The sequence below is a fragment of the Pelodiscus sinensis genome, chromosome 19 (assembly GCF_049634645.1).
Source record: "Pelodiscus sinensis isolate JC-2024 chromosome 19, ASM4963464v1, whole genome shotgun sequence".
Classification (NCBI taxonomy): Eukaryota; Metazoa; Chordata; order Testudines; family Trionychidae; genus Pelodiscus; species Pelodiscus sinensis.
Genome location: NC_134729.1, coordinates 1,804,859 through 2,057,163, shown reverse-complemented (window position 1 = coordinate 2,057,163; position 252,305 = coordinate 1,804,859). Strand labels below are relative to the sequence as shown.

General features: G+C 51.4%; 8 protein-coding genes across 11 annotated transcripts in view; 3 read left to right on the top strand and 5 right to left on the bottom strand.

Annotated features, from left to right (window-relative positions):
* Nucleotides 1-12,358: 12,358 nt before the first annotated feature.
* On the top strand, nt 12,359-18,861 carry DAZAP2 (DAZ associated protein 2). Its single transcript, XM_075901683.1, has 4 exons — nt 12,359-12,484; nt 15,322-15,443; nt 16,723-16,965; nt 17,487-18,861. The coding sequence occupies exons 1-4, from the start codon at nt 12,472-12,474 to the stop codon at nt 17,613-17,615; spliced, it is 507 nt and encodes a 168-aa protein (XP_075757798.1). The 5' UTR covers nt 12,359-12,471; the 3' UTR covers nt 17,616-18,861.
* A 6,370-nt stretch (nt 18,862-25,231) lies between these two features.
* Nucleotides 25,232-60,400, bottom strand: BIN2 (bridging integrator 2). Of its 2 annotated transcripts, none has more exons than XM_075901681.1 (15): nt 60,249-60,400; nt 55,609-55,689; nt 53,938-53,992; nt 52,062-52,156; nt 50,961-51,056; nt 49,772-49,879; nt 48,260-48,345; nt 45,239-45,314; nt 42,769-42,851; nt 41,068-41,974; nt 40,453-40,527; nt 38,789-38,884; nt 33,468-36,169; nt 31,052-31,176; nt 25,232-25,273 (listed from the first exon to the last, which is right to left on the bottom strand). In XM_075901681.1, exons 1-13 carry the CDS (start codon nt 60,324-60,326, stop codon nt 36,059-36,061), a joined length of 1,947 nt encoding a protein of 648 aa, XP_075757796.1. In that variant the 5' UTR covers nt 60,327-60,400; the 3' UTR covers nt 25,232-25,273; nt 31,052-31,176; nt 33,468-36,058. The 2 variants fall into 2 exon arrangements, with proteins under 2 accessions (XP_075757796.1, XP_075757797.1); XM_075901682.1 differs by lacking the exon at nt 25,232-25,273 and adding an exon at nt 29,546-29,612.
* A 2,201-nt stretch (nt 60,401-62,601) lies between these two features.
* Nucleotides 62,602-82,128, bottom strand: LOC102454481 (chymotrypsin like elastase 1). The gene is made up of 9 exons (XM_075901680.1): nt 81,999-82,128; nt 80,126-80,248; nt 77,646-77,728; nt 73,788-73,888; nt 71,694-71,819; nt 69,809-69,945; nt 68,786-68,931; nt 68,003-68,152; nt 62,602-63,267 (listed from the first exon to the last, which is right to left on the bottom strand). The coding sequence occupies exons 2-9, from the start codon at nt 80,163-80,165 to the stop codon at nt 63,250-63,252; spliced, it is 801 nt and encodes a 266-aa protein (XP_075757795.1). The 5' UTR covers nt 80,166-80,248; nt 81,999-82,128; the 3' UTR covers nt 62,602-63,249.
* Nucleotides 82,129-87,877: 5,749 nt separating this feature from the next.
* Nucleotides 87,878-95,449, bottom strand: LOC102463241 (chymotrypsin-like elastase family member 1). The gene is made up of 8 exons (XM_006122701.4): nt 95,294-95,449; nt 94,517-94,602; nt 93,242-93,342; nt 92,551-92,676; nt 91,959-92,095; nt 90,695-90,840; nt 88,717-88,866; nt 87,878-88,083 (listed from the first exon to the last, which is right to left on the bottom strand). Exons 1-8 carry the CDS (start codon nt 95,331-95,333, stop codon nt 88,066-88,068), a joined length of 804 nt encoding a protein of 267 aa, XP_006122763.1. The 5' UTR covers nt 95,334-95,449; the 3' UTR covers nt 87,878-88,065.
* A 6,349-nt stretch (nt 95,450-101,798) lies between these two features.
* Nucleotides 101,799-142,039, bottom strand: GALNT6 (polypeptide N-acetylgalactosaminyltransferase 6). The gene is made up of 11 exons (XM_075901679.1): nt 141,903-142,039; nt 128,233-128,818; nt 123,121-123,293; nt 117,376-117,525; nt 116,888-117,122; nt 110,606-110,723; nt 109,694-109,894; nt 107,852-107,983; nt 104,477-104,578; nt 103,740-103,892; nt 101,799-102,675 (listed from the first exon to the last, which is right to left on the bottom strand). The coding sequence occupies exons 2-11, from the start codon at nt 128,718-128,720 to the stop codon at nt 102,562-102,564; spliced, it is 1,866 nt and encodes a 621-aa protein (XP_075757794.1). The 5' UTR covers nt 128,721-128,818; nt 141,903-142,039; the 3' UTR covers nt 101,799-102,561.
* A 3,555-nt stretch (nt 142,040-145,594) lies between these two features.
* LOC106731991 (uncharacterized) lies at nt 145,595-165,295 on the top strand. 2 transcript variants are annotated; one of them, XM_025184454.2, is made up of 4 exons: nt 145,595-145,787; nt 151,291-151,417; nt 153,261-153,760; nt 157,917-165,295. In XM_025184454.2, exons 2-4 carry the CDS (start codon nt 151,306-151,308, stop codon nt 158,010-158,012), a joined length of 708 nt encoding a protein of 235 aa, XP_025040239.2. In that variant the 5' UTR covers nt 145,595-145,787; nt 151,291-151,305; the 3' UTR covers nt 158,013-165,295. The 2 variants fall into 2 exon arrangements, with proteins under 2 accessions (XP_025040239.2, XP_025040238.2); XM_025184453.2 differs by having other exon boundaries at nt 145,599-145,787; nt 151,295-151,417.
* A 729-nt stretch (nt 165,296-166,024) lies between these two features.
* On the top strand, nt 166,025-242,654 carry SLC4A8 (solute carrier family 4 member 8). Of its 2 annotated transcripts, none has more exons than XM_075901677.1 (25): nt 166,025-166,212; nt 192,279-192,360; nt 198,836-198,973; nt 200,155-200,290; nt 201,403-201,563; nt 203,688-203,876; nt 204,819-204,910; nt 207,287-207,444; nt 208,458-208,545; nt 210,598-210,744; nt 212,043-212,134; nt 213,995-214,169; nt 216,174-216,307; nt 218,184-218,429; nt 219,377-219,482; nt 222,878-223,039; nt 224,012-224,125; nt 226,179-226,340; nt 226,485-226,736; nt 229,768-229,836; nt 231,329-231,502; nt 232,557-232,694; nt 233,584-233,684; nt 236,567-236,669; nt 238,133-242,654. In XM_075901677.1, the coding sequence occupies exons 1-24, from the start codon at nt 166,165-166,167 to the stop codon at nt 236,652-236,654; spliced, it is 3,252 nt and encodes a 1,083-aa protein (XP_075757792.1). In that variant the 5' UTR covers nt 166,025-166,164; the 3' UTR covers nt 236,655-236,669; nt 238,133-242,654. The 2 variants fall into 2 exon arrangements, with proteins under 2 accessions (XP_075757792.1, XP_006122755.3); XM_006122693.4 differs by lacking the exon at nt 166,025-166,212 and adding an exon at nt 179,411-179,820.
* Nucleotides 242,655-251,046: 8,392 nt separating this feature from the next.
* The window catches only part of LOC102463478 (exendin-3-like), a 6,381-nt gene continuing 5,122 nt past the window's right edge, over nt 251,047-252,305 (bottom strand). The window contains exon 4 of the mRNA XM_075903382.1: nt 251,047-251,056. Within this exon, the coding sequence (XP_075759497.1) occupies nt 251,047-251,056 (10 nt within the window). The remainder of the gene's footprint in view (nt 251,057-252,305) is intronic.

Genomic DNA, 252,305 nt, shown 5'->3' with positions numbered 1-252,305 from the left:
TGATGGGGGACTCTTTGGGAGTGGGGCTGGAGCACACTGGCTGCCAGTCCCATCCCTGTGGATTATAGAATAGTCAAGTAACCGATAAGAATTCATGAGGTCACTCGACTATTCAATTAACCGATATTTAACATCCCTACCCCAGAAATGCCTTAATAAAACAGTAAGTTATAGTTAAACCATATGGAGCCAAATTCATTCCTTATGTTGATTCCCAGACACTCAATTCATGGGTGAATTTGGACTTCCAGACTGTCTGCTATGTGAGGCACGGACTGTTTTTATTTCTTTTGCTCAGCAACAAGGACATCATCAAGTAAATAGCTAATCATCAGGAAAGTGGTGATTATTTTCACTGAAGTAGAGGGGGGCGGATGGAGCTGGATGGGGAGAGAGCTGACTTTTTGAATTTTATTGAGCACCTGTATATTTTGAGTATGATCTTGTCCTACTGACTTCAAAATTCTACCCCAGTTTCAGATCTAACCCTCTAATTTTGAGGCAGATATATTTTAGAGGGGAGTTTAGGTGAGTGGTAGGAATCAGGCTTGTAACGCAAAATCGGTTGCCACTTTCACTGTGTCACTCCATAATTAAAAGAATTAACACAACTCTCTCTTTTAACTGTATTCCTCATTAAAAGCACAGATGCAATATTTGCAATGCTTCAAAGCAAGCCAACTTATGGACAATTATAGTTAGCTTTGACTCATTAAAAAAAGAAACAAAGTATAATTATCTTGCATTGTGCATGCTTTAAAAGGTATACTTGAATAAATTGTAACGTCTATCCTATCTAATCGGGAGAAAGGGGAAAACAGCATGTCTCAGTCACTGGTGCCTCTAACAAAAAATGGTCCGATAAAATAGATTTATTTTTACCACATTCTCTCACATCTAGAATCAACTAGAAAGAATTATGCCATCCGTTCTCTTCACAGAGAAGCTATTGGACCAGTTTTAAATTGGTGGCTTTTTGATTTCTCCCAAGTTAATTCAAAATGTGCTTCTAAAATACATTTCAGGATGTATATGAATTAATACATGCGTCAAACTTATAGGCTATCCATTAATTTTAAAAATGTGTACATACTACTGTTAATTTTTGGAGACTACTCTTTATTTTGCATCCTATTTCTGTACACAAAAATACATACTGAATGAAAATAAGAAAGTAGACTACACCATCTCTACTGGTATCGCATTATATTTAGTACTAATTAGTAACAAACCCATTTTGTAGAGGAACTCAGCAAAAATGATATTATGTAGGCAGTTCTCTCTGAGAACTCAAGAAAGCACTTAAATAAATACATTGATTTCAACAGGAGTTAAAGATGTGTTTAAAATTAAACACAAGTTTACACGGTTTCCTCAACTGAGGCTTGATCCAGACATTAATACCAATGCACAAATATTAACAAATGCACAACCCAGAGTGACATTTTTTTTAAATAACCGAATCAGTTATGTTCAACTGGCTTTGCTTCAGTACAGCTGTTATTTGAGACTCCACAGTACAATTCTGTCGAGGATCTGGTTTGCATATGCTGTACTGTGATTATGAATATTTAAATACTTCCCAGCTAGTTGAGTTTCAGACTCATTTACATACATTGGCATACTATTAATATAATACATATGGGGAAAGGGTACACATTGAATTTTTAATTTAGTTTGAGGATGAATTGATTTTGCGAGTGCCAGAGCTAACTTCTTTGAAAAATATCTTGTTTAGAGGGGGAAAAAAATGATATGCATATGTTTGATAAGAATAGCTGGCAGGAATAAAATTGCCGGTGTGATCGTTATCAGACACCCTTTCTTTCAGTGCCTGCTCTGTCCACAGGAACATTGATGGAGAACCCAATCCTATTCTACCGTTCTCGTATTTTCCTTTCTCGCTGACTTAGATTTAGCCTCCCTAACCACACACACAGCAATGGGCCAAATTAGCATTTGCAGCTGACTACATGGCCTGTGACATCTCACCCCCCTACAAGGCCTTCCACAAGTGACAGCTCTCAAGCCACAAACCAATTTCCCTCGGAGGTTCTGGGTCAGGCCCGCCTTCCCCCATAGCACAAAACCCAAGCAATCAAAAAGACAGGGTTCCTCTTGGATTCAGCAAAATACAAAGATTCTGCTTCTGCTCTATTACCACGGGCTTCAGTGCTTGGCTGGATAGGGATGGATTTAAGCCAGTGGGTCTAAGTGTGGTTGGCAGACCACTCGAGGTCCGTGATAGTCTTGCAGGTGGGCTGAGGATTCAGGGATGCTTCTCCCCTCCCCCACCCGCAGTGGGGAGCCTGCACCAACACTCCAGCCCTGCGCCCACCTTGCACCATGAGGTTGGTTTCCTACCACAGTGTGTGTGTGGGGGGGGGAAGCCCCAAGCCTTGCAGGCTGGATCCAGCTCATGGGGGGAAGCAGCAGCTCTGGGCACTGCTACTCCCCCCCCTCCCCCCAGCTGGGGAAACCGCAGTGCAGGAAACGGCTCACTGGGAGGCTTTTTCTGTTGCTCCAATTGGCCAGAAACCCAGCCAGACCCTCCCCGCCCCATCCTCAGCCCACTTCTGCACCCAACCTCCTGGCCAGACCCCGCCCCCCTCAGCTGGCTCCTGCACCCAACCTCCTGGCCAGACCACCACCCCCATCCATAGCCCACTCCAGCCAGACCCCCCCATTCTCAGCCCACTCCAACACCCAATCTCCCAGCCAGACCCTCCCCTTCCCACCCTCAGATCACTCCTGCACTCAACCTCCCGGCCAGACCACCCCCCACATAGCTCGCTCCTGCACCCAAACTTCCGGCCAGACCACCCCCCTATCCTCAGCCCACTCCTGCACCCAATCTCCCGGCCAGACCCCCCCCCCCCATCCATAGCTCACTCCAGCCAGACCCCCCCATCCTCAGCCCACTCCCACACCCAATCTCCCGGCCAGACTCTCCCCCTCCCACCCTCAGCTCACTCCTGCACCCAACCTCCCGGCCAGACCACCCCCCTATCCTCAGCCCACTCCTGCACCCAATCTCCCGGCCAGACCCGCCCCCCCCCATCCATAGCTCACTCCAGCCAGACCCCCCCATCCTCAGCCCACTCCCACACCCAATCTCCCGGCCAGACTCTCCCCCTCCCACCCTCAGCTCACTCCTGCACCCAACCTCCCGGCCAGACCCTGCGCCTCCACCCAGTCCTGCACCCCTTTGGTCACCATGGGTGGTTGACTGGTGGTCTGCAGAAAGGATTGCATTGAGCAGGGCGAGCGATGGGCCAGAAAGTTTGCAGACCACTGATTTAAGGAGATGCTTCAAGTTAAGCACGTACTTAATGCTTGGTTGACTCAAACCATTCTCTGTTTTCTCCTCAAGGGCTGGAAACGGGATCAGGATTTTGCACTGCAGTTTCAGACCTTTCCCTACTTGGAGGCTTCGCTTACTTCTGTGGGCTGAAATTCTCGATCTATTGCTACATCCCTGGCTTGAAGTGTTTTCCATCATACACGGGGTTTACAGTTTGGTTCAAAGGCTCTCCGCACCCTCACCGTAAAAATTGTCCCAGCCTCCCTCTCTATTGCATCAAAGACAAAACTTCCAGGGCACGTGTATACAGCAGGGGGAAAGCTGAAATAAGCTATGCAACTTGAGCTATGTCAACTGCAAGACTTAAGTCGAAATAGCTTATTTCGGCTTTTGGCGCTGTCTACATGGCAGGAAGCCTGAGAAAGAGCACTCGTCCTCCGACTTCCCTTACTCCTCGTAAAATGAGCGTCACAGGAGTCAGAGTAAGAAGCCCTCCGGCTCGACATTATGCCCTGGCTGGCATGAGTTAGTTACGATTGGTCCTGCTTTGGGCAGAGGGCTCGACTCGATGACTCCTGAGGTCTCATCCAGCCCTAGGATTCTAAGATTATTTTGACATTATGTCGAGATAACGGCTTGAAGTGTAGAAGCGGACTATGTTATTTCAGAACGTCAGCTATTCTGAAATAACGCTGCTGTGTAGACAGAGCCCCGCTGATTAAAATGGAGCCAGAATTTTGCCCTTTGAGATCTGCAAATAGGAGGTACCATAAAGTAATTAACAATTGCTTTGTATTAATCATTAGGACACTAATTATGGGCCTAATTCTGCATGGTGCTGAGTAACATAAGAACGGCCACACTGGGTCAGACCAAAGATCCATCTAGACCAGTGTCCTGGCTGCCGACTGGGGCACCTGGCATTGGCCACTGAGGTAGCGAATAGAACAGGGAACCATCAAGTGCAGGGGCGGCCCGTGAGCATAGGCAGACTCGGCGGTCGCCTAGGGCGCCGCCGGACCGGGGCGCCCGATGATGATGTCACAGGGCGCCCGATGATGATGTCACAGGGCGCCCGATGACGACGTCACGACCATTGATGGCCGTGCAGGTGGGGGCGCCGATTGCGCCTTCAGCCTGGGGCGCCAGCTGCTGCAGCTGGCCTCAGGCTGGTCCTGATCAGGTGATCCCTCCCATCATCCATGTCCAGCTTCTGACAGAGGCCAAAGACACCATCCTACCCATTCTGGCTATCCTCAATGCCTTTTAACCTTCAACTATTCACAAGTAGAGTTACACTCATGGCTCTTTACAGGGGCAGGAACTTAAAGTGGAAACAACAGAAACAGTCCAACTCAGTGTCTCTGTTAACCAGCATTAAATCTGTAACTCAAGCTTTGGTCCACACTCACCTTTTGCCAAAACTGAACTGAAATTCATCTATTTGGCATTTGATTTGTAGAGAGTCATCCTTGTGCTAGGGAAGCTGTCCTGCCGCCATTTGGAATCACTCCGGGCAGGAAGTCCAGTCTTTAGCACAGCTCAATGTTCAAAAGGAGCCTCTCATTTAAGTGCTTCAATTTTTGGCTTTTCAGCTCAAAACCCTTTAGGCCTGATTTACGGAGCTGCTGACACCAGCTGGAGTCTGGAAATGCGGCTCACAGTCTATCAAGCTGGCTACTGAACACCAAACAAATCAAGACAGCCCCCCGCCCGCCAACCCCAGGGATTCAAAATCAGTGATCACTTCTGAAAATATTGGCACTGGAAAGTGGAAAGAAGAGTAGACAACCTAGCACAGTATCCTGTCTCTGACAGCAACCAGATGCATCAGAGATTGTGACCGGAACAAGGGCAATTTCACCCCTTGCTAATCCAGGCCCATCTGCTGGCACTTGGAGGGTTTGAAATGTGTTTCTTTGTCTAGCATGCCTCCAAAAGAATGTCGGCGTTCCCTCTGCGGGGAAGTTTTCACAATCATTAAATCAGAATTAATAATATACACTTTCAGATATAGTAGGTGAGACGTTCTCTCACCTCATCTCAAAGTGTATTGGAGGCACACACCCACATTAAGCTGTACCTTGCAGGATCGGGCCCTCAGAGGGACAGCAGACTGTGACGTAGTGAGGGAACCTGGCTGGTTTCTATGCTGCTGGCTCTGGGGTAACCCCCACTGGCTGCCGTGGGTACCACGACCCAGCAAAACAGGATGAGTCACTATGCAAAGGGACCTCTCAAGCGGTATGGCCAGACACCCCCCATGGAGAGGAACAAAGGAAGGTGGAATGCTGCCCTGGCTGGGGGCAGGGCGGGAAGAGGGTGAGTTAGTTGCTGTTTGGGAGCATGGAGGAGACAGCCTAGGAAAGGGGCTGGAGTTTAGGGGCCCAGTCTCCCCCATCTCAAGGGGGCCTGAGGCATCCTAGTCCAGCTCTGTGACCAGATTACATCTGTGCTGTGCTGTATCCTGGAGAGGCAATAAACTTCCTCTATTCCACCGGCTGGTGCAGTCTGTTTGTGCCATTTCAGGGTGCAGGAGACGGGGGACCCCCAACGCGCTGTCACACAGACCTCAAGCCATCATCATTTTAGAAACCATTTTTTAGTATGTGGCAGGAAAACGATCGGCCTCTTCTGATGGAGATGCTCATGGCTCTGTCTCTCTCTCTGCTCACCCATTTTTAGTGCGGTAAATACAGACAGGTTTCAAGCTATCTATATGGCTCTCTCTCCCACTTTAAAGGGTAAATATTTTTTTTATAGCTCCTGTACAGTAGCAAGGTGAGGAACATTTTATGCTCATACATTATTTATAAAGCCCTCACAGGCATAGCAACTGATGTGCATATTCATCAGTAGCCCTGTACATTATTCATGAGAAGTTCACTTAAACGGCCGTGCAATTGTTGATTGAGATGCCTAAGAATTAGCTTGATAAAAGGCGGGGGAGGGGAGCTTTCACCCCAAACCAGATTGAATCAGAAAAGTTTTCATACAAGAGTCAAGACAGAAAGTGCTATTTTTTTTAAACTTATGCCAAAAATATAAAATCCACATCTGTTCTATTTCCGGAGGAGGAAAATTTGTACATATGGAACCTGACTTCTTGTATTACAGAATAGCCCTTTGTTTCACCTATCCCAGGGCCTTGGACTATGAATTCGGTTATAGCAGTGTTGACTTGGACTATCAAACCAGTGTTGTGACAACCGACAGGTGCACACCAGCTGAGCCCCTGTCTTGTTTCGGTTCTCTGGGTCCTGGTCTTAAAGGTGCTGAGCTTTCTCATGTCACAAAGTTCCTCCCAGTGCGATCAAGACCTCACCCAGCCAAACACTTGCATGCACATTTAACGTTAAGCACATGAAGAATCCCATTGAGGTTAACCAGACTCTCTCAGGACGTGTGCTTAGCTACTTTGTTGCATCAGGGCCATAAAAGGTGAGCAGTCTTATGGATAAACATCCCAGTCCTGCCAGGAGGACTTCAATAGGCAGGCTTTAAGTACTCAAGCCCAGATCTTCAACTCAGCAAAGCAATTAGGCACGGGTGTAAAACACAGCAGATGGACTTAAGCTGATGCTTAAGTGCTTTGGCGAATGAAGACCTAATTCAGGCAAGGGTGCTATAGACCATGTGTAAGGGGCAGGCAGCACAGAAGAAAGCATAGAGACATTCCTGGGAGAACCAGACAAGTGCCTAATCAAGGCTATAGACCAATGATAGACCACCTGTGGCCCACCGGAGTTCTGTATAGGGCCCGTAAGACATTTTGTTTCTTGTTGCCTACACGCAGAATTGCAAGATTCCACTTGTTTTCGTACACGTCGGTTTTTCCCCCCTACCCGTATTATTAAAGTCACGCCCACATAAAGCAAGGGCTAGTGACGTGAGGTGGGCGCTGATCACACATAATACTGACTGTGAGAGCCGTGCGCTCCCTCGGCAGCCAATCAAAGTATCACTATGGTTCCATCGGCACATCCCACAAATTCTAGCTACGCGAGCACTGTGAGCAAAACTGCCCCATCACAGGAGACCGTCTTGGTTCTGACAATCTTGCGGCCCACTGACATGAAGGAGGGCCGCTCACGCAGCCCAGTCACTAGCCTCAGTTGCCCATCGTTGCTATAGACAAAACAGTCTGGGAGAAGAGATAAGAACTGACTGAATATTTGATATTGAGAGTCCACCTATCCTGGCAGGTTGCAGTTCTTCAGTATGACTACAGATAGTCCCCGACTTACGAACGAGTTACGTACCAAACACTTGGTCACAACTCAATCTGTTCGTAAGTCGGACTCCATTAATTTAAATGTGACCGTGCTGTTCGTAAGCGCAGATCGCGCATTCGTACCTCGGGTTCCAGCTGTAATGTACTCAATGGGAGGTTGGTCATAAGTACGAACGGTTGTAAGTCGACGCATTCGTAACTCAGGGACCACCTGTATAACAAAACCAAACTGGAGGTCTCTCAGTGGCTGTCTGTCTTTCCAGACCACTCTATCCCTTTCAGAAGTCTTGCAAACCCGCAAGCTTCCCCTCACTTAAAAACTACTTGCTTCCAATATCAGTCATAAAAATCCAAGTACAAGAGCCACACTGTTACTGAAAAATAGCTTCTAATTTTTACCTTCTATTTATACATCAATTGGAACATAATATAAATATTGTACTCGTATTTCAGTCTGTAGTAGATACAGCAGTATAAACAAGTCATTTATGAAATTTTAGTTTGTACAGACTTTTCTGGGGCTTTTTATGCAAATAGGCAAATATCTAGATGAGCTGATGAATCCCCTGGAAGACCTCTACATACCCCCAGTGGTACATGCACCCCTGGTTGCAAGCGACTGCCTTATGAAACAGCTGTAGTTATCTGGGACCATTTGAAAGGAACTGTTCTCTTCTGAATCATTTGATTGTTTATTATTTATATTACAGCTCCCCACTGTGCGAGATGCCATATGGACAAGTTACAAAGAATAAATGTCAGAGGAATAGCCACGTTAGTCTGTACCTGGAAAACATAGTGGGACTGAACTGGCCTTGATAACAGTGGTCCTCCACTTGGAGGCTACGTCTACACTGGCATGAATTTCTGAAAATGCTTTTAACGGAAAACTTTTCCGTTAAAAGCATTTTTGGAAAAGCACGTCTAGATTGGCAGGGTGCTTTTCCACAAAAGCACTTTTTGCAGAAAAGCGTCCGTGGCCAATCTAGACGCGGTTTTCCGCAAAAAAGCCCAGATCGCCTTTTTCGCGATCGGGGCTTTTTTGCGGAAAACAGTACTATGCTGTCTACTCTGGCCCTTTTGCGCAAAAGTCTTTTGGAAAAAGACATTTGCCCAAACGGGAGCAGCATAGTTTTTCCGGAAAAGCACTGATGATTTTACATGAGATCGTCAGTGCTTTTCTGGAAATTCAAGCGGCCAGTGTAGACAGTTGGCAAGTTTTTCCGGAAAAGCAGATGATTTTCCGGAAAAACTTGCCAGTCTAGACACAGCCGTAAAGTAACTCCCCTTTTTATATGCTAGAATTATATATTCCTACCTCTGTGATTACTACTCCCTGCAGCAGACAAATTGGTTTTGACCTATGGAAGCTTATGCCCAAATAAATCGGTTAATCTTTAAGGTACCATAATTCCTTGTTGTTTTTAAAAGAATAAATGAACAAATTCCATCAAATGGACATTTTGACTAGCCACTTGCCTAACCCATGGCTTACATGGGATACTTACTCTCAAAACCACTCTGGATTCCATCGACTGTAAAGCCAGAAAGAAGCATTTTGATAATCCAGTCTGAACTCCTCAGGGCAAAGAACCTTACCCAAGAATTTCTGCATCAGGCTCATTCATTCTGTTTTAGCAATAGCAGATCACTGAGCAAGACATCCAATCTTGACAAAAACGGCAAAGGATGTAGAAACTACCCTGTCTCTACGCGAGTTGTTCCAATAATTAATTATCTTGAATTTGCCCGTGTGAGATCACATGGACGCAAGCTGGTTCCAGCCCTTGGTTCCGCAATCACCTTGTAAAGAAGGGGCATGCACGAGGTGGGGTCACCATTCCTGAGCGAGTCCCATGAGGGTATGAAACAGGAGTCTGGGGAATAGTACAGACACCAACTTCCTGTTTTAACACCAAAGAGGATATGTTTTAAAATAACTAACATATCCTAAAGCTCGGGCCAAAATAACTAATAAAGCATTAGCTGGTGCTAATGAACACAATCCACTGCTTGGTGAAATTTAACTCGCCTTAAGGCTTAATTAAATGTAAAAATATTTGGAGGTTATCAGCTATTTCCATTGATCTTTTATGTATGAACTTAGAAACGCTTGCCTTTTCTATGTCCGATTCAGAAGGGAGAAAAAACAAAAAAGGAAGATTACATGGATCCCCCCCCCCAAGTTAGCTCAACTGACTGTTTACAGCTCTTTGCTACTTGAGAGAGCATTAGTCAGTGAGTCTTGCAACAAGCCTGTATCTAGTGGCTGAGCTACAGTCTATTTTTAAAGTCATCCTGTCTTGAAAGACTTCAAGAGATGGAGAATCTGCCTCCACACAAATCAGACATCAGCAATGGTAACACACAATAACCTGTAGGGGAACATTTTAACCTATCTGGTCACTCAATCATGGATTTAAAAATAGCCATTATTCTACAAAGAAATTGCACCAGCCAATTACAGAGAGACACTGTAGAACTGGAATTCATCTACAAATATGACATTGTTAGCCTGGGCTTGAATAAAAACATGATTAATGCACTAGAAAGCCCATCTCCCCTGCCTTTAACATCCCCATTGTCACATCAAAAGATATAAATGGGACACAGGCAGCCCACTTAATTAGCTTAATTAACCCAGGTCCTACAATTGACCGGTGCTTCTTTTGCTGTTATATATATCTTCGATTCTGTTATTGCCACTCCAGCTCATCTGAGGAAGTGGGTTTCACCCACAAAAAGCTTATGATACTGTATATTTTTCTTAGTCTCTAAGATGCCACAGGACAGCTGTTGCTTTTAAAGTTACAGACTAACACAGCTACCCCGCTGTGACTTCCTTTGGGAAGTTACTCCAATGGTAAATTACCCTGTTTCATGTGTGTGCTTTACTGGTGGCCTGAAGAGGCCCAGTTTCAGTTTCTAGCCAGGGGCGCTCGTTATGCTTTTGTCTGCTTGATTAAAGAGCCCTCTGTTATCAAACATCTACCCGCATGTTGGTGCTCACAGAGGGAGAAGGAAGAGCGTCTGGTCTCCTTGGCTGGAAGGAGAGGTGGCTCCCCCCCCAAACCAATACCTGTCAGGGAAACGCAGCGCAGCCAAAGCAGCCCCCCGCTGCCCCTCCCCTCCAGGCCCGGGACAAGCAGCCCCCCCCGCTCCCCCTCCCCTCCAGGCCCGGGACAAGCAGCCCCCCCCCGCTCCCCCTCCCCTCCAGGCCCGGGACAAGCAGCCCCCCCCCGCTCCCCCTCCCCTCCAGGCCCGGGACAAGCAGCCCCCCCCGCTCCCCCTCCCCTCCAGGCCCGGGACAAGCAGCCCCCCCCCGCTCCCCCTCCCCTCCAGGCCCGGGACAAGCAGCCCCCCCCCGCTCCCCCTCCCCTCCAGGCCCGGGACAAGCAGCCCCCCCCGCTCCCCCTCCCCTCCAGGCCCGGGACAAGCAGCCCCCCCCCGCTCCCCCTCCCCCCCCCAGGCCCGGGACAAGCAGCCCCCCCCGCTCCCCCCTCCCCCAGGCCCGGGACAAGCAGCCCCCCCGCTCCCCCTCCCCCCCAGGCCCGGGACAAGCAGCCCCCCCCGCTCCCCCTCCCCCCCAGGCCCGGGACAAGCAGCCCCCCCCGCTCCCCCTGCCCCCCAGGCCCGGGACAAGCAGCCCCCCCGCTCCCCCTCCCCCCCAGGCCCGGGACAAGCAGCCCCCCCCGCTCTCCCTCCCCTCCAGGCCCGGGACAAGCAGCCCCCCCGCTCCCCCTCCCCCCCAGGCCCGGGACAAGCAGCCCCCCGCTCTCCCTCCCCTCCAGGCCCGGGACAAGCAGCCCCCCCCGCTCTCCCTCCCCTCCAGGCCCGGGACAAGCAGCCCCCCCGCTCCCCCTCCCCCCCAGGCCCGGGACAAGCAGCCCCCCCCGCTCTCCCTCCCCTCCAGGCCCGGGACAAGCAGCCCCCCCCGCTCCCCCTCCCCCCCAGGCCCGGGACAAGCAGCCCCCCCGCTCCCCCTCCCCCCCAGGCCCGGGACAAGCAGCCCCCCCGCTCCCCCTCCCCCCCAGGCCCGGGACAAGCAGCCCCCCCCGCTCTCCCTCCCCTCCAGGCCCGGGACAAGCAGCCCCCCCGCTCCCCCTCCCCCCCAGGCCCGGGACAAGCAGCCCCCCCGCTCTCCCTCCCCTCCAGGCCCGGGACAAGCAGCCCCCCCGCTCCCCCTCCCCCCCCGGCCCGGGACAAGCAGCCCCCCCCGCTCCCCCTCCCCTCCAGGCCCGGGACAAGCAGCCCCCGCTCCCCCTCCCCTCCAGGCCCGGGACAAGCAGCCCCCCCCGCTCCCCCTCCCCTCCAGGCCCGGGACAAGCAGCCCCCCCGCTCCCCCTCCCCCCCAGGCCCGGGACAAGCAGCCCCCCCCGCTCCCCCTCCCCTCCAGGCCCGGGACAAGCAGCCCCCCCCGCTCCCCCTCCCCTCCAGGCCCGGGACAAGCAGCCCCCCCGCTCCCCCTCCCCCCCAGGCCCGGGACAAGCAGCCCCCCCCGCTCCCCCTCCCCTCCAGGCCCGGGACAAGCAGCCCCCCCCCGCTCCCCCTCCCCCCCCGGCCCGGGACAAGCAGCCCCCCCCGCTCCCCCTCCCCTCCAGGCCCGGGACAAGCAGCCCCCCCGCTCCCCCTCCCCCCCCGGCCCGGGACAAGCAGCCCCCCCGCTCCCCCTCCCCCTCCAGGCCCGGGACAAGCAGCCCGCTCCCCAGGTGGGGGCGGGACTCGCCGTTTGGAACGGGGGGGGCGGGGCGAGCATTACGCAACCCCGCTCGCCCGCGTAGGCCACGCCCCCATGACCTCTCCCCTCGCGCCGTGACGTCAGGACGCCGCGCACACGCCGACGTCGGCCGCCCCTCCCCCCACCCGTCGCAGCGCCGCAGTGACAATAACAAGGAAGTGCGCGGAGCGAGCGGAGCCACCGCCCGAGCGAGCCATGAACGGAAAAGGCAAGAGGGGGGGGAGGGGTCAGCCCCGTAGCGAGGGGTCAGCCTTGTGGGGGGGGGGGGGAAGGGGTCAGCCCCGTAGCGAGGGGTCAGCCTTGTGGGGGAGGGGTCAGCCCCGTAGCGAGGGGTCAGCCTTGTGGGGGGGGAGGGGTCAGCCCCATAGGGAGGGGTCAGCCTTGGGGGGGAGGGGTCAGCCCCATAGCAAGGGGTCAGCCTTGTGGGGGGGGAGGGGTCAGCCCCATAGCAAGGGGTCAGCCTTGGGGGGGGAGGGGCGAGGGGTCAGCCCCATAGCAAGGGGTCAGCCTTGGGGGGGGGGAAGGGCGAGGGGTCAGCCCCATAGCAAGGGGTCAGCCTTGGGGGGGGAGGGGCGAGGGGTCAGCCCCATAGCAAGGGGTCAGCCTTGGGGGGGGAAGGGCGAGGGGTCAGCCCCATAGCAGGGGGTCAGCCTTGGGGGGGGAAGGGCGAGGGGTCAGCCCCATAGCAAGGGGTCAGCCTTGGGGGGGGGAAGGGCGAGGGGTCAGCCCCATAGCAAGGGGTCAGCCTCTTGGGGGAGGGGGGGCAGCCTTGTGGGGGGGGAGGGCTCAGCCCTATGGTGAGGGGTTAGCCTCTTGGGGGAGACAGGGGTGGGGTGTGAGGAAGGGGTCTGTGCCGTGGGAGAGGGGTCAGCCCCATGGAATAAGGGGTCAACTTCACAGGGAGGAGGGGAAGGGGTGCGTGGAGGGGTCATCCCTATGGGGGAGGCAGGGGAAGGGGTCACTGCATAGGGGAGGAGTCAGCTCCTTGGGGGCAGTAGTTCTGCAGGTGGGGGTGGGTTTTTGGGGGGAAGGGGGGATGCTTGTAGCAGCGCGTGTAGCTGCAGGAGACTGTTGTCATGGGTCACGATAAGGCAGCTAGAAGGGCACAAGGGAATGGTGGGGCAAGAGGGTGAGGGTGGTGACTCCTTGTTGCCTTGAAGAAACAGGGAGCCCCAGGCATTCTTGGGAGGCTTGTACGTAACAGTTAATGCAGCCGTTCAGTGCGTGAACCTGGATTTGCTGAGAATCCCTAAACTGTGTCACGGGGTCTCTCCCTCGCCTGTTTCCCGTAAGAGAGCTGCTCTGTCTGCAGGATTGCGCTATGCCCCAGCAGCACCTTGGAGAGGGGAGTGATAGTCGTGGAGGAGGCCATCAGGGTAGTGGTGGGGTCTGTGACATTGAGGAGCTGTGCTTGAGGGGTTAATACACATTTGTACAACTCCCGTTGATTGTGTTTATTATTTGCCTTGGGTAGTATGAGCTGCCGGCCTTTCGAGAGGTATTAAGATCTTTTAATCACTTCAGGAATCTTGGTCACTTGCGATCAGCAAAGCTGCTTCTTTTCTCTTAATTTTCCTCGGGGCAGTGGCTCCCTCTAGTTTTGGGTGCTCTCATGTTCATGGCAATGAGCCTCTTATAAAAGCATGACTAGAATTCAAGTTTACCCTGCAAGATCACTGTGTTCCCCTCCACTCCTTTTTTTTGTTCAAGGCTGTGTTTTGAATCTGTACTGATCATAGAAACATTGATATTGGCCTTTGGTTTGGTAGAGCTTTACAAGAACACAGCTTTGACCTGACAGTGACACATGAAAGCATCACCTCCTGGATGGTGACACATTAAAGCAACGCCTCCTTGCTATTGCTGGCTATGTTCAGAGCAGCTGAAAAAACACATAGAAATTATTTATTTTAAACACGATAGTGGCCTGATGAGAGAAACTGACTGTAGAGCCAGCTGCAGTAAGGATTAATAGATCACTTCAGAATTTTACCAAGATGTTAAGCAGGGCTTCTTATTGGCCTTGACTTGAAGAGCAATGCTACCATACAGTTAAAACAAAAAACAGGACTATGTATCACTTTAAAGACTAACAAGATGGTTTATTAGGTGATGAGCTTTCACGGGCCAGACCCACTTCCTCAGATCAAATAGTGGAAGAAAATTGTCACAACCATATATACCAAAGGATACAATTAAAATTGTATCTGGCCCACAAAAGCTCATCACCTAATAAACCATCTTGTTAGTCTTTAAAGTGCTACATAGTCCTGTTTTCTGTTTCAGCTACACCAGACTAACGGCTACATTTCTATCACCCTACAGTTACTTATTCTTGATGCGTTAAGATGCATGCCATTTTAATGCAATGTAATCTTTTGCATAAATTAATAAATGGGTAAGAAAGAATAGTGTGTGTGTGTGTGTGGGGGAGAGCTTGGGTTAGGGAAAAGATCTGCTCTTATTTGGGGGACTATATTTATTTCTTGCTGCAATCTATGATATCCCTTTTGTTCTCTCTCTCTCTCGGTACACAGATTAACCATGTTAAGTTGTAAAACATTAAGTTCATTAACATATGCTCTTTGAAAATAGCACGTGTGACAGCCTATCAAGAACTTCAAATGATAAAGGGTCTAGTATTGTTGATGTCCCAGTAGTTGGCGTAGTTCTGTGGCACAGAGTCAAAACTTTGTGACTTGCAAGTCTGAGCAGAGAAATGCCTAATTCTAAATAGGGTGGTTTGTCAGCAGCTCTGCACATGAAGGTGTTTGTTTTTCATAGTGGCCTAGTTCTTTTAAAGGATTTTAACAGTACAGAAATTAGTTTTTGCTTTTAGTTCCAATCAGACTACGCGTACCGAGTGGACTTTATTTTGTACCTTCCTTCTTGTGCACTCAGCCAATATTTGTACATAACAAGAGGCAATTTCAATGAATCTATCAAGGATCTATAAAGGAGGGGGCTTTCCATCAGCTCATCTTCTGTCCCATTTCCATAATGGCAGCTCCGTTAACGCTGGCCAAATTCTCTTCTGCCTCTTAGGTCAATATCCGACGCAGCCATCCTACCCAGTGCAACCTCCTGGTAATCCTTCTGTGTACCCACAGACCATGCCTCTTCCTCAGGCACCACCATATACCGATGCACCTCCTGCTTACTCTGAGGTATGCCGTATGTCCTGTCTTTATTTGTGCTCCACACCCAAAAAGTAAACTTGGTTACATATGAATTCGTAATACTGGCACTCCCCGTGTTTCAAACATCTGACTTCTGAACATCCATAACTACAAACAAAAGCTCACCTGCAGCCTCAGGGGAGCAGGTGAGAGGCACAGGTGAAGGGGTGGCTGGAGGACTAGGGGGCGGTTACGTAGATAGTGGCTGGAGAGCAGTGGCATTTGAAGGGAAAACCGCCTCTTCTCTCTAACTACTGTCTGGACAGTTGCCCCCTGCTCCTCCAGTGTTCTCTGGCCCATTCTTGTGCCTCTTGCTGCCTCCTGGTAAGGATAGGGCTGTCTGCAGTAGCTGCACAGAGCCCGTGGGGAAGGGAGGAAGGGCGTTTGGGGAATGCTCACAAGTCCCCTTCAGAATCTCTACTGACCTCATCCTCCTCTAATTAATCTTGCCTTTCCTCAGGCACCAGCATTCAAGGTTAAATTTAAAAACACAACAAGGTTCTGCTATTTTTCATTGCAAATATACAGAATTTCAGCGACCTTATGGGTTAAATAGGCTTTTGTGGGCTAGCCAGGAAACGTCACGACCGTTTATAATATTGTTTCTATGGGAAAACGCATTCTGAAGAACCGGCTTTCAAATGAACTTTTGGAACACAGCCTGTTCGTAAGTTGGGGACTTCCTGTACCTGCATTGCTGTTAGCCTGGAACGACCATTTCCACCTTACAAGACATGGGCAGCAGTCAGTTCTGTCCAGTGAGAGATCTGCTGTGTGAGCACATGCCATTGTGACTCGTAATTAGAAAAGCATGCGCTGTGCACTTTGGAAGTTGTTCCAAGTTTCAAAACCCTCTCTTCCCCCCCCCCCCCCCCACCCTCGGTAACCCGTAAAGCATTAATTAGCAGTTTTTGGCTAAATGCTCAAGCCCAACATTTCTGTTCTGAAAAGGGAAGAATTTGCTCTGAGGTCCACAAATAACGTTTCCTTTCTCAAATCGGAGCTGCCACTAGAGCTAAACTGTGTAGGCAAAAGCCAATCAGATGGTTCTTCTGGGCCAATTGTGCCAGGCAGTTGGGAAGCACCATGCGTGGCGTGATCCAAACAGACTATTCTCTGCCTGCTGGTGCAGTCGCGCTTGCAGGGAAGGGACTGCCCCTGTACTTGTGAGAGGGTAGCAACCCTATGACATACTATGAGAGAGAATCTGTGTAAATGGCCGTGGGGCAAAGAATCTTGTCACTTCCATGTGTTTTTCTCATTCTAGCTCTATCGTCAAAGCTTTGTGCATCCAGGGGCTGCCACCGTACCTACTATGTCTGCTGCATACCCTGGTACTTCTCTCTACCTGCCCATGGCTCAGTCGGTGGCTGTCGGTCCAATGGGCTCTTCCGTTCCAATGGCATATTACCCTGTAGGCCCTGTCTACCCTCCTGGGTCAACTGTCCTTGTTGAAGGAGCGTTTGATGCCGGTGCGAGGTTTGGGGCTGGTACTGCTAGTAATATTCCTGTAAGTATAACATACTGTGGCGACCAGGCCTGTCTCTCTCTGAAGCACGTGGGAAGTTGCCCCTCCATCTAAATGTTTCTCCGAAGGATGCTTTTGGCTGTAGTTAGAACAATCAGCTGCTAGTCGCAAGTCAGGCTTTGTAACCTTTGCTCGTAGAGCTGATGCCTTTCTGGCGCAGTCTTTTCCTGCCAGGATGTCTCTGCTTCGGCGGCGGGGTGGAAGTCAACAGCCAAGGCGGCATGCATGGCTTTCACTTTTTCCTATCTCAGCACCTCACCACTTCTGTCCTTCTCCGGATGAAGCAGGGATGACTTCTCCACTCGTGGAAACCAGGCGGCCAGGGTGTTGCCCTGGTCTTTGTGTAGTTAGCTAGCTAGGGGTGCACTGATGGCCATTAAGTACTGTGTGGCAAAAGGCAGGACCTGGTTCACTGTATCCCAAGACAGCTCATCTGCCAGACAATGCTGCCACACAGGCATTGTCGTTTGATCTGCTTAACCTGTCCCCTTTCTGTCTTTCAGCCACCACCTCCTGGCTGCCCTCCCAATGCGGCCCAGCTGGCGGCCATGCAGGGTGCCAACGTGCTAGTGACACAACGGAAGGGAAGCTACTTCTTGGGGGGCTCGGATGGTGGCTACACTATCTGGTGAACCGAGAGGCCATGCTTGTGTAAGGAAAGACATCACATACTGTCAGCACTTCTCACAATGTAACTGCTTTAGTCATATTAACCTGAAGTTGCAGTTTAGACACAGAGTGGTGGGGTGTCTTCCTGGTGCCCAGCCCTTCAGGCACTTTTAAAGCTTAATAAGAAACCATGTAATGGTAGCAGTGCCTCAATTTAAGAGGGGTTAATTCATGAAATGAATGTGAGCTAAGCAGCCCCACAGATCTTCCTTTAATTCCACTGGAGTAATACTGCAGCACCGTCTCTTGGCTTTCATTAATCAACTGACTATAAAATAAGGGGGCGGGAGGAGAAGGGTAGGAAAGAAATCTGGGTTGAAAAGTATCTCAATATATTTCTTTCAGCTCCATCTCAACTCTACTGTTTATCAGTAGGATTGAGATCCATGCATCCTTTTTTCCTCCTTCCATAGAATCAGTGGTGCTGGATAAAATGCCAGTCACATTAATTTCCGTAGTGGCCATATATTCAAGGCTTTTTCTCCTTCGTGACTTCATAGTCGAATGGATCCCTTGAAGCACTCTCTGTGCTCACATTCGCTCTTCATTTTTCTCCAGGCAGGTATGCAGCTAGAGAACGACATGGGACGTTCTTTTTATACATTTCCCGTAGGGGCCCCTTTGCACGTTGAATCTAATCAAAGCCATGCTTTGGTGCCTGAAACACAGTGCAACTCCTGTTTGAACGTTTCATTAAATGCAAACTAGACTTTTAAAACTATGGCTTAATAACAAAACCACATTTTAAAAGCAACTTGGTGTCTTGACAGCAAAACATCAGGCTCTTACTCTACACTGAGACTGGTTTCCATTCACGGGTGAGTGTGTAGCGACTGTCAACCGACACACAAGTTAGCTTGGTGAATGGCTTGTTTTATGAATGCATACTTTTAAAAATGACTTGAGTATAATGAAGTCTTATTAGGGTTAAGAAGAATATTTCAGGGATCCTCAATCTTTTGGTTTTTGTTTTATGAAGAAAAAAATCAGATTTGGTGAATATATTTTATCTTGAGGTTTCAGTTGAATCTAAATCTCTGTATTGTATGTCGTGTTCAACCATATAACTGACTGTTATGGGCGTTCAGCATTATGTCTCTCTCTGTATACACTGTGGTGCACTTAACTTGTGGATTTTTTTTATACTAAAAAAAAAGTAGAATAAAGACTATTTTGAAAATTTGAATAAAGTGACAAAGTTGCATTAGACCTCACAAAGAACTCCTGACTGTTGCTCAGCTTGGTTTATTGTTTTTTAAAGGCTTGTGTTTTCTTTCCTGCCTCCTTGCAAGCATCATCTTAAGTAGGTTTTATGAAAGGGGAACTCTTAAGATTTGAGGAGAACCCATCTAGAACTCCCGAGATTAGCATGAAAGACAGGAAAAGATAAAAGGCAAGAAAGAAGTGAAGTTGGTGTGCACTGTTCTGTTGCTTTGGGGGATATCGCAGAATGTCATGAGTAAGTGGACTTGTACAAGAGGGAATCTAACGGAGGAGTGGGCAATAATTTTTGATGGGGGGGGCACTCCAAGAATTTGGTACATGGTCAAGGGCTGCACTCCTTCCATGACACTGATGGAGGTGCAGGGTCTGGGACAGGGTAGAGGACTGGGGTGCAGGCGGGAGCGTGGGGGTCTGGATGGGAGCTTGGATGAAGGGAGGGGTTGGACACAGCGGGGCACAGGCTATCCAATAAGTTTCTGGACTGCATTGGAGACAACTTTCTGTTTCAGAAGGTTGAAAAAGCTACCAGAGGAGAAGCTGTTCTGAATTTGGTTTTAACAAATAGGGAGGAACTAGTTGAGAACTTGAAAGTGGAAGACAGTATAGGGGACAGTGATCACGAAATAATAGAGTTCATGATCTTAAGGAAAGGTAGAAGGGAGACCAGCACAATTGAGGTAATGGATTTCAGGAAGGCAGATTTTGATAAGCTCAGAGAACTTGTAGGTAAGGTCCCATGGGAAGCAAGACTGAAGGGAAAAACAACTGAGGAGAGTTGGAAGTATTTCAAAGGGACGTTGTTAAGGGCCCAAAAGCAAACAATTCCGCTGTGTAGGAAAGATAGAAAATATGGCAAAAGACCAGCTTGGCTTAACAAGGAGATCTTGCATGATCTCAAAATAAAAAAGGAGTCATATAAAAAATGGAAACTAGGACAACTAACAAAGGATGAATATAGGCAAGCAACACGGGAATGCAGGGGTAAGATTAGAAAGGCAAAGGCACAAAATGAGATCAAACTAGCTACAGGCATAAAGGGAAACAAGAAGACCTTTTATAAATACATTAGAAGCAAGAGGAAGACCAAGGACAGGGTAGGCCCACTGCTTAGTGAGGAGGGAGAAGCAGTAACAGGAAACTTGGAAATGGCAGAGATGCTCAATGACTTCTTTGTTTCGGTCTTCACTGAGAAGTCTGGAGGTGTGCCTAACGTAGTGAATACAAGCAGAGAGAGGGTAAGTTTAGAAGATAGGATACACAAAGAACAAGTTAAAAATCACTTAGGAAAGTTAGATGTCAGCAAGTCACCAGGTCCTGATGAAATGCATCCCAGGATACTCAAGGAGCTGATAGAGGAGGTATCTGAGCCTTTAGCTATGATTTTTGAAAAATCATGGCAGACGGGAGATTCCAGGAGACTGGAAAAGGGCAAATATTGTGCCCATCTATAAAAAGGGGAATAAGAACAACCCAGGAAACTACAGACCGGTCAGTTTAATGTCTGTCCCAGGGAAGATAATGGAGCAGGTAATTAAGGAAATCCTATGCAAACACTTGGAAGGTAATAAAGTGATAGGGAATAGCCAGCATGGGTTTGTGAAGAACAAGTCATGCCAAACTAATCTGATAGCTTTCTTTGATAGGATAACGAGCCTTGTGGATAAGGGAGAAGCGGTGGATGTCATATACCTAGACTTTAGTAAGGCATTTGATACGGTCTCGCATGATATTCTTATTGATAAACTAGGCAAATATAACTTAGATAGGGCCACGATAAGGTGGGTGCATAATTGGCTGGATAACCGTAGTCAGAGAGTTGTTGTTAATGGTGCTAAATCCTGCTGGAAAGGGATAACAAGTGGAGTTCCTCAAGGGTCTGTTTTGGGACCCGTACTGTTCAATATCTTCATCAATGATGTAGATATTGGGATAGAGAGTACGCTTATTAAGTTTGCAGATGATACCAAACTGGGTGGGGTTGCAACTTCTTTGGAGGATAGGGACATAATTCAAAATGACCTTAGCAAGTTAGAGAAATGGTCAGAGGTAAACAGGATGAGGTTTAATAAAGAGAAATGCAAAGTGCTCCATTTAGGAAGGAACAATCAGTTCCATACATACAAGATGGGAAGCGACTGTCTAGGAAGGAGCATGGCAGAAAGGGATCTAGGGGTCATAGTGAATATGAGTCAACAGTGTGATGCTGTTGCAAAAAAAGCAAATATGATTCTAGGTTGTATCAACAGGTGTGTTGTAAGCAAAACTCGAAGTCATTCTGCCGCTCTACTCTGCACTAGTTAGGCCTCAGCTAGAGTACTGTGTCCAGTTCTGGGCGCCACATTTCAAGAAAGATGTGGAGAAATTGGAAAGGGTACAGAGAAGCGCGACAAGAATGATTAAAGGTTTAGAGAACATGAGCTATGAAGCCAGGCTTCACGAACTGGGCTTGTTTAGTTTGGAAAAAAGAAGATTAAGGGAGGACATGATAGCGGTTTTCAAATATCTAAAAGGGTGTCACAAGGAGGAAGGAGAAAATTTGTTCCTTTGGCTTACTGAGGACAGGACAAGGAGTAATGGGCTTAAAGTGCAGCAGGGGAGGTTTAGATTGGACATTAGGAAAAAATTCCTAACTGTCAGGGTGGTCAAATATTGGAATAAATTGCCAAGGGAGGTGGTGGAATCTCCCTCTCTGGAGATATTTAAGAACAGGTTAGATAGACATCTGTCAGGGATGGTGTAGACGGAGCTTGGTCCTGCCTTGAGGGCGGGGGGCTGGACTCGATGACCTCTCAAGGTCCCTTCCAGTCCTATTATTCTATGAATTTGGGGTGCAGAGAGGATTCTGATGAGGTGGAGGAGGGGGTGCAGAGTTTGGAAGGGGGTTGTGATCTGGGTCAGGGGAATGGGTGCAGGAGTGGGAGTGCAAAGGGTTGGGTGACGTGGAGGAAAGAGAGCAGAGGGTTGGGGGTGGTTGGAGGGGCTGGGGTGCCAGAGGCAGACTCTGCCTGACAGGTGGCCCCTCGGGCAGGCTCACTGCCTGCTGCATCCCCGCAGGCTGCGCACAGCGTCTGGCTGCAGAGGCCAGCTGCTTTTGAGTGGCAGGAGCCCTGCAAACACGGCCGAGGCCGCTCTGGTCAACGGGACCTGGAAGATTGTCCTGCGGACACTGTAGTTTTCCCACGGCGCTCAGAGAAGCCCATGGCCCTGCTGCCGGCCGTATTTTTACCCTCTCCTAGTCTAGCTAAATTGAAATGGCCTTATTGCTTCAGAAGCTGCGCAATACAGGGCACATCGTCCGCTAGCGTGAGCGAGTCAGGCAACGCTGCAGGGCGAACACAAACATAAGGGCATTATAGTTTCCAGGCCCTTTTTTCCACCCCTAGAAAACTATTATGGCTCACAAAGAGCTTTGAATTTTAGCGCTTCGTTTAGCTGGAGATTACGTCGCTTGCCCAAAATAGGGGTGAGGCGCTACCACCACCAAAACGAGGCTCCCGCCTGAACAGGGCTAAGGCAGCCTGCACCACACCCAGGCAGGACTTCCCTGTGCGGAGTGACTGTTATTCACATGAAATGAGCTAATTGTCGAGCTTAACGATACCCTGGATCTGTCTGGTCTCAGACAGAGGCCAGTCCCCTGTGGGTCACTACAAAGGGCAAGAAACCAAGTAGGGGACCAGGCTGAATAATCTGCTCCTCAGGTTATTTACCTGGCCTCTGGCAGCTAATGGGTGTCCTCATGTGAGGGGCAGTGCTCTCCAAGGGGTTAAGACACTGGGCTAGGATCAGGAGCCCTGGGTTGGTTGGTTTGTTTTCCAGCTCTGCTACTGACTTACTGTGTGTTCTTCTCCCACCTCGGCCTTTTAGACTAGAACCTGGGGACTCGCTAGGGAATTGTACAGAGCACAACGGAGGCTACTAGGCATTATTGCAACACAAACGACTTGATTAACTTTGGCCCTTAATCTATTCCTCCCCCCCTAAAATGAGCTTAACCTTCTTTGCTCCAGGAGAGAGAAACTCTAGGGCTATGCCTACACTGGCGCGATCTTGCGCCAAAGATATGCAAATGAGGCTAAGCGTGGAATATCACCGAGCCTCATTTGCATACCTAATGAGCCACCATTTTTGTGGAAGAGGCTCTTGCGCTAGAAGGAGCTGTCTACACTGCCCCTTGCGCAAGAAAACCCCTCTTGCATAATGCCGTTATTCCTGAAAATAATCAGCGTAGCGGCATTGCACAAGAGGGTTTTCTTGTACAAGAAAGGGCAGTGTAGACAGCTCCTTCTGGCGCAAGAGCCTCTTCTGCAAAATGGCGGCTCATTAGGTATGCAAATGAGGCTGGGCAATATTCCACGCTTAGCCTGATTTGCATATCTTTGGCGCAAGATCGCGCCAGTAAAGACATAGCCTAGCTGCTTAACCGGCCGGCCGTATTACAAACCACACGTGACAGTGCATTATCACTTTTACACGACAGTCACGAGAAGAGCCTTACCTTCTGTTTAATGGTCATTCTTCCCAGCAAAACAATGGCTGAAGTTAGCATGGTGCACATGTTACACTTTTCCTTTGTTGATTAACATAATAAATTAGGGGAAAGAAAAGTCTGCAGATCCCAGAGTCCAGGCAACTTACTGTCCAACCTACAGCTGTTAGCCACGCTGAATGGATTATATAAAATATTCGGCCTTTTCTCCTTTAGAAGGGAGGTCTTCCAGCTGTATTGACACTTCTGCCTCTGCTTGCTCATAGGTGCGGTAGCTCCCTTTGTTCTTGTACAGGTAGATGATGATCACTACCAGGACGGCCAGGAGGGTGATGAAAACTACGGTGAGGACACCTTCCAAAGAAGCAACAGAAGCCAGATTAGGAGATAGGTCAGCATTTAACTGCTCCCGGGTTGTCCTCCCTGATGTACACTCATAGCAACATACCTGCGATGACGCCCACGCTGGCTTCTTCATGGAGAGACGGCGTATTCATCTTAGTCTGAAATAGGGTGGCCAGCTCTTTTTTACGAGGCCAGAGTCAAATTGACAAGGAGAGGAGAAGAAAGTGACAGTTATTGAAATATCTTCAAGGCACTTATAAGTGAAGCCTCTTTGGAGGCAGCTAGTGACACACGAATAGGTCTTATGTTTAAAACGGTTTAGTAGCCCTGGAGGAAAATTTTTCACTGAAAATTTTTGGACTGAAAATGCCCTTTTTGCAAAGTCTGTTTTTTGTGTGTGAAACCATATGGACACCATTTTTTTTTTTGAACAAAATGGGAACCCTTTAAAAAATGTGAAAACAGCCCCCGTTTTAACACTTTTAGAACAAAAGGTTTTGATTTTTTTTGTATTAAAAAGATCGGTTTGAAACAGACTTCACGGTATGCCTTTCAAAATGGTTGCAAGCCAAACAAAATGTGGTGATGGACCCCAAATGATTATTTACATTTTGGGAAGAAAAAAATGGCCATTTTGTGCTTATCTCAATTTGAGTCACGTTTTTTTTGTTCTGAAATGTCTGTTTCCCACAACATGGGGAAAAAAACAAAACAGTGTTCTGACCAGTTCTGTAGTTTACCACAAATACATCCTTGAATGAGAATGAAGCCTGGAAACTTTTAAACCACATGTTAGTTTCAATAAATAGCAGCTACTACACTAATGAAGCGGTTCAGCTATTCCTTTAATTAAATGATTAGAGCAGTGGTCTCGATTAGCTGTCTGAAGATAACAGTCACTTTTGGGACTAAGGATGCAACCTGCTTATTGGGATCCGAGAGTTTTGCTCAATTTAAGATTCCAAGACGTGATTTAAAAGCCAGACATTTTTAACAGCATCTTTCCCGTCATTCTAGTGCATTATGTAATTAGGCTGATAAATAGCAGCAGTGCTGCCAGCAGGAATGGGCTGTCAGAAGCTCTGTTCCAAAGTCTTTTAATTGTCTTGTAGGTTCTTGCGCTGCCATTATTTCTTCTGGCCACTGTCTGGGGAGGTGGGTTTGTCTTCACCTGGGGCAGTTAAAAAGGGGTCTTTTGCAGCGGGGAAAGCAGGAAAAAATTAGAAGTAAGCTGCGTGCCTAGCCTGTGTTTTTTCTGCGATGTCTTCAGCAGTCACAAATTTGCATGCACAAATGCTTCTGCAGTTTGGCTTATTATTAACTTCCTCTCCTAGTAAGATGTTGTAAGAGGAGACCTCATATAACCCCGCGCCTTCATTTTGCACTAGCCGGGGAGAGGTGTTGCTTTACCTTGCCAGCTAGCAAACCAAGCTGTGAATTACTGACTTCTTACCAGGTCTGCCCAGGGCTTCCTACCTGTAGTTAGTGGAAGCATTGGAGTAGCTGCCATGGATCTAGATGAGTTGCAGGCGTATCCGATTTAAAAGTGGGGCTCTTTTGGCACTACAAAAACAGCAAGAGAAGTAATGTTACATTTATGAGTGTCTGACAAGGAACAATACCGCCCTGGGCTGCATCCAGCCTGGCAGCCATTTTAATCCATCCCTTGAGCTCCTGCTGGGGCTCACCCTGCTCTATACTGTGCCCAGAATTAGCATCATAACCCCTCCCCCCCGGGCTCCTATGCCTAGTGAGTATCTAGAGTACTTCCTGCTACCCCAGCCTCAAGCTCCGCCCCCACAGTTCTCATTGGCTAGAAAGCATAGCCAATGGGTGCTGCGGATGTGGCCCTCCAGCCAAAAAGTTTGCCCAAACCCCGTGTTCTAGACTCTTAGGCTATGTCTACACTCGTGGCTTCTTGCGCAAGTACAGCTGTTCTTGCGCAAGAATCTGCAGAGCATCCACACTGCCCGCCCGCTCTTGCGCAAGGGAATTTACAGTACGGGGTGGTAAAAGAGGGCTCCTTGCGCAAGAGCTACGCTCTTTTTTAACAGGTGTAAGCTCTCTTGCACAGCAGCTCTTGCGCAAGAGGGCAGAGTGGATGCTCGGCAGGGATTTCTTGCTCAAGAAAGCCCTACGGCTAAAATGGCCACCAGACCTTTCTTGCACAAGAGAGCGTCCACACTGCCATGGGCGCTCTTGTGCGAAAGCACAGCTCGCACACGGCAGTGTGGACGTTTTCTTGCGCAAGAACACTCGTGCAAGATGTTCTTGCGCAAGAAGCCGCGAGTGTAGACATAGCCTTATTATGAGAGCTAGTAATTTGGCAGGGCTTGGGTGTGAACTGGCTACATTTGTATTAATTGTCATGGGGATGCTTAATTAACAGACTTGATGGGGTTCTCGGCTCGCATGGAATCTCAGGGCACAATCAAACTCCGACCGGGAAGACTAAAGCCTTTCACGTGACAAAAATAAGCGAGTTCTCTTGATAACTGGCTCTGCTGCAAGTGAGCTGAAATGCCTTACCACGTTCTGTTACACTGTAGTTTGCATTGCTTGAGTCCAAAGAGCGGGGCCTACACCCACTGTGGGACCCAGGGCAAGGTGTGTGGGGGGAGGGCTGGCTCTGTGGCCTGGGACGAAGCTTTAGGTGGAAGCGGCAGGGCAGAGGGCAAACACATATGTGGAAAACACCAAGGGCGAAGTGGGTTGTGCCCATGAAAGCTCATGATACTATACTTGTCAGTCTCTTAGGCAATGTGTACACTGCGGAGCTATTTCGGGATTCCTCCAGTATCCCGAAATAGCTGTTCTGTGTCTTAAGAGCAAGCCCGTTATATCGAAATAGAACAGGCTTGCTATTCTGACCCCCCTCTAAACCTCATTGCATGAGGGATAAGGGACGTTTTGGAATAGCGCCTTATTTCAAACTTTGGTGCTGTATAGACAGTGCCAAATTTTGGAAAAAAGCTATTTCGAAATAAGATCGAAATAAGCGACACAATTTGCATGGTGCAAATTGTGTCGCTTATTGTGAGGTACGGGTGCTGTTTAGACTCACCCTAAGGTGCTACAGGGCTACTCATTGTTTTCCGAGGGCTACTTGGCCCTCCTGTAAAGATTCGTCTCAAATACATTGCCAGAGGATCCACCGTCCTGTGTGAATCGGGGATTTAAATGCCAGTTGGAGTTAGAGCTTTGTGTATTTCATTAGGCAGGGCTCCAGCCTTTGGCACAAGGTGTATTACAGCCAATGACTTCACCCAGGCACTTACATTTCAATTGGCAACGGCTTCTCCCCTCAAAAATCAACTGACTCAGCAGCCGGGCAGGCACCGAACACTAGGTGTCAGGATAAAATACATTTTAAACAGCAGTCGGGCAACACACAAATGGGGTGAGAGAAGTGAACTACGGTCAGGGCTGGCCCTACCATGAGGGGAACTGAGGCAGCCGCCTCAGGTGCCAGACTGTGGGTGGTGCCACTAGGACCCACAGAGTAGAAAATTGTGTCTGCTGCTGGTGCCTGTGTAGGTAACAGAACAGTCCCAGGAGAGGAGTGGAACAGGAAGGAGGCAGAATTGAGACCTTTCAAAGTTTCGGCCCAAGCGAGGGGGCATGGGGGCGTCATTTGAGCTCCCCGCCTCAGGTGCCAAAATGTTGTGGGCCGGTTCTGCCTACAGTTTGTGTACTTCTGTGTCGGTCTTTGTCCGTAAAGCAGCTTGTGAAGCTTGGCGCCTGGCCAAGGCTATAAACCCAGATTTGACTATTGAAACGGAAAGCACGTTTGAGATCTAAGTTAGTTTCTACTATTTACATTGCAGTGTAAAAGTTGGGGGGTGGGGCGGTCTGTAACGTTGAAAACAACGAGCAGTCCTGTGGCTCCGTAGAGATGAGCCAAAATCGATAGGCTCATGAGCTTTCGGGGGCCAAACCCACTTCCTCGGATAAGCTTGAATGGAGAAAAAAAGGGGAACCCTCAGAATTTAAAACAGAAAAAGAAGGGGGGTGGGAAGTACCTGTCAATTGTAGTGCTGGTGCTAATGAGGCTAACGGAGGGCACTGGAAGTGTGCCCTACTTTGCTCGTTTAGGTTGTCGGGGGGGCCAGCTAGTATCTTCCTGGGAACCAGCTGGGTATCAAAACGTTCTCCCCCTTGGCATTGTGTCCACCTGTCTCTCATTTTATACCAGCAGTCTAATCCATCTAGCCTTGTGCCTGTTTGTACAGTCACTGTGGGATCTTCGGGTATGTCCACACAACAGAGTTTTGTCGGAAAAGTGTCCGTTTTTTCGACAAAACTGGAGGAACGTCCACACTGCAATCGTGTTCTTCCGCAAGAAAATCGAAAGAGCAGAGGGGTTTTTCCGGCATTGGTAATCCTCTTTCTGCGAGGAAGAAACCTTTTTGCGAAAGAGCTCTTTCGGAAAAAGGCGCATGTGGACAGGGAAGAGGGCGTTCTTTCGGAAAAAGCGGAAAGAGGAAAAAGCACAGGTGCCCTGGTGGCCATTCTGTCCATAGGTTACCTACGAGAGAGCGTCTATTCAGTGTGGACGATCTCTTTCGAAAAAGCAGATCGCTTTTTCAATGTGCTTTTGCAGTGTGGACGTGCTCTTTCGGCAGAAGTTTTTCGGAAGATCTTTTCCGGAAAAGCTTCTTCTGAAAGAAGCCTGCAGTCTAGCCATAGCCTCACTGTGACACTTCAGGAGAGGCCCACCCGGCCACGGAGCAGGGGAAAGGAGGGGGAAAGGCAGCTGTCTTATATCTGCCGCAGCACAGGGTATAGCGAGGTGGCCAGAAACAGCTGTTGTAAGACCCATAGCTTCTTCCCTACTTGGGCTGGGGGCAGAACCTTCCTTTAAAACCTCCACCCACTTTCCTTCCCAAAATGCATCAGCACTGAGCCACCACGAGGCGGGAAGTAATCCACGGCTGGTCCGGCATGGCAGGTTGCGTCACAAAGCAAAGCGGGAACAGTTTGTCCCATGATCTGCTCTTTCAGTGCCACGGCTTCATGCTGCCTTCCTCCCAGGCCACAGCATAAGGCCAAACTAGAGATGTAAAATCCCAATTAATCAATTAAACATTAGGCTGACCGGCTGGTTAACTGACAAAGCAGGATCCTGGGTGGCAGGCTGCAGATGTAGGGCTGCTCCCGGGCACCAGTGAACCTGTCGACACCCTTAGACCACACACAAGCCCTTCATTTGGGCAAGGGAAACAGACAGCTCTACTTCTGTGATGTGATCTCATTTCTTGCTAAGCTTTTACACAGCGCTCACACAGAGCGGCCAACCTGACAAAGCAGACTTTGGAAATCCAACCTCAAAGCCTTGTCATGGAGTTAAACTCGCGCAAGCATGGCTGTAGTCACAGGGGGTACGCCTAGACTGCAAGCCTCTTTCAAAAGAGAGCGTCTAGACTACAGCCAGTGCTTCCGAAAAAGCGCGCCGCTTTTTTGAAAGAGAGCACCCAGGCAGTCTGGATGCTCTCTTTCGAAAAAGCACAGTTTGCATTACATAGCACGTTTTTTCGAAAGAGCACTTTCGAAAAAAGGCGTTCTTCCTCATAAAACCAGGTTTTCCGCAGTCGAAAAAACCGCTACGTTCTTTCGATTTACTTTAGAAAGAACACGGCAGCTGTCTAGATGCAGGAGAAGTTTTTTCGAAAAAACCCTGTAGTCTAGACACACCCAGGGGTTGTACGACGTTTGCGTCCGTCAGTACCCGAGCCACTCACGCAACACGGCTGCGCTACAAATATTTCCCTAGCTTGACGCCACGTTATAAAGGTAAGATGTCATGCCTGGAAGCTGAGACCGCGAGTGGGCCCCTGAGCACGTAGAAATTAGATAATTTCCTCTGTGAAAGTAGCTTGTGTCTTTCCAAGCTCTGCACTGGCTGTAAAGAGACAAAAAACAACAAATGGTCTGGTAGCACTTTATAGACTAACAAAACGTGTAGCAGTTCCCAAACTTTTCGGCATCACGCCCCCTTTTTGATTTTTGAAACCCCCTCACACTCCCCTCCCAATAGCAAAACTTGTTGAGCAAAACAAAAAAAAATTGACTTGGGCAGCAAAACTTGACAGGGGGACGGGGTGTGTGTGTGTGTCACGTGGCACCATCCCCCCCCCCGGAATTTCTTCACGCACATGACCCCATTTGGGAACCCATGGTAGATAGTATCATGAGCTTTTGTGGGCACAGCCACGAAAGCTCATGATCCCATCGACATGTTTTGTTAGTCTATAGAGTGCTAGCAGACCATGTGTTGGTTTTTTGTCTGTAAGGGTGTGTCTAGACTACATGCCTCCGTCGACGGAGGCATGTAGATTAGCCAGATCGGAAGAGGGAAATGAAGCCGCGATTAAAATAATCGCGGCTTCATTTAAATTTAAATGGCTGCCCCGATCTGCCGATCAGCTGTTTGTCGGCAGATCGGGGCAGTCTGGACGCGATGCGCCGACAAAGAAGCCTTTCTTGATCGACACAGGTAAACCTGGTTTCACGAGGCATACCTGTGTCGATCAAGAAAGGCTTCTTTGTCGGCGCATCGCATCCAGACTGCCCCGATCTGTCGACAAACAGCTGATCGGCAGATCGGGGCAGCCATTTAAATTTAAATGAAGCCGCGATTATTTTAATCGCGGCTTCATTTCCCTCTTCCGATCTGGCTAATCTACATGCCTCCGTCGACGGAGGCATGTAGTCTAGACACACCCTAACAGACTAATTCAGCTACCCCCTGAAGCTTGTAAAGAGAGAGTTGATTGTGGTTACTAGTGTCTAAAGATCTTGCTTCGAGTGGAGGAGTGCACTGAGTAGGCCATTGAGGAGGCTGGTGGCAGCCAGACGATTTTGGGGGCAAGCGGATGTAAGGATTTCAGAGGGGAAGAGGAGGGAGTGCGCGGCCTGATGAAGGTTAGCAGAAGCTGGAGCATCTTCCAGTGGAGAGGTTACAATCAAGTGTGGAACAGATGCCCATAATTTCACGAGCATTTTGCTGCGCACGGACGTGTGCGCACAAAACACAATACTTAGCTCCAACAGCCCCAGCACTCAGCCCGTGCACAATCGGCAAAACAACCTGCCACTGAGAGAGGCTGGAACGCAAGTCTTCCTCCGGAACGAAAAGCAGGCGGCAATTAACGGTCAAGGCGAGGTTGGTAGGCGGAACCGAACTCCCAACAGGTACGAAATGCCTCCCAGCTGGTAGCTAAGGCTGTGGATCAAACTCATTCTTCTCTCTGGACCAGGGCTCAGGCCCACTAGCTGGAACAATGCCCCACGCCCAGCAGGTGTGCGGGAGGGAAGAGAAAGAGTTGCCAAGGGGTTTACCTTATGAAGGTGCTGATTCACACAGGTCTCTCTGCGGCGCCAATCCTGCCGGGGGATACGAACCCTCCACTCCCACTGACGTCAGCGGGACGAGACATCTGAGCCCGGCTCTGCCATGCCAGTCCCTGCAAGGACAAACGGCAGCTCCTTGGGGAACCCGGCGCTGATTTTGGGAGGCTCCAGTTGTTCCGGCGCCGTTCCTCTCCAGCCCCATTGCTGATTGGGTGGAATTCCATGGCCCGTGACTCACTTCCCTGATACACTCAGCATTTTCTAAGCTGTAAGCGTTTTTAACATGTCATGGTGTTGCAAAGAGCTGTGCACGCCCAACCCAGGGGTTGGTCTGCAGGGTGTTGCGAAAACGAAACCGTGCAGGTGGAAGCGAAACCGTAGGGGGTTGCAATTTTCGGCCATGGAAAAAAAGTACAAGAAGGCCCCTTGGCTTGAGTGAAATGCTTCATTGGACCCAAAACAGAGTTTCCAGGCAGTTTTTAAATCCAAAGAAATCAGTCACAAAGGGGACGCTACTGCTCCATACCCATTACCTAGTGCATAGAAAATGCACCTGGGACATAGAAAACAGACTTTTGAATCCACTGTGGAAGGGGCGGGGGCTTTAAATCTTGGTTCCTGCCCCTCAGGCAAGTGCCTGAACCCCCTGGGTATGTCATGTTGGAGTTGGGGGAGCTCTGAAGGGAGTTCGGAGTGGGAACCTAAGTTCCCACCCCTCATGCGAGTGCCCAAACCCCCTGGGTCTGAGGCATGCTGGGGTCGGGGTCTGCCGCTCTTCTGTTGAAGCTGTTCCACTGTTTATCACTAGCCATTCCCAGGAGCCGCGGCTGGACTTAGGTCTCCCGCAGCCCTGCGACATTTCCTCCCACCAGCCCCATTTGTAGGACAGCAGCGTCGGGGAACCCAGACAAGGCCGCACCGCGCCAGGCGCTGTACAAATGCAGAACAAAAAGATGGTTTCTGTCCCAAAGAGCTTACCAACCTAGTCACGCCGCCACAGACACGTACGCCCGGCCCAGGGGACCCAGCAACGTGACCGTCAAACCAGAGCTAGATTCCAACCAGCGAGCTAAGTCGAAGGGCACAATCTATCCCTGCCCAAGACCCTAGCCCGCTGGATCCCCAGAGCCCTCCCTATAAGCCCCTCCTATTCTGGCATGGGGTTCCCACCTGCCCTGTGTATTCTGCATGCTCTGCTTCTCTTACCTCTGTTTATCTGGGAAGGATTTTTCACTTCCTGGGTCGTTGTCTCGCCCCCTCCCCCAAGCCACAGGTTGAGGGTTCGAATCTTGCCACCCTCCCCTCCAGGACAGCCAACCCAGGCTCCTGAGGGACAGAGCTGGCACCCTTGGGACACAGGATGGATAAGGGGGGGCCAGAATATCGGGAGGTTGGGGGCTCTGAGAGGCAGCTGAATTGAAACTCAGATGCAGGCATAGTGCCTTGGAAAGTACCAATGCTGCTGCAGCTGGCAAAGGGGAACTTTAAAAGAGGAAGAGAAATGAAAGAGGAGCAGCATTTTGGGCTTTTGCATCCTCTGCTTGCCGCCAACCGAGTTCAGTGCTTGCAAACCCTCTTGCTGACTCTGGGTCTGGACCTGCGCCGTGCTGAGCTCGTGAGAGACATGCTGGCATTAGAAAAGGTTCAGAGAAGGGCAACTGAAATGATGAGGGGTTTGGAACAGGTCCCACATGAGGAGCGATTAAAGAGACTGGGACTTTTCAGCTTGGAAAAGAGACTAAGGGGGGATGTGATCGAGGTCTAAAAAATCATGAATGGGATGGAGAAAATGAATAAGGAAAAGTTATTTACTTGTTCCCATAATATAAGAACTAGGGGCCACCAAATGAAACGAATGGGCAGCACGTTTAAAACAAATATAAGGAAGTTCTTCACACAGCACATAGTCAACCTGTGGAACTCCTTGCCGGAGGAAGTTGTGAAGGCTAGGATTATAACAGGATTTAAAAGAGATACATTTTATAACTAGATAAATTCATGGAGGTTAAGTCTATTCCTGGCTATTAGCCAGGCTGGGTAAGGAATGGTGCCCAGGCCCACCTGTGAGTGTGAGCTGCTCCCGAGTAACCCGGGGAGGAAAAAGCCGGCATCTTGGTTAACCACCCCGCAGCTCTCGGAGGCGCCTACGGGAACTAAGCTCTTTGGGAAAACGGTCCTGATGGTGTTCGTCGTTAAGCCACCCCACCAAGCTTGCAGCAGCGTCTCCCGGGCTGGTCGCTCCCGTACGCCACAGACCAGGTTCAGACAGGGGGCAGACCGCCCCCCCCCCGCTGGGCTGAGATGGGTTATCAAACCCATCAGAGCTGGCAGTGACTGCAGAAGTAAATCTCCATCCCCCAAATAGCAACTCCGCTCCCCAGAACCCCCGCCCGCCCCATCTTACCCGAGACCGTGGCACCCGCGGAAAACATTCCAGCAGCAGGAGCAGTCTGCACAGCGCCTGGCCGCCTCGTCTCACATAACTGGCAAAAGGCGTTCCCTGCCTACCTCACCTTTCCAGTTTCTCTACCTCAGGTCGCCTACTCCTTGTTAACTCCTGGTGGGCAGGGGAGAGGCAGACAACCCTCGGAGAGGCCCCGATGGACGCTGTTCCCGCGGGCGCCCCCCACGACTCAGGAATTATTCAGCCCGGGGTCTTTATTGAAAGATCTGGGAGTTACAAGAGTGGTCACACTTCTCGCCGCAAGATGATACCGCTGAGTTAATTAGTGCCATTTGCCCCCGCCCCCAAAGAAACACCCTTCCTGGAATCTCGCTGCCCCGCCCTCAAGAAAACACCCTTCCTGAACAACCAGACAATCAAGGGCAGCCTCCGGAATCAGCTCTTATCAGAGCCCACGCTAGGCTAATACCGGTTTAGGCCCCTGGACAGCACAAGAGCCTGCCCTGTTTGCTTTTTATTATAAGAACTGGCCTGTTTTAAAATGGTCAGGAGGGTATTCTCATTTAGGGCCCTCAGTAGATTAGCACAGGTACTGGACACTAATGGTCCCTCTCCATTTTTTCCCATACGTATGCAGAATAAATTTTATTATGTGCGCCGAGGCAAGTGCACCACCCATCGAGGCACACACTGCCGGCTGTGGGTGCTGTGCTAATCGTCAGGGTGGCATTTCAGTCTCTCATGGACGGCTGCCCAAGTGCCCAGCTTGCAGGAGACCCTGCAGTTCAGCCTCAAGTGCACTGGACACAAGCCCCAGGAACCGTGCCTGCAGTGCGGCCAAGGAAGCAAAGGAGGCAAATCTTTTGTGACCAATGAGTGGTGCCTGCCGATGACCAGCAGAGCCGTAAAATAGCCCCCCTTCCCTGCTCCAGATTCCGAACCGGAGTGGATGGACCAAGCCCCGCACTTGACAAGCAGCACAGCTGGGTCTCTCCAGGGGCTGGCCTGCTTTGCAGGAAGGAAGGTCTCAGATGGAGCCGAGCCACTAAGGCAGCGGTTTGCAAACTCGTTTTCTCATGACCCAGTTGAAGAAAACTGTTGATGCTGCGACCCAACAGAATGGGACTGGGGTGGGGTTGGGGATGGAGCTTTGGGGTGTAGGAGGGGACTCCAGCTTTGGGAGGGGGCAGGGTTGGGGGCCGGAGGGGCTTCCCTGGAGCGGCTCCCAGTCATGGGTGCAGCGGGGGGCTAAGGCAGCTTCCTTCCTCTCCTGGCCCCGTAGACCATGCTGCTCCTAGAAGCAGCTGGTTCCCAGCCAGTGGGAGAGTGGGGCTAGTGCTTGGGGCAGGGGGAGGGTGTGGAGTCCTGTGCGCTTCCCACCTAGGAGCTGGGCCTGCTGCGGCCACTTCTGGGGCGCAGCGCAGTCTGGGGTGCAGGACAGGCAGAGAAGCTGCCTTATCCCCCCGCACTGCTCACCTGGCCCCCCTGCAGCACCAAGACCCAGGGCCCGACACTCCACAGCCCAGTCTTGGGTTTCACCCCGGTGTTCGAAAACCCCGGCTAAAAGGGATTAAGCCCTGATTCAGCATCACATAGAAAACATGCTTAAAGGTCAGGCCGTGAGCATCTAGTGCCATATTTCTACAGGGAGTATTCAGGTGCCGTGTGGAGCGTAGATGGAGAGTGCCCTGAAGATCCACAGCTCTTTTTTGCAGATACAGCTGCCGATGCACATTTTGTATCGAGACCCCAACAAATCTGCCGAGATCCGCTTTATATCTGCAGGGATCCGCATCTACCGACGGGGATGCAGATCTCCCCGGCCAGTGGTCTCTCTCTAATTTTTTCCGTCCATGTGCAAAATAAATTTTGTTCCGTGCACCGAGGCCTGTGCACCACCAGGATAAACACATGCTGCCAAAATGTGGGTGCCCGGCTAAGAGGCATTTGACTCTTTCTTGGATGGCCAGCCAAGCCCTCAGCTTACAGGGAACACGGTCTGCAGCACATTTTTGTTGATACAGATGCAGATACACATTTTGTATCCGCACAGGGCTCTCCAGATGCAAGGATGGTGAAGCCCAGAGGTGAAAGGAAGCGGGTGCGGGGTAGCGCGCAGCTCCAGCAAGAGCTGGCTGAGTTGCGGGAAAAAAAATTGAAAGAGCTGGCAGGGACCTGGGTTGCAATAGGACCGTACCTATAAGAGATTTTAAGTGACTTTCACCCCCTGGTGAAGCATAAAGTCAACACCCTCCCCCAAATTGTGCTGCAGTGTCGTCTACCAATGTGTCACTGTTTTGCCAAACACTTTGCCACAACAGTTTGCGGCAGGGGGGCAGGGTGCCTGGGCATGTCCGATTCCTGTGCTTTTTGTAAGGGGCACGCAGCAGGTGCGGTGCAATCAAACCGGAGTGTATTCCTATGCCTGCCAGCCGGGTACCGTGCCATGAATTCCAAGCCACAATCATTTTGGTTGGAGAGACAGGTTTGCTCTCCTGTCTTCTGGGCCGTTTGACATTCTGCATCCGACCTACGCCGCAAAGCTTTCCTGGGTCACAACGGTAACGTTCCTGCTGTCGGATACACCCGACTCATTCGGAGGAGATAGGTCTGATGAGGTCTTGGGGGAAAACTCCTTTCTGTACGAAATCCTGGTTCACCTTCCAGTCGCTCTCTTTGAAGCCTGTCAGAAATCCTTCTGCCTGGAGAGGAAAAACAAACTGTGGGTCAGTATTGGTCGGAAGAGGGGGGAGGAATTTTAAGGCCAAGTGGCAGCAAAATGTTCCTGGCAGTCAAATCTGTTGAGCTGTGAAAGTTTCCAAAATGTTGCCGGCTAAGAGGCCCCATTTAAAACAACATTAGACTCAACCCAATTCCCCTTAATTTTAATGGGGGTTTCTGAATCGATCCGCCAGCTCTGAAAAGTGTCAGCGTTAACACTGCACAGCTCTTTAGCTTCCCCCTTTTCCTCACAGCGGGTATGTCTACACCGCAAAGTTATTTCAAAATAACTTTCCTAGCATCGACACAGCCATTCCCTTATTTTGAAATTAATTCGAAATAGCGGCGGACTTATTTCAAAATTGGTAAACCTCATTCCACGAGGAATAGCACCAATTTTGAAATAGCTATTTCGAAGTAAGCGCTGTGTAGACACTTATTTCGAAATAGGGGGCCTCCAGCCCTTCCCAGGGTGCCCTGCTGGCCGCCCTGGCCACAACGCAACTTCTGACCTGATGCCCTGCTGAAACTGGTTCCAAACAGCCTTAAATGCGATTCATCATCTACTAAGTGTGGATGCGCAATTTTGAAATAGAAAAACGCTATTTCAAAATGCATTTTGTGTGTAGACGCGTTATTTTGAAATAAGCTATTTCGAATTAACTATTTCGAAATAGCTTATTTCGAAATAACGCTGTAGTGTAGACATACCCAGAGACAACAAACACATCGATTCAAGGTGAAGGAACCAACTGATGAGCTGGGTGGGAAATTTTAAAAACCAGTGAATATTATTGACGTTTTTTTTCCTGCCTCAAATCAGGCTGAATAGTCTAAAAAATAAAAAATTGGACCAAGTCGATTTCAACTTTTTAAAAAAGCTTTTAGTATAAATTAATTACAATTTCAAAACAAAAAGTTGGTTTGTCCCAGAAAACAAAACTTTCCATTTAGAAAACATTGAAGTGGGTAAGGTTGCCAGATGTCCGGTTTTGAACCGGACCATTCAGTATTTGAGTTTTCTGTTTGGGAAACAAATTGAGAAAATAGAAATGAGAAAATAGAAATGTCTGGTATTTTCTAAAGAAGATGTAATGTAGATTGTGATGTAATATCAAGTACGTCCGGTATTTTTGTTGAAACAACCTGGCAACCCTAGAAGCGGGCCCTTTCAAAGTCCCGCCCCCCCCTCCGTTTTTTTCCTCTTCAGTTTGTCAAACCAACCTCTCTCCTGTGAAAAATTTGTTTCTGTGAATCAGCAATGTCTGATGAGGGGGGAAACCCATTTCATCGGAAAATTCCCAGCCTGTGCTACCAAATTGCCTTTCAATCTCTTCACCAACAGGAAGTAACTTAAGCCTCACCAAGGAAACAGGTCCCTCAGAGGAGGAAGGAGCTGGGAGATCAGTTAATGAGCAACCGAAGGGCTGCGGAGGGTGGAAGAGAAACGATAAACTGATGCATGCCTTCTTACAGCGCTGTAACCTGCTGCGCTGGTATGTGTGTTTTTTAGGGTTGCCAGATGGTTTAACCAAAAATACCGAACACCCCTGCCACCCCCCAAAAAAACACCATGAAAAAAATTTTGTTGAGAAAAAAAAGGGGAAGACCAAAGTTGTTTAGCAAAAAAAGGACCCTGACAGCAGTTATTAAGGAAAAAAAAAAATCAGCATGGCCCCTTTAAGAAGAGGCAGTCTGGGGGGCTCAGCGGAGGGGTCAGGGGACTTTGGGGGCTGGGCCCAGTTGCTGAATGTATTGTAGGGTTGCAAGGTGTCCGGTATTTTTGCCTCCTAGCAGGAAAAAAAAAAAATCAGAAAATACCAGACATTTTAGGTGTCTGGTATTTTCTGAATTTTTTTTACTGAACAGGAGGCAAAAATACCGGACCGTCTGGGTCAATACTGGACAGCTGATAACCGTAGTGTTTTTTCACATGCAGAGTAAGAAAGTTCCAGCAACTTGCCAGTGTAGACAAGCCCCTAGAGAGGATGCAACTTGTAACAAGAAATTGTGGTTTTGCTACTCTAACGTATCGCAGTGCCCCTCTCTCCCCGTGCGAGAAACAAGTGAAGTTTTGCTGGTATGCCTGTAGCTACACCAGGGCCTGCAGCTGGCTGTATGGGTCACAAGTCACACTGCCGACTGACACAGCTATGCCAGCAAACGTTTCTGGCGTAGATCTGGCTTTAGTCAACTAGAAGCAGGTTTAATTAAATCAAATCAAGAACATCCGCACCCTGCCTTTTGCACCAATGAAACTGGCTTTTAAACGGATGCAATTTAAAGTTAGACTGGGAAGCTTTTGGACATAGACGAGCACTTACCTACCGAGAGAAGAGACAGCAACCAGATCATGTCAGGTGGTCCCATGTACACACTAAGTAGCAAGAGGAAATTGCTACAACATTCCCAAACTCTTCCCCCATGATGGAAAAGTCAGGCCCCGTTAATTTTTTTCCCCATTTTTTTTTTAACCAAAACTTCCCGGGGTTTTACAAAAGTCATTATGGTGGGGGTTTTTCACCCACATTTTCAGAAGTGCTGGAATTCCCCCGCCCCGCCTCCCCGCTCTGGAACGAGACATGGCGGCTCGGCCTTACCTGGGCCTGCGATTCAGACACCACCAGAATGACCTCCCCTTCCTTGAACTGCAGCTGAGTTTCGTCGTCCGACGCGTGAGCCCCGATTGCTTGAGCCTGGCGTGCGAAAGACGGCGTTAGCGAGGCGGTTCCTGCCTCGGCGCCACCGCCCCACCCCCGGCAGCAGGACAAGAGGGTCCCCAGTGGAACTGGGATGCGTACGTTGTATCGGAATGCCGCTATTGGCTTGCATTCCACACCCAGCATCATGGTGTAGTGAGCAGGTCCTTTTCCGAGGGCACCTCCAGGGGACGGCACATCCACAAACCAGACTGGGATGGCTGGTCGTTAACATTATTTCGGGCACCGATGCCACAAAAATAACGCAGCGCAAGGCAGAAATGTTGGCCGGGGCACCTGTGGCTGTTTTTTAAAGTCGCTGTAGAGCGGGCAGGTGAAAGCAGCAAGGGAATTCTACAGGGCTCACCCCACCTGCATGCCCCAAAATCGGAGTGTGGAGTATTAAGATCCCCTAAAACAGGAAGGGGTGCGGGTGGGGGTGGGGATGTCTCGGAAGGACTCCCCTTCTCTTCCCCCGTGGTTTCCAACAGTGAATTGTTATCACCCTGTTCCCTCTGCTTGCGTGTGATGTCACGTCCCCCTCGCTGACGTCTGCACTATGAGATTATCGGCTCCCCCCGGAAGGCGATAGTCTGCGTTTGCACAGCACCTCCCCCACCGACGCCTGTGGCCTGTCCCCTAGGCAATATGCATGATTAATTAGAGCAATCAATGTTATTGACAGAGGCCAGGGCTACTCTACGGAGTTGTGACCACATGCCTCTGTCAATCAGAGGTGTGAAAAAAACCACACCCCTGACCGCCACAGCTGTGCCGGCAAAACCCACTGGGTACAGGCGGCTATACCATGGAAAGCACCCTTTCGCTGAACGAGCGTCGGTCCATGTGTTTTTACTATACAGCTTGAACCTCTCTTAACGGTGACTCTCTGGTCCAACGGGAGCAGGGCTGCCAGCTGCTGCCCAGTGGCGACCCTGCCCAAAAGGGCCAGGAGATAGTGGGGCTGTCCAGTGGGGTGGTAGCTGGGTGGGAGGCTGGCAGCCAGGTTATGGAGCAGCGGGGCAGAAATGACCATCTCTGGCTGGCGAAATCCCTCATCCAGGACCGGTCAGGTCCCGAGGGTGCCGGACCAGGGAGATCCAACCTGTACTTGGAAAATAACTCGAGTGGGCCACAAACCAGCAACATTCTTTTGCTGAAGATCGGCCTTTGAATCAACCCCAGCGGCGTCATTATTGGGAATTAGGCATTAGAGTAGCCCTGAGAGGCCTCAAATGGGATTAAACACCCCCCCGGGGCTCGGAGCTGCACAAATCCATAGTAAGAAATGGCCCACGCAGTCTAAATAACCCATGAAACCCAGCTAAGACAAAGGAGGGGAGGGGAAAGAGGCAAAATACAACTTGTCCAAGGTCACACATCAGCTCAACCAATGGAATCCTCTTCTCCCAGGCCTGCAGTCCTAGCCGCCAGCCCGTGGTTTCCACACGTGGCTGTTTGGCCGGTTGTGTGTGGTTAATTGGCTATATTCAGAACTGGTTGGACACCACAGACCCAGCTTTCTGCTCAGTCCGACGTCTCAGCAGCCAGTAGGTGTTTCTTACCTTGAAGAGGAAGCCGAGAGGCAGTCCAGGGCTGCTGCTGCCCGTTTCATCCTCTGGGGTAAAGCCAAACATAATCTGAAAGCAGAAAGACAGTGAATGGGTCCAGTAACTCTAGCGCCTTTGCTCACGCATGGTGCTATTCCTTTGGCTGGCCCTTTGGGGGCCCAGACTAAACAGAAAGCAGTCTAGCAAAATCACAGCTCCCATTGGCCAGAAACCAGCCAATAGGAGCTGCAGGGGTAGTGCTTGTGAGCGCGGGAAGCCCGTGGAGAGGAGACCCTCCCCCTAGGGGGCCATATTTCTATCCTTGCAGAAGAGGAACCTTGGAAGCTGGGAAATTTGTTATGTATTTTGCCAGGCCCCCTGGCTGTTCAGCTGCAAAGGATTGTGTCTGTCGCTACCATAGATCACTGCTCCTGATTCAGGCCCTGGTTGTCAGTAACATTTCTAGCACGCACAAGGACAACGAAAGCAGGGCAGCTTCTCCAACAGCCCCCGTTTCATCGGTTCCTTGCCCGTTCCTCCCACGGTCCAGCAGATACCCGCACCGACTTCGCTTCCGGCCAGCGGTCAGCAGCCCTACCCTGCCACCACGTTCATCCTGTCATCTCTTACCTGCGTTTCCGTCCTCTTTGGGGAAAAGTCTAGTTCTTCCATGCTCCCCTCGCTGCCACCGTCCTCTTCAGCCTCCCTGCTCGACTGGCTAAGGGTCCGCTCAGGCTTGGGCGGTGGCCGATTCTGGCCAGTGGCATCTGGCGGACCGGAGCCAGAGGCGTGGGTTGGGTCTGGGTGGACTTCAACTGAGGTGGGAGAGGGAGACTTTTCGCCAGGAGGGTCCGTGGCATTTTCAGGGCAAACTAAAACCTCCCCGAGGGGCATCCCGTTGTCTGGCTGACTTGAGTCCTCCTGCGGAGCTGGGGGTCGGGCCTCTTCCAATGGCTCAGTCTCCTCTCTCATGTCAGATGCTTGCAGAGATGGCATTTCATTGCCTGCTCGGGGCAGAGAGCATCCGTTTTCTCCCTGCTGACTGTGAGCCTCGGTCTCAAGGCTGTCAGGACCGGGGGCCTGCACGGATGCCCCCTCAGAGGGCACGGGAGAGGTTTTGGCCTTGGCCGCTGCTTCTGCGAGAGCTGCGGCCAGAATTTCCGCTGCTGCGGCAGCAGCCACGTCTTCAACCCCCCGACGCAGCCTCTCTGCTTCCCCACCGGGCTCCTCTGGCGTCTCGACTTGGTTTTCAGCCTGGAGTTCATTGGAAGACACGGAATCCACCTCTGCGGCTGACAGCGACTCTCGCTTGTCAGGCGTCGGAACAGCGGCGGGAGATGCCGGCGGCTCATCCCGGATTTCGCCGCCCTCGGAGGAGGCGGCCGCCCCCTCTGCCGCTGGAACAGGTTCTCTCTCGCTCCCGGTTGAATTGTCAGGAGACAGCGGCGGGATCCCATCCGTAGCATTTTCCGGTGAGGTGAAAAGCACAGGCGGAGGACTGCGCACCGGGGCGGAGATGACCAGCGAGCGCCTGTTGCTGCAGGAGGGAAGGCAGTGCATTTACTTGTCTCTCTGTGGTGCACATCACCTGCGTACCATGCATCTACGCCAGGATGCTGCCCCCTACCTGTCCCATCACGTGTAAGCCCAGAAGCACGACTTGCCATAGGCTCCAAGCAACCACCACAATGCACATTTCCTGCATCACCAGCCATCTTTAACAACTCCCCATGGCATGGCTGCCAGCTCGCCCCAGGACTGAACCAGCGACCTCTGTAGTGAGAGACTGGGCTGCTTGAGCTAAAGGCCAAATGCCCCTAGCTTTGAGCTGTGACAGACTTATTTTCTCTTGGCCGGAGGTGCGAAGGCTTGGTCACATGTTAAGCAGTGCATTACATTAGCTGAAATCTGTGAGCTTGCCCTCCTGGAAGGCGAGATTTTAGGTACACCAAGATTCACTGAGGTAATGATGGACCAAGTGAGATTCTTCTTCACCTCCCAGTAAAACTTTACAGCCTACAAGTCCACTCAGTCCTACTTCTTGTTCAGCCAATCGCTAAGACAAACAAGTCGACTTCCCTTACTCCTTGCGACACTGTGGAGTCCTGAGATTGATGGGGGTACCATCAGCAGTCGATTTAGTAGATCTTTACCAGACCTGCTAAATCAAACTATGGTTGATCTCAGGGTAAGTGTATACCTGCCTGACTAGGAGCCTGACTCACTTAGATACTTTGAAAAATGTTATGTGAGCTAACGAATGTGGAATCCTGAGCTCCCCTTGTCTGATACTTAGCATCCCTCTACGGTGGAAACCGGAAAGCCGTTTACCTGGACACCCCTTTAATGATGAAGACTTTGTTGGAATGCTGCTTTTCCAGCTTGCTCATCACCTCATACAAGTCGTGGTTCAGCTGAAAACAATGGGAGAGAAGCAAACATTAGTTTGGAAAAAAGAAGATTAAGGGGGGACATGATAGCGGTTTTCAAATATCTAAAAGGGTGTCACAAGGAGGAAGGAGAAAATTTGTTCTTCTTGGTTTCTGAGGACAGGACAAGGAGTAATGGGCTTAAAGTGCAGCAGGGGAGGTTTAGATTGGACATTAGGAAAAAATTCCTAACTGTCAGGGTGGTCAAATATTGGAATAAATTGCCAAGGGAGGTGGTGGAATCTCCCTCTCTGGAGATATTTAAGAATAGGTTGGATAGACATCTGTCAGGGATGGTGTAGACGGAGCTTGGTCCTGCCTTGAGGGCGGGGGGCTGGACTCGATGACCTCTCGAGGTCCCTTCCAGTCCTAGTATTCTATGATTCTATGATAAATCGTCCCTTTAACTAGGTCAGGACAAGAATTAGTGATTGGAGCGTTAAAGCCAAGCAGATTATTTTTTTTTAAACAGTGAGGTTGGTCGAATCAATGGAAGAAATTACGAAGGGAAGTGACCTCTCTACATCTTCAGATCAAAGCTGGGGGCTTGTCTCCACGATGCCCGGGAACTGACACCGGAGTGATCAATCCCCCGGCCATTGATTTATCAGGTCTGCTTAGACACGATAAATTGATCTCCGAGCGCTCTGCCGCTATTCTACCAGGACGAGAGAAGTTCCTGGCATCGATGGGAGAGCATCCCCCACCGACCTTACTGCGCGCAAGATGCTGCGGTAAGTGCATCGACGTCAGCTACGCTGTTTGCATAGCTGAAGTAGGTTGACGGTGAGGGTTAGTGTAGACTAGGCCTGAATGCTGTTCTGGAAGATTGGGTTCAATACAGGGATAAACGTGTGAAATTATCGGACCTGGGCCATACAAGAGGCAGGCTAGCGGTTCTCAACCAGGGGAACACGGATCCCTGCGGATATGCAGAGGACTTCAGGGGGTACTCAACTCATCTAGGTCAGTTTTCTCCATCTGAGGGGTGCAACCTCAGGCAGGGCTGAGGGACAGGTTTTTGGGGGAGGTTTCAAACCAGGCTCACAAACGAGAAGCAGGTTCAACTACCACTTTGAAATGCAAGGATGATATCGATACCCCCAATCCGTTTGTTCTGTAAGCGAACGGTGCACATGAGAAAGTCGGCTAGTTGTCACCCTGGCGGCACTGGGGTGGGCTAGTGACTCTAGGGAACACGGATCGTCTGACAACCAAGAAAACAACATCCCGGAGAGCCGAAAGCCTCACAGGGCCCCTGGGCAAGGTGGGGGAGGGGAGCCTCTCCACAGTCCTGGAAAGGGCGGAGCCTCGGGCAGAAGAGGCGGAGCTAGCGACTGCCAGCCCTCAGTGCTACCTGAGGCATGCTCCACAGTGCTCCAGCGGCGATTTAAAAGGCCTGGGGCACCAAGTGCCACCACGGCTGCAGTAGCAGTGGTGGGAGCCCCCTTTGCATCCACACCCTTCCCCCCTCCATCGGCAATACGGATGGGAAAGTGTCCACGGTTAACTGCTGGGCTTATCGGTTAACCTTCATGGTTACAAACAGGCTCCCAGGATGCGCAGGCTAAAAAGGCAGCTCCCCATGCACCTGGTTCCCAGGGAGCCACCGCCCTGCCACGGTTCCACGTGTATTGGATTAAGCGCATTTTAACATCCCTGCTCGGCGGGCCTGACAGCGTTAGACGGATTCGTTTAAAAGGACATTCCAAGGGAATACAAAATGCCTGGACTAAGCTGCCAAGGCGGTTGAGGTCGTCGCCTATCGGCGTGCGGTGGCGGCGCTTTACACTGGAAGCGTGGCCGTGGCGTGAGCGTTGGGGGAGAGCTCTCCTAGCGCGCCCTGTAGACCACCTCCCCGAGGGGAGTGGCTAACAGCACTGTCGCCTGGTTCCCAGGGATGTTTTACAGTGCTGTAACTTGCTGTGCTCAGTGGAGGGGTGTGTGGGTGTGTTTTTCCACACCCCGAGTGGACAGTGCTATAAAGTGCCAGGGTAGACTCAGCCTAAGACAAGCTTTCGTGCTCTTCTCCAGGCCTGGGACCTATATTCTGAGAGCCACCGCTGCATACAAGGTGGAACCAATTGTTCAGCATAAGCCATTAACCGTACAAGGTAAAGTGGCCTGTTAACACCTTTCTGGTCATTTTTTGAGGGTGGGAGGGACAACACCTAGCATCAGAGGTGGGTGACTATACAACCCTCAGTTTAGTTTTACCTTTCTGACTGTCCTCTAGTCTAAGTGGCAGCTGTGGGTGATTATTGCCAGTGCTGCGAGGAATAGTTTTTAAAAGAACCTGAGACCCCATTACGAGGGAAACATCTCTTCTGTGCGTCATGGAAGCAGCTTTTATTTTAAGAGCTGTCTCTCACCTTACTCATCTCCTTGTAAAAGATGTCTCTTAAATTGGAAATGTTCTGGAAGATTGTCACGTAGCAAGCAATTCGGCTAGTCGGAGAAACAAACAAAAAGGCAAAGTGTCATGCTGTGCGAGGAAAGGAACAGAAAGCGGAAGACAGGAAGAGAAGAGGTTGGAATAACGCTGGGGTAACTGACGATTGGAACGACTTACCTTCGGCTGCGATGGAGTCTCCATCTCTTGAAGTCTAGAGCTCACATGCTCTGTCTTTTTAAAAAGAAATGCTTTTGCCCAAACAGAAGAAGTTACTGGGGACTTGTCTACACTACTGCAGCCTGTCGACCTAAGTTACATGACGTCAGCTCCGGGAGTACCATAGCTGAAGTGGATGTACCTAGGTCTGCTTAGCGCTGTAACTTCACCGCGGTAAGTCGACAGCTGACGCTGTCCCGTCAATTCTCCTTACTCTTCTCGGTTTGGTGGAGTATTGGAGTCGACGGAATCATGCTCGGCTGTCGATTTATTATGTCTAGACAGACATGAAAAATTGACCCTCGCGGGATTGATCGCTGCAGCAGTGAAGACAAGCCCTTGGTGGGTTTTTTTTAACCTGAGGGTCCGCATGACCCCTTCTGGCTTTTAAATTGATGACTAGTAACGCGAATCTTCCCACTAATCATCCTTTTGGCGCAAGACTTCGCGTTGCTTGACGGTTTCAGTACTATTGCAGCATCACTATTCCTGGGGCCATTTTACAGATAGAGTCATGGGGGTACCGAGAGATGAAATGTCTTGTGGGCATAGGGCAGCGCTAAGAAGAGAGAACAGGAGCCTATTACGTTAACCCCTGAAGTACACTGGCTTTCCCAACTTTCTTGGTGCTGCGTGGGCTGGGTATGTTCTCCGTGTGACTTAAAGAACCGAGCAGAGAGAACTGGTAAATGATCTGAGCCAAGCCCTGATGCAAAAACACACACATGAAGCTGTCATGGGAGCTGGCTGGTGCACCGGTAGATGGCACAAGGCACATCCGGCTGGACTACCGTGAGCAACAAGGCGGGGAAAGGGAATATCTTTTCTCCCGCCCACCTTGCCTCTGGAATGTGCCAAGCCCCACATGGCGTCAGCAGTGCTGATTTCAACAGCTGTGTACTGAGTTCACTTCCTCCTCTGTGAAACGAGGACAATATTGCCCTGGATGGGGTGGCATGAGGATACAACGTTTGGGAAACACTCACGTAGTAGAGTGTTGGGTCCCCAATATAAGAATATTAATCACAGACATCATCGCCCTGCTTTTTCAGGAAGGAAAACAGAGGCACGGAGCAGCTAAGTGACCTGCCCAAGTCCGTACAGGCAGTCAGTGGCAGAGGCAGGAATGGACTCTAGAGCCGGTTGGAAACTTTTCAGTCAAAAATTTGTTTTAGTCAAAAAATGACATTTTGTTGCAGCCGAAATGTGAAAATACATTTATTTCGACTGACCTTTGATGGAATGGTTACCCAGGTCCCAGAACAGACTTTCGGAAGCAGGGGAGACGAGAGACAGACTCCTACTTTTTTTTTATGACCTGAAACGGGCATTTCCACCCAATGCTGTGGTCACAAAAACGTTTGAAAGGTTTTATTTTTGTTCCCATGTGGAGTAAAAACCGAATTTCAAAAGCTGCCACAGAATGGAACTGCCATTCTCCAGCCAAACTCTACTGGGATTTCTGCTCTATATAGGTTCTTATTATAAAACACTCATCCATATACCATCTGAGCGCAGTATGAGACTCTACAGAGCAGAGATCTACCGTCTGAGTCTCAGTCCAGAACCTTAGCAGCAAGAGCTTGATAAAGACCTTGATAGAAGCTAGCATTAACTACTGCTCTTGCCCTGGTTCTATTCCAATACAAACTGCTTGCAAACTAAAATGCAGGAAATATGTCAGTAAATGAATACAAGGCATGGCAGAGAGTTGCATGTCAGAAAGGCCAGGCGTGATGATAGGAGGCATGCATGACAGCTCTTGGTAACTTGTCGATTGCATAGTTTTTCTCAAGTTGGTGCGATCATTTACCGCTGCCTTTTCAAACAAAGAAACGCACAAATAAAACACACAGTATTATCGTCCCGCCCTGTTCTTGTTTGTAAATCTCTACTGCCATCTTTTGGCCAATCAATCATCCGAACTGTTCAAGCACAAATTTCAAAGCACTTTTGCACGAGGATGGATGGCCCACGTTTTCAAAATGGGCCACTGCATTTGGGTTCCTGTTTTGGGACACCTCGTTTTAAGAGTCTTAACGCAGAGTTTGGCATCTAACTTGAGAGAGAGAGGTTTTGGCCAGCAGCTTTCCTTGGGACACACTTGTTTGGTAAAGCAAGAGGCAAGACTTGCTTGTATGCTAGAGGTTTGTTGCACTGGGTTGTGTATCACACTGTTGCATGGCTTGACAAGAAGATAACCCACGCTGAGCGGTGGAATTGCTTCATCTAATCTCTCCCCACCCCCAACTGGCTGCAGCCAACTCGGCTACCTCTAGGATGGGGAGAGAGGATGTGGGTTTAACAGATACGATTTGAGAAGCTGGAGGCGAGAAGCGAGGAGCATAACAAGGACCTGTGTTTCTTAGAACGCCAGGTTTTTAATTTACATCAGGTTAATTTTTTTTTGTAGACAAATGGCTCTGCTTTTCTGAATTCCCAGCAAGAACCTCAGAATTGAGAGAGTTACAGTGATTATTGTACAGCTTAAAGATTTACTCAGATTTTCCTCCAGTCTAGACATTAACACTAAACCCTATTGCCTGTCAGGCAAATCCTCCAGTTGGGTACATGGAGAATAAAGAAGTTTATTTCGCAGCTAGGTTTCTCTGCCATGTCTCTGCCACCGTGCAGGACAGGCTGCATTCTGCTCATGAATTAAGACTCTTTTCTGCCTCCAGATTACAGGCAAGTCCTTCTAGGTTTAACTTGCTCTTTGGATGCTGCTCTTTCAAGCAGGGCAATTTCCTGGCGGCGTTAGCAGGCTGGGATTCGACGTTACCTGTTATAAAGTTCCGGGAGCTCCTCTCGAAGTTCTTTGTTAAGATCCTCAAAGACAGCTTGAGCTTTGTAGAACTCCTCTTCGGCCTGCATGACGGAAGGGGACAGCAGTTTTCAGACCCAGGCTATATCTAGATTGCAATGCTTTTCTAGGGTACCAGAGGTATCCTGGAAAAGCAATGTCATGCCCAAAGAACGTGTCTGCTTTTCCGAAATTTTTTTTGGAAAAGCGGATGTGTTCTTTCGCCATCCCTGTAAACCTCGTTTTATGCGGAAGAAGGGATGGCTCGAAAAAGCAGGTTTTTCTGAAATTTGGCGCCGTGTAGACACCACCAAATTTTTGAAAAGCCTCTTTCAAAAGAAAAGCAGTTCGCAATTTGTGTATCTTTTTCTGACTTTTCTTTATAGTCTAGACCAGCATTTCTTAAAGTGTGTTCTGCGGCACACTAGTGTGCCATGGAGAGAACAGAATTTAAAATGGCTGCCCTTACAGTGCTTTTTTTTTTTGGTCAACAACTTTTCCCTGGGGAATGGCTGCCCTTAAAGGGGCGAGCATCTTTTTTTCCCCCCCCCAAACAAAAAAATCCTTGGTGTTCCCCATAAAAAAAAAAAATTATTGTTTGGTGTTCCTTGGTCTTAAAAAGTTTAAGAAACACCGATCTAGATGTAGCCCCAGTAATTAAGGAGGAAGAGGCCGTAACACAGGGGCCTGCAACCTAGCACTCTTGAGCCAAATTTGGCTCAATATGGAACCAACTATGCTCTTGTGTCAATCCCAAAATGCGTGCAACTTTTAAAATTAAAATGAAAAATTAATTCCAAGTTTTCAAAACACATCATTACTCATGTCGCTTGAGTGCGGGCATGCACCTGAATTTGACCTGTTTTGAGGTAATCTTCAGAAAAATGTGCGAAAACGTGCAGCAGCAGAGGTCCCATTACATAAAGCTTATGAGCACAAGGTGTCATGTATGTTATTATTAATCATCATGCCAATTATCATTAATACTAAGATGCATATTTTCAGTGATGCAAATATACTAAGGTGCAGATTTTTAGCTGGCACTCTTTGTCGACCACTTGATGTCATTGGCTCTTTGGTTGGAAAAGGGCAACAGATGAGGGAAGGCAAGATCTGAACTCGGAGCTCCCAGAATCTTTGCACACGGGCACTCCATATGTGTTGGGCAGCTAGAACCAACCTCCAGAGACTGGCCTCTACGATGCTTATCCAGGACGCAACCCAACATTTGGCATGAAAGAAGCAAAAACCGCAGGCACAAATAGTTGCATTTCAAAACCTGATTAACCTGCCGGCATTAACAAGCCACTTAATGACCCCTCTCTACCCGTGTCATTACAGAGGGAATTATTTGTGCTGTAATGAGGTGCAGCAGCAGAATTCTAGGCCAGGATGAGGACCAGGAGAAAGCCCGGGCTAACCTGGGCCAGCCAGAAATGGAGTTACATGGGAATGATTCTGAGGTTTTTTTCTGCCAGGGCGGCCTTTTACCTTGGCAATTTTGGCTTCATCTTTCTTCTTGGCATTCTGCAGAGCCTCCAGGTGGTGCCGGGCACTGTCGTAATCCACCAGCTTCCGCCCCCGCTTAGCGATTCGCTCCTGGCCGGACACCAAAGGGTGGAAGGCGAGTTAGTGCAGGAGGAGAGGGCGCAGTGAGGTGTAATACCGATCCGTTCTGTACCTTAGCTTGGTTCCAGGGAGTTTCACCCTGTTGCTGTACACATCATCCGCTCCGATTGTACCCTGAACGCCTGGACACATCATGACCCGGTAGCTTGTGCCTGGCACGGTGATGGACCTCCTCGGCTAGCGAACGGGCTGCACGAGGGGCCTCCTTTGTCCCGGCAGGCTGCCAGATGGTCAGAACCCAGACGGGCTCCCGGGACAGGGTCCTTTTGCTCACTGCGCTTGCCTAGCGAGCGCTGGCGGGCGGTGCCGATCGAGAGCAGCATTGCGATGGGATGCAGAGGGCATGCACAGCTCTCACAATGCTGCACACTCACGCCACGTGCCCCGGCTCCCCGTGCGTGTCACTTTTGTAACACGGGGAGGAAAAAACCCGACGCAGGTGAAACCCAGCGGGATCTGGCAACTGCGCGCGTGGGCAACAGTCAACACAGGGCCACGCAAAGAACCCCGATGGGCCGCAGGTTGCCTGGCACTGGCTTACACACGGTGCGCTGTCCCCTCGCCTGGCTGCCGCGTCCTCCGCAAACTGTGCAGTGTCTGTTTACATCACCGCTCAGGGTCCAGCCCGGCCTGCATCCCCGCACTAGTTTGCTCACTGCAAAGCTTCCTACTTGACTCAGGGTTGCCAGGTGTCCGGTTTTCGCCCAGGCTGTTCCTTATTTGGTTCCCCCGTCTGGTAAAAACCCCAGAAAGTACCGGACATGTGAAATGCCTGGTGTTTCCCGTTTTCCTCACATGGAAGCCCAGCAGGGACAATTTTTCCCTGCCCCATATGGCAGGGGCAGGGGAGTGAGGAGCGTGGGGGCCATTTAAAGGCACAGCACCCTTTTTTTTTTTTCCTCAACAGAATATTTCCTGGTGGTTTTTTTTTGGGGGGGGAGGAGGGTGTTAGGTATTTTTGGTTAAACCATCTGGCAACCCTACTTGACTCTGTAATAGGGCCCGGGTGCGGCTTTCTGAAAACACAGCGCACGTGCGCACGGGACGGTACCTTGATTTCCCCGAACTGAGTTATGTAGTTCTCCATGGTTCTCACCGCCTGGTCGGCTAGTTTTTCCTCATAGTCTTCCCAGAGGAGGTCGTTGCTCTGGAAAGAAACCCACGTGGGACAGTTAAGGGGCCTGCGCCTAACCCCGCACTTAGCTCCAGATGGTTCAGGCTAGGGTGGGAGATGAGAGACCCAGTCTCCTTGTTTGTCACAGGCTGAGTCTCACACCACAACCCTGTGCTGCCGTGTGACACAGGCGGTTGCTTGCCCGCCGGGGGTATTGTGAGGATAAACCCCATAAAGACGGCTCGGGTACTACAGCAGGGGTGGGCCGTGATTTTTGATGGGGGAGGCTGCTCCAAGATTTCGGTAAGTGGTCAAGGGCTGCACTTTTCTATGGTGGGTGGGGACTGGGAGGGAGGTTGGGTGCCGAAGGGAGCTTGGGGTGCGGGACTGGGGTGCAGGAGAGGATGTGGGGTTTGGGAGGGAGTTTGGGTAAAGGAGGGGGTTGGGACCTGGGGTTGGGGTGCAGGGTTCAGGAGGGGGTCTGGGTGTAGGAGAGGATTCTGGCCTGGGGGAGAGGTGCAGGGGGCATGTGCACAGATGCAGGCTCTGGCCGAGAGCCCAGTGGGACCCTCAGACCGCCGCAGTCCCAGGCCGCTCAAAGCAGCTGACTGCTGGGGCCATGTGCCTTGGGTTGTGGGGGAGGGAGATTTGACACCCTAACCCCACCCCCAGCCTAATCATTGCAGCTTGCAAAGTCCTTTCTATGTATCCTAGGTATTCATATGGCCCCCATTAATGTTTGAGCATCTCAAGCTTTTTAATGTATCTTCCCTTCCCCCTGTCGCACAACTGCCTGGAAGGTAGAACAGAGATAATATCCCCATTCTACAGATTGGGAACTGAGGCACAAAGGAGGTGAAGTGACTTGCCCAAGGTCACACAGGAAGTTGGTGGCAGAGCAAAGACGTGAACCTGGGTCTCTTGAAATCCAGGCTAGTGCCCTACCCAGACAATCCTTCTTCTTACTCCACCCTTCAATGAAGGGGGAGTTTCTAGTTAATGCTTCTTGCCCATGGGAGATTTCATCCCGTCTCTTACCTCCGCAATGGCCTTCAGGTCCGCGTGTCCGTCCCATTCCATGCTGTAGATTTCGTGCAGAGTTTCTGCCACTTTCTTGGAGCTTTCGTGCATCACTGGAAGAGACAATCTGGCATGTGGCAAAGCTAACTCCACCCCAGAGTCATTAGCACCCCGTAAGCCAGCGTCCCGTCGGCAAGGTGGTACTAGTGGTGTGTCCCTACCCAGTAGTAATAAAAGAGCCCGGCATTAACAAAAGTCAGGGGGAGCCCAAGAGAATAAGACACAAGGTGACTGGGGTAAGGTAGCCAGCTTGGAGTTAAAAGAGGACAAGTTGCCTGACTTCTCCAATCTCGGACACAGCCACTTGGCAGTAGGTAAGGAGTTTCTAGGAGCATTGACAAGGGCGTAGCTGTCTCCTTCAAAAAGCAGTTTCTAAACACTGAGCTTTTCCAAGCCTCCTTGGGAATCGAGATGCACAAGGCCCCACCAAAGCGCACGGGACTTGTGTCTAAATCCCCTAGGCAGGCTTTGAACAGGCCAGCCACAAGTCTTCCAATGCTGGGAGGTAGGGCAAACACGGGTGTAAATACAGGTTGAACCACTCTAATCTGGCACACTCTGGTCTGACAACATCTGTCGCCTGGCATGATGTCAGGTTGCCGCATGTCCGCTTATCAAGGGTGCTGCCAAATTTCCCACAGTCCCATAAAGTTTGTTTACAGCCCTCGGTCCTGGCTCTCAGTGTTTTATTTAGCTCTAATTGTCCCCTTCATGTCTTCTCCGAGCCCAGCAAGCAGTGGAAGGCCTGGTAATGTTGCTAGGCAATATTGACCTCCTGTGAACCAGCAAATTCTCTGGTTCGGCACTGGTCAGGTCCTGAGGGCCCTAAGTTCTACACCCGGGTCAGACAAGACACTTAGCCTCTCTGTGCCTCAGTTTCCCTTTTGTAACATAGAGATGCCCCGGTGGAAGGCAGGATAAGGGACACCCTGAAGGTAAGGTTGTGGGGTGGAGTTCAACCTGTAGCAGAGTTGAGACTCAGGAGACCTAGGATTTACACCAGGTCAGAAAAGACACTTAGCCTCTTTGTGCCTCAGTTTCCCTTTTGTAAAATAGCGATGATAGCAGTGCCTTACCTCACAGGGGAGCTGGGATGATAAAGTCCATTGAGGACAGTGAAGCGTTCAGACACAGCAGCAATGGAACATACTTAGGTAGATCCCCATCATGTACATGTTATATGGAGGATCAGCAGGAGTCGCCCTAGACTATCTGCCAGCAACTAGCGCCCTAGGCGAACCATGCAATAGGCGCCCCCACCTCCAAACCCCTCAATGATATTGCACCACCATTTGGCTGCCCATTTAGCTTGGCACTAGAGTGACCGCCTAGTTCACCTATATGGACGGGGCGCCCCTGAGGATCAGTAAAGTGAAGCAGATGTCATATAGGGAGCTAGCCGAAAAGCTGGGATGAGAACAGGACAGTGCTTGGCTCCTAGACCTGGTTTGGAGTGCTAAAATGGGTCAAACACCTCTCTCTAATACAAAGGATGCATTTGGTGTTGCCTGTTTTATCTCAAGTCTTGAGGTCTTTAATATTTTCCCTAAAGTTCCATCTGCTGGAGTCACGGGAAAATCTCAACTTTAATTTAAAAATAAATACCAAGTTCCTAGGGCTCGCAGTTGCACAGACAGGTTTGAAAATGGGATCTGAGGGTGACACTACAGTCAGAAGCCAAATAAAAAGAACCCCACATTTAAAAAAAATCTCCCCTTTTTAGGCCAGTATTCGGATTTTTCCAGGCTAAGAGTTGGTCACATCGTGTGTCAGTGACAGGGCAGGGAACCAAGCAGCAGCAGGTAAGTTTGAAGACCCAAGTGGCCTTTCCTACCTTTCACAGCACTGAGAAAGGCTCTGAGATCCTTGTAGAGTTTGTGGCCTTCAATCTGAAAAGCAAAGAACTGCCACCAAGATTTGCAACAGCAAGAGGCAAAATGTATTGTATCATCACAGCGGGGGAAGTGAATGGAGAGGACTGAAAGAAATTTCCTGAAGAATCAAGGGTTGAGATGGCTGGGAATTCAGTTTCTCTTACTAAAAATGCCGCTCTTGAGCATGTAAATTTCAGAACATTTCATTGAGAACCCTTCCCCCGGCTCCCGAAACAAAACGTTTAGATGATGTCATCATGGGCGGCTTTGTTATGTTTCCAATGAAAAGTTTTATAACCGTGGAAAATGGAATGAAATGTTTCAACATCCGCAGAATAAACCATTGCATGGCACTGGACCGGACTTGTTTCATGGGGAAATTTTGGAATTTTTTTGTTTTCTTTCCATTTCAGGACAGAAAAAAAAGATTTCAGAATGACGCAAATTTCCACAAAATGGAAAATCCAGTTCTAACCAGACTCATAGAATGGTAGGACTGCAAGCAATTTTGAGAGGTCCTCTAGTCCAATCCTCAGGTTTGAGAGCTTGTCTCTACTACACTGTGGATTGATGCTGCAGTGATCAATCGACTGGCAGTTGACTTATCATGTCTGCTTAGATGCGGTAAATCAACCTCTGAGTGCTCTCCCGTTGACTTGGCTACTCCACCAGGACGAGACGAGTAGGCGGAGTCAATGGGCGAACATCAGTGGCCAACCTTACTGCGTGGAAGGCACCGCAGTAAGTCGGTCTAAGTAAATAGATCTATTTGTGTAGCTGAAGCTGCGGGTCTTAAATCGACAGGAGAGCATAGCGTAGACCAGGCCTGAGTATTATCTATCCCTGACAGATGTTTGTTTAACCTGATCTTGTTTCCACAACCTCCCACCTCAGCAATTTATTCTAGAGCTTCACCACCCTGACAGGGAGGAAGTTTTTCCTAATGTCCAACCTCAACTTCCCTCGCTGCAATTTAAGCCCCCAGCTGCTTCCCCCATCTTCAGAGATTAAGGAGAACAATTTTTCTTCTGCCTTTTTGTAATAAAGGGGCATCAGATGGTGGTAGGAGAAACCATAAAGGAGGAATAAGGTAAACTTTGTGGTTGAGTTGGTGCAGGACAGGGCATGTTGTTGCCAGCCAGGAGTGTGGGGAAGCAGGTGTGGGTCCCGGTGGCATCGTTTCCTGTTCCTAACCGTTGATGAACAGGGAGCAGGTTCTAACCAATCAGAAGTCTGAATGCCTTTTAGCTGTAGACTCCCCTATCCATGTAGCCTACATGCTCCGATTTCTGGGCTGTTGGGGCTAGCATTTGTCCTGTTGGGGCTAGTTAAACCAGAGAGTGACTTTGAAAGAAAACCAGCCCCCCTCTGACCTTTCCCTGCCTCAGTTTCCCTCCACCAGTACCTCATCAGACCCCCTCTGCCCCTCGTGCCTGATCTACTACACTTTCACTTCATCTCAGGATATCCCACCTCTCCTTCCCCCAGTGCCCCATCCCTCATATCTCTGAGCACCTCCCCATGTTCCTGACTCCTCCCATGTTTTAGAAGACCCCGCCCCTCACTCACACTGTCCCATTGCCCCTATATATCCCAGGATCCCGCCTTCCCTCCCTGCCAGCAGACCGCACCTGTTGCTGCTGGAAATTGTAAGCGCTCTGTTCAAACTGCTCATCTTTGGTTTCTACTGTCTTGCCCAGTTTCTGCAAAACCTGGGGACAGAAAAAGAGGCACGGTTAAAAAAAATCTCCTTGGTAAAAATTCTCCATCGGCAATAAAGTGCCATGAAGTTCCCATTTTATTCGCTCGCGGTGAATATACGCAGTTCTTAGTATACCGGGGCCCGGATCTCCGCTGGAGAATCTAGGCAGGACTGTAATCCAGCCACAGTTACTAGTCGTTTGAAAGTTATTTCCTCACTGTCTCCCATCCTACGTGCAGCACAAAGGGGCCCTGATCGCCAGGGAGGCATCACAGTGTTATTAATGGCATTCCTGTTAAAAATTTGAGATTTAGTCTCCTTTCAATTCGAACCCTGGAAATTACCTCCCTCTGGGGGAATTCCACTGAGGTTGCAGATGTAAAAGGTCAATGCACGTCCAGCTCTGAAGGACAAAAACGTCTGTCGGGCGGACACTTAAACCAGCTGCAAGCGCGAGTCGTGCAGGGAAGATGGCGGGCGGAGGAAAATCTCCGCTTCCTTCCCTTTGGCATCAGCTGTGCTCCGGAACAATTGCAACCGCGTGGTGCCCTGTGGCTGGGACACGGACGTAGAGGATGATGAAGGGCGTAGCATCCGTGGCTAGCAGAGTGGTGGAGACAGCAGGGGACCCCTCGCCCACTCTCCCACACTCACCCGGAAGCCACTCCGCCCCTTGGCGCTGCCTCGCCCCCATCTCCTGGCCCTGCTGCACTCAGCTTCTCCACGGCAGTGGGAAGCAAAGCACCTTGCCATTGGGTGCACCGGTTCCTGCCGTTTGTGTTTGCAAAGATGCGGGGAGGACCCCTATTGCTGCTGCACTAGACTCCCATAATTCCTTGGGGCATGTTGCTGGGGTAAAAGGATGGGGTGGGAGCAGAGCAGGGGCAGGGCTTGGGTGAGGGGCGGAGCTTGCAACGGGGTGGGAAGTTGCCCCGAGCCCTACACCGTGGGCACGAAGGTGGCGGAGATTAACCCTGGCCCCCCACCTCCCTCAGGATGGTTCTAGGAACTAGAGCATCTCTGCTACCGAAAACATCCAATCCCAAATGAAACAATTGCCAGCGATGGAGTTACCCGCCTTGACCCTTGCTCACTTTTTTGTAATGATTAATTATCGTTGCTGTTAAACCAGTCCGTCTTATTTCCGATCTGACTCTGCTTCGCCTCTAGCCACGGGACGTGTTCTCCCTTTCTCTGCTCATCAAATATTTCTTCCCCGGTCACTACTTAGCGTCTCTCCAGGAAGAGGAAAAAGTTTCCCTCTATGCTGTGGAGGAACCACATCTAGGTAGCCTCTTCCAGCAGCCTCAGCACATATCCTTCAGCTGATGCCTGGCCCTGGATGTTTTGTGCAACGCGTAGAAATTCTATCCAGGTTATCAAACTCCACGGCATTTCTACCATAAACAAGTGCAACAAGCACAGAATTAACGCAACCATGTGAGCTGTGACGGAGTGGGGGCACCTTGCTGGTTGCTATGCTGGGGCTGTGGGTGACCCCCACTGGCTGCTGTCTGTAGCATGGCCCAGCAGGACAGGGGACGAGTCACTAGGCAAGGGGCTCTCAACCTGTCCGACCAGCTACCCCCCAGGGAGAGAAACAAAGGAAGGTGGAATGCTGCCCCTGGCTGGGGGGCAGGGCTGGAAGAGTTTTAGTTTCAGTCTGGGAAGCAGGGGAAAAGGAGCTAGGGAGGGAGCTGGGATTGTAGGGCCCAGCCACCCCCCATCTCAAAGGGGGCACTGAGGCCTCATAGCCCCAGTTCCTGTAACCAGATTCCATCTGTGCTGTGCTGTATCCTGGAGAAGCAATAAATTCCCTCTGTTCTACTGGCTGGTGGAGTCGGTTCGTGCCACTACGGGGGTGCAGGAGGTGGGGGACCATGACGCGCCGCCACATGAGCGTCTCAACATTTTTCACATATTTATCGTCCTCACCCCTACGAGTCGGTCTCCCGTCTTGTGATGGAAGACACAGAGAGATGAAGGGAAATGCCAAATGTCTCCCAGGAAGGCTGTGGCAGAGCTGTAGAGCAAGAAGGGAACCCAAGAAGGGGCAGCAAACAACAATTGAGTCTCCGGGAGTTCCAAAGGCTTTTTTTTCCAAACCACTTCCTCTCTCTTCTAGAGACCAAATGAAAGTCCATAGAATCTGAGAACTGGAAGGGACCCCGAGAGGGTGTCAAGTCCAGTCCCCCACCCTCGCGGCAGGACCAAGCACCGTCTAGATCATCCCTGACACGTGTCTGTTCACCTTGTTCTTAAATATCTCCAGGGATGGAGATTCCACAACTGCCCCCAGGCAATTTATTCCAGCGTTTGACCCTGACAATCGGGAAGTTTTTCTTAATGTCCAACCTCAACCTCCCTTGCTGCAATTTAGCCCATTGCTACTTGACGGTTTTTTCATAGTTAAGCACTGCACTGCACCGCTTTCTGGTGGGCTCAAACGTTTCTTGCCTGCAGCTGTGGTCTCACAAGTACAAACACCTCCCTGCATTGTCACACATCTGCACCGTGCAGCGCTACCGGCATGTAGCTGAAAACTAGCAGCTCCGTCCGACAGCTGCCCAAACATGCACACAGCCGTGAAGCCAATTCCAAAGCGATTTACAGGCCGGGGAAGCAGAAGACGGCGCTTCCCCCAGAAGAACGTTGCAGACTTCCACAGGCCGACGGGCACGTGCAGGAGTCACATGGACAGCCCTGGAGACTGGAACCTACTAATTATCCCAAAGATCAAGTAGAGCAGGGCCAAGCTTCCCCACCCGGCCTCTGGCCATGTCACCGCTGCAACACGTGTCGATAGACCCACGCTAGCTTTGATCTTGCGACTGTAGGTACTAGGAGGAGGGAAGCTGCTGTAGCGTGGGTTAGGGCTAGTTGCCAGAGTATGTATCCAGAATCCTGTGTGGGACCCTGTCATGGCTTCATTACTATTGGTACCCCACTTAGCTAGGGCAAAGCTAGCTCGGATAGGTTTACATCTGCTGCAGTGATAGGAACAGCCAAACCGGGTGAGGCCAAAGGTCCATCTTGCCCAGTGTCCTGTCTTCCAGGTGCTTCAGCACCGAGAATCATCAGGTGATCCATCCCCTGTCAACCATTGCCAGCTTCTGGCAAACAGAGGACACCATTCCTGCCCATCCTGACTCATAGCCATCGCTGGAATTATCCTCCATGAATTCATCTAGTTCTTTTTTGGATCTCTGGTATAGTCTTGGACTTCACCACCTCCTCTGGCGAGGAGTTCCACAGGTTGCCCGTGCATTGTGTGAAGAAATACTTCCTTTGGCTTAAAGGTCGCATGCAGTCTTTGCTCCCCACTGACGCCAACAGCTGGGAAACCCCTATTATGTGACCCGTCGGCCCTAGTCAGTGAAACTCAGATACTATGGCAAGATGGAGGCCAGTTAAGGCTGCCCCCATGAGGGAACTGGCAGGAGGCGATGCAAGGCATTAGCTAATCTGTCATTTCTAGGGCTGTAGAGGCCATACTAGGACAGAATCCCAGATCACTGAGCATTGTAGAAACTTATTACAAGACAAAGGAAACCAGCTGGCAACTACCCCTAACTGATATCCGCACCGTGCTACCACCAGCTACCAAACGTCACTCAGCCAGAGCGGGGAATTCCTCCTCTGCGACATGGAGTCAGGAAATTATTTCTGTGCTAGGGATGTGAATGGTTAACCGTGGCTCCAGCCTGGTCCGAGCAGTACCCCCCGTTAAAAAAAACATTTAATCATTTAGCTGATTCAACGGGATTTGATATCCTGACTCGGTGCTTTGCTCAGAGATTCGGGGCGGCTCTGTCCTGAGCTGGGTTCATCCTCAGCCAGCGCGACACAGGCAAAAAAAACAACCACCCCTGGCCGTGCGTTTGGAGATGTGGCACTTAAACAGGAAGAAATACCAAGGCTGGAGGAACCTGCCAAGACTAGTTCTTGTTCTACCCACTTCCTGAACCCAGCCCCCCATCTCTCCCTGATACAGTTCAAGAGTTGAGGCGGTTGACGCATTTTAGGAGTGAATGCCCCTCTCCAGCCTCTCGCCCCGCACTGGGTCCTTCCCACGGACCTGCCTTCGGCCACTCCGTACTCGCAGGCAGATGCCACACGGCAGCAGGCATTTTGGGGAGGGCCAGTTGCAGGCGTTTGGGGAAGGTTTGGAGGGTAACACCGTAAATCAACCCCTCCGAGATCTCAAGGCGTCAGTGTTGGCAGCGCTCGGTGGAAGTCAAGCCAGGCCCATAGACGCAGGGTTAAATCTCCAGTCGCTGCCAAGGTCACCTCCCTTAGTCCCTGGAAGCCACTGTCTCCGCATCCTATTTCATAAGGCCATTGAATGACACATGCCAGCAGGATTGCGAAGGCGCTGGGGATTAGGGAGGACACAGGGCGAAGGCTCCAAACCGGCCTCCACCCCCTTGCCACGTTGCAGCTTGTGCATCTCAGCGCCTGGAGACGCGAGGCCGTGGAAAGTGGAAGGCTGCGCTCGGCGCATTCCTCGCCACGGCACGGAAACGACCAAAAAAAAAAAAAAGCGGCCACCGAGTGCATGGCGTTTACCTTCTCCTGCGCACGGCTGAACCGCTTCTGGACCTGCTTTGCAAACTGCCCGGCTCCTCCCGCCTTGCCCTCGGCCATGACTGCAGCTCCCGGCGCTCTCTGTGCTCAGTCTGCGCTTGTGGTTTGAAAGGTTTCGGGGGGAGGAAGTAAAGAGGCAGGCAGCTGTCACCCAGCTCGGCATCCGCCTCACCATCATATCAGGGAGTGTTTCATTTCCCCCCGGCCCCCGGCTCAATGCGGAGCAGCCCCTGTTTACTCCGTCCAAGGAAAACGCTGTTCGGGGGGCTGGATTTGGGGGGGCTTTCAGTGAAAGACCACGACACGGTGCTCCCGAGCAACGGGATCAAAGAAAGACCTTAAAGAACAGAAGAACGGCCAGACGGGTCAGACCAAAGGTCCCTCCGGCCCAGTGTCCTGTCTGCCCACAGCGGCCAGTGCCAGGTGCCGCAGAGGGAGCAAACAGAACAGGGATCACCAAGGGATCCCTCCCTTGTCACCCATTCCCAGCCCCTGATAAACTGAGGCTAGGGACACTATTCCTGCCCATCCTGGCTAATCTGTATTGCTGGATCTAACCTCCATGAATCTATCTGGCTCTTGTCAAAAGGCTCACCGGCATCTCCCACTTCCATATTTTCTTGAGGTTCTATTGTTCCCATCTCTGTATTTTTTGAAGAGTCTAGAGAACATGAGCTGCGAGGGAAGATGGAAAGAATTGGGTTTGTTTAGTTTGGAGAAGAGAAGACTGAGAGGGGACATGAGAGCAGTTTCAAGTCCCTAAAAGGGTGTTACAAGGAGGAAAAATTGTTCTCCTTGGTCTCTGAGGACAGGCCAAGAAGCAAGGGGCTTAAACTGCAGCAAGGGAGGTTGAGGTCGGACATTAGGAAAAACTTCCTGGCTGTCAGTGTGGCTAAACACTGGACTAAATTGCCTAGGGGGGTTGTGGAATCTCCATCCCTGGAGATATTTAAGAGCAGGTTGGACAGACACCTGTCAGGGATGATCCAGGTGATACTTGGCCCTGCCGCGACGGAGGACCTGATGACCTCAAGGCCCCTTGCAGTTTTAGTATTCGATGAAGTCTGAATCTCGTATATTTCTCTCATCACTGTTTTCAGGCCGTGGTTTTTAACCTCGAACAGGCCCCATCTCTGTTGGTGCAAATTGGCATCGCTCCTTTGGGGCTGGGTTGATTCCCACCAGCTGAGAATCCGGCCTCGTATCGGTACGACTGTCCTGGCCTTTGGGAAAATACCTTTTTGGAACATCCCTTCCTGAGCGGCCTGGTTGTAGTGCCCGGGAGCTACACGCATGGACCGGACCTCCCCGTGCTGATCCGGGTCTGTGCCTGCCCCCAAGCTGCCCCCAGTGCCATATAGGGAGGGAAGGGGAGGGACCGAACCTCCCTCCACCTCTGGGATTCGTATGGGGATGCTGCTTATGTCAGGAAGTGAGGGGAAATGCCCGTTTGCAGCCCTCCTCCCTCTGGCTGGGAAGGGCGCGGGGGCAGAGGAGCTCGGTACTTTCCTCTCACTCCCTGAGAGTGACAAGGGCTTCAGCTCCCCCTGCCCTTCCTGCACCCCCCAACACACACCCCCTCCCCTAACCACCTACCCTGAACCCCTCACACCCCCAACCCCGGCCCTGACTCCTGCACCCCTCTGCGCACACCGACCCTTGGCCCTGAGCTCCTCCCTCCCACACACACTGCCAGCCCCCTGCCTGGAGCCCCCCCCCAACCTTCTGAGCCCGCCCTGCACGCCACCCCACACTTAAATTTCTTACAGGTACTGTTGTATCACAACCCCCCCTTCCTGAGGGCCCCCCCAGGGAGGGCTGTGATGTGACAGTAACCATAAGAAATTGTAAGTTATTTTTTACCCCTGCTAATGGTTATGGGGGGGGGGAGGGAAGGGAGAGGAGAAGAAAGTGCCATCTGCCACCATCAACTCTCCTCTTTCCCCCATTTTGTGAATGGTCAAAACTCTTGGTGTCAAATTCAGGGCCCCTAACAAGCTGTCCACGGAGGGTGGGGGGGTCCTTCGATACTTGGGTTAATGGCGCCGTGGGAGAGGCTAAGACGGATGCATTGGTGGATTTCCCTGGTGCGGGAAAGCCCTGGTAAATCAGGACACCAAAGGCCTTCTCGCTGCTGGATGCAATTAGTGCTCCAAACGGGACAGCTCACGACTGCCCGGGCCGTCCAAAGGACGCAGGACACGTTGCTGTAGTGTTGGCATCCTGGGAGGGGAGCGAGTTCCACCGTGCATGGCCCAGGGACCCTGGTGCCTGGAGAAGAAAGGAGCTTTGCGTATGTGGCGTCTTCGCAACTGAACGGAGAAGAGAGTCGTTTTCACAGGGGTTTATTGGCATTGGAGTTGCGGGAGTAACCCCGCCGACCAAACAGGATAGCTGCGATGGCTCCCAGCCTGCTGCCCTCCGCGTCACCATGGCAACGACAAGCGGCCTGCCCTGGCCCGGTCCAGAACCAGCCTCAGGGCTCTCCGCTTCCCGTCGCCATGGTGACGTGGAGGGCAGCGAGCTGGGAGAGGGGCAGCCAGGATGGAGCGGAGCAGGCCGCTGGGTTGTTCTGGCTCCCATGGCTGTGGTGAGGCTGATCCCTGGTGCCCGGCTCCCAGTCATTCCCTGGCTAGTGTTGCTCAGGGCCTGGGGCAATGGATGGAGTGAGGGCAGGGTGGGGGGGCGGAGCAGAGTAAGAGCAGGGGGCGGAGCAAAGTAAGAGCAAGGGGCGGAGCAGAATAAGGGCAGAGGGCGGAGCAAAGTAAGAGCAAGGGGCGGAGCAGAATAAGGGCAGGGGGCGGAGCAAAGTAAGAGCAGGGGGCAGAGCCTGTAGTGGGAGAGGGGGGTTGCCTTGGTCCCAGTCCCCTGCTAGGGATGGCGCTGATGGGCGGCAGAGAAGATGAAGACGGGGAGCGTGGGCGCATATTGCGATTAGCGAAAGGGGTTCTTCTCTGAGGTGGATCCCAGCTGTTAAGCCTCTTCAGTTGGAGTTGATTATCTGAAAGAAGAAAAAAACAACCCACCACATCAGGCTGCTTCCCACGCGTGGCCCCCGTCGGAGGCAGGAGCGACGTGGAGGCTGTGACGTCTCTAAGGTGGGAAGGCTGCAGGTGGCCAACTCGAAAATGTCAGCTCCCAGCCAAAGGTCCCAGCATCCTGACGTGCAGCTCTGGGGTTTGGCACAGACTGTGAGGAACAGCTGCTAGGAGCCTCACGCCCTCTGCAATGAGCCCCCTCTCCTGTGAACTTTCAGGCTACAAGGACGTTGGGGTCCCGTGGGCCAACCGCCTGTCTCACACGGGCCTTAGAATCTCACCTTTAGCCGGTGCCGAGCCCGACTTGTATTGGGCTTCCTGATTATTCTCTTATGCAGGCTAAAGATCCCATCTGGGAACCAACACTCTGGTGGAAACACCTTATATTGTACCCCCCACATTTTTCTGGCTTTGTATCTGAATGAGCATCGCTCAGATCTGCGTTATGCCAAACGGAGCAGCGGAAGATTCTGTGTGGACGGTAGGAAGCTTAACGCCGTTACCGTAACTGATGCATTCCTCATGCCCAGAACTGAGGACATGCTGGGCGTGCTAAGCTGAGCCAGATATCTCAGTGCTTTTGATTTACTGAGGGGTTACCGGCAGATCCCTCTGGAAAGGGAGGCACAGCAGAATCCACCCTCATCGCTGGCCCAGGGCTCTCTGAATTCACGGTGTTACCTTTTGGTTTGGTAAATGCAGGGGCGACCATCCAGAGACTGATCAACTGGTTTGTAAGGACTTATATAGATGGCCTAGCTCAGGAGTGGGCAAATACTGGCCCAAGGGCCGGATCCAGTCTGCCAGGGTCAGCCCCTGGCGGGCCCGCCCCCCATGGCCGTATTTACCTGCGCCTCCACAAGCATGGGGGAATCAGAGCTCCCATTGGCTGCATATCGCCATTCCCAGCCAATGGGAGCTGCAATCGCCCGTACCTGTGGAGGGGCAGGTAAATATAGCGGCAGCGGTCCACCTGGTGAGCCACCCTCATTTCCTCATTAAGGAAATCATGTGCAAACACTTGGAAGGTAATAAAGTGATAGGGAATAGCCAGCATGGGTTTGTGAAGAACAAGTCATGCCAAACTAATCTGATAGCTTTCTTTGATAGGATAACGAGCCTTGTGGATAAGGGAGAAGCGGTGGATGTCATATACCTAGACTTTAGTAAGGCATTTGATACGGTCTCGCATGATATTCTTATTGATAAACTAGGCAAATATAACTTAGATAGGGCCACGATAAGGTGGGTGCATAATTGGCTGGTTAACCGTAGTCAGAGAGTTGTTGTTAACGGTGCTAAATCCTGCTGGAAAGGGATAACAAGTGGAGTTCCGCAAGGGTCTGTTTTGGGACCCGTACTGTTCAATATCTTCATCAATGATGTAGATATTGGGATAGAGAGTACGCTTATTAAGTTTGCAGATGACACCAAACTGGGTGGGGTTGCAACTTCTTTGGAGGATAGGGACATAATTCAAAATGACCGTAGCAAGTTAGAGAAATGGTCAGAGGTAAACAGGATGAGGTTTAATAAAGAGAAATGCAAAGTGCTCCACTTAGGAAGGAACAATCAGTTCCATACATACAAGATGGGAAGCGACTGTCTAGGAAGGAGCATGGCGGAAAGGGATCTAGGGGTCATAGTGGACCACAAGTTGAATATGAGTCAACAGTGTGATGCTGTTGCAAAAAAAGCAAATATGATTCTAGGTTGTATCAACAGGTGTGTTGTAAGCAAAACTCGTGAAGTCATTCTGCTGCTCTACTCTGCACTAGTTAGGCCTCAGCTGGAGTACTGTGTCCAGTTCTGGGCGCCACATTTCAAGAAAGATGTGGAGAAATTGGAAAGGGTACAGAGAAGAGCGACAAGAATGATTAAAGGTTTAGAGAACATGACCTATAAAGCCAGGCTTCATGAACTGGGCTTGTTTAGTTTGGAAAAAAGAAGATTAAGGGGGGACATGATAGCGGTTTTCAAATATCTAAAAGGGTGTCACAAGGAGGAAGGAGAAAATTTGTCCCTCTTGGTTTCTGAGGACAGGACAAGGAGTAATGGGCTTAAAGTGCAGCAGGGGAGGTTTAGATTGGACATTAGGAAAAAATTCCTAACTGTCAGGGTGGTCAAATATTGGAATAAATTGCCAAGGGAGGTGGTGGAATCTCCCTCTCTGGAGATATTTAAGAACAGGTTAGATAGACATCTGTCAGGGATGGTGTAGACGGAGCTTGGTCCTGCCTTGAGGGCGGGGGGCTGGACTCGATGACCTCTCGAGGTCCCTTCCAGTCCTATTATTCTATGATTCTATGATTTTATTGCCCACCCCTGAGCTAGCTGGGATGACCGCTAGGAGCTGCTGCAGGGCGCTGTCAAAACTCAAAGAGGCTGGGCAGCAAAGATCCCTTATCTAGGGCATTGGGTGGGGTGGTCCAATCCTTCATAGGCTTGGCAAAGTATTACAGGCATGTGTGTGTGTGTGTGTGTGTGTGTGTGTGTGTGTGTGTGTGTGTGTTCGGCCGCGCGGCAGCCCCAATCACAGAGTTGTGTAAGAAGCACTAACTTACTCCACTGCTTTGGTCAGAGGCCTACCAGAAGGTCTTTGATAAGATAAAAACCACTTGAGTCATCAACCCCTGTGGTAGCCAGCCATGACTTTGATCAGACTTTTCCTCTGTGCACGGCCGAGGGGCGATTCTCATACACCCTCAGGAGGACAAGAAACACAGTGTTGCCCTCCTAAGCAAAATGCGGTCCCCTCCTGACCAGATTTACTCTGTCATAGAAAAAGAGTGTTATGCCCTCGTGTGGGCTGTCAAGCATCTGAAGACCCTACTTCATCTACAGGTGTTTTAGAATTCTGACAAACTATTCTCCATTAATATGGCTGAATAGGACCAGAAACTCCAAATTCCTAGCCCGCTCCTGCAAGAATTCTACTTGGAGATTATACATGTTACAAGAGAGGGAAACATGGTAGCAGAGGACTTTTTCAGAAAAGAGGAGATTGGCCACAGATTGCCTCCAGACTGGACAGCATCCAACCTTCTAGCAGTAAATGCAGGAGAGAGGTGCAGGATCACAGCCCCCCTGTTTTTGTCGACATATATTTTTGAATATGAAATTGCATAACTCAAATATCCTTTATGCAAAATTTGGCATGGAACCTGTCATTGAAAAGCTTGCAGTTCGCTGAATGTGTCTATTCTGTGTGTGTGCATGGATCATTTTTGGATGTGAAGTTTGAAATATGAAGCATACACCCATTTATCTCTCTAGTTGTGCTCATGAAAACTATTAGCAAGACGCAAGGAACTTAATAGCCCAGTGCTCAAGGCAATGATCTGTGAACAGTCCATTTCCCCCCTATAAACCAGGACTATGGTTGGTCCTACCAAGACATGTGACTCTGCCTTGCGGTGCTAGAATCTATCTTGAGTTGTGTGCTTTTCCATGGTGGTATGGAGAATTGAACAAGACATCCTGCCCTGGGAAAATTCTATATAAGGAACGGGAAGCAAACAAGGATAGTCTTCAGCTAGCTTCACAGACTGTTCCCCACCCTAAGAAAATACACAAAAAGACCCAGAAACAGAAGAACACCAAAGACGGGGTGGAGATAAACTGCCTAAAGAGGTTGTAGATTCTCTGTCACTGGAGATATTTAAGAACAGGTTAGATAGAAATCTCTCAGGGATGATCTAGAAGATGGTGCTTGGTCCTGCCGGGAGGGCAGGGGGACTGGACTTGATGACCTCTTGAGGTCCCTTCCAGTTCTATGATTCTATTATTCTATGCTGGACCCAGGTCAGAGTGAACAGCTCCAACCTGAAAAGAAGAACTAGGGTGAGAAAAATTCGATCTGTAACAATTTCTCTTCATGGATTAGGCTTAGCTGATGGGTTTCATTCTATTTTAGCTTAGTAACTGACTTTGAGCTGTCTGTCATCACTTGTGACCACTGAAATCCTCCTTTGCATCCTTAATACAATAACTTTATCATCAAATCCAGTGTAAATAATTGTTAATTGGCTGTGTGTGTGTGTGTGTGCATGCGTGTGCACAGAATAACAGCTGTGCATCTGTCTTTCATTGAGAAAGGAGGCAAACACCATACAAGCTTGCTTTGTATAGCACTTTTAGGCAGAGATGGATTTAACCTGGTTCTGGTCCCATTGGGGGCACTGTGTCAGGTCCCTGTGATCAACCCTGTTCTCAGTGTCTGTGTAGCTCTGCTGGGGGGCTGTTACCCCAACTCTGTGCCTTTGATGGGGGAAACCAGAGCTTCTGCCTCAGCAGGACAGCCTGGGTTGAAGGAAGCGCCCCAGAGAGGCAGGGTCAGCGGTAGGATCAGCCCATCAAGTGACAGTCTCAAGGAGACCTCTGTCACGCCTACTCATAAATAATTCCACAAAGGAAGTGGAAGGCACTCAGAGATCCCCTGAAGCAATGCCCTGCAGAGAAGCAGCTCTTGGCAGATTCAGCCTCGGAGGACAGATTGGTGTGGAAAACACACATGGCTCGTGCCATAGATCCATGCGCGGTGAGCGTTTCTAGCCACGCTCTTCTGCATTTAAGAGCCACACGTCCTGCCGTTGGCTCGGAACAGCTGATCTCATCATAAGAAAAGCATTGCAAGCAAGAATTATCCAGTGGGGCGTTTCCTCATAGCAGTTCCCCTTCCAAACAAAGCCAGCTTACATTACTTATCCAGGAAATGTAGGCAGATGTCCGGGTGAACACCGTGGGCTTCTGGTAGACGTTACAGCCGAAGATGGAGACAAAACTGGTAACTCCATGGACGTACCACCTGCCATTCACTTGGCAGTACAATGGGCCCCCCGAATCACCCTGCAGAGCAAATCCAAAAGGGCAACACAATGTGACACATATTGCAACAAACAGCAGTGCCCTTCCTCACACTTTCCAACAGACAACCTCCAAGCGCCTCCAAGGCTCCATGTCTTCCTCCCTTCCCCAGGGAAGTCAACAAACTATGAGCGAAAAGAAAGAAAGACAAGAAAAGACAAAAGAGAAAGAAAGAAAGAAAGAAAGAAAGAAAGAAAGAAAGAAAGAAAGAAAGAAAGAAAGAAAGAAAGAAAGAAAGAAAGAAAGAACAAAGGCTAAAAGAAAAAGAAAGACAAGAAAAGAGAAAAGAGAAGGAAGGAAGGAAGGAAGAAAGAAAGACGAGAAAAGAGAAAAAAGAAAGAAAGAGAAAGAAAGACAAGAAAAGATAAAAGAAGAACAAAAGAAAGAAAGAACAAAGACGAGAAAAGAGAAGAAAGAAAGAAAAGAGAAAAGAGAAAGAAAGAACAAAGATGAAAAGAAAAAGAAAGACAAGACAAGAAAAGAGAAAAGAGAAAGAAAGAAAGAACAAAGACTAAAAGAAAAAGAAAGACAAGAAAAGAGAAAAGAGAAAGAAAGAAAGGAGTTTACGGGGATAGACAGACAGACAGGTCCTCCAAGGAGATACTCCACAGTTACCTGGCACCCAGAGGTGATGCCGTCCCCACCAGCGCACACCATGGTTTTCTTGACTGTATTGCCCCAGTATGGTGGAGTGGAGCAGATTTCGTAAGACACGACGGAGGCCAAAGCTTGCTGCAGGATTGCAGGCAGCTCTCCGTTGGCTGCGCAAAACACAGTGGAGACCTGGGGTTAGTTGACAAGGAAGGTGTCTCCTGTGAAGTTCTGGGTGGCAGGATCAGACACAACAAACTCCAGGACCTAGGATCCCTTTTCATTTTCTTATTCGTTAGCCAGCGTCTCATCTGCTAAACGAGCTTTGCTGCACTAATCCCGCCCCTATGATGGAGTCATGGCTATAAAACTTGGCTGGGAATTTGCTTTCAATAATCTCTGAAGCTGGCGATTGGAGTCAGTCTGGATTGTTATGGAGAAGTCTCAGGATCCCCAAACAACAGGCCATTTCCCGGGCCTGATTCTGGGCTCCTTTCTAGCAATGTAAATGGCATGCCACTTCAGTGGCATTACCCCAGTGTTAAGCAAGATGAGAATGAGGCCTAGACCAGGCTGAAATTTGCTCTAGTCTGGTGCAGTTCCTGGAAAATCAGGAGGTTCTAGAGGCTGCAGTGAGGCTGGGCTCCACAATGAAAGGGGAGTGCAGGAGAACCCCATGTTAGAGCTGTAAAATCCCGTTTAATTTAACCCATTAACTGATTAAAGGGAGGGGAGAGACAGACAGAGACTGCTCTCAGTGGTGACTCTGCAGGATAGCCCTCTCCTGTGCTCGCTGCCCCCAGTGGTGAGCATGAAGGTCATGTCCCTCCTCTCTCTCCCCCTCCCTTTCCATGTGATGGAAAACAATCAAATTCCAGGCACATCCCATTGTCCTGGCACAACCAAACCTGATTTAAGATAGAAGAGGAAGCTGGGTACCAAATTTGCTGGTCCTAGCTCTTACCACTTAGGAGAAGTTCTTGCAGAAGCAGACTCACAGACAGACACAAACCTCTAAAACATACGTATATAGATGACAGCACTTACTGCTGGTCAAGCCCCAGCCGGTGATGTAGCAGGGATAGTTGTTTGGCAGAACCTGGCCTGCTCTGGGCAGAGCGCCCGGCTGCACGTAGTCGTTCAGAGTCGCGCTCTGGGAGAGGCGGAGCAGAGCGATGTCGTAGCTGCGGAGAAACAAAGGAAGTTGCACCGAACGGCATTTGAGAAATGAGAGAAAATTGGTGGCTTTGAAGTGATTCCCCTTCTAGCCGACGGGCAGGCTCTTCCACTGACATCAAGGCTGGCGGGAACCCAGCCCAAATCAAATGGAAGAAAATGGGAGCAGGCGCCTAACTCTTAGCTCTTTTGAACAACTGAGTCCTAATGTCCCATCCATAGGTCTGTGTTGGTCAATTTCACAGTCATGAGGCTTTAAAAATATGACACGTGATGATTTCAGCTATTGAAATCTGAAATGACACGGAGTTGTACTGGCAAAGGTCCAGATGCAAAAAGGAGTTGCGTGGCAGCCCGAAAGTTATTGTGAGGGGTGGGGTTTGTGGCACCATTATCCTTATTTCTCGGAGAGCTGGGCAGCTGGGGAGCAGCGGCTGCTGGCCGGGAGCCCAGCTCTGAAGGCAGAGCTGCCGCCAGCACCACTGAAGAAGAAAGGATGGCTGGGTATGGTGTTGCTCCCCTCCACTTCTCGGGTCAGCAGCTGCCAGGCTCCGGGCGCCCCGCTCTGAAGGCAGCAGTGCAGAAGACCAAGGTGGCATGGTATGGTATTTCCAGCCTGCCTTCTGAGCTAGGGGCCTGGCCCTCCCCCGCAAGGCCTTTTCGGGTCAGGAGCCCTCGTTTGAGACATGCTGGCCTCCCCCATGACATCTAGGGTAAGGTAGGGTAAGAGCACAGAACAGACCAGATTTCACGGTCTGTGACGCATTTTTCATGGCTGTGAATTTCTTAGGCTCAGAGGTTATGGGGGGGGTCCAGTGGGGCTGAGGGCTGGCCTGGGGGACCTTGTGCCAGCAGCAAGGGGTGGCCCACCCCTGCCCTCCCTGGTGGTGGGAAGTAGAGCCATCCGGTCGCTCCCCCGTTGCTTGGGGAAGGGGGGAGAGGAAGTAGCAACAGGAAATGGAGCGACGTCACCCCCTGTGAGTACGGGGTAGGGCGCAATCCCTGCTAGTCCTTGGGGCCCCATCACTCAGGGTGTGTGTGTGTGGAGCAGGGACACATGGGGGGTTGTCCAAGGGTCTGCACCCCCTAGGGAAGGCCCTGCGTAAGGTCCTACCCATGAAGAACACACGGAAAGGGCTGACTTCTGAGTCTCTTCCTCACACCCGTGGAAGGACAGTGCAGGGGACTGAATAAGGACCCGGCACCGGGCCTAGTCTTATTAAGCAGATGCTTGAAAAGGTAGCAAAGTACCCGCACTCATTGGCAGCCTAATGTAGGAGCATTGCAGAGCCTTTGGGAGTCTACCTCCCCATCAGCCAGTCGGCCAGAGGCGGCTTACTATTACCCGAGACGGTGTGCATTGGAAAACACCCAGGCCCAAACCAGCCAGGGTGCCCGTTGGAGCTGTATGAAGACACCGGCCCAACTGGAGTCCGCTTTCACCATTTCCAAACATGGTTCTGCCCAGGCCTCTCTCCCTCCCCCGGCTCTTAACCCTCCTCTTCTGGTCTGAGCTGTGCTCTCGGGCCAGCCAAGGAGCCTGGGAGTGGGACCTGCTCCAAAGATGGTTTCTGATGCCACTGAAGATTTTTGGACACAGTTGATATCGGGTGCCCCCTTGGGTGGTTCTTGGGTCATTGAGGTTCTCAGATGCAGGGAGCTCCAGGGGCAGCATGTTCTTATTTCTTCCCCTGGGTCACCGTAGATGGGAAATCAAGCCCAACTGGTGGCCGATGGGATACGGGAAGCGTCTTACCCAGTGGCTGCGTTGTTCTTGTCCCAATATGGGTGGATGAACTTTTTCCCCACCCTCAGATACTGCTCGGTGCCGTCGTTTTCATTGAGGTTGTGTTCGCCGACCACCACCCGGAAAGTCAGGGCTCTAGGGAGACGAGGAACAAGCTGTGACGCATGGGAAGGTGCCTACGTGGTGTCAGCCCCCCTTCACCCGCAAGTCCTGATGGCATCGTGGTGCCATTGGAATGTGAACTCGTCTTCCTTCCTCTAATTTGGAAGGGAAGGGTTCTGAACATAATGTTAGTTATTAACTCATCTATAACTCTTTTGAGCAGGAGATCTTCACTGTCATTATATATTTATCCTTGCAACATCTCTGAGAGGCAGGAAAGTATCACTGATCCCATTTTACAGATGGGGAACTGAGACAGAGAGAGGCTAAGTGACTTGCTTGAGGTCTCACAAGAAGTCAGTGGCAGAGTAGGGAACCAAACCTTGGTCTCCCAAGTCCTAGACAGTGTCCCAATCACTTGTCCATCCTTCCTTGAGTAGGAATCACACAGATATCACCCTAGTGGATCCAGGAATTCACAGAAGCCTGAGAACAGGCTTCCAGACAGGGTTTGAATTATTAAATAGATACACGATAAAAAGTAATAAAGTCTTATCTGTGAGGCTAGAACTAGCGGCTCTAGAAGAAAGTTCAAGACCAGTGTTTCTTAAACTGTGTTGTGTGGCACACTGGTGTGCCGTGAGGCAGTCGGAGGTGTGCCACAGAGAATAATGGAGTTCAAAATGGCCCACCTTAAAGGGGAAGGCAACCTTTTTTTTTTTTGGCTCAATAACTTTCCCCATAACCCTTTTACCCCCCCGACTTTTTTTTCTCCAAAAAAAAAAAAAAAAAAATCCTTGGTGTGCCTCGTAAAAATTATTATTATTTGGTGTTCCTCAGTCTCAAAAAGTTTAAGAAACACTGTTCAAGACACTCTGAGATGGGCAATTAGTGAAATAATTGGATCCTAAGCTTTCGTGTGCAACAACCCACTTCCTTAGATGCGGAAGAGAAAAAGAAAGACAGAAAAAATAAAGGCTACAGAGATGGGAGTGTGACATTAGTACTAAGTAAATCAGAATGGATGTGACTCCTCTCCAGCAGCAGGGACAAGGTGAGAGTCCCTGATGGGAAATTACCCATTGTAATGCGAGAACTATTTCATGTGTTTGTTTAGATCGGGGTGTGAGAAAAATCAGTCAGGGGCTGCACTCAAATGAAAACAAAACCCAAACCCTCACTGATGTGGCACCCGCCTGAGAAGGGGAAAACACTCCCCACATTCGCCTTGCGCAACAGAAGGGCCCAGGCTAGTAGATCAAGGCTGTGTGTGTATAAGAGGGCCAGACCCACGTAAAATGGGGGGGGGGGTGCATCTGGCCCTCGGGCCTGAGGTTCCCCATCCTTGGTGTAGACCTTGATTCAGGGTTGCAAGTTGCCATTGTCAGACAGAAAAACATCAAAACCCGACTGCAGAGAGAAACTGACGAGCTGGAATTCATTTGCGAAAAGCAGCTGTGTGGGGGTCACAAGGTTATTGTAGGGGGTTGTGGGACTGCTACCCCGCCTGGTCCACATTATAACCACAACCACATTGCAACCACAACATTACAACCATTACTGCCTCCAGCTGCCCAGCTGTGAAGGCAGTGCAGAAGTAAGGGTGGCAAGACTGTGAGCTCCCGCCCCAAATAATCTTGGGATCCCCCTGCAATGCCCTTATGGGTCAGGCCCACCAATTTGAGAAACCAGTAGGGTAAAGCACTGGAAAGGCCAGATTTTATGGGAAGACCTTGGATTTCCCAGACTGTGATGCATTTTGCATGGCTGTAAAATTGGTAGGGCCCTGCCCATGAAGATGCACGAGAGGCAGTCGAGAATGCTGCCGGCGTAGAACCGAAATCCCAGGCTAAGGGACGGGGGAACCCAACTCATCCTCTGCTAAAAGTGCCCAAGATCAGCTCCGCTTTACCCCTGCGTCTATCTATGTCTGACCACGGCCCTCCCCAGAGTACAGTCTCCTGTGTGCGCCGCTACGTCCGCCACCGTGGTCTCCATTACCTGCTCACACAGTGAGCTGCAGTGACCACCCAGTTCGGCCTCAGCAACGTCCCGCCACAGGTGTGATACCACTGTCCGCCGGAATAATACTGCAGGGAAATCTGGATTCGGGGTGACAGAAGGGAGAGAAAGATCGAGAATAAACACAGTAAATGTCAGAACGCCACTCTATACCTGCGTGGGACGCCCACACCTCGAATATCATGTTCCGTTCTGGTTGCCCCATCTCCTAAGAAGATGCATTAGAAATGGGAAAGGTCCAGAGAAGGTAACAAATAGGATGAGGGCTTTGGACCTGCTTTCACATGAGGAGCGCATAAAAAGATGTGCTGTTCATCTTAGACAAGAGACGATGAAGGGGTTGTAGGACAGGGGTCTATAAAATCACGAATGATGTGCAGAAAGAGTGTTATTGGCCTTTCATGTAACACAAGAACTTGGGGGTCCCCCCACATAATGAACAGGCAGCAGGTTTAAAAACAAACAAAAGGGAGCACGTTTGCTGTGCACAGTCAACCTGTGGAACTCCTTGCCAGGGGATGTTGTGAAGGCCAGCACTATAACTGGATTTAAAAAAAGAATTAGGTAAGTTCACGGAGGATAAGTCCTGGAGGCTATTAGCCAAGATCATCATGGATGCAGCCCTGTGCTCTGTTTGTCTGAGTCTCACTGCCCTTTTCTGTTCATTCCCCTTGAAGTATCTGTATTGGCCCCTGTCAGAAGACAGGATGCAGGACCAGATGGCCTGACTCAGCATGAAAGCAGAGCTGCATCGGAGAGAAAATGCCTCACAAAGGAAGCAACCCAACTTGCCAGCCCAAAGTTAACACGCATCAGGGGCACGGAAAAACAATCTTGCTTCTATCTGGACCAGGCTCATCATGTGAGTTGGTTTGAGCACTGGGCCATGGTTTATGGACTTGGTCTATGCAGAACATGACCTGAGGATAGCTGGGATGTAGCTACTGATTGGCTGGGACTCTAGACACATTACCTAGGGGGTACCTCCTCCCCCAGTCCTAAACAAGAAGCTAAGTACCAACTGGTGAGGGCTGGGATCTGCATGGAGGCTTTCTTCACAAAGCTGAACCGGCAAAGTAGCCATGTACCAAAGCAGTAAGAGCAAAGACTAGAGAGGGCCTGTTTAGATGCTTGTCCTCCCTGACTCCACACAGCTCCGCCACCCACGACAGGGCTCAGGAAGAGATGGGTCCAGCTATTGATGTTCAATATCAGTCTCTGGATTTCCCCAGGATGGGAGTTTGAGTCAACCCTTCCATCAGGGGGTATTCCATAGGTGTTATGAAAATAGGGTTCTGAACAGGGCATAACTAGAATACCCGTTAGGCGAGATTCCAATGGTAAGCCACAGGACGTGTGGTTATAATTTGCCGAATGTGGCTCTCCCATTTGTATGCATAGACCCTTCCGGTATTTGAAGTTAGAAATATGAAGTATAAACCTGTATTACTAATGTAGTCCATTAAGTGAAGGCAATTAGTAGTCCTCAAGGAGCTTAATGACCCAGTACTCAGAACAATCATCTGTGAATAGACTGGTGTGTCCTGTAAGCCTGGGAGGAGGGACCACGGTTGGTCCTACCAAGACATGCGGCCATGTCACCTGATGCTGGGAGCCATCTTGGAGGCTGCCCCTTCCCACCGAAAGTCGGAATAGGTTTAAACTAAGCAGTGAGGATTCCTGGTGAAGGAGGAGTGAGGTAATGCAGGTTGTGAGTGCCCCCTGGCTACTCCACCCAAGGTGACTGCTGGAAACATCCAAGAGTAAACTGAGGGAAGGTTTAAGTCCAGACTAGCAGCCTTTCCAGTCTGGGAACAACACTCATCAGAACAACTGAGGTGAGATGTCCCATGTAACCAGTTTCTTAGTGTATGATGTGTCGTTTGCGGGCTCTGTTTTATTTCGTTTAGCCACCTACTTTGTTCTGTCTGCTCCTATGACCACATACATCCTGCCTTTTATAAATCTCTTTTGTTTATTATTAAATCCAGTATAAGTAATTGCTACCTGGAGGGATAAGGAAGGGGTGTGGCCCTCTCGGTACCCCTCCCACCAGAGGCCACACCCCTTCTGCCAGAGGCCACGCCCATTCCTTCCTCTCCCCCCATATAGAGTCAAGCTCAGCCCCCACTCCAGGTTACTGCCCTCAACACCAGTGGGTGGCATGGCCCCACCATTCCTAGGCAGCCTGAGCAGCTGGGGCAGCCACACCATGGCCCCAACCCTCTTAGGCAGCCAGTAGGGAGCGTAGGTGCTTTTGGAAGGCAATGTCTTCCCTTGCCTACATCACCCGTTGCCCAGATGGCAGAGGGCTGTAACTCTGGCTCTGTCGGTGCTAGAGGAGGCTGGAGGCTTGGCCCAGCAGGGCAGAGTTGAGGGGCCCCCAGGAGGGCAGGAAGGTGGGCTCCACAGTGTCTCAGCACATCAAGTGACAATCCCAAGGGGGTGTCTGGGACGGAAGCCATCACACCTCCTTGCGACCCGCTAAGCGCATCTCTGGCAGGCCGCGGTGGGGGTGACATGCACGTTGTAGGACACAGGGCTGGCAAAGGCAGGGACGTCCTAAGGCAGCGGATCCCAACTTTTTCCAGATGGGAACCCATTTTGACAATTCCGGAAGACTTGGTGACCCAAGGCAATTCAAAAACGGGGGGAAATGGGGGGACAAAGCCACCTGGGGAGACACTTGGTGACCCTTTTGAAATGTAATGGTGACCCATATTTGGGTCGCGACCTATAGGTAGGGAAACCCTGTCCTAAGGGGTCCTATGCAGGACTATTAAATTGGTGGTTGTACCATCTCCAGCACCAGGCTAGGGGGGATTTGGGTGGGGTTAGGGGGATTCGGGGGGACTTAGGAGGGACTGGGGGGGCTAGAGGGACTAGGGGGGGTTAGGTGGGATTTAGGAAGACTGGGGGTTAGGGGGCATTAGGGGGACTAAGGGGGACATAGGGGGTTAGGAAAACTTGGAAAACTCGTAAAACTCGCCTGACTTGTAAAACAGACAGGGATCGGCAAATGGCTTAATTCCCACTCAAATGGCTCGTTCACGGGTTGGACAGTCGGCTACTAAAACTCTGGCCCGCTTTGACACTTCTAAATGAACTAGCTCCTCTCGAGGGGAAGCAGAGCCAGCGAACAGGGCTACGAAGAGGGAGGTGGGCGGACATTAAGACCCAGGGGTGCCCCAAATTTTCAGCTGCCCTATGCAGCTGGGTATTCTCTGGATGGGTAAGGACAGCCAGGGCTGGACCGAGCCATTCCTGCACCCCAGGCAGACAGGTTAATTGCACCCCAGGTTGGGGGAGGGCGCATGTGCGGCCCCACCCCTGCCCGAAGCGTGGGGGAGGGCGTGTGGAGCTGGCGGTGGCAGGACGCACGTGCCTGGCCCGGCTCAGCCTGGCTACTGCCGCTGGCACGCAGCCCGGGGCCACTCGGGGCAGGCTGAGCCTGGTTGTGCAGGGCCCCGTAGCCACGGGGGGAAGGGCGCTGCTGGCTGGCGCTGCAGGGGTTAACGCGGCCCACGCCCTGGGCGGCTGCTGCAGGGTGGCCCTGGGAGCTGCAGCCCGCCATCTGGGAGCCAAGCGCCCCCGTAGGTTGGCGGCCCGGGCAGCTGCCCGGCTAGCCCATGCCTTAATCCGGCCCTGAGGACAGCGTTGGGCAAAGGCCAAATTCCACATAAATCGTTGCTTCCGTTTGCGATTCAGCTGCTATTTCCCCTTGAAAGCCACTAACCTGAGCTCTCAGGTATTCTGTGCCCCGTCCCCCTCCGCGCCTCTCCCTCCCGGAAGCGAAGGTAGATGGAGCAGGGATTTAGAAGCAGACACTGTACTCACCTGCGACGGCCAGGCTCCGGGCTCGGCGTCCATTCCCCCAACGACACGCCCGCCGTCTCCCCACGGCTCATCCAAGCCGTGTCCTTCGGGAGCAAAGGAGGAACATCTAGTGTCAGCGTTGCCGTTTCCACCTCAGGGCACGAGCGTGGAATTGCTTTTGCTCCCCGTTCTCCCAGACAACATCTCCTGCCCCGACTCCTCCGAGAAGGGAAATGAAGGGCTCCGAGCGGCAGGAACCCCGCTTTAAGCATGAAGGGGCAGATGTTCCATCTTACGCAGCACCCCCAGTGGGAGGCGGTTTTCCAGGAGAGCAGGACACGCGCTGCGTGAGGACCTCTGGAAAGCCGGAAGTGGGGAACGTTGGGGCAGAGCAACATTGAATATTACGGGGCCCTCGGGGACCCAAAAAGAGATCGACCGGTGGAGACCAAGTGGGCATATTCGCTCTTCTAGGGCGACGGAGATTGGTTTTGGACCGGGCCGGATGAAGACACGCCGAGGTTGGGAGGCCCCAAAGCATTCCCAAGAAACTGAAGTTTAGTCGTTTTTTGTATTCCGAGGGCGTCTCCTAATCAAAGCTGTCGCTTCCTTAGCTGGTGCGGACGCCCGGTGTTGCCCACGGAGAGGGCTGCCTAGTGCACAAGGGGGCAAGGCCAGCCCTAGCAAAGCACATTTCAGGGAAACCTTCAGTCCTAGCCGCCACTTCAGTGGAGCGGCCTTTGCCACTGGCTGTTCTAGGGGTGCTCCTCTGGCTAGCGTGCTGGGGGGGGGGGGGGGGGGGGGGGACGGTCATTTCCCAGGTTCCTACAGTGCCAAGCAGAACAGGTTTCCAGCCCGGTGGAGCCCTCTAGGCTGGGGGGTTTCAAACTTTTTTTCCCTTGCGACCTGGTTGCAGAAAACGATGGGTGTCCACGATCCAGCAGAATTCCGTCTTTTGGCGGGAGTGGGGGGGGGGGGGGCGGGATAAGGGGTTGGGGTGTTTGTGAAAACTTTGCCTAGGGGTGTGGGCAAAGATGAGGGAGTTGGGGGGCAGTCTGGAGGTGGGGCAAAGGGGTTCAGTATGGAGACGGGGGCTCTGGGCTGGAGTGGGGTACAGGGGATGCAGGTTCTGAGGTGTTGGGGTGCAGGAGGGGTCTCTGGGTTGGGGGCTCAGGGCTGGGGGTGGAGTACAGGGGGTGCAGGTTCTGAGGTGTTGGGGTGCAGGAGGGGTTTCTGGTTTGGGGGCTCAGGGCTGGGGATGGAGTACAGGGGGTATAGGTTCTGAGGTGTTGGGGTGCAGGAGGGGTCTCTGGGTTGGGGGCTCAGGGCTGGGGGTGGAGTACAGGGGGTGCAGGTTCTGAGGTGTTGGGGTGCAGGAGGGGTTTCTGGGTTGGGGGCTCAGGGCTGGGGGTGGGATACAGGGGGTGCAGGTTCTGAGGTGTTGGGGTGCAGGAGGGGTTTCTGGGTTGGGGGCTCAGGGCTGGGGGTGGGGTACAGGGGGATGCAGGTTCTGAGGTGTTGGGGTGCAGGAGGGGTTTCTGGGTTGGGGGGCTCAGGGCTGGGGGTGGGATACAGGGGGTGCAGGTTCTGAGGTGTTGGGGTGCAGGAGGGGTTTCTGGATTGGGGGCTCTGGGCTGGGGTGGGTTACAGGGGGTGCAGGTTCTGAGGTGTTGGGGTGCAGGAGGGGTTTCTGGTTTGGGGGCTCAGGGCTGGGGATGGAGTACAGGGGGTATAGGTTCTGAGGTGTTGGGGTGCAGGAGGGGTTTCTGGGTTGGGGGCTCAGGGCTGGGGGTGGGTTACAGGGGGTGCAGGTTCTGAGGTGTTGGGGTGCAGGAGGGGTTTCTGGTTTGGGGGCTCAGGGCTGGGGGTGGGGTACAGGGGGTGCAGGTTCTGAGGTGTTGGGGTGCAGGAGGGGTTTCTGGATTGGGGGCTCAGGGCTGGGGGTGGGGTACAGGAGGTGCAGGTTCTGAGGTGTTCGGGATGCAGGAGGGGTTTCTGGGTTGGGGGGCTCAGGGCTGGGACGGGGAGGCGTTGGGGCACAGGCTCACCTCTGGCGGCTCCCAGTCAAGCTGCAGGGGGGTGGCGAGGCAGGTTTCCTGCCTGGGCCGGCACAGGGGGCCACACGGCTGCTCCCACCCCAAGCTCCGGCTCCCCACTGCCATTGGCCGGTTCTCAGCTGGCTGCCCACACAAATGGACGGCGCTCGGGCTGGGATTGCAATGAGGCCGGCTTCATCGCTTGGCTTGTTTTGCTTTTTTATCTCGAGAGCGTAAGAGCTGGACCTGCTGTGGCCGCGTCAAGGGCCGAGCACTGTCTGCCGTGCCAGGACAGGCAGGGACCTGCCTTAGTACCCCCGCTGGGTCACCCCGGGCCTGACTTTCCACGCCCCATACTTTGGAAGGATCACCGCGTTAGGTGCTACTGCAGCCTGCGTGTTAAGCAACTAGAGTTCCTTAGCACCAGAAGGCCAGCCGCCCGGCCCCTCAGGAAACCCCACTTACCCCAGACGACACAGGCAGCGAGGAGGAGTAGTTTCAGCATCTCGAGCGGATGGGAGAGACCGGCTCAGTCGCTTCTCTTCCTCCAGGCACCTGGGTCTTGTCTCTGGGGTTGAAGAGCTACGCCTAGTGGGAGGAGAGGCGGGGAAGAACGGAGGGTGATTCAGCAACACATCTTGAAAACAGGCGTGGCTCCTTTCTAACCTAGCCTCGTTCTGCGCCCCAGCAAAGGTCAAGGCCGGCACTGGCAGCCAAGGCAGCAATCAACTCGGTGGCACGTGCAAGGGGCTGTTGGTTCCCAGCTGGAGAACGGGCTCCGAGACTCGGGACGTGCAGAGCCGTGGAGTTAGGGGAGGGTGTGCCCAACAACCCAACTGGGGACCGGTTTTTCCACCTGGGCACCTCTCCCGTGGAGTTTGGCAGGAGTCGGGGCAGCTGAGGTCCAGAATTCCATGTTGCAAAGATCTGGGGTCTCAGGACTCCTGCCGCAGAGCCAAGAGGGGCCGCAAACCCTTTGGGGGCTCGGCTCTCGGGGCTGTCCGTCTCCGAGGGAGGCCACACGCCTGAGACAACTGTCTAAGGCCGTGGTCACCAATCAGTCGATCGCGATCTACCGGTAGATCTCAGGGGCTCTAAGAGTAGCTCTTGAGCCCTCTCTGAACTGTGCGCCTGTGCGGTACATTTACATTAGATTTCCTCATTTGAGGAGCAGCTACTCACTGAGCAACAGCACAGGTGAGTAGCTGTGAGGAATAGTGGGAGCTCGGAGGTCGGGAGGGCTGAAACACCCCAGCCAGCTGACTGTGGCTTTCAGCTGAAAGCGGCTGCCCCGCGCTCCAGCTGATCGGCGGCTTCTCCGCTGCACCTGCCCACGTGGAGCTTGGTGCACCCTGGCTGAGCGCCATGGCCAGCTGGTCGGGCAGCCACTTCTCTTCCCTCCAGCCCGGCTGCCCTGCGCTCAGCCCAGGGAGGCTGCGGCTAACTCCAGCTGTGATGGAGCAAGCTTCCCAGGCTGAGCGCAGGATCACAGATGCCCGTCTGATGGACTGTATACGACTAGCAATCTCAGACTACAACCCAGACTTCAAGACACTGGCAGATACTGTTCAGTCCCAGGTGTCACACTGAGACTTTGTTATTGGAAGAAAAAATATATCATTATCAATACTCAATTTTAGATTTACAAAATAGCAGAGAACAAAATGTATAATTGTAAATGCTTCATTTGACATTTAAATAGCATGAATTAAAAACAGACCATTTATTTCATAACTATAAACATGTGATTTTAATTTTATATATTGCATAATTTAAAAATAAACTGTTTAACAGAGTGTATAAGGGCTGGGGATAGCAAGTGATGGACAGGAGAATAGAGAGGGCGGGGCTTCAAGGAAGGGGCGGGGCGGTAGATCTTCGCCTGTTCTGAGACTTAAAAAGGGATCTTGGGTGTAAAAAGGTTGGGTTACCACTGGTCTAAGGGAAGGAGGAGGAAGCGAATGGTCCCTGGCTCCCATCTTTAGGGAGGACAGAGCCGCGAATAGCGCCTGGCAAACAGCCTGCAGGGCTCAGGCGTTCGCAGTCTCTCGGCCCCGGGGGAGACAAAAGGCAGGTCTCTTGGCCTCAGGAAGGGGTGGGTGGCCTAGAAGAGGGGAGGAGGACGACACAGGCTCAAATGACTCCCAGGGCGTCACAGCGGTCTGCCCCGGGTCATCCCACTGCCACGCGCTGACCGTGTGTCGGGGGCCCTGCAGCCGGCTCCAGCCGGCTATCCCGGGGCGCCTGCCTCGCCTCGTCCTCTGTCTCTCCAGGGTATACAGCCCCGTGGCACTCCCCACAGCCTCTCCACGCTGGGTGTGTCGGGCAGCCCTGGTACCTGGGAGGTGTCCGTGGGACGGCAACGTCTCCCGCTGGATCCGGCTCCAGAAGCGTCTGCCTGCCTCAGTCGCTCCTGCCCAACGGAGCGGCAAGGGCTGCCTCTTATACGTCCCACAGCTTCCCGCCCGCCCTTGCCTAGGTCCTCTGGGTTCTGCTTGCCCAGGGGCATCTGACCTCTCCCTTGTGTCAGTTTCCGAGGGCGGCCGCGCCCCAGTGCTACAGGAAGCCTTTTGAACAGACGATCCCAGAATCCCAGGGCGAGAAGAGGCCTCAGGCAACGAGTCCAGTCCCCGGCTCAAAGCAGGACCAACCCCAACTCAATCAGGCCAGCCAGGGCTGTGTCAAGCCAGAATTTCAAAACCTCTAGGGATGGAGATTCCACCCCCTCCCTGGGGAACCCAGCCCAGCGCTTCCCCACCCGCCTAGGGGAATGGTTTGTCCTAATCTCCAACCTAGACCTCCCCCACTGCAACTTGAGTCCATGGCTCCTCGTTCTGCCACCTGCCCTCCCTGAGAACAGCCTCTCACCAGCCTCTTTGGAACCCCCCTTCAGGGAGTTGCAGGCTGCTCTCAAATCCCCCCTCACTCTTCGCTTCTGCAGACTAAACAAACCCAAATCCCTCAGCCTCTCCTCGTAGCTCATGTGCTCCAGCCCCCTCATCACTTTTATTGCCCTCTGCTGGACTCTCTCCAATGTGTCCACAGCCTTTCCATAACAGGGGCCTAGAATAGGACACAATATTCCAGATGTGGCCTCTCCAGAGCCGAATAAAGGGGGATAATCACTTCTCTAGATCTGCTGCCCACGCTCCTCCTAATTCAGCCCAACATGCCCTTAGCCTTCTTAGCAACAAGGACACGCTGTTGACTCATCTCCAGCTTCTCAGCCACTGTATCCCCAGGTCCTTTTCTGCCGAATGTTTGCTTAGCCAGCCGGTCCCCAGTCTGTCGCAATACTTGGGATTCTTCCGTCCCACGGGCCGGACTCTACACTTGTCCTTGTGGAACCTCATCAGATTTCTTTTGGTCCAACCCTCCAATGTGTCCAGGTCACTCTGGACCCTGTCCCTGCCCTCCAACGTATCTACCTCTCCTCCTAGCTTGGTGTCATCCGCAAACTTCCTGAGGGTGCACCCCCTTCCCTCTGCCAGCCATTAATAAAGATGGCCTTCTCTTTCACCAGCCAATAGCTCTGTGGTCACCTGGCAGGTGGGAGACTTAAGTTTCTGTGTTGCCTGATTTGGAGCAGCCAGGATTGTCAAGGGATTCTAGGGAGAGCAGTGCCTGAAATCCAGTGAAATCCGTTAGAAGTAGGGGTGTTTTTCTGGCTTAAGACATCTTAGGGGTCACCTACAAGGAGGGATCTACTGGACTTGGAAAACCAGAGAGACTTACAAACCACCCCGAAAAAGAACAGTTGAGAAAATCTACAAGGAGACAGTTAGGAATTGTTGTCTTGTATCCTGTTATTCCATGCAACCCAACACTGCGTGTAAATGACTGTCAAGGTTCAAGATATTTATACTGTACCTTGCGCTGCTCTATCACATCTTCACAGAACAGGTAACCAACAAGTGAGTCCACGCTTGTTACCCATTCCCAGCCTCTGACGAACAGAGACTAGGGACACTGTCCATGCCCATCCTAGCTAATAGCCACTGATGGATCTATTCTCTGTGAATTTATCTAGTCATTTTTTATCTCTGGGGTCGCGTAATCATTATTGTGGTCAAAGGGGTCCCCGGCAAACAGTCTCCTATGCCAGTGTTTCTCAGCCAGTGGTCTGAGTACCCTTAGGGGTACGTCAACACAACTGAAATTTGGAGAAAACTGAATTTTTGTTTAAAGTTTGACAGCGCTTTATTATTTTTGTGCTTTTTACACCCCAAAATTTCATCACCCGCCCAGCTACGATTAAGTTGTTTAAACAAATGTGTTGCAATGGTAGAAAAAAATTGTGTGTGTCTGAAAACTGAGAGTACTGGGGGTACTTATAACTTTTTTTTAAAGGGGGTACTTTATTAAAAAAAGGTTGAGAAACACTGTCCTATGTGTGTCAGGCAAAAAATACCCATGAGCCTCCACCCCGTCTCGCTCAGGCAATTCCCCTGGGATAATTAATAGCTACCTCTTAGTTCCTGTGAGCAGTGCTCACATGATTAATAAATAGGGTGGCGTGTGCTCAGGACGCGGTAGCCCAGACTGGATCTTGATTTCTCCCTTTGACGTGACATTAACAAGAGTCGAACACACAAACCGGGTGTTTAACTCACCCGTGTTTGCTCTGGATTAAGAACCGGGTCTCTGCTTCTGAGTCTGATTTATCCCCCCGGAGCGATCCCTTGAAAAACTGGTTGGAGACACAGAGGGTGCCAATCAGTGGCCATGTGAACAGCAACAGGCATTTGGTAGAAGCTCAACAATGCTAGGGCTTTCTGTCTTTCTACTTGTGTATCTTTGGGTACGTCTAGACTACAAGCCTCTTTCGAAAGAGCGCGTCTCGACTGCAACCTCTTCTTTCAAAAAAGTGCACCCAGGCAGTCTGGATGCTCTGTTTCGAAAAAGCCCTGTTTGCATTCAAGAACGCCTTTATTCGAAAGCAAAATGCAGGACAATGTAGCACTTTAAAGACTCACAAGATGGTTTATTAGGTGATGAGCTTTCGTGGGCCAGACCCACTTCCTCAGATCAAATAGTGGAAGAAAATAGTCACAACCATAGATACCAAAGGATACAATTAAAAGAAATGAACACATATGAAAAGGACAAATCACATTTCAGAACAGGAGGGGGATGCGGGGGGGGGGGGAAGGAAGGAAGGTAAGTGTCTGTGAATTGATGATATTAGAGGTGGGGAGAGTGGGACGTCTGTGAGCTAATGGTATTAGAGGTGATAATTGGGGAAGCTATCTTGGTAATGGGTAAGATAGTTTGCGTATTTGTTCATTCCTTCCCAGAGAGTGTCGAATTTTAACATGAATGACAGTTCAGAGGATTCCCTTTCAAGTGCAGATGTAAAAGGTCTTTGTAGCAGAATGCAGGTGGTTAAGTCATTGAGAGCGTGTCCTTTCTGGTTAAAATGGCAAGAAACTGGTTTCTCTTTGTGATCTTGTCTGATATCTGTTTTGTGGGCATTAATCCTTTGGCGAAGCATCTGAGAGGTTTGTCCAATGTACATAGCAGATGGACACTTTCGGCACATGATAGCATAAATTATATTTCTGGATGCGCAGGAATAGGATGACCGCCATCGAAAGAAAAGCCACGTTCTTTCGATTTAATTTCGAAAGAACGCGGCTGTAGTTTAGACACAGGTGAAGTTTCTTCAAAAAAAGGCTACTTTTTCCGAAAAAACCCTTCAGTCTAGACACAGCCCTAGCTCAAGTATCGCATGCCAGGAGTCACAAAGGGTCAGCAAAAGAGCCAGAAACCTGGGGGCGTAGACACCTGTAAGACCCATGTAAGCAGTTAGCAGAAAGCCAGCGTGAGAGATGTTGCTTAATAAGGTAGCAAGGGAGTAGAACTAATTCACAAGAGCGCATCAGACAGTTGTTTGCTCTTCTGTAATAATCACAGGTATTGAAAGGCGTGTGTCCCAGTTCAGGGTATCTTTGGAGAAAATCAGCCGACACACACACCGGATGAATCCAATATGTATGTTTATGGCCGACATATGTATTTATGGCTTTCGTCTAATTAACAGATTAACCAATGGGATAAAAACACCCTGACATTAGGAGGGGGAGGAAGCGAAGGGAGCTGCTCATGCATATGCATGAAGGAGATAGAAGCTTATAAAACATTTGGCCTTCAATAAAAACCAGTGGAAGTTCTTTGCTGGTAGGCTGTGGTCAGACGGGATGTGCCTCCGCCCTTACGGCTCCCCCCAGGACAGAGCGAGTACCTCCCTGTGTTCTCCTCTCTCGCTTTACTCCTTTGGAGGCTTTGATTGATTGCGCTCGTCACGGCAGCAATCAAACTTCCTCCAGTTGCCAAAAGCCTTCCCCGAACGCTGGGGGTGTCGTTGGCGGTGCTCCCCAGCCGGTTCCTGCTCCGAACCTTTCCCGAGGCTGGTCCTAGCCCATGAGAAACATGCACAGCTTGGTCGGCCCCTTCCCCCTCCGTCTATGCTTCATGGCCCAGTTTCGGGGCTGTACCTGCCCTGCTGGGGCTGTTTACACGACAAGTGACTGAGTAAAAATCAGCCTCTTTCTGTGCCCTACCTACCCCATCCCCTTCTCTGTCAAAACAGCCCTTCTCTCCCTAGTTCCAGATCCATCCCCTTCTATTGTAGGCCAGGAGACCACAACAGGGAATCATCACGTGACCCCTCTCCGATCGCCCATTCCCAGAGGTTAGGGACCCCATTCCTGCCCGTCCTGGCTAATAGCCATTAATAGAGCTAACCTCCATGGATATATCTAGATCTTTTTTGAACCTTGTTAAAGTCCTGGTCTTCACCACATCCTCCGGCAAGGAGTTCCACAGGTTGATGGTGCGCTGTGTGAACAAAAACTTCCTTTGGTTCCTTTCCTGCTAGCGATTCATTTCATTGGGTGACCCCTAGTTCTTGAGGGATGGGAACAAGTCAATAACTTTTCCTTATTCATTTTCTCCACACGTGTCATGATTTTATAGCCCTCGATCCTATCCCCTTTTAATCTCTTTTTTCTACACTGGAAAGTCCTAGTCATTTGAATCTCTCTTCACATGGCACCCGTTTCATTTTTGTTGCCTTTCTCAGAACCTTTTCCAATGCCAAGAGATCTTTTGGAGAGGAGGCGACCCTAGCTGCACACAGCGCTCACCCTTACATCTAGTGAAAAGCAATGGCCCATGATCCCTCGAACCCCCCTTGTTTCAACATCCCTGCCACACAGTGGGGTGCAGCGTCACAGAGTGAGAAACGGCCGGGCCCAAGCAGGCCAGTGACAAAGCCAGGCCTCGGGCGTTCTAACCCACGCGTCATTCGTCAAGATGGACGGGAGCTGAGCCCCGCGGGGCCCCATCCTGACTTTATCCAACTACTACAGCTTCCGTTGTGAAGTCCAACTGGATTCCACATTGCAAGCGAATGGCACCCGCGTCTGGCTGATACTGAAGGGAGTTAGACAGGGAGGGTTCCCAAGCTGGGACTCTGTCTATTATGCTAATGGAGGGTGGGAAGAAATCTTGGGAGTTGCCTAGCTCCTTCTCAGCTTTTACTCCGGGCAGGAAGTGGGCTAGCCCTTTGCAACTCTTCCCGTAAGGTGGAATTTTCCATCTCAAAGCCTGGGGGTGTTTCCTGGCAGTCCCAATAGCAGTAAGGCCTCACCAGGGGAGTTGGACGGGAAACTGATTTTGGGTGGCCATTTGGAAAAGGAAGCTGAACCAGAGCAGGAGTTTGAACCTTGGGAGGCGAGTAAGAACCGTCACGGCTGGGCGCAGGCTGCAGGTGGGACGAGAGGAAGAAAATGAAATCTGCCTTCAACATTCATCCTCTTTCTCCCAGGTTGTGAATGGTCAAAACAGCATGTGTCCAATTCATGGAGCCCAGTTCTTGTCCTTCTCCTAACAGGCTATTCCCAGAGACTGGAGAGAATTCAACACTTTGGTTCCTGGAGTCAGAAGCAGCTGAGACAGATGAACTGGTGGATTTCCATGGTGCGGGAAAGCCCTTGTAAGTCACAAGGCAAAGGGACGTCTGATTATCCAGTTGAATGTAATTAATGCTCCAAACGGAACAGCTCAAGGGTGCCTGGGACATTCAAAGGAGGCATCTCTGTGACCACGCAAACCAACACACCACATGAGCATGTTCCACCGTGCATGGCCAAGAGACCCTTCCCAGGCGCGCGGAGAAGAAAGAAGCTTTGTTTATGTGGTTTCTTTGCTATTGAACAAAGAGAGTCCTTTTGACGTGGTTTTATTGGCATTGGAATTGCAGGAATAACCCTGCTGACCAAATGGGATAACAGAGGAGATGGGCCCCAGAGAAGACGAAGACGGGGGTGGGGCGGGTGGGAGCATATTCCGATTAGCGAAAGGGGTTTTTCTTTGGTGTCGATTCCACCCTCCGAGCCTCTTCAGTTGGAGTTGATTATCTGAAAGGAGAAAAACACACAACCCACCACGTCAGGCTGCTTCTCACGCGTGGCCCCCGGCGGAGGCAGGAGCGCAGTTACATCTCTAGGCTGGGAAGGCTCCAGGGGCCAATTGGAAAACGTCAGCTCCCGGCCAAAGGTCCCAGCAGGTACATCCTGACGTGCAGCCCTGGGATTTGGCACAGGCCACGTGGAACAGCGGCCAGGAGCGTCACGCTCTCTGCAACGAGCCGTCTCGCCTAGAGCTTCCAGGCCACAAGGACGCTGAGGCCCCGTGGGCCGACCGCCTGTCTCACACACGCTCTGTTCCCAGCCCCGACCCCCTCCCGTGCATCTCCCCCAAGCTGTCTGGGATTCAGCCCTGCTGAGGGGCTGTGCTGCCAACTCTTGGGAGTGGGGGGTAGGCTCTCTTCCTCCCTCTCCTTTGTGCTTCAGCCAGGGTTCTTGGCTCCCACGGGGCCGTGGGCTGCAGGGGCGGGGCCTCAAGCAGAGGGGGCGGGGCTAGGGGCTTGCCCCTCCCCTAGGTTCACCTGCTGCCCATGAATGAGAACAGAAAGAATCGCAAGCCAGAGCCCTGGTCTGTGGCGGGGTGGTTCCTCATTGCAGCGCCCCTGCCAGGCAAAGCCAACTCACGTTGTTGATCCAGGAAATGTAGGCAGACACCCGGGTGAACACCGTGGGCTTCCGGTAGACGTTGCAGCCCGAGGCGGACACAAAACTGGTCACTCCGTGGACTTGGTATCTGCCGCCCACCAGGCAGTTCAGGGGGCCCCCAGAATCACCCTGTGGACCAGATCCAAAGGGCAAGACAACTTAGCCCCCATGGCCACAAAGAGGTGATTTCCAACCGAGGGGGCGTCCCCTCCCCAGCGAAGCAGACAATCTCCACGGGGAGGCGTCTGGCCAGACAAACCGGCATTTAGAATACAGGCAGCCTGATCTGTGGAACTCACTGCCAGGGGATGTTGCGAAGGCCAAAACTATTCTGGGGTCCGTAATCAAAAAACGAACTAGGTAAGTTCACGAATGGCACAAGCTCTGGGGGATCTTCGCCTCGGCCTGCCTGCATCTGGGGGCAGACGACAGGGGATGGAGGATCCGGTTGCCTGTTCTGTTCATTTTCTCCGAAGCACCTGGCATTGGTCACAGCTGGGAGAGGGGACGCTGGGCTAGATGGACCTCGGTCTGACCCAAGTGAAGTCTGTACAACGCCTCCTCCTCCCACACCATCTAGGAACTGGATTCACCCGCCGGCAGAGCCCCAAGGGCCGGCCGGCTTTCCAAGCCCAACCGTGGGGCTGGGAGTCAGCAGAGCAGAGAGGGGTCTGCTGGAGAGTCCTTTTTTCCAGCCCTCGCCACCTGGAAGGGCGGCGAAGCCCCGCAGGCCTTGTGAGGACGATCGCCAGCCTCGACCCACCACCCCGCAATACCCCAGTGTAACCCCGAGAGCGCAGCTCCCTGCAAGTGGGTGGACAAGAACGGCTCAGGCCCTGGAAGGGCTGGTGTGGTGCAGCTGCGGTCAGATGGAGGCCTGAAACCTGAGCCCTCACATCATGCGTGAGGCCTGAGGCCTGGCACGCTGTGGTCAGGCCTGCGTCCATGTGAAGCAAGGCTAAGCTGTGAGAGAGAGGCAGGGCCGCTGCCCACAGAACGTGGCACGCGCAGGTCGGCAGGGTAAAATTCAGTGGCTTTCCACCTGTGATCTGGGGACCCCTGGGGGGGGGGGGGGGTGGAGTCCATGGACTATGTCAAAGCAGTTCCTTATCGTTACCACAGAACGGTGGTTTTCAACCTGGGTCGGCAGCCTTTGTCTAGGATTTCCAAAAGGGCTCGCTCTGACATTCAAAACATTGTTTTGAGGGATTTGCAAATAAAAAAAGGTAGAAACTCACTGATGTAAAACACTCACCGGTACTGGGCACCGGCTGTAAAACTCTCACCGGTACTGGGCACCGGCTGTAAAACACTCACCGGTACTGGGCACCGGCTGTGAAACACTCACCGGTACTGGGCACCGGCTGTGAAACACTCATTGACATTGGGCCTAAGGTTAAAAGCACATTCCAGAAGGACGGCAACACCTCGTTAAAAGTCGCCTTGGTACCCACCCACTCCCCACAGACAACAGGGACACACCGACCCAGGTCTAACACAACAGCAGGACGGAGAGAGATGTTCTAACTGAACCACCAGGTGCCCGGTGACGGCTGGTATCTAGGGAACGTCCGAGGGTGGCAACGTGACGCGTCAGCAGGGAGGTGTAACTCGTTTGTAGATGTGTATAAAGTGGGGTCTTGGAGGGGCTGGCTTTGTCTGGCCTGGGGCAGTGGGACTTCCCAGTGACTGAGCTGGTCCAGGTTAGGGGGTACACATGCATAGTGGTTTGGCAGAGTCTGCTGACAACTAGGCCTGTAGTTCGTTTGACAATAAAGTTGCCGGGCACCTTTGATTCTTATCTGATTTTGTGGTCCTTGGAGGCTCTCGGAGTCTGCTGTGTCAACACACCCCACAAGAGGAGCGCACGCACGCGCAGCCCGACGGTGAACCTCCTTGACGGAGCAGGACCCCACGCCGGTGACTTCCGGCCACGCCACACGCCCCCGGCGGTTACCTGGCACCCAGAATGGACACCGTCGCCTCCCGCGCACACCATGGTGTTCTTGACGGTGGAACCCCAGTAGGCAGCCCCGGAGCAGATGCTGTAAGACACCACGGGAAGCGGCGCTTGTTGCAGGATTGCAGACAGCTGCCCGTTAGCTGTGCAAGAAACACAACGGAGGCCGGGGGTTAGTTTCCATGGAAAATGGCCCCTTTTCCCCCGACCTCTGGGGCGGAGTCCTCGGCGGAACTTCCGATGCATCCAACTTCGGCACCTAGACGCCTGTTCTATTTTCCGATCGATTGGCCGACTTCCTACCCCGAGGAATGAGCTTTGCTGCACTAATCCCGCCCCGGGACGGAGTGACGGCTGGAAAACTTGGCTGGGAATTTGCTTCCAATACGCTCTGAAGCCGGAGTTTGGAGTCAGCCTGGACTGTTACGGAGACGTGTCAGTTTCCCCAGATAATTGGTCATTTCCTGGGTCTGACTGAAGCTCATTTTGATGGGTGTAAATTACGCGCCACTTCAATAAAACGTTAAACAAGAGCGGAGCAAGGCCACGACCGTTCTTAATTTTGCTTTGGTCTGGTGCATTTTCTGGAAAAGCAGGATCTTCCGGAGCTGGGCATCAGAGCAAAGCGGGAGTGCAGGGGAACCCCCATTTCCTCGAGGTGTCCCCATGGCTGGTTGGAATCAGGAAGCAGGTTTCCAAAGGGCAGCAGAAACTAGGGCTGTTGCTACACTTGAAAGGTGGAAGTACCACCTGGAGCCTGGATCAGCTGAGGATTCCCCGCTGACCCCAGGCCCCCTGCGGCGCTGCAGCTTTGGAACGCTATCACAGTAGCCTGGAGTCAGGCTCTTTCTGATAGAGGCAGCAAAGGGTTGGGGGGATTGATTAGTCGGCGATCCGATAAGCATTTGCTCATTGGATAGTCGACTAGCCCTTCACTTCCCTACCCCAGATTACAGACTGGGGTGAAATCCTCGTGTTACACGATGGCACAACTCCCGGCAGGGCCCGAATCTCACATCGCTCTTGTGTAATAAGGGAGATTTTGGTGCTTCTGTGGGACCTTCTGCGGGAAGGGCTGTGCCAGCCAGGAACAAAGGCTTGGGTCCCAGCAACTCCGAGTTATCCTCACTGTGTTATACAGGGGGAAACTGAGGCACAGGGCTAAGCAGGGGAGCTTGTCACATCTACCGCCAAGCCCATGCCCTCTGTCACTAGGCCACCCCATGCGCCCGCTAGGACCTTACTCAACGACGGTACTTACTTCTGGTCAAGCCCCAGCCGGTGATGTAACAGGGATGATTGTTGGCCAGAACTTCGTTGGCGCCGGGCAGCACGCCCAGCTGCACGTAGCTGTTCAGAGTCGCGCTCTGGGAGAGGCGGAGCAGGGCGATGTCGTAGCTGCGGAGCAACAAAGGAAGCTGGGTCAAGAGGCCTTTCGGGGCATTTTGGAAGCGGGGGAGAACCGAGTGCGTCGGCCCGAGGCCGCTGAGCGCGCTCTTCCCGGGAAATCAAGGCTGGGGTGTTCAAAGGAGCCCCCGTGAATACAAAGCCAATGGGAGTTGGGCACCAAACTCATAGCGCTCAGGTATTAAGACAATAAAAATGGCCATATTGGATCCAACCGAGGTCCATCTAGCCCAGTATCCCCTCTTCCAATGGTGGCCAATGCCAGGTGCTCCAGAGCGAGTGAACCGAACAGCTGACCTCGGGTGCCCCCTTGGGAGGTGTGTGGATCTCAGATGTAGGGACTCCAGGGGCAACCTGTTCTTATTTCTTCCCCTGGGTCGCCTGAGACGAGAAATCCCCTAGTCAAAGCCCGGTCGGCGGCCGGTGGGATACAGGAAGCATCTTACCCGGCAGCCAAATTGTTGCTGTTCCAATAGTGGTGGATGAATTTACTTCCCACGCTCAAATACTGCTCAGAGCCGTCGTTTTGATTGAGGTTGTGCTCGCCGACCACCACCCGGAAAGTCAGGGATCTAGGGAGATGAGGAACAAGCTGTGATGTGCAGGAAGGTGCCAATGTAGCGTCAAAGCCCCTTTCCCTTCCCCCCAATTCCCGACAGTGATATGACATCACTGGCTTGTCAACCGGTCCTGGGTTTGCTAAGTCCAAGGGGAAAGTGGTTGACCCTAGATGTTAGTAACTAACTCATCTATCGCTCTCTCTTAATGCCACAGTCTTGCACGGACTTGTGCGTGCAACACTGCGGGAAGGTAGAGAAGCCCATTTTCCAGATGAACAGAACAGAGCAAGGTTAAGTGACTTGACCAATGGCTCACCAAAAAGCAGTGGCAGAGCAGGGACTCAAAGCCTGGCCTACCAAGTGCTAGGCTACTGCCCAAACCACTGGTCCATCCTCCCCCCACCCCGCAATAGAAATGGCCATACTGCTCCAGGGGTAAAAGAAGAAGCAGCCCCCTCCACTTCTTGGCACCAAGCTCTCCTCCCAGCTGGGTGTATTGACAGTGCCCACTCCTGCCTTGCACCCGATTCAAGTCTCTGGAACAGGCCGATCAACGAACCACCGGGGTCTCCGTTACCTGTCCACGCAGTGAGCCGCCGTCATCACCCAGTTGGGCCTCACCAGCGTCCCCCCGCAGGTGTGACGCCACTGACCCCCGGAGAGGTACTGCAGGGAGATCTAGATTTGGGTGACAAAAGGGAGATCTAGCTATGTAACACAGTAAACATCAGAATGCCGCTGTATGCCTGCATGGTACGCCCACACCGCGAATCTGGGAAACCCACAGCCATGTGGGGCCGCTGGGCAAGGTGGAGGGGTTCCAGGTTTATGCTCCTGGAAGGGGCGGGGCCTCAGGTGGAAGGGGCGGGGCCAGGAGCAGCAATCGGTCCCCTTTACCCACCCAGCCCCGTCAGCGGGCCTGTCTGGAACACCATGTCCAGTTCTGGTTGCTCCATCTCACATAAAGATGCATTTGAAATGGAAAAGGTCCAGGGACTGGGGTACGGACCAGCTTGAGGAGTGTATAAAAGACAGGGACTGTTCATCTCAGACAAGAGACGATGAAGGGGTGATAGGACGGGGTCTATAAAACCACGAATGATGTGGAGAAAGTGTTATTGGCCCCTTCACGTAACATGAGAGCTTGGGGGTGGGGGGTGTCACTCAAGGTAATGAACAGGCAGCAGGCTTAAAACCAAACAAAAGGAAGCACGTCTTCAGTACACAGTTAACCTGTGGAACTCCTTGCCAGGGGATGTGGTGAAGGCCCAAAACTACATAAGAACAGCCATACTGGGTCAGACCAACAGTTCATCTATCCCAGTGTCCTATCTGCCAAGAATGGCCATGCCAGGTACCCCAGAGGGAGGGAACTCAACAAGTAATTCTCACGTGATCCCTCCATTTCCAGATAAACAGAGGCTAGGGACACCATTCCTACCCATCCTGGCTAACAGCCATTGAGGGGCCTAACCTTCATGAATCTATCTAGCTCTTTTTAAAACCCTGGTAAAGTCCTGGCCTTCACCACATCCTCTGGCGAGGAGTTCCACAGGTTGACTGTGCACTGAAGAAGTGCTTCCTTCTATAAACTGGATTTTAAGAAAATGGGGTGATGGAGGATATTAGTCAAGATGGCCACGGACACAGCCCTATGCTCTGGCTGTCCCTTGTCTCTCACTATCAGATGCGGGCACTGCACGATAGCAGAGGGATCCGTTGATAATTGCCCCGTGGGAGCGGCTCCTTTGCGCTCTCTGGTTTTCTGTGCACCAGCCCATCCCCGCGCCCCTTCCTCGGTTGTTGTTGGGAGGCCAACGGGGTGGGGAAGGGCTGTAGACATTGGACCCACCTGCGATGGCCATGCGCCGCGTGGGGCGTTACTCCCCCCCACCACGCGCCCATTGCCTTCCAGCGACTCTTCCTCCAGGCCGTGTCCTTCGGGAGTAAAAGAAAAGCAACATCAGGACTAGCTTTGGCGTGTGGCCGGAGGGACCCCACACCCCATTGCCGCTCTGCGGTTGCCACCCCAGGGCGTGAGGCTAGCCTGGCTTTTCCCTCCCCTTCTCGTGGACGGCTCTCTGCCCCAGCTCTCCCGAGATCGCGCTGGAGACGGGACATGACCAAGCGTCCCAGCCTTCACGAAGGAAGGGGCAAGAATTTCCACCTGATTCAGCACCCGAAGTCGGGCTCAGTTTTCCGGGAGAGCAGGACACACGGTGTGTGTGGAGGGGGGGGGGGTCTGTGGAAAATTGGAAGTGCCCCCATGAGGAACCGTCAAGGCAGATCAACTCTGAAAATGGGGAGGCCCAAGAGGGACTAGGGAAGAGACCGGCACGTGGAGGCCAAGTGGACAGAGAGTCTCTTTTAGGAGGATGTTTCTGATGTGGGTAAGATCAGCCGCAGCAAAGTGCATCTCCCTGTAGCCTTCTGTGCTAGCTGAAACTTTGGGGGATTTGCCCCTACTGATGGCTGTTTGGGGTGCACCCCAGCCAATCAGCTCTTTGGGGTGCTACTGCAATGTCTGAATCCATCAGCAAGAGTTTCAGCACCAGAATGCAAGACATCAGCACCTCAAACCTGCCCCCCCGAAAACCCCCAAACCAACCACAGAAAAAAGCCCACTTACCGCAGAAGACAAAGGCCGCTAGGAGGAGTAACTTCAACATCGCGAGCGAACGGGAGGTACAAACACTGTGACTTCTCCTGCTTTCTGCTTCTGGGTCTTCTCTCGTATCGCGGCTGGGCTTAAATAGAGCTGCCCGTTGGGAGGAGAGGATGGGAAGAAATGCAGGTGATTTGGAATATCGAGTGGAAATCAGTCTTGGCTCCTTGTTCTAAGAAAACACATATTTCATTCTTGGGTCCAGCGAAGGTCAAGGCTGAATTCTGGCACCAAGGGCCCCAGATGCTGATAAACTTTCTGTAGAGTTAAAAAAAAGGTCATTTTACAAACCTGAACATGATCTGAGAAACGGGGAATGTGGAATATCAAGGGAAGGAGAGTGGGTGCCCCTGAATGACCACACTTGGGATTGTGGTCCGCACGGTGAAAAACTTGATCCAAACTTGCCTTGAAAGTTCTTGGGCCACGTTGTATCAACATGTAGCAAGCTCACTTTCAATTTTAGGCACTCCCTATACAGTGTGCTTACGTTGAAGAACGTGTGAACAGATCGCATCTAAACCGTAGCCACTTACATGTGATCAAAAGATAATGTAAAGCAAACATGTCTTCTTTAAAGTCAGCAGTTTCTGTACTTTTCTGAAATGAAACATCACAATTGCTAATGGCTGCTATGAAGCAAAGACATTTCTGCACAATCATAATTGAAAAATTTAGGAATTACTTAATAAGGAACAACCAGTGTTCCCTCTGACTTTTTCCATCCATGTGCAGAATAAATTTTGTTAGGCGCACTGAGGCAGGTGCAGATGTGCACCACTTGTAGAAACACATGCTGCTGCTGTGTGGGTGCTCTGCTAATTAGCTGGGTGACATTTGAATCTCTCCTGGATGGCTGCCCACACTCTCAGCTCACTGAGGAAGAGTGAAGTTGTACGTTAGTTGCATCTGTGCTTACGCTTAAAACAATTGCAAATTGGGATTAACACTGGGGGAGCTAATCAGGGATTATCCCAATATAAAAAGGGCTAAGTTTTTTTTTCTGCACCTCTTGAACTTGGCAGGAGTTGTGGATACTCGGGAGAACTCCATTTTGGGGGGAAAATTTGAGGTTTTGGAATCTGAGTTTTGCTCGGTTTCAGAACAATCAGCAACAAGACCTTCTCAAACAGTTCATAGACACCAACATGTGGGTCTTTTCCTGGATTAGCCAGGAGCCCCGTGCTCAGGACACACCTGTGGAACGTAGGAGACTCAATTTCAAATGGGCGCTTTTCCTCCCTTAAGATACTTCGGGGAAAAAAAAACGTACGGGGAGGCACACGGCTGGATAAAGCAATGCGGAGGCCCTAAGATCTGTCAAGTTTAAGAGGCTTCAGAGCTTTACCGAAAAATGAAATTTAGTAAATTTTTTGGTTTTGTTTTCAGAGGCCTCTTATACTAAAATGATTCAGGATTTGGAACGGGTCCCATATGACGAGAGGTTAAAACGACTGGGACTTTTCAGTTTAGAAAAGAGGAGACTGAGGGGGGATATGATAGAGGTCTATAAAATCATGAGTGGTATGGAGAGGGCGGATAAAGAGAAGTTATTTATTAGTTCCCATAATAGAAGAACTAGAGGACGCCAAATGAAGTTAATGGGTAGCAGGTTTAAAACTCATAAAAGAAAGTTCTTCTTCACACAGCATGTAGTCAACCTGTGGAACTCCTTGCTAGAGGAGGCTGTGAAGGCTAGGACTATAACAGAGTTTAAAGAGAAGCTAGATAATTTCATGGAGGTTAGGTCCATAAAAGGCTATTAGCCAGGGGATAGAAATGGTGTCCTTGGCCTCTGTTTGTCAGAGGCTGGAGAGGGATGGCAGGAGACAAATCGCTTGATCATTGTCTTTGGTCCACCCTCTCTGGGGCACCTGATGCTGGCCACTGTCGGCAGACAGGCTACTGGGCTAGATGGACCTTTGGTCTGACCCAGCACGGCTGTTCTTACTTGTTCTTACTCGGAGGCCCTAAGCCGCATCTTACTTACCTTGCGTAATCTTCAAGGCGTGGGAGAATCAAAGAGACATACCCAAGATCAAGCAAAAGAGCCATTGAGGAAATCTACAAGGGGCAATTATTTGTCCCTTATTCCGTATACTCTCACCCCGAGCTCTCAAGGTTCAAGATGTTTATTCTGTGCTTTGCTCTCCTCCACCAGATCTCCACAGCTCCGGCGCCCCCCCAAATACCTGGTCTGCGCTTTCTACCATCAAAACAGACCCTGGAGGTTGGGCGTTAGGAAAAAGTTCCTACCTGTCCGGGTGGTTAAACACTGGAATAAATTGCCCAGAGAGGTTGCGGAATCTCCATCTCTGGAGATATTTAAGAGTAGGTTAGATACATGTCTATCAGGGATGGTCTAGACAGTACTGGGTCCTGCTGTGACGGCAGGGGACTGGACTCGATGACCTCTCGAGGTCCCTTCCAGTCGTAGTGTTCTATGATTCTATGAACATGGTTGAAGTTTTCAGCGTGGAGTGGACCTACAAGTCTTAACTGGTGGTGCAACCGAGTCTGCACCTTTAACACGGACAAAGCGTTGGCCCAGCGATGTGACTCCGAACTCAGAGCCTGTCTGTATTATAAAGCCGCGGTGTCCAACCAGTTCTGAAGCAGCAGCCACTACAGGGACTCCTGCTATAACCAACTAGCCACACTCACCCGGCCATAGAGCCCCATGTGCTAGTGGCCAGCGTGTAGGACACCACAGTTAGAAGTATACGTGCGTTCCGACCGGTCTTGTGAAAGTTATATTTGTTGAGCAGGGGACCTCGGCATCTGGTTTGGCTCGGTGACGTGAGTTACAAACAGATCGTGACCGGATGGCCACGGGACGTGTTTCCTATGGATACAACCACCCTGCCGTTCTGCAGCCCTGTTTATCTCCAGCCTTAATGCTTCCAGCTTCCTTTGCGTTTGGGGAGCCGGTGTGATAAGCACCCGTCCTGGCGGCCACTGGGAAACCCGCTAGAATTGGATCACCACGTGAGTTCTGATGCAGCCCACCAGATAGGGGGCCCCAGCCCCGCTCCTGAGCGTGCGAGGGAAGAGAATTTAGATGCAAAATGGTTCTTCAGGGCCGTGCCCGTTGGAGCTAGTTCTGCACAGGGATGGGAGCGCGCTTTCCTCGTGGTTAGCTCCCGGCCTGGGCTGAGAAACTGGGGTAGCATACGTGTCTCGGGTAACGACTCATGAGCGTCCGCCCGTGTCCGTCATAGGCACGTCAACAATTGTAATTAATGCCTCACTCTTCCCATCGGAAGACCCTGAAGCACTTTACAAACATGCTCAGTGGTGTTATTACAGATGGGGAAACTGAGGCAGAGGCACTTGCCCTAGATCACCCAGCAGGTCAAAGGCAGACATAACCCAGGGCTTGTTCCCGTGTTTTAGATACCCAGAGCAAACTGCTTTAACTATAGGAATATAGATAAGCACCACCAATCCCCCAGTACGGACAGTTATTCCCATTTAAGTGGTGTCTAATATGCATAACTGATTTCCATGCAGCAAAGGGAATGGCTATCTATCTTTTTGAATTTGTGCACGTCTGTCTACAAGTCTGTTTGTTCATGAACTCCTCCGAAATGGTAAGAGCTAGAACCACCAAATTTGCTAGGCAGCTTCCTCTTTTCCTACCTTAAAGCAAGGTCAGGGTTTGGTTGTACCAGGACAACTGGGAGTGCTGAGAGTGGGACTGGTTTCCATAATATGCAAAGGGAGGGGCTGCTGTTCAGAGGGGCGATAGGTGAGTGTCCACTGGGGACAGCCACCCCACCAAGGGAGTGGCTAAAGTTCCCTCGTAGCTGGGGGGGGGGGGGGGGAAAGAGGACTGAGGGGAGAGAAAAAGTCCCTGGCAGCTGGAGGAAGAGAAAAGGCCTGTGTCAGATGGAACCTCCCCCTCCCCCATCCTGAGCCCTATCTCACACCCCAGCCATCACTGATTCCCATCCCCCTCATGTAAAAAAGCCAGCCCCCTGGGAGCACTGATTTGCCCCCCCTTGTGCAAAAAACCCCTCTTGTGCAGAGCCATTCCACTGCTTATTTTCAGGAAGAACGACTCCGCACAAGAGGGTTTTTTGCACAAGAAGGAGCGCTGCAGACAGCTTCTTGCGCAAAAGCCCGTGCTGCAAAAATGGTGGCTCATTTGGCATGCAAATGAGGCATGGCAATATTCATCCCCGTGTCTCATTTGCATATCTTAGCGTGCCGTGTAGACATAGCCTGTGAGGTTTTGAAATCCCGGCTTGACAAAGTCCTGGCTGGGATGATGGAGTTGGTCCTGCTTCGGGCAGGACTCAGTGACTCCTGAGGTCTCTCCCAGCCCCACGATTCTATAATAGGCAGTGCTAATTAGGAGAAAGGGGCCATAAATATCTGACATCAGTGTGATTAATCAGAATCGGAAACTGACGAGACAAACTCAGGCTTGAGTAATGTTTCCAGCACCCTTCTGTTGCGTGGGTAGGACGTAATTTGAATCCAAGGCAGGGACGAGACAGATCTGGGATGCATCGGAGGGGAAATTCCAGATTGGAAAAAGATCCTTCCGACTTATCCGGGTACTCCAAAGGCACCCACTTCCCCACCCCCCAAATCCAAGCCTTGCTGAGTCTGAATGGGATGGCACCTGCCTCCCACAAAAAAGTCTCTCTCACACCATCTACGTGCACCAGAGTGAACGCCTGCAGAATCTGTCCCATCTAGAAACTATCGCAGCTTGCCTAGGGGATCCAGGAACGGACGACGATGGGAAATGGGAGATAGGAGCTCACACCTCAATGACAGGCCTGTCTTTTCGGGTGGCTATGGCCTGCAGGATTTGGGAATTTGCTCCACCTCTTTTGGTAACATATGTCTAATTGCTGAGCAAGTCCCATTAAAGCCAACCCCGCCCCAAAAGCAATTAAACCAATGGTGATATTTACTCCCATGGCGTGACTCACTCTGCCAGCATGTTCTATGCCCTTGCTCCCTCTCCTGGCCGGCCTTTTCTAGTTAGACTCAGTTCTCCGAGGGCAGGGACTGTCTCGTACAGGTTGAAACTCCATAATCCAGACTTCCCTGAGCCAACAACACTCCTGGTCCGGCAGTTTCAGGTGATCCCGAGAGCACCCACAGAATAAGCCGAGGGAATGGGACCAGGGACATTGCCAAACTAGGGAGGCAAGATGGAGTCCTGGTGGGTAATAGGGAGGTTGCTGGGGGGAGAAAGAGGGGAGAACACAGAACCCTCCCCAAGTGCTGATTCAACTAGAACAAAAACATTTTCTAATCAAACTCCCATGCTGCTGGGAGTGGCGGGGGGGGGGGGGGGGGAATGAGGAACGCAGAGCTCCGGGCTGCAGCTTTTAGCTCCCCCCGTCTGGCAAGTCCCTGGTCTGGGACCAGTCAGGTTGCAAGGGTGCTAGCGCAGGAAGGTCCAACCTGTAATGTGGATAGTTCCTGGCCCAACGGGGCCCCCATCTTGGCAGGTTCTCAGGCACAACCGGAACATGGACAGTCATTAACTGAACATTGTGCCAACTTGGAGCCAGGCTTGGTCCCGCTGGAGCCTGTCGCGACCAATAGGAACATGGGAGCAAAGGGGACCCGGAGCCTGGATTTCTTGTGTCAAACAGCACAGCTCTTTATTTTAGCTTCGGGTCATGTGTCCAAAGGCAGCGCCCCTGCCTTTTCCAGGCCCGGTTTTCAATGACCACGAGCTGGAATCAGTTCGAAACTAACAAACGACAGTAGTCACGTCTCAAACATGGGTTTGTATTGACTCGGCGATGAGGCCATGTTTTCCCACGATGCTACAATAGTCGAGACACTAGTGGCACAGTGGAAAACGGGAGGCAGAGGATGTGGGGGCGTGGATAGATCCTCCCACACAGAGGAAAATGAGAGTAAAGATGCAACAGGGGGTTTTCAGTCATTAAAGAACTTCCTCCCCCATTCCCATTCTGGAGACTAGGAGCTGCCTTGCTTTGCATTGCTGTCTCTTGTCAAAACCATCGCCGGGGGCTACGCCCGTCCTCGTTTACACCGTCCATGGACGGGGAAGCCCCCCCTGGCTGCACGTTTTTAGAACGTGCCGAAACCCCAAGCCTGAAACGGAAGCAGCCCGCCCAGCATAAAAGCGGCCTTGCAGCGTTCCCGCGACCAGCCCACGCTCTCAGCGATAGACGCTCGTATCGCCTCATGGCGCTCGGGCCGTGAAAAACCCGGGAGCGAGCCGGAGCTCAGGATCCGTGTTTCGGATGCACCGATCCAAAGTGATTTTAGAAAAGCCGCCCCTCCCCCCACACCCTGCATGCGATTCCGCAATTTTCATTCCAACCACTGCTATGATCTCGCAGGCTTGTGTAGTACACAACTGGCAAGCACACACCTCTCCCCCCCATCAGCTGTTCCCTTGCCAAGCTCAGCAGCACCATCCGCTGGACACTTCCCACTGTGGGTCAAGGAAACGATAACGCCTCTCTCCTTTGGGACTGCATAGCAAGTCCTTTTTATTGGCAGCCACTGGCATTACCTCCTTCCTCGTGCTGGCAAGCACTCCGGAGGTGTCATGCTGTGCAGCAGGCCGGGATCTCACACAGCAGAGCACCCCGGTGTCAGGTTTTAAATGCACACTCCGATCGCCTCCTAAACCGTAAGGGGAAAAAAACCTCGTTTAATGCCCAGTGCGTGCCAGAAAGCAGGGATCTGTGCTCCTGAACGGGATGCTGCAACGCCGCCTCACCACATCCCAACCTGCCTTGGCACGCACAACCACCAGGAAACGAAAGGGCATGGAATAGTCTCTTTGGCATAAGGCATATTCAAAGGCCAGCTGGCATCCTAAGTACTGTGTCAGTTTCATCCCTGCCATTCTGCGGGGTCATGGTCCAAATTTCCTGGCTCAGGAAGCGGTAGTCCATGCGATTATTGGTGTGGTTGGCCCCGTGTTCTCTATCTTTGGGTAAGTTACAGTGCAACACTCCCATAGGCGGCAAACAAGGAGCTTGGCTTGTCTCTTAGAAAAAGTGATAAACAAATCTCCGTGTATTACACCATCTGATCTCAAAGGCACAGAATAAAATGAAAGGCAACTGTGAAGTGCAGCATGTTGAAGATGTTCACGTCTTTTAAATAAGAGGAGAGTATTAGCTTCTGTTTTCCTGAGTGCAGTCTGGAATCGAGGTCTCAGTGAGACGGGCTGATACTTCTTGGTTCCACCGGTTTTGTCTGCGCTATATTGTTTAAGTAAAGAACCACTGCTGATAAGAATCCGAAGGGTTACAGGAAGTCATAGATGGATGCTCATCTCTTGCCGACAAACACATGTCAGAGGCCACATTTTTAATCAGACGATCCTAAAACACAAATAGAGATGCCAAGGTCACATCCTCCACTGAGCTTAAAGTGCTTTGCACAGAAGGGGAAACTGAGGCACGGGGCAGTGATGGGACTTGTCTCAGGTTACCCAGCTAACCTGTGGCAGAGCCAGGAATAAAGTCCAGGTTGCCTCAGTAGAGTTGGGCCAGATTTTTCAGGCAAGCCTGTTTTTGGGAGAGAGAGAGATAGCGAGAGAGCGAGCAAGCGGGTGTGTGTGTGTGTGTGTGTGTGTGTGTGTGTGTGTGTGTGTGTGTGTGTGAGAGAGAGAGAGAGAGAGGGGTATGTGTGTGCGAGCAAGAGGGGTGCGTGTGTGTGTGAGAGAGTGAGAGAGGGGTGCGTGCGTGTGTGTGAGTGAGAGGGGGTGTGTGTGAGTGAGAGGAGTGTGTGCAAGCGAGAGAGGGGTATGAGAGGTGAGAGGTGTGTGTGTGTGTGTGTGTGTGTGTGTGTGTGTGAGAGAGAGAGGGGTGCGTGTGTGTGTGTGTGTGTGAGAGTGAGGGATGCATGTGTGAGGTGAGAGAAAGGTGTGTGTATGTGAGAGAGAGAGAGGGGTGCGTGTGTGTGTGTGTGTGTGTGTGTGTGTGTGTGTGAGAGTGAGGGGTGTGTGTGTGTGTGAGAGTGAGAGGGGTGCGTGCGTGCGTGTGTGTGTGTGAGAGAGAGAGCGAGAGGGGTGCGTGCGTGTGTGTATATACACACACATGTATAAAAAGGCAAATGAAACATTTCACAAATTTGCGTCAGTTTCTGCTGATTTGTTTACATCGGGCGGCGGGGGCGGGAAGGGAAATTTGAAAAATCAGGGTTTCGATTTGAGGTTTCCAGAACGAAAGCTTTGCCTTGCCCCATGCAAACTTCAAAACGCCCTTCAGCTTTAAGAAGTTCCAACAGCTCCACATCCAAACAAAAACGGCAGGTTTGCCGCAACCCAACATTCATCCCCGCGCCTGAGCCCCCGTGGTCCCGGGAGGAACCCGCCCCGTTGGACAGCCCAGCCCAGGACCCCCGGCCACAGGCTGTTTCCGGGGACACCGTGTTCTTTACTCACGTGGGTGAGTTCCCATTCCTCGTTTCCGGGCACGTGCGAGTTTTTCCCTACAAAGCGACAGTCTCCCAGCTCCACCGGCCCGAAGCCGGCTCGGAGGCAGAGCTGCTTGCCAATGTTGTGACGCAGGTCCTTCTGGGACGTGTACTCGAAGTACTGAGAGCCAAAGAGCAGACGCGGCGATTAGGGGCTGCTGACCCCCACCCCGAAGGGCCACCCATGCTGCCAGAGAGCAGCCTGCCAGCCCCACTGATGAAGGCAGCCCCAGAATCCCTCAAGGCGCCAAGGGAATTCACGTGTGTGCCCGGGGATCAGCACGCACACCCCGCTGCTGGGTCGCACAAGTCTGGAGCACTTAAGTGAACCCCGATTTCAGATGGGTGGGCAAGATAGGAGACAGAGGGAGCAAGCCCCAGGCTTGCTTCCCAGCTGCCTCGCCCAGGAGGAGTGGGGTAAGCCCTGGCGCACCAGACCAATGTTCCCCTCCAGGTTTTCCATCCATGTGCAGAATAAATTTTATTTGGTGCACCCAGGCATGTGCAGATGTGCACCACCAATAGAAACACATGCTGCAGGAGGCTGGGGGTGTGCTGCTAATCAGCCGAGTGGCAACTGAATCTTGCCTGGGCGGCTGCCCACACCCCCAACTTACAGGGAACATTGCTCCGGACCCTTTCCCCAGCTCCGGGAGGGTGGGATGGGGTGAGAGCCGCCGGGACACATTCACACCAGTGGCCTACCTGATTGCCTCCCATCCCGTGGCACGGGTACATGATCAGCGGCTTCCCTCCATGATTATTCTCCCCGACATCCAAGCAGTTCTTGGACCCTTCGTTCTTAATCTGAAAGCAAAGAACAAAACATGCGGCACGGGTCTGAGCGGCTTTCGGAGGGGCTCGGTCTCAGACCCCACCCAATCCTAGGTGCATGGCCACACGCCCACGGAAAACACAGCCCAGCAAAGCCTACTAGAGCCAGTCCGGATCCCTAGTCGCTGGCAGCAATGTTCCCTCTAAGTGTTTCCATTTGTGTGTGGAATAAATTTTGTTCCATGCGCCAAGGCATGTGCAGATGTGCACCAGCAATGGAAACATGCTGGTGGCTGCAATCAGCTATGGGCACGCCGCTAATGAGCTGGGTGCCGCTTGAATCTCTCCTGGGCGGCCACCCAAGCGCCCAGCTTACAGGGAACGCCGGCTGGCGGGTTATTTTTTACAAACCAGACCTTGGTTGTGATTGTGTCTGTGGGCCTGAGCACTGACCCATTTCTGTTCTTTCAACGAAGGTTCATTTCAGTCCTAGGGTATTCGGGCTGAAATTGTCAAAGCCACTGGACTACATACCAGCTGGGGAGGGCTCAGAGTTATTGCAATAAATTCTTAACCCCTCCCCCCCCCGCGCCCGGTGGACTGGCTGATGGGTTTCTCCCACATGCTCGAAGTCTCACTGATCGCTGTTTGGGGTCAGGAAGGAATTTCACATCCCCCCCCCCCCCCCCCCCCGGCCAGGTCAGTTTGGCTCAGACCTTGTTTTCCCTCCTTTTTCATTTGCAATGCGGAGCCTGCATCATTTCCTGGTTTGAACTAGAGTCTCTGGGACCTGAAGTCTTTAAATCGTGATTCCAGGCCGTCAGTAACTCAGCCAGCGGTTACGGGTCTGTTGCAGGAGTAGGTGGATCAGGTTTTATGGCAGGGGTGGGGAACCTCAGGCTCGGGGGCCGGATGTGGCCCTCAGGGCTCCTCCCAGAATTTGGGAGCCCGCAGCTGGTACGCCAGCCCCACTGCTGCCCCAACACGGAGCTAGAGTGTAGGCAGGGCCCCCAGGCTTGGTGCGGGAGGGGAATGTGTGGAGCAGCTTTCTCCTTCTCAATCCGGGGCCACGTCAGTGACGGGTTTTTTGGGGGGGTTCACACGTGTGTGGCCCCCGACGGATTTTTCTGTGGGTCAGCGGCCCCCCCCCCCAAAAAAAGGTTCCCCACTCCCGTTTTACAGCCTGTCATAATGGTTTCTTCCGGCCTCAGCGTCTATGATTCTATAATTGCAGCAACCGAGTCATATTCAAACGAGGATGCGTCCGACAGCCGAACGGCCTCAAGAGGCCTTTAGCCAGGCGCTAACTCTCCAGGCACGGCCGTTATTTTGGGGCATTTCTGCGGGAATCCTGCCGAGAACGCCACCAACGGAGAACTGCCCAGAGCAGGTGGCAGGTAACCCGTGCAGGGACAGCCAGCCGTCCACAGCCTTCCAGGCCGCCAGCCCTGCAAGGGAGGTGGTGGAATCTCCCTCTCTGGAGATATTTAAGAACAGGTTAGATAGACATCTGTCAGGGATGGTGTAGACGGAGCTTGGTCCTGCCTTGAGGGCGGGGGGCTGGACTTGATGACCTCTTGAGGTCCCTTCCAGTCCTATTATTCTATGATTCTATGAATACTTCTGCCTGACTGACTTCTGGTTGCACCTGTATTCAGGAATGCAATCCAGGGAGGGGGTGGGGCTGGGTGGGGTCCGCTGGGATTCTGTGTGGAGTCAGCAAATAATTCCTCACGTGGTTTTGGCATATATATGAATGAGAGCAGTGGTTCCCCACCTTGTCGAGCATTCAGACCCCTTTTTAGTCTATTAAAATTTCACAGCTTGCCCCATCCTGGGGGGAAAAAAAGAGAGAAAAGAAAAAAGAAAAAAGAAAAAAACAAAAACAAAAACAAAGAGAAAAAAGTAAAGATCGGGCCCACCGTGATGGGCCCAATCCCTTTTAAACTTTCCGCTGACCCCTGCAGTACCACTGTAGACCACCAGGGGTCCACAGACCACAGGCTGGGAACCACGAACAGGACGACTGAGCTGGCCTTGCTCCGGTTCTTAACTCAGCTAACGTATTCGTCTTCTTTTCAATCAGTGCCCTTGGGATGGGGCTGGGGTTGAGGGATTCAGGCTGTCCTGGGGGGGAGAGGCCAACTCCAACCCTCTCTCCCTGCAGTGGCGCGGGGCCACGTGAGAACGTGGAGGTCCCAGCTCGTCCCGTGCCGGAGCCGTTCTTGAGCAGATGGACAGACTCTCCCGAACATACAGCAGAGTGCGAGCTGCGTCAGAGACCCGGAGGCGGCCGCCCTCGCTGTGCAAAAGCAGCGTCCTTTGGCACAAGCTCAGCCGCACGAGCTGACTTCCCAGGACAAACCCAGAGCGCGTCTCTTCCTCGAGGCCGTTCCACGGGAACTGCAGCCAGCGGGAGTGTGGAGCTAGTGCTGAGGGCGGGGCGCGAAGTCCTGTGCACTCTCCACCTAGGAGCTGGGCCACTTCTGGGGCGCAGTGCAGTCTGCGGTGCCAGGACAGGCAGGGAGCTGCCTTAGACCCGCCGCTGCTCACCTGATCCCCCTGCAGCCTGACACTGCACAGCCCAGCCCTGCGGGCTCCCCCTAGTTGGAAGACCCCTGCCTTCGACAAACGAGAATGGGACGGGGGAGAGGGACAAGGAGGAGGAGCGCTCAGCTGACTGAAGAGTTTTCCTAAGTCGGACACAGTGGCTCAGGAAGACCAGGCATCAGGGGAAGGTTTTCAATAATGGCCACACCACGCATGTGGGGTGTGAGTTCCCCGCTCACAGACACAGGTCACGTGGTGCACACCTGGAGCTAGCGTGTGTCTCACAGAACCAGCAGTCCCAAAGTCATTTCTACTGCCGATCTTTCAGGAGAACTTCCAGCACTGGGCAGGGGGACAGGCAGAATTGCCAGCCTGGGAGGGGGGCGGGTCCATGCTCCTGGAAGGGGCGGGGCTAGGGGCAGCCCGCCCTCAGCTCCGCCTGGACCACGCCCCATGTCTCCACCACTAGGACGTGGCGCCCCCTGGAGCACGTGGCCAAGAGCCCCACGCCCTTCTGAATCACGGGGCTTCCGCGTCTGAATTTCTCACCCTCAACCTTTGTCTTAGCCATTTAGATTGTAAGCTCTTTGGGGCAGGGACTGCCCTGTCAGGGGGCTGCTCCGTTCCGTGGCGCCCTGATTTCAGAGGGAGCCCCTGCACCCTACGAACTGGCGCACCTCCCTCCGCTTCCTTCTAGAGAAGGAAGGGAGTTGATCAAAAAGAAACAGGACAACACAGACGCGCTCCCGCACTTACTGCGCCATAGAAGGTTGGGGTCAAGTCTGGGATGAAGATCTCTGGATAGATGGTTTGCAGGTACCAGGTGAAGTTTTTACAGTGCAGTTGCTCCTTCAGTTTGAGCCGGTCTGTAACGTCGCCGTAAGTTTTCTGTCACAACCAGGCAAGAAAATTAAACTCACCTCAATAGGGCAGCGAGAGAATCCAAAACCCCCAGCCTTCCCTTTGATAGGTTTGCCTTAAAAAGCATCACAGAGAGGGAGTTTCCATTGGTAATTCAACTGCTAACTTAGGAGATCTAATTGCCACACGCCTCCCCGTCAGGATGCAAAACGGCACTAAGGAGCCGTTCCTAGGACACTTGTGACTGGAAATAGGGAGACAGCAAATCTGTGAGAGTTTGAAGCCCTCCCCGCCCCCCATCCTGAATACGGCCGTCTGCATATTTGTGAACTAAAAAACCTGAACGTTCAGGCTGGGTCACACACGTTGGTTTCTTCTCAAAGCTTTGGTTTTTAAAACCTAATTAGAAATTGACACTGACGAGGTTTGGAACCAGAACACCTTAAAAAAAGTGCTTAGAGGCTGTGCAAACGAAACACTGATCATTTTGTAGCTTTTCAGTGAGGGGTTTTTTTTTTTTTTTTTAAATGCACTCCAGCGGTTCGCCCCCCACCTACCCGGTGCGCAAACCATTTCAACAACTCGGCATTTTTGGCTGAAAATTTCTCTGAACGGTTCCAATCAGAAAGCTCGTCGCAGACAAGGCATTTTGGAGCCATGCTCATTTTGGGTCAATAGCAGAGCCAAAAAGGCAGGTGGGGGGAGAGGAAGACTCTGGTGGCCTTTAGATGAACACGTGACTAAGTCAGAAGCGATGGTAAAGCCGCTCCTACCAATAAGTCAGCTCTACCCCCCAGCTCTGCTGTTGATCCGGATACCATGTTGGTTGGCCCCTAACCTTGCACAGAGTGCAGCTGACTTCTGTGGAGTGCTGCCCAGCCAGAAGGGACATCCATGGGGCGCTCTCCATAGAGCCAGCCCCTTAAGATGCCCTCCAAGAAGCCCAGTGCTGCTAGGAAGGAACAGTCCACTAGAGAAACACATCGAAGATGCTTTGATGACTTGTGAAATTATAAGACCACTAAAACTTAGGAAAAACGACTTTCCTAGGAGGGTGGAGAAGCGCTGGGCTGGGTTCCCTAGGGAGAGGGTGGAATCTCCATCCCTAGGGGTTTTTAAGTCCCGGCTTGACAAAGCCCTGGCTGGGTTGATTGAGTTGGGTTGGTCCTGCCTTGGGCAGGGGGCTGGACTCGATGACTCCTGAGGTCTCTTCTAGCCCTGGGATTCTATGGAAGGGACCACGAGAGGTCATCACGTCCAGTCCCGTCCTCACAGCATCATCTAGACGTGTTTCTCAACCTTTTTTTTGCTCATGGCCCCCTTCTGAGCCTCATTTACCTCTGTGGCCCCCCTTTGTAGCCGCTGTTAGTTGGAAAAAAAGGTACATAATTTACCTGATGTTCCACTTTTCCCTGTGGTCCCCCAAGAGGTAGGACGTGGCCTCTGGGGAGCCATATGGCCCACGGTTGAGAACCACTGATCTAGACCATCTCTGACAGGTGTCTGTTCATCCTGCTCTTAAATATCTCCAGGGATAGAGATTCTACAACCCCCCTGGGCAATTTATTCCAGTGTTTGACCCCCCTGACAGGCAGGAAGTTTTTCCTAATGTCCAACTGAACCTCCCTTGCTGCAATTTAAGCCCATTGCTTTTTGTCCCATCCTTAGAGGCCCAAGTGAATCATTTTTCTCCTTCCAAGTATTTCAGGCAATATTTGCTGGACCCCGGTTCGGTACCTCTCTGGCCATCTTTGCAGCCTGCTGGTTTCTCCTGTAGAAGATTTCCTTATAGTCGTCCATCCAGACCTCCGCCAGGCGCACTTGGTTCCGGGAGATGACCTGCGTTCCTTTTGGGAAGGTGTGGGGACTTTTGGAGCGGAACACGTGCCCAACCACGGAGCAGGGGATAATCTCTAGCTGACCGCCACACTGCCAAACCTACACCAAGGGGAAAGAGCCCATCACCTCTGGATTCCGAAGGGAGTTTTAGTAACACAAACCCTGACACAATGAAAGGGAAAGAAAGAACGTTTCCGTGGACAAAGCATTTCCCCGCGTAAGTCGAAGCACAGACCTGGACGGGGCTGAGATCTGGCATAACGCGCTTTGAGCTTCCTTAATTATTTGTATGGCGGCAGAACTTCGGCGCTCCATTCACGGAGCCCGTCCTGAGAGGTGCCCTACGAACAGAGCTCTGTCTTTCTAATCCCAGGCACAGACAACAAAAGCTCCATTTGCAAAGGGGCTGGGCCGTCCTCTCTGGAGCTGGGACACCCCGGCGTTTCTGGAATTCAGGCCCAGAATTAAGGATTTCCTTGGCCACCGTGATGAGGCCTTACACTCATCAGAACGGCACCTTTCCGCAATGCGGTAACTTTAGTGTGCTACATCGGATCAAGTCCAGAATTCCAGCAACCCTTCTAGGCACCGGTGGGCAGAATCTTATTGATTTTTTGCGCAGAGGGAAGATCAGAAAACTGGAAGGGGAAGGGGGGAAATGAAGCTCACGCAGAGCAGGGAGAAAGTGGTTTTGAGGGGGGTACTCTTGGAATACGATGGGCCTACGGAAGCAAGGTACGTGGGCCCCCTAGTTTTAATTCAGCTAAAAGCTAAAGGTTTTCCCCCCCTCCCTCTTTACTTGGCTCTTACCCTAAAGGACATTTCCACATTCTCCCCACCCCAGATCTCCATTTGGTCGTCATAGGAACCGATGTGTTCGAAGTAGGACTTGGAGATGGCGAAGAGGCCACCAGCAAACGTGGGAGACCTGAGGGGAGACAGAAGCAGAGTTGAGCGCGCACTTAATGCTCCACAGATCTTTCCGTAGCCCCCCCCGGCCAACCCTGAGCGACAAGGATGTGCGGGAGGCGGCAGGACGGGACCAGAACCCAGGCTCTCCAAAGACAAACGCAGCAGCTCTGCTTGGGTTCCGGCAGCGTTGGGGCACCGTGGCAAAGCTCTGACCACGCCCCATGGTTTGGGCGATTAGTGTTTGCCTCAAACTCGCTGTGACCCCCCCCCCCCCGCACAGCCCCCCAACCTTTACTAGAGGCCCACGTCACGGCCTGCGGAGTCTCTCTCATCACAGGTTTGTCCACGGTCCGGGGGGGGTAAACCCTGAAGAGTCCTGGTCTCCCCTCGGGGCAGAGTCTGCAGCAGCATGAGGAGGGTCAGTGGGAACCCCAGCTCCTCCAGGTTCCGGCCCAGAGGGAGCAACAACCGACAGGGATGGTTCCACTCCCCGTCTGGCAGCCACTTCCCCCACCCATCCCTCCCAGGACCTTTCCCCTTGAGTAGCCTGCCCTGCTCCTTCGTGGCACTCCGCCTCACTCGCAGTCCTCAGCTCTCGCTCAGTCCCCGGGCTCCTCCCCTGCTCCCAATTAACGGCAGAGGAGCCTTTTTAACCCCTCTCAGCTGGTTCTCCATTGACCCCAGGTGCTCTGATCAGCCCCGCCCAACAGACTCCAGAAACCTCCCAAATATCCGCAGGTGCTTCTGTTGATTCTAGAAGGTTCCTTCTGGCTCTGGGTTAGAACCAGAGAACACTAGAATGGGAAGGGACCTCGAGAGGTTATAGAGTCCAGCCCCCTGCCCTCACAGCAGGACCCAGCACTGTCCAGAATCACCCCTGAGAGATGTCTATCTATACCTGCTCTTAAATATCTCCAGAGACGGAACCGGTCTTAGGGACGAGCCGCAACCGCAGTTCGGCCCGACTTCCCTGGCTTTTTTTGTTTTGTTTTTGCTCGACAAATTTTCCCCCGTGGTTTTTTGGTTTTGTCCGGTATTTTTTTGGAAACCATCTGGCAACCCTACAGGCGAGCCGGGCGGTCGCCTGGGGCCGCCAATTGGTTAGGACCAGCCCCACCCATGTGACTTTGATTTCGTTATTTCCGGAGTTATTACATCGATTTTTAAAAAAACAGCGTGTAATCCTGCAGCACCTTAGAGACGAGCAAGAAATGCAGATGGCATCGTGAGCTTTCGTGGCAGCGATTTTAGTTACTTGGAAATAGCGTCGTTGCGTGGACACGCCTAAGAGCTGTCAAGGGAGCAGCTGGTGGGGGTGGGACTCGGGTTGATGTGATTCGGGAAGAGGAGCAGTCTAGAGCGTCATTGCTGTCTCGTCTGCCATCGCAGGAAGGCAAGCCAGCTCCTCTGCACTTCTCCTTGCTCCCTTTCTAATCGGTTCCAACTGAGCTTTACAGCGAACCGAAACGGCCTTTTACAAAACCTACTGATCTGCAGCGTCCTCGCCAGGAGGAGCCAGCGGAGTTCAGAGGCAGCCGCAAGCCAAGTTACCGGCCCTCGGAAAAAAGGGACCTTTATCGGGACACAAACTTCTCCCGCCTGACCTTTCCGCACCACGGAGCCCGGCCGGTTTTGTCTGGCTCTCGCAGAAAGGGCCGAGGGCCAGCATCGAATGTCCTCGCTTGGGAATTCAAGGTGACTCTGTGTCTGCCGGGGCAGAGACGGGGGACTGTCGTCTACCGTTCCTCGTGCCAACCTGGCAACAAGCTGGCAGGGTTTGAAAGAGGCAAAACAAGCTCTTCTCTGTGGAGCTGCAGAGCAAGGCACATCAGTGTCACAGGGACGTTACCCAACACAAAGACAAACCCAATCTTCGGAACTTATCTGGCCCCGTCACTGGAGCATTAAGCCGTGCGGCCCTTGGGGGCTGCCCTCCTTTTACCGAGGGGGAACGGACGCAGAGGACCGACTGAATCATAGAATACTAGGACTGGAAGGGACCTCGAGAGTCATCGAGTCCAGTCCTCTGCCCCCATGGCAGGACCAAATACTGTCTAGACCATCCCTGATAGACATTTATCTACCCTACTCTTAAATATCTCCTCAGATGGGGATTCCACAAACTCCCTGGGCAATTTATTCCGGTGTTTAACTACCCTGGCAGTCAGGAACTTTTTCCTAATGTCCAACCTAAACCTCCCTGGCTGCAGTTTAAGCCCCTTGCTTCTTGTTCTATCCTCAGAGGCCAAGATGAACAAGTTTTTTCCCTCTTCCTCATGACACCCTTTTAGATAGCTGAACAGAGCTCTCATGTCCCCCCTCAGTCTTCTCTTTTCTAAACTAAACAAACCCAATTCTTTCAGCCTTCCCTCATAGCTCATGTTCTCTAGACCTTTCATCAGTCTCGTTGCTCTTCTCTGGACCCTCTCCAATTTCTCCACATCTTTCTTGAAATGCAGTGCCCAGAACGGGACACAATACTCCAACTGAGGCCTAACCAGCGCAGAGCAGAGCGGAAGAATGACTTCTCGTGTCTTGCTCACAACACACCTGTTCATGCAGCCCAGAATCATGTTGGCTTTTTTTGCAACAGCATCATATTCAGCTTGTGGTCCACTATAACCCCTAGATGCCTTTCTGCCGTACTCCTTCCTAGACAGGAGGAGAGGTTTGTCGGGATGTGATGCTCGCCGTGAACGGGCCTCATGCTGGCAAAACCGCGCTTCGGGCAGGACTGTGGATTCCAGCCCCGGTGTACAAAATCGAGTTGGAAGAGGAGCAGTGGTACGCCAGTCACAAACTAAATATCGGCTAATTGAATACAGGTGGTCCCCAAGTTACAAACGCATCGACTTACGACTGATCGACCTTATGACCGACCTCCCATTAAGAGCATTGCAGCCAGTCCCCGAGTTACGAAGGCGCGAGCCGTGCTTACGAACAGTGCGGTCACATTTAAATGACTGGAGTCCGACTTACGACCAAGTGGTTGGGATGTAACTCGTTCGTAAGTTGGGGACTATCTGTAGTTGAATAACCTCATGAATTCTTAGTGGTTAGTCGGCTATTCGATAGTCCCCAGAGGGCGGGGCCGGCAGCCAGTGCCCTACTCCTGAGAACCCCCTGCCACTCTGCGCGGGGTGCCAGGTGGGAGCTGGTCTGTGAGGGTAGCCAGTCAAAAACCAGCTCCCCTCACGGACCAGTTGCCTGTTGCCCTGGACTGCTGCCTCCTGTCCGGGGAGCGGGGAGGGAAATGTGTATAGCCTACAGCATTAAACGATAAGCTTTTGCTTATTGGATAATCGACTACACTATTACATCCCTATTGCAAACTGCACTGCCTCATGACCTGGATGCCAACAGCGGCCAATGCCAGGTGCCCCAGAGGGAGTGAACAGAACAGGGAATCACCAAAATGATCCTTCTCCTGTCATCCATTTCCAGACAAACAGAGGCTCAGGACAGCATCCTTACCCATCCTGGCTAATAGCTATTGATGGACCTAACCTCCATGAATTTATCCAGCTCCTTTTTGAACGCTGTTAAAGTCCTGGCCTTCACATCCTCTGGCAAGGAGTTCCACAGGTTGACTCTGCACTACATAAAGAAAAACTTCCTTTTGTTTGAAACCTGCTACCAGTTCATTTCCTTTGGTGACCCCTAGTTCTTATGTTATGGGAACAAGTAAATAACTTTTCCTTATTCATTTTCTCCACACCAGTTGTGATTTTATAGACCTCCATCACATCCCCCCCGCCCTCATCTCCTCTTTTCGAAGCAGAAAAATCTCAGTCTTTTTAATCTGTCTTCATAGGGCAGCCGTTCCAAATGCCTCATCATTTTTGTTGCCCTTTTCTGAAGCTTTTCCAATGCCAAGAGATCTTTCTTGAGATGCAGCACCCACATCTGTACGCCATGTTCCAGATGTGGGCCTCCCATGGATTTATCCCCTTTGGAATGATTCCTAACATTCTCTTTGCTTTTTTTGATAGCTGGTGGCACAGGGAGTGAATGTTTCAGGTGACATGGAGGGAGAGGGGTGCCTGGTGGGAAGGAAGCCTCTTCCCAGGTTTGACTAAGAGGGAGCCGTTACGAACTTAACTTCTACAAATGAAAGGCGCTTTTAATCACCGCAGGCTCCAGACGAGCCTTGCTTTCTGGCAGAGTCTCTCATTAAGAGCCGAATGACTGTGTCCTTTCATCTTTGGCCTTATCTCAAAAGCCCTGACATCCGAACGCACCGTCCGTCCCTGGGTGGGGGGAGGGAAGCGGCTCGGTCTATCTTCCGAAAAGGCCCGTTGGCTGTTTGCGCGGAGAAAGCATGAGAGATGGATAGGAACTGCTGCCCCTCACCAAACACAGTGCTTGTGGCAATGCTGCGAGTTGGCGACACTCGTGGCTGTGGCCAGTGCAATGGTATTGGTTCATTTCCAATTAAACTGACTATGCTAGAAGCAGCATGGCCTAATGGCTAGGGCACAGGACTAGGAAACTCGGGTTCAAATCCTTGCTCTGCCACTGACTCCTTGTGCGACCTTGGGCAAGCCACTTCGGCCGTGTCTACCTCAGGAATGTGATTTTTAACCGGGGGGGGGGAGGGGGGGGGGACTGAGGCAGCCCCAGTTGGCCATAGGCCCGGTCGCCCCACAGGCAGGGGTTGCTCCAGCCGGGATGCGAAAGCCGCCCCTACCTGCAGGGTTCCCAGTCAGTGCTGAAGGGCTGCCTGCAATTCTAGGTGGGGGGGAGAGCCCAGCATTGGGGGGGGCCTGACTGGAGTGACACCCTCCCCCCCCACACACACACTTGCCTGCCTCCCCTTTAATCAGTTAAGCAACGTGTTTCACCAGTTAACCGATTAAACGGGATTTTACATCCCTAGCGTACACTAGAGCAGGTTTGCCAGTCAACGTGAATCGCTTAGGTCCACAGAGAGCTATTACCGGACCCAGTGATACAACCGTTCTCCTGTGGATGCTGCTACACTGGTATAAAAAGTGCTAATATACCAGAAGAGCTTGTTCCTATATGGGTAAGGGAACAAGCCAAACTGGAATGAAGAACTTTGATATCAAACTGGGGTTGTACCAGTATTCTCCCAAGCCTAGTTATTTGATATTTTTTAAAAAAGAGTTTCTATGAATCATATGGATGTTTACTGTTAAGCACTTTTCCTAATTGTGAGACATTACAGGGGCTGGGATCATGCAAGGAAGCGTCACAATTTAACGAGAGGAGATGCTGAGATTCATAAAGGTAAAGCTTTATCCAGTAAAACCAACACAAAAGGTCACACTCACGTCAGAACCACGCCCCAAATACCCTTCCAGTCAACTCCAACGAGTTCTCCGCAGCATTTCTCTCACTTCACCTAAGTTTCAGTCATTATTGACAGAAGTCTGTTTCCTCGCTGTGTGTACGTATCGTGAAATGGATGTTTACTGACAAAAACGTAACCCTTCCATGCCTCGGGATAAGTATAACTGATAAAACAAAAACCAGTGTCCTGACTGGACAGGCATATCTGTGTTTAGTCTGGCGCGGAGAAGAAATCCTTGCAACTTGCTGGGTAAAAAAAGCCTCACACAGAGGCTAGTGTTTAGTAACGACACCCTTCGCCTGCCCAGTAGGACCAAACATTCCTTTCCAGCAGTGCGTTTTGGGGTACTATAGCACATACCATTTTTATTTGTGGGTGTTATCGTTAGGGATGAAAAATCCTGGTTAATCGGTTAACGGGTTAAATGTTGGGTTAACCTAGCGTTTAACCGGTTAACCGAATAAGCAGGACCCAGGCGAGGGACCGTTCCAGCCTGGATGAAGCTCCCACATGGGGGATGGGGCTGGCTCTGCCAGTTCCTGGCCCTCACCGGAGCAGCTCCTCCCTGCGGGGTACTCGGGCTGTACCCATTTCAGGCGATGCTTTCTGGTTAACCTTTCACATCCCTAGTTACCATGACACCTGGAAGCACCAGTCATGGCGAGAACCCCGTTGTGCTAGGTGCTGTACAAACAGAACAAAAGATCAGTCCCTGCCCCAAGGAACTTACAGTCTAAGACAAGAGACAGGAAACGGCTGCTGACAGACATGGGGAGTACCCGGAACCAGGGACAACGCTAGCCAATAGACGCCGCGGTCTCAGAAGACAGCAATGCCGTAGACACATTCCCCCCGGCACTTACTTGATGGGGTATGTCTCGTCTTTTCTTCTTTGCTTCTCCTTGGCCGGTATGGCCTCCCAGCCGAAGGTCAAACTCCAGTCAAAGTTACCCCGGCTGTGCTGTTTCCCGTATTGGATGGGCTTGGAAAACTCAAAGGTATTCAGGTCGATGGTGGTGATGTCCGGACTCACCACGGCAGTGGGCTCCTCGGCGATCCGGGATAAGAGAGGCTCCAGCCAGCCGTGGAAACACTCGCCTGAAAACACAGCATGAAAAAGGAGGGATTTTGACTCTACTCGTTAGACTGCAAGTCCCGATGGGCCCGGATTCAAAGGGGCGAAGCACACACAGGGCTAAGTGTTGACCTAGCTCTCGGCACAACGGACCCCATTTCTGCTCTGCGTGGCTCTGAGGGCTGGCGGGACGACGCAAAGGTGACAGGGACGGATCATTTGTCACAACCGGGGTTCCAAAGCGGAGGCCAGGCCGAAGGGCCCAGCTTTACTTACAGTGAGCGTCCAGGAAAGTCAGCACTTCTCCAGTGGCGACGCTGGCGCCCAGCAGCCGCGCCGTTATTAACCCTTTCCTCTCCTGCTGCCGTACCACTCGCACGATCTGCAGCTGCTTCACGTAGAGGTCCAGCTGGTCTTTTAAGTGGTCTGAAAGGGAGAGAGGGTATCGCAGGCCCCGTCAGCGCGGCAGGTCTGACCTCAGAAGGCCACTTTGCAAAGGCCAAAGCGCAGCTCCCACTTTACAGAGAAAGAATTGAAACCAGACTCCTATCCACTAGGCAACACTACCTCTCCAGGGAAGGAGGACTGCCTATCCTCAAGGTATCCCCCCTTCACCTCTTCCCTGAGCTCCTTTTGCCCAGGGCGAAGCAATTAGCTCTGCTGATGATCCGGAAGCATCAAAGAAAACCTCAATGATTTCCTGAGGTCTCTTCCAACCCCGATTCAAAGTTCTAAACCCACAGAACACACCGTGGAGTTGATACACTTGCACGGAACACAAATGGAAGCTCTGAACACCCCAAAATGTGTTAATTGCCCGGGCTGATCCTAGGTCTGATCCTCACAGAACACGCTAAATCCAGGACCATTTTCCAGCAATTCTAAAAATGAGAGTTTGTCACCCTCTTTCCCCCAGCCCTGTGAGGACAAAAAAATCACCCAATATTTTCTAGAGCCAAGGATTCAAAACAAACTTCCTTGACTTTCTTCCAGCTCCTGGCCCACTAAGGCTAAGTCTAGACCAGTGTTTATTTAAAAAAAAAAAAAAAAAAAAGGTTGAGAAAGTACCCTTTTGTCAAAAAAATAAGTACCCCCCCCTTTTTAAATTATAAGTACCCCCAGAACCTACAGTTTTCAGACACAACATTTTTTTCTACCATTGCAACACATGTGTTTAAACAACTTAATCGTAGCCGGGCGAGTGATGACATTGAGTGTAAAAAGTACAAAAATAATAAAGCGCAGGAAAACTTAAAACAAAAATTCAGTTTTCGCCAAATTTCAGTTGTGTTGACGTACTCCCCAGACTTCTCTCGAGTACCCAAGGGTACTCATACTACTGCTTGAGAAACACTGGTCTAGACTACGGGGCTTTATTGGAAAAAGCTTTTTCCGATTGCTTTTCCGGAAGAGGCTTTTCCACCGTTTGGCCCAGTCTAAATGAGACCAAATGGCAGAAAAGTCTCCTCTTTCGGCAGAGCCCTTATCCCTCATGGAATAAGATATACAGGACTCCCCAAAAGGGCACATTTGTTCTTCCACTTGTTTCCGCGGAAGAACAAACGTGCTCTCTGAACGCAGTGGGGTTTTTCTGGGATACCTCTGGTATCCCAGACAACCACCATAGTATAGATGTAGCCCAAGAGTCAGGTCTAGCTTGAGACAAAACATGGAAAAAGAATAAAAGATGCCTCCCACCAAAAAAACCCAACCCCCCCCCCCAAAAAACCACACTTTTAAAATTTATTCAAGTGAAAGTGGGCCTTGGTGTGGAATGCACCCTACCCCCTGAACAAAGGGGCTCTTCCTGAAGCTGAAATCTCTCCTGCTTTCTCTCCCATCAAAGGGTGTGTCCAGACTAGAGGGTTTTTTTCAAAAGAAGTGGCCTTTTTTCAAAAAAAAACTTCCCCTGCATCTCGACTGATGTCTCATTCTTTCGAAAAATCGAAAGAACGTGGCAGTTTTTTTGACCGCAGAAAACCTCGTTTTACAAGGAAAAACGCCTTTTCTCGGAAGTGCTCTTTTGAAAAAAGGCGCTATGTAATGCAAACTGTGCTTTTTCGAAAGAGAGCATCCAGACTGCCTGCAGCCTGTCCTACACTTATTCTTCCAGCACCTGTCAGGCAGGGCAGTGCTGGTATCCCCATTTTACAGATAGAAACAGAGGCAAAGGAACTTGCCCAAGGTCATACAGGCAGCCTGTGGCAGAGAAGGAATTGAACGCAGACATCCGCGAGTTCCAGCTAATGGCAGGACCATAGTTCTGGGTTTCTGCAGCATGAAAACAAAGCCTTAGAGCCCATCACAAGCAGGGAAGGATGCTCTTGCGGCACCTCCGAAGTCTGAACCTGGCCCCCCGGCTCTTGTGAGCGGCAACACAGCTGCTGCCTGGCTCAATAGGAAGTGGTGAGCGGAGGCCGAGTTTGCCACTTCTGTAAATGTCAGAGAAAGGCAGCTGCGAAGCGGCACTCAGGTTTCCTGGTTACGCCCGAGCCCACGGCCCCAGCACCTGGGCTGCAGCAGGAAACCGTGGCAGAGCGGATACGTGCCAGCTACGTTAGCAGGCGTGTTTGCAAAGCCTGTTGGCCTGCTGAGGGTTCTGTCCCCGGCTTTTGTGGCCGGCTGGGAGAGTCACTGTCCAGCTCTGCTCTTTGGTTTTTCCTCCCACCCTCACTCTCTGTACCGCACCTAGCACCGTGGGGGCCGTCTTTTCAGTAGAAGCTACTTGGTGCTCCGCTGTCATCAACAACAGTTGCTGCTCGAATGCAGGAAGCTCATCCATCTGGGAAAAGCCATCGGTCACAGAAGTAGGGTGATGCATTTAGAAGGGGAAAACCCCACGTAATACTACTTGGTGCTGAAAGAAAAACTAACTCCGTCCTATCAACCTCCTTACCCCCAGCAGAACCCCCCCACCCCCCGAACAAGAGTTACAGGCAAACTACTGGACAGCACTGGAATTCCACACAAGACTTTATATTTCAGGGGACAAAGTCTTTCAACCAACTGGGCATGTGCAGATATTGAGCCGATTAATCTAATAAAGTGACCCGGGAGCTTTATAACTAAGTGCTAAAGGGAAGTGTCAAATGCCAGGTCATACTTCAGGGAGATACTAGTTTTTCACCCATTCAAGAACGTAGAAGGATCGCTGGAGCCTTGGAACATCGTCTCTGGCTGCGCAGGGGGCAGGCATCAGCTGGCTGCATTGCGGGTTACAGCAAGGACCATTGTTGCCACACAGATGAACACTTCCCCGCAGAATGTAGCAACAGAAGAGCACCCCGTGTTGTAACATTTAAACTTGTTCTGAGAACTGAGGCCAGGTTATACCAGACCCCGTCGGCGTAAGGTACGTCCCTCCAGCTACGTAGAATCCATCACTGGAGTTGGCTCACCTGAAGCGGAGCTTGTCGGCATCCCCACAGTGGAGTACCGGACACCAGCGGGGGTGCCCTCGGAGTTTGATTTAGTGCGTCTTCACTAGACGCGCTAAATCAAACTCCGGAAGATTGAGCGTGGCATTCTCCCATTTAGCATAGATAAGACCCAAGTGGGAAGCACTACACAAGACACACGCCATCCTCTCGCTAAACCTCTTTACCAGCCTGCGTGCTGGTGGACGCGCAGTCAATAATGTTGACAGGACACTGGATAGAGTGCAAGGCCTAGGCTACACGACCGTGGGCCGTTGATCTAAGTTACGCAACTCCAGCTACGTGAATAATCTACCTGACGTTGCCGTACTTAGATCATCCTTCCTGCGGTACATAGACACCTAATGCTCTTCTGTCCACTCCACCTACTTCTCGATCTGGTGAAGTACTGAAGTCGATGGCAGAGCGCTCGCTAGTTGATTTATCACATCTATCCCAGACATGAGAAATCTACTCCTAGTGGATTGATTGCTGCCTGTCGATGTAGCAAAGCCATGCCCTAGTTAGGCCCTACTGATCTGCGGGCGTGACCATGGGCGAGTCCTTTCCTGCCTCAATTTCCCCTCCCACCTTGTGTTTTATGCCTTTAGGTGATATGACAGATGGCAGCGTGGCGCTCTCCGTGCCCACAGCAGCGAACAGGGGCTGTCTAGCTGCGGCTTTGCTATTATTGGTTTGCAAAGCAGATCAATTCAAGCTCTCTTGGGTATAGTTATACATGCGACAATCACATCCCTCCTTGGACGGCAGTGTGGACACACCTGGGACCTCTACACAGCATTTTGCAGTTTGGTGCTTGTAGGTCCCACCATCATACAAACACAAATAAAATAAAGCCATGCCACAGATTGAAGACAACAATTCGCACAATGTAAATTTCACCTCCTCTCTAGGCCCACCTGGTGCTCGTATAAACACAGATCCCAAAATAAGGGATCTATTTGGTGCTCGAAAAGGAGTTTCAGACCCAACTGGGTTTTACCCAGACAGTCCTAGTTTTGACTTGTGTCTAGTTTTCAGGGGTCTGGTTATTAACCGGAAAGTCAAGTCAAAAGGGGGACCTGGCAGAGTCTGTACTGAGTGGACATCAGAAGTCTAGTTACCGTGGGGCAGCAGAGGGTGCTGGATCATTAATTCATATCAGCTCCTGTTCAGCCTCGACCACTTCCTACCTGCAGCCGCTCCTGTCCCAGGCCCGGAGTAAAGGGAGCCCAGCTGGGAGTCGGGAAGGGCGGATTAAGTGACAGGGACAGGGCCTCTAGGGTAAGTAAAAAGGTGGCAGCCCTAGCTTCCACGCTGACGAGGCAGCATACGGAAGTCTGTGCACGACAGGCCACGTGGCTGCCCATTCCTATGCAGCCAGTGGAAGATATTTGCTTATCCCCACCCCCAACCCCGGGTCCAAGCCTGGTCTCCTGACATCTAGCTCTGGGCAGACCGGACGCTGAGCCGCGTGGTTCCGTTTGCCGTGGGTGCCACTAACAGATTGAAAGTGGCAGTTTGCAGTGCAAGCAGGGCATCGCCACAGAGGGAAAGCAGAACGCGCGCGGTTTATAGGACGTGGGCGGGGCTGCCAGCCTGCACAGTTCTGTGCAAAGGTCGGATTAAGAAAAACCACGCGGATGATTCTGTGCAAGGGCAACCCAGGAGAAGAACCAAGCAATCCGCCACGACCAAGGGGATCGTCTGAACGTGACCAACCCCTTGGAATTGTGCCTCCCTGGCCCGTGGAAATGGAAAGTGGCACGTGGCCCAAAGTAAGGCCCGATGAGGACTGCGAGGCCAAAAATGTGACCGTCCCTCCCTAACTGCCCCTGCACAATCGCAGGTAGGAACCTGCGGACAGGCCTCTGCTAGTAGGGTTGCCAGGTGTCCGGTATTCAACCGGACAGTTCGGTATTCGTGTCCCCTGTCTGGTTAAAAAACAAAACAAAAAACAAAACAAACAAACAGAAAATACTGGACATGTAAAACGTCCGGTATTTGCTATTTCCCTTGGACGGAAGCCCAGTGGGGACAATTTTCCCCTGCCACGTCTGGCTAGGGCAGGGGAGTGAAGTGCTGAGCCATTTAAAGGCACAGTGTTTTTGTTTTTTTTGTTTTTTTGGCTCAACAACTTTGGTCTCCTTCCCTCCTTTTTTTCCCCCCCTCAACAGAATTTGTTCCCCAGTGGGGGTTTTTTTTGGGAGGGCGGGGGAGGGGGGGGAAGGTGAGATGTTCTGTATTTTTGGTTAAACCATCTGGCAACCCTATCCACTAGGCAGGGGATTGATGCGGCAGCGATCGATCCACCGGCCATCGATTTATCACATCTGCGTAGACACGATTAAACGATCTCTGAGCACTCGCGCCCGTCGATGCCGGCGCACCACCAGGACGAGAAGAGTAGCCGGCGTCGACAGGAGAGTGGCCTCTGCCGACCTTGCTGCGTGCAAAACGCCGCGGTAAGGGCACTGACTTCAGCGACGTCGAGATCGGCGGGGCGGGGGGGGGGGCGGAGAGAAGGAGGCGCCGGGATTAGGGTAGACGAGACTCAGAACTTGAAGGTGCTACCCCGCCCCCCCAGCACCAAAGCCCCACTCACCATCCGTGCTGGCATCGTCCACCAGAATGACCTCCTTCAGCAAGACGGCCGGGGAGGAGTGCAGGACGCTGTACACCGTGCGGAGCAAGGTGGACCAGGCCTCGTTATGAAAGACGATGATGACGCTGGTGGTGGGCAGGGGCGGGCAGCGCTTGAACTTTTGGTCAATGCACCTACGAGAGAAGCGGAGGCGAGTGAGCGAGGGCGCCGGTCACGCACGGTTGCCCTCTAGACCCTCAACCTAAGCGTGGCATTTGCTGCGGCCGACAAGCAGGCGTGAACTTTTAGCCTGCCTGGTTAGATCCAGAGGTCCCAGACTGCCAAGTAAATTTCCCTGTCCTGCAAAGATTCAAGGTCTTGGGGTGTGTGTGTGGGTGTGTGTGTGGTTTTTTTTTTTTTTTTAATTATCCTGCTGCATCAAGAGAAGAGACACCCCCCTTTTGGTAAGTTTCTCCAAAGAAGAGACGAGAGGTCACCTGGGAGATGGAAGAACCCAGTTTCGAACCCTGCTCCAGGCAAAGCAGGGACCCACCTCCCCCTCAGATACAAGCCCCGGATTCAGAGCAGGGATTTGAAGCTGGGCTCCCACATCCCATCTGGGCGCCTTTCCAACACCATGGCCAAGTGGGGAACCGTTAGTGACACATACGGCTGTTTGGGTCAAACACAGAGTTGCTTTCCCTTCTCCGCCTCCTTTGCTCTCAACGTAGGCTCTGCTCTATAGCCCATTCCCAATCTCGCTCCTCCAGCGGGAAAGGGTTACAAGCCCCCTTACCAGGGTTCCCTCCAATTTTTTTTCCTATATGTGTGCAGAATAAATTTTGTTCTGTGCACCGAGGCATGTGTGGATGTGCACCACCAGTAGAAACTAGGGATGTAAAATCCTGTCTAAACAGTACGTTTAACCAGTTCACTGATTAAAGGGGAGTGGGAGGGATTGGTCCTGGCCGGGCTGGAGTTCCCCGCCCCCCTATGGGGCTAGGGCAGCTCTCCACCCAGAGTGGGTTACTCCAGCCCAGGCCAGTTAATCATTCACATCCCTAGTAGAAACATATGCTTCGGGTGCTTAGTTAATCAGCTGGGTGGCATTTGAATCTCCACCTGCAGGGAACCCTGCCCCCTACAATCACGGTTAGGTGAGTGGATACGTTTAAACCAGGTTCCTACAGCACAGAGACCACCAAACTGCAACTCCTGCGGCCGAGCTTTGTCCAGTCTTGATCTCTTTTAGACTCCTCCGCTACTGCAGAATCTGAGTCTTTCAGTCGATGCAGCCTCCCAAAAATCTCACTGTCCAGATAGGAAGAGGAGCACAGGTACTAAGGGACTTGACCAAGGTCACACAGGAAGCCTCCGACAAAGCAGGGAGATGAACCCCGCTCTCCTCAGTTTCCCCACCAGACCGCCCTCTCTCTCACATGGCTCGTGCTTCCGGGTGCCTCAACAGGACCCTATTCAAGTACTGATTCCGGCATCCCAAAGTTCCTAGACATCTGAAAGTCTTTCCTGGTTCAGTTCATATAATGCCTATGGAAATCGGATGCGCAATTACGTTTCCGCAGTCGGCTACAATACTGCTTTTGGAAGAAGAAAGCTGGGAGCTCCCAGCTACGGCCCGTTCAGATTTCCCTCTGACCTGCTTCTGATCTTCATGCGAGGGTGCCAAAACGAGTCACGAACTACGCCGGGACGAGTGCGAAAAAGAGTAATTCCTTTTCTTTGGACTCGGCTGCCTGCAAGCCCCGCTTGGAGTGTCCGGAGGGCCCCTTCCTAGCGGAGCCAATTTCTGCAGCGCGGGCGCACTCTCGTTTCAATGGGTTTAGGCCTTTCCGGTTGGCCGAGCAACATCCCTGCACTCCCCCCCGCTCCCAGGACTTCGCCGCCTACCATTGTCACAGCCACACCTGCCAGGCACGGATAATAGCCGGACAGGATACGCGGTCTGCAAGCCGAGGCTGGGTTTCTCACCCAGTGTTCCAAGCCGTTTGCTTGGTGGCCTCTCCTAACCTCCCTCCCGGCAAGGGGGCAGGCCGAAAGCTCAGAAAACCCGGTTTGAGACCACGGGGAAGGTCAAGCCAAGACTCATGTCTGACTCCGCCAGCCCTGGCAGGAAGGCAGGGGGCTGTTCCACTCTGCTAAGAAAGAAAAATGGGAGCAGGCAGAGCGGGCTAGAAGTAAAGGGAAGGAAAAAAAAAAAAAAAAAATCGATCAAACCCGAGGCTGCCTGGGAACAGGGAATTAAGTTTTTTTTTTTGAAGTAGGCAGACTTGCCTTTTTCTTTTTTTAAAAAAAGGGGAGGGCCGTGTCTGCGCTAGGAGATTTGTGTTTGCTGGTGTTTAACAAAGGACACCAGGAAGGAGAAAAGCAGGAGAGCGCCTGACGCAGAAGAGGAAAGAATTGACGCCTTGGGCTTCCCACGTTGTCTCCTGCAGGGAGATTTCTTGTGGCTTTGCCTTTCTTTCAACTGGGCCTACTAATCAAACTGGGCAGTGATATTTTTGGGAGGCTGAATAGCCGCATCCCTGCTATCCAACTCAGGCCAGCTCCAGGCTAGACCTGGGTCAAGGTATGCAACTCCAAGCTACATAAAATAATGGAAGCAAACTCTCCTCTCAGCTTCCCTTACTCCTCATGACTGCTGTAAGTCTTGGCGCCGACCGGAGCCACCCTCAGCATTTGATTTAGTGGGTCTTAACTAGACCCACTAAATCAAATGCCAGAAGACTGATTTCTGGTGTGTGAAAACGTGGCCTCAGTTGACCAATCATGTGGCTAGGGACTATGTCACATCTGTCACTGGCCAGTGCACGACAAGGTCATTAGCGAGGTCAATGTTCTCTTGGCCTTTGATGCTCATTGAGCGGAGAGTTGGTTTTTGTTGCCAAAGTGGCACGGGGGTAACAAATAGGAAAAAGAAAAAAGATCCCCCAGGTGCACAAGTGCCAGGCATTTATATAGCGGCACTTCCGTTGAAACACTTCCGTTTAGTTCAGAGACCATTGATTCAGCTACATCAGTGCAGCTTCTATAACTGACAGAGCTCCAGAAACAGAGCACACACTTGGCTCTATCCACGTACCCCAAGCTGGATCGGTGCTACGGTCACACATACAATTGACTTAGGCCAAAGAGGCAACGTTGGACGTATGAAACGTGGAATGTAAACTCGAGACTCAGCTGCAAGCCTGATCATTGCAACGACCCTGCCTGTCGGGGAGGGGTTGTTTTTTGTTTTCGGTATCTAAATTCATCAGTTCACAATGGAGCTGTTCTGAAACAAGGCCGCGAGCTGGGATGCGTCTCCAGTCAGAACCTGATCTGCCCTGGCAATTATTTTCGGCCTGCACTTGTAACTGCTGCATCCAAACAAGAATGGAACGGCACAAGTGTAACTCACACACCTAGTGTGGTTCACTGTCCCACTTAGTGGCATTTAGACCACTTACAGTGAGAGATCAGAACAAGGGAGCTCTACAGCCTCAGCTGAGCTGGCTTTACAGCTCAAGCTGTAGAGGCTCCTACACTAAGTTCCAAAGGTCCCTGGTTCAAACCCACCTGGTGGCAGTTACACAAGTTCTAGATAAATTGCTTTAAAGTACCGGTCTTCCTGCTAATGGGCCCCTCCACTTTGTTTATCTAAAAACTCTGGAGCCTTGCAGCTCCTGTTGGCTCCAGTTCCCTGTTTCTAGCCATAGCAACATGGCGCACTCTTCAGAAAATCCACTTTAGCCAATGCCTTTCCTTTCTTAGGTGGTCACTTTCCATGGCTCCCCTTGACTGGAAACGGCGACCTGGAGTCAATGGGAGCCATGTGGCTATGGAGCCCTTTGATAAACAAAGCAGAGCGACCAGCTCGCGGCTTTCCCAAAGCGGATCCACGGGCCACTTTGAGAAACATGGGTTTAAAGTAAACATGAAAAAATCCTTCTCAGAAGAACATTCTGGTGGCATTTGGGATTCCCTTCCTTGGAAACCCGTGCTGGAATTCACCCAAAATCAAAATCAAAACATCAACAAGACTCCAACTACTTTTAAAAACGTGGATGGATGGATGGATGGATGGATGGATAGATATAGGTTAGTCTCCAATGTGCCACGGGTCTACTCGTTTTTAAAAGTGGTTTTTGAAGTTACAGCCTAACACGGCTACCCCTCTACGGGCACGTCTACACAGCAGGGCAAAGGTCGAAATTCAGTGACGCAACTTCAGCTGCATCATTTGCGAAGCTCACGTCGAAACAGCTGAATTCGGCTTTTGGCCTCGTCTACACAGCAGGAAGTCGAAGGAAGACCCCTCTTCCTTCGACCTCCCTTCCTCCTCGTGAAATGAGTTACAGGAGTCGGAGGAAGAAATCCTCCAGCGCGACATTATTTCGAAATAATGCTGCATAGACGCACCCCAAGACTCAGACTAGTTACCCAAACCCTGTAACAGCTGAAGTAAAACCTCTAGTGATGGACTAAGAAGGGAAAGACGCTAGAGAAAGGAGTTTTTCTGCAGCATTGCTCAGTGAGCGTGCCCCGTTGCTTCACCACCTGTGGTGATAGAGAGCACTCGAATGGCAGCGATGGGGAGGGTGGGAATTGTCAAGGCAGCCTGCCCGCCCACCTTCTGTGCCCCTGAACTGGAAGATGTGAGATGAATTCCACTGGCTTGCTTTGGAAAAAAAAAATCCAATCACAGTCCCCTGCCTTGCACGCGTGACGTCATTTACACGCGTGCGAAACGACCGTGACCCACATTCCCGCCATTTTGCCCGAGGCTACGGGACACAAATGCACGGCCGCGACGGCTCAGGCTTCGGAGCCGACAGCCGGGAGAAAGCCTTGCCCTCTCCATTGGATCTCCAAGCTGGTTTCTGTATGTTGAACCAGGGCAACCTTTGGGGGCAAAGTTAAGGTGATTTAGCGAAACCAGTGTTGAGGGCCACAGGGCCACTGGCATCGTAAACTGCTTTGGCACAGGCTCGAATGTTTCAAAACCAGATGTAAGTGGCACCGGTGCAACGTCTGGGTGCAGACATGGGCTCGGCCCAAGACGACCCCCACCCTGCTATGGGGTGGACTGTTGTGCTGCTATTTACAACAGGCAGAGGAAGGGGGAGTTCTTACTCCGGAGGGCGGCTGTCCGGTCCCAATGCCCGCTGGAGTGAGATCCGGTCGCTGGCAAAGGCGTTGAAGCAGTGTTTCTCGTAGCCGCGCTCCTTCTCCTTGGTCTCCTCTGGCGTCCACTGCTCCTTCTTGAAAGCTTTGCCCTCCGCCCCGGGGCTGTTGGGGTCTTGGGGTGGGCGTTCCATCGCTGGCTTCAGTTCCGCCGGGGTGTAGTAGCCCGGAAGGCAGGACTTGCTGCTCTGCAGCGGGACCTCCTGCGGCACCGGAGCCCGGATCTGCAGCTTGGGCATCGAGTCGCGGATGTTGTTCACCGCCCCCATCATCATGTCGAGCACTTGGTCTTTCCGGACGACGATGTTTTTCAGCCACGGCTCCTCGGTGTGGCCGCCGCTCCCGACGTCCCTCTGGATTATGAAGAGGAAGATCACAAAGACCACGCCCACCAAAGCCAGCTTCAGCGGGCCATAACGTCGCCAGAAGAGCCTCATCTTTGTGTTTTCAAAGTTCCTCCTTAAGTTAGCACCCTGGGCATTTCAGGGCCTCAATTTTTGGCTTTTCCAGGGCCATGCGATGTCCTCTTCTGAACCTGGGGAAACAAAGGAACATGCATGAATTTGTCTATTCCAATAAACTCGTGCTTACCTCACTGACGTGCCACCGATAAAGAACACAGCAGATGGAATTTAGTCTAGGTCCAAGGTGACTAGATAATTTCATCTGAGATGCAAGAGATTGCTCATGGCTCCTTATAATTGTCACGATTCGCTGGCAGGGCACAGACGAGGTGCGGGGGTTAGGAACTTCCAGTTCCTGGAAAATTCCACTGATTTTCAAATGTATTTTCATTCCCAATCAGAACAACGAATTTAGACGTTTCCAGCCAAATGAAGTTTTTTGGGGGGGAAAAAAAACTAGCTTCAGGTCAACTGAAAGAGTTTGTTTCAATTTTGATTTTTGTAAAAAAGTGACATTATAATTTATAATAGCACATGGTTTAAACGGAAAGAGGCTTTAAAACGAAAAATCAAAATGCTATTTCGATTTTTTGTATAAGCCACACAAAATCGACACGTTCCCGCAAAGCATTTCGCTTTTGACTCATCGGCATTTCCCAACTGGAAAATATTCCACACTAGAGCAGACTGAATATTAGCTCCAAGATCGTGGAGATATTTTACATCCGGAGGTTTTGACTGTTTCTCTGAGTTATCCAAATCTCTTGGGCCTGAGAAGGTGGGTTGAAATCTTACAAGTCTGTTCATGTGAGATTTTCTGGGGTGGCCTGTTTCTGATCCTGTCGGATAGATCATGACAACAGCTCACTCGGGAGTATTTCAGCACACACGGCTGGGAGAGCACACGGCTGGGAGAGCACACGGCTGGGAGAGCAAAACAAACTGGGGCTGCGTCGCTCCCCTTACCACACTGCTGCTGGAGTGCGTGTGAGAGAGAACAGACACCTCCCCCAGCGCTGGTCCCCGGCCCCGCATCGCTCGGAGGAGGGGGAAGAGGAGGGGAAAGGGCAGAGCCCGAGGTCGAGAGGGTCCTCCACCCCCGTTCACCACTCGCCCCTGAGGAAAGATGGGGAGAAATGTGAGGACGCCCAGAAGGGAGCAACAAAAACGAGCGACGGTCTCGAAAACAGGACCTAGGAGGAAAACCTGACGCAAAAAACAAACACCTGGGTTTGTTGAGCCTGAAGGGAAGAAATAACAACGGCCTGGTCTCCTTAGCCACACAGGGCAGGACGAGACGCAACGGGCTTAATTCAATCGCAGCAAGGGAGAATTTCGGGAAAACTTCCTAGCTGTAACGGTAGGAAAGTCCTAGAACAAATTCCCCAGTGACTTTGTGGCTGGAGGGTTTTAAGAATAGGTGAGACAAAACCCATCAGGGACAGTCCAGATAACGCTTAGATGACCTGTTGAGATCCCTTCCAGTCCTACATTGATATGACTATGACCCATGCCTGAGGCATGCACACTCTATAGAAGACTAGCCAATTAGCCCATCATAAGACGGGATTTTCAGGTCTCTCCTCCATGTCAGTTTTCTCTCCTGAGCCTCTGGTCTCTTGCTCTGTCTCTCTCTCACTCTCCTCCTCCTCCTCCTGCCTCCTCCTCCTCTCTCACTCTCTCCCCTCCTCCTCCTACTGCCTCCTCCTCTCTCTCTCTCTGCTCTGCTCTCCTCCCCCTCCTACCTCTCATTCAGGGGACCGCGGAGCCCTAACGGTCGCTTGTGCCATTAGTTCCCATGCGGCAGCCTGGCTGAGCGGTGCAGAAGTCAGCTGAGTGCCACAGCGGGAAGTGAAGGGGGGCAGTGACGTTCATGGCCGGGGGGCGGGGTCTGGAGCCACTGTCACGCCGCACATCACTGCTCCTCCCCCCTTCGCCTCCTGCCGTGGTGCTTGGCTGACTTCTGCGCCGCTCAGCCGGGCCGCCGTGGGACAGCAAGCGGTGCAAGCAGCTGTTTGAGCCCCACACTCCCCATACAGAATGGGCCACCCAGAGGGAACAGCCAGCATTTCAGGCAACAGCGTCCCCCAGAGGGAACAGCCAGCATTTCAGGCAACAGCGTCCTCCAGAGGGAACAGCCAGCATTTCAGCATTACAGACTCACAGACGCTGGGCTACTATATATATGACATGACCCATAAGCAAGTTCAGCAGGCCTGTCAGTTTTGGTCACTTTTGTGGGACCATGAGAAAATTCCAGGCTTCCCTCCCTCCAAGGGCAACCGAGGCACTAGCCGTCTGACCAAATCCTGGGACAAATAATCGAGAAGGGGGAGTTTGGTAACTCCCCCTGCTCCCAATATCCCATCTGCCAACAATTCTCTTTCCTCCGCCTCAGCTTTGGTCAAACACCTTCCTGCCAAAGCGCTCGAAGACAAGCCTTGCAGTATGACCTGAAAGGCAGGTCCCAGTTAGTGAGAAAGGACAGTCCAGAGGTTCAGATACGAGCCTCTGATTTGGGAGAGCGAGGTCCTAGCCCTTGCTCCACCACAAATTCCCTGCATGGCCATGGGCAAGTTACTTAGCCTCTCTGCGCCTAAAATGGGAATAGTAGCACTGCCTGACGCCATGGGAAGATAAAGATTTTGATGCCACAGGAAAGGGATCTGGGTAAGTGTCATATAGAGTCTAAAAAGGTGTCACGGGACCTTCTACCATGAATCGCAATATAAATATCAGAGGTTCCAGCTGAAGCGCGTTCATTGACCGAGACAGTCGGTAGCTCATGCAGCTGCAGATCTATTCCTCTCTTCAGCACTAAACTCTTTTTCCGGCCCTACTCAATGCACCCCAATTACAGTACATGTCTCCGCTGAGACCCACAGCAAAGCGAGGGCAGAATGGAGTTTCCAACAGCGTCGTCCCACACCGGCTGGTTTCCCTGCGAGCCCGAGAAGCTAACAAAAGAAACCAGGATTAAAAAGATTTCTCGCCACCCTGAGACGCCCTCCACTGAAGGGTTTGGCTCAAGAGCCACATCAGCAAAACCGCAGGAACCGGATTCTTCAGTAAACTTCACCTGCCACAAACAAAAGCACCTCGGCAGTCGCTAAGTTAAGCTGCGGGGGTGAACGTTTCAGGTTCATGCACTTGGGACTGCACTTGAAAGGGGATCAGACAGGTTGGCTTTCCTAAAGCGCCACAAGGCTCAGAGCTCTGCCTTCTTCAGTAGCTCTTTCCCCCCTTCTAACCTGCACCTTGCAAAACCTATAGACGTCCAGTAAGAGTTTGCTGCTAAAAGAGTTTGCTGGGAGAAGCAACATTACTAGGAACACTCAACTCGGGGCTGGTACATTAAGTCTTGCACTAATGAAGATTTCAGATACATTCCGTAACGAACCCTTCCGACTGCTACTGAAACGCAATGGCTTTCACTGAGAGAAACAAGAAGGATGCAAAGTCAGAGAAATTCTTCTCACAGAAAGACTGCTTCCTCCTTCCCCCTGCCCCCAGCAAAATTCTCATGGTTAAATTCCCCAGGGGAAGAAACAACATTATTGACTTTCTCAGTTCTCAGTTGTAGCTGCCTCCACTTATTTTTTCTAACTAGTAATTGACTTTCCATTTCACATCCAGAATATTGTTACTGTAGGGTAGTATTTCCCAAATAGTGCTCCACGGAACCCTGGGGTTCCGCGCAGTGCAAGTAAGAGTTCCGCGAGAACCCGAATGCTCCCCCGCCCTTAAAGAGACAGAGACGAGCCTGGCGGGCAAAGACTCTGTCCCTCCTGGGCTTTCAGACACCTCCCCGTCCCCCGCTGCCACTCTGGTTTTACCAGGGGACCTAGCAGCAGCAATAGCTGCTGGTCCCACTTCTCCCCGATCAACCCAAGATTCCTTTCTCCCCCGCCACTCTGCTTTTACCAAGGGACCTAGCTGCCTTCTATGTGCTTGGGTAGTGGGGTGGTTTTTTTGCTCAACAAACTTTTTCCCTGTCTGTAGGGGTTCTTTAAATTTTTTCCAAGTTTAAAAGGGTTCCACCGTCCAAAAAAAAAAAAAAAAAAAAAAAAAAAAAAAAAGGGAAACACTGCTATAGGGTAACATTTTCGGAAGTGCTTGAGTGATTTAAGTGCTTAGGGCCAGATTTTTGAACAAGGCATACAGGCACCTAGCGGGGTTTGGGGATTTAGGAGCCTAGATGCTTTGGAAAATCTGAACAAATGCTTATCTGTGTCTTTAGACACTGAAGTACCGTTAAAAAACTGGGCCGGAGAAACGTAACACCACACTGAAAGTTAATGGGGTTTAGAGTCCTAACAACCCCCCAATGGGACGTAGGTCTGAAAATGTTGCTTGTGGTCTATGCAACATGAACTTTGAATTTTTGCAAAGGATCAAGAAGATTCACCCTTCCCCAAAGGCCACAAGAAGACATGAGATGCTGCCTCGGTTTACCATGGCGGTGAGATCTCTTGTCTAAGAGTCAAACCCCACCGCACCAATATTTGATCAAAATGAAATACCTGCTCCACCCATGTCAAACAGGAATCCCTCTTCTCTGTTTTGGATGAATCATCCTCTGAGTATTAGTAAAAGCCAGTGGCTTGTTAATTTTATAATCCATCGAAAGATACACAACCAACCTGTTTGACATTTCAGCCTGAAAGAAGTCTGCTAGTGCTTCCAGTTCATCTGAAGAAGTGGGTTGTGCCCACGAAAGCTCAGAAGTTATGCATTTTGGTTAGTTTCTAAGGTACCACAGGGACTACTTGTTTTTAAAGTTATAGACTCACACGGCCACCCCTCTGAGACGTTTTTAAGTCTGCTAGTGGCAGAGTAACAGACAGCTCATATCCTGTCTGAAATAAAAATGACATCTTCAGCTCTCTACCAAAGCTGAGTCATTACTAAACCTGAAGCAGAGAGGGACTTATTTGCCAGGGTGGATTTTACAGCTAGAACTTTACTTGTACTTCCCTCTACTTCATTCATACTTTCAGCACCAAGCACTTGGCTACCACACCCAGCCTCATCCCCCGGAAAATGCCGCACCCTTTTAGTTAATTTTAGTTCCTCTTGTTTCATGTATTAGTGAACAGGAATGAAGGCCAGACAGGACCATGAGATAATCTAGTCTGACCTTTTGTCTAAGACAGACCACGGAATTTCCCCAAGACCTAGTTATTGGTGTATTGGGCACTTTGCATTTGTCATGCAACTTTTCTAAGCCCGAGTGTTCCTTACAACTTCATTGCCTTTCAGAACCGACTCTGCTGAGAACGGGTGATGATATTCCGATAAACGAAGGACAGACCGGAGCAGCGTTAGATCTGGAAGCTCAGACATCCAGTGAGATAGACAGCGGTTTTCAAGTATCTAAAAGGGCATCAAAAGGAGGAGGTAGAAAAATTGTTCTCCTTGGCCTCTGAGGACAGGACAAGCAGCAAAGGGCTTAAATTGTAGCAAGGGAGGTTTAGGTTGGACATTAGGGTGATTAAACACTGGAATAAATTGTCTAAAGAGTGGAATCTCCCATCACTGGAGATATTTAAGAGCAGGTTGGACAGACACCTGTCAGGGATGGTCTAGCTCAGTGGTTCCCAACCTTTTGGGGCTGCAGGGCGCCCGAGAGTGGGGCCACTCACACGCTGGGCACCCGGGGGTGGGGCTGCACACGCACCACGTGCCCAGTGCCGGCACCACCCATGCGCGGCACGCCTGGGGCTGGCACTGTTCTTCTGCTATGTACCCACGGGTGGGGACGCCCATACGCCACGTGTCCGGGGCTGGCATAGCCCATGTACCACTTGCCCGCGCCCGGGGCAGGTGCTGGCCCTGTGCCATGCACCCAGGGCCAGTGCCACGCCTGTGTCACACACCCAGGGGCTGCCACAGCCCTTGCGCCATGCACCCGGGGGCGGGGCCACCCATACACTGCATGCCCCGGGGCCAGCACCGCCCATGCACCATATGTCCGGGGGCAGGGCCAGCTCCGATCACTCGGCGGGCACACAGAAATGGCTCAGCGGGTGCCATGGCGCCCGTGGGCACCGCCTTGGGGACCACTGGTCTAGCTGGTGCTTGGTCCTGCCGTGAGGGCAGGGGACTGGATTTAATACCTCTTGAGGTCCCTTCCAGTTCTAGTGTGCTAGGATGCTCTGACACATACACACATGCGGGTGGATCACACACACAACATCTCTGCACTTCCTCATTGAAGCCGGAGGTGGAAACCGCATGAGAAAGCCAATTCTTGCGATATTTCCGAAGCAGCTGCAGCAAAGCCGGGCTGGCCACCTTGCAAGAATAGAAGTGATTCTCCGGATCCCCCTGCTCTCCCAATAGGGCACCCCCGGCTCCACCCCTGCAAAAAGCAAACAGCACAGCCTTCTATTCTACCTGGCATGCAGGAAGCAGCCGGGTCTAGCCTCTTTCATATTTGCACAGTAATGCAGAGATTAGCAGCACACACCGCTCTGAATGCCACCAGGCCAGCGTGGCAGTGCAAAATGTGTGGTCATTTTAATACAATGATACCGCTGGGTGAATTCGTTATCCTTTTGCAGCTCTCCTTGAGCTCAGACCGGTTGTGTGTTACTAACTACGGGAGGCCTTTCACCCCCACCCCCTGGAGGTTCTTGAGATAGGGCAGGCTTGTTAGATGCCAGTTTCCCAAGTGCATTGTTCCCAGATGCCCTAGACGGCTCGAAAACGCAAGTGTCCCATCTATTAGCCCGAGGTGGATGTGAAAGGAGCAGTTTCAATTTCACTCTCCCACAGCTCGAGAAAGTTTTATGGTCTCGGGCACTTCTTAAGGCATTTGCCACTGCAGCACCGGCGCTCAAAGGTCAATCCTCTAACAGCCACCCGTCAGGAAAGGAAATATGATTCACCATCTGCCCAAGGTCACAGAGGAAGCTCACGTCCATGCCAAAAACAGAAGCCAAAAGTCAGCCGGCTCCAGGTGAGCCTTTAACTCTCCTTTCTTTTGTTCCAAGGCCCCGCATCAGTGAAACAGAAATTCCATCTCTGTTCAACAAGATGCTCTAGCAGGTGTCTAACTTTAAAGTCCAGGTCTTTGCCACATCTGCTGGCAAGGAGTTCCACAGGTTGACGGTGCACTGAGGGAAGCACATGCTTAAACCGCACCAGAATCAATGGGGCTTCAGTGTTTTGCTGAGCAGGGATTGGAAGACTTGCGTGGCATTGGAAAAGGTCCAGAAAAGGGCAACAAAAATGATGAGGGGTTTGGAACGGGTCCCATAGGAAGAGAGATTAAAAAGACTTGGACTTTTCAGCTTAGAAAAGAGGAGACTAAGGGGGGATAGGATGGAGGTCTATAAAATCATGACTGGTATGGAGAAAGTGAATAAGGAAAAGTTATGTACTTATTCCCACAATATAAGAACTAGGGGTCACCAAATGAAATGAATAGGCAGCAGGTTTAAAACAAACAAAAGGACATTTTTCTTTACTCAGTGCACCGTCAACCTGTGGAACTCCTTGCCAGTGGATATGGTGAAGACTAGGACTTAAACAGGGTTCAAAAAAGAGCTAGATAGATTCATGGAGGTTAGGTCCATCAATGGCTATTAGCCAGGATGGGTAGGAATAGTGCTCCTAGACTCTGTTTGTCTGGAAATGGATGACAGGGGAGGGATCACGTGAGGATTACCTGTTCTGTTCCCTTCTTCTGGGGCATCTGGCATTGGCCACTGTGGGCAGACAGGACACTGGGCCAGATGGGCCTTTGGTCTCACCCAGTCTGGCCGCTCTTACGTTCTTAAAGCTAAATGCACCAAAGCGCTTGATTGAATAGAGGGCTCTGAACAGAAGCAGAGGCACCGGAGTTATTGGAATGCAGGTGATGGAAAAAAAACCACCGTCACCGTGAGGGGGCAATCTAGGCTCACGAATGGGCCTCACGGGTGGCCCTCCTTTGTCTCCGTGGGCCGCAAGATTGGTGCGACAAAGCCAGCCTCTAAAGAGAGGGCATTTTGCTCACGGCGCTTGCGTGCTTAGAATTTGAAGGGCGTGCGGATTGAACCGTAGCATAGATGGCCAGACTGGGTCAGACCAAAAGTCCATCCAGCTCAGTGTCCTGTCTGCCCACAGTGGCCAATGCCAGGTGTCCCAGAGGGTGTGAATTGAACAGGGAACGATCAAGCGATCTCTCTCCTGCCATCTATCTCCACCCTCTGACAGAAGCTGGGGACACCATTCCCTACGCATCCTGGCTAATAGCCATTAATGGACTTAACCTCCATGAATTCATCTAGCTCTTTTTTAAACCCCGTTATAGCCCTAGTCTTCACAACCTCCTCAGGCGAGGAGTTCCACTGGTTGACTGAGCGCTGTGTGAAGAACTTCCTTTTAATGCTGCCCATTCATTTAATTTGGTGATCCCTAGTTCTTATGTAATGGGAACAAGTAAATAACTTTTCCTTATTCACTTACCCTACACCACTCAGCGCTCGGACTGGCTGCAGAGGGAGCACCCAGTGCTCCCAACGTTGTGTGCAACCAGCCCACCCCCCACTTCATGTGGCCTTGCTCTCTACATACGTGTCTCACTTCAGTAACACCGGTAGGAAAAAACCCCGCCGCAGACAGAAGGCAGCAGAATCTGGCAGCCTGGCCACACTTAGAACCCAGATGGGCTGGTGGCCCTGCCAGAGATGTATTGGATTATATATGGAAGGCTTCTCACTTCCTTTAAAGGTTGAATAGTAGGTTTTTCTTTTTATTTTGTAAGGAAAACTATAGTTTTGCAGATATTGGTCATTTAGCGCATGATCACCACTAGCCGTTAACCTCAAGTGCTTCCATTCCGATGCTTTTCAGTGGCATTCCTGTAGATCAGTGTTTCTCAGCCAATGGTATGATACTCCAGAAAAGTCGGGGGGGGGGGGGGGGGGGGGGAGAACGGGACGGGACGTCAACAACTGAAATTTGGAGAAAACTGAATCTGTGTTGTACGTTTTACAGCGCTTTATTATTTTTGTACTTTTTACACCCAAAAATTTCATTGTCTGCCAGGCTACGATTAAGTTGTTTAAACAAATGTGTTGCAACGGTAGAAAAAAATTGTGTGCGTCTGAAAACTGTAGGTACTGGGAGTACTTATATATATATATATTTTTTTTTAAAAAAAGGGGGTACTTTATAAAAAAGGTTGCGAAGCACTGCCGTAGATCAAACAAGAGTTCTTCATTCTGGCAACTGAAAAGCATCGGAAAAAAACCACTGTGCTCCGATAACCTCAAAGCAGGGGGAGAAGGCTCCGGAAGTACTAGCCAATGAAGAACCCATCCAGTTACTGCAGGAAGCAGCCTGGACAATTAGTGTATTCGACAGGTGCATGGGATGCTTCCTTCGTTAACGATAACACCAAACCTCCAGAAAAGCAAATCTGATCTTGCAGCAACTCTGAACACCCTTACTTAGCAGCATCACTTCCCTAGAGGCCATCTGCTCCCGGATCTTTTCCCGGACAGTAGTTTTGCATCTCACGCTTATTCCACCCGGCCTCCCCAAGGGGTGGGGTGGGGAGAGGAGGAAGCAACATTCCCCAGCTCAGGTGTTCAAACCGGCTTTTGTTTCAACTCACTCACCGTACCCTGTTGCATAAAAGACAGTGACCTATTCGCCTGGGCTTGGCTCCAAACTGGGCGGGACATAACCCTAGATTTTCCAAGGGAATGTCTCCCTCCCCACACGCCTCATCCTGCTCGCTAAGCTACAATGAATGCCAATTTAACTCGGCAGAAGAGTTTCCATTTGGCTTTGTAGCTGATGGGGAACAAATACCTGGAAAAGCCCTTGAGGCATTATTTATTATGCAAGGGCTGGTGTTCAATAAAGACACAATCAGAAAGACGAAGAATAAATAATACATATGTTTCTATTGCTATTATTATACCGGTCCTACCATTTCACTGCAGGACAAAAAACGAAGACTGCTATAAAATGAAGTAGATGGTCAATAAAGGATTGTAACACAAAAGACCAAACTGATGACTTCTACCAAGCTTAGGAGTTTGCAGAAAGAAAGGACTTAAAAATACTTTTAAAAACACTAGAAAGGACTTTAAAAAAATCTCCTGTCACAAAGTACCAGGACGGCCAGACTAGGTCAGACCAAAGGTCCGTCTAGCCCAGTGTCCTGTCTGCCCACAGTGACCAATGCCAGGTTCCCCAGAGGGAGGGAACAGAACAGGGAAACATCAGATGGTCCCACCCATCACCCATTCCTGGCTTCTGACAAACAGAGGCTGGGGACACCATTTCTACCCATTCTGGCTAATTTCCATTGATGGACCTAGCCTCCATGAATTTATCTTGTTCTTTCTGGAAATGCTGTTAAAGTCCTGGCCTTCACAACATCCTCCGGCAAGGAGTTCCACAGGTTGACGGTGCACTGTGTGAAGAAAAACTGCCTTTTGTTTGTATTAAACCTGCTGCATATTCATTTTGTTTGGTGACCCCCTCGTTCTTGTGTTACGGAAACAAGTACATAACTTTTTCTTATTCATTTTCTCCACGAGTCAGGATTTTATAGACCTCTCTCATATTCTCTCTTAGTCTCCTAACGGCCTCCATCTGTTAGTCACTGCCATGAAGACAAAAATCAAGTTCTAGGATTCTTCATCCAGCTTGGTGGAAGGAGATACAACTCTGTTTGAACTCAGAATTAAACTGCAACTGCTTCCACCCAGTACGGCTTTCTGTCGGCCTCTTAAAGGCTTCCCCCAACACTGTACGCATACTGGGTTTCATTGAACACCCTGATTAGGGTGTGAGAACAGCTTCGAGCCATAAAGATGTCATGCCCTGGATATGGGAGGCCAAAGACCATGTGCCCGTTTGCAGCAGGAAAACTGACCTCATGCTGAGCGTTCATAGTAAACAACCCCTAGAGCTGAATGCTGGCTGCAAGGCAACATGTAACAACTAGGGGTAATTAGCCACGGAGATATTTATTCAGGGAAATGGTAAATTACTCATCCTTTAAAAATCAAGACTGGGTGTTGGTCTAAATTTATGCTCCAGTCCAACCACCAATTACTGGGCTCAACAGCATTCACTTAGGTTAACAGGCAAAAAAGAATTTTCTCCGCTGCAGAAGTCACTGGGTGAAGTTGAAAGGCAGGAGGGCCGACTAACGTCACAGCGGTGCTTTCTAGCTGCAAGTCGAGGGGGGAAGCTTATTCTGCGCCACTTTGGAAGTCAGCGGGCAAGACCTGGCCCAAAGAAACTCGGCAGAGCTAGACGATTGCCCGACGGCCATACACATGGCTCCTTTGGGGTGCAGGGAGGCGAAACGAGCCCCTGTAGCTGGTTACTTTGGAAAAGGAATATTGTTTGCCTTGCACATCCCCTCACTCGAGTCAGCAGCCTGGTTACAGGGCAAGGAGGGGGGGGCGTCATGGGGATCTATCCCACCCCTCCAGGGGCGCTGCCTTCGAAAAGCTGTCGGTGGGCACTGAATGTTCAGGGAGCAAAGCAAACCAGGCTGGGGAGCCAAAGCCAAAAGCATCCCCGACCACTCTGGGAAGAGAGTCCTTGATCCGCCTGGACAGGGAGGTCTCGCTTGGCCTCCTCCTACCCACAACTTCTACTGGGGGCTGCAACCCAGCTCATACAGGACAACTGGGGCTCACGACACCCCAAACAACCCATGGACCTACCTGGCTTCCAAAGCCAAAGAGAGACCCCCCCCACTACCAACCTACAGACTTGCTGGCCTCCAATACCTCCCTCTTCTCCCCCAAATGAGGAGGGGGGGGTCCCCTTGCCCACCAAGAGAATCCCTCCACCCAGAGCCCCATCAGCTCCCGAGAAAGCCACTCCAGTTCCAAGGGGAGATGACCACCCCTGCCACAAACCTATTTGCCCCACCAACACCTCCCTCCCCCGTCCATGAGCTATCTCCACCCCTCAACCAAGGGGCTATCAAGCCAGTCTGCCTCCTGCCCTCCCCACCACAGTCCTCCAGTACTCACCGCCCCAGCAGCACGGACCAACCTGTCTCTCTCTCTCTGGCACCCCCGTTTATCGAAGCAGCCACCCTTAATACCAAACTGGGGGGGCAGTGCTCCCCACAGACCAAAGGTATCTCCATACACAGCTCTGTCTGGCCCCCAAGCAAGCCCTTCCAGCACCCCCCCCATCCAGAGACTCCCTTTTCCTCCAGGAATTCACCTCCATCCCTAGTTGGGGGGATGCGTCTACCCCATAACCTTAGCCACCCTCCCAATAAGCCCCTCCAGCTCCTTCCAGGGGGATACCAACACTCCCCACTCAGGGGAAGATCACCACAGCCAGATACCCCCTTCCTCCAGGAAGTCAACACCCACAACTGGGGGATACCGCACCCCCATCGAGGGGGATACCAACGCAGCCAGGGACCCCTTCCTCCAAAGAGCCTCCCCCGAGAGCCGACTTCCCCAACTGGAGGAGGGAGACACTACCTCGACTTCCCCAGCTGGGTGATACAGCCCCATCCCTCCCGCAGCCAGCGGGATACCGCCCCAGCCTCCCCCCGCCCCTGCAGCCAGGGGGATCCCGCCCCAGCCAGGGGGATACCGCCCCAGCCTCCCCCCGCCCCTGCAGCCAGGGGGATCCCGCCCCAGCCAGCAGGATACCGCCCCAGCCTCCCCCCGCCCCTGCAGCCAGGGGGATCCCGCCCCTGCAGCCAGGGGGATCCCGCCCCTGCAGCCAGGGGGATCCCGCCTCCCCCGCCCCCAAGAGCCGACTTCCCCAACTGGGGGGACACTGCCCCGACTTCCCTAAACGGGGGATCCCGCCCCAGCCCCCCGCAGACAGGGGGATCCCTCCCCAGCCATGGGATCCCCCCCCGCAGACAGGGGGATCCCTCCCCAGCCATGGGATCCCCCCCCGCAGACAGGGGGATCCCTCCCCAGCCATGGGATCCCGCCCCTCCGCCCCCAAGAGCCGACTTCCCCAACTGGGGGGACACTGCCCCGACTTCCCTAAACGGGGGATCCCGCCCCAGCCCCCCCGCAGGCATGGGATCCCTCCCCAGCCAGGGGATCCCGCCCCCCCCCGCAGCCAGGGGGATCCCTCCCCAGCCAGGGGATACAGCCCCCCCCCGCAGCCAGGGGGATCCCGCCCCAGCCAGGGGATACAGCCCCCCCCCGCAGCCAGGGGGATCCCGCCCCAGCCAGGGGGATCCCGCCGGGGGAGACTCACCTGGGCGGGGGGTTCCGAGCCGCGCGACGCGGCGGCGGCAGCAGCAGCAGCTGGGACGCCTCAGGTGGGCGGGGCCCGCCGAGTGGGCGGGGCCAGGCCCTTCACCTGCCCGGCGAGAGGGTGGAACAGCGGGAAAGGCAGCGGGGAAACGCCGGCGCCGCCGGGCACAGGTGTATCCCGGCCGCCGCGGGGTCCTAGCGCCGCCGCGCTCCCGCCTGGCTCCTGGGTCCTAGCGCCCGCCGCGTTCCCGGGGCGAGGGCTCCCCCAGGTTCCGAATGCCCCCCCCGCGGTTGCAGGGTGCGGGAGGGTCTAGGGGCTCCTTTAAGCTCCGAGGCAACAGCTGCTGCACGTTGCTATCGGGTCCAGGGACCCGGGCCTCCCATAGGCTGCTAGAGGGTCCTGTAGTTCTATAGGTGTCCTATGGGAGCTACTGGAGGAGCTGGTGTTAGCAGCTCCCATAGGTCCCTGTTGCAAGGTGCTATAGGGGCACTAATGTCAGCGGCTCCTATAGGTTTCCAATTCTGGGCTTGATGCAGGGTGCTCTAAGGTCCGAGTCCCTGGCGTTCCTAATGCTGGGCCTGCAGCTGGGCCCCCATTTCTCAATCTCCCATCGGGTCCTAACGAGCTGCTCTAGGGTCCCTACTGATTTTCTCAGCTAGTGGGTTGTGGCTGCCAGGGGGATGTCATGGAAAGCAATTGTGCGGTCCGGGGCATTGAACATTTTACTACGAGCTAAAGCAGGGGTGAGGCTGGTGGTGGGGTCCTGAGCCTCGGGGGCTAGATCCAGGTAGGCTGGGGGTCACATCTGGCCCCGGGGCCATAGGTTCCCCACCTGTGGTCCAAAGGAAGGAAAAATCTTACTCTGACATCCTTGCCTTTCAAGGACATATATTGTCTGCCAATGAGAGAGAAAGAAAGCAAGAAACTGGAGAGAGTCCAGAGAAGAGCAAGACAACAATTAAAAAGTTAGAAAACCTGACCCGTGAGGAAAGATTAAAAATCCAGGTAAGTTTAGTCTTGAGAAAAGAAGACTGATGGGGCGGGGAGAGGGGAGAATCTGAAAACAATCTTCAAATGTGTTAAGGGCTGGTATGGAGAGACCTGTCATCAATTCTTCTCTGTCCCCTGAAAGTAGGACAAGCAGGAATCGGCTTAGTCTGCAGCAAGGGGAGTTAAGGGCAGATATGAATAACTTCTTTCCAACTTTTTGGGTAGTTAAGCTCTGGCCTCCAAGGAACACTGTGGAGTTCTCATCAGTGGAAGTTTTTAAAGACAGCTTAGACAAACACTTGTCCCTCAGCATTGTGCTGAACCTGGCGACTTCTCAGTGGTCCTTCCGGCCCTCCAGTTCTAGAATTCTAGGAGATAGGCTTATCTCAAAGCATGGGAATTCCTGGTTAGTTAGCTAACTGGTTAAACAGGAAGTTCAACCAGTTAACCAATTAAGAAAGGGCGCACCAATTAAGAAGGGGAGCAGAGTTAAGCCACCGCAGAAAAACTCACCTCCAAGGGTGGAAGGAAATTGTCATTGTACTGTCCTGTTGAAATCAGTGAAACAGGGACAATTTCCATCAGTTGACCGTCTGCCCTCTAGTGTCCAACTTCAGGTAGAGCTTTGGTGGAGTTAAACGGGAATCAGAGCCACAGATGTTAGCAGGGAGTTTCAGGGGAATTTGAACTCTCTCAGTGCTGTAATTACCCAGATGTATTTACTGCTGCAAAGATTGCAAAGTCCCTTGACTTCCCCTGCTTACAGGCACTGATTCACCGCTACTAGCATGCACCGTAGTCTTCCATTCGGTCTGTTTTCTTTTGTAATGGATCAATGTGACATATTCTGTGCCGCATGGGCAGTACAAGAAGCTAACGGGTCTGCTCCTCTCTCTGGCACATCCAAGGGAAAAAAACAGGATAGAGAATGAGACAGAGAATATCGTATTGCCTCTTTATAAATCCATGGGACACCAACCTCTGGAATCCTGCATGCAGCTGTGGTCGCCTCCTCTCCAAAAAGATCTCTTGGCACTGGAAAAGGTTCAGAAACGGGCAGCAAAAGTGATGAGGGGTTTGGAACAGCTGCCAGATGAAGAGAGATTAAAAAGACTGGGCCTTTTCAGCTTAGAAAAGAGGAGACAAAGGGGGACAGGATAGAGGTCTATAAAATCACGATTGGAGTGGAAAAAGTGAATAAGGAAAAATTATTTACTTGTTTCTATCACATATGAACTAGAGGGTCACCCAGTATAATGAATAGGTAGCAGGTCTTCACACAGCACACAGTCAACCTGTGGAACTCCTTGCCAGAGGATGTGGTGGAGACCAAGACTTTAACAGGGTTCAGAAAAGAGCTAGATAAATTCATGGAGGATAGGTCCATCAATACTTATTAGCCAGGAGTAGTGTCTCTCGCCTCTGTTTGTCAGAGGCTGAGAATGGGCGACAGGGGAGGGATCACTGGATGATTCCCTGTTCTGTTTCCTCTGGAACACCTGGCATTGGCCGCTGCTGGTAGACAGGACATTGAGCAAGATGCCCCTTTGGTCTGACCCAGTCTGGCCAGTCTAATGTTCTTCTTGAAATGCCTTCTCCAAACTAGTCTTTGAAGCCTCTGTCTTCTTTGCAATCCTTTCCCCAGGCCCGTTTTCAACCCCACACGGGCAGTTGTTGGCTTACAGGGGCTGGGCAAGCTGCCCACATGCTGAACCGAGACCATTCATAATTCCTGGTTATTTGTAATTTTCAATGGACGGAATTGCAACTTGCTACCTCGTACAGTCCAGTCGGAATCCCCGCCCAAACTCTGTGGGGCAGGACTCTGTCCATTCGGTGGCTGTTAGAAGGTCCTGATTGTTCTGATCCAGGGCTTAAACCCCGGAGTCCCGTGCTGAGCGGCTGCCGTGTGACTTGCAGCCCCTGCCGGTTCAGCCCCGCTAGTTCCTCGGGAAGGGAACGCTGTGGTTTGCTTTGCACCAAGGCCCATTTTTAACACTAGATGGTGGTAGCCTCATGTCTCTCAGCACCAGGGAGATGCAGCTACGGCCGCTTCCATTGCAGCAAGAAAGTGCTGGCTTCTAGGAATCCAGTACAGCTGGCCTTGCTTTCCAGCTAAAAGCAGAGGGGAAAGTAAGGCGGGGAGGGGGCCTGGTGCGTTGCTCCAGCAAGAGCCAGTCTGGGGCCGGCTCTTTAAAAAGCTGCAGCCCTGGCCCAGATCCTGGAGGCCCATAAGGACTCCAGACAACAAACCGATGAGACCGCCGACACAAAGGCAGAGAGAGATGAAGTGACTTGCCAGAGGTCATGCAGCGGATCAGTGGCAGAGCCAGACACCTGGGGCTCAGAAGAGCTGGGCTAGTCCCAAAACTGGGCTACACTCACTCTACTGCCAGCCTCCCTCCGCAGGACCGGTGTGAGGCGTCTGCAGTCCTCCACACAGGGCCTTGCGCTTTATTTCGGGCCCTGCCTGCATGGGTGGTATGTCCTGAGGTGCCTCCCGACGCCGCTGGCTGCGCATGGCAGTGGCGCCCCCCCCAAGGGAGCTCCCGGCCAGTGGGAAAAGAGAAGGAGGCTGCCGCAGGTACCAGTGGAACTAGGCCCCGTTTGAACTAGATCCTGCAAAAACCACGCCGGCCCTGCCGCCTCCCTTCAAGGGCTCCAAGCTGATGGCAGAACCTACTTTGAAACCCTGGCTCTGTGCAGAACTGCCCCTTTAATTCACAGCGACTCTGTTTCCTGTTCCGGCGCCGGGCGGAGGCTGCACGCTGAGCGTCACGACGGAGGGGAAATTCCCTGGCCCCGAAGTTCTCCCTCTGAATTTCTGTGTCCACTGAAACTCGCAGGCCCAAATGCCCCACAACTGCACAGAGGCCCAGGAAAGGAGGAGACCAGGTATGTTCTTTCTGGAAGTCCAGCCCTTTGTCTCCAGGGATCAACACCCCTGAATTGACTGTCTAAGTTGGGGAGAAGGGAGAGACGCCGAGATTGTGGAAAGTGGTCAAGGGCCGCACTTTTTTATGGGGCGGGTGCAGGGTCTGGGACGGAGGTTGGGGGCTGAGGGGAGCTAGGAATACAGGACTGGGGTGCAGGAGGAGGTGTGGGGTGTGGGAGGGAGTTTGGGTGAAGGAGGGGGTTGTGACCTGGGCCAGGGGATTGGGGTGCAGGAATGGGGGAGGGGGTCTGGGTGCAGGAGAGGATTCTGGGGGTGGGGTACCTGGGAGGGAGTTGTGACCTGGGGTAGGGTGGTGCAGGATTGGGGGAGGGGGTCTGGGTGCAGGAGAGGATTCTGGGGGTGGGGTACCTGGGAGGGGGTTGTGACCTGGGCCAGGGGATTGGGGTGCAGGATTGGGGGAAGGGGTCTGGGTGCAGGAGAGGATTCTGGGGGTGGGGTACCTGGGAGGGGGTTGTGACCTGGGCCAGGGGATTGGGGGAGGGGGTCTGGGTGCAGGAGAGGATTCTGGGGGAGGGGTTCCTGGGAGGGGATTGTGACCTGGGGTAGGGGATTGGGGGAGGGGGTCTGGGTGCAGGAGAGGATTCTGGGGGAGGGGTTCCTGGGAGGGGGTTGTGACCTGGGGTAGGGGGGTGCAGAGGGGTTGGGTGGAGTCCCGAGGCAGGGAGTTGGGATTTGGGAGGGGTTGGGCTGCCAGGTGCAGACTCTGGCCAGGAGGCGGTTACCTAGGTGACTCCCGGCCAGCCGACCAGCGGGACCCTCAGGCAGGCTCCCTGCCTGTCAGCTTCCCGGCCAATAGGAGCGGAGAGATTGTGCTGGAGGCGGGGGCAGTGTGCAAAGCCACTTCCCTACACCTGGCGTGTGGCACAGAGCACCTCGTGGAACAACCAGCAGTGTGGGGCTGCCCCGTGGCTGAGGGTCCCAGTGGGGCGGGCTGAAGGGAAGGCTTGGCAGGCCGCATCCGGCCCGCCCTGGTATAAGGGGAAGGCTTTGTGCAAGGAAGAGAGAACCAGGCAGTCGGTGCGGATGCTGCAGTCTATAACTATCTTCTAACTCTGCCAAGTGGGGGGGGGGGGCACTGGCCCCCCCTCACTGTTATTAGCAGCATAGCTGATTGTGTCCCATCGTCACCTGGCGCATCTACCAAGGGATAGGTGGAAGAGGCAGGGCCGTCTGTCCGCTTCCCTGACTTGTACCAGAGCCGTGCGACTGATGCCTAAGAAGTCAGATCGGACCAGCCTGCTCCTTCGCCTGCAGGAGCTGAGGCCACAGTTGAAGCAGAAGCGGTCAGCCAAACGGGCACGCTGTTTGCTCGCTGGAGATCACTAATGGTTGGACATCCCCAGTCCAGCTCGCTCAGGACCGGACTAGTCAGGAATGAGGGATTTTGCCAAGGCAGGAGAGGTCTCCAGTCACTGGTTCCCCTCCCCCCACAACCTGCCACCAGTGCTTGTGTAACCGCCACTAGGTGGATTTGAACCTGGGATCTTGGGAGCGGAGTATAAGAGCCTCTACCCGCTGAGCTAAAAGCCACTTGATTCCCAGCCTGTCCTGTAGAGGTCTCTTGATCTTAACTGTTGCTGTGGGCTAGGGACCACTTGCATTGCTCAGTAACCACACTAGGGTTTGTTTATTCGGCAAAGGGAAATGAAGCCGCGATTTAAATAATCGCGGATTCATTTAAATTTAAATGGCTGCCGTGCTCTGCCGATCAGCTGTTTGTCGGCAGATCGGGGCAGTCTGGACGCTCCCCTGCCAACATGAAAGCCCTTTATCGACCTCTCCGGTAAACCTCATCCTACGAGGCATAACGGGGAGGTCAATAAAGGGCTTTCAGGTCGGCGTGGGAGTGTCCAGACTAGCGCGCTGAGCCGACAAACAGCTGATCAGCTGTTTGTCGGCTCAGCGCGGCAGCCATTTAAATTTAAATGAAGCCGCGATTATTTAAATCGCGGCTTCATTTCCCTCTGCCGATCAGCCTAATCTACATGGCTCCGTCGACGGAGCCATGTAGTTTAGACACACCTTGCAGCCCCTCTACCGCCAGCCCCTGCCGGCACCCTACCCACCTGGCAGGAACATCTGTTGCCGGATCAGAGACTCCTGGTTTGGAGAGGTACAACCTGTGCATGATTTTATACTGTGAGTAGCCAGCAAGTTGCATCTCAGATTAAAATTCCTAGCTACACAATTATCCCAGTTTTATTACAGTTACCGTTGGATATTAAATAGCAAAAAACGATTAAAGTTTTTCTTGAGTGAAACCAGTGTAATGAAGGCAGAATCAGTAATTAGCCCCCTTTTTAATTAACACTTTTTAAATAATTCACTGGCATATTATTGTATGAAATATGGATTAGGGATCTGTAACACATTCCTGGTGTTTGCTTCCCACGGGGTTCCTACAGTGTCTGCTTTGTCGCACGGTACATCTGAGATGGGTTTCTGCTTCTGTGGTGCAGTGCAGTGTCCACTGAAGTATTTTGTTATGTATTTTACTAGAAGACTCGTTGCTTGAGTCCTGCAGGGTTGGGGGGAGGGGGAGAGGGCTCAGAGCAGGAGTCTGGAGGTTTGTATCAGCTACAAACTTTATGAGTTTGATGAACTTGTTGAAATGGCTGATGAAATGCATCCTAGAATACTCAAGGAGCTGACAGAGGAGGTACAGGCAGTCCCCGGGTTACGTACAAGATAGGGACTGTAGGTTTGTTCTTAAGTTGAATTTGTATGTAAGTCGGAACTGGTATATATTGTAGGGGAAACTCTAGCCAAACATTTCTCCAGAGCTCAGTTTTATTCTCTCACCCCTCACTTCCCGCAGTCCTTTATTCTCAAGCTGAGGTGTCTGCTAAGAAAAGCCGCTCCGCGTCTCCCTGGTCTGCTGGGGCGGGGGGGGCGGGGGGGGGGGGCGCTAGCTTCGCGTCTCCCTGGTCTGCTGGGGGGAAGCAGCTAGTGCGGGGTTGCCTCACCCCGTTTGTAAGTAGGGATCCGATGTAAGTCGGATCCATGTAACCCGGGGACTGCCTGTATCTGAGCCTTTAGCTGTCATCTTTGAAAAATCATGGAAGTCAGGAGAGATTCCAGAAGTCTGGAAGAGGGCAAATCTAGTGCTCTTCTATAAAAAGGGAAATAAGAACAACCTGGGAAACTACAGACCAGACAGTTTAACTTCTGTGCCAGGAAAGATAATGGAGCAAGTAATGAAGGAATTCATCTGCAAACCCCTGGAAGATAATAAGGTGATAGGGAACAGCCAGCATGGATTTGTAAAGAACAGATCATGTCAAACCAGTCTGATAGCTTTCTTTGATAGGATAATGAGTCTTGTGGATAAGGGCGAAGCGGTGGGTGTGGTATACCTAGACTTTAGTAAGGCATTTGATATGGGTCTCGCATAATCTTCTTATCAATAAATTAGGCAAATACAACTTAGATGGGGCTACTATGAGGTGGGTGCATAACTGGCTGGATAACTGTTCTCAAAGTAGTTATTAACATTGGACTTTGGAATAGTGAGCTATTTTGAAATAGCGGGCTTGTTTAAAAGACACGGCATAGCTCTTTCGGGATAACAGAAGTATCCTGAAATAGTGCCGCAGTGTAAATGTACCCTATTTTCCCTTTTCCAGTCTTCTGGAACCTCTTCCGACTTCTGTGTGTCATCAGATGGATTAACTGAGCCCCTAATTAGGGAACTAGAGTTTAAACTTTCAGTGCAGAGCTGCAGGAAAAAAATGGGAAATTAAGACAAGCAGCAAAGCTGATTTGCATAGTTATGCTAATAGGGATGCATGAGTCCTTCAAACAAGAATTTACGTGGTAGGTGGCTGTGAGCATGGTTTTATTTCCTTCCTTCCCCCACCTAATAATTGGTGGAAACAGCAATGTCAACTCGGCGGTTAAACCAGGAGGATGGTGCTAGATACAATACAAGGATATTTTTCTTAGTGGCAAAACTGTTTTGTTATGGCGTCACGTGGGGGTCCTGAACTAGATTTCCCCTCACACCGTATGTTAGGGGGAGATTTTCAAAAGGCGCAACGGGCAGCTGAATTTTAAAAAAGAACAACCCATGCGCCTCGCTCCCATATAACAATCTTCCCTTTTGCCGTCTGTCTCCCTTTGCCACTGCACGGCCCCCCCATGGGAATACATAAGAACATAAGAACAGCCGTACTGGGTCAGACCAAAGGTCCATCTAGCCCAGTATCCTGTCTGCCCACAGTGGCCAGTGCCAGGTGCCCCGAAGGGGGTGGACCGAAGACAATGATCAAGCAATTTGTCTCATGCCATCCATCTCCAGCCTCTGACAAACAGAGGCCAGGGACACCATTTCTACCCCCTGGCTAATAGCCTTTTATGGACCTAACCTCCATGAATTTATCTAGCTTCTCTTTAAACTCTGTTATAGTTCTAGCCTTCACTCTGGCAAGGAGTTCCACAGGTTGACTATGCTCTGTGTGAAGAACTTTCGCTTATTAGTTTTAAACCTGCTACCCATTAATTTCATTTGGGGAGTGGGGGGTAAAATTCAGGACGCTCACAGGTGGATGGGAAGGTTTCATGAGTGATGCAAAAGTGACTTAGGAAGCAGCCCTAAACCTATCCGAATGATGATTTCATTGCATTCCCTCTTCAAATCCATGAGGAACCCCAGGCCTGCCAAGTTTAGCCTTTTGTAAGGGTAGTTCCAAACTTCCCTCTTTTTATTGCAAAGTGGCAGTATGGCCTAGTGGCTAGACAGCTGCGCTAAGCGTCAGAAGACCCCTGTGTGTCGTCCCACAACTACTAGGATCCTATTTTGGGCAACTTGCTTCCCCTTTCCTGGTGGGTTACAAGTGTATTGTTGAAGAAACTGCTTCTTATTGTGTGTTCATGCCAACGGCTCCCAACCTTTTCCAGCCTACGGACCTTGGTTCGTACTTCTTCAGCTCCCGCCCCCTCTGTCCCCTGCCCATCCAGGGAGGATATGGCAAGGGGGCTCTCGTGACCAAAGGCAGCTCCTGCCCCGGTATATTGCCCTTGGCCACGCACGGAGCCCTGGGGGAGAAGAAAAGAAAAGGAAAAGAAAAGTCAGGATCGGGCCTACTGCGGGATGGGGATGGGGAGGGGGGTGCGTAAGGGAGCGAGAGGACAAATGGTCACAAATTGCAAGTCCCGGGCAAGAGTCACCTGTAGGAAATTCCCAATCTGGCGGTGGACCTGGTCCTTACTTTTAAACTTTCAGCGGAATCCTTACAGTACCATCATGGACCACCAGGGGTCAGTGGCCACTGGTGGGGTACCACTGGCTTACACAGTGCGCGACGTCTGTCGCAATTCAAATAAAAACCCAATTGTATCCATTTCCGCAGCGGCTCCAAAAATACACTGCATGCCAGTGACAACCGGCCTCCGGTTCTTCCTCAGCAGTTTCAGGTCTAATCCGACTCTGTTTTCCCTGAGCCAGGTGCTGGAGGAATGGATGAAGCCTTTTTCCAGCTTTGCCAGGAATTCACGCGGCTGCAGGACTTATGTGCAAAGCAGGCCGAGCTTTTACAGGAGTTGGTGGCGACGCAGGAGCCCGTCCCTGGTAAGGAACGCTGCTTGCTCCGTGCTTCGGTTTCAGCCGGCGACGATTTCTGGCCAGGCGTAATGCTAAATCTAACCTGAAGGCACCTGCCTTTTAAGGGGAGTCTGCACGCAGCTGGTGTAACCCACACACCTAGAATAGTAATAGAAATGTAGCCGTGTTAGTCCTGTATTTTGCGTCAGCTACACCAGACTATGTAGCACTTTAAAGACTAACAAGATGGTTTATTAGATGATGAGTTTTCATGGGCCAGACCCACTTCCTCAGATCAAATAGTGGAAGAAAATAGTCACAGCCATATCATCTAATAAACCATCTTATTAGTCTTTAAAGTGCTACATAGTCCTGTATTTTGCCACACACCTAGGCTATGTCTACACTGGTTCCCTCTTGTGGAAGAGGAAATGTCACTTATTAGCATATATCATGTTCTCATTTGCATATTTTCTTCTGATCCTTTTTGCGAAGAGGTTTTTGCGCAGAAAAACTCAGTGTAGACAGGGCTGTTTTGTGCAAAAAAATCCTTTTGTGCAAGAACCCTTATTCCTCAAAAAATGAGGTTTACAGGTTCTTGCGCAAAAGGGTTTTTTTTGGCGCAAAACGGACCCATATACACAGCATTTTTTTGTGCAAAAACCTCTTCTGCAAAAAGCATTGGAAGAGAATATGCAAATGAAGCGCGAGAAATTGCTAATGAGCACTCCATTTGCGTTGCCTCTTCCACAAAAGAGAAGCAGTGTAGACATGCCCCTAATAAGGTTCACTGTCCCATTTGGGGGCACTTAGACAACATCTACACTATGAGTGTTTGTGGCAGAAAATATGCTAATGAGGAACTCATTAGCATAAGTTGGGATCTCATTTACATATTTTCTGCCGATCCGTTTTTGCGCTGGGGTTTTTTGCGCAAAAAACAAGCTGTGTGAACGTTTCCTTTTTACGCGGGATCAGTGTACCTCCTTTTTCGCGGCATAAAGATTTTGCACAAAAAGGGGGTTTCTGAGCAAAAATGAAACGTCCACACTGCTTGTTTTTGCGCAACCCCCCCCCAGCGCAAAACCGGAAATATGCAAATGAGATCATGATTTATGCTAATGAGTCCCTCATTAGCAGGGCTTGCCAAGCGGCGGCGAGCCCTGCTCGCCAGCTGCGCGGTTTCGCGCAGTTCTGCGCTCTGTACATGCGCAGATCATTCTGCACCGGCTCTTCCAGGTTGTAATCTACTCTCCACTGATTTGCATTCGTGCTTTGGTGTGGAGTCTTACCGTCGTTCCATAGGTGACGCAAGGCGAGGAAAGGCAGCTGGAATTGCATTAGCTTCTTCCTCATGCGCAGTCCGTTGACATGAGGGTGCATAAGAACGGCCACAGTGAGTCAGATCAAAGATCCATCTAGCCCAACGTCCCATCTGCCGACAGGGGCCAATGCCAGGTGCCCCGGAGGGAGTGAACAGAACAGGGAAGCATCAAGCGATCCAGCGATCCATCCCCTGTTCCCCATTCCCAGCTTCTAACAGAGGCTGACCATTCCTACCCATCCTGGCTAAAAGCCGTTGATGGACCTAACCTCCATGAACTTATCTAGCTCATTTTTTGCACCCTGTTAAAGTCCTGGTCTTCACAACATCCTCTGGCAAGGAGTTCCACAGGTTAACTGCGTGCTGCATGAAGAAAAACTTCCGTTGCTGCTGTAGAATCAATGCCTAGTTACCGGTGTTTGTCGGAGAGGGCGATGATTCACAATAGGAGAATGATACAGTGGGTTGATGGGGCGGGAGTGCAAACAAAGACAATAAGGTCCTTTCAGCCCCCTGGATGAGTGGCCCCTTTGTTTTCTTTTAAAGCCATGCCCATTTCGATGCCAATCCAGTGCACAGATGCCGGCGGGTTGGAGCAACCAGAGAGGAGCGTCCTCAAACAGCAAGTACCAAAGGCTGATGGCTCCGGCCTTCCCAACCCAACGATGCCTCCATGGCCCAACACCGGCGCTTTTTGGGGCCAGCTGCAAGACTCGTTTTCCCAGGTGGACATCACGTACCCACCCAGGGCTGATGCGGCAACGGTGTTTTTGAGCCGGCCTCGCCACACCCCTCCTGCGGGCAGGATCCCGGAGGGTGACCTGCCACTGGGAACGGACATGACGTTTCCCGCCTGGAACGCGGCCCAGGGAAAATCCACAGCCCCTCGCAGACCTCTGGAGCATGGGACCCTGCATCCGGAGGAGCTCGGTGCCTTCCCCAGCTTCCTGGATCTTTACAGAGCCCCCCAGGAGTTGCAGGTGGAAAGGGCTTCCCGTCGTGTGGCATGGAGCCAAGCGCCTATAGAAATACGCGGCCCCACACAGGTACAGCCGCGGGTTACGCAGCCCTATTGGTTAGTCATGTGATTGCTAGAAGACGTCCCCGGCATCGCTCGGGCCCTTCAAGGCAGGGGGATGGCGGTGGGGGGGGGGGGGGGGGTGCAGGAGTCAGGGCAGGGGGTTGGGTGTGGGGGGGACGTTCAGGGAAGAGGATGGGGGGTAGGAGTCAGGGCATGGGAGGGGGCTCAGGGCAGGGAGTGGGGGTGCAGGAGTCAGGGCAGGAGGTGGGGTGTGGGGGTGCTCAGGGAAGGGGGTGCAGGAGTCAGGGCAGGAGGTGGGGTGCGGGGGGTGCTCAGGGAAGGGGGTGCAGGAGTCAGGGCAGGAGGTGGGGTGCGGGGGGTGCTCAGGGAAGGGGGTGCAGGAGTCAGGGCAGGAGGTGGGGTGTGGGGGGTGCTCAGGGAAGGGGGTGCAGGAGTCAGGGCAGGAGGTGGGGTGTGGGGGTGCTCAGGGAAGGGGGTGCAGGAGTCAGGGCAGGAGGTGGGGTGTGGGGGGTGCTCAGGGAAGGGGGTGCAGGAGTCAGGGCAGGAGGTGGGGTGCGGGGGGTGCTCAGGGAAGGGGGTGCAGGAGTCAGGGCAGGAGGTGGGGTGTGGGGGGTGCTCAGGGAAGGGGGTGCAGGAGTCAGGGCAGGAGGTGGGGTGTGGGGGGTGCTCAGGGAAGGGGGTGCAGGAGTCAGGGCAGGAGGTGGGGTGTGGGGGGTGCTCAGGGAAGGGGGTGCAGGAGTCGGGGCATGGGTGGGGGGCTCAGGGCCGGGGGCGGGGAAAGCTCACTAGGGATGCCTGACAGTGCTGCAGCTGCCACCCCCGGCTCTTCGGGGGGGGGGGGGGCTGTGGCCCGGCCCAGCAGGCCCTCAGGGGGCTGAGTGGGGGGTGGGGCTGTGCAGCCCGGCCCTGGCCCCGGCAGATTCTCAGAGAGTGTGGGGGGGGGCGGGTGGCCCCCGGCAGTTTCTTGGTGGGAGGACGAGGCTGCTCTGGCTGGCCTAGCGGTGCTCCCGGGGCGGGGGTGGGTGGCAGGGGAGACACTTACCTGTGGCTGGCGCCGGCAATATGGAGAGCGCTGGCCCCAGCAGGCCACTGTCGTCTTGGTGAGGCCACGCCCCCCGTTCCCGTGGCCATGCTGCAGTATAACCGTCCCCTGTGCTCGCTGCCCCCTGTGGCCACTGACGAGCATAGCTGGCCCTTCTTTCAGCCCCCCTCCCCTTCTGTGATCTGGAAAACAATCGGAGTCCAGGCACATCCCGTTTTCCTGGCCCAGCCCAGCCCTGACCTGGCGTTAAGTTAGGACAAGAGGAAGCTGCCTCCTGAAATCGGTGATCCTGGCTCTTACCGTTTCGGAGGAGTTCTTGAACCAACGGACTCACAGATGGGCAGACGGACGCACAAACCCCCTAAAATACACAGATAGATAGCTCTGGCCCCAACCTGATTGCGCTAGGTGCTGTACAAACACGGAACAAAAAGACGGCCCTTTCTTTTATTGGTCTTGGAGCACCTAATAACTTTCAGCATCGCTACCCGCCCCCAACCGCCCTGCGAAAGAGGGAATGATGATTAGTTCCATTTTACAGAGGGGTCAGAAAAGGCCAATGACATACCCCAAAGTCTGGAGCACAAAGCCTTAAATCCAGATCTGTCAAGTCCTGGTCTAGACCCCCCTACCCAAGAGACCACCCTCTTTCTCCAAGAGATTACAGGGTTGGCCATACATGAGCATTTCCCCAGACATTTTTGGCCCAATTCTAATGAAAATAGGCTCTCACTTTTAGTTTGCCTACTCCAACCCGGCTCTGCCCTGAGGCTCCGCCCCCCACTCCACCCTTTCCCCCAAAGCCCCGCCTCTTTCTGCTCTTACTCTGTCTCCCCCCCTTGTCCCCCGAGACCCTGCCCTTGTTCTGGCTCTTCCTGCCTTTGCTCCACCTCCTCATGAGGCCCATGCTTGCTTGCTGCTCTCCTTCTTCCCCCCAGTCCCTCCCTGACTCCAATTAGCTGATGAGGGGTTCCACAGAACAGCAGATTGGCAATGGTACCCAGTCTTTATGATTGCTTCTTTCTTCCCCTCTCCGTCAATTGGTAGGTCTCTTCAGACTGCACACTTTTTGAGGGCAGGGTCCATTGTCTTGTTCGATATTAATGATCTGGATGAGGGGATGGATTGCACCCTCAGCAAGTTTGTGGATGACACTAAGCTGGGAGGAGAGGTAGATACGCCGGAGGGCAGGGACAGAGTCCAGAGTGACTTAGACAAATTGGAGGATTGGGCCACAAAAAATCGGATGAGGTTCAACAAGGACAAGCGTAGAGTCCTGCCCGTGGGATGGAAGAATCCCAAGTATTGTGACAGGCTGGGGACCGACTGGCTAAGTAGCAGTTCTGCAGAAAAGGACCTGGGGAGACAGTGGATGAGAAGCTGGACATGAGTCAACAGGGCGCCCTTGTAGCCAATAAAGCTAATGGCATATTAGGTTGCATTAAGAGGAGCATTGCCAGCAGATCCAGAGATGTGATTATTCCTCTTTACTCGGCTCTGGTGAGGCCACAGCTGGAGTATTGTGTCCAGTTCTGGGCCCCCAATTACAGGAAGGATGTGGACGCATTGGAGAGGGTCCAGCGAAGGGCAAGCAAAGTGATCAGGAGGCTGGAGCATATGACCTACGAGGAGAGGCTGAGGGAGTTGGGTCTGTTTAGTTTGCAGAAGAGACGAGTGAGGGGGGATTTGAGAGCAGCCTTCAACTTCCTGAAGGGAGGTTCCAAAGAGGCTGGAGAGAGGCTGTTCACAGTCGTGGCAGATGGCAGAACAAGGAGCAATGGGCTCAAGTTGCGGTGGGAGAGGTCCAGGTTGGATATTAGGAAAAACTATTTCCCTAGGAGGGGGGTGAAGCACTGGAATGGGTTCCCTAGGGAGGAGTGGAGTCTCCATCCCTACAGGTGTTTAAGTCCCAGCTTGACAAAGCCCTGGCTGGGTTGATTTAGTTGGGATTGGTCCTGCCTAGGGCAGGGGGCTGGACTTGATGACCTTCTAAGGTCTCTTCCAGCTCTATGGTTCTATGATTCTATGATTTGGACAGCTGCTAGTGCAAAGGGACCCAGGAGTAGGGCTTGTAGGCAGAATTCCCTATAAGTTATGCATTTGTGCCCCTCCTGAGAGATTCGCATGCCACCCAGCTCATTAGCAGAGCACTCACAGCTAAGTTTTGTTTCTACTGGTGGTGCACATTTACCCATGTCGTGGGGCACATAATAAAATTATTCCACACATGGATGGAAAAAGATTGGAGGGGACACTGCTCATAGGTGCTACGGGAGTACGAATCAATAATAGTGACAAGACAAATAGATGAACTAAACAAGGTGATGTCGTGGGGGACAGGGAGACGTTTATTGTAATACAAGCACGTTTTTGCCTCGTTTCCTTCACTTTGCCAAAAAATGGGACCTTGTTATAATGACATTCTGATGATGGAACTGTGAACAGTGGCAGCCTGGAATCGAGGTTATTTTATTTTAAAAAGGGGAAAAAATGGACGCGCCACATGTCCTGTAAAACCCAAATGTGCCTTATCGGCACTTCATAATCAAGCGGCGCAAAGGAAATTACAGAAGCTTTCCAATTGACCTTCTACAAAAGCCCTTTTATCACAGCGCGGCTTTGACAGAGACAGACACGCTCAAGTGCCATCAAGAGTAAGGGCAGGAGGGACCGTCCGGGGGAGGGGGAAGGGGTTGCTGAAGGAATTAAAGTGGGAAACAGAGGAGCTGCTCACCAGGACAAATCAGACTCACTGGATCTTAGGGGATGGGGATGGGAATGGGCCAACGTTGGCTTTCAACTCTCTTTGCACCTTCTGCTTTCTGTCTGCTCCAGGGCTCAGCATGGCTGCTCTGTCTTAAGGATAGCTGTATTGCTAGCTCCTCCTCCTGCCTGGGTCTGCCGTGCACCTGTTTTAACATAAGAATATAACATCAGAACGGTGAGACTAGGTTGGACCAAAGGTCCCTCCAGCACAGCATCCTGTCTGGCATCAATGCCAGATGTCCCCAGAGGGTGTGAACAGAACAGGGAATTCTCTGTCTTATTCTTTAATCCTTTCTTAATGCTTTCTGTGGGTTAAACCAGTCTTACCTCTTCCCCTTCAATCGTTTTCTAGACATCCTGGACGCCAGAATGGGCGGTAGAAGACAGCTCACTTGGCCACAGTGGGAATTTTGAACTCCAAGGGGACTCTGAATACACAGACCCGTGATTTTTGCCAGGCAACGCAAGGAGACTATCACGAGCTTCGCACGGCCCGTATCAAATAGGAGTGGTAACGTCACATGCTTGTAACCCCGCTTACCCAGGTTATATGCTTGTAACCCCACTTACCCAGAATGGTTTTCTGCCCCCTGGCATAACCCCTCACGGGCCTCGGTTGCCCATTGCTGGTTTGGACAAAAGTCTTCTTATTTCTTCCTTCCCTGTTTGCTTCAGACCCACACCCAGCAGAAATGGCTTCAATCTCCTCCCCTATCCATGCTGCTAGGCTACTCTGGACAACAATGAGAGGACGACATTGTAATTATGCTCCTTTGTGGTCCTGTGCTGCACGGCCTTGAGGGGAAGATTCACACAGGGTTGTGTTCCTGGCAGCAGTGTCAGAAAACCAGCTCGGGGGGAGTGGCAGTAAATTGGTCTGGTAGGACGTTCTAGCGGGCATGGGGGAAGCGGAGAATCTGCCAGGAGGAAAAGGCTGGATCTTTTCTGTTTTAGAAGTCAGCGTAGTACATTTGATTAAAAATAAAGCACAGATGGATTTTCCCCAGGAACGAAATTCATCTTCAGTGTGTTGCTGAGTGACAGTCTCTTGTATATGAAGTTATACTGGTTAGACATCCCGGATCTGGCACCTCAGCATCCAGATGAGGGATTTTGCCATACCAAGAGAGGTAATTTCTGCCTGCCCCCTGCTGTCAGCTCCATCCCCTGCTGTCGGCTCCATCCCCTGCTCTGCTGCCCCACCAGCTCCCACAGGCAGCCTCGCTGAGCCGCATGCTGGGTTCCCCCTCCCCTACATCATGCTGGTCTCCTCCCTTGCATTGGGCCAGCCTCCCGGCCCCATGCCCTTTGCAGTGCTGCAGGATGCTCTGATCCTGGACCACGGAGGTTGCCGGACCAGAGCGCCCCGGTTTATAGACGTGCGGCCTGTCGTACAATAGCAAGGAGCGCTTGGAGGGATTGTGTTGAGTAGGGGTTCATGCCAGCATGGGTTTGCGGGGTGTGGCACAACATCTGTAGTATCCCAGGCTCCTTGTCTCCTTTCCGAGTTGCCACGTCAACAAGCCACTTTGGTGCATGCCGAACATTGCGCGTGCGCGTCACGGCCTAGCCGTCGGCAGTGCTGCTCAGATGTGTCACTAGTTGCACGCTCGCTCCCTACCTGAGTCACAGGCCCCGCCACGCGCCGTGAAAACTAACGCGACTCCTTCGGGCTTTGTTACCTTTTTAAATGTCATGCTGCAAGGAGCCGTGAGTCACCCTGGCTCGGCAGATGGTCGGCAGGGACATAAAATTAAAAAAAAAAAAATCGAGTGGTTTTCACGGGCATGAAAATCCCTTTGCTCCCTAAATAACCATAAGTGTTGCGTGTTTGTCTAACTGCCGAGGGTGTAGGTGGCTTCTCACGCTACTCGGCTGGGTTGAACTCACTGAAATGGACGGGGTATCACTTCTGAATAAGCCCATGTTGGCTGGTGCGTGCACGTTCCATGCATAGAATGTGCGATACCCTCCCTAAGATACTGCTCTTACCGCTGGATGTGTTATGGATGCTGCGGCTCACATGGGTTAATACAGAAACAAGCCTGAGAGCTGACCGGTAATCGGCTGAGCACCGGGGAATGGCGTTGTGGATGCAACACTTGTCAGGTGTTTGTGGGAAGGTGAGATTCCCGTTGCAGTCTCTATGCCAAAGGAGAAATGGATGCAAATCAGACATCGGACATGGTAACACACGCAAATCTGGAGGGGAACATTTTAACCTGCCTGGGTGCTCGATCGTGGATTTAAAAGCAGCCGTTCTTCTCCAAAGGAATTTCACCAGCCAATTACAGAGAGAGACGGCAGAACTGGAATTCATCGGCAGATTCGACACAGTCACCCTGGGCTTGAATAAATACATTAATTAGTTAATGCACTACAAAGCCAGTTTCCCCTGCCTTTAACATCCGCATTGTCCCATCAAAAGCTATGTTTGGGACACATCCAGCCGACTTGATTAGCTTAGTTAGCCCTACAATTGGCAGGCACTTTTTTTTCCCGTTATAAAATACTTGATATCTGTTATTTCTCTCCAGCTCATCATCTGACATTCCCTCCCCCCCCCCCCGAAAATATCTGTCAAAAAAATTGTTTTGAAAATGGCAAAGTGGAAAATTTCGGCTTTTCGTTAGAAAAGTGAAACTCAATTTGGTTTTTTTTTCTGTCAATTTTCTGATAAGCAACAAAAAAATTTCAGCTGAAAATTTGTTTGCTCAGCTGCGTTTCAGCAAAAAGTCAAACATTTTCAAAGTGAGCGGACATTTTATGCAATTTTTTTCATTTGATCTCCCCTCCTCTCCTCCCCCCTCCCCGTTGCAATTTTTCTCTTGGTAAAAAAATTCCAAAGGAAAATTTTCAACCAGGGCAGTTTATATCCCTGTCAGTTCACCAGATGTGCCTTGAAATGGCCACTGGTCACTTGGATCAGACCATAATGTAACTATTTACTAGCCAGATTAGCTTTCAGCATCTCCTCCATCCTTGGCCAATTTGGCCCTGCAATCAGGTAGGTCTCAAACAGCTGGTGGTTTTTGAGACATGTCGGGCCCTACCAAATTCACAGCCATGCAAAACGCACCGCGGACCATGAAATCTAGCCTTGAAGTGCTTTTACCATACACTCTGCAGATTTCACGGGGGAGAGCTGCGTTTTTCCAATTGGGGATTCTGACCAAAAGGGAGTTGCAGGGGAATCACAAGATTATTGGGGGGGGTCACAGTATTACCCCCCTTATTTCTGCACTGCCTTCAGAGCTGGGTTCCTGGCCAGCAGCTGCTGCTCTCCAGTTGCCCAGCTCGGAAGGCAGTGCTGCTGCCAGCAGCCATGCAGAAGGAATAATAGCAGAGCTGTGATCCCTCCTAACGCTTCTGTAGTTCTAAGAGGAGGGGTCACGGTGAGGACTGGGCAGCTCTAAGGACTGACTGCCCTTGTCCTTGTCCCTTCCAACCTTGGCCCCGCCCCTTCCACCCTTGGCTCCTCCCCTTGACCGCCTTGCTGCCTTTGATTGGTTCCAGGAATTCTTTCAGGGTCCAAAAAGGGCAATCAACATCAGTTTCTCGCCACTTATCATATAATCCTATCTGGTCATCTGCCACTTTATAGGAAATCCATAATGGGTCTGTTAATTACTAATTTACCGAGTTACATTCCATTTTCAGCTTCCGGTAAGCCACGGGAAGATTAATGTTTCCTCGCACCATTTCATTAGCAAATGAATACGAACCTGGCCCGTACACAGACAATATCCATTTTTAATCTGTTTTATAACTAAAAAAAAAAAAAAGCAGTGTCATTGGAAGAGTTACAGCTAAAGCCATATAAGGTGGAAGCCTGGCTCTTGGCGAATGTTTTTAAAAGCTACTTTTGAAAGCCCCAAAGTTCCATCTGGCATAAGAAGGGGATTTCTAAGGGCTGTGATGGACAGAAAGTGAGACTAGATGAGGGCAGAAGTAAGGAAGCTTGGGGTTAAGGAGGCAGCGGTAGATGTGATACATCTTGGCTTTAATAAGGCGTTTGATATAATCTCCCATGACCTTCTCTTAAGACAAACTAGGGAAATGTGGCCTTGACAAACTTGCTATAAGGAGCCTTTAACGGGGTCAGCACTCACCCCCTGCAAGCGCCCCCGTTTGGCCAAGTGTGGGTTCTTGCACTACCTCGATGTTAAATGCCTTGCAGCCAAGACCTACAGCCTTGTGTGAAGGCACCAACCGCTTCCAGGGTACACCTCTGCCTGGAGCCCACCCCGGTGCCCTCTGTCGAGTGTCTCTCTGAGTCCAGTCCAGTCTCTCAATCTGCATCCCCATTCGGTAGGTTTCTCCGCCTGGCGACAATGTTCTAAGAGCTCCCCACTCTGAGCTGTCCCTGGTCCTGCCAGCCAGCTCCCTTGACCTTCTCCCTGCCAGGTCTGGGCTACAACTGAGCTACTGCTAGTCCTGCAGCTCCTCTTGTAGTCCCTCCTGGCTCCTGATTGGCTGGTTTCCTCCTAGACCCTCTAGCCACCTGGAGGGCTTCTCTATGGTCCTTTTGGCCATTACAGGGCCATACTTGGAGAGAGTTTTCAATGTTTCGCAGCAGGGGGGGCGGACAGAATTGCCAGGTCCCTGGACAAGGTGAGGAGTGACTCCATGCTCCTGGAAGGGGCGGGGCCTTGGCCAGAAGGGGAGGGGCTGGGGCAGCCAGCCCTTAACGCTGCCAGACATGATGCCGTCTGGGGCTCAAGTGCTGATTTAAAGGGCCGAGGACTTTGGCCACCACTGCTGCAGCCCTGGGCCTCTTTGAATTACCGGGCCCCAGGGCAGTTGCCCGTTGGCAAGCGGGGAGGGCATATCATGGGTCTGGTTCCATTCAAGATCACCATCAATGCTTTGGATAATGACGTAGAGAAACCACTCGAAAAGTCTGTGGATGATACCACGCTGGGAGAGGTTGCCAGTGCTTTGGGGGGCAGGGTTAGCCTTCGAAATGCTCTTGGCCAACTGGAGAAATGGTCAGAAATAACTCGGAGCCCATTCAAGAAGGAGAAAGGGGAAGTCCTGTATTTAGGAAGGAAATAATGAAGTGCACAAATTGAAAACGGGAAATGTCTGCCGAGGAAGGAATGCAGAGAGACAAGGTGGGGGAGGTAATATCTTTTATTGAACCAACGTCTGTCGATGAGAGAGACAAGCTTTTGAGATTACTCAGCGCTCTTCTTCAGGTCTGAGAAATTCACTCAGCTGTCCCTGTGAATCGCAGAGGAAGCAGCATGGCAGAAAAGGATCGGAGGTTATAGCGGATCACAAATAAAATGAGAGTTAGCAGCGTAATACAATTGCATAAAAAGGCAACCATCATTCTAGGATGGTAAGAACATAAGAATGGCCAGATGGGGTCAGACCAAAGGTCCATCCAGCTCAGTGTCCTGTCAGCCCACAATGGCCAATGCCAGGTGCTCCAGAGGAAGTGAACAGGAAATCATCAAGTGATCCTTTTCCTGTCATCCATTTCCAGCCTCAGACAAACAGAGGCCAGGAACACCATTCCTGCCCATCCTGGCTAGTAGCGATTGATGGACCCAACCTCCATGAATCTATCTAGCTCTTTTTTGAACCCTGTTATAGTTTTGGCCTTCACCATATCCTCTGGCAAGGAGTTCCACAGGTTGACTGTGCATTGTGTGGAAAAAAGTACTTCCTGTTGTTTGTTTTAAACCTGCTACCAAATCATTTCATTTGGTGACCCCTAGTTCTTAGGTGATGGGAAGGAGTAAATAACTCGTCTTTATTCACTTTTTCCACACAAGTCATGATTGTATAGACTTCTATCCTATCCCCCCTCCAGGAGTGTTGTAAGGAAGAGACGAGATATAACTCTTCCACCATATTCAGTCCTGAAATGTCTCATCTGGAGTCTTGTGTCCAATTCTGGTCCCTGCGCTTCGGGAAAAGAGTGGACAAAAAGGAGAAAGTATAGAGGAGAGCAACAAAAATGCTTAAAGGGCTAGAAAACATGACCTACAAGAGAAGATTGACAAAAAATGGGTTGGTTTGGTCTGGAAGACTGAGGGGAAATGATAACAGTCTTCAAGGGCGTGGTTATCAATTGCGCTTATACACTGAGGACATTCGAAGAAGGCACGGTCTCAAATCGCAATAAAGGAGATTAAGGTTGAACATTAGGAAAAACTCCCTAATTGTCCTGGTCATTAAGTAGGCACGAACCCTGCAGCTCCTAGGGCCCCCGGTTCACCATTCCTGGCCAATGGGAGTGGCAGGAAACAATGACCCGGTCTGTGTCACATCTCCCATTGGCTGGGAACTGTGTTTGGCTGCAAGTTCGATACCCCTGGCCTACATAAATTTAAGTCCTGCCTCGGTGCAGGGGACCGAACTAGAGGTCGCTTCTAGTCCTACATTTTAAGATTCCATCACCACATTTCTATGGCTTTCCAAGCACAGAATCTGCATCTTAAAAAAAATTTATAAAAGCCACCTGGCTCGTACACATGGATTTATGGTTTTTCTCCTGATTTCATGAGCATAGGTCTCTTTCCCGTAGCATTATGACTCAAACTCCCAAGCTACCATTCTATGATTCACATCTCCAAAAAGACAATGTGTTGCCAAGTGGCGTACACAAAATAGACTCTGCTTCATATATCTGCATTCGAAGGAGCTATGTTTCATTATTTTTTTCTCAGGGTTTGATCCAACTGCCATGAATTTTAAGAGATGATGGATCAGGTCTTCAATGAATAATTGGGAATATGGATGTAAGTTACAATTAGAGATGAGTGAATAGGCGTTCTTTTTTTTTTTTTTTGGTTTGGTGACCCAACTGAAAAATGTAAATAAATACATAGAATATTTTGGGTCACATTGAAATTGATTTTTTTTTTTACCTAAACAGGTAAACAACCAAGCAAGCAGATCCAAAAAGAGCCCCATTTGCTTTGGGTGGAGCAAGATATTTTGTTTGGCCCACGCTATTTTTTTCATTGTTGGTTTTGTTGAGTTCCTTTTTCTGGCATTTTTAAACTCTTTCCATTTTCCTTGACACACCGATCTAGCTCACTTTCGAAATGGAACACGACCTTGAAATAAAACGTCACGTGTCATTTAAAAACCTGATAACCAACTTTCTTTTTTACCTCATTTTTTATTCATCGGGGATTATTTGCACACCTGACCTGAAATCTTGAATCGTTTTGGTCATCCTAAGAGTGCATTTTTCAGTGAATAAGCTATGCCTTAAAGAAAGAAGGAGACCGTGCTACTAGGCGAGCAAACTTCTGAGCTGAATGGTGCTGGAAATGAGTAGCTTTGCTCCTAAAAAAATACGCGGAGTATACTCGGAACAAGGGTGTAGGGGACCTAATATGAAGGTGGGGGGAGTTTGGAGGGGAAGGCATCCCCCGATCTCCTTTCCCCCAAGTAATATCACCAAGACATTTGAGACAATCTGGCATTCCACAGGCAAACAAATTGAGTTGCTGTGTGGCTGTATTTTTTCCTAACTCCATCTCTGGCAGGTAAGGGTTAGCAGCAGGGGAGTTTGGGGTGGGCAGGTGGATTTCCACGGACTCCATCGGAGGCAGGGAAAACACTTCAGCTCACCCGCCAGCAAAAAGCTTTAGGGTCCCCTCCCCACATATTCCCTTTCTCCTCCATCTAGGAACCAGAACAGGAATCTCCCTCCTTCCTATCCCACCTCTCCATCCCTCTTTCCTCCTTCATTTGCCTCCTTGTATTTCCATTAGCCACTTCCACATCCTCCTCCTTCTTATCCCTCGCCTGCAACTTGCCCCCTCTCCTGCCTCTGCGCCTTTGTGCTCTCCTCCTTCCCCCTGCACCCCACATCTTCTCCCCCTCCCCCACAGCCCTTCTGCTCCCACCTCTCACCTCCCCCGCTCACCTTTCCCCTTTATCCCCCATGTGTCCCAACCTGTATCCCCTCCACCCCATGCTCTGCCCTATACCCCAACCCCCACATCCCCTCCCCCTGCAACCTCCACTTCCCCCTCCCTCTTTTCCCCCTTGCAGCCTCATCTTCCCCCCAATAATCTCCACCTGTCTCCTCCTTCTCGCCCCTCCCTCTTCAGCCCTCCCCTCCACCTGTCTCCTCCCATGTGCATCTCCCATGTCTGCCGGCTCCTCTCCCTGTCCCTTCCCCCTGTCCTCCCCCTTCACCTGTCCCCTTCCCCTCCTCCCCTGCACCTGTCCCCTCTCCCCTCCCTTCCACCTGCCCCCTTCTCCCTCTCCCCTCCACCTGTCCCCTCCCCCTCATCTCCCTGCACCTGTCTCCTCTCCCCTCCCTTCCACCTGTCCCCTCCCCCTCCATCCCCCTCCACCTGTCCCCTCCACATGCATCTCCCTCCCCTCCTCCGCCCCACCCCGTGCCCCTCCCCCGCATCCCCATCTCTCCCCTCCCCCTGCAGCCCGCCCCTCCCCCTCCCGCTGCCTCCTCCCCTCCCCGCGCCCCTCCGCTGCTCTGCCCCCTCCACGCCGCTCGCCGCCGGGACTGGCTGCCGGCGGGGCTGGGGGAGCCGGGCGAGGCCGGCGGGGGGGAGGGGGCGCGCAGCGGAGCTCGGCGGGGCTCGGAGCCGCCTGGCCCAGCCATGCCCGCGGGCAGCACCGAGCCGGACGGCCTCATCCTCAGCTACCAGGTGCGGGCCGGGCCGCCGCGGGGATGGGCGGGGGGACCGGTCCTTGCTGCAGCCGGGCCGGGCCGGGCCGAGCCGGGGGAGCTGCGGCTGCTGCTCACTGCGGCAGAGCCATTTCCTAGCGCTGGGAGAGGGGTCTGACTCCGGATTCGGGGGGCTGGCGGGGGGGGGGGTCTCACTCCGGAGCGGGGGGTTGGCGGGGGGGGGGGGTCTGACTTCGGATTCGGAGGGCTGGCGGGGGGTCTGACTCCGGAGCGGGGGGGCTGGCGGGGGGTCTGACTCCGGATTCGGGGGACTGGCGGGGGGACTGACTCCGGAGTGGGGGGTTGGCGGGGGGAGTCTGACTCCGGGCTGGCGGGGGGTCTGACTCCGGAGTGAGGGGTTGGCGGGGGGGTCTGACTCCGGATTCGGGGGGCTGGCGAGGGGTCTGACTCCGGATTCGGAGGGCTGGCGGGGGGTCTGACTACGGAACGGGGGAGCTGGCGGGGGGTCTGACTCCGGATTCAGGGACTGGCGGAGGGGTCTGACTTCGGATTGGGAAGGTTTGCGGGGCGTCTGACTCCGGAGTGCCTGGCTTGTGGGGATCTGACTCCAGAGTGTGGGGGGGGGGGGGGGGGGAAGGTTGCGGATGATCTGACTCCGCATTCGGGGGCTTGTGTGGGTTTGACTCCGCATTCGGCGGGATTGTGGAGCTATGACTTTTGAGGGGGGCGGCCTTCGGGGCTCTGACTCTGGGGGGGGGGGGAGGGCTTGTGGAGGTATGACTCCGGAGAAGGGGGTTTGCGGGGGGGGGGGGTCTGACTCCGGAGTGGGTGTTTGCGGGATGTGTGAACTGCTGCTGCCCGGGAGGGGAGGGGTGACCAGATCCCCCTCCCCTCTCTACCCCCCCTATTGCACAGAGCTGCCCACCTTGTGGGGTGGGGTATGCACAGCTAGGCCTGGGGGCTGATAGGGGAGACCAATTCCCCCTCCCCTCTTTGCTGAGAGCTGTCCGCAGGCACCTCTCTGGGGTGGGAGTTGAGTTGTACCTAGCCACAGCCTGGGAGGCAGGGGGGAGGGGAAAGGGGAGGCCACCCCCCTCCCTTCCCCGCCCCATCTGCAGGGAGCTGTCCAGATGCAGGCATGGGGGGGAGAGGGGAAGGCTAGTATACATCGCTATTGCCCCGGGGGGGGGGGGGGTAAGAGGAGACCCAATCCCACCTCTCCCCTTCCCTCCAGATGCCCTCTCCTTGCTGGGGGGGGGGGAGTTTACCCAGCTGCTGCCCCTCGGAGGAGAGGGGAGAGCAGCCCCCCCTCCCATGCTGAGAGCTGTCCAACTTGCTTTGGGGAGGAGGGGGGCAAGTCCGGACCATGTCCGGGCGGGGGGGTGTCCAAGGAGCCCTGCCCTACCCCTACAGCCCTGTCCAGACCCACTGACCTTTGGGCGAGGGAGACCAACCACGACCTCGGTGGTGGAAGAGCCCTTTTATCCCCCCCCGGCCCCCGTGGCCCACACACACTTGAGGGTGGGATCCGACCCCTCTCCCCGGCTGGCCCCCTGGGGCTGCCTCTGGGAACCAGCCAGGTGCCTAGGGCAGACTTTCAGGGAGCCATCCAAGCCAGTGCAAGCGGATGCTCTGGGTCAGCTGGGGGTGGGGGGCTGTGCCTGGTGGCAGAGGATTTGGACACCCTGAAACTGCAGCTGACTGTATCCGGGGAAGATCCCAGATGTCTCATTTCTCCCTTGCCGAGGGGCCAGGGAGAGCAGCAGGAGAGCGAATGGCCGATGGGTATTTTAACCCCCCCGCGTTTCCCCCTCTGGTCAGGGTACGGTGTCCGGGATTTACACATCAGCTGGAGGGCTGCTCCCAATTCCCTCCGGATTATTCTGTTCTGGTTGGCTGTTGGCCATCTGGCCCCAACCCAACCCAGGGGAGGTGGGACTTGAACCCACGGCCCTGTCCTCCCTATCGCCGGGAAGCATTTGCATAACTGTCGCCCCCCGTGGGCCCTTCCCTAGGCAGCAGATGCTGCCCCCAAAGAGCTGGCAGGCGGAACAGAGGAACCAGACAGCCGAAGTGATCTCTTCAAGGTCACGCGGCGGCCGAGCCATCCGCAGAGGCCTGCTCCTCCGAGCCCCTCGCTAAGTCCCTCATGACAGTGCCGAAGCTGCGATTTGCCACGTCCCCCCCCCCCCAGGGCAGGACCAGGAGTAATCAGCTTCGTTTGCAGCAGGGAGGCTTCAAGGAAAACGTCCCGAGTCTCGTCGTGAGGCGGTGGGATGGGCTGGCGAGGGAGACTGTGCGGTCCCAGTCTGCCGGCGGTGGGACACAACTGTTTGGACAGGCGCCTGGCGGGGAGGGTCTGGGGACGGGGGATCCTGCCTCAGTTCGGGGGATGGATGAGATCACTCCCGAGGTCCCTTCCAGCAGAGCGTAGCTGTGACGCGATCACTCGAGTCTTTTCCATCCAGGGACGGATTTTTTCCCGTCCACGTGTGAACGTTGCCGCCAGTAGCCCCGGAACGATGGCCTGGGGGGGTTGTGGACTCTCTAACACTGCAGATATTTAAGAGCAGGTTGGACAGACCCCTGCCAGGGATGGTCTAGAGCAGAGGTTCCCAACCTTTTCGGGCACACGGCTCTCTTCTCCATTTGGTTAAATTTCACGGAACCCGGCTCCCCGGGGGAGGAAAAAAAAAGCAAAGGAAAAGAAAAGTAAGGTGGGCCCGATTCTTCCTTTTACACTTTCCACGGCCCCCCTGAAGTACCGCTGCGGATCACAGGTTGGGAACCACGGGGCTCGTGGGTGCTCGGTCCTGCCGTGACTGGGCTTGGGGACCTCTCGTGGGAAAGTGGCAGGATTCTGTGTGTGATGATCTGCGAGGCAGAGGTGGCACGCCAACGGCCTTAAGTCCCAGGACGGGTTCTGCCGGGGTAGCTCCGCCAGAGCAAGCAAACAAGGAACCGAACACACGATAGATGGGGCCTGCCAGGACGGAGAAACGAGTTTCTAGGAGACCTCTTGGTTCCCAGCTTTTTTCTCTGGGGCCTCCTGGAGAAAGGTTCCCTCGCGGCTGCCTGCTTATACCTGGCGGGAGGAGGGAGCATGCACAGCGCCTAGCTACAAACCCTCTCTCTCGGATTCGCCGCTCCTCAGCGGAGCCAATCAAGCAGGGGGTGGAAACGCCAGCTGGGCAGGAAGTGATGCTGGGGATAACTGAGGGTTTCCCCAGGGATACGCTGGATCTCCGCATGCCGATGCTCATCCAGGTTTTCCCATCTCCTGGCTCACCCGCAGGGGTGGTGGGTGACCCCCCTGGGAGAAGGCAAGTCCAGTCGCCTCTTCTGGCCAAGGCTCCACCCCATAAGAGGGAAACCCCCTGAGGGGCCCTGCAGACCAGGGGAGCCAAGGTCTGCCCTCCCCAGCCATACTGGACCGAGCACCCAAGTGCCGGCCCAGCCCCAGTGCTGCCAAAGTTGGGTTTGCCCCAGGCCTGTACTTCCAAGCATTGGGTTGGCCCAGTACCGGGCCCAGACAGCAACCTCCCTTCCCCACCTCCACTGAGCCGCCGGCCCCAGCCAGGCCTGCCAGTGGAGGGGGGCAAAAGGGGCAATTGCACAAGGCCCCAGTGTTTCAAAGGGGCTGGTTCTCTGGACCCCTTTGAAATGCGGCTGGAGCACTGCTCTGCTGCTCCGGAGGGGGCGGGGGGCCCAGCATTGTGCTCTGGGCGGCGCGAGGAGCTGACAGCCTCCTGCCCTGCCTCTTCTATCTGAGGCTCTGCCCGTTCTGGGGGGCACAGCGCCAGGCCTCCCCACACCTTGCCCCCGGGCCCGCAGTCCGCCGGCTCCCCGCGTCGCTCCTCAATCCCCTGTCCCCAAGGGGAGGGGGATGGTGGCAGAGGAGGGGTTCTCAAGGAAGGGAAGCCCTGCAGACGCACCTTCACTGGCCTGTTATACCCACCGCCTGTGTCCGCCAGCATCCGCTGCGCCTTTTCGTGCAGGCACCATGGGCCCAACGTGCCGGCGGCAGGCACGGATCACTCGGCCCCCCCAGCCCATCGCATTAAGGAGAAAGGGCGGCCGTGGTTTTGTGATGTCGTGTAAGGCCGAGAGGCGGCACCGAACTTGGGACTTCTAGGCATGAGGCTCTACCGCCTGAGCTAAAAGCCCGCTGGCTCTCAGCTAAGGCTGTAGTGCACACTCCACGGTGCCAGTGTCCGTTGTTTTGCTCTGTGTTTGTACAGCACCTGGCGCGGTGGCCTCTGGTGCATGATGGGGGCACATGGTTGCTACTGGAACAGACATCATGAATAATGTCGTATTTACGACCAACCTCCTATACAGCCAGAACCCGAGTTACCAATGAAATCCGCACTTACGAACAGCGCGGCCGTGTGTCAGTGAATGTAATCCGACTAGCGAACATCTCGCGTTACGGCCAACTGGTTGGTCTGTCGCTCGTGCGTAAGTCGGGGACCGGCTGTAATAAGAATACTGAGCGAGGCCAATGTACTGTGGATTGTACAGCCCTCTAGGGAGACAAGGGGTGAAAACTGGGATGGGTTGAAACTGGTTTTGGTGGCCAATTGGGTTGTGGAGAAACCAATTTTTCAACGTTTGGTTTTTTCTGCAGAAAAACAAATGGACTTTTAGTTGAAAAACTGAACATCCGACACCCTTCCCCCCCGCAAATTTCAGTTTTGGAAATGTCGTTATGGCGCCAGGTGGGAATTGTAGTCTGAGTCTCTCATGCTGCCCTCTTCTCCACTGTTGGCTGGGGTCCCTCCATGAGGCTACATCTCCCAAGAAGGGAATGAACCTAGAGGTCATGTGATGGGAGCATGTGACTCGGAGCCAGGCATGCTGGGAGATATAAAAGGCAGCATACGCAGTTAGAGGGCGAGCTTCATAGGAGGTAGACCTGCTTTATCTTGACCTCTGAATTTGGAGAAATGAAACTCACGCTGGCAGGAAAGGGCCGGGAAGCCGGCTGCTGTTGGGAATATTATCCGTTGCGCTGGCGGGTGGGTTGGCTCAGGCACTTCCTGGCGGTTCTGGGGTGGCAGGGACGGTTTTAGAACGTGGAAGGAGTTCGGATCCAGTTGAGAGGAGGCCGTTGCCATTAGCAGTGGCACTGTGAATGAGTTGGATTCTTTTTATTCCGTGTAAATGGGAGTTGGTTGTTTTTTTTTTTAAAGATCTCTTTTCTCAGGATCCAAATACCAAATCCTGAATTAATCCCTCTCTTTTATTGTGAATTATTTTCAATACATTACTTCTCCCAACCAGGATCCGGGCTTTGTTTTGCCCGGCTCTGTACAAACACACAATCAGAGACAGACTTTTGCCTGGGTTCTATTCTACACAACTTCTTAAACTATCTTCGTCCCTGCATCGAAGCACACACCGTTACTAAGTGGAAGGAGCCCGTCTTTCAAACCCTGGGTTCTGTTCCTGGCTCTGCTTCTGTGTGATGTGCTTCCCCTTCCTGTGCCTAAGTATTCTTTAGTGTGAAATAGGTGTGGTGATGCTGAACTTTGGAAAGCACTTTAAGAACTACTGGTAAAGAGAAACGGAGGCCCAGAGAACTGAAAGGACCTGTCCACAGTGGGGCAGAGCCAGGAAAGAAGTTAGGTATCTTGAGTTCCCCAGTCTGGCACCATAATCCTTAAAATCATGCTGGTTCCTCAAGGTTTTCGAAGGTTTTCAGTAACACAGAAGATGGCCTGTGGGAAAGGACAGTTTAATTTATCTTTTCCATGCAATGACATTAATAGGCAGCAGGCTCAAAGCAATCAAAAGGAAGTACTTCTTCCTGAATCCATAGTTAACCTGTGGAACTCCTTGCCAGAGGATGTTGTGAAGGCCAATACGATTACAGGGTTCCAAAAAGAGCTAGATATATTCACAGAGGTTAGCTCCATCAATGGCGATTAGCCAGGATTGCAGGTTTATAGGCAAGTGAGGTGGATCCATGGCCCCAGATGGCCAAGCCATCATATCTGTGGTTCCTTTGCTCTCGTCTCTGCCTGTTGATTGCCAAACGCACCGGTGTGAGCAAGCAAACCAGGCTGTTTTCCAAGTCGGTTTCATTTGTCCACGTGTAGAGGTGGCACCTCTATAAATCGGGACTCTGTGGTCTGGCAATGGACCATGGATGTTCCAGGATCAGAGAGTCTGGTGCACTGCAAGGGTGGGAACCCAGAATGCTGAAGAGGGCATTGTGGGGTGGGGGGAGAGACCCGATGCAGGGGAGGGGGCTGGGAGCCAGGAAGCCAGACTGTGTGGGGGGGTGGTGGAGGGGAAGGCGGAGGCTGGGAAGCTGGTGGGGGAGGGGCTGGCATGATGTAGCAGAATGAGGTAGGACCCCGGAGCATTGCAGCTGGGCTTCTGGTGGGGGGAAGGGGGGAAGGCTTGGAACCCAGCATGTGGCCCAGTTGGGCTACTGGGGGAGGGGGGGAGATGGGAAATTTGGCCTAGCTGGAGCTGGAAAACCTACTGGGGAGGCAGGGCAGGGTGTGGGCCTGGCGGTGCGGGAGGGGGAGGCAGAAACAGCCTCCCTTGGTCTGGCCAAATTCCTCCTCCAGGACCAATCGAGTCCCAAGGGTGCCGGGCCAGGGAGGTGCACCCTGTATCTGGTTGAACTGAAGGTTCCACGTCACGTTAGCCGTTCAGTGAGAAGAGGCCCAGTAGATCTCAGATAATCGCCCTCCTGGGCCAAAGAGGAAGTTTGACGAAGAAAAGTTACACCCCCCAGGCCTAGGCAACCCCAGCGGCTGGAAAACGCCATTCCAACAGGGAGCAGCCATCGGCCCTCGTGGTCCCCGGAGCCTGCCACAGCACGGTGACTGCACCGTGCCACAAGGGTCAAAGGGAGAACGGTCGAGCGCCGGCCCTTTAAACTGCGGCTGGAGCCCTGCGCAGGACGGGCCAGGTGGCCCTGACAGCTGGCTGCCTCTAGCCCCGCCCCTTCTGTCGAAGCCCTGCCCTTTCTGGGGGGGCCCGGAGCTAAGCCCCGCCCCTTGTGAGGGAGAGGCACCAAGTCCAGTCCTCTGCCCTCGTGGCAGGGCCTAGCACCGTCCAGACCCGGGGTCTCCAACCTTTCAAAGCACAAGATCCCATTTTGAGTGCAATCCTGGCTCTACCTCAAACCCAGCCTCCTTCGTGCCTCTTCTCCGAAGCCCCGCCCCTGCTCACTCCGTCCTCCCTCCCTCTCTTACACCAGGAAAGCGTAGAAGTTTGGGGTGCAGGCTCTGCTCTTGGGCTAAGGGATTTGGAGTGAGAGGGACTTTGAGCTGAGCCTGGGGCAGGGAGTTGGGGTGCAGAAGAGGGTGCAGGATACAGGCTCTGTAAGGGAGTTTGGGTCCAGGGGGCACAGGGCTGGGGCACGGGCTTGGGGTGCAGGACGGGGGTTCATGACTGGGGTAGGGGTTCGGAGCTGGCTCCAGCTGGATGCTGCTGACCTCAGGAGGCTCCTGGGTGGGGGGGCAGTGGGGCCAAGGCAGGCTCACCGCTGCCCTGGCCTTGCACCACTCCCCAAAGCAGCCAGCAAACTCCCTCCCAAGTCCTGTTGTGTCCCTGCCCTTCGTTCTGTAGAGATAGAATACAGGGTAGGAGGGGGGCACCCTGACATCAGCGCCCCCTCCTCTCCCTTCCCTGCTCGGCACAGCAAGCGGGGGTGGAGGGAACAGCTGCAAGGCAAAGGGCAGGGGATGCGCAGCATTGGGAGGAGGGGGAGCTGAAGTGCCGGCACTTGATAGCCTATTGGCCCAACCAGTCGGGTTCCCCGGCCAGAGACTCCAAGATCTACCGGTAGATCCCAATCGACTGCTTGGTGACCACTGGTCTAGACCATCGCTGGCAGGCGTCTGTCCAACCTGCTCTTAAATATCTCCAGGGATGGAGATTCCACAACCTCCCTAGGCAACTTATTCCAGTGTTTAACCATCCTGACAGGAAGTTTTTCCTAATGTCCAACCTGAACCTCCCTTGCTGCAGTGTAAGCCCCTTGCTTCTCATCATCAGAGGCCAAGGAGAACAATTTTTCTCCCTCCTCCTTGTCACACCCTTTAGATACCTGAAAACCACTATCATGTCCCCTCTCAGTCTTCTCTTTTCTAAACTAAACAAGCCCAATTCCTTCAGCCTCCCCTCCTAGCTCATGTTCTCTCGACCTTTCATCATTTTTATTGCTCTTCTCTGGACCTTCTCTAATTTCTCCACATCTTTCCTGAAATGCAGTGCCCAGAACTGGACACAACGCTCCAACTGAGGCCTAATCAGTGCAGAGTAAAGTGGAAGAATGACTCCTCAGGTCTTGCTCACAACACTCCTGTTCACGCCTCCCAGAATCGTGTTTGGTTTTTTTGCAAGTGTCCCATTGCGGATTCCTATTTTGTCTGTGGTCCACTCTGACTCCCCAGATCCCTTTCTGCAGGGTTCCTTCCTAGACAGTCACTCCCCATTCTGTGTGCGTGAAACATTTTGGGTAGCATGTTATGAAACCAACGTAAAGTTGCTTAAAGAGTTTTAGGGTTAGCTGCATTCTGGTATTTTCCGAAGGCTGAGCTAAGTTGAATATTCCATTGTATGGAAACTTCTGTATCATCAAATGTTTATTTTAGGGAATTAGAAAGATGGCAAACTTGTAAGAGCAGCGGGCTCAGAGCCAGAAAGCAAGAAAAATCCATTCTGTTTGGATAATCACCAATTCTCTGGCTGGCTGCGATTCAAAGACGGACTTATTTAGCTCCGAGCATCAAGGCTTCGAGTCCCGGACGCCCGCTGCAGGAGTCTGACTTCTCAGCTACACACCCTGAGAGAGATTTACACAAAGAGAAGAAATCCCAGGGAGATCAAGGGAGGATGACAAAAACTGTTTGCGTCTGTCAGGAAGTGGAGGCAGGATAATAGATGTCTGAATAGGGTTGCATTGTTGAAAAGGTTATAATATTGCGGCTTTATTAGGCTGCTAAATCCCTCCATCGACTAACCTATTCAAAAGGCTGCTCAGGATAAGATTGCGTCCCCTAGTCGGGATGTATCTTTTTTAAACGGCCTGTAGGTTTGATGCATGTGGTCACTTCATATATTATTTAGTGTTGGTGCTCGAGAAGCACCCTGGAAGCCGAGTGCTCAGAATGCCTTTATACAAAGCACCGTGCAGCCACATAGCAAGAGATTGGCCTTTTCCCCACAGGCCACAGACGGTACAGGCAAAGGGGGGGAGGGCAGACAGATGTGGTGACTTCCCCAACATCAGCCAGCTGGGAATTGTCTCTGAGGCCAGTACACTTATCCATAGGCTACCTTGACTCTCTCGTCCTCTCTAGGCTGGGATCTGTGGTAAGATAAGGGCCTGCCACATAAGCCCACGTATCACAGGCTGGGTATGAGGACTGAGGCCTACACAGCAATGGTCAACACCCAGGTATGAGGCCTGAGGCCTACACACAATGGTCAAGACCCGGGTATGAGGCCTAAGTCCTACACAACAACGGTCAAGACCCGGATATGAGGCCTAAGTCCTACACAACAACGGTCAAGACCCGGATATGAGGCCTAAGTCCTACACAACAATGGTCAAGACCCGGATATGAGGCCTGAGGCCCACACAACAATGGTCAAGACCCGGATATGAGGCCTGAGGGCTACACAGCAATGGTCAAGTCCCGGAGGCAAACTCAGGAACGCACGCAGCCGAGCGGTGATCATCACTGAAGAAGCAGGAGACCTGTCAGGACACACCAGTGAATCCTGCCAGCTGTAGGAGCCTTTTTGGGAAAATGTGGCCACACCCTTCAGTCATGGGAAGGGGCCCTAATTCTTCCATATTCTGCTGTTTCTTCTCTTTAACTCCATCTTAACCTGGACTGGGCCAGGCACCTGTCTCTGCGAGACACTAGGTTATCACGGTGAGACATAGTGAGACTCAGGTATCATAGTGAGACATTGTCGAGGTTAGATGTGGGACAGAGAAATGCATGCTGAATTGCTTCCCTCCATCCCCAACTGGGCCCACATACGCACACACATACAGGTGACCTTAGAAATGCTAGGACAAGATGGGTGAGAAAATGCCTGTTGTCTCTCCCGGGGATTTCTCTGGGAAGCAAACACCTACACCTTCTGGAGTTTGCAGTTGAGTTTCTGCCACCTAATGTCCAAGAGCTGCTAAAACTTTGGGTAAGTCTTTAAAAAAATCAGCATGGCTCTCTGCTCCAGGCACGTTGCTAAGCATAGATCACTAGCCGGTGGCTTCTCTGTATCGAACAGCCAGTACCATAGAGCAACATGACTGGGAAGCTAGAACTGAGATTTCCAGCTGTAAAACCAGATCGGCAGGGACCATGGAATCCTAGAATCCCAGGGCTGGAAGAAACCTCAGGAGTCATCTAGTCCCACCCCCTACCCAAAGCAAGACCAACCCCAATCTCATGTTCTTCTCTAATCTCTTTGTGAGCAGTTCACAAATGTATTTATCCTCTCACGCTGCTTGTATCCTGTTTTGATTCCGTCCACTTTTATTAACTTATTAATAAAGAGGGGGATTTGATGAATTCCTTGCCGATCGGAGAAAGCTGTAGGTCCTACAGGAGAAGTGCCCTGTTTAGACCAGTATTGCTGTATCTGGAATAATGCGTGAACATTGGCCTTCATTAGTCAGGGCTCTTTCTGAGAATTGTCTGTTGTACCTCGCGGCATTTTGTGAGAGCTATTGCATTGATTTTTAAAAGATCTAGCTCTTAGGAAAGTATTTATAGTAGAAGAGGCAAGTCATTCTGCATGGCAGCAGGCTCTCATTGCAACGTTGACTGCAATTTGAGCATTATCAGCACAACCTGTGTTTCATTTTAAAGAGGGGTAAAGTCGGGACGAAACTCTTGCATGAAAATAATTATTTCTTGGTCTTATTAGTGAAAAGTTTTGAAAATGTCTCCCCCTCCCTCTCACCCTCCACAATGGAAATTTTTAATTCAAAGCAAAGAACGTGTCATCGGAACTTTTGGTGGAAAATTGTGATTTTTTTATTGAAACAAACCAACCCCTCCAAATGTGTCAGTGTCCCAAGGAAAAATTGGAATTTTTGGAGGAAAGCTTACAAAAACTGTTTCTTTCTTTGAAAATCCAATTTTCCCTTCCAAAAAAGTCAATGGAAATTTTTCAACCAGCCCTACCAATCCCGTCTTAATTTACTGTTAAATTATTTCAACCCTTTTATTGCTGTTGTTCAGCATTTATCACTCTTTGGCTTTTTGCCCAGTTTGAACAATGAGGGTAAACTGGCCTCTTTCCCTTTCGGCCTATAGGAAAACTGATCCAAAATCAGAATTTCTATCACATGGGAAACACTGATATTTCAAAATTTGTTTCCATCCCAAACTGGGTCCCAAAGTCAAAACGTCAGAAGTTTTCGTACAGTGCAAAGTTTTACTTGGTGGGATTTGTGTTCTTCTGGAAATCTAGTTCCTGTTGTGAGGCCCTAGGTGACGGTGTTGAGGCGCCTAAATTTGAAAAAGTTTGGTGTGGTATACTTGAAAACTGTGCCAGAGTGGTAGGCTGTCACTTTCAATCATAAGGGGTTTCCTGATCCTGCTTGCGTGCTAAGGGGCTCTACAGGGAAGATGCGCCTCTCTTGTGAGGAGCAACCTGGTGGGTCTATGTGTGTGGGTTGTGATGTGCGATCCGGCTGAATTCTAAGAAAGGAAGTAGTGTTGTGTTGTTGTGTTGCAACAGGAACCCTTCATGCTTTCAACTAACTTCCTGGAGTGTAGGCCGTGAAGGCCAACGGTTGCCCATAATACTTTCCATCTCCTTACAGATTGTCTCTTCCGCTTCTCCAGTTTCTTGCATCTGAGGCTTTCCTGTTAAATAATAAAAAGGCACCTGGGATTGGAGACCGAATTGTGACCTGATTTTAATTGATTAGACCTCGGTGTCGTTTTCATGTACCAGGTCATTTTACACCGAGTGTCACATTTCTTTTAAAGCTGGGCAGTTGACCTTTGGCCGGCGTCGGAGGAAGCGAGCCCATTACAAGAAGCGAAAGTGAAGCATATAACTAATTAGTTGTGCTTTTAAAAAAACCTCCATAATTTATCCTTGTAAGAGAGAGAGATGTTGAGCACAGTATAAATAAGTGATTGGAATCAAATGTTAAGCATCCCTGTAGATGCTAGGTTCAGAGTCCACTGAGGCTCTGTGGAAGTTATTGCATCACCTGCACAGTGCATTCTGGGAAATTCTCAGGAGGCGTAGCCCCCAAAAAGAAAGGAGAGATTTTCAGCAGAGGTGGCTGAAATTCGGAATTTCTGTTCCATGGGAAATTCTGACCATTAGACATTTCCTGAATTAAAAAAAAATAATCAAAAATTTCAAATTTTCCTTGTGATATAAAAACTCAGCCTAGTCACTTAGGCCTGGTCTCCACTAGAGCAGAAGGTCGACCTCAAATACTCAACTTTAGCGATGTTAATTGCATAGCTGGAGTCGATGTTTCTTAAAACACAGTGGGAGGTTGATGGGAGCAAATGTTCCCATTGGCTTCCTTTATTCCTCAGGAGGAGCAGGAATACTGGCACCAACGGAGGCACCCTCTGAGTTTGATTTAGCACGTCTTCACTAGACCTGCTCAATCAAACCCGGAAGATTGATTGCAGCAGCATAAATCTTCCCTCTAGTGTAGATGTGCCCTTAGGTAGTTGCTAATAGAGACACTTAATTGGAGGTGATTGTTGATACTTGGGGGCAGTGATTGGGTAATGAGGTAATTAGCTCACTAAGGGAAAATATATAATTGGCAGGAACAGGAAGAAAAGAGGGAGAGCGGAGAATGAACTGGGTGTGGAAGAGAAAGCTGGGTGGAAGGCTTCTCTTTACACATACTTGTACTGTGTTTTCCGAAGCTGACAATGTAAAGGTGAAAGATACACCCAGGGAAAATAAATCTATCTATCGTAGGGTTAGAGTAATAGACAACCCAGATGCGCCCGGAAGCTGGGTGCACCGATTAGCTGTGACACCGCCCTGAAATGAACCTCAGTCCCATAAGCTCTTTGACCAGCCCATACGGTTATGTGTCAGCCTCGCGGTTGATTGAAACTTAGCCCCTCCTCCCACTCCGATGCCTTTGTCCAGGCTGACTCAGGTGCGATATCTTTTTAAAAGCACATAGAACCTTTTGGCTTGTGATGCGTATTTTCAGAAGCCAGTAGAACCAACCCCCAACTTGCTGTTTACTTTGTGCCATGCTGTGTCATTGGCCATCAGATCCGAGAGTCGTTTGCCATTTCGGCGTTCGCTGCAGGGTTACCGGGTGGACTAATCAGAGTCGTATGAAAGTGCCCATTGGGTTTTCCCCTCCTTTGGCTCCAGGACTAGGATCGCAGTATTTAACGGCTAATCCGGACGTCCGTTGGCTGCTTTTTCTTTTTTAATCAAAAGCAATTGCTGTAAAGTTCCCCTCTCTCCCCATGGCCCAACGCAGGCAGCAGCTTGGAGGCTGAACTCGGCGAAACAGGCAGGGAATTGGCTCCGAGGTCCGATCTGGATACGAAATAAATAAAGCATTGGCTCACTCCGCAGCAGTGGGCCCAGACTGAAAGCAGCCATGTCCTCGGAGAGACTGCAGGTAACGGGAGACGCGGGCAGGTGATAAAAAACACAATGGGGTTGAAAAGAACAGTGCTCGTACTGAACTATAAAACCCCGGTGGCCCACTGCATTAGCATGTTCGGAAGTGATGCTCAGCAGGAGCGGGGAGGAAACGGTTTCAAAGCGAGAGGGGGTGCCTGGGAAGCAAAACGGTGGGGCATGTGGCCGAGGGACGTAGACAGAAGTGGGTGTTGAAAGAACCAGGGTGCAGCAATTCGGATCAGAAAGGGAGGAGAGGAAAGCGTGCCACGGTTGCATACGGCAAAGGGACGGCTGAAGTCACACGGACTGATGCATGTCCGGGATGAGTGCTGTTGCTGTCGCAATCCTGAATGCGCATATCGTGGATATAGGGTGTTCTAGGCAGATGTGTGCCTGGCTGCGGCTACAAAACAGACGCTGGCTGAGGATAAGAAAGGGGGTACATTTATATGGGGGTCCGGACCTTTCCAGGACCCAACCCCTGATGCAAGCAGGGACACACCTTCATGACTGTCCTGTGATAGGAGTCAGTGTCCCTGGATTCCTAGAACAGCTGCGAGGCGTTGCCGCCTAGAAAGCATGCAGGGTCCTCACCAGACTTCCCCCACGAGGGCATGCTGAGTTGGGGACGATGAAAAGAACAGGGGCAAGTTTTTCTGCCCCTCCCTGGCTGTGTCCAGACTCAGGGGTTTTTTCGGGAAAAGTAGCCTTTTTCCGAAAAAACTTCCCCTGCGTCCAGACTCAAGCCGCGTTCTTTCGAAATTAAATCGAAAGAACGCGGCTCTTCTTTCGATGGCGGTAAACCTCATTTCACGAGGAAGAACGCCTTCTTTCGAAAGTTCCTCTTTCGAAAGAAGGCGTTCTTCAATGTAAATAGGGCTTCTTCGAAAGAGAGCATCCAGACTCACTGGATGCTTTCTTTCGAAAAAGCAAGCCGCTTTTTCGAAAGTTCAACGTGCAGTCTAGACGCTCTCTTTCAAAAGAGGCTTGCAGTCTAGACATAGCCCCTGAGAGCAAGTGATCAGGCCCTTTGTCACTGCTGGAGAAAGATTACCTCTGCCCCCGCTGTCTTCTGCTGCCCTGTGGGAATTCCGAATGCCTGTTCCCGGTAACAGGCGGGTAACAGGCGGTAACACCTTCTCCCAGCAGGGCCAGGGTTACAAAAACTTTCCCCTGCCCAAGCCAGTTGTTCTGGAGTTCACTTTCTCCCCTCTAGCTATGAGGCTGCCTTTAAGTTTGTCCTTGACAGCTCATGCATATTGACAGTCCTGTTTCTGCAATAGCCTCTGCTTGGGGCTGGTAGCTTCTTCAAATGGGATTTACCTCCCATGGATTGAACCTCTCTAGTCCGGCACCCTTGGGAGAATTTGCCGGCACCCTCTCTAGTCCGGCACCCTCGGGAGAATTTGCCAGACCACGGGAGGTCGATACTGTCTAGCAGCATTACCAACACTTTCGCTGCTTCCTGGGCTCTGCGAAGACATTGAGGAGTAAATTAGAACGAACTAACAGCACAGGACACTGCGAGTGAGTCTACACAGCAATGTTTTTCGGAACAACGGCCGTTATTCTGAAATAGCAGTGTGAGCGTCTACACAGCAATTCCGTTATTTCAAAATAAATTCAAAATAACAGACGGTTTATTCCGATTTCTGTAAACCTCATTCCACGAGGAATAGCGCCTCTTCCGAAATAGCTATTTCGGAATAGCAGTAATGTGGATGCTCCACTGCTGCTATTTTGAAATAGCTCCTGCCCAGGGCTATTGAAGTAATTACTCCCCAGTGCCTCCTGGGGCTTCAAATCAAGGTGGTACATTCACATTAGGGGAGCCTGCCTCGGATTCATTTGGAGGCTTCCCTGTAGTGTAGACGTGCTATTCCGAAATAAGCTATTGCGGAGTATTTCTTCCAGAAGAGCTTATTTCGAAATAAGCGGGCAGTGTAGACGTACCCTGAGAGCCAGGACTGGGGGCAATAAAGAAACTTTATGGGACCACGGGAAACTTGGCCACCCCCATGCTAAGGGGCCATCCGGTGAACTCAAATCGTGCTGAACCACGGACGTTGCCGGACCAGAGAGTGCTGGACCAGAGATTACCAGATGAGAGAGGTTCAACCTGTAGTGATTAGATTATTTCTCTTTACAGGGAATTAGGCCTCAAAGCCAAGGGATTTAGACACCTCATGTCCATAGGAATCGGTCACAGCTCTGGGCCTAAGTACTGGCGAAAGGAGCCAGGAGCGAGCTCCCCGGGACAGGGTGATGTCCAGGCGTATCTCACGGGATTTTCCAGGCTCCGCCCCCTCAAATCTGCGCCTATTGAAATCAGCTGAGAAGCTCCTGTTGATTTCAGTGGTGCAGGGGGATCAAACCCAACGCAGATGGGGTTTGGCTATAGCCTGTGCCTCCCTGGCAGAATCCGGCCCAAAACGCGGAAGGGGGTCAGGTTATTTATATTGTAGCCATTCCCAGGGTGCAAAGTTTGGCAGGAGCCTCAGAATAGCGGCTCCTTTCTGGCTTCGTGCTAATCTCAAGACTGGGTTTCCCGCTCGGATTATTCCTCGTGGACTCGGTTTTAAAACGAGAACGGCAGAGCCTCAGCGCCTGGTCCGTGGGCCGAGAGAAATCCAAGCCCTGGGAACAGACACTCTGCCGTGATGGCTGGTGAGGAGTTGTCGCTGGGTCTCGAGGAATCCCTCGAGAGCTTGTATTTTTAGCGCTGTTCCCATTTTTTCCGAGCAACGACACGTCAGTCATTAGGGTGGGAAAAAGAAAGGACAACACGGCAGCCAAAGCTCTTATGCTCAGCAACTTCCTCTCTCTCTCTCTGAAGCCAGGTCTACGCTGGCAGAGAAAATAATAGAATCAGAGGATACAGGAATGGGAAGGGACCTCGAGAGGTCATCGAGTCCAGTCCCCTGCCTTCACTGCAGGACCAAGCACCGATCATCCCTAGCAGGCGTCTGTCCAACCTGCTCTTAAATATTTCCAGAGATGGAGATTCCACAACCTCCCTGGGCAATTTATTCCAGTGTTTAATCACCCTGACAAGCAGGAAGTTTTTCCTAATGTCCAACTTCAACCTCCCTTGCTGCAATTTAAGCCCATTGCTTCTTGTCCTGTCCTCAGAGGCCAAGGAGAACAATTTTTCTCTCTCCTCCTTGTAACACCCTTTTAGGTACCTGAAAACAGCTCTCATGTCCCCTCTCGGTCTTCTCTTTTCCAAACTAAACAAGCCCAGTTCTGTCAGTCTTCCCTCATAGCTCATGTTTTCTAGACCTTTCATCATGTTTGTTGATCTTTTCTGGACCTGCTCCAATTTCTCCATACATTTCTTGAAATGTAGTGCCCAGAGCTGGACACAGTCCTCCCATTGAGGCCTATTCAGCACAGAATTGAGCGGAAGAATTACAACATTGATGTGAATTACATTGCTGGAGTCAATGTACCTAGCATCGATTTTTCTGGGGCAGTCCCTCAGATGGAGGTCGATGGGAGAAATGCTCTGGTCAACTTCTCTTGCTGTGAGGAGTAATGGTGCCAATAGGGGCACCCTCAGTGTTTGATTTATAGGGTCTTTACTAGACCTGCTAAATCGAACCCTGGATAATCAATTGTGAGAACATCTGGTCAGTGGAGCCGTGGCCTGAGCCATGACAGAATTGAAAGTCAGGCATATCTTGTTTGTGACTTAGCCCAGATCCACACTAGAAAAGCAATACCAACAAATGAAGACATAACTTAACTCTGCTTTGCAGTGATACCCACAAAAACACTTGACCATAGTTACCCTAATGGTCTGCTGACACCCTGCCTAGCAGGCTAACTGGTACTGATTCTTTGTTTCCTTGTTCTCTCTTGGCTGGCTACTGATCCCGGTCTCATTCTTAGATTGTAAGCTGTTTGAGGCAGGGACCTTTTCGGTTTGCTGTTTGTACAGCATCTAGCATGGTAGGGTCTTGGCCCAGACTTGGGGTTGGTTCCCAGAACAAAATAAGCTATCTGGACCAAAGTACTTTCATGCTGGTATAACTACATCTCCAGTAGGGCTTTTGTAGGTATAGCAATGCTGCCAAAAAGCACCTTCCTACCCACTCACAAACACTCAGCAGTCCCTGCTTTACCAGCAAAGGTTTCTAGTGCAGATCTGGCTGGAGAGCCTCACCTACCGACCTATGTTTTACACATCAACTCTGAATTTGACACATGAGGCCTTTTCTAAACTGTCGACCGTAGGCTGTGGACCTAAGTTATGCAACTTCACTACGTGAAGAACGGAGCTGAAATCGGTATACTTAGGTCTGCTTAGCACGGCATCTTCATTGCAGTAAGCCGACAGCTAACACTCTTCCACCAACTCCGCTTTTCTTCTCATTTTGGTGGAGTAGCGGAGTTGATAGGAGAGCACTTAGCGATCGATTTATCATGTCTCCATTAGACGCGATGCATCAACCCCTGCACGATCAATCGCTGCCCGTTGATGCAGTGGGTAGTGAAGAGTCTACCCCAGTTTAAGGAGTCCAAACTGATCTAAGTTACATGTGAAAGGGGCTGGAAAAAAGATGTAAATTATATCTAATTATTTCCCCTGTGATTCATCTCTGAGATGGGCCCCACACATTTTACACTGAAAGTCCATATTTACCAACAGCTGCCACACACTGTAGTATCCCACATGATCACAGTCTCCCCTTATAATTAGGAAAATAAACAACTATATTGTCCGTGGGGTTTCCGGTGGCAAATATTGATTTTTAAAAGGCAACCACTGTTATTTTAGCTCTCGGAAATGGTGATTTTTTTTTAGTAGCAAGTATGGGACAAAGGGTCCTCCAAAGCCACAGGGGGCAGCGTTAATGTAGACAATTTTGGCAGGCTCGGTGGCGGGTGCATGGTGTCTGCCTCATTAGTTAAGTTGTGTTGAAATTAGTTGGAGGGGTGATGTAACTCACCAGCAAGTCTGGGAATCGACTACATAAACGGAACACTCTCCCACTGTGGTCAGATCTCTTTCCACGTGCCAGTGTAACCCACACACCTGCTGGGTGTGGTGTCCTGTCTCATGCAGTGCTACTGAGGCCAGGTCTATACTAGATGCAGAAGGTCGGCTTACGGTACGCAACCCCACTGACATAAATAACCTCAAAGGGGTCGCCGTGTAAGTCTGTAATTTTAAAAACAACGAGTCGTCCTGTGGCACCTTAGGGTGTGTTTACACTTGCACCCTATTTCGAAATAGGGATGCAAATGAAGGTATTCGACATTGCAAATGAAGCTGGGATTTAAATATCCTGCGCTTCATTTGCATATTTGCGTTATGGCGCTATTTTGAAATAAAACGTGCTGTGTAGATGCGTTATTTCGAGAGGAAACCCTTCTCTCGAAATAACTGTTAAACCTCATTTTATAAGGAATAAGGGTTTATTTTGAGAGAAGGGTTTTCTCTCAAAATAACGCATTTACACAGTGTGTTTTATTTCAAAATAGCGCTATTTTGAAATAGCGCCATAATGCGAATATGCAAATGAAGCACAGGATATTTACATCCTGGCTTCATTTGCAATTTCAAATGTCTTCATTTGCAGCCTATTTCAAAATAGAGTGCAAGTGTAGACATACCCTTAGAGACTAACAAAAATATATATAGTATCCTGAGCTTTTGTGGGCAAAACCCACTTCCTCAGATGAGCTGGAGTGGAAAAAATGAGAACCCAGAATTTAGAGACACAAGGAAGAGAAAGGAAAAAAAAAAGGACCTGTCAAGTGGAGTGCCCTCACCGTTCGATTTAGCGGGTCTTTACTAGACCTGCTAAATCAAATGTCAGAAGATCGATCGCCAGCATGTAGTCCTAGCAATGGAGAGGATGAATGAGAGTGCTCCATAGCCTTCGCTGAGAGCCAGCTGGCTTTTCTCTCCTGCGGCAGAGACTCCGCACTGAGGTCCCAGGTTCGGTTCGGTCAGGGTTACACCAGCTCAGCCAGGAATACAAAGGACAGGCAATGCCACTTAAAGGCCTTAATTGAAAAACAACTGGTGCTAACGAGTTTAAATTTCCATGAGCTAGAGTTCTGCTGCAGGGCTATTGCTTTTACATCCTGCCTTTTAAGACGGGTCAGATAAGACTCACTCGAATCAGGATCTGTCTGATGTTGCCTTCGAATGAAACCACTGGGGTGATTCTGTGCCTGTCTGAAACTTTGCCAGAGGCAGTCTGGCGGCTGTTGCTAAGAGGGGACACACAGCAGCAGAGCTAGTTACAGGAGTAATTAGGAAATGGAAAGGCAAGAGGGTTTGTGATAATAACCTTGCTGCTAAGTAACAGGAATTAGTTCTGCAGAAATAGGACCAATTTGCTTTCTGTCAACAAAGTCAGCACAAGTTTCCACCAGACCTGGGACTTGTGGGGCTGTAACGAGCAATGCTCCTTCTCCGACGGGAACCACGTCTGTGGTCTCAGTGGTTTCCCGTTGTTTTTCGTGGCCGGCGCTAGGATTCTCCCGAATGCACGGTGTTTATTTGCAAGCGATGCCGTGCGTTTGAAGTAAGAACTCAGAAGAGACACGTCCAGACAAACACGCCACCCAAGTCTCCTCCTGTGGAGTTCGGATTTTCTTTTTAATCATTTTCCCAGCATGTTCCAAACATCAGCAAGAGTAGGGTCTGTGGCAAATATGCTAGGCTGAAGCATAGCATGATAGCGGTCTTTTTGGCTGGGCTTGAATTCGGAACCAGCAGAGCTAAAAAGCATCAGTTATTAGAACTTTAGCTAAAGCTGGAGCTATCGCCGGCTTGTATGTCTAAACTACACCCCTTTTTCGATAAAGGGATGTAAATTAGACGTATCGAAAGTGCAAATGAAGCTGGGATTTGAATTTCCTGCGCTTTATTTGCATAATGGCGGCCGCCGCTTTTTTTCAAAACGGGGCTTTTCGAAAAAACCTGGCAGTTTAGAGGGGGCATTTTCGACAGAAATACCCCGTTTCGAAAGATCCTGTACTCTGGCTTCATTTGTACTTTCGATATGTCTAATTTACATCTTTTTATCGAAAAAGGGGTGTAGTCCAGACTGTGGAACAGACACAGAGTCTGTAACACGCAGTCACCAGTGCATTAGCCCTTCAGGTCCCAAGTACTGTCCCAGGGCCCAGATGGTACAATTCCGGTTCAACGCCTGCTAACCTTAGTTATTTGCCTTACCGCTTCTGATCAGCTGTTTGTTTTTGGATCCTTCGTTCCTCAATTAGTCTCCTTCTTACATAAGCACAGCCAGACTGCATCAAACCAAAGGTCCATGTAGCCCAGTGTCCTGTCTTCTGACAGTGGCCAATGTCAGGGGCCGCCAGGGAATCATCATATGATCCCTCCTCTGTTGGCCCTTCCCAGCTTCTGCTGGGAAGGAGAGGCTAGGGATACCATTCCTACCCATCCTGGTTGATAGCCATTGATGGACCTATTTTCCATGAATTTATTTAGCTCTTTCTTGAACCCGGTTGTAGTCTTGGACTTCACCACATCCTCTGGCAAGGAGTTCCACAGGTTAACTCTGCGCCACGTGAAGAAAAACTTCTTGTTGCTTGTTTTAAACCTGCTACCTATTCCTTTCACAACATCCTTTGGCAAGGAGTTCCACAGGTTATTAATACGTCCCATCTAGAGACCCTAACCAAGATCGAGGCCCCATTGTGCTAGTCCAAACACACAGTAGGAGACAACCCCTGACCCAAAGGGCTTGGGGTCTAAGGAACCGAAACATGCTCATGGTGAGGGCTTTTGTTTTAAAAAGTGGACTCATTCCAGCTACCTGTTGGATGTTGCCAATCTGTTTGGGGGCATCCATACAAGTCGCAGGTGTCGCTAAACTTTGTTCTTTCCAAGGCTTGCCTCTGCCAGCATCGCAGACAGGCGTGCAGGGAAACAAAATGGAATCCAAGGATAAGAGAGCAGAAGAATGGGGTGGTAGATGATGACAAAGAAGCATATTTAATTGTATCTCTGTTTACAAAGCAGAGCGCTACGCATGCCGACATAACATATGCTTTTAAATCAAGCTCCTTGTTCTTGTTTGATTCGAGCCCATTAATATGTGTGAGCAGCGTTGCTTTTAGCTTTCCTGTTTCTATAAAGCAGCTCTCTTGCAATTGTATTGCGAGTCAGTGGGTTTGTTGTTGTTTTAGCTCCAGCAGCCATCACGGTATTTTTTGTTTTTTGCTTCACAACTCTTGGCCCCTCCCTTTTTTTTCTCAACAAACTTTTTCCTGGCATGTTTTTGTTGTTGTTGTTGTTCGGTATTTTTTCTGAAACCATCTGGCAACCCTCATGTCTTATGCGAGCCAAGGGAATAAGATACATTCTGAGACAAACGCAAACTAAAAAGTGACCATTCCTGCCTCTCAGAATCCCTTCTCTGCGCCTCCCAGCTGGAAAGGTTTTGCTTTTTTTTTTGTTTCTGGAAAGCTCTCTTTGCAAAGAGTGATACCAGCTTCGCCTGCACGCAGGGCAGGATTAAGACCTTTAGAAGCCCTAAGCACTGAAAAGCTTATGGTGCCCCGCCATATGTAATTCAAAATAAAAACAATACTACACCGTAAAATAAATTTTTATTTTTCGAAATGACACAAAACTTACATGTCTGCTGAAATGAAAATAGCTTCTTTCTAGATTTTCTGATTGCAAAATTCTGGATAAGTTCATTGACGCTGACTCGACGAAGCACGTCCGCTTCCATACACAATAGGGAAAGCGAATCAACTCTGTCCTGACACGTAGTTCTCTGAGGTTTTTTTATTATTTCAGCTGATAAAAAGAGGGCTCTGCAGAGTTCTGATTTTTCCCATGATGACGACTTCGATGCTTTTTTTGAACTATCAAATTTAAAAAAAACCCCTCTTTTTTTTGGTGCCCCTGTTCGGCTGGCGCCCTAAGCACGTGCTTAGTCTGCCTATTGGGTAATCCAGCCCTGCCTGCACACCTGACTTTCCAAGTGCTGAGGGGAAACATAAGGGGTGTGTCTAGACTACATGCCTCCTTCGACGGAGGCATGTAGATTAGCCAGATCGGAAGAGGGAAATGAAGCCGCGATTAAAATAATCGTGGCTTCATTTAAATTTAAATGGCTGCCCCGATCTGCCGATCAGCTGTTTGTCGGCAGATCGGGGCAGTCTGGACGCGATGCGCCGACAAAGAAGCCTTTCTTCATCGGCACAGGTAAACCTGGTTTCACGAGGCTTACCTGTGCCGATGAAGAAAGGCTTCTTTGTCGGCGCCTCGCGTCCAGACTGCCCCGATCTGCCGACAAACAGCTGATCGGCAGATCGGGGCAGCCATTTAAATTTAAATGAAGCCGCGATTATTTTAATCGCAGCTTCATTTCCCTCTTCCGATCTGGCTAATCTACATGCCTCCGTCGAAGGAGGCATGTAGTCTAGACACACCCAAGGACACAACGGTGTACTTTCCCCCTGTTGAAAGAGTCTTAACAATGAAGAGCAGAAATGTAGCATGAAGAGAAGGACAAAATGCTATTCCAAAAGGCGCTGTGTTAAAGCCACAACTGTGGCGTACGTCCGAAATGCAGCCGGTCTTCGCATCTTTGCTCAGAGAGAGGGGCGATCCTTTTCCACAAGGCCGATGTCAGGGAAAAGCAAAGACTTTTCTGTGTCCTTTTTGGTTGTTGTGCATTTTGAGAAACGAACATTTTCTCTGGCCTGAACCATCCTGAAAGTGACTGCATGTGGACACCGTTATGCCAATTTTAACATCTTTAAACCAGCTAAATAAACTGGGAATAAACTATACTGCTCTAAAAGTTTCCGAGGGGTAGCCGTGTTAGTCTGTAACTGGGAAAACTTAAAAACACGCACCTAGCAGCTCCTTAGAGACTAACAAAAAATGTCGGTGGTATCATGAGCTTTCATGGGCACAACCCACTTCTACAGATCAATGGAGTTTAAGGGGTCGGTCCTTAAATAAATAACCTCTCTGTGCTACCTATTTGAAACCTGGTCCAACGCCTTCAACTCCAGTCATCTGAAGAGGTGGGCTGTGCCCACGAAAGCTCATGATACCACCGACATTTTTTGTTAGTCTCTAAGGTGCTGGGAGGCTATTTGTTGTTTTTTATACCGATATAAGTGTACCTCCTTCCACACTACAGGGGGTTTATTGCTTTAACGATGCTGATATAATTAAAGTGTGTATAGAATCATAGAATCATAGAATACTAGGACTGGAAGGGACCTCGAGAGGTCATCGAGTTCAGTCCCCTGCCCTCATGGCAGGACCAGATACTGTCTAGACCAGTGGTCCCCAACACGGTGCCTGCAGGCGCCATGGCGCCCATGGGGGCATTTGTTTGTGCCCGCCCAGTGCTTGGTGCTGGCCCCACCCTGGACACGTGGTGCATGCGTGGTGCCGGAGCCGGCCCCGGGCACATGGTGCACGGGGAGCGCCAGCCCCAGGCGCACGGCGAATTGGGTGCTCTGTCCCCCGGGCGTGCGGCGAATTGGCCGCCCTGCCCCTGGGCACGCGGCTATGGGGGGCGCCGGCCCCAGGCGCGTGGCTATGGGGGGCGCCAGCCCGGGGAGCGCGGCAAATTGGCCTCCCTGCACCCGGGCGCGCGGCTATGGGGGGCGCTGGCCCCGGGAGCATGATGAATTGGCTGCCCTGGCTCCCGGGCGCGTGGCTGTGGGGGGGGGGGGGAAGCCGGCTTTGGGCGTGCGGCTCTGGAAGACACTGGCCCCAGGCTTGCTGCAAACGGGCAGCCCCCCCACCCATGGCCACGCGGCGCATAAGGTTGATGGCCCCAGGCACGTGGTTCATGGGGGTGTGGTGTATGCGTGGCCCCGCCCCCGGGTGCGCGAGTGTCTCCGCCATCTGGCACCCGGCAGCCGAACAGCCACGCCCCCTGGTGCCTGGCAGCTTCAAATGGTTGGGGACCACTGGTCTAGACCATCCCTGATAGACATTTCTCTAACCTACCCTTAAATATCTCCAGAGATGGGGATTCCACAACCTCCCTGGGCAATTTATTCCAGTGTTTGACCACCCTGACAGTTAGGAAGTTTTTCCTAATGTCCAACCTCAACCTCCCTTGCTGCAGTTTAAGCCCATTGCTTCTTGTTCCATCCTCAGAGGCCAAAATGAACACGTTTTCTCCCTCCTCCTTATGACACCCTTTTAGATACCTGAAAACCGCTCTCATGTCCCTCCTCAGTTTTCTCTTTTCTAAACTAAACAAACCCAATTCTTTCAGACCAGGGCTGGGCAAGATGTGGCCCTGGGACCGGATCCGGCCCGCCTAACACTTTCATCCAGCCCACAGGCTGCATCTAGCTGTTTTCTATTTATATCCTGCTGCCTGTACCACTGAATTTCCAGGCGGTGGCTCAGGCAGCAGGATCCTATTTAAATGGCTCCTGGCTCCCACTTGTGGTGCTACTCCAGCAGAGGCTGGAGCCGTGAGCTCTTTGCTGTGTGTTTAATTCCATGTCTCCAGCCCAGTTCTCAGCCCCGCCCCTTCCTTGTCAGCCCCACCCCTTTTGGGGGTGGAGCCAGCCCCTGACCACGTACCGAAATTCATTAAGTGGCCCCCTGATGAAAATTATTGCCCACCCCGGTATAGACCATAAACATCATGAGATTTACCACCTCCCCTCACAATGGTTGGGATCAGTTTATTTGTCTTGTGTGTTTCTTAACTTTTAGGCCTCACATTTTTGAACCTTTCTCTGTAATTATGAGGGCTTAAAAAAAAGAAGAAGACGGTGATGGCAGGAAAATCTCATGACTCCAGGAGCTGGGTATTTTTGGAAACTCACCAAATCTCTCAAGACGCATAATTAAATCAGGAGACATGCGTGAATCCATGATGTTGTGAATGTTTGACTGTAGCTCCTTGCTTCTTCGCGTTCCGCTGGTCTCTGTCGGGATTGGGATGGCATTATGCTTGGTGCTGTACAAACATCTAGGAAGATAAGTGGTTACAGTTTTAGCAGTGGCAGCGCAGCTAAGCCAACACTAAAGGTACGTCTGGACTATGTTCCTCTTTCGAAAAAGGAATACAGGCTAGACGCACCTTAACTGTGTTTGAGAATCTCACATTGTGCTGCTAATTGGAGCCAGGTGAAAAGGGCATCTTTTGGCGCATTGGCAACTCTGAAAATGAAGAAAAAATCATTTACGATTGAATTGAAAAGAAAGTTTTTGGTGTGTTGAAAAGTTGAAAAAAATCACATGGTGGGAACACAATGTTTCATTTTTATTGCACGCACTTTAAAATGTTTCAACTGTAAAAAAAAAAAAATACAAGGAACGGAAATTTTGAAATGTCTTTGGAATTGTTTTTAATAGGTTTTGGTTCTGAATGAGAAAAATGCGGCAGCATTGCCGCGGGTTCGTGAAATGTTTCGGTGTCCCTGAATCTACATTGGTTTGGTTTTGTTTTTAAACAGAGAGCTGACGAAGAGGCGGTTGTGGATCAAGGCGGGACCAGTAATGTTGTTAATATTCATTATGAAAAAGAAGAGCTGGAAGGTAAGGCTCCGAGCTGCTTCTGAGAACTAGAGTTGTTGCTTTTCTTGGACATCATTCATTTCTAGCTGGATGGTGCTTCGTGGTTAATAAGAATTAAGATAGATGAAGTCTGGTCATAACACAACTTCCATCAGTCCCTTTGTGACTGGATTGTCCTTCCCCCTCCGGAGTGCTGTTGTTTACTTTTCCTTGCATACCGGAGGCCTCGTGTTCCGTTGGGCAGCCCTTTTGCACTAGTGCAAAGTATGGTGTAAATGGTGACCATTTAGGCGTGGCAGTATTTTACCCCTCACTGGTGTAAATACCAGCAGGAGGGGCAGAGCCACCGAGAATCAGGCCCTGTGAGCACTGCTGAGCTGTGTCAGGCTAATTCTGTAGCGTTACGTTTTGGTGCCAGTCGCCACACACAGTGGCACAAAGAGCCATTGTGCACGTTCACAGTGGTCTGGCAGTGCAAAGGGGCGTGAAGGCACAGGAGCGGGAGGCCTATTCACGGGTCCCACGGTGGCAAGAAGCGGCGGAAAAGCGAGAGCAGACGGGCAGTGTGGGGGGTAGGCAGTGGCTTATCACCGGATAGACGTCACTGGACAAGCTATCCCTGGAGAAAACGTTCTCATAGCCTGGTCCATCCCTCTGTGCAAAACCGTTAGGGGGCGTGTCTGTCTCGGTTCGTGACTCACTACTGCGGCGCCACCTGCTGGTCATGCTGGGAATGAGCCCAGCCTCACAGCGCCCTCTGCTGGCGGTGTCTCGCCCGCCGTTACCTACCTTTTTGTCCGTTCTCCACCGCTCGCCCCTCCCAGACTGAGGCGCCCTTCCCTCTGGGTGCTGCCCAGCCGTAGCACCCACACTCCGAGGTCCTCCCCTCCCAGGGAACCCTCATTATCTCTAAGCCACCATCTTGCCTCAGTGGCCCACTGCTGTTCGTCCCCTAGCCCCTTCCCTCAGGGGCAAGCTGCAGTCTGAACTGGCTGTTTCATCGTGGGCCAGGGGGACGGGACCTGCTGCCTGTTCCTACCCTGGCTGCTCCTCTGTACCCCGAGTATCTCCCTGAGCCCCTTTTGCTGGGCCTCAGCCTGGGGCTTATTCAGGCCCGAGCACCCCGGCTCCCCACTTTTCCCCAGCACTGCTTTGTCCAAGGTGCCCTTGCTAGGAGGCAGCTAGGCCCCTCTCCCTCCAGAGCTGGAGCAAGAATGTGCCGCCATTTTGCCAGCCATCTTTTTATACAGCCCTGCCGGGCTCTGATTGGCTGCCTCAAGCCCTCTCCCGATTGGCTCCCAGCTTCAGTCCTCTCCCAGGGCTTTTTTAACCCTTTCCATTCCAGTGCAGGGCAACTGCCCCATCACTGGGTCTTTCTGAGGGAAGCTCCCACAGGAGCGACACAAACGGGAATTTCAGTAGGTTTACCCCAACTTTAGAGGGTGTGTCTAGACTACAGGGTTTTGTTGACAAAAGTGGACTGCGTCTAGACTACCGCCGAGTTCTGTCGACAGAACGCGGCAGTTTTGTCGACGGCGGTAAACCTCATTCTACGAGGAATAACGCCTTTTGTCGACAAGAGTTCTGTCGACAGAACGCGGCAGTTTTGTCGATGGCGGTAAACCTCATTCTACGAGGAATAGCGCCTTTTGTCAACAGAGTTCTGTGGACAGAAGACGTTATGGCATCTACACTGTCCTTTGCCTCTACACTCTCATGTCGACAAAGCGGCTTGCTTTGTCGACAGAACTGGATGTCGTCTAGACGCTCTTTGCCGACAGAATCTGCCAACAAAGCCTCTGTCGACAAAAGCCTGTAGTCTAGACATACCCTAGGTGACGCAAGGCTAAGAGTAACCCCCACACTGAGCATGGTTCACTGTCCCATGCTGTGGCACCTAGACCACAGCCACAGATAAGCTCAAGAGACCTCTACAGGATGGCTTCGGAGCTAGCTGGCTTTTAGCTCAAAGGGTAGAGGTTCCTATACTAAGCTCTAAAGGTTCCAGGTTCAAATCTGCCTCCGGGTGGTTATACAAAAGTCATAGGTTCAAATATGCCTCCTGGCAGTTATATAAGCATGACAGCTCCTAGTTGGGCTGACCGCCCAATCTTGTCGTTAGCTTTTAATTCTTACGTTTAGTTTGGAAGCGCACAGGGACCAGCTGCAACCCCCTGGTGCTAGCGCTGGGGGAACATGGAGCAGTACCCAGACCTTGCCCTGCAGAGCAGAGCCGGGCTGAGGAGAGGAGAAGAGAAGAGGCAGAGGAACAGGCTGCATTGGCACTTGAATGAAGTCGCTACGGCGCTGACAGGAGTTTGTCGGTCAGGGCTGGGCAAGATGCAGCCCAGGGAGGGATCCGGCCCATCTGATGCATGGATCCGGCCCCCAGCCTGTATCAGGATCCTATTTAAACGGCTCCCGGTCGCGGTGCTCCCCTGGCTGCAAGCTTTTTAAATAGCCGCAGCAACCCCAGCGGCTGCCTGACAATGCAGGAGTATCAGGGCCGGGAGCCGCGAGCCCTTTGCTGTGTTTTGAATTCCAAACCTCTCGCACATTTCGGTTCTGTTCAAGCCACAGAAATACACCAGACGGGCGTTTTTCTGCAACACGCTTGGCCTAAAAATGTTTGCCCTGCCCTGGTTTCAGCGATGATACAAGACACAGGGTGTGACGGCGTGTTGGGGGGGGGGGGGACTGACCCTGCACCCCATCCACAGCCGGAGGTGAGACTCATCCAACCAGTAGAGTAGAAGGGTTATTGGTTCACAGGGACACAGCGTAGCTTAGGAGCGATGTTAGCACAGGCACCTAGAGCAGGCAGCCTTATTCCTCTTGGAGGAATTATTCCTCTTGGACCCTTCACCCCCCCCTTCCCTGCTCTAAGCCTCCGCAGAGACTGCCCCACACTCACAGCCACTGCTCACCGGCCCCAGGCAGCCCTGCTTCCTGGTTTGTCCTGCTTCCAGGGCCAAGGTGCTATCAGCTGTCACCTGGGCCTCAGGAAGTTAGGAAAAACTATTTTACTAGGAGGGTGGTGAAGCACTGGGATGGGTTCCCTAGGGAAGTAGTGGAGTCTCCATCCCTAGAGGTGTTTAAGTCTTGGCTTGACAAAGCCCTGGCCAGGTTGATTTAGTTGGGATTGGTCCTGCCTAGAGCAGGGGGCTGGACTTGACCTTCTGAGGTCTCTTCCAGCTCTATGGTTCTATGATTCTATGTGAGAGACTGAACATACGTCCCCCGTTGGTCATGCCCAGCCTCCCCCTCCTCATGCCGCTAGTGCTGCAGGGCCTGGGGAAACTGAGGCACACACACACAGTGTCACTTCAGAGCCGCACAGGACAGTAGGATCACATATCACGCTACAAGACAAACGGTGAATGCAACACCAGGGCGAACACAGGACTACAAAAACAAACCGCACCGCCACTACATCACACAGGGCAATATCGAACCAGTCCTTTCCATTTTTGGTTCCAGTCTCTCTCCCGGCTTGGACAGATTTCAAACCCAGGGGAGGGGCCGTCATGATCATCAAGTCTGACAGCGTCCGTCCCAGGGCCCAAAAAAATCTCATTACATTTCAGGTTCATCCCGACAAAATGGGCTGAAAGTAGTAATAAGCGAGGCGGCCGGTATTTTCCCCACAAACGCATATAAACAAAAGAACAAAATAATGCCAGCGAAACAACATTAGCTGGCACAGACAGGTTGGATGACTCATCACCGTATTTTTAGTCCAGCAGGTAAAAAACCCAGCGTTGAAAGGCCACTAGAATAATTTGAATGCTGAAGGTGTCTGGCTGGGATTTGTCTAATGCAGTTCATTAGCAGATTGGCTCTGTCTCCTCCTATGTTAGGCCTTCTGCAAGCTTTTAAAATAATTACCTTCCGCCTCTGCTTGATGAACTGTTGGGAACGTGATCCTGTTAAAATAAATTGCAAAGGGGGTTGATTCCTTCCTATGGGCTTTTCAACGCAAGCAGCTGTCTTGGTTTTGAAGCTTGGTAAGAATAAACTAAGCCAGAGACGTCAGCTCTAAAAGCGAACAAGCTCACGACCCCTAAGAGGTGCTGTGCAAAGCGGCGCCTCGGTCGATAGCTGATGGACTCGGTTGAGAGAATATGGACTGAGTTCTTGTCTACATGAGGAAGTTGCCCTAGTTTTACTTGAATCCGTGTTTGCGCCGGTGTGGTTAACTCAATGCAAACCTCATTGATTTAGAAGCTGCTTATTTCTGTTGAGTTCGAACTTGTTTCCAGTGGGCAGTTTCAATCCTTCATGCTACACTTTTCTCTGCTAGGTTGAAGAGACTACAGGCAGTCCCCGGGTTACATGGATCCGACTTACATCGGATCCCTACTTACAAACGGGGTGAGGTAACCCCGCACTAGCTGCTTTTCCCCCTAGCAGACCAGGGAGACGCGAAGCTAGCGCCCCACCCAGCAGACCAGGGAGACGTGGAGCAGCTTTTCTCAGCAGACACCTCAGCTTGAGAATAAAGGACGGAGGGAAGTGAGGGGTGGGAGAATAAAACTGAGCTCTGGAGAAATGTTTGGCTAGAGTTTCCCCTACAATATGTACCAGTTCCGACTTACATACAAATTCAACTTAAGAACAAACCTACAGTCCCTATCTTGTACGTAACCCGGGGACTGCCTGTATTATTAAATATTAGTTCCCCAGGTAAGTCATCCCTTAACCTTCTCTGGGTTAAGACAAATAGAATGAGCTCTTTAAGTCTTATCACCATAAGACTAGTTTTCTACAGGTTCACCTTCTCTAGTCCGGCACCCTTGGGACCTCTCCGGTGCCGACTCAGAGAATTTGCCAAAACATGGGAGGTCGATATTGTCTAGCAGCATTACCAACACTGCCTCTGCTTGCTGGGCTCAGAGAAGACATGGAGGGGTAAATTAGAGCTAAGTAACAGCACCGAACACTGCGGATACATCTACACTGTGGCATTTGCCTCAAGAGCCTATGCAAATGAAGCATGGATTAGCATATCACCACACTTCAGTTGCATAATTTGTTCAAGCCGGCTTTTGCGCAAGGGGTTTTTGTGCAAGAACAAGCAGTATGGACGGGGTTTTTTTGCGCAACCCCCCCCGTTTTACACAAGATCCTTATGCCTCTCCCGGAGTTTTTGCACAAAACCTGAGGTTTTTGCACAAAATACCCTGTCTTACTGCTTGTTTTTGTGCAAAAACCCCTTGCGCAAAAAAAAAAAAGCTTGAATAAATTATGCAAATGAAGCATGTGATCTGCTAATCCACCCTTCATGTGTATAGGCTCTTGCGGCAAAGACCGCAGTGTAGATGAAGCCTGAAGAGCCAGGACTGGGGGCTTTAAACAAACTTTATGGGACTGCGGAAAACTCGGCTACACCCACAATAAGTGGACACCCGGCAAACTAAAATCATGCCGGACCATGGATGTTCCCAGACAGACAGTGCCGGATTAGAGAGGTTCAAGCTGTGGTGAGTCTCATGGTTCTGAACTCTCCAATTTATCATCATCCGGGTCAGACCTGGGCTGAGTACAGAGGTCTCAAATCTCTGCCTACTTGAGATTCCCACTCCAGTGTCTCCAGGGAGATACGGTTTTAATGTCTCATGCTTCTGTTCTACCCCATCAGCTGGGCTCCCTGGCAGACTCCATCTCCCATGATGCACAGTGTTCTGCCCTCTGACTGCACAGAATGGTGCAAGTGCATCATGGGAAATGTAGTCAGACTGGGACGCCTGACCTAGATAGGTGAATGAGACTCGTAAATTGAACCCCGAGGGCAGCTCCGGCTGGCGCCGGTACTGCTGGCCGTCGTGAGGAGTAAGGGAAGCCAATGGGAGTGTTTGTTCCCATCAGCCTCCTTCTGTGAAGACTTTTAGGTAGCTGGAGCTGCAGCCCTTAAGCCGACCTTCCAGATCTAGTGTAAACCTGGCCTCCATGACGAATGTGGATAAGGTTGCCAGGTGTCCGGTACTGAACTGGACCGTCCGGTATTTTCGCCTCCTGTCCGGTAAAAAAAATTCAGAAAATACCGGGCACCAAAAATGTCCACTACTTTCTGATTTTTTCCCAGCCAGGAAGCAAAAATTCCGGGCTGTCGGGCTCAATACGGAGGTAGCCTGGCAACCCTAGTGCTTACCAGGATCCACAGGGGAGCTGCCCAGCCTAGCGCAGGGAGGCAAGATGGCGGGCGGCTGCCGTCAGCCTGTTGGGGCCAAAAAACCTCATCACACCGTTTTAAAGGGGCCATGGTTTTGCTTATCAACTTTAGGGTCTGTTTTTTTTTCCCTCAACACACTTTTTCCTGGTGTGTTTTTGTGGTTTGGTATTTTTTCTGAAACCGTCTGGCACCCCTAAATGCGGAACTGATTTTGAACATGGTGAGCTCTGTGAGCAGCACCGTGATACCCTGGGCGCTGTTCCTCCTTCCAGGCCCTGTGATGCTGACAGGGACACAAGCTAACATCCCTCCACTTTGTTGCAGGGCACAGGACACTCTATGTGGGGGTACGGATGCCTTTGGTGAGACAAGGCCACAGACATCACCGGACCCATGGCCAACGACACAGGAAACGAGACCGGGCGAAGGGAGCCATTCAGGAAGAAGAGGCGGAGTCTCATGGTACATAAAACCCCAGGCTGATGGGTGAGGGCAGGCCGGGCGATACACAACGGTCTGGAGCTCCTGGCTAACTCTGGCACTACTGTGATAGTGGCACCGGCTGGAGCCCTGTGGCTTTTAAATTGCTGTTGGAGTGCCGCGCAGCATGCTCCTGGCAGCACTGAGGGCTGTGGGAGGCGGTGCCAAATTCCAGCCCCACCCCTTCTGAGATCCCGCCCCTTTCAGGGCATGGAGCAGGCCCCCCTCCCGTCTTGCCCAGGGGCTGTTGGACCCGCCGTGTGATGAGAACATGGCGTTCATTTAATGCCGGAAGCATAATTTAGGTCGTTAACGTGGGGAAGGGGGCAAAAGGAGCAGCTGTCCTGGGGCCCGGCAATTTCAAAGGGCCCAGGGTTCCTGGCTGAGGGGCAGAAGGGCTGGCTGTGGGAGGCTAGCCCCCAACCCCACTCCTGCCCAAGGGCCAGGCCCCTCTGGGGGCCGAAACCACCCCTCCCCCACACTTTGCCTGGGGCCCAGCCAAGTCTGTCAGCCGTCCTGTGTGTAAGTAAATGGGCACAAATATTTTGGTTATGGGTCTTTGATTCCAGGGCCAGAAGGGACCATTATAATGCAACTTTTTACCCATCGAAATGCACCGTTTATCACTTTCTAATTTCCTGAGGGGTGCTTGACTCCCACCTACCCCAGGGCCCGCCCCCACATCACCCCTTCTCCCCAGGCCTCACTCTGCCCTGCCTCTTTCCACCAAAGAACTGACTGCCTGAGGCCCCGCCCCTTTGCCCAAAGCCCCGCCCCTTCTGTCCGAAGCTCCGCCCCTTCCCGGGGCATGGAACCGGCCTTCCCCCATCTTGCTGCTGGGTCTGTGGTGGCTATTGGCCCTGCTGGTTGAGGGGGAGTGTGAGGATCTGATAGGTGAGGTTTCCGGTGGGTGCTCGACACCCACAATTTTTTTGTATGGGGGCTCCTGGAGCCCCCACCCTGTCGGTGTCTGTGAATTTGATATTTGGCTTGTGACGCAGGGGTGAGTTTGAAACCAAGTGCCGTTGCCCCGGTGTTCCTATTAGAGGCCCCTAGCGCTGAGCAACCTCTTCCTTTCCAACGGGGCGTTTTTGTAAAAAACGGTCTAACATGGTCGTACTCCCCCCCCCCCCCCGCTGCCTCTTCTGCTCTTTGCTCATCAGACACCCCGTCTCAGCGTGTCCAGTTCATCCTGGGCACGGAGGAGGACGAGGAGCACGTTCCCCACGACCTGTTCACGGAGCTGGATGAGATCTGCATGAAAGAAGGGGAGGATGCAGAGTGGAAGGAAACGGCGAGGTGAAACGACGCTATAAACTCCCTCCCCCCCATGAAACTGCATGTGTTCCCCACCATTCGAGTATTTGGTACCATTTCGTTGACCTTTTACCCAACGGCGCCACCTGCTGGGAGAAGAGATGCTGTTGCTAGACAGGGCTTTCCTAGGCGGGCATTTCCAGAGTGTGGCTCGGTAAAGCAAGGAGGGAGGAAGAGATGAGGCAGGCCCATATATAGGAGCCCTCTTCTATTTCTTTATGGGCCTGCTGTGTGACAAAGTCCGTTCTTTGTTCATCAGAGGGCCGTAGGCTCCTGGCTGTCCACCAGAAGGCCCAGGGTTCTCAGTGCGTCCAGTTCATCAAGAGACGTGATTATTCTCCTTTATTTGGCACTGGTGAGGCCACAACTGGACTATGGTGTCCAGTTCTGGGCCCCCCATTACACAAAAGATGTGGACGCACTGGAGAGGGTCCAACGAAGGCAACCAAAATGATTCGGGGGCTGGAGCACATGACCGACGAGGAGAGGCTGAGGGATTTGGGCTTGTTGAGTCTGCAGAAGAGAAGAGCGAGGGGGGATTTGAGAGCAGCCTGCAACTCCCTGAAGGGGGGTTCCAAAGAGGATGGAGAGAGGCTGATCTCAGGGGGGCCAGGGGGCAGAACGAGGAGCAATGGGCTCAAGTTGCAGTGGGGGAGGTCTAGGTTGGATATTAGGACAAACTATTTCCCTAGGCGGGTGGGGAAGTGCTGGGCTGGTTTCCCTAGGGAGGGGGTGGAATCTCCATCCCTAGAGGTGTTTAAGTTGACAAAGCCCTGGCTGGGTTGATTGAGTCGGGATTGGTCCTGGTTTGGGCAGGGGGCTGGACTCGATAACTCCTGAGGTCTCTGCTTCCCCTGGGATTCTATGATTCTGTGAGATGGAAAATAGTTCCTTCCACACGTTATTGAAGCGGGAGGGAACGTTTTTATCAGCAGCTTCAACGCCATGCGAAAAGCACACTGAGCCCCTTGGCCCCTTTCCTTTGAACCCTTCCTTGGGCGACCCAACGTCTCTTGTGTAGACTTGCATAGGAGTCTCTTCCCTGGACCTGGTCGCTGCGCAGCCTGATTGACGTTGGTTTGCAATGCTCCCAGGTGGCTGAAGTTTGAAGAGGACGTGGAGGACGGGGGAGAACGCTGGAGCAAACCCTACGTCGCAACGCTTTCGCTGCACAGCCTCTTTGAACTGAGGAGTTGCATCATGAATGGGACCGTCCTTCTGGATATGTGCGCCAACAGCATCGAGGAAATTGCAGGTACAGCTTGAACCTCTCTCGTCCGGCACCCTCGGGACCGGACTGGAGCCAAGCCAGAGAATTTGCTGGGCGATGGAAAGTCAAGATTGGTTAGCAATACAGTCTGGGGGCTGAAAACAAACTTTATGGGGCTGCGGGAAACTTGGCCACACCTATGATAAGGGGACATCTGGATTATTAAAATCTTGCTGGACCACGGAGGTTGCTGGAGCAGAGAGTGCTGGATTAAATGAGTACTGTGTACAGATGTGGTCTTCTCACCTTTAAAAAGATATTTTGGCTTGGAAAGGGTTCAGAAAAGGGCAACTAAAATGATCAGCGGTATGGAAGAGGTCCCATATGAGGAGAGGCTAAAGCGACTGGGACTTTTCAGTTTAGAAAAGAGGACACTAAGGAGGGATATGACAGAGGTCTATAAAATCATGAGTGGTGTGGAGGGGGTGAATAAAGAAAAGTTATTCATTAGTTCCCATAATGTAAGGACTAGAGGACACCAAATGAAATGAATGGGTAGCAGGTTTAAAACTAATGAGCGAAAGTTCTTCTTCACACAACGCAGTCAACCTGTGGAACTCCTTGCCAGAGGAGGCTGTGAAGGCTAGGACTATAACAGAGTTTAAAGAGAAGCTAGATAATTTCATGGAGGTTAGGTCCATAAAAGGCTATTAGCCAGGGGATAAAATGGTGTCCCTGGCCTCTGTTTGTCAGGGGCTGGAGAGGGATGGCAGGAGACAAATTGCTTGATCATTGTCTTCGGTCCACCCTCTCTGGGGCACCTGGCACTGGCCACTGTCGGCAGACAGGCTACTGGGCTAGATGGACCTTTGGTCTGACCCAGTACGGCCGTTCTTATGTTCTTATGTTCAACCTAAACTTGCTCTTGTGAGTGATCTGTCATGTCATGGCCGAGGAGAAAAAGTTTTAGGGAATATCCTTTGTGTTTTTCCCTGTGCCCCATGTTTGTGCCTGCAAAATCCTCGGTAGGGATGTCACCAGAATAGCCAGGGTTAAGTAAATATTTTAGAATATGCACGGGAACCAAACTTTAGATTTAGAATCTTGCCTTTTCCAGCCTGATATCCTGACTACATTCATCCAATCAGCATCCAGAAACAGACCACATGCCAATCAAAAGTTTTTCCTAATGATCAAAAGTTTTTCCTAATGTCCAACCTCAACCCCCCCTGTGGGGGGCATGAAGAAACTCGAGGGGGGGGGTGAGATGACGCAGCCCTCCTCCCCCCGTCAATTCTCCCCCCTAAGTTTTGCTGCTATTTTTGTTTTTTTGGCCTGGCCTTTTTTTTTTTTCTCAACAAGTTTTGCTGCTGGGGGCGGGGGTGCTGGGGGCGGGGGTGGGGTGGGAGCAAGAGTTTCTCAAAAATCAAAACCGGGGTGTGATGCCGAAAAGTTTAGGAACCGCTGGTCTAGATAGTGCTGGGTCCTGCCATGAGGGCAGGGAGCTGGATTCGATAACCTCTCAAGGTCCCTTCTAGTTCTAGTGATTCTATGATTATGCCCCACCTCCTGTCTTGATTTTTCACACGTCTGATCTGGCAACCCTAGAGGCATGCAGCCTCCTTCCCAAGCCCCTCGTGGGTTATGAATGTCACACGCAGGACCAGGTGCTATTCCACCGGAGCGCCGGCGGCCTCTTCTGGCTGTCTGGGACTGTAGCAATTCTCGGAATGAATCCCAGCTCAGTTTCTCCATGTGTGGAATGGGGTTTCCCCTTCCCCAACTGGTGGGGAGGTGAAATTTGGTGATTCCTGCAACCAGGGAGTCGTTTTGAGCCCAGAGCTAACAAAGAATGGTTTGATGACGTGTAGCTCTGTCTATGGTACTTACACGGCCTGTTTTACTGAAGGCGCTAAGCATCTCCGGCTCCACGATGCATTTATCCTCACAACTCCCCCCGGGAGGTAGACTCATGCTCTTATCTCAGGTGTAACTGAGGCTTAGGGAACATGCCAAAGGCCACACAGGAAGTGTGTGGCAGAGCCAGGACACACATTCAGTCCTAGGGTCATGCCCTACTCAGTGTACTGCCTTTCCTACTGGCTCATACTTTTAGCACGTAGACATCCATCAACGATACAGTCAGAGAATTGGTTTTCTCCTCCCCAGATTTGATCTTGGATCAGCAAGAACCAAGCAGCGAGTATGATGAAAGCACGAGAGAAAGAATCCGCGATGCCCTCTTAAAAAAGCACCACCATCAGAATGAGAAGAAGAGGAACAACCTTCTTCCGATTGTCCGCTCTTTTACTGACGTCAGCAAGAAGCAGTCGGATCCGCACTTATTGGACAAACCAGGTGAGAAGTTTTGTCTTCAGATCACCCGACCCTTTGAGGTGGAATTTTCCAGAGGGTGTAAGTTACCAAAGAAGCAGAAATCCCAGCTGACTTATTCACCACTTTGCTGGAAAAAAAGCTGGCTTTTTAGCATCTTGGGCAGAGCTGGAAAGCTAAAGACATTTTGGTTTGCCAGTGGTGATGAAAAACCGAAAAAAATCATTTTGAGTTGACCGCAAAACAGAATATTTTGCAATTTTGGCAGATCAAAAAAGTTCTAAAACATCCCCTCATTTCAGATCGGACAAAACACTGTTTCAATTTTAAGAATTTGAAAAATAATATTGAAGGAAATTTCTAAACTGCCTGTTGCCTCGACCCAAAATAATCAAAGTGTTTTATTTGAAAATGTCGAAATGAAACATTTCAGCTCATTTATCAAGATGCCTCAGAATAAGAAGACCTGTTGTAATGGGGATGCTGGGAAATTGGGAGGAAGTTTCTACAAGGTTTTTCTATTCTTTATTTCTCTTCCCCCTCCCCCTTCACGATGGGACCATGAGAGAAGGCGTAATTGTATTGGGCAGTTCTGGAGCTGTTGATATATTTGTGCGGGTGTCCTTGTAGCCAGTGGTAGCGGAGTGTGACTACTTAGCATTCATGCAAATGCGATGCTGATCAGTACGTCACAAATACCAATAGGTCAGCTGATGGGGGTGCAAAAGGGGACAGAGCCTCAGACCGCTCTGACAATCTGGGTGGCTCTAACAGCTGACTGCCTTTAGCCCCGCCCCTTCTGCCTGAGGCCCCTCCCCCTCTCGGGCCACGGAGCCAGCCCCTCCTTCCACCTTGCCCCAGGGTCTGCCGTGGCTGCCAGTCCCACTAAATCCCAACGACTATCCCGCAGGAGAGTGTGTTTTCCACAAATGGTGCTAAGGAAACACATTTCCCTTTGCTTTTCAGCAACGCACACGCTGTCTCCGCACCCTGGCACGACCAATCTTGAAATTAAAAACGGAGTGACCCACGACACGAGTCCTATGGATTTAAGCAAGGTGAGAAGCGACGTGAGGCGGTGTCAGCCCAGGTAAAGGCAAGTGGTAGGCTCCATCTGAGGGGGCCAGAGGTTTCGAGAGCTCGGCATGCTGGGTGAAAAACTGGTCGGAAGTATCACAATGAGGGTGGGGGAGAAGTGGAGGTTAATACGATTTTTTAGCCAAAACGTTTGGGGGGAGGGGGCTGGAAAATAGATTTGGGTCATCGAAAACGTTTTATGTGTTGGTATTGAATGTGCTGAAATGGCTCAGTTGGAAACAAAAATTCTGAAAAAAAAATTGGTTAGACATTTTCTGACTGAATCTTTTTGCTTAGAAACCACTTTTCCTTTTGAATGTTACCTCCGTCCCATCAAACAAACAAACAAACAAACAAACAAACAAACAAACCTACCCTCTCCCCTCCCCCAAATGAAACAAAACATTTTTTTCGGGTCCAGCAAAATATTTCATTTAACCCCAAACAATTATTTCCCCCATTTTTTTCTGGTTTGGCCAGTGAACCAAAAATCGATTATTTGCACTGGTCTAGTGCTAGTGCTTTGACAAAGCTAGACCTTTTGGAGGGGCATATTTGGGAGCTGAGCTTTTTTGAAAATCAGATCCTAGTTCTAGGTAATGAGAACTTGAAAATCCGTTCATGAGTTTTTATAACTTGGTTTTGCCCTTGGGTTGGGCCATAAAGGCTTAACCATCTGTCCACTGAACTCAGCCATTGACATGTGATGCTTATTTCACAAGACAGGTTGTACTGGAAGAGCTATACTGATCTAAATTCACTCAATATTAGAGCTGGGTGGTTTAAAAAACAAAACAGTAAATATGCCAAAACCGTTCCTTTTTTTCTGAGTGGTGAAAGTCTTCACAAATTTGGGTTAAAATTGACAAAGTTTTAACTGAAAAAAAAGATGTTTTTTCACACACACAAAAAAATCAAAAATCGAAATGCCTCATCATGTCCCAAAATGAAACAAAAATATCCTGAAAGACTGAATATCATTGTGGGTTGAACAAAGCATTTTTGGATGAACCAAAATGAAATGAAAAAATTAATTTCAGATCAACCAAAAACATTTTCTTCAACTGAAATAATTGTTTTCAGGGGTTTTTTGTTTGTTTGTTTGTTTCATTAAGAAAAATCACAAACATTCGTTTTTTGAGGGGCACAGAACTACATTTTGTTTAGGTTTATTTTTGGTTTGTGCTCTTAACCTGCTCCTCCCGCCCTCCCTGAACATAATATCAAATATTTGCTCATCTCTTTTCCTTAGAAAAAACTTTCCCATGTAAACAAGTCCTAAAGAACTTTTATAATAGTGCTACTGCATCCACGCGGAATCGGTTTAACTATTTCAGTAGAAAAGCACCCCCCAACCAAAATAATTAACCCAATATAAAACCTGTGTAGAAAGCAGGGCTTACCCATATGCAGCTACGTGGGGTACCTGAAAATTTGGGGGCATCACAGGGTCTTAATGTCCACCCATCTGTTTTTCTTCCTGTTCTGTTGTAGCTATGTAGTTTTATAACACTGTGGCTTTGCTTTCTCTGGAGAGGATCTAATTAACTTAACAGCCAGAGCTATTAGTAGAACATGGAACCTGTGAACGAACCATTTGAGTGGCAAAGAAGTCACTTAACAGGCTTTTGCCAAACCCCCCCCCCCCCCCCCCCCCCCCCCCCCGGTATATCCCATCAGTGTATGAATTTACTGTCTTCAGAGGGTAGCCGAGTTAGTTTGTACGGGATAAACTTAAAAAACAACAAATAGTCTGGTAGCACTTTAAAGACTAACAAAACATGTAGTGTCCTTCTGCTATGTATATTGGACAGACTTCTCAGACACTTCGCCAAAGAAGTAATGCCCCCAAATCAGACATCAGACATCTTCACAAGGAAAAACCAGTTGCTTTTCATTTCAGCCTACCTGGATATAGTCTTAACGACCTTACTACATGCATCTTACTTCAAAGAGACTTTAACACCGGATTACAGAGGGAAACTTCCGAACTTTCTTTCATCCTTAAATTTGACACTTTACCAATGGGCCTTAACAAAGATGCTAATTACCTTCACCATTACAAAGATAGCATCCCACTTATCACCCCTGATTGGCCATTCATTGACTCATATAGCTATTCCCTCCGTCCCTCACCCTACCTTCTGTACTAAATCTGATTTGCCAGTTTAATAATGTGTTCACTTTTTTCATTGTATTCCTTTGGTAGATATGGTCATGCCAATTCTCTTCCAGAATATGATCTGAGGAAGTGGGTCTGGCCCACAAAAGCTCATCACCTATTAAACCATCTTGTTAGTCTTTAAAGTGCTGCATAGTTTTTCGTAATGGTCTGGAAATAATTTCTTCCGCACCAGGCGGAACTTCATTTCATGAAGAAAATTCCGACCGGAGCAGAAGCGTCCAACGTTCTGGTGGGAGAGCTGGATTCCCTCCTTCGCCCCGTGGTGGCGTTTGTGCGTCTGACGCCAGCTGTCCTTCTCTCAGGCATGACGGAAGTCCCTATTCCAACGAGGTAAGGGCGTTAAAACCAGCTCACTTTTTAAAAATTAAGAATATGTTACAAATTAAATTCAAATGCGTGTGTGTGTGCGTGTGCTTGTGCGTGTGTGTGCGTGCATGTGCGTGTGCGTGCGTGTGCGTGTGTGTGTGCGTGTGTGTGCGTCTGCGTGTGTGTGTGTACACACGTACAAATCAGATAAAAACATTCTAGGGAAAGTCTGGCTGCACTCAGGACAGGTTTTCTCTTGTGCCTTTTATCACTTCATTGCAAAGGCACGAACATCAGAGCGGCCAGACTGGGTCAGACCAAAGATCCATCTAGACCAGTGTCCTGTCTTCGTACAGTGGCCAACGCCAGGTGCCCAGGGGGAATTAACGGAACAGGGAATCATCAAGTGATCCCTCTCCTGTCGCCCATTCCATCCTCTGACAAACAGAAGCTAGGAACACCATTCCTGCTCATCCTGGCTAATAGCCATTCATGAACCTTTCTTCCTTGAATTTATCTAGCTCTTTTTTGAACCCCGTTAAAGTCCTAGTCACCACAACATTCGGTATTTGATCCGAATGAGTTCCACCCATCAGGTGAAGCAAAGTTTTTACAGAAGCAATACACTTAAAGGTGGAGCCCTGTGCGGATACAACATTTGGTTTCCCATCCACATCCACAAAAAGGATCCACATCCGCAGATGCGGATACCGCCGGTTATAAGTTGGGTATCCACATCCGTATCCCTGTCCGCCTCCGTATCCTCCGAAATGAGCCGCAGATCTCCACATCCGCCGCTGCCGATCCCCGAGGCTATAAAGCAGAGAAGTGTGGATTTGCAGGGCTCTACGTAAAGGGGGAGGTTTTTAGAGGCAGTGCCTAACGCCCGTTGCAAGTCCATGACCGTGGTGGGCTAACGCCCATGAAAGCTGATTTACGGGGCAGATCCCTTTGGAAACGTCAGGATGTGCGTTTTCGCGCTTGGCCCCGGTTTTAATGAAGGCGGGTTTTTTTCTCTCCCTGTTTTCTCCGGCCAGGTTCTTATTTATCTTGCTGGGACCAGAAGGGAAAGCACATCAGTACCATGAGATTGGCAGATCCATGGCCACCATCATGACAGATGAGGTACAGTGTAGCACAAGTGACATTTTCAGCTCTTCTCCTTTGCATCCCCTTGTTTTCTGCCCACTCCTGAACCTTTCTCGCTCGCTCTCCCTCTCAGCCCAGGGTGGCGGCGGGTATCCTAGGCAAGGGAAGGCATTACCTTCCCAAACCACCATCCTGGCCCCGCCCACACTGCACCCCCAGGACACCTACTGTAGTTGAAGTGGGGGTGGAGTGTTGCTGGCCTTTCCCTTCCTCCCCATGCTCTGGAACAGGGGAAGCTGGGGTTGCATGCTGCCCCGCCTCCCTGTGGTGCTCTGGGGGGGGGGGGGGGGGAGGGATGCTTGGCTTCTTTGGGGGCGGGGCCTGGAGCAGAAGGGGTGGGGCTAGGGCCTTGCCTCCCCCAGCCCTACCTTCACCCACTGCCCATGCAGCCCAGGGTTCCAGGACATGTACTGTCTGTTTCCAGACTGGTCAGATGAACAGGGCTGGATTAACGCAGGGGCATTAGGGGCTGCAGCCCAGGGCCTCGGGCTAAGCCGGAGCCCCAGAAAAATTAATCTCTGGGCCACTAAAAGTCCAGTGACACTGTAGGGGTTAGGCCTGCAAGCCCTGGCCTCACGCCACTCCCGGAAGTGGCTGGCTACCTCCCACAGCACCGTCCCTGCAGCTCCCATTGGCCGAGAACCTCTTCCCCCAGGCCTGAGCATGCTGGACTTTTAGCTGGACATCACAATCGTCTGGCAGAGGTTCCTGTGGATAAATGCCTCCCAGCCAGATCCGACCCCTCCTGCATCCCCAAACTCCCTCCTAGAAAGAAACTAACCTAACAGCTGTTCTAAGGAAGTAGGCTATTTCGAATTAACTTCACTATCTTCTACACGAAATGTAACCACAGAAAGGCTTTATGTTAGTTAAAAGGCAAGTTTAGCATAACGCTAATAGCCTCGATGCCCTAATTGTGAGCCTTTTGTTTCAAATTACAAAAAAGGTGGGATCCAGGGGCCTCACAAAATCTAATAGCCCCAGGCTTGCTGGAGAGTTAATTGGGCCCTGCAGATGAAGAATGGGAGCAGAAGGGGTGTATATTGTAGCACTAGGGGAGTTTGTTCTCTTCCCCAGCAGCAGCCAAAGTCCACGTTTGCAAAATCGCGCAGCCCCCAGGTAGGCATCCAAACAAGCGTCTGGCTTTTCAGCAGCTCCGCAGAGTGGCCCCGATGGTGGGCAATGACGAAGCTGTCTGGAAATGTCCCATCACAGCTGGGTTTTGAGGGGAGGTTGCGTTTTCAACCCAACAACGTGGAAAATGTTGCTTTTTTGTGTGTGTGGAAAAAGTAAATGCCTGAGCGCTGCAATGGTGTAGGCCCAAGTTGAACGACAGTCGCCAAACCCTGGAAGGTTTTGACTCTGAAATGACACTGCAGTGCCTCAGAGTCCTCATTGCTCACGTACCACATACTCCCATTCTCCGCTATGTGCAGCGTTCCCCAGTCAGACTTGTGCTTTGCCACATGGGAATTGTAGTTTAGTTTCCACATGCTCCCATTGCCCTGTACACACCAGGCCTTCTGGGCGGACTACATTTCCCATGATGCATCATGGCTAGTGATTGTCCAAGTAGGGAGGCCATGGTGCATTATGGGAAATGTAGTCCGCCCAGAAGGCCTGCTGTTTACAGGGCAATGGGAGCGTGCGGTAACTAAACTACAATTCCCATGTGGCAAAGCTGTTGCATTTCAGAATCAAAATATTTTGATTTTCTGCTTTTCACTGAGCTCTTGCAATTTCCTGTGGGAATAAACCTCATTCTCTGACCAGCTCTAGTGATGAGCACATGACAGAGTCTGGCTCAAGCGAGGCAGTGTGATCTAGTGAATAAAGCATTTGACTGGAAGGCAGGTGATCTGGTTTTTATTTCCAGCTCTGTCTCTGACCTGTTGTGTGATGTAGATTCATAGGGCTAAGGGACTGCAAGGGTCATCTAGCCTAACCCTCACAGGGCAAGTCACACCATCGCTCTGTGCCTCAATTTCCCCTTCCCAAGTGGAACATCCCTTACTCTCTTCTTTGTAGGTTTTCCATGACGTTGCGTATAAAGCCAAAGACCGTGCTGACCTTGTAGCTGGCATTGATGAATTCCTGGATCAGGTGACAGTATTACCTCCTGGAGAATGGGATCCATCGATTAGAATTGAGCCACCAAAAAATGTGCCTTCTCAGGTAGGTCACATTTTTCACTTCGAGCGGTCTGTCGTATTGGATAAAGCTCAGGACTGGGCCGCGAGACCTGGGTTGTATTTGTGGAGCTGCAGTTGTCACTCACACTTGGGGCAAGTCGCTTCGTCGCTCCCTGCCTCAGTTTCCCCATCTCTGAAATGGGGCTATCACACTTCTCTGGCTCACAGAGGGCTTGGGAGGATAAAGGCATTAAAGACACAGAGAGATGTAGATCTGCCATATAAGTACTTGGCTCGATAGCTCAGGTGGCCAGGCCGGATTCAGAGAGAGGGGCCGGGGCGGGTAGAACTCTGCATCAGAGACCCTCAGCCCTGGGCGACACATAAGGGAACACGAAGGGTCATTTGCCCCCCAAATGACATGGGGGGATGGAGCCAGGGGCCATCCGTTGGTGGGCAGAGCCATCCTATCCTACGGACGGTTCATCCAACTGCCCTGGGCCCCACACTTTGGGGGGCCCCACAGAGATCAGGGGACATGCCGACAGTAGGAGTTACCCCCCGCATTCACCAGTGGCGGTAGGGGGAAGCTTTCTGCTGCTGGAGAGTAGGGAGGGCAGCCTCTCCCCCCAAGTCCTGTGGCCCGGGGGGCTAGTGGGAGGGCCTGGCAGTGGTGGTAGGGTTGCCCCCCCCACACACACTGGTGGCAGCAGGAAGTGGAGTGACCTTACTCCATCCTGTCTGCTCCCTCCACCACTGCCCAAGAGTGCAAGGGGGTGATTGATCCCTGCTGCCGGCACCAGCTGCCCCCACTAGTCCCAGTGGGATGGAGCAGGGGCGGGGGGGGCCCTCCTGTGGGCTAGGAGTGGTGTGGGGAGGAGTCACGCAAGGGGGTGGTAACACGGCCAGTGTTTTCCCCCTCCCCATCCCGATCCCTCCCCAGACCCACAATGATGAGAACCGCTGGCTTTGACCCAAGCCTGCAAATATTTGCGCAAAGAGGTGGATTAGGGTACCGTGGGGCCCGGGGCATGAGCCAGTATGGGCCCCTCCCCATCCCATTGGCCTAGGGGCTAATCCGCCACTGCTTACGCATGAATATTCATTTGTGTGTGTAATGCCCTTGACGGCGTAAAATAAGCAGCAGGTCTCAGTGCTTGCAAACACAAAGCCTCGTGGTAGCATACAGGAATTGGGTAGCCTTTCTGTTACGACGGAAGCCACCAGAACCCACCACGGAAGCATATACATATGTAGCTAAGCACAGGCTTCAAAACGTGGATCAGACACAAGGGAAGCAAACACTGCTAAGATCTCTCTCTTGGGTTTCTGGTTCTGTAGAAGAAGAGGAAGATGCCAAGTGTTCCTAATGGCACTGCTTGCCATGCCGAACCCGAGCAGCACAGCGGACCCGAACTGGAAAGAACGGGAAGGTTTGTACGACTAGATTTCACATTCGTCTTCAAGTCCACCCCAGAGCTTTGCAAAGGATGGATTTGTTTCATTGCTTGGTTGCGTGTTTGTAAAGTACCTACTAGAACAGGGGTGACGTGCTGAGATAATACAAAGAAATACGAATACTTTTTATAAAAGTCAGGGCCAAAAAAAAAAGGTTCAAGTGGACCCCAAACCTTTTCTTTTTTTGCCAGACTTGGTTGGCAAATAGAAAAGCCTCAAAAGTGTTTTTTTGTTTAGCTTGGAGCCATTTTTTTTATGTTTGAATTTCTTAAAAATAAAAGCGAAGGAAATTTCTAAAGAAAAAGTCATTTTCAGTTGACAAATCAAACTATTTTGTTCCGAAAATGGGCACATGGTGGGAGGGGGAAAACAGATCTACAGAAGTCAATACTTGTCCTTTGACCACTCTAAAATTGAGAGGTGGATTATAATTAGTAATTAGTTACGAGAGAAGATGTCCGGTAGATGGTTCTCCAGTCTAGGTAGAGTTGTTCCTGGATTTTGTGGGGCCAGTCAAACTTGTTGTGTAACTCAGTGGAGCTCTTAATAAACACAAACAACAAGCATGGTTGAAGAGAGGGGTCGCCGTGTGAGTCTATAACTTTAAAAACAATGAGGGGTCCTATGGTACTTTAGCGTGTGTCTAGACTACAGGGTTTTTTCGAAAAAAGTGGCCTGTTTTAGAAAAAACTTCCCCTGCATCCAGACTGCCACCGCGTTCTTTCTAAATTAAATCAAAAGAACGCGGAGGTTTTTTTTGACCGTGGTTAACCTCATTTTACGAGGAAGAACGCCTTTTTTCGAAAGTGCTCTTTGGAAAACAGGCGTTCTTGAATGCAAACAGGGCTTTTTCGAAAGAGAGCTTCCTGACTGCCTAGGTGCTCTCTTTTGAAAAAGCAACTCGCTTCTTTGAAAGAAGGGGTTGCAGTCTAAACGCTCTCTTTCGAAAGAGGCTTGTAACCTAGATGGAGCCTTAGAGACTAACAAAAATATATAGAATTGTGCGTGAGCTTTCGTGGGCAAAACTCATGTCATCAGATGAGCTGGAGTGGAAATAACAGAATCCAAGATATATATAAAATGGAGAAGAAGTATCCGTCAATTGTAGGACCCATGTTAATGAGGCTAATTAAGTGGGCTGGATGTATCCCATTCTTAGCTCTTGATATGAAAATGCGGATTTCTGCAAAGGAATTTCACCATTCAATTACAGAGAGAGACTGCACAACTTGGAATTCATCTACAAATTTAACACTGTTACCCAGGGCTTGAATAAAGATATTCACTGGTTAACACAATACAAAGCCAATTTCCCCTGCTGTTGACATCCGCCTTTTCACCTCAGAAGCTGCGGCCCTAGCTCTTACCATGTAGGAGTTCTTGAACAGACAGACTCACAGACACACAGACAGACACACAAGTGCTCTCAAATGTATAGTAGATCACTGGAACTCCTAATTATCATTGGCTTTTGTGTCACTGTACCGGCTAGGAGCCTTAGTCATGCTTGGTCCTGTACACGGGTGTATAAAAAAGATTTTGAATGTACCGTTCGGATGCTCAGTAACAGAAAAATTAAAACACAGCAGCCATGGGTGGAACACTAGACTGCAACCAGTGAGACCTGGGTTCTGATTGGTGACCCCAGGCAAGTCACGTCCCCTCCCTGTGCCTCAGTTTCCCCATCTGTAAAATGGCCCTTCCTAGGCGTAGGGAGGCTCTCCACGGAGAATTTATAGTACAGCATTGCTTGGGTCTCTGTTTAAAAATGAAAATCTCCGATTGTGGTTCCCAGCGGGGAGGAAAACCTCTCCCTGTTCCTTTTCTTTCTGCAGGCTCTTTGGTGGTTTGATCCTGGATGTGAAACGGAAGGCTCCGTGGTTCTGGAGTGACTTCACGGACGCTCTGAGCTTGCAGTGCCTGGCGTCGTTCCTTTTCCTCTACTGCGCCTGCATGTCCCCCGTGATCACCTTCGGGGGGCTGCTCGGGGAAGCGACCAACGGACAAATAGTAAGAAGATGTTGGTCGCGAATGTTGCCCAAGAGAACGAGCCCCCCAGACCACAGCACTACCCGCCCTGCCCCCCCAGCCCCAGGCCCAGAAAGCTGCACGGAGCAGTGGCTATTCAAAGGGGCCGAGGGCTCCGGCCGTTGCCGCGGTAGCAGAGGTGTAGACGCACCCTTAGACCGGGGGAAGGGAACCGGTTTTGGGTCGGGGGCCGCTGACCCACAGAAAAATCAGTCGGGGGGGGGGGGGCGTACACAAATGAGAAGCAAAAACAAACCACCCTGGCGTGGCCCTCGTCTGGGAAGGAGAAAGACCCTCCCCACATTCCCCTCGTGCACCAGAGCCGGGGAGCGGGGGGGGGGGGGGGCAGGCTAGTGTGTGCTCCAGCCCTGTGGGGGGTGGAGGGAGGGGCTGGAATGCCAGTGCAGGCTCTCCAGTGCTGGGGGGCCTGAGCCGCAGGGGCCGGATCCAGGCAAACCGGGGGCCACATCCGGCCCCCGGGCCTTAGGTTCCCTACCCCTGCCTTAGACAGGTTGGTACGCTAGTGTGAGTGCGAATAGAGGTGGCGCCATGATGCGGTTTGTTACGGAGAGGCCGACGGCTCTGCTCCTGCGTTGGACCCTCGCCGACGGCTCCTGTCATAAGAACATAAGAACAGTCGAACTGGGTCAGACCAAAGGTCCATCTAGCCCAGTATCCTGTCTGCCGACAGTGGCCAGCACCAGGTGCCCCAGAGAGGGTGGACCGAAGACAATGATCAAGCGATTTGTCTCCTGCCATCCCTCTCCAGCCTCTGACAATCAGAGGCCAGGGACACCATTTCTATCCCCTGGCTAATAGCCTTTTATGGACCTAACCTCCAGGAAATTATCTAGCTTCTCTTTAAACTCTATTACAGTCCTAGCCTTCACAGCCTCCTCTGGCAAGGAGTTCCACAGGTTGACTACGCGCTGCGTGAAGAAGAACTTTCTTTTATTTGTTTTAAACCTGCTCCCCATTAATTTCATTTGGTGTCCTCTAGTTCTTCTATTTAGGGAACTAATAAATAACTTTTCTTTATTGGCCCTCTCCACACCCTCACCACCACCACTGTCATTTTGCTTTCCCATCGCGTTGTGTTAGGCAGCACAACCCCCTCCTCTTCTGTCTGCCAGGGTTACGGTTTCTCCCCCTCCTCACGGGCTACGTGTGTGGGGAAAGGTTCGCAAGCGAACGCCGTGAGCCTACGGCACTATCGTTCAACACGGGGCGTGTGCTCTTTGATAGGGCAGGACTTTTCACGGGAGGGATTCCAACCCCCCCCCGCAATGGTCTAAAATCGTGAGGAAGGAAGAGGCGTTTGCAGATTTTATTAATTAAATCCAATACGCTGCTGTCCGTACATAATTCTCATCCCTAGCGCGTCTCTGGCACTTTTCATCAATAGGGCTCAGAGCGCTTTACACAAGAAGGCATTCTCATTATCCCCGTTGTACAGATGGGGAAACTGAGGCAGCATATATCGTTCCAGCAAAAGGAATATGGGACTGGGAAGGACATCCTTGGTCAGCAAATAAAGTCCCTTAGTATTACTACACCCATACGCGGCAAACGGCTATTCAGTAATGTAAAAGGCAAGAAAAGAAAGCCCAACTGGGATTTTCATACCAACTCTGGGATTTGGGTGCTGGATTAAAAATCTGACCAGGTGTTTGGCTCTTTTGAAAATAATCACCTGAATTAGGGATGTGAAATTTAGATGAATTGGCTAATCGAATACTCGATGCAATTTGCGTTGACTATTCAATTAGTCGATAAGGGCGGCTCTGTTCACATCCCTAACCTGAATTGTCCATCATGGCTGCGTATAATTCTCCGGCAGCGTCTACTCACCTTTAAATGGTGTGACTATAGTTTACACCCCTCTTAAGCGCTGGCCGAGCAAAGTGAAGTGGATTTAGTGTAAATGAGACTCAGCCCCAATGTGTATTAAACATTAAACACGTTGCTTGTCATTTTTAACTTCAGAGCGCAATCGAATCCTTATTTGGAGCCTCCATGACAGGCGTTGTGTACTCGCTGTTTGCCGGACAGCCCCTCACGATCTTAGGAAGTACCGGACCGGTGCTGGTGTTTGAAAAGATTTTGTTCAAGTTCTGCAGGTCAGACCGTGCTCTCCTTAGACTGTAAAGAATCCATCCAGATAGCCAGGGGGCAGAGTAAATGGGTAACAGGGAAAACGTGTTGTTTTTTTAAAAAAAGAACAAATGAGAAAGGCAGAGTTGGTTTGATTGATGCAAATAAAACACTGCTGGCTTCATGGGTGATGGTGCAAGACTGGTATACAGTAATTTGTCAGGATATGTCCACACAGCAGCGTTACTTCGGAATAACTGACGTTATTCCAAATAACAAAGAGCGCGTCTACACCGCAAGCCGTTATTTCGAAGTAATGTCGAGCTGGAGGATTTCTTACTCCGACTCCTGGCAACCCTCCTTTCACGAGGAGTAAGGGAAGTCGGAGGGAGAGTGCTCTTTCTTCGACTTCCTGCGGCGCAGACAGCACCAAAAGTTGAAATAAGCTATTTTGACTTAAGCTACGCAATTGACATAGCTGAAGTGGCGTCGCTTATTCCAACTTTAGTCCTGCTGTGTAGACATACCCTCGTTGAGTTAATAAAAACTAGAATGGTGAACAGTGTACTGACTTTCATGGGCCATGGATGCGCTGCTCAGGTGCTTAAAGTTACACACGTTCTCAGTTCTTAGCCCACATCTGCAAATGCTGGTTTGTCTCATCCACTGTCTCATGTCCTGTTTTTTAGGACTGGACCCTAGAAACACTTATGCACGTGCTTAACTTTAAGCATATACAGTAATTCCTCATTTAACATGTGCCTGCTTAAAACGTTTTCGCGATAGCACGATTTTTTTTGAGGGAACGTTTTTTGAATTACACGACCGTCCCTGGAATAACACGATTTCCCCAGCTGGCCTGTTGCCGGTGGCCATGCAGGGCTTCCCCCGCCTCCCTGCAAAGCGGCGGAGGGTTTGCTGCTCGCCGTACCGTTCCTTGCTGACCCCCCCTCACTGGATGCAGTGCGGGTCCCGGCAGACCCGTCACGGAGCATACTCCCAACCCAATTCCCCTCCTCTCTCCTCCCCTTCCCTTCCCCAGAACCAAACACCTCCCCTCCCTACTGTAACCCAGTCCCCTTTCTCCCCCAACTTTATGTCCCGGTCCCAACAGACCGCTTGAAACACAACCCCCACCTTTTCCATTATTTTCAATGGGAAAATTGACCCCCCCGTAACACGTTTTCACTTAACATGATCATTTTCTGAAACATCTCGATAGTGTGAAATGAGGAATCACTGTAACTAGTAGAGCTGATGGAAACATGAGTGTGGGGAGGCTTCCCTGGAAAGAATCCCGATTTTTTTTGGGTGGGGAGGTCGAAATGTGAATACTGAAAATTTTTGTCTGAACAGTGAAATATTTGACTTTTGGCTGCATTCTTAGGCTTTCAGGCTTTTTAAAAAAATGAACATTCAAAATTTTCTGTGGGAAGCTGACACTTTCATTAAAAAAACCCCCGAACATCCAGTTTTCTATCGAAAAGTCGTTTTGCGGGAAACTTTCCTGCCGGCCATACGAATGAATCCCATTCAGATTAAGGATTCTACTACCATTCTTAATGTGATGCAAGCGCGTGTTTGAAAACGGTACGTGCTTCGGGGCAAAGATGGACATTTTAATATCGACGTGTCCAGGGCCTGGCTGAACTGGGCCGCTGCTAGTTGCTACGAGAACAGGAAAGATTAATAATCATAGGAAGTGAGGTCTTCTCAGCTCGGCCTGCAACCTTGGCAGGTCGCTGTCATTGGCTGGTGGAGCAGTGATGCATTTAATTGGTCCTCAGAAGAGTTTTGATGCATGAATAAAATCCTTCCCAATTTCCTGTGCCAGTCAAGGACCACTGAGCGCCTGCTTGCTCATTCGGACCTTTGGTGCGTGTCCCTCGCTCCTTTTTACAGAGACTACGCCCTCTCCTACCTTTCCCTGAGAACCAGTATTGGATTGTGGACGGCTTTCATGTGCATCGTCCTTGTGGCAACGGACTCCAGCTCCCTGGTGCGCTACATCACTCGCTTCACGGAAGAAGCCTTCGCCTCTTTGATCTGCATTATTTTCATCTACGAAGCCCTGGAGAAACTAATAGCACTAGGAGAGACCTACCCCTTCCACATGCACAGCCAACTCGACCAGCTGACCTTCTACTAGTGAGTTCGCCTGTTCTCTGTTCTAAAGCTGTTCTCGTCAACGGGGCGGGGAAGGGGCAGAATTGCCACGCCCCTGGACAAAGTCAGATGGGGGGCAGCGCCATGTTCCTGGAAGGGGAGGGGCAACCTGGGTCCGCCCTCTGCTCTGGGTTCCAGCCCAGGGACCCTACAGGCAGCGGCAACAGGTAGTGCTTCCTCCATCACCAGACCTGCTTTTCCTTCAGCCACTTCCCCAACCAGCTCTTCCAGCAGCTTTCTCCTGGTACCAGACCGCGTCCTTCTGCTCTTCCCCTGTACCTCCTCTCTCCCGGTCCTTGGCCTCCTGCCCTCCCCGAAGGGAAGCCTTTTAAACCAGGTCCTGAATGGGCCGCAGGGGCTTTGACTGGCCTGTCTCTCTCTTGCTTCTGGCAGGCTCTTAATTGGCTCGAGGGTCCACCTGATTGCTCTGCAGCCTTCCCTTCTCAGGGAAGAGAAAATGGCTTCTCCAGTGGCCAGTCTGCTGTGAGCCCACAGGTCTGGCTCTGTCACAGCTCGTAAAACAGTCTTGGCTTTGCTTTTGATTGCGAAGAATACAGCCTAGCCTCTTCCCTCCCTCCCCCCGCCCCATTAATAGCTGGGTAGATTTATTATGCAGTGAGGTTCTGTGGTCGCTGAGGAGTCCCGCTCTTCTGATATTGGGCTTAAATTGCAGCAAAGGAGGTTGGACATTAGGAAAAGCTTTCTACCTGAAACACTGGAATAAATTGCTCAGGGGGGTTGTGGAATCTCCATCACTGGAGATATTCAAGAGCAGGTTGGACAGACATCGATCAGGGATGGTCTAGTTGGTGCTTGGTCCTGCCGCGAGGGCAGGGGACTGGACTCGATGACCTCTCGAGGTCCCTTCCCGTTCCAACGTGCTATGATTCTATGAGACTTTAACTCTCAAATGGTTCCTCTGCTCCTAGCTGTAAGTGTGCCGTGCCCAACAACCCCAGCAATCAAACCCTGCAGTACTGGAGCGACAGGAAGATTGTCCCTTCTGCAATTGAGTGGGCGAACCTCACCGTCAGGGTAAGTGCCCCGGCCTCTGTGCGCGTCTCTGTGGCGTGTTACAGATCCGAAGGGCGTCGCGGTTCAAAGAACCATCTCTCCCACTAATGTTAGTTCTGCTTTTTCGCTGTGCTAATTTAGGGTACGTCTAGACGACAGGCTTTTGTCGACAGAAGTTTTGTCGACAGATACTGTCGACAAAGCTTCTGTCAACAAAGAGCGTCTAGACGACATTCAGTTCTGTCGACAAAGCAAGCTGCTTTGTCGTCAAAACCCTGTAGTCTAGACACAACCCTAGATGCAATAACACCTTCTGTCGACAGAACTCTGTCGACAAAAGGCGTTATGCCTCGTAAAATGAGGTTTACCAGCGTCGACAAAACTGCTGAGTTCTGTCGATGTTATGTCGACAGAACTCAGCGGTAGTGAAGACGCAGGTGTAGTTTTGTCGACAAAAGTCCACTTTTGTCGACAAAACTCTGTAGTCTAGACACACCCTTAGTGAGGCCGGGTCTATCCTCCCGGAGAAAGTCAACTTAAGAGATGCAACTCCAGCTTGCTGTTATTTTCTATTTTTCTTTTCTATTCATTTTCTATTGGAAAGTTGCATTTTGAGGCAATTTAAATTTTCTGAAAATTTCCCATTGTGACATTTTTGGAACCAATGGTTTTGGGTTTTTCTGTGTGCTGCGCTTGGTTTGTTGGTTGCACTTTTCATTTGGAAACCTACTTTATTTCAGAGGCTTTCAAACTTTGGGTCGCGGCTTGTATGGTCCCTACACACCAGATGTCCCCTTTTTGTCCTGACTTCTCCTCTCCGCCACCTTCATCACCTCCCATTCCTGACCAGTGGGAGCTGCAGGAAGTGAGGGCCGTGTTAGTCTGTAGCTTTAAAAATAACAAGGGGTCCTGTGCAGGGCTGGCCCGAGCCATTTGTGTGCCCCGAGTCCCGGGAGCACGGTGCCGCCCCTGGGAGTGTGGCACAGGCGCCTCTGGACCCCGGGCACCCGGAGCATGCGGGGCACCAGCACATGCCTGGCCCTGCCCCCGCCAAGTCCGGCAGCCCCGTACGGCACCTCCTACAATGGGGCGCCCTGGGCGGTAGCCTGGTCAGCCCGTAGCTTGGGACGGCTCTGGTCCTGTGGCACCTTAGAGACTAAACATAATATACAGACTCATGAGCTGTCATGGGTAAAACCCACTTCATTAGATCTTTCACTCCGATTCATCTGAGGAAGTGGGTTTTGCCCATGAAAGCTCATGGTTGTATATATTTTGGTTAGTCTCTAAGGGTAAGTCTAAACTACATGCCTCTGTCGGCAGAGGCATGTAGATTTGTTTGTTCAGCAAAGGCAAAGGAAGCCGCGATTTAAATGATCGCGGCTTCATTTACATTTACATGGCTGCCGCGCTGAGCCGACAAACAGCTGATCAGCTGTTTGTCGGCTCGCGCACTAGTCTGGATGTTCCCCCTGTCGACATCAAAGCCCTTTGTCGGCAGCCCCGGTAAACCTCATTCCACGAGGAATAACGGGGCTGCCGACAAAGGGCTTTGATGTCGACAGGGGGAACGTACAGACTAGCGTGCGAGCCGACAAACAGCTGATCAGCTGTTTGTCGGCTCAGCGCGGCAGCCATGTAAATGTAAATGAAGCCGCAATCATTTAAATCACGGCTTCATTTGCCTTTGCTGATCTGTCTAATCTACATGCCTCTGCCGACAGAGGCATGTAGTCTAGACAAAGCCTAAGGGTATGTCTACACAGCAAAGTTATTTAGAAATAACAGCAGTTATTTCGAAATAACTTTCCTAGCGTCTACACAGCCATTCCGTTATTTTGAAATTAATTTGAAATAGCGGAGGGCTTATTTCGAAATTGGTAAACCTCATTCCACAAGGAATAGCGCCAATTTCGAAACTGCTATTTCGAAATAAGTGCTGTGTAGATGCTTATTTCGAAATAGGGGGCCTCCGGCCCTTCCCAGGGTGCCCAGCTGTCCGCCCTGGCCTAAAAGTAACTTCTGATAATCTGCCAGAACTTGTTCCCACCAGTCTTAAATGCGATTCAACGTCCACTCAGGGTGGGCGTGCTATTTCGAAATAGAAAAACGCTATTTCGAAATGCATTTTGTGTGTAGACGCATTATTTCAAAATAAGCTATTTCGAATTAACTATTTTGAAATTAGATATTTCGAAATAACGCTGTCGTGTAGACACACCCTAAGGCAGGGCTACTCAACATGTTTGTTTGTGCCCCATGGTGCAGTTTGGGTTTATGTGGGGCTTAACACAAACAAAACAAAACAACACAAACAAAAAAGTTGTCAATATAATGGCCATCTATTGATATGAGTTTTAGTAGTTAAATTCTTGGACTGTCATTGCTTATTAAAAGTGCTGTCATATAGGTAGAAATCGGGTAAATATTGCATTTCATTAATATCAGCAGAACTGACTTAAAAGGGGCCTGTGTGTTTAGTCTTGCCTTAATCTTTGTATTGATACCTGTCAGTGTGAAAGAAGCAATTTGCATATATTTGCATATATATTTGCATGTATATGCAACCACGCTTAAGTTGCGGCCCTCGGCATGTGCTGCGAGTATCATTGTGGTCCCCGGGGCTTCCAAAGTTGAGTAGCCCTGCTCTAAGGTTTCACAAAACCACTTGTTAATCTTGAAAACGTCACCCGGAGTGATGACTCTCAGCTGTTAAGTCTTTGCAGGGTGGAGACTTTAAGTAACTAATAGTTTGTTCCTATCAAGTTCAGAGTTAGGTGAGCAGAGGTCTTACTAAGGGTACGTCTAGGCTGCACAGCTGTTTTGGCATATCTCCGGTACCCCGAAATAGCTACCCCGTGTCTGCACAAGCCATCCGTTATTTCGAAATATTTTTCAAAATAACAGGCGCGCTCTTTCACCATCTCGGTAAACCTCAAGGGATAAGGGATGGCTCAAAGGAGCGCATTATTTCGAAATTTGGTGCTCTGTGTAGAGGCACCAAATAAGCTATTTTGAAATGCAAATGGCGTATCTAATTTCCAGTTTCGGGTGCTGTGTGGACGCACCTAAGTGATGTAGCCATCCCTTTGGGGCTTAAAATCTCTGAATGGAAAAGCGTTAGCGACCAAAACTTGTAACAAGAGGGTGTTAATATCCAGGAATCATTACAGCCCTTCTGAGCATTCCTACAGGGTGCTACCTATTGCATAATAAAGCCATATACCCTTAGCCAACGGCACCCTGTAGTCAGTGGCCTATGTAAGAATAGCAGGATTTATCGCTGAATGCTTTATCTCTTTCGACTATGCCTTTAAACAATCCCTTTATAAAGATGTCACATCTTTGGCCCATTGGCGGTGCCCCAAGGGCATCATACGTGTTTATGGTGGTGTCTTGGTTACCTGTTCCTCCAGGAATGTTGGGAAATGCATGGAGAATTTACCGGACCCGCCTGTGGGCATAACGGCCCCTACACACCAGATGTCCTCTTCTGGTCCTGTATTCTCTTCTTCACCACCTTCATCCTGTCCGGCACGCTGAAGATGTTTAAAACCAGCCGCTATTTCCCGACAAGAGTAGGTAGAAAAGAGTGGCGAACTGCCAACCCTTCTCTGTCCTGAAACACCAGCATTTCATGGCCTCTCTCCTTAGTGCACATGGCTGTGGGGTCTAACCAGTTCGGACACAGCAGTCGCTGTAGCGAACTAGCCACGTTGTTCTGAAAATTTAAATAATAGGGCGGCTACTGTTGTAGCCAACGAGCCACACTCAACCGGTCCAATAGCTACATGTGGCTAGTGGCTAGGGTGTTGGACACCAGGAGCAGACTGGCCCGGCGGGATACCGGGAATTTCCCGGTGGGCCGTCGTCCGATGGGCCGTTATAGCCACATGCCGTTGCCCTTCACTCCGAGCGGCTCCGCGTCCGTGCTGTATGCGGCATGCAGAGCCCGACCCGCCGCCTGCGCCGTGTGCCGGACATGACGCAGGGGGCGGGGCTTGAGGGGCACGCAGGGGTGACATCATGGGGAGGGTCATTCTCAACTCATTTCCTGGGCCTATTTTGATTGCCAGTACGCTCTATATGGCTATACATACCAAGGCTGTGAGGAAATTAGGATTGGTCATACATTTTGCTGTGTTTCTCTCATGTCTCCATCCTCCACTGTCATTTGGGTTTCTCAGGTAGAGTACATCGCCCATGATGCATCATGGCCAGGGACTCCCATGATACACTGCCACCCCCCTAAGAGGGAAGATCAGAGTGTATCATGGGAGATGTAGTTTGGGTTGAGAGCCCAGACCATGGAGGACAATGAGAGCTTGGGCATAGAACTACATCCCCCATGAAGCATCATAGCAGATTTTTCCAAATTGAAATAATAGGGGTTTGGCCTGAACTATCCTGTTTGACCCACAAAATGGTGCCCGAGAGAGGAACCCCCCCCCCCCCCACATTTTCCAGTTGTATTATGGAGGGGGAAGAATTCCAGTGGGAAACCCATTTGCCTTTGTCCAAACAAATGCCTCTCTAATTTCTCATCCCAGGTCCGAGCCATGACCAGCGACTTTGCTGTTTTCTTTACCATCGTCACGATGGTGGTTTTGGACTTCTTAATTGGCGTCCCGTCGCCAAAGCTGCAAGTCCCTAGTGTCTTCAAGGTAATCAAAGGGGGTCACGTGGGTTTGGTTTCACGGAACAGCTTGCACGTGTGATGGCCTTGGACCTTGTGAAAGGCAGTGTGGTCTAGCTCAAGGGGAGGGCGGGGGGGGGGGGGCGGGACCAGGGCCGCACTCTTCCATGATATTAATGGAGGAGGTGTGAGGTCTGGGATGGGAGCTCGGGGTGGAGGATTGGGGTAAAAGAGGGAGTGTGGGGTCTGGGAGGGTGTTTGGGTGAAGGAGGGGGTTGTGACCTGCGGCAGGGATGCAGGAAGGGGTTCAGGGGTTTGGGTTGTGACCTAGGGCAGGAGATTGGGGTGCAGGCTCTGGGAGTGGGCATGGGTGCAAGAGCGGGGATGCAGAGAGCTTGAGCGGTGAACCTGGGGCAAGGATGCAGGACGGGAGAGGGGAGGGGGACAGAGAGTTGTGGGAGGAGGGGTTGGGGTACCAGATATAGGCTTTGGCCAGGAGGCGCTTACATGAAGTAGCTCCCAGCCAGCAGCCCAGCAGGAGCATTGCAGGGGAGGGGGAGGGGCGGAGCCCTCCACGTGCTGCCTGCACCATGAGCATAGCCCAGGCAGCTCCCATTGGCCAGGTAGTGGCCAATAGGAGCTGCGAGACTGTGCTGATGGGAGGGGCAGAGTACGAAGATCTGGCCCACCCCCCGGTCTAATGGATGGCAGACTAGAAGTCAAGGACTGCAGGATTCTCTTCCTATTTCTGCACGAGGAGTAAGGGTTAGTGATTGAGGCAGGAGAAACTGAGACACGCTGCTGGAATCCATTCCCGGCTGTGGGATCTATTGGTTAGAACAGGGACACCTGGGGACCCCGGAGATGTGAGTTCTGTGCTGATTTTTTCCCTGACCCTCCTGAGTGATCTTGAAACTTCAACTCCAGGGTGGAATTTCAGAAGCCCCCAACTGACTGGGGGGGGGGTGTCGGTTTTGGAACAATGGGACTTATTCAAATGAGGGTCATCAAGCAAAATGGGAGAAGGAGGATGTGAAAAAACAACCAAAAAAAATTCATGTAATGGAGCGACCAGAGCTCTTATAATAGGGCAAACAACAGAGAGCAAAGACAGCCTGGTAAAATAGATGGGAACTTGGTGTTTGAAGGACACCAGCTCAATTCTCTGCTCTACTGCAGTACACAGTCAACCTGTGGAACTCCTTGCTAGGGGATGTTGTGAAGACCAGGATTTAAAACGGGTTCAAAAAAGAGCTAGTGAATAAGGAAAATGTATTTACTTGTTCCCATAACATAAGAACTAGGGGTCACCAAGTGAAATGAATAAGTAACAGGTTTAAAACATACAAAAGGAAGTTTTTCTTCATGCAGTGCACTGTCAACCTGTGGAACTCCTTGCCAGAGGATGTTGTGAGGACCAGGATTTTAACAGGGTTCAAAAAAGAACAAGATACATTCATGGAGGTTAGGTCTAGCAATGCCTATTAGCCAGGATGAGCAGGGACGGTGTCGCTGGCCTCTGTTTGTCAGAAGCTGAAGTGGATTACAGAGGAGGGATCATTTTGGTGATTCCTTGTTCTGTTCATTCCCTCTGGGGCACCTGGCATTGGCCACTGTCAGAAGACAGGACATTGGGCTAGATGGACTTTTGGTCTGTCCCAGTCTGGCCGTTCTGATGTTCTTACCACAGACTTTGTGTGGAACCTTAAGCAAGGTTGAAATGTTCAGAAATACCAAATTGATGTCGAAGCCTAAGTCCTGCTTTTCAAAGTGACTTAGGCACTTACTCCTAGAGCCTCAAAGATACGCAGGCACTGAACTTCTATCGGAATCCGTGAGCGTAAGGACGATCTTTGAGGACCTGGGCCTGAGGAGCCCAAATCGATGGGACTTCGGTTCCCAAGTGCAGAAATTAGTTTTGAAAATGTTCTCTCGAGTCCCACGGTCGAATGAAGACAGTAGCGCTGTGCTATCTTGCAGGTGGGGGTTGAAGGAGAGCATGGATCGAACCATGACTGAGGATGGTGCATTTGCCCCAACTAATGGCATTGATGCTGCTGTGTGTGTATGTTTTCCCACAGCCCACAAGAGATGACCGGGGGTGGATTATTAGCCCGATAGGACCCAACCCCTGGTGGACGGTGTTAGCCGCCATCATCCCGGCTCTACTCTGCACCATCTTGGTATTCATGGACCAGCAAATCACAGCGGTGATCATAAACCGAAAGGAGCACAAACTCAAGGTAACGGCGTTTTAGGAGCTCAGTGCGGGAGCCGGGTGAGGTTGTAACTTAAAAAAACAACCAGGAGTCCGGTGGCACCCGAGCGACGACCCACACTGGACAGACTTATTTCTTGTATGAATATTGGATTGTATTTTCCTGCAGAAAGGATGTGGCTACCACCTGGACCTTCTGATGGTAGCGATAATGCTGGGTGTGTGCTCTGTAATGGGGCTGCCCTGGTTCGTGGCTGCAACTGTTCTATCCATCACCCACGTGAACAGCCTTAGACTAGAGTCCGGCTGCTCAGCTCCGGGAGAACAGCCGAAATTTCTGGGGATACGGGAGCAGAGAGTCACTGGCCTCATGATCTTTGTGCTTATGGGCTGCTCTGTCTTCATGACCGCCGTGTTAAAGGTAAGAGAGCACAAAGCCCCAGAGTTCAGCAGGGCAATATGGATGTATATTGTGTTTGTGAAACCGCCACCGGGCAGGTTTGAACCTGGAACCTCAGCATAGGCACCTCTACAACTTGCACTATAAAGCCAGCTGGCTCTCAGCTCAGGCAATAAATTAAATACATGGAGATTGCCTATCTCCTAGAGCTGGAAGGGACCTTGAAAGTCCAGTCCCTTGCCTTCACAGCTGGACCAAGTTCCATCCTTGATGAATTTTTGCCCCAAACAGCCTCTTCAAGGATTAAACTCACAACCTTGGGTTTAGTAGGCCACTGCTCAAACCACTGAGCTATCCCCATAGAGCTCCCTTGTTCTTATCGCTCACTGTAAGTGGTCTAAGTGCCCCTCCCTGGGACAGTGACCCACTCTAGACGTATGGGTTACAATTGCACTGCGGAACTCACTGCCACATGATGGTTCTGAGACCAAGAACTTAGTAACATTCAAAGAGGAATTGAACATTTATAGGGATAACAATTATTATCCAGAGCTGTAACGGATAATGCAAGAAAAACAGATAGAGAATCTTATGCTGCCATTTTTGAGCCAATTTCTAACTATTAATTAAGACGAGCTTCATGGGAGATTATCCCACATTTGCCTATTGCTGGGTTCTTGCACTTCCTCTAGTGCGTCTGAGACTGACTCCATGGACCTCAGGTCTCATTCAGTCTGGCAACTCCCATGTTCCTACAAAAAACATTAGGGTATGTCTAGACTACAGGCTTTTGTCGATAGAGGCTTTGTCGACAGATACTGTCGTCAAAGCTTCTGTCGACAAAGAGCGTCTAGACGACATCCAGTTCTGTCGACAAAGCAAGCCACTTTGTTGACATGAAAGTAGACGCAAAGGACAGAGTAGACGCAATAACGCCTTCTGTCTACAGAACTCTGTCGACAAAAGGCGTTATTCCTCGTAGAATGAGGTTTACCACCATCGAGAAAACTACCGAGTTCTGTCAATGTTATATCGACAGAACTCGGCGGTAGTGTAGACCCAGGTATAGTTTTGTCGACAAAAGTCCACTTTTGTCGACAGAACCCTGTAGTCTAGACACATCCTAGAAGACTTTCCCAGCATTGCCCAGGTCCTTCGGGAGAGGGGTCTGGGGATGTGGAGTGTGGAGGGGTCTTCTCGGCAGAGCTTTCTCTTCCCCTGGCCAGTAGGGTTGCCAGGTGTCTGGTTTTGAACCCGACAGTCCAGTATTTGAGCTTTCTGTTCGGGAAACAAATTGAGAAAATAGAAATGAGACAATAGGAATGTCGGGGATTTTCTAAATAAGACGGAATGTAGATTGGGATGTCATGTCAAGTGTGTCCGGTATTTTCGTGGAAACCATCTGGCAGCTCTACTGGATTTTCTCTCTCCCAACCCCCCAGCTGGCACAGGGACCTCCTGTCTCCCCACAACCCTTCCCCCGGCTGCCAGGTGCCTTCTTTCTCCCCCTAACCGCCTCTCTCTCCCCCCCCGCCCCGCTGTGATGCAGCCAGGGCCTGGGGTGGGGGAAGGGTTTAGGGCAGCGGGGGCTACTTACGTGGCGTGCTGGCAGGCAAGATGGTGGTACCCTAGTCCCTCTGTCCACGCCCTTGGTGGTGCGGCTGCCCCCACTCTCAACATCACATCCCTTGGAACAGCCCCTCCCTTTCCATGTTATGGAAACCAGTCCCATTCCCAGCAGATCCCGTTGTCCTGGCACAACCAAACTCTGGCCTTGCTTGGAGTTAGGAGAGGAGGAGGCTGCCTGGCCAATGTGGTGGCCCTGGCTCTCACCGCTTAGGAGGAGCTCTTGAACAAACCGACTCTCAGGCAGACAGACAGACAGACAGACAGACGCATGTTTCTAAAAGATATCAAAGGATTACAAGGGGCATTCCCACAAATGGCAGCTCACCCTACCCACTTCTTCAGAACTGCCTTCCGACTTCCTTATTCACTTCCTCCACACCGGTCAGGACTTTATAGACCTCTCTCCTCTCCCCCACTACGTCGCCTCTTTTCTAAGTTGAAAAGTCCCCGTCTTTTTTATCTTTCTTCATAGGGCAGCCGTTCCCAACCCCTCGTCCTTTCTGCTGCCCTTTTCAGAACCTTTCCCAAAGCCAAGGTAGCTTTTTGGAGATGAGGCGGTCACATCTGAACGCAAGATTCAAGAGGTGGGCGTCCCATGGATTCATACCGAGGCAATATGATATTCTCTGTCTCATTCTCTCTCCCTTTTTGAAGGATTCCCCACAAGCTGTTGGCGTGTTTGCCGGCCGCTGTCCACGGGGAGGATGTTTTCAGAGAACTCTCCACCGTGACTCCAAGATCTCTCTCTGAAGTGGGAACAGCTAATTTAATCCCCATGGCTACGTCTACACTGACATGAACTTCCGAAAATGCTTTTAACGGAAAAGTTTTCCGTTAAAAGCATTTTCGGAAAAGCGCGTCTAGATTGGCAGGATGCTTTTCCACAAAAGCACTTTTTGCCGAAAAGCGTGGCCAATATAGACACGGTTTTCCACAAAAAAGCCCCGATTGCCATTTTCGCAATCGGGGCTTTTTTGCGGAAAACAGTACTATGCTGTCTACACTGGCCCTTTTGGGCAAAAGTCTTTCGGAAAAAGACTTTTGCCCGAACGGGAGCAGCATAGTATTTCCGGAAAAGCACTGATGATTTTACATGAGATCGTCAGTGCTTTTCCGGAAATTCAAGTGGCCAGTGTAGACAGCTGGCAAGTTTTTCCGGAAAAGCGGCTGATTTTCCGGAAAAACTTGCCAGTCTAGGCACAGTCCATCAGTTTGAGTATGGTTTCCAATGTGCATTCCTTTGCGTATGTCCACATTACAATTCACCTGCCTTTTTGTTGCCTAGTCCCCGAGCTGTTTCTGAGGTAACTTCTCCCACCCTCCCATCACCCCCAAAATCGTTCTGAGACAAAGCTGGAGCATGGAAAACGTAGCTTATCTAAAGGGCTGATATTTACTGTTCAAGAGTTTCTCTCTCTTGCAGTTTATCCCAATGCCGGTGCTGTATGGCGTGTTCCTTTACATGGGCGTTTCGTCTCTCGGAGGAATTCAGGTATGCGATTTTGTAGTGCCTAGCGGTCTGCTAGATAGCGCGGAAATGGCGGGACTCCTGAATTAGGGCTCACAAGACCAGGGGTGGGTAATAATTGTGCATTGGGGGAGCACTCCAAGATTTTGGTAATGGGTCAAAGGCCGTGTTTTCCAATGGAGGGGGTGCGGGGTCTGGGTTGGGTGCAGAAGGGAGCTCGGGGTAGGGGACTAGGGTGCAAGGGCGGGTGGGGTCTGAGAGGGAGTTTGGGTGCAGGGGCCAGGAGCGGGTGTGGGTGCAGGAGAGGATTCTGGCCTGGGGGAGAGGTTTAGGAGGGGGGTGCAGGGTCTGGGAGGGAGTTCTGGCATAGGATGGAGGGAGGGGAGTGCAGAGGGTTTGGGTAGTGACCTGGGGCAGCGAGCTGTGGTGCAGGAAGGGGTACCAAGTGCAGCCTGTGGCCAGGAGGCATTTACGTAGGCAGCTCCCAGCCAGCAGCCCAGCAGCACCCTCAAGCAGCTCCCAGCCTGGCCAGCAGGAGCTGAGAGATTGTGCTGAGGACAGGAGTAGTGTGTGAAGCCCCCCCCCTTGCATGACCAGAGAGTCACATGGAGCAGCCAGCAGCTTTAAGGGTGCTCCGTGCCTGAGGGCCCCAGCAGGGCAGGCTGTGGGCCAGATTGGAAAGCTTGGCAGCCTGGATGTAGCCTGTGGACTGTTTCTAGTCCACCCCTGCACAAGACCTAGGTCCTATTCCTGGCTATGGCCTTCTGGGCAAGTCTTTTCCTGTCCCGTGCCTCAGTTTCCCCATCTGTGAAAGGCTAATGACGCCACCTTTGTAAAGAGACCTCTAAGGCCTCCTGTAGAAGAGCTAGATGGGGCGTCTATTATGCTTGAGCTAAAGGACCGGGTCTGTTAGCTTACAGGCAGTAGTACCGGGGTCTCAAACTCGCCACCCATGGGTCATGTCGACTATATATTCACAATCCATCCTAGGGCAGCTGGTGGCCTGAGGAGGTGTGCCTATTCCCAAGCTCTGCCCCTTTCTTCCACCACCCTGCTGTCTGCCCCTAGCCATCCCTCTCCCAAGGCACTCATCCTCCGGGATTCCTGGGGGGGCCCCATGTCGGGTGGTCGGAGGCGGGAGAGGACAGGGTGGTGGCAGGAAGGGCCGGGGTTTGGGGGACGAAGATGAGCGCTCCCCCCTCTAAGCCACAGTCTCCTGGTGCGGATTGTGAATCTGCTCTCGTCTGTAGATGGCCATGGACTTGAGACCCCTGCAGTAGTAGAATCACAGACCTGTAGAGACACACGATGTAGCCACTGCAGGGAAGGGGTGGGAGGAGGAGCACAGACTCCCACTGATTTGCATATGGTAATTTACAGCCTCCTAGATTTTGTATTTTCAAGGAGAGGTTTCTATTTCTCTTTCCTGAGTGTAATTAAATCAAAAAACGCAAATCTTAGCCAGCGCTTGCAGGCCCCTGTGCTCAGAACGTCTTCTGTCCGTGGTCTTTTCCAGTTCTTCGATCGCCTGAAGCTGTTCGGCATGCCGGCCAAACACCAGCCTGACTTTATCTACCTACGGCATGTCCCCTTGCGAAAAGTCCACCTCTTCACCGTCATCCAGCTGACCTGCCTTGTCTTACTCTGGGTCATCAAAGCCTCTCCCGCGGCCATCGTCTTCCCCATGATGGTAAAAACGTTTTCTCTTTACCAGCGGGATGGGCGGCATCGATAGACACCTCGTCGGCTGCAGCGTGCGATGCACGGTTTTGTTCGAGAATCTGGAAGGATCTTGCAGTGTCTGGCTTGCTTCCCTGAGGGTCATCCTCACCCATATACAGAATTTGTAGGGGCATCCGAAAATTTGGGGCATCACTGGGTCTTAGTGACCACCTGCCTCTTCGGCTGTGTCTAGACTGCATAGTCTTCCGGAAAAAGATACACAAATTGTGAACCGCAATTTGTGTATCTTTTTCCACTTCTTTTTTCAGAAGAGGCTTTTCCGATATATGGCCTGTCTACACTAGGCCAAATGTCAGGAAAAACCCTTTTTCAGAGCATCCTTCTTCCTCGTAAAATGAGGTTTACAGAGATGCTGAAAAAATTCATTCGGAAGAGCAGACGCAGTTTAGACATATCCTTTCTGTCCCTGTTCTGGGGCTTTGTGTCCTCCGAAGAGGATCTAGTTAATGTGAAAGTGGCAAAGGCTGCAAATATATACAGGGAGTCTCCAACTTACGAACGGGCGGAGTTCCAAAAGTTCGTTGGAAAGTCGGTTGCTTGGAATTTTCCCATGGAAACACTGTTATAAAGGGTGATGAAGTTCCCACGCTAGCCCACAAAAGCCTATTTTGCCCATCACATAGCTGAAATACTGTTTGCAATGAAAAATAGTAGAAATAGTTTTTAATTGAACCTTGAATGCTGAATTAAACCTGAGGAAAGGCAGGTTTAATTGGAGGAGGATGAGGAGGTTGGTGGAGATTCGGAAGGGGACGTCTCCCACAGATTTTGCGCCATCCCCTATCGGCTAACCGTAACCGCTAAGTCTCACCCGTTAAGGGTAAGGCTTACCGGTGAACCATTCACATCCCTACTCTGACCCTGAAAACTGAGGGGGACCGTAACTGACTTGGTCCATTTGACCCGTTCGGATCCGGATCCACGTCACTGGGGAAGACTAGTCTGAAGACTAGCTCGGAGCCACCTTTGTACCAAATGGCTGTTCATGTGTATCCCTGCAGGTCTTGGCTCTGGTCTTTGTCCGGCAAGTCATGGATTTCTGTTTCTCAAAGCGCGAGCTCAGCTGGCTGGATGACCTCATGCCAGAAAGCAAGAAGAAAAAACTGGACGATGCCAAAAATCAAGCCAAGGAGGAAGAGGTAACGTTCAATGAGTGTGTGGCGGGGTGCCCTTGGGATTGTTCCCCGGTGCGCTGATCATGCCACTGACATCCGCCTTCTTGCTCTCTGGGATTCCCCACCACCCTGTCCTGCTGGGCCAGATCCTCTGCTCTCCCCCAGGCAAGGCACAGAGTTGGGGTTACCGCCCCCCTGCAGCGCAGTGCAGACACCAAACCACTTCCCCTCTGAGAGGACGCAGATCTAGGACTCAGCTCCCAGGAAACCAATCGCAAATGGGATCCAGACCCGCCCCCAAATAAACCTGCCTTTGTGTAAAAGTTTTACATAGGGAAAACGTATCTGGTAAGCTCCCTTTATCAATGAGAGAGAGATGCACACTGGGTGTTCCCCGCGGGTAACAATTATTTACACGGGACCTGATGGTAAGCAAAAGTGTTTTTTATTAAGTGCACACTGGAGGATTTCAGTTAGGGGTGGGCAATAATTTTTGAGAGGGGGGTCAAACCAAAGAAGGGCTTGAGGAGCCTGAAGTCTGAACCCCTCATCTCCTACTCCACCACAAAACAATGATTTAAGTGAAGAAAAACAAAACTTGGAGTTAAGGATCCGAGCAATGCTGGGTAAATCTTCCTGTCTGCTCGACAGGTTTTTATACCATACACATCTCTGTAGTATCACAATGCCTTTATAGCTGGTCACATGTGGTTTATCCTCTCATCCTGGACTGTCTTGTTTGGGCAGGTTTTTTTTTTTTATATACATGTTGCTATTGGAAGATCTAGCACCCTTTGTTCTCACGGTTCTATTTAACTTGTACCCTGGCCTGCAGAGAGAACCTAGTATGCCTACCCTTCATTTCTTCCACAACAGGGAAAGAACTTGTTTTGTTTGGTCGTTTTTTAAACAGGAGGCTGAGAAAATGATGGAAGCAGCTGAAGAAAATGTAATTCAGTTACCGTTGGGGAAAACGAAATATTTGACCGTTCCCGGACGAAATAACAATAGCAGGTACAATTCGCTAAGAAGATCCCCCCGGTATTAATAATTGTCACGTCCTTTGCTCCTCGTGTATCTTCGTGGCTCTGCTGTATTGCTGTCAATCCAAGCATCAGTGTTCTCGGCTGGCATCGTCCCCGCAGGCCAATGAAGCTGCATGTCAGTGTGATTTGGGAATTCATAGAATCCTAGAACCCCAGGGCGGGCAGAGACCTCAGGAGTCATCGAGTCCAGTCCCCTGCCCAAAGCAGGACCAACTCAACTCAATCAACCCAGCCAGGGCTGTGTCACGCCAGGACTTAAACCTCTAGAGATGGAGATTCCACCCCCTCCCTAGGGAACCCAGCCCAGCACTTCCCCACCTGCCTAGGGAAATTGTTTTTCCTAATATCCAACCTAGCCCTCCCCCACTGCAACTTGAGCCCATTGCTCCTTGTTCTGCCACCTACCCCCCCTGAGAACAGCCTCTCTCCAGCCTCTTTGCAACCCCCCTTCAGGGAGTTGCAGGCTGCTCTCAAATCCCCCCTCACTCTTCTCTTCTGCAGACTAAACAAACCCAACTCCCTCAGCCTCTCCTCGTCGGTCATGCGCTCCAGCCCCCGAATCATATTGGTTGCCTCTGCTGGACTCTCTCCATTGCATTCACATCCTTTCTATAATGGGGGGCCCAGAATTGGACGCAATACTCCGGATGTGGCCTCCCCAGTGCTGAATAAAGGGGAATAGTCACTTCTCTAGATCTGCTGGCCATGCTCCTTCTAATGTATTCCCTTGGAGCCTTTAAACATCCAAGCCCGTCATTATAACCCAACAATAAACAAATAGCTCGACTTTCTCCCAGTGTTGCCTATTTAAATGCCCTTGATATTCCAATAAACACAGAGGCCATTACTCCGTTTTGGACTCTCCGGGCAGATTGAGGGTGTAGAGAGAAACTCCAGCATCTGTAATAGTGTTCCTAACACGGACCCTTCCCTTGTTAACCGCTCAATAGGGTTGAGTTAATTGCAACTTTCTGTTTCACCCTTTTTACGATTTTTAAAAAATGAAGTCCATTTCAAAACAAACCAAAAAAACCGTACTTTTGAAATGAAAATGGCCGCGTGGTGTTCCGACCATGTCAAAACGGGAACGTGCAACGTTTCCCACAACGGATCCAATGTCGGGAAAAAAATCGGTTTCGCCGAAACGGCCCTTTCCGATGGAAAGCCATTTTGCCAACGTTTCCCCGACCGGCTCTGTCCGTAAGGAGAACGATGAGGGTGTGAAAGGTTTTTTCAAGAGCCGTCAGAGCAAGGCGCCCCATTGATCCGTGTTGACAACCCCCGCTAGGCAGAACCAAGTGGCTGACATGTCCTGACATGAAAGTGATGTGAGGGTTCTCACCCCTTCCTCATGGGAAAACCCACTGAAGCCAAGATCTGGCGGTGGATGTGACAATTAAGGTACCTTTGCATTTTGCGAGGAAGCTGTTTGGGGGGCAAGGCACCGAGCAGGGATGCGGGAGGTCCCAAATCTACACCTGGCTCTGCCGTTTGGCTGGGTGACTGGGGGGTCCCCTGACTCCCTTCCCCATCTGGGAAAGGGGGCAAATCGTCTCCCTTGGCAAAGTGCTGAGTGATCTTTAGCCGGAGAGTGTGATGTGGGAGCTGGAGCAGCCGGTTTCAAACTCCGGGCTGCAGGATTATTGGGCCCTGGCTCTCATGGCTGCAGGGGGGTCAGGTGAGCAGCGGGGGGGGGGCTGAGGCAGCTCCCTGCCTGTCCTGCGCTGCGCCCCAGAAGTGGCCGCAGTAGGCCCGGCTCTTAGGTGGGGGTGGGGTTGGAGCACAGGGCTCCGCCCCCTCCCCCGTCTCAGTCACTGTCTCCGCACTCCCATTGGCTGGGAACCTGCTGCTGACTGCTTCTGGGGGCCGCATGGTCTGCGGGACCAGGAGAGAGAGGAAACTGCTTTAGCCCCTCCCCCCCCGCCCACTGCACTGCTGATGGGGAGTCGCTCGAGGGAAGCCCCCCTGCCCTAGCCCTGCCCCCCAAAGCCAGAGCCCCCTCTTGCACCCCAAAACTCCCTCCTCAGACCCAGTCCGGATCCCACACTCCAATCCCATTCTGTTGGGCAGCAACGATTTTCTTCAGCAGAGAAAAAAAAGACGTGAAAAGCGCTGAGCTAGGTCCTATCCGGAAGGATTCCATTTCTTAGTCCCTTGGCTCCATCAGCACAGGCGTTAAGAGCAACCCCCCGGCAGCATCGGCTTCCAAGACATGCATCATGCCCCCTGCTCCTCTGCTGGATACGCTGCTGCAGTCATTTTCCCGCTTGGCGGCTGCCCTGTGGTTTCCAAACTCGCAGGAAACTCGATCTGTGGGGCTCTACTTCTTCCGAGCGCACCCGGCAGTCCTCTGCTCTCAGTTGAAGTTTCAAGCCCTCCCAGACCAGCCCCCTCTCTGGTGCCCCCAGACTGGGACGGTCAGATGAAGGCTGCCCGAAGGATCAACCGGTTTGCTCTTTGCACTGGGGACGCCCGAGTTAACAAAATGGGCGCGTAGACCATGAAGCCATGTGCTGACTCTGTGCAGGGCATCACATTTCACACAAAAGCTTTCTTCAAGAACAGCTGGATGCAGTTCTGCCATATTGGGTCCTGTCAGTGTTCCCTCTAATTTTTGCTCCTGTGTGCAGAATAAATTTTGTTATATGCACAGAGGCATGCACAGATGTGCACCACCTGTGGGCACCCATCACTCCCAGCCCGCCCCGTAGAGGCTCAGCCCCTCTCAGGGTTGGTTCCTAAAGTCAAGGGTTCATGTGGGCAGGCTTGTCGACTTCAGGTGCTTAAAGATAAGCCCGCGCTTAAGCCAGCAGCGATCCTGGTGAACTTGGCCTCTCCTGTTTGTTGCAGGGACGACCCTTCAGAGATCAACATCTCCGACGAAATGCCTAAGACGACTGTCTGGAAAGCTCTCAGCATGAATATAGAAAAACTCTAAATCCAGTGAGAAGAGGTAAAACAGGCAGGGCACCTTTTTGGGGTCGGGGCGGGGGGGAGGTGCTGACCCACCAAAAAATCAGTCGGGAGGCCGCACACAAGTGAGAAACAAAAAAACCTTCCCTGATGTGGGCCCCGTCTAAGGAGGAGAAAGACCCTCCCTCATTTCCCCCCCCCCCACCAAAGCCGGGAGGGGTGGGGGGGATCAGGTGTGTAGATTTTGTGTGCTTCAGCCCCATGGAAGGATGGCAGGGAGCTGGAGTACAGGCATGGGCTCCCTAATGTTGGGGAGGGGGAGCCCTGAGCCTTGGGGGATGGATCTAGGCAAGCGAGGGCGGGGGGGAGAGAAACGCATTCAGCTCTCGGTCCTTAGGTTCCCCACCCTGAGGTAAAGCAATGGGCTGATCAGAGAGAACTAGGGGACACCCAATGAAATGAATAGGCAGCAGGTTTAAAACAAGCCAAAGGACATTTTTTCTTCACACAGCGCACAGTTAACCTGTGGAACTCCTTGCCAGAGGATGCTGTGGAGACCAGGACTTTAACAGGGTTCAAAAAAGAACTAGCTAAATCCATGCAGCTTAGGGCCATTAGCCAAGATGGGCAGGAACGGTGTCCCTAGCCTCTGTCAGAAGCTGGGAATGGACGACAGGAGAGGGATCACTGGATGATTCCCTCCTCTGTTCACTCCCTCTGGGGCATTGAGCATTGTCAGCAGACAGGACACTGAGCTAGAGCGACCTTTGGTCTGACCCAGTGTGGCCGTTCTCATGTTGTTAACGGAGCCGTGGTCTTCCTTGGCACAGTGTCACGCCAGTGCGACGACGCAGTCGGAGTTCCCTCATTCCTGCACCCCCGTAGCAGCCAGAACAGACTCTGCCAGTCGTAGAATAGAGAGGGGTTTATTGTTCCTTCAGGATACAGGATACAGCACAACACAGGGCCAGGATGCCTCAGACCCTAGGGTTAGGGTCCATCGCCCCTAGGCCCCCCCACTTCGCCTGTTCTCCCCATGCTTCCCAGACAGCCTCTGTCTCCCCACAAGGCCCTGCCCCCCATCCAGGTGCTGGTCTCCGCCTTCCTCCCTTTGTCTCTCTCCCTTGGAGGCTGAGCCGGGGTGTCTGGGTTAATCCACATTTGGGAGAGTCAGTGAGAATCTCCCGTCCCAGCGCAGGGGGACCCCGGGTCACAGAGCAGACAGCCCCCCCACTACGCCACAGCGAGTTGGATGGGTGTGAGCGTGTGGGCATGAGACACACCCAGAGCTCGCTTGCAGGTTCCCTGATCTGCTGGAAAGATTAAGCAAATGCCCCGTTCCCTAGAGGAGTAACCGGGGGAGCAGGGGGGAATATCCGTGAGATAAGCTGTACAGAAATCCACCCCCTGCCTGTGCAGTTTTCCCACAGGCAGGCACGGACCAGCCACTGGCAGCCAATTTGGCCGTCTCTTGCTAAGGAGGCTCCGTCTCTCTCCGCGTAGCTTCTCCACGCAGGGACCTTGACTTCGGCGGAGGCGAGGGTGAAGATGACTCAGGGACGAGCCAAGACGGACGGCCACGGGGAGACGCGACTCGGAAAACCGGCGCCACGACACAAAAGCGCCGCTCTCCTCGGGTGCTGTTTTCCTGCGAGTAGCTGGATTCCCATTAAACCCATTCAGATCTTTGCGGTGAGCTGCGGCGTGCTTCGGCGGGGCCGGATTCTCTGCGGAGCAGCGAGCGGAGGTGCCGCCAACGATGGTTCAGTGTTACGAAGCCTCCCTCTGTGTGTGTGTGTGCGCGCGCGTTTCCTCTTCTCTTCATGGTTAGACCGCACAGCCCTGGAGCGTTACTGATTTTTTTCCCCCCCAATCTGGTTTTCTTTGAAAAATATAAAGGCGGAAAATACACAAGTGCTTTTTCTGGACGTCTTGGGCCACCCTCCTCGCCTTGTTCTTCACCCGCTGGTGACTGGGCCGGTGGGGGGCCTGGGGTAAGTTTCGGCAGCAATTTCTCTCTCCTCTTGTGTGTTGTCAGAGGTGGCACGGGGGCCGTCGACTCCGTGAGCTCTCCAGGGCTGGAGCACCAGTGGGGGGAAAAGTAGTGGGTACGCAGCACCCATCAGCGAGCTACCAATCAGCTCCTCCCTCTCCCTGCCCAGCACCGCCCACCTTCTGGGGCCACCAATCATCTCCTCCCCTCCTCATCCAGCACCGCCCACCTGCTGGGGCCACCAATCAGCTCCTCCCTCTCCCTGCCCAGCACCTTGCGCCTGCTGGCAGGCCCCACCAATCAGCTCCTCTCTCTTCCCGCCATGTTCCTCCCCCCAGCTCCCACCTTCCTCCCCTCCCCCCAGCACCTCCCACCCACCGGCGATCAGCTGCTTAGCGGCGTTGTGGAGGTGCCGGGAGGAGGCGGGACAGGAAGAGGCGGAGCAGGAGTGGGGGAGGGGTCGGAATGGGGCGAGGAGAGCGGAGGGGAGAGGCGGGGCAGGGTGGGGCGTGGGAGGGGCGCGGGTTGAGTATCCTCAAGGAAATTCGAGAGTCGGCGCCTCTCGTGGCCACACGCCCCTGCCGCGACAGCCCGTGGGGGTCCGGCCCGAGGCAGCAGGCTGGCGTTGACGCACACGCCCCTTCTCCTTTCGGCTGCCGCGCTCACAGTCTGGCCGCTCCCGCCCGGATCCAGCAAAGCAAAGTCGGCAAATCCAGTGTTCAGCCGGTCGGTGCCGCGTTTAGGAGTGACTCTCCGGGGGGACTCAGGCTTCTGAGGGCCTAAATCCCTTTTCCCATGACACTTCCGCTCCTAAATCAACGAGGCGCTGCAGCGTTGAACTCCACGCCGCCTCGAAACGCCTTCGGAAAAGCTCTGTGTGTCGGGGGCTGGGAATGGGCGACGGGAGGGAGCACTTGGTGACTCCCTGTTTTGTTCGCTCCCTCTGGGGCACCGGGCATTGGCCACGCTGGGCTGGATGGGCCTTGGGTCTGACCCGTCTGGCCGTTCTTGTGCTCTTAAACCAGGCTTCATCTGAGGCCCGTGCACTCACGCTAAGGGAATGGGAGCAGTGTAGGGATGGAAGGGACCGCGAGAGGCCATCTAAACCCATCCCCCCGGTCTACAGTGTAGCAGGGACGCCCGAGCGGGGAGGGTTGTGTCCGCGGGCGACTCCAGGTAGCGCCGTGGCCCGGAGGGCAGCCTCGGCAGGCTGCCGTCACTTTGACAGGCCCAGGAGGGTTTCTCAATGACAGCAGGGACCACTGTCATCCCTGGAGGAGCCCGGGAGGAGAAAGGGGAAAGGTAGTAACAGCTGCTCCGCCAAGCAACAGGTAAGATTCTGGGTGGTACCTCTTAGAAGCTCACCTGTTGACTCTCGGGGGGGGCTAATCAGAGGCCTTATGACTGCACAAATTACTACCCCAGGAGGGGCGACCAAAACCTGAGCCCTCCGGAGTCCTGCCACCCCAGGCAGGGAAGGGGGGCAAAACCAAAGCCCCAGCCCCGCTGTCCCAGGTAGGGGGACCAAAGCTGAAACCTAAGGGTGTCAAGCCCAGGAAGGGGGCCTGTAACCTCTGGCTTTGTCCCCAGGCCACAAGAAGTCCACTGTGACCCCAGGCGACCCCATTCATGACCAACATCCCCGCTAATCTTTTCCGCCCCTGTGCGGAATAATTTTTTTCATGTGCACCAAGGCGTGAGCAAATGTGCACCATCAGTAGAAACAGAAAACCAAGCTGTGGGCGCTCTGCTGATCAGCTTACAGGGATCACTGATTGGGGTTCCCTTTGGCATCCCGTCCTATGGTTTGGGCACCAACATCCTAGTTCAACAAGGGGTTTAAATACTTTGCTGAATCTGCGCTCCGTTCTGCTGTTCTGACTTGGCCCAAACTCAGCTCCTGTCGATGTCAATAAGTGAGTCACTGAAGTTAGATTTTTCCAGATCAGTGTGTAACAAGCGCCTGGCGTCTCTAGTGACTGATCTTTTTCTGGTTGGTTTTGTTTTATGAAAGCTGAAGTTTTTGCAGAACGTGACTCCGGACGCAGGAGATTTCAGGAAACCACCAGAGTCAGCGTCACTGATCAGCTGCCATCTTCACTGCCCATGTTTTGAACAGGCTTCTGTTTTCTACTATGTCTCACAACTGGCTGACTTATTATCTAACAGCAATGACTAGGGATCAAAGGGTCAGAGTGGACCACAAGCTAAATAGGAGTCAACAGTGAGACACTGTTGCAAAAAAAGCCAACGTGATTCCGGGAGGCATGAACAGGAGTGTTGTGAGCAGGACCCAAGAAGTCATTCTTCCGCTCTTCTCTGGGCTGGTTAGGCCTCAGTTGGAGTTTTGTGTCCAGTTCTGGGCACCACATTCCAAGAAAGATGTGGAGACATTGGAGAAGGTCCAGAGAAGAGCAACAGGAATGATGAAAGGTCTAGAGAACATGAGCTGTGAGGGAAGACTGAAAGAATTGGGCTGGTTTAGTTTAGAAAAGAGAAGACCGAAAGGGGAACATGATCACAGTTTTCAAGTATCTAAAGGGTGTTACAAGGAGGAGGGAGAAACATGTTTTCTCCTTGGCTTCTGAGGACAGGACAAGTAGCAATGGGCTTAAATTAAGAGTGCTTAACACGACGAAACTGTCCGAGTGGTTAAACACTGGAATAAATTGCCCAGGGAGGTTGTGGAATCACTGGAGACATTTAAGAGCAGGTTGGACAGACGCCTGTCAGGGACAATCTAGGTATTTCTTAGCCCTGCCTTGTGTGCAGGGGGCCAGACTAGATGACCCGTGTTCCTTTCCCTGCTTCTGCTACGCTATAACAGATTTGTCCGTTCTCTGGCAATTCTGAAAAATAGAACAGCAAGGAAATGAAAATGATTCCCCACCCCCTGCAAAAGGACTCTTTTGATGAACGGGAAACTATATCGATTTTGAGTATTTTCATTTAAAAAAATCCAGTGGAAGGAAAATTGGACACCAAAAGTCATTTCAACTTAAAAAAAAACAACCCAGCATGTGCTTTTCCCTGCCACCCACGGGGTGAACAGTGGGGATGTCCCGACATCTGTATTTTTTTGACTCCAAAGCACTTTGTCAGCAATGCTGGCCACAGAGAGCAGCATCAACCCAAGCGTCTGCAAACCCCAGGGCATGGGCATCCCGGGCATGGGCACGCAGCGCCACCCCTGGGTGCATGGCGCATGCGTGGGCCCGCCCCCCCAAGGAGCATGGGCCTGCCCCCCCTGGGAGTGCGGGCCCGCCCCCAGGGTGCACGTCGCATGCACTGCCCAGCCCGGCCCGGCCACCGCTGCTGGCACGTGTGCTGGGCCGTGCAGGGCCCCGCGGCCGTGGGGGGAAGGGTGCTGCTGGCCGGCGCCGCGGGGCTGGCACTCTGGGAGCCGGGTGCACGGTGTCTCTTACAGCTACCATCGGGCACCCCCCATCAGCTGGCGCCCCGGGCAGCTGCCGGCTCGCCCACTCCTCGGTTCGGCCCTGGCAAACCCCCACGGGATAACTTCTCTTGTGGGCGCAGACAAAGAAAAAAGAGACAGCAGCGTGCCAGAGACCAGAGTAACCTGTGATTAACCCCGCCAGCCCCCAAAGCCAGCCACGGCACCAAGGGCAGCTCCAAATGCAGCAGCCAGTCCCAACACCCCGGCGGTCAGCAGTATCTCGAGTGGCAACGAGGGGTGAATGCAGAGCAGGAATGTTCATGCTGCTGGTCTTAGCCCCGCAACCTAATTCCTGGGAGCCTAAGTCAGTCGACCTGAGTGCTGAGACTCCGGCTACATCTAGACAACACCTCTCTGTCGACAGAAGTAGATTAGGCACTTTGAAATTGCTAATGAAGCAGGGATTTAAATATCCCCACGCTTCATTAACATAAACATGATTTTTTCGAAATGGAGCTTTTTCAGAAAAAAACAAAACGGCGGTCTGGATGCAGATCTGTCAAAAATAAACCCAATTTCGACAGGGATAGAAATGTAGCCGTGTTAGTCTGGTGTAGCTGAAACAAAATACAGGACTATGTAGCACTTTAAAGACTAACAAGATGGTTTATTAGATGATGAGCTTTCGTCTGGCCCACGAAAGCTCATCATCTAATAAACCATCTTCTTAGTCTTTAAAGTGCTACATAGTCCTGTATTTTGTTCCAATTTCGACAGATCCTGTATTCCTCAAAAAATGAGGTTTACAGGATCTGTCGAAAAAGGGTTTATTTTCGACAGATCCGCATCTAGGCTGCCGGATTCTTTTTTTTTTTAAACCGTTTCGAAAAAAAGTGGTGGCCATGTTTATGCTAATGAAGCATGGGATATTTAAATCCCTGCTTCATTAGCAATTTCGACCTGCCTAATCTACATCTCTCTGTCGACAGAGAGGTGTAGTCTAGACACACCCTCCGTGTCATGACTTTCTCGTTGTCGACATGATTCGGGGGCTGGAGCACATGACCAACGAGGAGCGGCTGAGGGATTTGGGCTTGTTTAGTCTGCAGAAGAGGGGGGGGGGGGGAATTGAGAGCAGTCTCCAGTTCCCTGAAGGGAGGTTTCAAAGAGGATGGAGAGAGGCTGTTCTCAGGGGGGGCAGAACAAGGAGCAATGGGCTCAAGTTGCAGTGGGAGGTCTAGGTTGGAGATTACGTAAAACGATTTCCCTAGGCGGGTGGGGAAGCGCTGGGCTGGGTTCCCTAGGGAGGAGGTGGAATCTCCATCCTAGGGGTTTTTAAGTCCCGGCTTGACAAAGCCCTGGCTGGCAGAACTGGCCCTACCATGAGGGGAACTGAGGCAGCCGCCTCATGAGCCAAACTGGAGGCGGGGGGGAGTGCCACTAAGACCCAGAGTGTAGAAAATTGTGTCTGCTGCTGGTTCATCTGTATTCTCTCTGGGTATGTCTACACTACAGCACTAATTCGAACTACTTAATTTGAACTAGGCGTTAGTCCTCGTAGAATGAGGTTTACCTAGTTCGAATTAAGCACTCCGCTAGTTCGAATTAAGTTCGAACTAGCGGTTTGTATGGGTAGCGCCTATCAAAGTTAATTCGAACTAACGTCTGTTAGTTTGAATTAACTTTGTAGTGTAGACGTAACTTTCAGGGCAGAGGGTAAGTGTTACTTAACATTTTTGAACAAGGCATTTTAAGTTGTTAGTTCTCCTTTATTGGGGTAGGTAGCGGAGCAGTCCCATGAGAGGAGGAGAAGAAGGAGGCAGAATTGAAACCTTTCACAGGTTTGGCCCAAGCGAAGGGGGGTGGGGGTATCACTTGAGCGCCCCACCTCAGGTGCCAGAATGTTGTGGGCCGGTCCTGCCTGGCTGGGAGGGTTGAGTTGGGGCTGGCCCTGCTTTGGGTAGAGGGCTGGGTTCGATGACTCCTGAGGTCTCCTCCAGCCCTAGGGTTCTATGATTCTATGATCCTTGGATGGATTCAGAACAGAGCCCAACACGGCTGTTGCCCCCTGAAAGACCGGAGGCCTAGATGAGTTTACTGCCGCAAAAGTGAAAACTTCCACCACATTCTGAAGACGAAAAATCCCATGAAGATTATTCTGGGCTCGTTCCGCTTGAAGGAAAATGGAAACTCTTTGCACCTCAGAGTGATCTGGGGCTGGAGGCTTTGAATTAAAGCCATAGCAAAGGACACAGTTAACCTGTGGAACTCCTCGCCAGAGGAGGCTGTGAAGGACTGTAACAGAGTTTAAAAAAGAGCTAGATAAATTCATGGAGGTTAGGTCCATACAAGGCTATTAGCCAGGGGGTAAGGAAGGGTGCACCTGGCCTCTGTTTGGCAAAGGCTGGAGAAGGGTGGCAGGAGACAAATTGCTTGATCATTGTCTTTGGTCCACCCCCTCTGGCACTGACCACTGTGGGCACACAGGACACTGGGCTAGATGGACCTTTGATCTGACCCAGTCCGGCTGATCTTAAGTTCTTATGCTCCCAGCTCCCAGCCACGCTGCTACCCCATCACCTGGTAGCTGCCCGGGGTTGCTGCGGCTATGTAAAGGGTTTGCAGTGCCAGCCCTTGCAGGGGTAGTGCCGTGACCTGAAGCCCTTTCAATAGCCGCAGCAACGTTGGGCGGCTCCCAGGCAACGTGGTGGCGATGGAGCCATGGGCTGCGAGCCCTTTAAACCGCAGGAATTTAATGGACTTGTGGCTCGTGGTCCCACGGCTACCGGGGCTGTGAGCCATTTACATAGGATCCTGATATAAATAAAAAGTTTCCAGATGCAGTCTGCCGGCCGGATCAAGTGTTCGGTGGGCCGGATGCGTCCCCTCGGCTGGATGTGGCCCCCGGGATGCATCTTTCCCATCCCTGTTGTAGGCTCTTCCCTTTTAATGGAGGTGTTAGATCGGTGCTAGTCCACCTTTCCAACAGCCCCAAATTGCCTTATTTCAATGCGACTAGTTTGGAGTGTGCCAAGATCTGACGTCCCTTGTGATGACTGCTCCTGCCTCTTAACCAAAAGCCTTAGCTTAAGAACAAGGCTTCAGACGCTCACATGCAGATAGACTGTGAGTTTGAGTTTTGGTTTTTATACCCCTGTAATTAGTAAAATGGCAAGGATACACCACAATGCTTAAAACAGAGGCCTTTACAGGCAGGTCTGAATGTCTGTGTCCTAACAATGTGAATCCAGTGAACATTAACGTAGAAAAAATAGGATTCCGCCCCCCACCCCCGCGCAGATCTGTCCTTTTCAAAATCTCCTGATTTGAATTCATCTTGTGCTCCGGGGCTAACTCATGATTTTTGACTCTTGTTGGTTGATCATACTGTAAATACGCCGTGGAAAGATTTTCAAAGACACACGTGGCGGTTTGGTGCCTAACTCCCATTGCCAGATGAGAAATTCACCTCCTAATTGTCAAGGACAATTTTCCCCGGAGCAAAATGTACCATTCCCGCCAGCTGTTTTACATCGGTACCGCTTTTCCTTTTAAACCCCAATAGTACGAAGAAACAGATTTGGTGCAATACAGCTGATGTCTAAAGGGTGGATTCTTTTACCGTGCCGTAGGTTCGTGTCTTCGCTTGCTCTTGTAAGGCATTTTTAAATCGTCCGCTGTAATCTGAGGGATCTAATTTGTGCGATTTTTTTGGTTTGGAGACTGACAAAGGCTGGGAGGAATTAGGCACTGAAGTTCTCTAAGGGAATCTGATGTCTAATTCCCTTAGGTCCCTTTGAAAATACTTGCTAAAATGAAATGCGTAATAATCCCTAAACAAAGAAGGAAAAAAAATGTAAAAAAAGGTGCTGGCACATTTTTTCTACTATATTTTTTTCCTCCTCGTACGCTACATGTAGAAACGGAGAAATTTATTTTCTTTCTAGAGATACTGAAATATATTTATTTTGTTGTAAGAGATGATGTAGTTTGCAAACACTCCATATTGTAAATAAGACTGGAAAACAAAAGTGAACTCTGTGTTACTGACAATTAAACCATTTGCTAAAAGTCCGTCGGGTGATTGGATTGATTTTATTTCCGGGCTGGGGGCTTTGTTTGGGTTTGTTCTGTAAAAAAAAAAAATGTTGTCTTGTGGTTCATGTCTGTGAAATGTTGCTTGGTGATTGTGGTACCTCAGCAGTCGGAACGGTGGCTGTCTTTGATTTATCTGTAGCGCATCAGAAATAATGGAAAAAATAATAAAATTTTTTTTGTTTGACCCCATATGCCACCTTCAATGTGTTTGAAAGGAAAAAATTGTGCTGGTGGAGAGAGAGAGGGGTATACGAGGGGGCTTTCCAGACAGAGTTTGAGTAAGAAGCAAGGCATGGGGGAAAAAGGGAATTGAGTAAACTGTGCGGAGGTGGACTTGGGGACATACCCAAAGGGAACCACAGAAGCGTTTGGCTGTTTCTCTGTTTTAAGGAGGAAGAGCAATGCACTAAGGAACTCAGTTTTGGGGGCACTGTACATTCTGGGGGCACTGTCCCGATGAGTCCTTAAGCTCGTGCGTAACTTTAAGCAGGTGAATAGCTCCATTGAGTCCAAGCGTAGAATCCTAGAACACTAGAACTGGAAGGGATCTCGAAAGGTCATCACGTCCAGTCCCCTGCCCTCATGGCAGGACCGCGCACCATCTAGATCATCCCTGACAGGTGTCTGTCTAACCTGCTCTTGAATATCGCCAGTGATGGAGATTCCACAACCTCCCTAGGCAATTTATTCCAGTGCTTAACCACCCCGAGACTTAGGGAGTGTTTCCTAATGTCCCACCTGAACCTCCCTTGCTGCAATTTAAGCCCGTTGCTCCTTGTCCTACCCTCAGAGGTCAAGGCTAACAATTTTTCTCCCTGCTCCTTGTAACACTCTTTTAGGTACTTGAAAGCTGTGATCATGTCCTCTCTTGGGCTTCTCTTTTTCAAACTAAACAAAGCATGTTAGAAGTTGCTTAGGGTGGTGGTTCTCATCTCGTTTCAGTCCACGGACCACCAGGCCAATCACAAAATTTTCATGGACCACCTGCTTTTTGAGATATGATAAAAAAGAACAGACAACGAATATTTTGGTTTGAAATCTATTTCTTACGAACAGATTTTTGGTGCCTGCTCATGCCATGTGACTTTGGACAATGTTCCTGTAGACCACCGAAAAAGTCACCATGGACCACCAGTTGAGAACCACAAGCTTACGGTAACATGCTCAAAAGCCACACAGGAGCCTGGAATCCATCGAGTTTGAAACGTAGTCGCCGAAGTCGTGACGTTTGAAAATGGAATGGAGGCGCCTGAATCCCATTGGGGCTTTATGGTGGAGAGTAGACACTGGGTCTAAGATATTTAAACAGGAAGCTAACATTAAACCCAGGCCTTTTAACTTTCTGCTTAGGGAAAGGCACAGAAATCCATGGACTGGCTTGCTGGCACAACACCCGGCAAACACCTACCTGAGTCGAGGCCTGGGGGTTCTAACAGAGATCCAAATTAAAATGCACAGTGAATGTAACCTGTTTTGCTGGTTCTTCTGGGCACGGGACACAGCCGCGTGCAGCGGCTGTATTGTGTCTGCAGGGGGAGTGTATGTAACTGGGAAAAAAAACAAAACGCAAAAGGACAGTAAAGGTGTCATAGCAGAGGCGAGAAAGTTTTGCCCCTAATTATGGCACACGGCAGTGAGATTTTTTGTCATTTAACTTAGGGGGCTGGAGAGGGTTAGTGAAAGAAGCGGGTGGGTGATTCTCCGTTGGGTTGTGTCATTGTAGGGCAAGAAATCATCTGATGCCATCAGCTAAGCCAGCCTCTTCCCACTGAGTCCCATCAACACCGTTCTCAGCTCTTCTAACCAGATTTATATTTTCCCCATCCATGCTTAACTTTGCAGCTCTACTGCACAATGGGCTGCAGTGAGATCTTCCACCCCCGTCTCTAGGAAGACCTTGAATGAGCTGGTCCTGGCAGGGTGGCATATTGTTACAAGGAGGAAGGAGAAAAAATATTCTTCTTAACCTCTGATATTAGGACAAGAAGCAATGGGCTTAATCTGCAGCAAGGTCAGCTGAGGTTGGACACAAGGAAACGTTTCCTATCGGGGTGGTTAAGCACTGGAATAAATTGCCCAGGGAGGTTGTGGAATCTTGATCATTGGAGGATTTTTCAGAGTAGTTAGAAAAGCATCTATCAAGGATGGTCTAGATGAGGTTTGGTCCAGCCGTGAGTGTAGGGGACTGGACTAAATAATCTCTCAAGGTCTTTTCCAGTCCTGTGCTTCTGTGTCTAACTTTTTAAGTGTATGGGCAAAAGTTTTTTCAACAGTGCAAGAAGGAAGTTGGATGCCTGACCTTTAAATGACAACGGGCAATCCTGTGGTACCTCAAAGACTAAGGCTAGGTCTACACTCAAAGGGAAGGTCAAATTAAGATATGCAACTCCAGCTACATTAATTACATACTTGATTCGAGTTTCCCCACTATCACCACAGCATGAGCCCCACAGAAGCGACCGCGTCCGTCAGCTTCCCTTACTCCTTGTAAGAGCAGGAGTAACGGGGGTGCCCTCTGAGTTTGATTTAGTGGGTCTTGACTAGACCTGCTAAATCAAACTCCGGAAGACTGATTGTGGCAGCAGCGATCTTCCATGGAGTGCAGATATGGCCTAACGGAGTTATTTGAGAATAAACATTCGTGGGTAAAACCACTTCGTCAGATGCATAGAACCACTTCATGTATCCGACAAAGTGTCGTTTCCCCAGGAAAGCTTATGCCCAAATAAATCTGTTAGTTTTTAAGGTGCCACTGGATTCCTCACTGTGTTTGCAGAAACAGACTAACACAACCACCCTTTTATGACTTCCTAAATGACAGTGGATTCTTGCAACTTCTAATGAATTAAAAGACCCCAAAGAAGTTGGAATCCACCAGTCTACTGGTGGCTGCAATAGGCTATTATTCTAACTGCAACTCACCTCTATTTTATTCTATGGAGTGGCTCAGGAGGGACAATTTATTTTATTTCTGGTTTAGATTCACTTCTTCCCCCTCCACAGTTTCAGAAAGGGGCGAGATGCCTTTAATAAACTCAAGATTCAGGAATGAGACGATCAAGCACTGTAAACCAAGGAGAATTTCTACAAAACCTAATGAAGCTACCTCTGATTTGGGGGCATGCATGATGATGTTTTCGCCCCACAACAGCCTGAAAACTGGAAGAATTTGTAAATCAAGGTGAGAGCCTCGGAACCCAACGGTAAACCAAAGGTCTCAAACTCCTGGCTGGTGTGATTGAGCAATCCGACCTGGGACTCCCAACAGGTCGTGGGGGGAGAGCTGTCCATTAGCGGCCCCCATCTACCGTCGCTTTACCCTCTCCCCCCGCCACTTAGGGTACCCAAGTTGGTTTAGGAAATGCATAAAGCAGGGGTGGGCAATAATACAGTGGTGGTTCGTCTGGCAGGCCACCGCTGCTATATTTACCCACACGGCCATAGGTACTGGTCATTGCAGCTCCCATTGGCTGTGGATCGCTGTTCCCGGCCAAGAGGAGCAGCAGGAAGTGGCGCGGACTGAGACAACGCTTCCCACAGCTCCCATTGGCTACGGATCACTGTTCCCGGCCAATAGGAGCAGCAGGAAGTGGCGCGGACCGGGACAACGCTTCCCACAGATCCCATTGGCTGTGGATTGCTGTTCCCGGCCAAGAGGAGCAGCAGGAAGTGGCGTGGACTGGGACAACGCTTCCCACAGCTCCCATTGGCTGTGGATTGCTGTTCCCGGCCAATAGGAGCAGCAGGAAGTGGCGTGGACTGGGACAACACTTCCCACAGCTCCCATTGTCTGGGAACGGTGATCCATAGCCCACAGGAGCTGGAATTGCTGGTACTTGCCGCCGTGCAGGGGACCCATCAGCAGCTAACCCTGGTGGACCAGATGCGGCCCGTGTGGGCGGGTAATTGCCCACCCTGGCATAAATCGAACAGAGATCTGTGCTCCGCCTTCGGCCACACGTAACGAACCGCAGGAAAGTCAGAAGAGATGAGATGCCCGGCTTGAGCTAGTGCCAGGAGTTGGCAAAAACTTGCTGAAATCCCATCGAGGGGAATTCGCTGACACGGTGGGTTTCAGTGCAGAACTCAGCTCTTGTTTTGTGGCTAGAGCTCAGGCCATGTTCTATCCCTGGCTAGGCTGCTGGGTTATCTTGGGGAACTCAGTTTGCCTCCGTGCCTCAGTTTCCCAATAAAGATATCGACATCTACCTCTTCAGTAAAACGCTTTTGGAGTTATGCACGAGAAGTCTTATAAAAGGAATGTAGGGTTATTTAATTTAATTGCATATTTGGGGCTTGCAGATGTGTCTCATCTGAACCAACAAGCTGAGTTTGAAATATAACTGCCAGTGTTTTTCTGCTGTTTGTATTATATAAAGTGCCTAGGACTCCCTATTTTGGCTCAGCCCCCCATAGTCCAGCTATGCTACAGAGTTTGCGCTGAGACCTCTTTCTCACATACACTAAACATTAACCTAAGCATGTTTGTGACACAGAACCTTAACTATCTGCGGCCCTCGGGCACAGGTTTGTCACGTTTTCACTTCCAGTGCATGTTGGAACATTATTAGGGCAATTTTCTTTAAAAAATAAGTCAGATCTTGGCTTGAGAAAGCAAAATGCTGCATTCGGTGTGGATTTATTGTCATTTAAGAGAAGGTGCAGAAACTGTGGTGCCAGAGAAGCAGGCTGCGGACAGCACTAAGAAACACAGAACAAAGGTACAAGACAAATCCGTTGTGACACAGCTGACAAAACTCATCACAGATGTTTGGGATTTCACAGCACCTCGTAACGACAAGCGGCTGGAAGCAATGAACACTTAGTACTATCCCGTTTCATTGAGAAACCCTTCTTTTAAAAGCATTTGGGGACTGTCAAATGGGACTAGATCCACTCTTCCAGAAGTCTGAATTCCTGGTCTGGTAGCTAATTGGACCTACAAGACAAACACACAAAACACAGTTAGAATTCAGTGACGGAGGTTGTGGGCGAACTCCGATAGAATCCCAGAGGGATCCGCTCTGCCTTCCCGCCTCACTGCCCTGCGGGATGCTTACCCACAATGCTTTGCTTTGTCGACAGGGGAGCGAGCCACGTGGCCACGAAATGTCGACAATGGGAGGCAGAAAAAATGGCTTGACTGGTTTCGCCTTTGGCGACGTTGGCACGTTTGTCGCCAAACCTCCCCAGTGCAGACGCAGCCTGAGTCTGACTCTGGTTTGGGCGGTGTGACTACACCCTTCCCACGGCCTAGCACGGACTTAATTCCATCAATCTCTTGTGCTTGGTACATTGTGGCTAGTGAACACAAACACAGTTGTAGGACTTTGTCCCGCTCCGAGAGTGAGACCACATGCATGGGTCGACGGGGCTGCGAGGCAGTGAATTTTGGGGTTCAGGAGGTAGGAGCCTGTACTTTCCGAACTGCAAGTCCCTAGTTCAATTTCTGCTGCTGATTTTTGAATAGAATCAGTGTAGCCCTCTAAATCAGGGGCAGGGAGCCTCTTTTTTGGGTTGGGGGACCACTGAACCACAGAAAAATCAGTCGGGGGCCACACACACAAGTGGAAAGCAACCCCCCCCAAAAACACTCATTGATACAGCCCCTGCCTGAGAAGGAGAAAGACACTCCCCCCATGCATGGGGGGGGCTCAGGCGGGTAGATTTTGTAGGCCCCCTAGGCTCTGGGGTGGGGACAAAAATGAGGGGTTCAGTGTGGGGGAGGGGGGTGCCAGGAAGCAGGTGTGGGGTGTGGGTTCTGAGCAGGAGGGAGAGTGTAGGAGCAGGCTGCGGGGGGAGTCCTGAGCCTCAGGGGACGGATCTAGGCAAACTAGGGGCTGTATCCGGCTCTTGGGCCTTAGGTTCCGCACCCCTAGTCTCATGCATGGCACGGGAACTGGTCAGAAAAGGGGTTTGTGTTGTTTGTTTGTGTCCCAAATGGGGATGAAAAATTGAAACTGTGGGAAAACATGAAGAACAGAAAGAAAAAGAAAAAGAAATCGGGGTAGAAGCGCCACAAAAGCTTCGTTGAAACATTTATGCTTCGATAGTGGAGGACTAATATTAACATTAATAGAAAGACTAAAGAAAAGGGAAAAGCCGGAACAAACTAGACCGCTGCAACTCTGGATCGTTTCCAACCATTTCGGGGGAAAATGTCTCTGGAATCGAGCCGGTCCTTTGAA

Bases quoted from the DNA above. Each gene is read 5' to 3' on its own strand.
- DAZAP2 (XM_075901683.1), top strand. The intron at 15,444-16,722 runs GTATGCCGTATG...TTCTCATTCTAG, and splicing joins CACCTCCTGCTTACTCTGAG to CTCTATCGTCAAAGCTTTGT. The intron at 16,966-17,486 runs GTAAGTATAACA...TCTGTCTTTCAG, and splicing joins GTACTGCTAGTAATATTCCT to CCACCACCTCCTGGCTGCCC.
- BIN2 (XM_075901681.1), bottom strand. From the start codon at position 60,326: ATGGCCGAGGGCAAGGCGGGAGGAGCCGGGCAGTTTGCAAAGCAGGTC. The intron at 51,057-52,061 runs GTAAGAGACGGG...GTTTCTTTCCAG, and splicing joins ACCTGAAGGCCATTGCGGAG to AGCAACGACCTCCTCTGGGA. The intron at 40,528-41,067 runs GTAAGAGATGAC...TTCTGCTTTCAG, and splicing joins CAAAGAGGACGGAAACGCAG to ATTATGTTTGGCTTTACCCC.
- LOC102454481 (XM_075901680.1), bottom strand. From the start codon at position 80,165: ATGCTGAAACTACTCCTCCTCGCTGCCTGTGTCGTCTGGG. The intron at 77,729-80,125 runs GTAAGTGGGGTT...TTGCTCCCGAAG, and splicing joins CGCTGCCTGTGTCGTCTGGG to GACACGGCTTGGATGAGCCG. The intron at 68,153-68,785 runs GTAACTGTGGAG...TTTGCTCTGCAG, and splicing joins GCATCACCTCTGGGTGCCAG to GGTGATTCGGGGGGCCCATT.
- LOC102463241 (XM_006122701.4), bottom strand. From the start codon at position 95,333: ATGTTGAAGTTACTCCTCCTAGCGGCCTTTGTCTTCTGCG. The intron at 94,603-95,293 runs GTAAGTGGGCTT...TTACTCCCGAAG, and splicing joins AGCGGCCTTTGTCTTCTGCG to GACACGGCCTGGAGGAAGAG. The intron at 88,867-90,694 runs GTAACCGCCGGG...TCTGGTCCACAG, and splicing joins GTGTCCATTCTGGGTGCCAG to GGTGATTCTGGGGGCCCCCT.
- GALNT6 (XM_075901679.1), bottom strand. From the start codon at position 128,720: ATGAGGCTCTTCTGGCGACGTTATGGCCCGCTGAAGCTGGCTTTGGTG. The intron at 117,123-117,375 runs GTAAGTAAAGCT...CTGTGTTTTCAG, and splicing joins GACTTTCCTGGACGCTCACT to GCGAGTGTTTCCACGGCTGG. The intron at 102,676-103,739 runs GTGAGTAAAGAA...TTTGTGTTTTAG, and splicing joins AGGAATGGGAACTCACCCAC to GATCGTCTGATTAAAAATGT.
- LOC106731991 (XM_025184453.2), top strand. From the start codon at position 145,745: ATGCCCCACAACTGCACAGAGGCCCAGGAAAGGAGGAGACCAG. The intron at 145,788-151,294 runs GTATGTTCTTTC...TCCCTGAGCCAG, and splicing joins CCAGGAAAGGAGGAGACCAG to GTGCTGGAGGAATGGATGAA. The intron at 151,418-153,260 runs GTAAGGAACGCT...TTTCTTTTAAAG, and splicing joins GACGCAGGAGCCCGTCCCTG to CCATGCCCATTTCGATGCCA.
- SLC4A8 (XM_075901677.1), top strand. From the start codon at position 166,165: ATGCCCGCGGGCAGCACCGAGCCGGACGGCCTCATCCTCAGCTACCAG. The intron at 198,974-200,154 runs GTACATAAAACC...TTTGCTCATCAG, and splicing joins AGAAGAGGCGGAGTCTCATG to ACACCCCGTCTCAGCGTGTC. The intron at 208,546-210,597 runs GTACAGTGTAGC...TCTTCTTTGTAG, and splicing joins CCACCATCATGACAGATGAG to GTTTTCCATGACGTTGCGTA.